We start from the raw sequence: 283,534 nt of genomic DNA on the forward strand, positions 1-283,534 counted from the left end.
GAGAAGAAAAAGAGAGAGGAGAGAGAGAGAGAAGCAGAAGGTATATTTGAGTAAATTATAGCTGAGAACTTCCCTAAACTGGGGAAGGAAACAGGCATTCAAGTCCAGGAGGCACAGAAAACCCACCTCAAGATCAATAAAAATAGGTCAATACCTTAACATATAATAGGTAAGTTGGCAAATTTCAGGCACAAAAAGAAAATCCTGAAAGCAGCTTGGGACAAGAGATCCTTAACCCATTGAGGTAGAAACATGAGGCAAGCAGCAGACCTATACATAGAGACCTGGCTTGCAAGAAAGACCTCACGTAATACATTCAAGGGGCTAAATGGGAAAAAATATGCAGCCAAGAATACTTTATCCAGCAAGACTCTCATGCAGAATAGAAGGAGAGATGAAGAGCTGCCTCATCAGGACAAACAAAAATGAAAATTTGTGATCACTAAACCAGCCCTGCAAGAAATATTAAAGGCTATCCTATAAGTAAAGAAAGAGCCCAAAAGTAACATAGACCTGAAAGGAAAGAGACAATATACAGAAACAATGACCTTACTGGTAACACATGGCACTAAATTAATATCTTTCAATAATTACTCTGAATGTAAATGAGCTAAATGCTCCAATTAAAAAATAAAGAGTATCAGATTCGATTTAAAAAAAAGAGAGAGAGAGACTCATTTTAGACCTAAAAGCACCTCCAGATTGAAAGTGGGGGGATGGAAAACAACTTATCATGCTAATGGATATCAAAAGAAAGCTGAGGTAGCAATCCTTCTATCAGACAAAATAGATTTGAAACCGAAGACTGTAATAAGAGATGAAGAAAGTCACTATATCACAATTAACGGGTCTATCCAACAAGAAGACCTAAGAATTGTAATTATTTATGCTACTAACAAAGAAGTGGCTAATTATATAAACCAATTAATAACAAAATTAAAGAAACATATTGATAATAATACAATAATAGTAGGTGTTAATATCCCACAATGGATATAGATCACCTAAGTAGAAGATCAACAAGGAAACAATGGCTTTGAATGACACACTGGATCAGATGGACTTCACAGATATATTCAGAACATTCCATCTTAAAGCAACAGAATATTCATTCTTAGTGAGTTACATAAATCATTCTCCAGAATAGATCACATACTAGCTCACAAATCAGATCTAAACCAGAACTAAAAGACTGGAATTATTTTCTACATATTTTCAGACCACAATGCTTTGAGACTTGAACTCAAACACAAGAGGAAATTTGGAAGGAAAACAAATACATGAAGGTTAAACACTACCTATTTAAAGAATGAATGAGTCAACCAGCAAATTAAAGAATTTTTAAAAATTCATGGAATGAATGAAAATGAAAACACAACTGTTCAAAACTTTTTGGATGCAGCATAAGTGGTCTTAAGAGGGAAATATAGAGGAATACAAGCCTTTCTCAAGAAACAAAAAAGTCTCAAATACACAACCTAACCTTCCACCTAAAGGAACTAGAGAAAAAACAGCAAATAAAGCCTAAACCCAGTAGGAATAGAGAATTCATAAAGATGAGAGCAGAAGTCAATGAAATAGAAACCAAAAGAACAGAAGAAAAGATAAACAAAACTAGAAGCTGGTTCTTTGAAAGAATTAATAAGATTGATAAACCCTGAGCCAGACTTAATCAAAAGAAAAGAGAAAGGACCCAAGTTAATAAAATCATGAAAGAGGAGAGATCATAACCAACACCGAAGAAATATAAACCATTATAAGAACATACTATGAACAACTGTACACCAACAAATTAGGCAATCTGGAAGAAATGGATAAATTCCTAGAAACATATAAATTACCAAAACTGAAACAGGAAGGAATAGAAAACCTGAACAGACCAATAACCAGCAAGGAAATTGAAGCAGTCATCAAAAATCTCCCAACAAATAAGAGTCCAGAACCAGATGGCTTCCCAGGGGAATCCTACCAAACATTTAAACAAGAATTAATATCCAAATTTCTGAAGCTATTTCAAAGAATAGAAATGTCCTTGATGGGATGAGCACTGGGTGTTACACTATATGTTGGCAAATCAAACTCTAATAAAAAAATATATACAAAAGAAAAAATAAAATAAATAAAATTAAAAATAGAGTACTAACATGGAAAGATTGCTAATATGTTGTATAACGATAAAGCCAATTGACAGTACAATATAAAAAAAAAGAATAGAAATGAAGGGAAAACTTTCAAACTCATTGTATGAGGCCAGCATTATCTTGATCCATAAACCAGACAAAGACTCCACCAAAAGGGAGAATTACAGACTAATATCCCCGATGAACATGGTTGCAAAAATTCTCGCCAAGATACTAGCCAATAGGATCCAACAGTACATTAAAAGGATTATTCACTACAACAAAGTGGGATTTATACTTGTGCTGGAAGGGTGGTTCAACATCCACAAATCAATTAATATGATACACTACATTAATAAAAGAAAGGACAAGAATCTCTCAGTAATGCAGATAAAGCATTTGACAAAGTACAGCATCCTTTCTTGATTAAAACTTTTCACAGTGTAGGAATAGAGGGAACTTACATTAGTATCATAAAAGCCATGTACAAAAAACCCACCGTGAATATTTTCAATGGGGAAAATAATGAGAGCCTTTCCCCTAAGGTCAGGGACATGACAAGGATGTCTAATCTCACTATTGTTGTTCAATATAGCACTAGAAGTCCTAGCCTCAGCAATCAGACAACAAAAAGAAATAAAAGTCATCTGAATAGGCAAAGAAGAAGTCAACTCTCACTTTTCACAGATAACATGATACTCTATGTGGAACACCCAAAAGACTCCACTCCAAAATTTCTAGAACTCATAGAGGAATTCAGCAATGTGGCAGGATATAAAATCAAGGCACAGAAATCAGTTGCATTTCTATACACTAACAATGAAACAGAAGAAAGAGAAATTAAGGAATTGATCCCATTTACAATTGCACCTAAAAACAAGATACCAAGGAATAAACTCAACCAAAGAGGTAAAGGATCTGTACTAGAAAACTACAAAAAACTCATGAAAGAAATTAAGGAAGACACAAAGAAATGGAAATATGTTCCATGTTCATGGATTAGAAGAACAAATGTTAAAATGTCTATGCTTCCCAGAGCAATACATACATTCAATGCAATTCCTATCAAAATCAACTCTATGGTCAGTTAATCTTTGACAAAGCAGGAAAGAATATCCAATGGAAAAAAGACAGTCTCTTCAACAAATGGTGTCGGGAAATTTGGACAGCCAGATGCAGAAGAATAAGACCATTATCTTATGCCATAAACAAAAATAAACTCAAAATGGAGGAAAGACGTAAATGTGAGATAGGAATCCATCACAGTCCTAGAAGAAAACAAAGGCAGCAATCTCTTTGGCCTTAGCCATAGCAACTTCTTGCTAGACTTGTCACCAAAGGCAAGGGAAACAAAGGGAAAAATGAGCTATTGGGACTTCATCAAGATATAAAGCTTCTGCACAGCAAAGGAAAACAGTCGACAAAACCAAAAGACAACTGACAGAATGGGAGGTGATATTTGCAAATGTTTTATCAGATAAAGGGTTAGTATCCAAGATCTATAAAGAACGTATCAAACTCCAAAACCAAAAACTCCAGTCATGAAATGGGCAGAAGTCATGAACAGATATTTCTCCACAGAAGACATACAAATGACCAACAGACACATGAAAAAAATGCTCAACATTTTTGGCATCATGGAAATACAAATCAAAACCACAATGATATATACCACCTTACACAAGTCAGAATGGCTAAAATTAACAAGTTAGGAAACAATAAATACTGTCAAGGATGTGGAGAAAGGGGAACTGTCTTACACTGCTGGTGGGAATGCAAGCTGGTACACCCACTCTGGAAAACAGTATGGAGGTTCCTCAAGAAGTTAAAAATATAGCTATCCTATGACCCAGCAATTGTACTACTACATATTTAACCCAAAGATACAAATGTAATGATCTGAAAGGGTACCTGCACCCCAATGTTTACAGTAACAATATTGACAATAGCCAAACTGTAGAAACAGCCAAAATGTTCATAAACAAATGAATGGATAAAGATGTGGTGTATATGTACAATTGAATATTACTCAGCCATCAATAAAATGAAATCTTGCCATTTACAACAGTGTGGATGGATGGATGGAACTAGAGGGCATTATGCGAAGGAAATAAATCAATCAGAGAAAAACAATTTTAATATTATTTCACTCATACGTGGAATTTAAGAAACAAAGCAGAGGAGCCTAGAGTGACAGAAAAATAAAATAAGATTATATCACAGAGGGAAACAAACCATAAGAGACTCTTAACCACAGAAAACATACTGACATTTACTGGAAGAGAGGGTGGTGAGGAGATGGGGGTAATGGGGTAATGGATATTAAGGAGGGTATGTGATATAATGAGCACTGATTGCAACTGATGAACCACTGAACTCTACCTCTGAAACTAATAATACACTATATGTTAAGTAATTGAATTTAAATTAAAATAAAAGAAATAAAAACAAAAATTCAAGGAGATCACTCTGAAATCATATACAATGAAACTGTGACACATGTTTGATCCAGACATAATAAAGAATATAAAAATTAGAAAAAGAAAAATCACATAAAAGAAAAATTTGGTGACCCAAAACACCTTAAATTTTCACTAAATAAAAATAAAAAAATATAGAAAAAAAGAAATAAAACAAAATAAACACAAAAGAAGTAGCAATGGAGAAAAATGAAATATAAAAAAAGCTGTAGGACATACACAAAATCAATAGTAAGACAACAGAAGTAAGTATTTCCTCACTAGTAATTATTTTTAAAAGATTTATTTATTATTTGAGAAACGAGGTGGGGATACTGAGGGAGATGATCTCTAGCAGACTCCCAGCTAAGCACAGATCTTATTGGGGGCTGGATATTATGACCCTGAGATCATGACCTGAGCCAAAATCAAGAGTTGGATGCTCAATCAGCTGAGCCACCCAGGCTCCCCTCATCAGTAACTGGGGAGCTGGTAAAGGTAAATGGATTAAACCCTCCAATAAAAAGGCACAGACAGGCAAAACTGACATATATAAGTAGAAACAATATCAGCCAAATTTTGAAACAATATCATCCAAATTTTAATTTATGTTTCCTACAAGAGACTCACTTTAGATACAAAGATACAAATAGATTGAAAGTAGAATGATAGAAATTCCATGCAAATATCAAAGAAAAAAGCTATAGATAGTACTGTATGTATAGTATATAGTAATCTATAATAGTATTATCAGACAAAATAGACTTTAAGTCAACATTTATGTCAAAAAATTGTTACAAGATACAGAAAAGGGTATATTTTTAAAAGTGACAATTCACCAAGAATATATAACAAATAGATATATAAATGCAGCAAACACCAGAACCTCACAACAAATGCTGCAAACACTGGCAGAATTGAAGAATAGGTAGTTCTACAACAATAGTTACATACTACAATCCTCCACATTCAGTAATAGATACAGCAACCAGCAAGATGAATAATAAGGAAAAAAAAGAACTTAGACTACACTATAAACTGATTAACAGACATATATAGAACATTTCATCCACAAAAACAGAATACACATTGTTCTTACGTGCACATGAAACACTCTCCATGATGGAACATAAGTTACAGACAAATATTAAAACATTTCAAAAGGTGAAATAATGCAAAGTGTATTTTTTATAACAGACTAAAATAGAAATCAATAACAAGAAAAACTGGCAATTAAAAACCTGAAATTAAGTAATACACTTAAATTATCAATGGGTTAAAGAAGAAATCACAAGGAAAATTAGAAAATACCTATGACAAATAACAGTGAAAATACACACACTGAAACTTGTTGAATATAGCTAAAGCAGTATGAAGGTAAACATTACAGCTGTAAATATATGTATTGAAAAATAAAAAATAAATATCTCAAATCAATAATCTAATTGTATACCTTAAGGGACTTGAAGAAGATCAAACTAAATCCAAACCTAACATGAAGAAGGAAATAACAAAGATGAGTGTAGATAAATAAAATAGTGAATAGAAAAAGAAAAGAGAAAAAAAAATCAATGAAACCAAAAGCTGGTTTTCTGAAAAGATCAAAAAACTTGACAAACATCTAGCTAGACTAAGAAAACAAGAGAAAAGACTTATATAAAGAGAGCATAGGGATGTGCCAGATCTTCAAGTCAAACATAATTTAGCAAAGGTAAGTAGATATTTAAGGTTATGGAAGAGTATTTCCTTTGGTTGCTCTTATTCCTGAATTAATCTAGGGCATTTATACTCACAGTATTCTGGTGAGACAGGCAGCTATGTTTTAGAGGGTGGATTCTCATGTACATTTGTTGCTTATAGATTGGAGGAAAGAAAAGTTCCAGGCTATGATGATGCAGGAGGGATCCTGCTCCTTATGGGCCAGTCTCAGGAAAAGATGGGTAGAGGGGAGTTAGATCTAACCAGGGTAAGAGAAACCCTCAGAGAGTGGGGAACCTCTGGCTCAGGCCTACTGAGATCCTTCCCAGAATAATAATAGTCCACTTGTCTGCAGTAAATGTGACCCTGGATGCAGCCACTGCCCATCCTTCACTCCTCCTGTCTGAAAACGGGAGACGAGTAAGCTGGCAAGAAGAACATCAAGATCTACCCAGCTCCACCCAGAGATTCCACTCCCTCCCCTGTGTGCTGGGGCAGTTGGACATTAGTTAGGGGAGGTTCGTACTGGAGGTTAAGGTTGAGGGCACACTTTCCTAGGACCTGGGAATTTGTATGGATAATGTAATAAGAAAGGGGAGGGTCACAGTGTCTCCACAGAATGGTCTCTGGGCCATCAGCCTCTATAAGGGGGAGTACTGGGCCCCCACCTCCCCAGAAACCTGTCTTACTATAAGAGAAAAACCCCTTAGTGTGGGGGTATTCCTGGATTATGATGCTGGAGATGTATTTTTCTATAATATGACAAATAGATCCCACATTTTTTCCTTCCCCCAGAACAAATTCAGTGGTATTTAGTATTTAGGATACCTAAAACCATTTTTCAGATTTTGGTTCCCTGACTCAGGCTCCCTAACCACCTGTCCAGGTGGAGAACAATGTAATTCATATGCCTGTCTTTCCATGAGTAATTACGACCTTGAGCCCCTATGATAATTACAACACTCCCAGCAGCCACAAATTTATTTTTTTCTTCCTTCTTTCTGGTTCTTTCTCAAGATGGTGTTCCGAGGCAGAGATTCATAATTGCCCCTCATATCAATTCTCCCTTCTTCCTTTGTTATAGACTCCTTTTCTTATCATTATACCCAATAACAGCCTAGTTGAAGATTAGATTTTCCTGCCTCCCCTGATGAATGTGATTAAATGATGACCAGTGCATTACAAACTGAATTATTCTGTATGATTTCTGAGATGTGTCTTTAAAGAAAAAAATGTGTGCTTTTCCTGTTTTCTTTACTTTTTCTGATGACTGGATGTGTCACAATGGATGGAACTCTAAGAACATCTTTGACTATGTAATACGACATGGATGGCAGAGAACACAGAATGAGCTTGGGTTTTTGACAGCTTCATGGAACTAAAGAACTATTGCTCAATTCCTGAATTCTTTTCAATGAAAAATAAACTTTTAAATCTCAAAGCCATTGTCACTTGTGATTGAGTCTAATCCTGAATGGTGCAGCCTCCTTTTAAGGATGGCAGCAGATGACATCCATAGTTGAATATGCACAATGTCCTGTGCTTGATTATTTAGTTACTGATACTCCTGCAGTGTGTCAATTTCATTGTCATTTTAAGTAGGTGTTACTAGACCTACAGAGCGCTGTACGTAGTAGGTTTGAGTAAATACTTGTTTAATAAACAATATGAGCATTAAAGATATCTGTGGGTTCATGTGCATTATACATATGATGTAGTAGCATAATCTACCAAATGTTCAGGTCAATTGTACTGTAGCTAACCAGTATAAATGGAAATTCTCCAAAGGCAGCTCTTATCTCAGGACATTCTCATCATGCAACGAGACCGCCCCTGAAACTCTCTAAGCAACTCTGGCCTAGTCAGGCAGATGCAAAATATAAAGACGAGTAGGAAAGAAGACTATGCATACAATCCCCCCCCCCCAAGAGTATTCATGTATTTATGTATTTGCTTATCTTAAAAAGGCAAAGTAAAATTACAGTGTGATCATGGAATGTATTAAAGAATATAAAAAGGACAATAAAGTGTCCAAAATACAATTATTGCTAGTCTAATGTACTTTATGGTTTTCAGATTGATTTATATTGTAACTTCACCACAAGTGTAGCCACCATCTGTTACCACATAACACTATTATAATACCATTGACTATATTCCCTATACTCTACCTTTTAGTCTGTAACTTATTCATTCCATAACTGGAAGTCTGTATCTCCCACTTCCCTTCACCTATTCTGCCCATCCTTCTACCCCTCCTCTCTGGCAACCATCATTTGGTTCTCTACATTTATAAGTCTGATTCTAATTTTTGTTTATCTTTTAGATTCTACGTGTAAGTGAAACAATATGGTATTTGCCTTTCTCTGACTTACTTTGCTTTTAGCATAATACCTTCTGGGTCCATCCATGTTGCTGTAAATGGCAAGAGCTCATTCCCTTTTTATGGCTACATAATATTCCAGTTTGTGTGTGTGTGTGTGTGTGCGTGTGCACGCACATGTGTGCACAACACACCTTCCTTATCTATTTATCTCTTTTTTTTTTTGCATACATGTATTTATTCCAATAACTTGAGTAGGTTACACATACTATGTTAACTTTATTAGAGATTAAAACTGAAAAACTGAGATGTATCTTCATTAATTTATACATCTGCAAATATTCATCCTGTACATGGTGGCTGTGAATTTTCATAGGTCATTTTCCAGTCACTTGAGAGGTATTGTTTGTTTCCTTTACGTTTATAAATTCTTTAATGAAATTCCAAAGTTTCCTTAAACACAAAAAATGAACACAATATATTAGACAAAAGTACCTTAAGCGTATAAGAAAATTTTAAAACAAATATTCTAGGATATATTTACACAAAAACAAAAAGCAAGACTTTGTAATCCTCTGCTTTCTTTTTTTTTTTTTTTTTTTTTTAGGTTATTAGTTTTCATTACTTTTTATTTTTTATTTTTATTTTTTTATTGGTGTTCAATTTACTAACATACAGAATAACACCCAGTGCCCGTCACCCATTCACTCCCACCCCCCGCCCTCCTCCCCTTCTACCACCCCTAGTTCGTTTCCCAGAGTTAGCAGTCTTTACGTTCTGTCTCCCTTTCTGATATTTCCCACACATTTCTTCTCCCTTCCCTTATTTTCCCTTTCACTATTATTTATATTCCCCAAATGAATGAGAACATATAATGTTTGTCCTTCTCCGACTGACTTACTTCACTCAGCATAATACCCTCCAGTTCCATCCACGTTGAAGCAAATGGTGGGTATTTGTCATTTCTAATAGCTGAGTAATATTCCATTGTATACATAAACCACATCTTCTTTATCCATTCATCTTTCGTTGGACACCGAGGCTCCTTCCACAGTTTGGCTATAGTGGCCATTGCTGCTAGAAACATCGGGGTGCAGGTGTCCCGGCGTTTCATTGCATTTGTATCTTTGGGGTAAATCCCCAACAGTGCAATTGCTGGGTCGTAGGGCAGGTATATTTTTAACTGTTTGAGGAACCTCCACCCAGTTTTCCAGAGTGGCTGCACCAGTTCACATTCCCACCAACAGTGTAGGAGGGTTCCCTTTTCTCCGCATCCTCTCCAACATTTGTTGTTTCCTGCCTTGTTAATTTTCCCCATTCTCACTGGTGTGAGGTGGTATCTCATTGTAGTTTTGATTTGTATTTCCCTGATGGCAAGTGATGCAGAGCATTTTCTCATATGCATGTTGGCCATGTCTATGTCTTCCTCTGTGAGATTTCTCTTCATGTCTTTTGCCCATTTCATGATTGGATTGTTTGTTTCTTTGCTGTTGAGTTTAATAAGTTCTTTATAGATCTTGGAAACTAGCCCTTTATCTGATATGTCATTTGCAAATATCTTCTCCCATTCTGTAGGTTGTCTTTGAGTTTTGTTGACTGTATCCTTTGCTGTGCAAAAGCTTCTTATCTTGATGAAGTCCCAATAGTTCATTTTTCCTTTTGTTTCTTTTGCCTTTGTGGATGTATCTTGCAAGAAGTTACTATGGCCGAGTTCAAAAAGGGTGTTGCCTGTGTTCTTCTCTAGGATTTTGATGGAATCTTGTCTCACATTTAGATCTTTCATCCATTTTGAGTTTATCTTTGTGTATGGTGAAAGAGAGTGGTCTAGTTTCATTCTTCTGCATGTGGATGTCCAATTTTCCCAGCACCATTTATTGAAGAGACTGTCTTTCTTCCAATGGATAGCCTTTCCTCCTTTATCGAATATTAGTTGCCCATAAAATTCAGGGTCCACTTCTGGATTCTCTATTCTGTTCCACTGATCTATGTGTCTGTTTTTGTGCCAGTACCACACTGTCTTGATGACCACAGCTTTGTAGTACAACCTGAAATCTGGCATTGTGATGCCCCCAGATATGGTTTTCTTTTTTAAAATTCCCCTGGCTATTCGGGGTCTTTTCTGATTCCACACAAATCTTAAAATAATTTGTTCTAACTCTCTGAAGAAAGTCCATGGTATTTTGATAGGGATTGCATTAAACGTGTATATTGCCCTGGGTAACATTGACATTTTCACAATATTAATTCTGCCAATCCATGAGCATGGAATATTTTTCCATCTCTTTGTGTCTTCCTCAATTTCTTTCAGAAGTGTTCTATAGTTTTGAGGGTATAGATCCTTTACATCTTTGGTGAGGTTTATTCCTAGGTATCTTATGCTTTTGGGTGCAATTGTAAATGGGATTGACTCCTTAATTTCTCTTTCTTCAGTCTCATTGTTAGTGTATAGAAATGCCACTGACTTCTGGGCATTGATTTTGTATCCTGCCACGCTACCGAATTGCTGTATGAGTTCTAGCAATCTTGGGGTGGAGACTTTTGGGTTTTCTATGTAGAGTATCATGTCATCGGCGAAGAGAGAGAGTTTGACTTCTTCTTTGCCAATTTGAATGCCTTTAATGTCTTTTTGTTGTCTGATTGCTGAGGCTAGGACTTCCAGTACTATGTTGAATAGCAGTGGTGAGAGTGGACATCCCTGTCTTGTTCCTGATCTTAGGGGAAAGGCTCCCAGTGCTTCCCCATTGAGAATGATATTTGCTGTGGGCTTTTCATAGATGGCTTTTAAGATGTCGAGGAATGTTCCCTCTATCCCTACACTCTGAAGAGTTTTAATCAGGAATGGATGCTGTATTTTGTCAAATGCTTTCTCTGCATCCAATGAGAGGATCATATGGTTCTTGGTTTTTCTCTTGCTGATATGATGAATCACATTGATTGTTTTACGGGTGTTGAACCAGCCTTGTGTCCCAGGGATAAATCCTACTTGGTCATGGTGAATAATTTTCTTAATGTATTGTTGGATCCTATTGGCCAGTATCTTGTTGAGAATTTTTGCATCCATGTTCATCAGGGATATTGGTCTGTAATTCTCCTTTTGGTGGGGTCTTTGTCTGGCTTTGGAATTAAGGTGATGCTGGCTTCATAGAACGAATTTGGAAGTACTCCATCTCTTTCTATCTTTCCAAACAGCTTTAGGAGAATAGGTATGATTTCTTCTTTAAACGTTTGATAAAATTCTCCTGGGAAGCCATCTGGCCCTGGACTCTTGTGTCTTGGGAGGTTTTTGATGACTGCTTCAATTTCCTCCCTGGTTATTGGCCTGTTCAGGTTTTCTATTTCTTCCTGTTCCAGTTTTGGTAGTTTGTGGCTTTCCAGGAATGCGTCCATTTCTTCTAGATTGCCTAATTTATTGGCGTATAGCTGTTCATAATATGTTTTTAAAATCGTTTGTATTTCCTTGGTGTTGGTAGTGATCTCTCCTTTCTCATTCATGATTTTATTAATTTGAGTCTTCTCTCTCTTCTTTTTAATAAGGCTGGCTAATGGTTTATCTATCTTATTAATTCTTTCAAAGAACCAACTCCTGGTTCTGTTGATCTGTTCCACAGTTCTTCTGGTCTCGATTTCGTTGAGTTCTGCTCGAATCTTTATTAACTCCCTTCTTCTCTTGGGTGTAGGATCTATTTGCTGTTTTTTCTCTAGCTCCTTTATGTGTAAGGTTAGCTTTTGTATTTGAGTTCTTTCCAGTTTTTGAATGGATGCTTGTATTGCGATGTATTTCCCCCTTAGGACTGCTTTTGCTGCATCCCAAAGATTTTGAACGGTTGTATCTTCATTCTCATTAGTTTCCATGAATCTTTTTAATTCATCCTTAATTTCCTGGTTGACCCTTTTATCTTTTAGCAGGATGGTCCTTAACCTCCATGTGTTTGAGGTCCTTCCAAACTTCTTGTTGTGATTTAGTTCTAATTTCAAGGCATTATGGTCCGAGAATATGCAGGGGACAATCCCAATCTTTTGGTATCGGTTCAGACCCGATTTGTGACCCAATATGTGGTCTATTCTGGAGAAAGTTCCATGTGCGCTTGAGAAGAATGTGTATTCAGTTGAGTTTGGATGTAAAGTTCTGTAGATATCTGTGAAATCCATCTGGTCCAGTGTATCATTTAAAGCTCTTGTTTCTTTGGAGATGTTTTGCTTAGAAGACCTATCGAGTATAGAAAGAGCTAGATTGAAGTCACCAAGTATAAGTGTATTATTATCTAAGTATTTCTTCACTTTGGTTAATAATTGATTTATATATTTGGCAGCTCCCACATTCGGAGCATATATATTGAGGATTGTTAAGTCCTCTTGTTGAATAGATCCTTTAAGTATGATATAGTGTCCCTCTTCATCTCTCACTACAGTCTTTGGGGTAAATTTTAGTTTATCTGATATAAGGATGGCTACCCCTGCTTTCTTTTGAGGACCATTCGAATGGTAAATGGTTCTCCAACCTTTTATTTTCAGGCTGTAGGTGTCCTTCTGTCTAAAATGAGTCTCTTGTAGACAGCAAATAGATGGGTCCTGCTTTTTTATCCAGTCTGAAACCCTGCGCCTTTTGATGGGGTCATTAAGCCCGTTCACATTCAGAGTTACTATTGAGAGATATGAGTTTAGTGTCATCATGATATCTATTCAGTCTTTGTTTTTGTGGACTGTTCCACTGAACTTCTTCTTAAAGGGGAATTTTAAGAGGCCCCCTTAAAATTTCTTGCAGAGCTGGTTTGGAGGTCACATATTCTTTTAGTTGCTGCCTGTCTTGGAAGCTCTTTATCTCTCCTTCCATTTTGAATGAGAGCCTTGCTGGACAAAGTATTCTTGGTTGCATGTTCTTCTCATTTAGGACCCTGAATATATCCTGCCAGCCCTTTCTGGCCTGCCAGGTCCCTGTGGAGAGGTCTGCTGTTATCCTAATACTCCTCCCCATAAAAGTCAGGGATTTCTTGTCTCTTGCTGCTTTAAGGATCTTCTCTTTATCTTTGGAATTTGCAAGCTTCACTATTAAATGTCGAGGTGTTGAACGGTTTTTATTGATTTTAGGGGGGGATCTCTCGATTTCCTGGATCTGAATGCCTGTTTCCCTTCCCAGATTAGGAAAGTTTTCAGCTAGGATTTGTTCAAATACATATTCTGGCCCTCTGGCCCTTTCAGCGCCCTTGGGAACCCCAATTAAACGTAGGTTTTTCTTCCTCAGGCTGTCGTTTATTTCCCTTAATCTATCTTCATGGTCTTTTAATTGTTTGTCTCTTTTTTCCTCAGTTTCCCTCTTTGCTATCAACTTGTCTTCTAGGTCACTCACTCGTTCTTCCACCTCGTTAACCCTCGTCGTTAGGACTTCTAGTTTGGATTGCATCTCATTCAATTGATTTTTAATTTCTGCCTGATTAGCTCTAAATTCTGCAGTCATGAAGTCTCTTGAGTCCTTTATACTTTTTTCTAGAGCCACCAGTAGCTGTATAATAGTGCTTCTGAATTGGCTTTCTGACATTGAATTGTAATCCAGATTTTGTAACTCTGTGGGAGAGAGGACTGTTTCTGATTCTTTCTTTTGAGGTGAGGTTTTCCTTCTAGTCATTTTGCTCAGTGCAGAGTGGCCAAAAGCAAGTTGTATTGGGAAAAAGAGAAAAAGAGAGGAGAGAAAGAAGGAAAGAAAAGAGAAAGAGAAAAAAAAAGGGAAGAAAAAGAAAAAAAAACGAAAAAAAAAAAAAAGAAGAAAAAGAGAAAGAAAAAGAAAGGAGAAAAAAAGGGGGTGGGGGAAGGAAACAAATCAAAAAGCAAAACAAAACAAAAACAAACAAAAAAAGAACCACCGGGGAGTATCTTCTGATTCTGTGTACTTTAAGTCCCTTGGCTTCTCCTGGAAGTTGTCAGTCTAGCTGGTGTTCTGGGGGAGGGGCCTGTTGTGCTGATTTTCAGGTGTTAGCAGTTGGGGGAGCTGCTGTGCCCCTGCCTGGTGCAGGGCTCGGTGGGGGTTGTTTACCCCGTGAGGCCGCAGGAGGAACAGCCCCAGTGGCGGGGCAGCTCTGGAAACCTGGATTCAGCTCCGGCAGGAACTCCGTCTGCAGGGCCTGGAGGCTCCGGGGCGGGGCCGCTGATCTGCTCAGCTGGGGCAGGAGCGTCCTGGCTGTCCTGGGCCCTCCCGGCCTCTGCCTGTCCCGGGGGAGGCCGGATCCTGGGCTGTGTCCCGGCGCCCTGTGCTCCGGGGCCTGCGCTGGTGGATTCGCGCTCCCGGGCCGCGCAGCCCCCTCCGCGGAGCTGCCGCCCGAGCCCCTCCGAGCTGCTCCTGGCACCGCGCAGCCCCCTCCGCGGAGCCTCTTCCTCTGCCCGAGCCCCTCCGAGCTGCTCCCGGGGCCGCGCAGCTCCCTCCGCGGAGCCGCCACCCGAGCCCCTTCAGCTGCTCCGGGTCCCGCCGGGTCCCGCCGTGCGCGCTGCAGCCCTTAGGGAGCTCGGCGCACTCTCCTGGGCGCGCAGTTGCTGTTACTGTCCCGGGGAGCCCGAGGGCATCTGCTCCCTCCTGGGTCCTGCTCCAACTCCCTGCGAGCCCCTTTCCCCCGGGAAGGTCGGTGCAGCTCCTGCTCCTCCGGGACGGGGCTCTCCTGTCCTGGGGACACTCGCCCCGGCCTCAGCCCGGCTCCTCGCGGGCCCCTCCCCCTTGGAGGCCTTTGTTTCTTTATTTCTTTTTCCCCGTCTTCCTACCTTGATAGAAGCGCGAACTCTTCTCACTGTAGCATTCCAGCTGGTGTCTCTTTAAATCTCAGGCCGAATTCATAGATTTTCAGGATAATTTGAAGGTTTTCTAGGTAGTTTGGTGGAGACAGGTGATTTGAAGACCCTACTCTTCCGCCATCTTGCTCCTCCCCCCCTATCTATTTATCTCTTGATGGAAATTTGGGTTGCTTTCATATCTTAGCTATGATAAATAATGCTGTAATAAACATAAGGGTACATATATCTTTTTGAATTAGTGTTTTCATTTCCCTGGGTAAATACCAAGTGGTAGAATTACTGAATCATATTGTAATTCTATTTTTATTTTTTTGAGAAACCTCAATACCATCTTCCACAGTGGGTATCATTTTACATCCCCACCAAGGTGACAAGGATGCTTTTTCTCCACATCCTCACCAAAACTTGTTATTTCTTATTTTTTTATTCCATCCATTCTAAGATGATCATATGATTTTTACCCTTCATTTTGTTGATATAATGTATAACATTGATTGATTCAAGTATTGACCTATCCTTGAAACCCTGGAATAAACTGTTTGTAGCAAATGATCTTTTAAATTTACTGCTGGATTCAGTTTGCAAATATTTTGTTGAGGATTTTTGCATCTATATGCATCAGGAACTATCGTTTACATCTATATGCATTGGACTATCGTTTACTTTCTTATGGTCTTATTTTGGTTTTGGTATCACAGTAAAGCTGCTTTCATAGAATATATCTGGAAGATTTCTTTCCTCTTCTATTTTTTGGAATAGTGTGAGGAGAATAGGTATCAATGCTTCGTTAAATGTGTGGTAGAATTCACCTTGCATACATCTGATGGTGGATTTTTGTTGGTAGTTTTTAAAATTTTTTTATAATAAATTTATTTTTTATTGGTGTTCAATATACCAACATACAGAGTAATACCCAGTGCTCTTCCCGTCAAATGCCCCCCTCAGTGCCCCTCACCCATTTACCCCCACCCCCCGCCCTCCTCCCTGTTGGTAGTTTTTTAGATTAAGGATTCAATTTCTTTACCAGTAGCTGGTCTGTTCAGATTTTCTATTTCTTCCTGAAGATTAAACTTTTTGAAAGATCGTATGTTTCTAGAAATTTGTCCATTTCTTATATGTTGTATAATTTCCTGACATATAGTTTTTTGTAGTAGTCTCTTATAATTGTTTTTCTATGGTATTGGTTATTGCTTCTATTTCATTTCTGATTCGTTTATTTGGGTCCTTTCTTTTTTATTCTTAATAAGTCTGGCTAAAGGTTTATCGATTTTGTTTATCTTTTCAAAGAACCAGCTCTTGATTTCATTGATCTGTTCTATACTTTCTTTCCTTTTTCTTTCTTTCTCTTTCTTTCTTTCTTTCTTTCTTTCTTTCTTTCTTTCTCTCTCTCTCTCTCATCTCCATATCATTTATTTTTGCTCTGATTGTATTATTTCCCTCCTTCTACTCACCTTGGGTTTTGTCTGTTCTTTTTCTAGTTCCTCTAGGTATTAGGTTGGATTGCTTATTTGAGCTTTTTCTTGTTCGCTGAAGTAGGTCTATAGTGCTATAAACTTCCCCTTAGAACTCCTTTGTTACATTCCAAAGATTTTAAACCATTGTATTTGCATTTTCACTTGTCTCCATGTATTTTTCCCTTAATTTCTTCTTTGACTTTGTCATTGACCTATTGGTTGTTTAGTAGCATGTTGTTTAGCCTCCATGTTTGTTTTTTCGAGTTTTTTTCTTGTGATTTATTTCATGTTTCATAATGTTGTAGTCAGAAATGTAATATTTGATTTAAACCTTCTTAAATTTATTGAGACTTTGTCACCTAACATGTGATACATCCTGGAAAATGTTCCATGTTCACCTACAAATAATGTATTCTATTGGTTTTGGATTTTTTCCATATAAGTTTTCTACACCTTTCTCTCTTTTCCTTCTGGGACTGCTATAATGTGAATGTTTGTTCACTTGGCATTGCCTAGGACATCCCTTAACCTATCCTTATTCTTTTTTAGTTATTTTTTTCTTTTGCTGTTCAGCTTGGGTGATTTACATTACCCTGTCTTCCAGATCCCTGACCTGTCCTATACCCTCTAATCTACAGTTGATTCCGTCTGGTGTGTTTTTTCAGTTCAGTTGTATTATTCAACTCTGATTGGTTCTTTTTCATATTTTCTATCTTTGTTGAAGTTCTGCATTCTGTTGTTCTTCTCTCCAGTCTGGTGAGCATGATCATTACTTTAAACTCTTTTGTCAGGCATATTGCTGATGTCCATCTCATTTAGTTCTCTTTCTGAGGTTTTGTCTTGTCCTTTTATTGGGGGATATTCCTCTGTCTCTCCATTTTGCTTAACTGTGTTTGTTTCTACAAATTAAATGGAATGGTTATTTCTCCTAAACTTGAGAGAATGGTCATGTGTATATTCATCTCCTGTGTGAACTATGTGTGCCTAGCAATTTTTGCTGACTGGCTGGGGTTATGGCTGGTATGGGCTGGAGGTCACTGGGCAGTCCATAATAGGGCTGCCTTGGTTGGATGGCTGAAGCTGAAGTGCACATGGTCTGGGGCAATCCTGAGGCTCTCTGCACAGAGGGTGCCCTGGAAGGACAGCTGAACTGAAGCATGTGCAAGCCAGGATGTCCTAGGGCTCTCTACACAGTGATTGATTGTCCTTGGAGGAGAACTGAAGCTGAAGTGGATGCAGGGTGGGGGGCCCAGGGCAGTACGCATTTAGGGCACTTTGGCAGGATAGATAGAATGAAGTGGATATAAGCTAGGATGTCCCAGGGCTCTCCTCACAGAGAGTGCCTTAGTGGAGCAGCTGGAACAGAGGAAAGTGTGGGCGAGGATGTCCTGAGGAATCTCCATTCAGGGGCACCTTGGTAGGACACCTAAGATGAAGTGGGTGCAAGCCAGTGCAGTCCTTTGGCTCTCTGTACACAGGATGCCCTGGAAGGACAGATAAAGTTATATTGGGTGCAAGCTAGAAGGTCCTAGGGCTCTATGCAGAGAAAGCACCTTGGCAGAAGAGCTGGAGTTCAAGTGGGTATAAACCAAGGTGTTCCAGGACTCTCCACAGAGATGATGCCCTAGTGGGATGGCTGGAGCCAAGGTGCAGCACAAAGGCTAGTGAGTTTTAGGGCATTCCACACAGGGCATGACAACTTTGGTGGAAGTGCATGCAAGCTGGAGTTCCTAGAGTGTTCAGTTCAGGAATGTGGTGGAATAGCTGGACAAGGCAAGGTGCAGACCAGGGGGTCCCAAGATGCTCCATGCAGGGGATAGCCAGAGCCAAAGCAGACATTAGCTGGGAAGTCCGAGAACACTCTACACTAGGAATAGCCTAGAGAGCTATCTGAAGCCAACGTGATGCAGCCCTGGAATATTCCAGGGTGATCTGCATCTATATCACCTTGATGTGATGGTTGGAGCTTTGGTGAACACTGACCAGAGGTGTTCCAGTGTGCACCATCTGGGGACACCTTGGTGGGATGGCTAGGGCTGGTAGGGGTGACAGGTCTGGGTTCACTGACATGGTAGGCTGGCTACCATGTCCAGATCCTGCTCCCATCTATAAGATCAAGGAGGAGGGGGAGCATAAACAGTGGTGCTCCAGTGGAGCCCTTCTGACCCAGGAAGATTCATCAGCTCCCTCATCATTTGGCAGGACTTTTTTTTAATTTTTATTTATTTATGATAGTCACACACAGAGAGAAAGGCAGACATAGGTAGAGGGAGAAGCAGGCTCCATGCACCGGGAGCCCGACGTGGGATTCGATCCTGGGTCTCTAGGATCGTGCCCTGGGCCAAAGGCAGGCGCCAAACCGCTGCGCCACCCAGGGATCCCTTGGCAGGATTTTTTAAAAGATTTTATTTACTTATTGATGAAAGACACAGAGGGAGGGAGGCAGAGACATAGGCAGAGGAAGAAGCAGGCTCCATGCAGGAAGCCTGATATGGGACTCGATCCCAGGACTCCAGGATCAGGCCCTGGGCCAGAGGCAGGCACTAAACCGCTGAACCACCTAGGCACCCCCATTTGGAGGATTCTAAGGCTGGTTCCTTTATATTAGAGTTGCTCTTTTAAACTGTGGCTTTTTTCTATGACCCAGGACATACAGTTCTGGTATGGGCTAGGGCCCTGGTGTTTACTGAAGTGGCATGTCATCTATAGACTATCATGAACAGTAGGCCCCCAAGATTGAAATGAAATGTGACTTTGTAAATAGAGTGTGAGCTCTGGAGTCAGAAACTCTGCAATTTTTTTGGCTGGAGGATTTCACATATCTCAGTGTAAAAGATGATGGAAACGCAATCTCTGGCCTCAAAATGTCTGGAAAGTTAGAACTTATTCCAGAGCTTAGATAGAGTAGATTCCCTTCCAAAATCATAAGATTAAAGTCCTCCAAAATATTCTGGATCTTCCCAGCCACTTGGTCCTCCTCTTCCTTTCTTCTTGCCCCTCTGAAGTTCTAGTTCTTTGTTATGACACAGATTCTGGAACCCTCATAGACCACACTCCTGTAGTCTGCTTTGGTCTGATCAACCTGAGCCATATAGTTCCTCTGCAACCCTCTGCATGCTTATCTACAAGGGCCTCCCCCACATCCAAGTTCATACTGCTCAGAAACAGTGAGCTTGGAGTGTTCCGTTTATCTTGATCTCCCTCTGACAAAGAAATCCAGATGACACAGAACCCACTGAAGACGATACCTGGAAAATGGCAGTCTTGGGTATGGACTGACTCCCTCTCTAAGGCTTTCTGGACACTACTGACTCAGATGTCTTATCCTCAGAGACTGAAACACTGCTTTACCTTACTTGCTGCTTTCTTTCAAATTCAATATCCTTTCTTTCACTCTCACTGATCCTTCTGGAAGTCTGGGGAAAACAATCCACAGTCAACTCAACTCAAGAGTGAGAACACTGATTTTCCCTTTGGTTTCAGGAATTTGAATTAGTAAAAGAAAATAACCATCCTCTGGAATAATAGGAAAATTCCTTAACTTGCTATCTCACTTCTGGTAATACTCCTCACTTTATAATCTGCTTCAATTCTTCCTCTTATTTTCCTTATAAATGGAGTGGATCATCTTCTGTCCAATAGCTACTGCATTTCAGACACTACTCAAAGGGAGTACCAGAGCTTGATCCAAGTACACAACCTGGTTATCCCTTTCCCCTAAGAATTATTTCACATCAATGATGAAATTCTGACTTGCATGAAAGAAGCCAAACCGACTATTTACTATTAATTTTAGTGATTCATTAGGAGAAAATCCCAGAAGGCTGACTTGTTGAGGAAATTTTCTCACATGATCTAACGCCTGAAAGATTTGATAGACATTTGCCCAATTTTCCCCAATTGGAGGTGTGTCATTACATCCTGAGGTGAATTCATCTATCACTTACTGACAGCAGTCTTAATCTTGGTGTAATTAATTTTCTTAGCCCTTCATAGTTCAATTGTCTTCACCATTTTTCACTGTCATGGGAAGATTTGTGATAGCTTTGTTCATTCATTCATTCATTCCTCCCTTCCTCCTCCTTCCTTCCTACTTCTCTTTCTCTTTCCCTCCCTTCTTCCCCACTTCCTTCCTCCTTTTCTCCCTCCTGCCTGCCTGTCTGCCTGTCTGCCTTTCTTCTTCTAAAGGCTCCTTAGTCTCAGTTCTTCATAACCTTTGCAAGGTATCTAATTAAGATTTGTCTCTCCAATTACACATACACAGATATCATTCAGGCAGTTCCAGCATGCTTTCTTCTATTAACCAAAATAACAGTCATCACAAATAACTCTTATCATGAATGGCTTTGTGCATGATGACTAAAAGGTCTTTCCCAATGGTAAGAAATTTCTGTCTTCTGCTATGGTTTTCATTATTATGACCAACTTCATTCAGTCAGGAGCCTCTAAAATTTTTGGTCACTCACTCATGTAACTATATTTGCACACACATTCCATATATACATATATATATAAACATATGTTTGTATATATATTATATATTGTATATATATTACATACTAGTATACTAATATATGTTTGATATTGTTAGAACTAATTTTTTTTCTCAGTGGCTTGTTTTGTGTATTACTGTTTTCCTCTAATCTTCTGCCTGCAGAGAGTAAAGGATCCAATTGAGGAGGAAATCTGCCACATTTTCCACTCTAAATCAAGGATATACAGCAGTTGAGATTCTTAGTATCTGACCAAAAAGAACAACATAAAAAAATGGGTAGGGGACAATAAGATGAGGGAAGAAAGGAGTTCAGGTAGCAGAAAAGGGGGTAGAGGAGAAATGTCTATTTGGTGAAAACAGTTAAGAGGCAACCAGAAGTTGTCTCTGATAATGACCAGGTCTAAATAAGCAGGCCTACAGGTGAAGTTTTGTTGCAGAAATAACTTTGGCTGTCATCCTGACTCTATTGGGACTTGCCATTCTGGCTATTTTATTAACAAGATGGACACGACGCAAGCAAAATGGTGAGTAACACGTCAAGATGGAAATTTTCTGTGAAAGCCACAATGGAAGGGATATAAGATCCAGTCACAGTTTGTTTCTACTTACTAGATATCTAGAGACTTTGTCAATATTATGGGAATCTATTTCAATACATGAATCAAAGAATCTTTGACTTACTAGTGATTCCTCTTGCACTTTTGAACTCCCAAATCTCATTACCAACAATGTCAACCCCCCAAAAAAGCAGATTGAATTTAGCAATAGTAATAAGAATATTCTAAAATCACTTGAGCTCCAAGGGAAATGATCTGAGCAATAAAAATGGAAAAGACAAGACACTGTGCTAGTAGACACTGTTAGCTAGTATTAAACCAAAAGAATTCAAGATTTTTAGTGACTTAATACTGCAGAGATGATAAGAAGAGACAAACACAGAGAAGTATTTGTCAATCAAACAGAGATGGGGCCCATGTAGACAATGGCATATTTCTATGCCACAAGATCTCTCTTTCCAGGATTTTCCTCAGTATCTTCCCCACTCCCTTCTAGTCAGCTGCATCCCCTCCCTATTTCTCATCTCAGTACCTATGAGCCCTCAGAGAATTAGTGTGGAGGTACCCGTAGAACAGGACTAGCTGGAGGTGCTGAAAAGAGGTAGGAATCTGTAACATATCATATCAAGAGGGCCACCTTGGGAGCAAAGAAGCAGAGTTTATAGTGAGAAGAGTTGGGTGAGGAGGAAGAACAACTCTCACAAGTAGCTAATAGCAATATTTTTGCTTCATTCTTCCACAGAAATTGATGTCTCAAGATACAGTTCAGAACAAAGTACGTATTAAGACTCATGAAAAAAGCAAAGATAGAAAGCATAATGGAATTTCCATAAGCCAGGATTGAAATCTGTCTTGTTTACCATTGTATCCCCAGCAATTTGCATAATGCATCATCCCATGAACTGAACTTCTAATTTACTGAGAGAAATCCACCAAAGGGTTCTATGCAATACTGAGTACCAAACCGAAATTGGGCAGAAAAAATCTAATAGGGGATAGGTCTGCATGATTCTGAGGCTCTCTTCAGATGCTGCCTGTGGTCCAAGAGCAGCAACAGAAATACCAAGTCACAAAAACAGCAGATACCACAAGCAATGGAATACAAGGTCTAAATCTGGTAGTGAAGAAGGCCTCAGCAAGGTGGCTAGGTAGAAGAATCAAAGATAGCCAGGAATAATAAGAGTGAAAACAACTAAAATGATTATGACTGAGAACACTGAGTTCAAGATGTTAAGAGATGCAGATTTTCTATGGCAATGTCTAGTGAGACATCAAAGTTGCTGAAAGATAGTCCAGGATTAGTAAGAAAAGAAAAACAGGAGCTAAATCCTGGAGTACCAAGAAGGAAATCAATTTGAGGCCTCTTCTGACCTACTATTAAGTCTAGTGAAACTGGTGACTGGCACAGTCACTTATCTGCTCCCACTGTGCACAGTCCCTCGTTCTTGCAAAGTAAAATAATTCCCATCATTATTCATTACTGAGAGTTCATCTCTATTATTAGCTCTCAGTCTTAAAGCCTCTCTCCTTTTCAAGAAGCAAAACCATGAAGCACACTCTCCTTTTTTCTCCAGGTGCTGGTCTTCTGGACTATGAGGATGGTAGAGGTAAGGGGATTAGGAGCTACCACAGAATTAATGGAGGAATGTGTTCCTTAGAGAACAAAGAAACTCATCTCCCTTTGAGCATGATTTGTTAAGTCAGCATATCTTTTGCTGTGATCATATCCAACTGTCAATCCATCTTTCTATGTGTGTATGTGTATATATGTGTGTGTATAGATAAATGGATAGATAGATGATAGATTTGTGTATTTTTCTCAGAAAAGGCAAATATGTCCCCATCCTAAGACATTAAAAAAAATTTTACAGCTCCTATTTCCAAGATCTTGGAAAGGCTAAGAAACTTCTCTGAAACAATTTCCTAGATATATAAAATAGGGATAAAGTATATAATTCATGGGTCGTCATCAAGACTGAATAGTATACATGAAAAGACACTGTAAGCTATAAAGCACAATAGGTGAGCATAACTTATATTATTATCTTCATTTTAGAAGATGAAATTGAGAGACACCTGAGTGGCTCAGTGATTAAGCATCTACCTTCAGCTCGGGATGTGATCCCAGAGTTCTGGGATCGAGTTCCGCATCAGGTTCCTGCATGGAGCCTGCTTCTCCTCCCTCTGCCTATGTCTCTGCTTCTTTCTGTATCTCTCATAAGTAAATAAATAAAATCTTTTAAAAAGATGAAATTGTATGCAAAAGTTTAAGAGACTTAACCAAATTCACCTAGCAAAAAAAGGAGTTAGATATATCCATATCCAGGTTGGTGGCCCGGAGTTCTATACTCATATTCTCACACTACACTATTACCATTTGGTTAAGACAAAAAAAGGCTCTTTTAAAATTGAATTTCAGTATTTATTATTAACATTACTAATACTAATCAAATTAATTAATATTAATCAAATCAGGACATGTAGTTTGACATGACTCAAAAATAATGATAATTTGAAATAAAAAGTCCAGAAATCTAATGTTTCTAAGTAGATTCCAAAGCACTCTCCTCTTTTGTAGGGACACACAGATACACACATACACACACACTTTACAAGCATAAAGATTTGTATTTCCAAAAGGAGAGAGGAAGCAGCTTGGTCACTTTGCTTGCTGTCATGCCCCACACTTGGCCTCTTCATGTATACCTCCTCTTCTTACTTCTGTAATTCATCTGTCATGACCAACAGAGTGAGGAGCAAAGAGCTGTGGCATCCTCTCTTTTCTGAAATGGAATCCAAAGAAAATGGGAACATCTGGGAAAATAGAAAAATCCTGCTAGTTGGCCTTAGACATACGATTAAACATTGCTTGATGAGCTGTTAATAAACTTTATCTGGTTTTTCCCCCCAAAAAAATTGTCCCTCTCAGAGATCTAAGAAGAGGTAAACAGATTTTCACCCAAAAAGTAAATATCGTAGGCATACTTGTCAAGATAGAATCTCATTATGTTTTAATCTTGTCTTTTAGGATTCCGGCGTTTGTATTCAACAGAAAGTGGTAAATAAATTAGATGTTGAATTTTTAAGAAATTAATACAGAAATCTATTTATGAGAAATTAAGAATCTTATGTTTTTCCTTCAATCCTCTAGATGCTTCCTATGATGATCAAGGTAAGTAAAATCCCTGAAAATTCATCACATGTACTGAAATTCGACCCATGTACTGAAATTCCAAGAGCACAAACAAGGGCTGCTTTCCTCTACTGTTGTCATTTACATCTTATGTTTCTTGGGAAAACAAAACTTCTCAGAATAATTCATCATTACAACATTACATTAAACAAGTGCAAGAAGCTATCGGAATGTGAGAAATGTAAGGATACACAGATAAGTAAAATGCAATTATACACAACAGGAAAGGGAGATAATTAAATGCACCCAATATCTCTTATGTACTAGCCACTCTTGGGGACATTTCATTTTATTTTAACATCTACAAATGACCCTGTGAACCACATAGAATGAATTACCCCCAAAAGCCCCTGTGGTTATTCAAGGCCTCTATAGGTTAGCCTACAGGTTGCTCTCGTGCAAATTAGAGAGTATTCCTCTCTCTAGGCAGATGCAGCCCTACTCAAAGATTGCTGGGATTTCAGTCCCCAAATCTCTCTGTGCAACAACCAACCTACACAAACATAATACAGTGGTCCTGAAGATAGAGGAGGGGTATCTCACTCTTAACACATCCGAAGCCCAAGTCCTAATCCTGCTGCATACCGGTAGTAGTATCTGAATTCCCCCAACTGCTCATGCCATCTATTCCTTTAACTTCTTTCTCTCACTCTCCTCATACAATCCACCATCAAATCCCATACCCACTACTTCCAAATTATATTCCAAATTAGATCACTTTTAACCATGATGACAATCTTAGTCCAAGCATTAACATCTCTTGCCTGAAGTACTTCACCTGACCCCTAACTGGTTTCTTTATACTTGCCTTCTTATAGTTTATTTTTGTTATCAGTAAGGATGATCCTTAACAAGCAGTTCTTAAATCAATTAACGTACTATATACATTATTATCCCTAATTTACAGAAGAGAAATGTAAGCATGAAAAATGAAAAAAAAAAAAAAAAGAAAAATGAAAAAAGCCCAAAGCCACAGGGCTTGCAAGTGACTCAACCTGATAGAAGTTTAGAATTATCTTACTCTAATTTCATATAATTTATTCTTACACGATTTAGTAATACCTTACTAATTTCCAGCTATGGAACTTTAGTGTAGAGTCTGCAATCTTAGTTTCTTTCTTTTTTTTTTTTAATAATAAATTTATTTTTTATTGGTGTTCAATTTGCCAACATACAGAATAACACCCAGTGCTCTTCCCGTCAAGTGCCCCCCTCAGTGCCCGCCACCCAGTCCCCCCCACACCCCCGCCCTCCTCCCCTTCCACCACCCCTAGTTCGTTTCCCGGAGTTAGGAGTCTTTATATTCTGTCTCCCTTTCTGATATTTCCTACCCATTTTTTCTCCCTTCCCTTCTATTCTCTTTCACTATTATTTATATTCCTCAAATAAATGAGAACATATAATGTTTGTCCTTCTCCGATTGACTTATTTCACTCAGCATAATAACCTCCAGTTCCATCTATTCTAGGCTACCCTTGCATTCTTAGGGAAAACTTGGATTAGTAGGCATTTTTTGTGATCTAAATAAGCCATAATCTAAAATTCATAAAGCCAAATGACAACTCATTTCTTTGATTTCCCACTCTAAGGTGGCCCTATGAATCTCAGTCATCTTGTTGCTAAGTTCCCAAACTCACCAGGCTGTCTTCTATCATTCAGGATATATAAATATAAATATAAATATAAATATAAATATAAATATAAATATAAATATAAATATAAATATAAATCAACTGGAGACTACAATCTTCTGACAGGAAAAATATTGAGCAAAGTCATGTCTGTTTAGGTGTATAAAATTTAGTACTTAAGTTTTAGTATTTAAATATATCACATGTTATAGATTAAAGTTGCCATGATAATTCACAAATTTTGAAATGCACTGAATTTATTTTTAATGTTATTAAGTTTTACAGCAAATACAATTGCAGCACATGAAAGTGTTCAGCGCCTTTCGGTATTTTCTGTTTTTAAAATACTGACAGAGCCTGGAGAAACAAGTAACATTAGCGTAAACCAGAAGATTTTGTGTCTTGGACTTAATCTTATCACAGTGATAAGATTTCTATACTCAGGTATAGAAGGAAAGAACTCATTTTCAGAAAGGGGATGAGAGAAAACAATATTGTCTTTACATTTCTGGGTAGATTTTTACTTATACTTTAGTAAAATATCAAATTAGACCATCATGCAACATAATTTGTCATTTCCAGAGTGTTGGTTTTTACACTTTCATGAAAATAAAAATGATAGCATGATGAGTTTTCATATAATTTCCTTTGTCTCTCTCCAGATCTTTTAGAAAATGTTTCCATGGCATCACTAAAAAATAAGTTTTAGGTTATAGGATGCATATCTATATCTATATATGTATGTATGTATATGTATATAGGTGTGTGTATTCATTATAATTTGCCATCTCTTCATTAAACTTGAATTCTCAATCAGCTGATTAAATATTTGCCTTTTTTTCCTCTTACTTAGCCTCAACTTATTATAACTAACATGTTCTTCCACTTCAGTGTTTCTTTCCAGGCATAGTTTATTATTTTTTCTCCCTAGATATTTCCCTTTGTTAACCTTTGCTTACTTTTTCATGTCATTTGACTCATAAAGTAGTCCATCAGAAGATTTTGCCTGCAGCTTCTTGCCTACTTGGATATTTGAGGGTGTTAATTGGGTAATCCTCTGTAATGATATCAAAACTACAGAAATAGAAAATCTAAACTGATTTTTCTTGATTTTATTTGTGTTTTAGAGGGATCAAAAGGAGATTACAGTAAGTATTCTCTTGTTTTTCAATGAAAATTTACTTCCCATTGGTAACATTTCCCTAGATTGTAAATGCTCTGAGGGAAGAGCATACCATCAGTTCATATGAAAACTAGGTAATAGAAAGTCTCCTAGCACTGGTTTAGGATAGTCTGCCATTAGCAAACTCAGTTTCCAAACTTGGTCTGCTGGTTTCCAAACTGACTGAGAGGAATGCAAAAAAAAAAAAGAAAAGAAAAGAAAAGAAAATGATAAGTGACAGAGAAAGGAAGTGATAGAAATAAAGGAGGAGAAAAGGAGAGGAAAAGAAAGGAAAGGAGGGGGAAGGGATGAGGACAAAGAAAAATGTAAGCCACGGAGTTTCATAGGAATAGCATCTGTCTACTAAAAAGCTGAAACCTTTTAGATAGATGGAAAGGATGGAGTTGGGAGTGGCCTCTGGTGCCCACCACCAGGTCAGTGGGTCGCCCTGGGCCTGGGCTGCAACTCCTGAGAGGAGGTCACAGTGACTGACTGATATGCAAGTCAAGGATCCAAATCCTGACAATTTACCTCATGTTTCTCTGTGTGTGTTTTAGCACCATCAACCAACTCCCTAGGTAAGTTCCTTATGGTTTTTCCCCTATCTGGTTTGCACACTCTGTGGTTTCTGTATTTTTCTTTTTCTTTCTCTCAAAGAAGTTTTTAAAGTACAAAAATAGACACTTGTAAATTCACATCTTATATTTGATAGATTTTTTGTCATATTTCTCAAGTGACAGATAATATAGAAATCCCTTTCGTCCTCATCCCCCCACACATTCCACTTTCCCCACTGCCCAAGCCCTTAAAAATGTACCATAAATCTTGTAAGTTTATTTTCATCTATTTGTATAATTGCTAAGCATCACTGAACAATATATAGTATTGTTTTGTATGTATTCATGTAAAAATTGTACTAAAATGACATTATTCTGCATCATTACAACTTGCTTTTTCCAAAAAAATATTGTAGTATTGAAAGTATACAGAAAACCAGGTTACATATTTTAATTGTTAAATTTCAGTTTGTGAACATATTTTTTCTATTCTTTCTCCTACTGACATGTTCTCAATGTTTCTAATTTCTGCTATCATAAATAATGCTACAAAATGTCCTTATGTAGTTTCTAAAATAGTTTATCCAAGGTACACAGACTGAAATGGGATTAATCTCAATGCGTATGAACATTTATGTAACTTAAACACATTTTTATTTTACTAGTTGTCATTTAATTGAATTCCATGGTATTCACATAGGAGGCACATCAAAATGTGTAAAAGTTTCCCATTTCCTTGCATTATTAACAACCCTGATTTTGTCATATTTTCACATTATTGCCACTTAGTGTAAAATTTTTAATTTGCACTTTCCCACTTACTACTGAAACTGAGTATCTTCTCATATGTTTACTACCTACTTAGGCTTCATTTAGTTTACCCATTTATCTATTAGGTTATTGAATTTTAGAAATTCTTTATAATTATGAAAGCTAGTCTTTTATATATTTGCAAATATCTTCTCTTGCATATATTGCAAATATTTGCAATTCTATCTCTTACTTTTACATTTTTATGGTGTCTCTTGACATTTAGAAGTCCCCATTCTTCCTCCTCCCCACCCACCCACAATTAGTTGTAGTATTTGCCAATCTTTTATTTTCATTTAGATTTTTATGGGGGTTTTGTTTTTTGGCCTTTCTTGTCTGGATATTACAAAAATGTTATCCTACACTTTCTCTTAATAGTTATAAAGTTTCTCCGTCCATATAGACAGGATGTTAATCCAAATGGAGGTTTTTGCGTTTGGGATTTTTTTTTTTTTTGCTTGTTTATAAATAATATAGAGAGGGGTTTAATTCTCTTTGGAAAACTAATTGTCCCATTGACTTATGCATTCTTTACCCATTGATTTGTAATACCTCTTTTATCTTATACTTAGTTTTCCCCTGGATTTTCTCTTCTGTTTTCAGGAAACTGTTGTCTTTTGCTCAACAGATATAAAATTGCTTCCATTACTAAAGCTTTATGACATTTATCATGAGGAATGGCACATTTTTTTTTTATCTTTGTTGTTCTTTTCAGAAATGCTTTGCCTATTCTTAGGCTTCTATTCTTACAAAATTTTACAATTCATTTGTTAAATCTGTATGAGTCACAGTAAGATTTCTTTAGAATTTCACCAAGTCTGTAGATTTATAAAATCAATTCTTCCTATGCATTAAAATGATAATGTATCTATTATTCAAATCTTCTTATATGCTCCTCAATAATGTTCTATAATTTTCTCTAAAGGGTCTAGAGCATCTTCTGTTAGATTAATTCCTATGCACATACTTGTTTTTATTTCTGTTGTGAATGGTGTTTTTTTCTGTTGGATTTTACAGACAATGATTGCTGCTGTATAAATTGTATGTTTTATTGTTGAGAGTAGATTTTGTATCTAGCCACCCTGTTGAGCTCTAAGACTTCCAATAATTTAGATTCTCTTGAATTTTGTATGCAGAAAGTCCTATCTGCCAAAACTAACAATTTTGAGTCTTCTTTCCAGCTCTCAAACTTTTTCTGTCCATAATACCCAGCACTAATACCAGCAATAATCACAGGAATCTTTCTTGGTATCTGTCATTAGCAGGAATACTTCTGGTTTCACCATTAAATGTGATGCTTGCTTCCATTTGGCACCTCCCTTTTACGGAGTTCAGAAAATTTCTATTTGTAGCTTGCTAACAAAAATCTTATTAAGAATAAGTATTGAATATATTTTAATTAATGCTTTTTGGTTTTTAATGGCATGAAATTATTTTATGATTCTAAAAATTGTTCACTCTATCTATGGATATGTCCTATTTTTATTCCTAGTATCACTGGGCTTGTGCCTTCTTTCTCTCTTTGATCATCATCATCGATGCCAAAGATAGTTGCTATTATTTATTACTCTATCTGAAAATCAATTTTGGTTTTGCAAAATATCTACTAATTATCTTTTCCTATTTTATTAGTTTCTGTTTTTATCTCTAGTATTTCCTTCATTCTATTTTTGTTCCTTTTTCTAATTTACTATGTGAAACCCTTCATTAATTTTCAGACCTTCTTATTTTCTAATAAAAATATTTAAGTTCATTCTAAATGCTATTAAAACCTCATTTCATAAAGCTTTGATATATAGTATTTTCTTTGACTTTCAGTTTAAACATTTCATAATTCCCATAATTTTAACAAATAAATTACAGAAAGTGTGTTTTAGTTTAATGTATGTTAGTTTTTCTACTTTTATTATTGATTTAAAATTGTATTATGATATAAAAGTGGGATGTGTGTGATTTAGGTTCTTTGAAATGTGTTGAGACTTTTGATGCTTTGTAAGTAAACTTACAAAAAATATTTTTTATTGGTTGGATTCAAGATTCTATTCACAGATGTACTATCAGCCCAAGCTTATTAACTTTATTATTCAAATGTTCTCTATTGTTATTCTTTTGCATTATATACTAGCTTCAGACAGCTAAGTTTAAGTCTCTAACTATAATTGTCTACTTTTGATGTCATTTTTCTTTTTAATACTTCCCATTTTTCCTTTCCATATTCTGGTTAGATATATACAAGTTCAACATATAATTGTTCTTTTTTTAAAAAATCGCTTTGTACAATAATACCATATCCATCCAAAGACTCATGAACACTTTTGGCTACATCTACATTATCTGATACTAGTATTACTACAAAACTTTTGTTCTAATGTGTATTTTCCTATTAACTATTTTTATATCCTATTATTTTCAACCTTACAGCTTGTTTTTTTCTTATTTGTGTCTTTTTAAAAATAGTATATTGCTTGACTCTGTTCACATTAACAGTTATAAAATTTTGTTTCAGACTTTAGTCCATTTTACATTTATTGTAAATTGCTGATATATTTTACTTCAGTTCTGCCAATTTTACTGTGTTTTCTATTTACCATGTTTTATTCTTTTATTTTTTAAATCTTTTTCCTACTTTTTATTGGATTGTTAAATTTTCTCCTTCCTTTTGTTTTGCTTTACCTGTTTTGGTAGCTTTTATATTATTTGTCCTTACATTTATTTATTTATTTTTTTCTCATTAAACTTTTGTTTTAATGGGTCTCAAAATTCTGTGACAGATTTTTGGTCAAGTTGTTTCCATTAAAAAGTACTGATTTTATTTTATTTTATTTTTTTTACATTTTTTTAAAGTACTGATTTTAAAAACTAATAACTTAAAACTGCCACGCACGCACAAAAAAAAAACAAAAACAAAAACAAAAAAACAAATGGTCCACAAAACATTCTCCTTTCCTTCTGAAGGTTTTACGATGCATTGTTATCATTAACCAGTCTTTTACTATTAAACTTAAATGGCCAATTGACACAAACAGTTCTGAGACCGTTCTTCCACCACTGATTAAGACTGGGGTGGCAGGTATTGGGGATAATATTCATTTAGCCTTCTGAGCTTTCTGGGCAGACTTGGTGACTTTGCCAGCTCCAGCTGCCTTCTTGTCCACTACTTTGATGACACCCACAGCAACCGTCTGTCTCATGTCACGAACAGCAAAACGGCCCAGAGGAGGATAGTCAGAGAAGCTCTCAACACACATAGGTTTGCCAGGAACCATATCAACAATGGCAGCATCCCCAGATTTCAAGAACTTGGGACCATCTTCCAGCTTCTTTCCAGAACGACGATCTATCTTTTCCTTCAGCTCAGCAAACTTGCAGGCAATGTGAGCTGTGTGACAATCCAGCACAGGTGCATATCCAGCACTGATTTGGCCTGGATGGTTCAGGATAATCACCTGAGCCGTGAAGCCAGCTGCTTCCATTGGTGGGTCATTTTTGCTGTCACCAGCCACGTTGCCACAACGAACATCTTTGACAGATACGTTCTTGACATTGAAGCCCACATTGTCCCCAGGAAGAGCCTCACTCAAAGCTTCATGGTGCATTTCAACAGACTTTACTTCAGTTGTAACATTGACTGGAGCAAAGGTGACCACCATACCAGGCTTAAGAACACCAGTCTCCACTCGACCCACTGGGACAGTACCAATACCACCAATTTTGTAGACGTCTTGGTGGCAGAATGCAATCCAGGGCTTCAAGCAGTGTGGTTCCGCTGGCATTCCCATCTTTACGGGTGACTTTCCATCCCTTGAACCAAGGCATGTTAGCACTTGGCTCCAGCATGTTGTCACCATTCCAACCAGAAATTGGCACAAATGCTACTGTGTCGGGGTTGTAGCCAATTTTCTTAATGTAGGTGCTGACTTCTTTAACGATTTCCTCGTATCTCTTCTGGCTGTAGGGTGGTTCAGTGGAATCCATTTTGTTAACACCAACAATTAGTTGTTTTACACCCAGTGTGTAAGCCAGAAGGGCATGCTCACGGGTCTGCCCATTCTTGGAGATACCTGCTTCAAATTCACCAACACCAGCAGCAACAATCAGGACAGCACAGTCAGCCTGAGATGTGCCTGTAATCATGTTTTTGATAAAGTCTCTGTGTCCTGGGGCATCAATGATGGTCACATAATACTTGCTGGTCTCGAATTTCCACAGGGAGATATCAATGGTGATACCACGTTCACGTTCAGCTTTCAGTTTATCCAAGACCCAGGCATACTTGAAGGAGCCTTTTCCCATCTCAGCAGCCTCCTTCTCAAATTTTTCGATAGTTCTCTTGTCGATCCCACCACATTTGTGGATCAGATGGCCAGTAGTGGTAGACTTGCCCGAATCTACGTGTCCAATGACGACGATGTTGATGTGAGTCTTCTCCTTTCCCATTTTGGTTTAGGTTTAGCGGTGGTTTTCACGACACCTGTGTTCTGGCGGCAAACCCGTTGCGAAAAAGCTGTCCTTACATTTATAACATTCATACCACTTGATTTTTCTAAAAAAAAAAAAAACAAAACCTAATCAGTATATTATTCTTCCTCTAAGACTAGACAATAACCTCTTTTGACTATCTTCCCTTTCAACATCTTCCATGTTGTTTCATAGTATGACTTTCAAGAACAAAAATAATTGTTTACTTATTTATAGTAATAGATTTATAAAAATGTATCAGCATTTTGTCTTCTTATGATTGTTTGCTATATCCTGTGTCCTTTTCTCTTTTCTTACCCAAGTATAGTCCTTTTGTTATTCTTTTTTGTTATTTTTTAATTTTACTTATTTTTTATTTATTTTTTATTGGTGTTCAATTTACCAACATACAGATTAACCCCCAGGGCCCGTCACCCATTCACTCCCACCCCCCGCCCTCCTCCCCTTCTACCACCCCTAGTTCATTTCCCAGAGTTAGGAGTCTTTACGTTCTGTCTCCCTTTCTCATATTTCCCACACACTTCTTCTCCCTTCCCTTATATTCCCTTTCACTATTATTTATATTCCCCAAATGAATGAGAACATATAATGTTTCTCCTTCTCCGATTGACTTACTTCACTCAGCATAATACCCTCCAGTTCCATCCACGTCGAAGCAAATGGTGGGTATCGTCGTTTCTAATGGCTGAGGAATATTCCATTGTATACATAAACCACATCATCTTTACCCATTCATCTTTCGATGGACACCGAGGCTCCTTCCACAGTTTGGCTATCGTGGACATTGCTGCTAGAAACATCGGGGTGCAGGTGTCCCGGCGTTTCATTGCATCTGTATCTTTGGGGTAAATCCCCAACAGTGCAATTGCTGGGTCGTAGGGCTGGTCTATTTTTAACTCTTTGAGGAACCTCCACACAGTTTTCCAGAGTGGCTGCACCAGTTCACATTCCCACCAACAGTGTAAGAGGGTTCCCTTTTCTCCGCAACCTCTCCAACATTTGTGGTTTCCTGCCTTGTTAATTTTCCCCATTCTCACTGGTGTGAGGTGGTATCTCATTGTGGTTTTGATTTGTATTTCCCTGATGGCAAGTGATGCAGAGCATTTTCTCATGTGCATGTTGGCCATGTCTATATCTTCCTCTGTGAGATTTCTGTTCATGTCTTTTGCCCATTTCATGATTGGATTGTTTGTTTCTTTGGTGTTGAGTTTAATAAGTTCTTTATAGATCTTGGAAACTAGCCCTTTATCTGATATGTCATTTGCAAATATCTTCTCCCATTCTGTAGGTTGTCTTTGAGTTTTGTTGACTGTATCCTTTGCTGTGCAAAAGCTTCTTATCTTGATGAAGTCCCAATAGTTCATTTTTGCTTTTGTTTCTTTTGACTTCATGAATGTATCTTGCAAGAAGTTACTGTGGTCAAGTTCAAAAAGGGTGTTGCCTGTGTTCTTGTCTAGGATTTTGATGGAATCTTGCCTCACATTTAGATCTTTCATCCATTTTGAGTTTATCTTTGTGTATGGTGAAAGAGACTGGTCTAGTTTCATTCTTCTGCATGTGGATGTCCAATTTGCCCAACACCATTTATTGAAGAGACTGTCTTTCTTCCAATGGATAGTCTTTCCCCCTTTATCGAATAATACTTGACCATAAAGTTCAGGGTCCACTTCTGGATTCTCTATTCTGTTCCATTGATCTATGTGTCTGTTTTTGTGCCAGTACCACACTGTCTTCATGACCACAGCTTTGTAGTACAACCTGAAATCTGGCATTGTGATGCCCCCAGCTACGGTATTCTTTTTTATTTTTTTTTTATTTTTTTTTATTTATGATAGTCACACAGAGAGAGAGAGAGAGAGAGGCAGAGACACAGGCAGAGGGAGAAGCAGACTCCATGCACCGGGAGCCCGACGTGGGATTCGATCCCGGGTCTCCAGGATTGCGCCCTGGGCCAAAGGCAGGCGCCAAACCGCTGCGCCTCCCAGGGATCCCTCGGTATTCTTTTTTAAAATTCCCCTGGCTATTCAGGGTCTTTTCTGATTCCACACAAATCTTAAAATAATTTGTTCTAACTCTCTGAAGAAAGTCCATGGTATTTTGATAGGGATTGCATTAAACGTGTAAATTGCCCTGGGTAACATTGACATTTTCACAATATTAATTCTTCCAATGCATGAGCATGGAATATTTTTCCATCTCTTTGTGTCTTCCTCAATTTCTTTCAGAAGTGTTCTATAGTTTTTAGGGTATAGATCCTTTACCTCTTTGGTTAGGTTTATTCTGCTTTTGGGTGCAATTGTAAATGGGATTGAGTCCTTAATTTCTCTTTCTTCAGTCTCATTGTTAGTGTATAGAAATGCCACTGATTTCTGGGCATTGATTTTGTATTCTGCCACGCTACCAAATTGCTGTATGAGTTCTAGCAATCTTGGGGTGGAGGCTTTTGGGTTTTCTATGTAGAGTATCATGTCATCGGCGAAGAGGGAGAGTTTGACTTCTTTGCCAATTTGAATGCCTTTAATGTCTTTTTGTTGTCTGATTGCTGAGGCTAGGACTTCCAGTACTATGTTGAATAGCAGTGGTGAGAGTGGACATCCGGTCTTGTTCCTGATCTTAGGGGAAAGGCTCCCAGCGCTTTCCCATTGAGAATGATATTTGCTGTGGGCTTTTCGTAGATGGCTTTTAAGATGTTGAGGAATGTTCCCTCTATCCCTACGCTCTGTAGAGTTTTGATCAGAAATGGATGCTGTATTTTGTCAAATGCATTCTCTGCATCTAATGAGAGGATCATATGGTTCTTGATTTTTCTCTTGCTGATATGATGAATCACACTGATTGTTTTACGAGTGTTGAACCAGCCTTGTGTCCCGGGGATAAATCCTACTTGGTCATGGTGAATAATTTTCTTAATGTATTGTTGGATCCTATTGGCTAGTATCTTGTTGAGAATTTTTGCATCCATGTTCATCAGGGATATTGGTCTGTAATTATCCTTTTTGGTGGGGTCTTTGTCTGGTTTTGGAATTAAGGTGGTGCTGGCCTCATAGAACTAATTTGGAAGTACTCCATCTCTTTCTATCTTTCCAAACAGCTTTAGGAGAATAGGTATGGTTTCTTCTTTAAACGTTTGATAGAATTCCCCTGGGAAGCCATCTGGCCCTGGACTCTTGTGTCTTGGGAGGTTTTTGATGACTGCTTCAATTTCCTCCCTGGTTATTGGCCTGTTCAGGTTTTCTATTTCTTCCTGTTCCAGTTTTGGTAGTTTGTGGCTTTCCAGGAATGTGTCCATTTCTTCTAGATTGCCTAATTTATTGGCGTATAGCAGTTCATAATATGTTTTTAAAACCGTTTGTATTTCCTTGGTGTTGGTAGTGATCTCACCTTTCTCATTCATGATTTTATTAATTTGAGTCTTCTCTCTCTTCTTTTTAATAAGGCTGGCTAATGGTTTATCTATCTTATTAATTCTTTCAAAGAACCAACTCCTGGTTCTGTTGATCTGTTCCACAGTTCTTCTGGTCTCGATTTCATTGAGTTCTGCTCGAATCTTTATTAACTCTCTTCTTCTGCTGGGTGTAGGATCTATTTGCTGTTTTTTTCTCTAGCTCCTTTATGTGTAAGGTTAGCTTTTGTATTTGAGTTCTTTCCAGTTTTTGAATGGATGTTTGTATTGCGATGTATTTCCCCCTTAGGACTGCTTTTGCTGCATCCCAAAGATTTTGAACGGTTGTATCTTCATTCTCATTAGTTTCCATGAATCTTTTTAATTCATCCTTAATTTCCTGGTTGACCCTTTCATCTTTTAGCAGGATGGTCCTTAACCTCCATGTGTTTTGTGTCCTTCCAAAGTTCTTGCTGTGATTTAGTTCTAATTTCAAGGCATTATGGTCTGAGAATATGCAGGGGACGATCCCAATCTTTTGGTATCGGTTAAGACCCGATTTGTGACCCAGTATGTGGTCTATTCTGGAGAAAGTTCCATGTGCATTTGAGAAGAATGTGTATTCAGTTGAGTTTGGATGTAAAGTTCTGTAGATATCTGTGAAATCCATCTGGTCCAGTGTATCATTTAAAGCTCTCGTTTCTTTGGAGATGTTGTGCTTAGAAGACCTATTGAGGGTAGAAAGAGCTAGATTGAAGTCACCAAGTATAAGTGTATTATTATCTAAGTATTTCTTCACTTTGGTTATTAATTGATTGATATATTTGGCAGCCCCCATATTCGGGGCATATATATTGAGGATTGTTATGTCCTCTTGTTGGATAGAACCTTTAAGTATGAGATAGTGTTCCTCTTCGTCTCTCACTACAGTCTTCGGGGTAAATTTTAGTTTATCTGATATAAGGATGGCTGCCCCTGCTTTCTTTTGAGGACCATTTGAATGGTAAATGGTTCTCCAACCTTTTATTTTCAGGCTGTAGGTGTCCTTCTGTCTAAAATGAGTCTCTTATAGACAGCAAATAGATGGGTCCTGCTTTTTTATCCAGTCTGAAACCCTGCGCCTTTTGATGGGGTCATTAAGCCCGTTTACGTTCAGAGGTACTATTGAGAGATATGAGTTTAGTGTCACCATGATATCTATTCAGTCCTTGTTTTTGTGGATTATTTCACTGAACTTCTTCTTAAAGGGGAATTTTAAGAGTCCCCCTTAAAATTTCTTGCAGAGCTGGTTTGGAGGTCTCATATTCTTTCAGTTCCTTCCTGTCTTGGAAGCTCTTTATCTCTCCTTCCATTTTGAATGAGAGCCTTGCTGGACAAAGTATTCTTGGTTGCATGTTCTTCTCATTTAGGACCCTGAATATATCCTGCCAGCCCTTTCTGGCCTGCCAGGTCCCTGTGGAGAGGTCTGCTGTTATCCTAATACTCCTCCCCATAAAAGTCAGGGATTTCTTGTCTCTTGCTGCTTTAAGGATCTTCTCTTTATCTTTGGAATTTGCAAGCTTCACTATTAAATGTCGAGGTGTTGAACGGTTTTTATTGATTTTAGGGGGGGATCTCTCTATTTCCTGGATCTGAATGCCTGTTTCCCTTCCCAGATTAGGAAAGTTTTCAGCTAGGATTTGTTCAAATTCATATTCTGGCCCTCTGGCCCTTTCAGCGCCCTTGGGAACCCCAATTAAACGTAGGTTTTTCTTCCTCAGGCTGTCGTTTATTTCCCTTAATCCATCTTCATGGTTTTTTAATTGTCTCTTTTTTCCTCAGTTTCCCTCTTTGCCATCAACTTGTCTTCTATGTCACTCACTTGTTCTTCCACCTCGTTAACCCTGGTTGTTAGGACTTCTAGTTTGGATTGCATCTCATTCAATTGATTTTTAATTTCTGCCTGATTAGCTCTAAATTCTGCAGTCATGAAGTCTCTTGAGTCCTTTATACTTTCTTCTAGAGCCACCAGTAGCTGTATAATAGTGCTTCTGAATTGGCTTTCTGACATTGAATTGTAATCCAGATTTTGTAACTCTGTGGGAGAGAGGACTGTTTCTGATTGTTTCTTTTGAGGTGAGGTTTTCCTTCTAGTCATTTTGCTCAGTGCAGATTGGCCAAAAGCAAGTTGTATTGGGAAAAGGAGAAAAAGAGAGGAGAGAATGAAGGAAAGAAGAGAGAAAAAGAAAAAAGGAATAAAAAAAGAAAAAAAAAGAAAAAGAAAGGGAAAAAAGGGTAAGGGAAGGAAACAAATCAAAAAGCAAACAAAACAACAACAACAAAACAAACACAGGGGAGTATCTTCTGATTCTGTATCTTTAAGTCCCTTGACTTCCCCTGGAACTTGTCCGTCTAGTTGGTCTTCTGGGGGAGGGGCCTGCTGTGCTGATTTTCAGGTGTTAGCCCTTGGGGGAGCTGCTCTGCCCCTGCCTGGTGCAGGGCTCAGTGGGGGTTGTTTACCCCGTGAGGCCCCAGGAGGAACAACCGCAGTGGCGGGGCCAGATCTGGAGCCCTGGAGTCAGCCCCCGCAGTAACTCCGGAGCTCTCGGTCTACAGGGCCTGGAGGCTCCGGGGCGGGGCCGCTGATCTGCTCAGCTCGGGGCAGGAGTGTCCTTGGGGTCCTGGGCCCTCCCGGCCTCTCCCTTTCCCGGGGGAGGCCGGATCCTGGGCTGTGTCCCGGCGCCTTGTGCTCCGGGCCTGTGCTATTGGATTCCCAATCCCGCCCTTCAGCCCCCTCCGCGGAGCCGCCCCGGAGCCCCCAGAGCTGCTCCCGCCCCGCAGCCCTCTCCGCGGAGCCGCCCCGGAGCCCCCCGAGCTGCTCCCGCCCCGCAGCCCCCTCCGCGGAGCCGCCCCGAGCCCACCCGAGCTGCTCCGGGTCCCCGCGTGCCCGCTGCAGCCCTTAGGGAGCTCGGCGCACTCTCCCGGGGCGCAGGTGCCTGTTAGTGTCCCCGAGAGCCCGAGGGCATCCCCGCCCTCCTGGGTCCTGCTCCACCTTCCCGCGGGCCCCTTTCCCCCGGGAAGGTCGGTGCAGCTCCTGCTCCTCCGGGAGGACACTCCTCCTGTCCTGGGGACACTCGCCCCGGCCTCAGCCCGGCTCCTTGCGGGGCCCCTCCCCCTTGGAGGCCTTTTGTTTCTTTATTTCTTTTTCCCCATCTTCCTACCTTGATAGAAGCGCGAACTCTTCTCACTGTAGCATTCCAGCTGGTCTCTCTTTAAATCTCAGGCCGAATTCGTAGATTTTCAGGATGATTTGAAGCTTATCTAGGTAATTTGGTGGGGACGAGTGACTTGGGGACCCTACTCTTCTGCCATCTTGCCCCTCCTCCCCTTTTGCTCTTCTTTTTTTTTTTTTTTTTTTTAATTTTTATTTATTTATGATAGTCACACAGAGAGAGCGAGAGAGGCAGAGACACAGGCAGAGGGAGAAACAGGCTCCATGCACCGGGAGCCCGATGTGGGATTCGATCCCGGGTCTCCAGGATCGTGCCCTGGGCCAAAGGCAGGCGCTAAACCGCTGCGCCACCCAGGGATCCCATCCCTTTTGCTCTTCTTATGGCTCCACGTGCATGTGAACCTTTTTCTAAGCCCTTGTCTGACTGAAAATAGCTTTACTTCACCCTCAGCCTTAAATGAGAGTTTAGCTGAGTAATAGTTAACATTTTTTTCTCTCAAGATTTTGAAGATTTATTTCATTTTTTTCTGGCACTTTTTATTGTTGATAATGATCTATGATTTTAATATTTTCCCTTTTTCTTGCATTCTTCATTGTAATTATGATGTAACTGGGTATGAGGTTAACTTCATTTATCTTGCTCAGGACTCAAGATTTTCCATTCTGTGGACTCCTGTCTTTGTTTACAGAAAATTCTTGACATTAACTGCTATGAATATATTCCATTTTTATACTTATGTCTATATCTATCCACCTAACAAGTCATAGTCTCTCCTTCTAAGATTACTATCAAATATATGTAAAGGTTCCCCTCTCATCTTCCAAGACTAATAATTTTTCCTTTGTCTATCTCATTTTTATTAATTACATCAGTCTGTGACCCTATAATCGATAAATCTTAAAATCTCTGTGGTTCTATTCACAAAATTATATTATTATGTGAAATCAGGGATGCCTGATTGGTAGTTGGCCTTCCTCTCAGCAATGACTTAAGCACGTAAGTTCATCTTGTCCTATGTCTCCACCAACTTCAACTAATGGCTTCTGACACAGGCAGAGTTCAGGAGAAGATCATGAGTGGAAGGCTTTTATGGGGAAGCCTGGGTGTTATTTCACATAACTCTTTCAAGATTAGATTTGCTAGAACTCGCTCATATAGTTTCCCTAACTGCAGAGGAAACAGTCAAACCATATTGCATTCGTTTTCTATTGCTACTGTAACCAAATACCAAAAACCTAATGGCTTAAAATGATACAAATATATTATTTTAATTTCATAGGTTAGAAATTTTTTTTTTAATTTTATTTACTCATGAGAGACAGAGAGAGGCAGAGGCATAGGCAGAGGGAGAACAAGACTTCCTGCAGAGAGCCTGATGCAGGTCTAGATCCCAGGACTCCAGAATCATGCCCTGAGGCGAAGTCAGATGCTCAATCACTGAAGCACCCAGGTGTCCCTATAGGTCAGAAATCTGACACATGTCTCTCTGGGCTAAAATCAAAGTGGCAGCAGGACTGTGTTTCTTTTGGAAATTCTGAAAACAAAGCAGTCTCCTTGCTTTTTCAGTTTCTGGATATTCCTTGGCACATGGTCCCCCATCCTCCATCTTCAAAACTAACAAAAATTAACTAAGCTTCCCATACACATCACTCTGGCCTTCTTCCATGGTCACATCTTTTTCTGTGACTCCTTTCAATCTCCAGCTTCCATTTTTTTTAAGTCTAAATAAATATATATTTTTAAAGATTTTATTTATTTATTCATGAGAGACAGAGAGAGAGAGAGAGGCAGAGACACAGGCAGAGGGAGAAGCAGGCTCCATACAGGGAACCTGATGTGGGACTCGATCCCGGGACTCCAGGATCACGCCCTGGGCCGAAGGCAGGCGCCAAACCACTGAGCAACCCAGGGATTCCCTCTCTAAATAAATATTTTAATTTAAATTCAATTTGCTAACATATAGTATAACACCTAGTGCTCACCCCAACAAGTGTCTCCTTAGTGTCCATCACCCTTTCACTATTTCTTATATTCCATGTATTGGGTGCAACCTTATGATGATTGTCCTTCTCTGGTTGACTTATTTCACTCAGCATAATACCCTCCAGTTCCAACCATGTCGAAGCAAATGGTGGGTATTCGTCTTTTCTTAAGGCTGAGTAATATTCATATATATATTCATCTGTTGAAGGGCATAGTGGCTCCTTCCACAGTTTGGCTATTGTGGACATTCCTGCTATGAACATTGGAGTGCAGATGTTCCCATGTGTCACTACATCAGTATCTTTGGGGTAAATACCCAGTAGTGCAATTGCTGGGTCATAGGGTAGCTCTATTTTTAACTTCTTGAGGAAACTCCACACTGTTTTCCAGAGTGGCTACACCAGTTTGCATTCCCACCCACAGTGCAAGAGAGTTCCCCTTTCTGCACATCTTCTCCCAACATTTGTTGTTTCCTGTCTTGTTCATTTTAACCATTCTCACTGGTGTGAGGTGGGATCTCATTGTGGTTTTGATTTGTATTTCCCTGATGACAAGTGATGCGGAGCATTTTCTCATGTGTTTGTTGGCCATGTGTATGCCTTCTTTGGTGAAATTTCTGTCCATGTCTTTTGCCCATTTCATGACTGGATTGTTTGTTTCTTGGGTATGGGTATTGATTGTTTGGGTATTGACTGTTTGTTTCTTGAGCCAGCTTCCATTTTTAAAGACCCTTATGATTCCACTGAGTCCACACAGATAATCCAGGATAAAATCTCTATTTAAGTTCAGCTAGTTAGCAACCTTAGTTCCATCTGCAACCTTAGATCCCTTTTGCCATGTAGCCTAACATATTCAGGTTCCAGGGATAGGGACTGGGATGTGGACATTTAGGGGAGAGATTCTTCTATCTACCACACATATGCCTTGGAGAAAAAAGAAGTTACTTTGGTAAACAACACGGTGAACTTTGTCATACTGTCTCTTTATTTCTTGATATTGAGTCCTGGATGATTTCCCTTAGATTTACCATTTGTGAATTATTTCTTCAGTTACACCTATTCTCTTTGTTTACCCACCTAATGATTTATAATATAATGACTCTATTTTCTACATCTGCTTTCATTTTGTTCTTTGTCAAATATAGTTGGTCCTGATTAATGCTGTTTTTGCTTTATGGATTCTAGTCCTTCTTTCATATCTTTGAATATGTGAAAAACACTTGTTTGAAATTCCCTTTGAATCCTTCTTTTTATATGTGTAGTCTCATTTGTTGTGGCATCTATCACTGCAGTAGATTTCCTTAAATGTGTTTCAACTTATATCTGTAAGTTCATTAGTTGTCATTTGTTTGAGTTCCTCATAAACTTCCTATTGTGCAACAATCCTATTAATTCAGTTTCTCCCCTATATGAGAGGTTCAAATGTGGGCCCTATACCTGAACTTGGCTTACAATGAGAGTTCTATTCATTGCTGGAGACTCAATTTCCAGCCATAGCCTGGTGCAAATAGATCACTTCCTGGCAAACCCTGACAAACAGATATGAATGGTTCCAATTTCACAGATAGTGCTTTTGTGAGATATACAGAACAATTAGTTCCAGGTTCTTCCATGGCATGAGACCTATGGCCTTAATTTTTGCTCCTGATCATGTGTTGAAAAGCCAACCTCCCATTAAGATATATGGGTGATGAACCTTCCTTTAAGATATATAGATGATGGGTTCCTTCTTGATAGATGGTCCTTGGAGACTTCCCTTCCTAGGTCTCAAGTTCAGTTTTATGTTTTAAAACTTTAAAAATTGAGGCACCTGGGTGGCACAGTGGTTGAGCATCTGCCTTCCGCTCAGGGTGTGATTCCAGGGTCACAGGATCCAGTCCTACAACAGGCTCCTCGTGGGGAGCCTGCTTCTCCCTCTGCCTGTGTCTCTACCTATCTCTCTCTGTCTCCCATGAATAAAAATCTTTTAAAAAATAAAAATAAAACTTTAAAAATTATTAAGCCCAACTTTTCCAAGTAACTAGAGGAGAGGGTGAATATCCATCTTGACAACAAGCCCCTTTTATCTGCCTTGACTCTATCTTTTAATATCTAGGAGCATCCTGATTTTGTTTTCTTGTTATTGAGTATCCTTATAGGACCCAATGACTTTTGAGAAGTAGAAACCCCCTGTTGAAGCTCTTATGTAGTAGATCTTTTGGGACAAAAGATCTTTCAAACAAAGGGGAAAAAAGAGAAACAAAATAGAGAAGAAGAGGAGGAAGGTAAGTAGAGAAAGAAAACAAAAAGAACAAAAGCAGCAGGATAAGGAAAGACAAAAGTCACAGGAGGAAGAAAAGTTTCCATGGACTAAGAAACTAGCAATTCTCATAAACATTGTTATTATCTTACTAAGAGATCTTAAAAAATAAATTGCATAGGTTTTGTAATCCTACCCTGCCCTATCAGAATTACTGTAGAATTATACAAAAACCTAAAATTTATACCCCAATCTGTAACTGGATATCCATCAGCCCTCCACATTGCATTGCACCTGATAATAGAAAATGGAATGTGACCCATTGCTGTCCTCTTTCCCACAACCTTTTCCTCATATAGTAGCTATGGAATCTTAGGTTCTCCCTGAAGCACAAAAATCTCATTTTTGTTTGTTTTCTTTTAGCACTGTCTCGATCAAGTATTGGTAAGTTCCTTTAGTTTCCCCCAATTCAATTCAAGGTGTTCCAGGGTTTGAATGGTAACAATGGAGGAGGTGTTTAATGCTCTACCTCCCTGAGCCTTGACTGACACTCAGGGGTTAGTGCTTCCAGGGATACCCTGTTCTGATACTCCAAAAATGAAAAAAAAAAAAAGCAACAAAAAAATGCCAGACAACCACATAACCTTTTTTGTGTTTCTTTTCAGGAGAACAAAGAGGTAAGTTTTTTTTCTCTTTCTCAAATCTGATTCCCTTTGTGCCTTAACTCTGCCTAGCCTTGTCCTTCATCTTTTCTTCCTTCTCATCATCGAACATTTTATCTGAAGTTAATGAAAAGTCCACTGATTACAAATGAAGATAAGATTCAAATGGTTTTAGCTGGCTATGATAGTTTCAGCAAAACCAAATATCTTCTTTGACTCAGAAGCAGGAGGAAGGAAGGAAGAAGTTTGTGAAAAGGGCAGGGAATAAGAGTAAAGGAGAACTGTAATTAAAGAAGCCATGTTTGTTGAGTCCATATTTACAGTTATTACAGGTAAGAAAAGTGACATTGAGGATATTGTCTAACTTACCCAAAGGCACATAGTTCATAGAATGAAAAACTGAGGTTTCTAAACACCGAGCTTTTGAGTATCCTGTGCTTGTCCAACTATCCCCAGGACACCATTAAAAATATTTAATTTTTCAATTTAAAGTATCTTCCTGAAAAAAAGTTTCAAGAAATTTAGGACATTATGCATATGCAAAAGATATTACTTCAATTTTTAATATGAAATTCAAAAATGCAAAAAAATGTGAATTAATATAAATCTCAAAATTATTTTGCCAGTCTGATACTGTGTCAAAACTGCATCTGATGAATAGGCTGTTTTATTACATAGATACATAATATGTATATGTAAGAAAAAATATATATATACATCTTGAAGATAACCTTGGAAAACTATCAGGCTCAATATTTTATTACTGTTATAATCAACAGAGTTTTTATTTTGTTTTGCTTTTTTTAATTCAATTAAGTTACAGAAGGATAATTTATGATAGGAACAGAGTAAAATATCTTCAGGTTGACATGTGCTAAATAATAAACTCAGATCTTTAATTTCTCCTGCAATATTTGCAGGCCCTGTGGTACATGAGTATGAGATAAAAAAAAATAGCCATTCCTCAGAGGGCTGCAAGAGACATAGTACTTTAAAGGACAATTGGGCTTACTAAAACAAAATAATGAAGAGAACATGTGGAGAACTTAAAGATATGGGAGAATTTGCTGATATGAATTCCAGACAGCATGGTGTGCTGGATATTAGAGGGTAAGAAAGAAAATCAGACTAGGAGCTATGCTAATCATTATGATAATATGCTCCTTAAGATGAGATTTATCCCCTAATGGTGAATAAGGTAAATGGATATGTGACACATACTGAAATTAATCTCAGAGGAAGGTGAGTAATTAGTTGTTATACATAATGTTTAGGTGAGAGATGTATGGGGCCATTCACTCCGAAGTTTAATATCCTGTGTGGTCCTAGAGGATGAATGAGGCTCTCTTGAGAGGCCATTCTCAGAAGCATCTCAGTGGACTATGGTAACTTGGGGAAGGGCTCTCACACCAGGAGAACGAAGGGCTTGATTCTATTATTTCTTTAAAAATCTTAAACCAACACAGTGTCTGAGGCAAAGGAGGTTATGGTCCATCTCCCCCATGCAGGTATACACAGGTATACATAGATAAGGATTGCAATTTGAAACAATGTTATAATAATATGTATGGAGTATGTTTCCAGGCTCTGTCCTAAGCACTTTACATCTTCACAGAAATCCTATGAAATAGATATTATTATAAATCTTGTATTTAAAATGAATAATCTCAGGCACAAAAAATTAAATGACTTGTGCAAGGTAACATAGCTATTAATCAGAGGAACTGGGATTCAAATATCTGGTCACCCACTGTACTTCAGAAGACTAATCAGGACCTCCTTTCTAGTTCCGTGAGAATTATATGCTTTTTAAACCAATTAATCCAGATTCCTGTGGATTTTTGCCATTATTCCTCAGTGTCAACTCCAGGAACAGTATTTAAGTCTCTTTTCTATTTCTCAATTCAGGAAAAAGAGAGTAAGCAGGAGGTAAAAAGAAAGAAGTACATAGGACAACTAACGAAAGTTTAACCAAGACTTATTGTCTTCAAAGTTCCCTTAAAGAGTTTCAACCTTTACAAAGAAAAAGTAAATGGCTTCCCTGCTCATCACCAGTCCTCCTCTGTCGCAGCACAAATGTACTGTATCCGTACACTATCTGTGACCAAAATCACAGAGGAGGGCAGTGTGAAAGCTTCTTCCTGAAGCTTTTCTTCAAAGGGGATTAACTCTGATGCATTTAAGCAATCGACCTCATGAATTTATCTGTGTGTTCAACTAACACAGTTTATAAGGGAATTGAGCATATTTCTAGTTGTTTCTCTGCCATGAATCCTTGATATCTGGGACCTTGTTTTCCCTGTCTGACCTTTCCTGGGCAGGCCCTAAATTTAGAATGTCAGCCTTTTTGCTTTTCTGTTATCCTAGATTCTATCAGCTAAGGATGAAAGGCAGAGGAATACAGGACTTCAGTTTGTGGATTTAGACTAAATGAATTATTAAAAGTTGAGCTGAACAGAGCATTGTTAAACCCTGTTCTTTTAGAGATTAGTTAAATAAGGTTCCAGAAGATGGTGAAAATGATCTAAGATCAGACTTCACACAGGAATTTAACCTCCAACATAAGGCAAATAAGACAAATGCTCAGCTTTCTTCCACTGAATATAGTGGGGTTCATTCTATAGTAGCTACATACTGATAATCCTGTCATGATTTAATAATACTAAAAGTTCCACAAACCTTTCCTATTACTTAAGACACTTTAAAGAGGAACATTCCAGAGATTAATAAAAAGAACCAGAGAGAGAGAGAGTCGATATATAGGAAAGAAATTTACTTCTAAAGGAGTATTCCAGAAAGAACGGAAGGAGAAAAACGTATGGGATACAGGAGAAAGTGCACTGAACTTTGAATCAGAAAAATTGAAGGTGAAAACTGCATATATTTTTTTAACATGCTCAGGCACAGACCTTCCCCTCTCTCAGCCTCAGTCTTTTATTATAAAATTAGAATCTTTCTAATATTGCCTTTCTCTGTTTCTTGAAGCTGTTACATTATGGAAAGGAGATTCTCCAAAATAAGAAGAGAAAAGAAAGAGGGGAGATTGGAAATAGGGGAAAAGAGAGGTGCTGAATGAAATCAGAATATTGAAAATACAGTAAACCTTGAGACTCTCCTGAGAATTTCACTCCTAGATAGTGCCCAAGGGGGAGGAAGATTTGAGACCTGCAAGTCTGGTAACCCATGTGCCTTCTGGGGAATGGAGGGTACAATTTCAGGAAAGACTCTTGGGAAATGGGTGGATTACTTAAACCATCAACTCTAAACTTATTTGAATATTTGTTATTGTTCTTTAGCATTACTGCAAGGATCCATAGGTAAGTTTTTCTTCTTTCAAAATCTGGTATTATAGGGCCCCTACACTAGGCAGAGGACGTCTCCCTGCCTTGTCTGGTCCCTGCTATGTCAAAGTAACAGCGCTTGAGGCTCATCGTTCTTCACCTTCTCCTTCATTAGTTATCTTACTGACAACATGCTCACCTGTCACAGTTTCTCCCTAAGACAATGAAACACCCCTTCTTGGTTTCAAGCAAATCCCTGCACTCATGTCATGTCATGGGACCTTATCTCCCTGCCCCACCTTCTCTTCAGCAGTCATAGCTTCTTCTCTTCTATAGCTTTGATTTTTCCTCTTCCATTAACTCCCTCTCCTTCGAGTACAGAGCAGGTTTGGTTTTCTTCCATCCCAACAGTTTCTCCTTGGACTCTGTGTCCCTCTCTAACTACATCACCCCCACACACACCCACAAAGAAAGAAATTATATGGTTTACTTTGGCTGTGTGCTTGGGAATAAATTACTGTTCACCTCATTATTGAAAATAAGCATTATGTCCCCATGAATTGAGAGTGGTATAATAAGAACTATTAAGAACCACTTTAAAAATAAGTTTACTTGTTAATTAATGTATTATAAATATACAAAGAGACTGTTGCAGATGCATGCTCTGGAGCTAGGCTGCCTGGAGTTGTATGCCAGCTCCCTATGTACTGCGTCTTTGAACATAAGCAAATTATTTAATTTCTCATTAAGCTTTTATAACTAATTTCAACTACCAGTTGTAAAACAGAACAGAACAGAAAAGTGAGGGGTTGTAGAAAGCATGAATAGAGAAAGAAGAAAAATTGAGGTGAAGAAGCTTAAATCTGTCTCCTGGAACTGATTTCCATTTATTGCGAAAGCAAAATGACCACATTTTCTAAACAAAGGGAAGACTGAAAGAGGAATGAGGGGCAGAAAAGTAAGGAATTACGGAAAGTGATACAAAAAAAAATTAAAAATTTAGGAAGAGGTAATTCTAGTTGACAGATTTTTTTCTTCTGAGCTATGTGTTTCTGATAAAATTTTTCACACTGAATATTATATTTTTGGTCATTCTTACAATGATTAAAATTACTTCTTGCTCAAAGATCATTATTTCATAATTTTCTCTAAAAGTATCTAAAAATTACTCCAGGTGCTTCACAACCTGAACTAGTTTGTAGAATTACAGGGTTTAATTAAATGTGACCCAGCCAATACCTATGATTAAATTAATGAAAAAAGGTATTCATTTGGTCTATCTCAAGCCAGGCCACAGTTGGTGGTGATGCAAATCTCACATTGTACTGCTGTTGAAGTATGTAGGGTGCTCACTTAAATCTCTTCCTTTTTCAGAGTAGAGCTCCCAAGTTGGCAGTTCATTAGCCCATTGCCATCCACACATGTGTTCCAGGAGACCAACATCACGTTATTTTAAATTTTGAATTTGAATGCTTCTAGAGAGGGTGTGCACTTTTCAAATGCTCAACTTCCCCAGTATCTCCTATAGCCAACAGGTTCACAATTCACGAGACCTGCTGAGGCAATAAAGACAACCAGTATTTCCATTTAGTAATGGAAAATTTGGTACTCTCTAAGAGAACTAATTCTGATATTTTCATTAGGCAGACTATCCACAGAAGCTATGTCCTTAATCTAAACATACATAATACTTAGTATTTTGGCAGGATGCTCGAGTCTTATAATTAAGTTTTTTATCTGTTTCTTTACTTTGAAAGTAAATGGAAATCTTTCACTGTCATGATTATTTGTCTTCAACTGGGCAAAGCCACAAAACTCTCTGTTCAAAAACTTCCAAAAACATACCATATGTTCCTCTTCTGCTCACCTTTGCCAGTGGCAAATACCAGTAATACAATCTAAAATTCTTCTCCTCTCCAGGGAGTTGCTACTAATTGATCAGAATTAGCACATTAACTAAACTATATTCATCATTCCTGGTAATATTGGTCAATATTCTTAAATCTTAAGTATATGAGAGCTGGGTTTTGTAAATTATCTTTATTTGGTAGTGGGAATGGCAGTATGTTACCTTAGTCTATAACACATAGAAGAGGAACTATCTCCTTTCAAGTGCTGAGATCTTGTCATTTCTGTGAAAAGCTGCTATTTCCCCAAAAACACAACAAACTAGCAAACACCAAGTCATAAATAGACAAGTATAAACTAAATTTAATTATTTTAAGAGAAACAATAGCAAATTTTTCAACTCACTAAACTCTCACTAAATATAATTTTTTTAAAAACAATACTTCAACACTTAAAGTGTTCAACAGAGAAATAAACTAAATAAGGAAAAAAATCTGAACAGGTAAAAGAAGAAAGAGTTAAAAAAAAAAAAAAAAAAGAGTTGAGGGGGAAAGCAAGAGGGGGAAAGAATTTCAGTAAAAATCTCCAGAACAGGAAAATGGAAGTCAAAAGTAGATTGTAGGGATCCCTGGGTGGCGCAGCGGTTTGGCGCCTGCCTTTGGCCCAGGGCGCGATCCTGGAGGCCTGGGATCGAATCCCACGTCAGGCTCCCTGCATGGAGCCTGCTTCTCCCTCTGCCTGTGTCTCTGCCTCTCTGTCTCTCTCTGTGTAACTATCATGAATAAATAAATAAAATCTTTAAAATAAAAAAAAAAAGTAGATTGTAAACTTCAAATCACAACTTCACACATACACAAAACTTTTGAAATTCCATGTGAAAATTAATTCATCTATACACTTGTTTCAGTAAAGAGGCTTTTCAGGTCTTAAAATAAGATTGATTACTCTCAAGAAAGGAGCAATGGTTCACCACCACTGCCAATCTCACTGCAAGGGCAATGCGTATAACTAAGGTACTGAGGTAACTAAGGAACACAAAAAGATTTTTTTTAAAAGAGTGAAATCACACAGATCAGCAAACCAAGACAATAGAATGAAATGCTCAAGAAAATGCCCTGTCACCAGCACTCAGAACTTTCCAAATGACAAAAAGATATGAGGGAAAAATAGAGAAGGTAGAAAAAAAGTAAACTGAAGCTGAATACTTTAGACACAGTAAAAACTTCCTACTTTACAGAAGAGTTTCATTCTTTTATAGTCACCAAATATTTCTTTTCATAACAATTTTGATAGAACTTAGTTAGCTTTCCTATTCATTATCATTCTTGATTTTTCACTGTAGCCATGCCTCCAAGAAAGGAGGTATCATGTCCATTTTATTTTTTTAAGATTTTATTTATTCATTCATGAGACAGAGAAAGAGAGAGAGAGAGAGAGAGAGGCAGAAACACAGGCAGAGGGAGAAGCAGGCTCCAAGCAGGGATGCGGGACTAGATCCCCGGAGTCGTGATCAGGCCCTGGACTGAAGGTGGCGCTAAACTACTGAGCCACCCGGGCTGCCCTCATGTCCATTTTAAAAATGAGAAAAGTAGTGTTCCAAAGGTTTAGTGACTTACATAGTCATAAAACTAGAGACTAGCAAAGTAGGACTCTCCGATCTTGGATATTTATTTATTTATTTATTTATTTATTTATTTATTTATTTACTTATTTATTTAAAGAGAGAGAGAGCAGGAAGGGGCACAGGGAGAGGGAGAAAGAGAATCTTAAGCAGGCTTCACACTCAGCCCAACATGGGGCTTGATCTCAAGATCAAGATTAAGAGTTGGACACTTAACCAACTGAGCCATCCAGGTGCCCCTAGTCTTGGGATCTTTAATCTCAAGACTATTTGTACCGCACACATGGGTGGACAGAATGAAATTGCCTACACTTCATGCTCTCTGAAAGTCTAGATCTAGATGAGATTATATTTGTCTTTTTTTTTTTTTTTTTTTTTTGCTTACACAATATTTGTCTCTCATAGTTCTTATCAATTTTCTTTTCATTATAGGTGATGCAAAAACCTTCAAAGCAACTCCAGAACCTTTATGTAAGTTTCTCCTATTTCTCAACTGTTTTGTTTTTGTTTTTGTTTTTGTTTTTTTTTGTTTGTTTGTTTGTTTTTTGTTTTTTTAGCTTCTACCAAGTGCTGGGGTAGGGTTTATAGGCACATAAAAGAGGAGGGAAGGAGACAACTCACTATTATACTGTTCTCCTTTTCCTTTATCAGTGTGAGGAACTGGAGGCTGATTTCAGGATCCCTCTAAGTAACTGATAATTTTTTTATTTAGCAAAGTATAAACTCTGCTAATAAAATTAACAGGTGAAAGGAAAAATCCTATGGTTGGATGAAGTTGTTTACCAAAAACAAACAGAAACTTTTAAAAGGATTTCACAGTATGAAGATAGTAAAAATTGAGAACAAGAAAAATAATTTCAGGAAATAAGATCTTATGAGTCTCTTAAGGAAAAAAGGGGAGGGGAGGGGGATGCAGACTTACCCTCTTACTGCTTTCCATGTAAATGTAATATGTAGTAAATGCTTGACCTGAAGCTCCCTGAAATGTACATCCTTCAGTCATGTTCTTGCCAGACTTACCTGTTTGTGTTTATATTTTAGCTGGCACTGCAGGACCCATAAGTAAGTTTCTTTTCTGTGCTTTAATTCCCACGTGCTTTGCTTTACAGCACTGTTAGAATATGTAAGACTCTCCTATTCACAAATTGTCAATTATTTTCTCCTCCTTTATTCTCTATTCTTATTTTAATAAGCTGGAGCCTTCCTGAGAAAGTACTATCACTTTTAAATCTCTCAAAGTCTTGAGATTCAATGGCCAAAAGAAAAGTATTAAGAATAAAAGTGTTAGAAGGGTAGAAAGATCCCTTGCTAGAAATCTCAGTCACACTTGCAAGGAAGAGCAGTGAGTCCTAGCTCACTGACTAAGGGTCCCCAGACTGCTGTTGATGGTTGTGTGGAATGTATAAGCCCTGCTAGTAACAAAGATTAAGTCTGGAAGAAGTGTTCATATAGAAAAATGATATTACAACAAACATCTCTGGCAGAAAAACTGGGAATGAGGGCTGAGTGAGAGTCACTTGATACAGAAAAGAAAAAAAAAGATAAATGGAAACAGTGACCTATAAATGCTTTGAGATTTTACCAGTCTCTTAATGGCCTGCTGCTTAACGTTAGTCCAAGGATCCACATTAGCATCACCTTGGAGTTTCTAAGAAGTGAAGAATCTTCACCTAACACCCACTAAATCAGAATCTGCATTTTTAAGAAGATCCCCGGGTGGTTTAGAACCATTACTCTACAGGGTTTCTATCCTCCATACCTAGAGAAGAAATAAGTTGAGTGCACTAGCTCTAAGATTTAAGCACCTCCTCCATCCCTTTCAGTTTCTCTACAGGAAGAGTAGCCTTAAATCCGATGACAAGAAAAGTGAAATTTACCAAGGTTTCATTCATTTCTTAACATATTTCTATCCATCACTGCTGAAGATATTCAGAGCTTGAGCTCCTGGGGCAGGGCCAATACTAAAGGAAGAAGAAGAATGATTTGAGGGTTAGGGCTCATGACAGATCACACCCTGTATCTACTCTTCCTGGAGCATTTGTACACATGAAACATGATTAAAATAATCAAAAGTCAACCAAGAGTAAACACTGGGGAAGTGTCACTAAAGCACATGTACCCCAAGAGGTACAGAGAAGTGTCTGTGTGTATGTGTGTTTGTAAAGGAGAAGGGCTATTATTGCTAAACATGTAGGTCTAGTGCCTCAATCCTTTTACCCACTAACTGCATCTATGAGAGTCTTGAGCCATCTGAGAGTTTCTATCCCTTTTATGCTAAGATATTGCAGGCCAAGTTACTATGATGACTAAGGGAGCCAAAGTCACCCACTGGAGACAGAAATTCCCACTGCCTCCTTCAGAAGACAAGACCATAGATTCTGATTAAACAAGTTCAAATTAGCCCTGTTGGAAAAAAGGCAATGGTCTGTGGAATCCGCAGTTACAAACAGTGACCCACCAGGGAAGGAACCCTGACTACTGCATCCCTGCAGCTCCAGCTGTCAGATCCCAGTAGTTACAAGGGTCTTCCAGGATGGAGAATGAAGAAAAGAATTTATTTCCTCCTCCGATGAAGTAGAAATTTTGTTCCTGTGTCTGTATTTATGATGTTTTCCCAAAAATACTTTCAATGCAAACTGTAAATTTTCTGTGCCAAAGAACCATTCTAATTAGTCTGCCTTGCTTTTCCCATATTTTAGCTGGAGCCATTGGACCCATAAGTGAGTTCCTTTTCTGTTTCCTAATTTTGCACTCTTTGGTCTTCTATGGGATATGGGACCTCTCCTTACCCAAGCTCTTTCCATTTCCAGGATGTCTCACCCACACTTCTTGATTGCATTTGAATTACTGACACCTCCTGATGCCCAAGGCATCAGAAAAAAAAAAGAAAGAAAACACTCTGAACTGTCACTGAGTTTAAGACAAGGGAAACCCAAATAATTCATATTTAAAATAATATGAATTATAAATAAATATTAACCCACGAAAAAATTCTCTTACTTATGATAAAAATAATTAAAACAACTGTTCGTAGACTTTTCCTAAACTGAAGGAAGAGCTACAGGAGAACTGGTGATTCAAAGCAAAGGCAAGAGAATAAGCGTGAAAAAAACAAAGGAGGTGTGCTGATGAAAAAAGCCAACTGGACTGACATCCCACCTACCCCTGGGAGTGTCAATCCCTTGAGACAGCTGAGTGAATGCCAAATGACGTAATCTAGAGGGAGGGTTATGGGGCTTCTTTGCTAAAATTATCTACTGATATGCAGTAGTAATTCTCCCTCTGGTCGAGTTGCTTCATAATTTCTTTAAAAAGAATATTGTGGCATGAGCATTCTGCTCATATCAAACCACACTGATTTTCCTTTTCTTTGTATTTCAGTGCAATTTACAGCACCAATTCGTAAGTATCAAATTTGTTTCTCCACTCTGGTTCCTTTAATTTCTCACCAGAAGATCTTAAGTACCACTCTGCCATGTTTTATGTTTCTCAATTTCTCTAGTATTCCTATTACAAGGTTTCCAAAGAATCTCCAAATGAAATAAAGAGACTGCAAAGCCCATGAACTAACATAAAAAAATAGAAAAGCAGTCATTATGCCCTGTCAGCAAAGGAAGGTTCACTTTTTTAGAAATATTTTATTTAAATTCAATTTGCCAACATATAGAATAGGTTCACTATTCAAATAACAATAAGTCCCTAATGAAATGAGAGGAAAAAAAGAGAAAATAATTTAAAGGAGACATTATGAATTAGTATGGAAGGAGTTATTCCAATCCTCTAAAGTTTGCAAATATCACTGAAAACAAGGGGATGCCTCCATTCCTGGAAGTCTCCTATATGGTCCAATAGGGAATCTGTCTGAGGATTGCCATGTAAGCAACCCTTGATGCACCTAGGGTTTCTACTTATGACACTCCCTCTAGAGTAAGTGTTGAAGAATGGTTATTTCCCTTATAGTGATGAAGCATAGTAATAATCTGTCTCTCCCTTCACCTCTCCCCCTCTTCCTCTCTCTTTCACTCTGTTTCTCAGCAGGAGCTACGGGACCTATCAGTAAGTTTACTGTCTGATTCTCTACTGTAGAGAATTTTAACTCCCTGCAGTATCTTAGGGACCCTTCCCTGGATTTCATGTTGGGATTTCAGGGGCTTGGGAGTCCATGGTTTTTTTTTGGCCTTTTTGTTTTCTTCTACCTACCATTTCAGTAAGTCATTATTAATAGTGTGAATATACATTCCATTGCCAAACACAAACTATAAAGTGAAAGATGAACTCTTGAATGTGTCCATTGGCTTATCAATATCACACAAAGGACTTTTAAAAACAGAATGAGATGGAAAGAAGTGAAATTATGGGGAAAAGGAAGAAATTTAAGTTTAAATGGAGAATGGTTTTTCCAATTTTCTACAGGGGTTTAAATGGGCCAAAAGGGTGATCTCTACCTAGTACCTTTGCTACTTGGCCTCTCAGTAGATCCAGCACATAAGGAAGGCCTTATATGTATCAGATTGTCCTAGCATCCATGAGAAAGAACATCGCTACTACCCCATTGTAGCTGAGCCAAGTTTAATGGTATAGATTCTTACCAGGAAAAGCATGTAAATGAGAACTATGGGCTCCAGAGTCTGAGAGCAGCTACTCATTTCTTTTCTCTTTTATTTATTTTTTTAGAGCTATCTCAAAAAACCATTGGTAAGTCACCTAACTCTCAATTACAATGTATTTTGGTCCTTTACAATGTTTAGAATGTCAGTTGATTTTTATTTCAAATAATTCACACCCATAGACTCCAGGGTCAAGTGTTTCCACTGCCTCGTTATCTCACTCAGAATTCCTGGAGGTTGGATTCACCCAGGTTCTGCAATAAAAAGATATTAACTATGAAGCTTAAATACAAATTGATAATTTAACCCCCTAGGAAATGGCATTTTCTAAGTTATATAATCTAGCTTTAGCATCAACATGTAATAAAGATTTAGTACACAGCATCTAAACTTCTTGCTTTCCCTGCAAATATTTTTTTGTTATTAGATTGTGTTCAAAATAATACAAATCCTGTTTCTTCTATTTAATTGCTCTGAAAAGTTCTCTCCAGGACAGTTAGGTTTTATTTTCACCAACTTTTAGCAATTTACCTTATTGCATTTTTCCATAGAAACATTATAAATAATGGTTAGGTTCCAAGACACAGTAGTCCATAATTACATATTTATAAACTAAGAGCAAATAGCTATAGCTTCACACACTGGATTATAGGATTTTTAACACAAATTAGGAATTTTTGAAATTAGAAACCAAAAGAAATATGTTTGAGGTTTCCCATATTTGCCTGACAGAATGAATACAAGTCCTGTATCTGTAACTAGTCATTCTTTGTGTAATTCCTTCATGAATTTGTGTGTCATCCTTGCACAGGGGCCATGTTAGTCTTCTCTGTATCATTCCAATTTTAGTATATGTGCTGCTGAAGTGAACACTCCTCATGTGATTCTTATAATGGATTTCTAACTCTCCTATGCATTATTTTGTTGGGCCTCACAGCATTTCAATGGTGGTGGATAACAGATATTATACCCATCTTGAAAGATGAAAAATTGAGGTTCAGAAGTTATTCCTAAAAAAATAAGGGAAGGAGGATAGTTAATAATGAAATCAGGACTGAAGTTGTGCTGACTCTTGAGCTCTTTCCACTACCATTTTGAGTGTTCTAATAGGTTATTAGTTAGGAATTAAATAAACTTATAGGGGATCCCTGGGTGGCTCAGCAGTTTAGCTCCTGCCTTCGGCCCAGGGTGCGATCCTGGAGTCCCGGAATCGAGTCCCACATCAGGCTTCCTGCATGGAACCTGCTTCTCCCTCTGCCTGTGTCTCTGCCTCTGTCTTTCTGTGTGTCTCTCATGAATAAATAAACAAAATGTTTTTTAGAAATGAACTTGTAATATTAAAATTTGGGGATAAAAAGACCTTATGAGGAGAGGAAGTGAGAGAAAATGTAATACAAAGAGTAATAGAGAATGAAGATACATGCTGAAAAGAGAAAAATCAAGAGTTTAAAAAGAACAAAAGTAGGAAGAAAATTGGAAGGAGAAAGATTGAGTTGGAGGCAGGAGAAGAAAAAGAGTAAATGAATATAAATAAAGCTGAGAAAGAGAAGAAAAGGAAGGCTATAGGAGTCACATATTAAAAGTGGAAAAAGAGTAAAAAAATATAGGAAAACAAAACAAAATCATATTTGAAATGATTATCTGTCTAAAGATTTAGTGGCTTATACCAAAGGGCAGATGTCCTAGGAGTTCTACTCCAGAATCAAGGGCAATTTTTTTATAGATACAATAAAAGCAAACATTAAATTACTTTTACAAAATACCTAAATTTCTAGCTTGTCTACACTCATGGCCCAAGATATCCACAACTGGTAAGCCACCTTCTAGCTTTTTCACACAGGAAAAAAAAATCAGAGCTTTTTGGGGCTTATGGGTTAGAACTGGGGTATTTCCCATGATGAGTGCCATGAAGTAAGGAGCTATGGAGAAGAGAGACACCGCAATGCCCACTGGAAGGAAGGCTGGTCTTTTTAGATTCAACTAACCAGGCAGACTCACAAGATGATCCCAGCCTTCACCATGCTACTCAATGGAACTTAAGACATGAAACACAGCTTGCCACCAGGGTAGCATCAACCATCTCTCTTCTGTGGCAGTAGTCCTAGAAGTGGTCTATGCAAGTATCTACAGAGCCACCTAGGAACTAGTCTTTGACCTTGCACAGGCTGCATAGAGGAGCTGCCTTAACATAGAAGCCTCAGGAGCCAAAATATCCTATAAGAGCTCTACATACATAACCTTCAGGGATCCTATAAGAAACATGCCCAAATACATGGTCACTACATTCAGGGAAGCCCAAAAATATGGCTTTCTACCAACCAAGGATCATTCTTCTTTTTATTTTTAAAATTTATTTATTTGTTTGTTTGTTTATTTATTTGAGAGAGAGAGAGAGAGAGAGTAGAGGAGGGGCAGAAGGAGAGAGAGAGAGAGAAAGTCTTAAGCAGACTCTATTTTGAACATGGAGCCCAACGTGGGGATCCATCTCACAACCCTGACATCATAACCAGAGCTGAAATCAAGAGTCGGATGCTGGGACACCTGGGTGGCTTAGCGGTTAAGCATTTGCTTTCAGCTCAGGGCGAGATCCTGGAGTCCCGGGATCAAGTACCACATCAGGCTCCCTGTTCTCCCTCTGCCTATGTCTCTGCCTCTCTCTGTGTGTCACTCATAAATAAATAAATAAAATCTTAAAAAAAAAAAAAAAAGATGCTTAACTGACTGAACCACCCAGACACCCCAAGGATCATTTTTGATAAAAAGAACGTTGCCAAGTAAGAAAGCAGGTTTAATCAGAACTGGAAAATCAACTGAAGGCCAAATTCTCATTAAAAATTGAAGGTTTTGTTGACCCTTTGCCCAGAGACAATCAAGCTGATCAAAGCAGTAGTCAGTAAGCTGGAAGCTGTGAGAAGACTGCATCCTTAGCTCCTACCTTCATGCCTATCCTAAAGCATATTAGTTGGTCAGAAATATTTTAGTACAAGGATGGTCCCTTTAAAAAGCAGTATCTGGGGTGCCTGGGTGGCTCAGTCAGTTAAACATCTGCCTTCAGCTCAGATCATGATCCTTTGGTCCTGGAATCGAGCCTCATGTCAGGCTCCCTGCTGGACAGGGAGTCTGCTTCTCCCTTTCCCTCTGCTACTCTCCCTGCTTGTGGTCTCTCTCTCTCTCTCTCTCCTGTCAAATCAATAAATAAAACTTTTTTAAAAAGCAGTATCTTCAACCTTTAATGTCTCTAACCTCTCCTAGGTTGACAAGGATTCTAGAGAGACCCTCATCTCAGGCTGAATTGCAATATATGCTAAATATCTCTTTTGGTGTATGGATCATACCTGGATTAGTTCTCCCTAATGTTCTTATTACTGTTATCACTTCTCCCCTACTCTACTTCCCAAAGCCCCACCCCCAGAATAAAATTAATGAAAAATTTATTTTTCATCCAAACACTCATACTAACATGCCAATTTTGATTTATTTTTAGTGCAAACTCCAGGACCTATTGGTAAGTTGTATATATATATATATATATATATATATATATATATATATAATATCAACGTATATATGTTACTCAAATTCGTAATAGGCAGCGTAACATTTTTCTAATAATAATTATAGTGGTCTATCAGTATACATTATACAAAGTGTTCCAAAGCAAAGATGAAATAGAATCTGGGAAAGGACATAAGAAACAAGAACGAAGACAAAGGAGGATGGCCAAGAGAGTAAAAAAAAGTGACAGAAGAGAAAAAAGATGAGGAAAACGGAGGTAAAGGAATATAACAACGATTTCACTTCAAACACCCGTAGTAGTGAAAGGCGAGCATCAAATGGTTTGTCTTCCAACTGAAACAGGATTACAAGTCTCCTGGAGGACAGTCTGATCTTATGGCAAGGATATAGTCCAATAAAATATTTAATTCTGAAGATTGGGATTTAGTAATTCTGGGAAGCTAACTGCTATCTAACTGCTCTCCTTTGGAAAACCTCAGTGGTTTGTGTGTTTATCATGTTCAACAACCAGAGTAATTTATGTTTGTTTCTATTTTTAGTGCAATATACTGGGACCAGTGGTAAGTCCCTTATCTATCTTTTTCCTCTGGTGTTCTTTGATCTTCTACAGTGTATAGAGGGCCTGTCCCCTGTCCCAAATGTATGTATTACTATAAAGACAACAGTTTTATACATGTTTTCATGCACCTCAGTTCCTATTTGCTGGGAGTTCTCCAGGATTGTGTTTTGTTTTTTTAGGAAAAAAGTAAGAAAATGTCCCCAGTAATGGTCATAATGCCTTCTGTAATAATGTAGAATTTTCTGAAGTAACAGAGAAAGAAAGAAAGGGTAGCTTTCGCTTCTGAGGTACTTTGTAGTTCATAAAGAGCCTACTCAAAGACAACAGAGATAATGAGTGTAAAGAAAATGAAAAAAAGGAAAGCAAATTTTAAAGATAAATGTAAAAGAAGGAAAAAAATCAAATTTAAATAGACTGAGGTCTTATCAGTTTTCTTCCCAGTTTCCTGGGTAAAGTATATCAGGGAATACTACTAAGGATCTAGTCACACTGAGTTCCCCAATTTTCTCTCCCAAAGTCTTCTCTTTCCTCATGTCTTATCCTGCCCACTTACCCCAAACACCCAACACACTCACACACACCCAGACACACAGAGCTTCAGGGAACAGGATATGATGGTAGGTGGGCTGCAATTACAGGAACTGGCAGGTGCATCAGGCAACTACAAACTATAAGTGAAAGAGTGAAGGGTAAGCTCATATTGTGATTAGCTAGGGCAAAACCAGTGTCAAATTCCAGAATATCAAACAAACCTCAGGCCATTGGAAATTCTGAGAGTGCAAATTAAGTGACAGCATTCCAAAGTTTAAGCCAAACAAGAGGATACTATCAGAAAGCAAATCAGATGTACTCAAACATTCCTTCAACTAGCTGAGCTCCTGTATCAGGAACTGAACTGAGGCTTGGGGATAAAGTCATGAAGAAAAGAGATAGATTTGGTTAATCTCTGGTGCCATGGAGTTTACAGTTCTACAATATCTTGGGGAAAGGAACTCAAAACCTGGAAAGGGCAGGCAGTCTCCCACACAATCATACTATGATCATTAAAACTGGATGGTGCCTGCCCTAAATGCTGGTTCTAAATACCTTCCTTTGTGAATAAACATGATCCATCATTTATCCCCTATCCACCTAAATTGGAGCCTCCTTTTTAGGTACTCTTAATTATCACCAAGACGTACAGCCTTGGAAGTTCTTATAATTCTTATAAGGGAGAAATCATAAGTCTGCTCATCTCAGAGGATCTCACTGGGCCTAACGGAAGGGTCTCATCTGGCTTAAAGTCCCCAATTAGCTACCATGTGCTTGAGAATCCATATGGGTACATGGATTCCATTTCCCTTTTCTCCCCTGCTTAATTCCCTCTCCCTATGTGTAAACACTTAAAACATACAGTAATGTATAACTGAAAATTGTAGTACATGTATTCCTTCCTAGCTTTCCCCTAAATTACAGATGATTTGAAGAAAATGCAAAATATACTAGTTATTTCTTTTTTTTTTTTTCTTATTTACTTATTCATAGAGAGAGAGAGGGGCAGAGACACAGGCAGAAGGAGAAGCAGGCTCCACGCAACAAGCCTGATGTGGGACTCGATCCCGGGTCTCCAGGATCACACCCCGGGCTGCAGGCGGCGCTAAACCGCTGTGCCACCGGGGCTGCCCTAGTTATTTCTTTTTAATTAACAAAAATGGGTGCTCCAAATAGGACTACTAAAAAAAATTTTTTTAAAGGTGGGAAGAAAACTTTCAAATTAGCTAAAAGGTTAGATAGGGAAAAGAAATAAATGAAAATGAGAATGACAAAAGTACATAGAAGTACATAGAAGTACAAGCTTAAGATATTATGAACCTCTAGAAATTTCAAGCATTTATTCCCCTGGAAGGACTGGAAAGGAAGGACAGCTACTCTCCTGCCCCAGACAAGTAGAAGCCGGTCTGAGAATGTGAAACACAAAGATGGGACCTAAATCAAGACATTGCACTGAGCTATGTGCAATGAGCTAGGGAAACAAGAGTTCCCTGCATCTTCTCTGTAGTTACTCTTCTCAAACCATCATGGGAGAATTGAGTTCTCTTCATTCTACACACCCTGATTTCTCCCTTTTCTTTCTTTACCATTTTTCCACCAGCTGAAACTTCAGAAACGACTAGTAAGTTCCATACTTGTTCTTAAACAGTAGTTGCCTTTGGCTTCCTCCAGGTCTGGAATCCTTTGCTTCTATCCTGTGGGTATAGATGTTCATGTTTCTCAGTCTCTTGCTTATTCCATTACCTGACTGCATCCATCCCAATGAATGAATGAATGAAGTGGAATACAAACCCTACTTGATAACCCTATTTAATATTAAGTATTAATATTAATACTTAATATTACATGAAAATACCAGAGGAAACTATCTGATGCTTATTGTGACTTGTCAACAAGGGTGGGGGGAGAACATTTGTATGAATGAATGAAGTTTGCACAGAATAGAATAGGGAGTAGAAAAGTAAAAGCAGCACAGTTTAAATTAGCAATCTCCTATAGGACTTTAAGCAGTTACCACTCACTGCAAAAAGGGAAGAGATAAATCATCTCTCTTTCCTGAAGGCTCTCAGAGGAAGCAGGAGACAGAATCCCCTAAGGCATGATGGCAACTGTTCTCCAGCACAGTGCACAACAATATCTATAAGGGTTTGATCCACCCTCCATGAACATTTTTGATATTCCCTACCAAGAAAACGAATTCCTCTTTCACCAGCCTTTCCATGCTGATTTTTTTCTTTGTTTTTCAGCTACAAGATCCTCTTGTAAGTTTGACTATCTCCCTTCATGATGGAACTCAATTATCTCCAGCAGTGTCCAATGGATCCACTTAAACAAAAATTTATCCATCCATATTGGGATAGCAATAGCTTAAAGCTCCTATTTCCCTGACCCTTATTTTTCCATTACTTAGAATTCCACTAGCTTATTAATAAGTTTTAAAGTGTTTACTGAGTCACCTAAAAATTAAAGAGCAGAGAAAAAAATTTCTCCATGGTTTAAAGATTGTCAGGGACTTTCCATATAGAAGTAGAAAAAATGAACAGGAAAAACAAAGATACAGATAATATATCTGTTTTCCAGGTGGGTTATCTACATGAGCAATTAGTAGGTTGTTTATTTGTCTCTGCTGTGCATTTAACAATGTCCAGCAATGTCTATTGGAATTTGACTTCCAGTACAACAACTTGCAATTCCTATTTTCTTAACTTTTGCTTCTCCATCAACCTGAACACACCAGATGATTGTAAGTTTTCTGGAAAGTTCAAATACTCCTGATCAGAAAAACTTTTCAAGCAGTTATGTGACTAGAAAAGTTACCGATAGAAAAAAAAATGAATAAGGGAGTAAATAAGCAGGGGGCAATAAGAAGTCTTTCTGCTTATTTTTCAGTAGGATCAACACCTCAGACAAACAGTAAGTCTGTATGTTCATTTCATTCTCTGTCATGGGGACTGATTGGTTTTTAGTGTGGTCCAAGAGTATCTATTTGGCCATGTTGGCATCCAAAGAGTTTGAGGTACCTCTTGGCCACTTGCTATTTCATTATCAAAGTCCCTCTGGGTTATTAATAATGTACTAGAAAGTTCTTTTTTTTTTTTTTTTTTGAAAGTTCTAACACTACTGATTTATATAAACAAGGGAGAAAAAAATTTTGCTTAGTTACAAAGACCACCAACAAGAGGCTGTCTACAGAAAAGGGGAAAACAATGGAAGAGAAAGAGGGGGATCAGAAGTTTCTAAAACAGTTTTTCACTTGGACTTCCTACTCAGTCTGTTTTTCTACATTTGAATTCCAAGATATCTGAGGAAAATTTCCCTAGCCATTTGGGATTTTAGAGGCTTGAAGTTCCTGTTTCTTAGACATCTCGTATTCACACCACCAATAATTCTCTTAGCTTTTTAACAATTATGGAAAAAATTCAAATTCCACGATTTGCATAAAAAAATAAAGATCAGAAGGGAGGGTTTCCCAGCAGTTAAAAATGACATGTTACAAGATATTTCACAAATTGAAAAACAAAATGAATGGAGAAGAAAGGAAAAGGAGATAATTTTCTCTGTTCTGTTTTTCAGCCGGATCAGTTCCACCTGCCCTCAGTAAGTCCTTCCATGTTTCCTCCACTGTGGGGTCCTATAACTTCTTTCCCCAGCTGTCCTGGGGTTTCTGGGCATGGGTATGTATTTCCTTAACCACCTGCCTTCCCATGGCCAAATTTCATGGTTACTAATGCTTTTTGAAAAGTTAAAATCCTTCAATTTATATTAAAACTAAATAAAGACCAAAGGGAACATTTTCCCTATTGTTATAATGACTTGATAAAAAAGAACTCTCCAAACTAAGAGGAAAAAAAGAGTGGGAGAGAAAAGGCTTGCAAAAATACTTCTCTTTCAGCTGGCCCACCACTTTCAATGCCCAGAGGTAAGTTCAGTTTGTTTGTTTTTTAAATTCTTTTTTGTTGTTAATGTTTTCTATAAGGCCTATGGACCTGTTCCTGCCCTACTCATTTCTAACTCCTGTGTAGTAGCCTAAGATTCATAGCTGTCACCTTCCTTTGCCTTCTGCTTATCCTGTGAAGTAAACATATTTATTTAATTTCAAACATTTGTTTACTTTGCATCTCCTCAGTGATAAGAACTATATAGGTGATTTAACTACATCATTTCCCATTTGATTCTTGGAGTAAATCCAAGACCTCTTGGACCTTGTACTTCTTTGCAAGTGCTAAGAAACCAGGGGCACATACTTGTCCAAGAACACAGTTCACTGAACCATAATTTGAACCAAGAGCTGTGTTACTACCAAGCCTCTTCCCCCACACAAATATGCTTCCCTAGAAGGATACTTGTTCCTTTCAAACAATTACTCACTGATACCTAATTTGTTTTTTTTAAGGTGTGCCCCTGCCTCCCATAAGTAAGTATTATATCTGTTTCTCCACTATGGTTTTCTGGTCTTGAAAGTCTAAGTGACTTCATTCTGTTAAAGTGATTTGAGTTTCTCATTGCTCTCTTGCTTCCTTACTATACAGCTTCCCCTACATTATAGATAATTTAAGAAAATACTGATTAAAAGAAAAGGAGTTGAGTAGCAACATGAACAACAAACCCTGAAAATATAAATAACAGAGGTAGGCAAAATTTTTGAGAGACAGACAGGAATTCCAAAATGATGTTTAAATGGAGATAGACCTTTCCTCAAAGCATGCTTTCTTCTTATGTCTACTCAAGTCCTTCCCTCAGAGACACCAGTGGAAAATATTAGATAATACTATATTTTTTCTATTTAAGAAAAATTACATGGATTTCTCTTTGCTTATTTTTTAGTGATTTCACAGAGAACCTCAAGTAAGTTCTTTACTTATCAATCTGTCAAATGTGAGACTTTTCCCAAGCACAGATATTCTATTTCTAAAGGGCACAAAAGATTGAGATTCATGTTTCTCATATTTTTTTGTTTTCACATTACCCAAAGTCATCCAGATTAGAACTGCCAGATAATCTTTTTAATTCATAACTGTAGGAGTTCCCATTACTTATTAACTCAATTTCCTAGGAAACAGACCAACAGTAACTCAGTATTTAAGCCAGATCAAGTACTGACAATAATGATCTTTAACATAGAATTCATGATACCACCTTTCACACTATGTCCTAATTTTCCATAATTTAAATCTGGTCCTCATACTTGTGTTACAAATGATTTTTATGTAATATCAATATCCCTTGAGGTTCCTCAGATTGAAAGTAAATTACATTACTATTAAAGCCCAAAGTTCTTGTCAAGACTACTAATTGAGTAGGTAAGGCACATCACCTAGGAACAGTGGAAAGATCATGTACAGTCTAAAAAGGGTAGCTGCTGCTCAGTTCTAGCCAATTTCTCCATGCAAGAATGCAGATCTAGACTTGCCAAAGCATCTGACTTAATCCAGATGTTAGATAAAATTTCCCAATTTTTAAAATATGATATACAACTGGATCACCCTAACAGACTGCTTACACACCCCTCTATTTCCAACTAAACACATTCTGATTATATTTTTATAATACTTCTGAATAACTGCAATAATGTTAGGACACAAAGATTGGTATCTGAGGAGGGAGAATTGAAACTGTTAACATAGACATTCTACATGTTCTTTCTGAATCCTGAACAAGGAGGCTGACTAACTAGTCTCACTGCCAGATGAAAATACTGAGTCAACAGGGCCAATGGTGTAGACCCAAGGATGATGCTGGATACATCAGATGTCCATGTTTGGGAACAAGCCCTGTAATTGGGAACACCTGAGTTCAGCAGAAGGCACTATCGGTTTTGCAGATGGAAACTATAATCCAGAACTAAAAGTGAAGAATTTAGTGTTCTTTTCAGTGGGGACACCAGAAAGGGTGGGATGAAAGAGATTTTAAAATCCAAGACTCAAGAGATTAGGAGGAGATAAACAGGTATCTAAAGGAAATAAGAATACACTAACTTCTTTCGGGCTGGCTTGGTTTTGGCTGCTATATTTTTTTTATTATTACTATTAAAACTACACAGCTAAACTTAAGCATAAATAAAGAGAGGCAGGAGGGTAGAATGATTTCAGAACCTAGCATGGTGAGAACTGGAATTGAGACTCCCTGAGCAAAGCTAGAAGCAAAACTTTCCTGTTTGTCCAAGGAAAAGAACCAAAATATCTTCGCCTACCTGTCATAACCATGAAAACGGAGTCACATGCAGACTCCATCATGCATCTGCATGTAGGACACCAGACCTACATCTGCTCAGGGCTCAAAGCCCTGCTGGAAGTGTGCCATCCATGTACTGCAGGAATCCCAAGCCAAAACAGCTGAAATTTGGTTTGGTGATGCTGTACCCTGATAGCTAAGGCAACAGCAACCACAAAACTCCCCACAAGAAGGGAACCAGCACAGAATATTCACAGGATAAAACATCCACAAAGATAATTCTCAAAGAATAAGAGACTACGAAAAAAAATTATGAAATGTATGAGGAAACTCAGCACCACATGAATGACATAAGCCACAACAAATTGGAGAATTTCAACTCATAGAAATATAGCTGCAGCAATCTGAAGAGGACTAAAATAATAAATTTTAAATATTTTTTAGAAGATTTATTTATTCATGAGAGACAGAGAGGCAGAGACATAGGCAGAGCGGGAAGCAGGCTCCTCATAGGGAACCCGATGCAGAACTCGATCCTGGACCCCAGGATCACGCCCTGAGCTGAAGGCAACTGAGCCACCCAGGCATTCAAAATTTTAAATCTTTAAAGACACTAATGCATTTAACAAAAATATATTGGGTGCCTATTCTAGGCCAGGTATTACACTGAGAATATAATAGTGGGGGGGGGAAAGCCACTGCATTCAAGAAGTTTATATTTTGAAATAAAAACAATCAAATAACAAATCAATATATATCTTTCAGATAAATGCCATAAAAAATATAAGCATAGTAAGAGAAGAGACTAGAGAAAGATGGCATATAGAGAGGAAAAAGAGTGTTCCAGGCAAAAGAACAAGGATGTAGGGTCTGCTGTAAGGATGCATACTCTAGCCTAGAGAGATAAAAAGAAAGAAGAGGGATGATAGGAGATGAGGTCAGAGAAACAGGGGCCACACATTTGAGGCTTGTAGCCCTTGGTTAAAATGGTAGATTTTACTCTACCTATAATGAAGGTCCACTAATGGGTTTAAACAGGGAGTTATGTCTGCTTCATAATTTCATAACAAAGGCTACTATGTGGAGGATTAACTGGGAAGACATGGGCAGGAGCTCAAGAGAAGAAGTGATCAGAGTGGAGGTGGGGAGAAGTCTTCACATTCCATGTATTATTAAGGTAGAACCAACAGATTCTGCTGTTAAGTCTGTGAGTTTAAATGGAAATGAACTAAGGGTTATTTTCAGGTTTGGGGCCAAAGCAACAAGAAAAATGGGGCTATCTACCAATCTAGATAGATGGGAAAAAGGACAGATTTAGAGGCAATCTTGACCTCAGTTTTGCACTTGTGCAAAACACTTGGACATTTATGACTAGTTTATTAAAAAGTTTGCACTCAGTAGGTTACAGGCAGTCTCTTCCCTGTATATACATTTGGGGTAGAACCCATAATTCTCTAGTCATTGTAAATAATTAAAAATCTGGGACGCCTGGGTGGCTCAGCGGTTGAGCGTCTGTCTGCCTTTGGCTTGAGGCATGATCCCGGGATCTGGGATAAAGCCTCGCAACCGGCTCCCTACGTGGACCCTGCTTCTCACTCTGCCTGTGTCTCTGCTTCTCTCTCTCTCTCATGAATAAATAAATAAAATCTTTTAAAAAAAATAAATAATAAATAATTAAAAATCCTCCAACCACTCCTCTTGAAATACTCCATTTTAGCAGTCAGTCTTAAGCCCGCTGACTCAGAATAGGGAAGAAGTGTAGTCTCCTTCTCCTTTCTGTCCGCCTTCCTTGATTACAGTTCCCACTGAGCTGAGGCTAGAAAGATGAATTTCACTTCATTAAGCATGCAAATTACCTTCTCTGTTAGTTGCAGTCCTTTTTTCTGAGGACATGAGACTGGTTGCCTTTCAATGTTATTTAGAGTAGGCAATCAAATGTCTTGTAGAATTTATGTTGAGTTCTTTGATGGAATCTGCAAGAACTTGCCCAGTTCTGAGGACTCTACTGCACAGTCCCTGATGTGAGAGTACTAACTCTAGTATAGCCTATTCTGGAGCCCCTCAGTTCACTCCTCACAGTATATATACCTCATAGTCTGTTACTACCGTCACCTATTTGGTGACGGTAGTAGCATGAAGTTGAGTAAGATACCAACTCAAAAGTTCAAGGTTGGATGTCCTCTTTTTTTTTTTATGTCTGTTTTGCTTTATTTTGTTTCAAGATTTTATTTAAATTCATATTAGTTAACACATAGTGTAGTATTAGTTTCAAGGGCAGAATTTAGTGATTCATCCCTTGCATATAACACCACCCAATGCTCATTACAAGTGCCCTCCTTAATGTCCACCACCCATTTACCTTACCCAGCAACCTCAGTTTTTTTTCGTATCATAATATATGTCACCTTTTAAAATTTGAATTTAAGTAATTAACATACAGTGCAATATTGATTTCTGGAGTAAAATTCAGTGATTCATCCCTTACAATGCCCAGTGCTTATCATAACAAATGCCCTCCTTACTACCCATTACCCATCTAGCCAATCCCCCATCCACCTCCCTCCATCAACCCTCAGTTTGTTCTCTATCATTAAGAATCTCTTATGCCTTGTTTCCCTCTCTCTTTTTTTTCTTTACCCCCTTTCCATATGTTCATCTATTTTCTTTCTTAAATTCCACATATTAGTGAGATCATATGGTATTTGTCTTTCTCTGACTGCCTTATTGCACTTAGCATAATACATTCTAGCTCAATATATGTTGTTGCAAATGGCAAGAATTCATTCTTTTTGCTGGCTGAGTAATATTCCATTGTGTATATATACCATATACTTTTTATCCATCCATCAGTCAAAAAACATTTGAGCTCTCTCCATAGTTTGGCTATTGTTGATAATGCTGCTATAAACAGCATGGTATACAGGGTGCATATATCCCTTCAAATCTGTATATTTCTACCTTTTGACTAAATACCTAGATAGTGTAATTGCTAGGTCACAGTGTAGTTCTCTTTTTAACATTTTGAGGAACCTCCATACTGTTGTCCAGATTGGCTGCACCAGTTTGCATTCCCACCAACAGTGCAAGAGGCTTCCCCTTTCTCTCCATCTTCACCAACAACTGTTGTTTTTGTGTGTTGTTAATTATAGCCATCCTGACAGGTGTGAGATGGTACCTCATTGTAATTTTGATTTGTATTTCCCTAATGATAGTGATGCTGAGCAACTTTTCATGTGTCTGTAGCCATATGGATGTCTTCTTTCGAAAAGTGTCTATTCATGTCTTCTGCTCATTTATTAACTGGATTGTGAGTTTTTAAAGTTCTTTGTAGATTTTGGATACTAACCCTTTATCAGATATATTGCAAATATCAGATATTTGCAAATATCTTCTCCCATTCTGTAGGCTGTCTTTTAATTTTGTTGATTGTATCCCTTGTTGTGCAGAAGTTTTTTTATCCTGATGAATTCCAATAGTTCATTTTTTTGTTTCCCCTGCCTGTGGTGATGTGTCTGGTAAGAAGTTGCTATGGCTAAGGTCAAAGAGGTTTCTCCCTCTGTTCTTCTCTATGATTTTGATGGTTTCTTGTCTCAAATTTAGGTCTTTCACCCATTTTTAAAAAGATTTTATTTACTTATTCATGAGAGACAGAGAGAGAGGCAGAGACATAGGAAGCAGAAGCAGGCTCTCTGAGGGTAGCCTGATATGGGACTTGATCCCAGGACCCTGGGATCAAGATCTGAGTTGAAGGCAGACACTCAACTACTTAGCCACCCAGGTGCCCTCCTTCATCCATTTTGAACTTATCTTAGTGTGTAGTGTCAGAAAGTGGCCCAGTTTCATTCTTCTGCAGGTAGCTGTCCAGCTTTCTCAATACCATTTGTGGAAGAGACTGTCTTTTTCTCCATTGGATATTCTTTATGGCTTCATCAAAGATTAGTGACCATATAGTTGAGGTCCATTACTGGGTTCTCTATTTGGTTCCATTGACCTATGTGTCTGCTGTTGTGCCAGTACCATATTGTCTTGATGACTACAGCTTTGTAATATAGTTTGAAGTCTGGAATTGTGATGCTTCCAGTTTTGTTTTTTTTTTTTTCTTTTTCAGAATTGTTTTTGGCTACTTGAGGTCTTCTGTAGTCCCATACAAATTTAAGGATTGCTTGTTCTAACTCTGTAAAAATTGCTGGTGGTATTTTGATAGAAGTTGCACTAAATGTATAGATTGCTTGGGTAATATAGACAGTTTAACAATGTTTGTTCGTCCAATCCATGAGCATGGAATGTTTTTTCATTTCTTTGTGTCCTCTTTCATAGATGTTCTATAGTTCTCAGAGTATAGATTTTTTACTTCTTTAGTTAGATTTATTACTAGATAAGTTATTGTTTTGGTGCAATTGCAAATAGGATCGATTCCTTGATTTCCTGCTGCTTTGTTTGGTTATAGAAATGCAACAGATTTCTGCACATTAATTTTATACTCTGTAACTTTGCTTAATTTATGTATAATTTTTAGAAATTCTTTGGTGGAGTCTTTCAGGTTTTCTATTTAGAGGGTCATGTTGTCTACAAATAGTTTGACTCCTTCTTTGCCAGTTTGGATGCCTTCTATATCTTATTGTTGTCCAGTTGCTGAGGCTAGGACTTTCAGTACTATGTTGAACAACAGTGGTGAGAGTGGACATCCCTGTTGTGTTCCTGATCTTCAGGAAAAAGTTCTGTTTTTCCCCATTGAGGATGATATTAGCTGTGGGTCTTTCACATGTGGCCTTTATGATGTTGAGGTATGTTCTTTTTATCCCTATTTTCTTGAGAGTTTTTATCAAGAAGGGAGACTTTACTTTGTCAAATGCTTTTTCTACATCTATTGAGAGGATGATATGGTGCTTGTCCTTTCTTTTATCAATGTGGTGTTATCATGTTGATCAATTTGCAAGGTGAAACCACCCTTGCAACCCAGGAATAAATCCCACATGTTTGTGGTGGATGATCCTTCTAATATACAGTTGGATTTAATTTGCTAGTATCTTGTTGAGAACTTTTGCATCCAGGTTCATCAGGGATATTGGTCTATATTCTCCTTTTTAGTGGAGTCTTTGTCTGGTTTTAGAATCAAGGTAATGCTGGCCTCATAGAATGAGTTAGGAAATTTTCCTTTCATTTCTATTTTTTGGAATAGTCTCAGAAGAATAGGTATTAACTCTTCTTTAATGTTTGGTAGAAGTCTGCTGAGAAGCCATCCAGCCTTGGACTCTTATTTTGGGAAATTTTTGATTACTGTTTCAATTTCTTTGCTGGTTATGAATTTGTTCAGACTTTCTATATCTTCCTGATACAGTCTTGGTCATTTATATGTTTTTAAGAACGTAACCATTTCTTCCATATTGCCTAATCTGTTGGCATATAATTACTCATAATATTCGCTCATAATTGTATTTCTGTAGTGTTGGATGTGATTTCTCCTCTTCCTTTATGACTTTATTGTTTGGGTCCCTTTTCTTTTCTTATTCATAAGTCTGGCTAAGGGGTTATCAATTTTGTCAGTTCTTTCAAAGAACCAACTCCTAGTTTCATTGATCTGTTCCATCTTTTAAAAAAATTTTTGTATCATTTATTTCTGCTCTAACCTTTATTATTTCCCTTCTGCTAGATTTAGGTTTTATTTCCTGCTCTTTTTCCAGCTCCTTCAGGTGTAATGTTAGGTTATGCATTTGAGAGCTTTCCTGCTTCTTGCGAAAGGCATGTATTGTTATATGCTTCCTTTTAGGACTGCCTTTGCTACATCCCAAACGTTTTGGACTGCTGTGTTTTCATTTTCATTTGCTTCCAAGTATTCCTTAAATTCTTCTTTAATTTCCTGGTTAACTAATGCATTCTTTATTAGGATGTTCTTTAACCTTCATATATTTGTGGTTTTTCCAATTTTTTTTCTTGTGGTTGACTTCAAGTTTCATAGCATTGTGGTCTGAAAATATGAGTGGTATGATTTCAGTATTTTTGTATTTGTCGAGGCCTGATTTGTGACCCCGTATATAATCTATTCTAGAGAATGTTCTATGTGCACTTGAAAAGAGTGTGTATTCTGCTGCTTTAGGATAAAATGCTCTGAATATATCTTTTAAGGCAGTCTGGTCAACTGTGTCATTCAAAGCCCTTATTTCCTTGTTGCTCTCCTGCTTAGATGATATGTCCATTGCTGTGAGTGGGGTGGTAAAGTCCCCTACTATTGTTGTGTTACTATCAATTAGTTTCTTTAAGTTTGTTATTGATTTATATATTTGGCTGCTCCCAAGTTAGGGGCATAAATATTTAAAATTGTTAGATCTTCTTGCTGGATAGACTCCTTTTTTAAAAAGCTACAGTGCAAAAAAAATAAAAAATAAAAAAATAAAAAGCTACAGTGCCCTTCTTAATCTCTTATTAGTCTTTGGTTTAAAATCTAGTTTGTCTTATATAAGTATGGCTTCAATGCCCATTCAATCCTTCTGAAGCTCAAGCCTCCTTGCTACAAGAAAAAAGAAAAGAAGACCTGTTGCTCTACTGCATCCTCATCATTGTGCACTGTTCCTTCTCTCCAATTTTCTTTTCCTAATGCTCAAATAGTCATAAACAAATCAGCAAATCTACTTTGAAGACATTTACCCAAGTGATAAGTTGCTATACATCCTGTCCCACAAACATCCCAATCTTTGCAAGCAAATCTCTTGAAGTCCTTCTCATTTGCTTTCAGAAAGGATATCAGTATGCCTTCCTCCCCCACAACGCTTTTCCTTAGTCAACTACTCACAACTCTGAAGATTGCCTTAAGTCTCCTTCCCCTTAGAGTTGTTTTCTTATTTAGATTGAAAGGAAAGACACATTTGGTACCAGAGAACTAATTTAGACACCATTTGTTAAGACCTGAGAGAACCAGATATGCATTTGCACAATTCTAGGAATCCCTCCCCATTGTGTCTGGGAACACAGACTTCACAGCTATGCCAGTCTCTTCATGAGGGATTGTCTCACTTCAGCTGGGTCAAGAAGGAGATGGGAGGTTATAAACTCTTTTTCTCAAATTTTTGATACTAATTGTCAATTTGGGGATAATAGGAAAGGGCCCCCCTCAACATCTTGTTCCCCATCCAAGCATATACTGTGTATCAAAAAGCAATTAAATATTTGAGTCTGAAGCTACTGGGAGAAGTCAGGTAAAGTATAAATTTGACAGTGATCAGCAAAATAGTTAGCATTTAAAACCACTAGACTAAATTAGATCACCAATTAAAGATAGATGGCTAAGAATTGAGCTCAAGAACATCAATTTTGAGGTTGGAAAGAAGAGAAATATCTGATAAAGTATATGCCAAAATATTGGCATAAAAATATCTGGCATATAAAGTAAGCAGAAAGAAAAAAAACAAGGTGAGAGTGTCATAGAATTCAGAGTATTTTAAGATAGAAAGGATGAATGAATGAATAATTACATTAAGAACTGCTGAGAAATAAAGTTTTGGACTGGGAATTGATCATTGGATTTTATAAGACAGAAGTCATCAGTAATCCTGATAGGGTAGATGGGAACAAAAGCCTAACTGGAGAAGTTAAGGAGAAAATTTTTATTCTCAAAGAAAATTTTCATTTTCTTGAAAGATAAGGCAGATAATACAGCATATAGCATATAGTGGAGCTAGTATAGCATCAAAGAGGAACTAAAGGCTAGAGTTTTGATAAGTCTTGGCTTCTCTAAAGGGAAATAAAGGAAAGACTATCCATAAAAAAGATAAAGAAAATATATTTTTTAAGGTATTTCGGAAAAAGAAAAGGTAGATAAAAACAACAAAGCTTAAATCTTAGAAATGAAAAACTGTTACTGAAATTGAAGCAATAGATAATTAAATGATATTTTAATATTTATGGTATGTAAATATATAGTTGTTTCAGTAATAGTTAAGTATTATACTAATCACATCTAAAAAGAGTAAACTGGAAGATAGAACTGAGGAAATCTCTCAAAAGAGTACACAAAGATGAAGAGATTAAAAATATTAAAGAAAAGAACAATGCTTGGGTGTAATGAGAAGGTCGTGTGTAATAGGAATTCAGAGAATTCAGAGAATTAATACCAAGTAATATTTTTAAGAAATAGTAATTAACAACATTCCAGTAGAAAAGAGATTTAAATCCTCAAATCAAAAGCATCCACTGAGGACTAGAAGTATATAACTTTAAAGCAATTCCTGTTCCAAAGAATAGGAAAGAAATGAAATCTACTTCAGCTTATTTTATGATGTTATGATTCCTTGATTTCAAGGCAAGGCAACAATTGTATAAGAAAAAAATGCTAAGGGGTGCCTGGGTGACTGAGTCACTTAAGCGTCTCCCTTGGACTCAGGTCATATTCCCAGAGTCCCAAGATTGAGCCGCATATTGGGCTCCCTGCTCAACGTGTAGTCTGCTTCTCCCTCTGCCCCTCCCTCTGCTCGTGCTCTCTCTCACTCTCTCTCTCAATAAATAAGTAAATAAAATCTTTTTTTAAAAAATGCATAGACATCTTTTACCTAGAAATACAGATACAAAATCTTAAACAAAAGGTACAATGATACACTCATCATAAACACAGTGATATTGAATTTTAATGCCTCATAACCAGGATATAAATTATAGAAAATCTATCAATAAATTTGCTAAATTCATAGATAAAAGAAGAAAAAAGTATGATCATTTATAAAGAAAAAATATTTTACAAGATTCAACACAGAATCCTAATCAAAACTCTTATTAGCAAGAAATAAAAAGTTCCTTAAAAGGGAATAGATAAGAACATACTTGGGCACTCCGGGTGGCTCAGCAGTTTAGTGCCGCCTTCAGCCCAGGGCCTGATCCTGGAGACCCCGGATGGAGTCCCGCGTTGGGCTCCCTGCCTGCTTCTCCCTCTGCCTCTCTCTCTCTCTCTGTATGTGTCATGAATAAAATCTTTTAAAAAAAAATCCTTAATCTAATAAAGGAGATTTATTCCTTTATCATTCTAAAAAACAAAATTGTAGAAGCGTTGCCATTCAAATCAAAATCAAGAACTAGATTACTACTCCCGGGGCACCTGGCTGAGTGTCCGCCTTTGTCTCAGGTCACGATCCCAGGGTCCTGGGATCGAGCCCTGCATCAGACTCCCCACAGGGAGTGTACTTCTCCCTCTGTCTCTGTCTCTGCTTCCCTGTCTCTCATGATTAAATAAATAAAATCTTTAAAAAAAGAAAAAAAGATTACTGCTACCAATTTATACCAGCCTGTGCAGCAAAACAAAAATAAGAGTTATAAAGACACAAAGAGAAGGGAGATGTTCGTTATTATTCTCAGACTATTGATTATTTGCATTAAAAAACTACAAAAAAATGAACTACTAATACTTAATATAAAGTCAGCAAAGTTGCTAAATGCAAAAACAACACTGAAAACATTTTTTATGCCAGCAACAACAATTTTGAAAATGTAATGTGAAAACAAAATTATACTATTCACGAAAGAAACAAAACTTACAAGAATAAACATAAGAATAAACCTCTAAAAAATGTATTTTCTTCTAGGGAAGACAATTTAACTGAGAAGTCAAATGGAACACCTTGTTTTTAACCTAGCCAGTTCAGCAATTTTGCCTGAGTCTTGATATTACCGGAGATGGAAAAAATCTCGTAACCTGAAATAAACTGAAAGAGAATATGGGGAAATGAGGCAGGTAGGGGAAAGGAAAGGAGAAGAAGTAAGGAGGAAGGAAGAAAGGGTGGGAAGGAAGGAGGGAGGAAAGACAGGCCAACCATCTAAATGGTCTTGTCTACTCTTACATTGATCAATATACTGGGTCCTAAAATAAAACCCAAAGCCCATTTGCTCTATATTGCCAGCTCCCTAATAGAAATAATTTAAGTGTCGACTTTTACAATGCTGATATAGACAGATATATAATGACTGTTGTCAATATATAATTATCATGCAGAATTCATTTATTCACTAATGATAATAATGAGCAAACTGACTATAACTTTGTAGATTGCAATAGACATTGCTATGTCTTTTATTCTGTGAGCCAGTTCTGAATCATGTCTCCCTGAAAGCATGACAACTTAAAGAGAGAAAGAGAAAATGTTTCTCAGTATTTACTATGCCTCCAGTTCTTGACAATACCTTTTAAAAACATAAGACCTGAATAAATAGATAAACCATTTTCAAAGATAGGAAAATTCAATAACAATATGCATGTTAATTCTCCTCTCAACCAATTTACAATTCAATAAAATTCAAATAAAAATCCCCAAAAGGATTGTTTTCAAATAAAAAAGATTCATATAAAAAAAGAAAAGAAAATATTCATATAATTCATATAAAAAGAAATTCATATAATTATATAAAATAATCCATTTAAAATTTTATATAAAAAAAGAAAAAGAAAAAAAAGAATCTAAGAAGAAATAACATATTTACAAACATAGTGTTCTCAAGAGGGAAGGCTCACCCTAGTTATTTCATTTGATTATCAAGTCGTTTTAAAAAGAATACTGATTGAACACATGTGGTCTTAGCACAGGAATAAACTAATCAGTGGAAGTACACTAATCAGTGGGGTTAATGAGGAGTGGCATTAGTAAAATTGCAGCAACAAAATTTCTAGCACTTGTCTGACCCAGGAACATCAATTTGAATAACTATCCATGTGCAATAATATCTTCACAAGAGCCAAGGATTCCAGATGAGAGGCTATAGAACCTGGGTAAAGCGCAGAAATAAGAAAAGACCCACTGAGGAAGGTAGGAGGGATAGATTCATATTACTCATATCACCCCTCTTCCATGCACAAATGGTCCAGCACAGAGAGATACAATTATGGGAGGAGAGTCCTCAGCTCACTCTGGCATGTACTGGTTGAATCCTATGGCATCAGGCTCCTGATGAACTCACATGAATCAGACTCCCCACTTATCCCCAAGGCTCCAGGATAACCTTATCACCAGGCCATTTCCCCCTCAGCCCCAGCTGCCACACCCACTCCCATGAAGACAGGCTCCAGCCCATCCTTGTATGAGACCAAACTCCACAGACTCAGATGCTGGGAACAGCCCAATGGTTACCAATGCCTGGTTGGCAGCTGTAGACACAGGATCTAGGTCTGTCTGAGCTGAGCCAGGTCACAATCCCTTCATCACAGACTCAAGGACCAGGCCCACCATAGTGAACACAGGCCCCAGGCTTGACCCAGCAGACCCAGGTACAAGGCTGGTTTCCATGTACCCAAAAATAGGCCTACCTACCTGCTAATCCAGGAACCAGACCTACTTTCCCAAAAACTCTAATAGCAAGCTTATACATGGCCCAAGAGGGCAGACCCAGAATCTCTTATGGCCTGAATGCCAGAGAGTTTTTCCTGTCAACTTCAGTCTGTAAAGACTAGAAGTGGTGCTTACTCCCTCAAATGCAGATGCCACCACAAGGCCACAAAAATCATAAATGATCAAGGAAATATGACTCCATCAAAGGAAACTAATAAAAAATCCAATGACTGACCCTAAAGAAATGACAATCTATGGACTATTGGACAAGATATTCACAATAACCCCCTTAAAGAAATTCCATGAACTATAAAACAGACAAATGAAATTATGGAAACAATGCATCATATTGCTGAAGGATTGACATATATATGAAAGTACCTTCAAAAATTATTGGATACACACTGAATGCATAATTGAGGGAAGAAAATGAACCTGGGGTGGTTCATTTCAAGTCAAAGGGTTTTCAGCATCCCTATATTATTTTCTTTCTTAGAAGAAAAATTGTGAACAAAAATGACAAATGTTACATTATAGATAGTATGATTATTGATTTCTGAGGTATTATTATTTTTTACAATATCTCAAAATAAAAAGAAAGCAAATGAGACAATAATACTGTAAAGTCCTAAGGACCTAGGTGATCATGGCAACATTAGCTATGGATCACCAATATGTCCACCTGTAAAAGATCCAGCCTCTCTTGCAATGTATCTTGGTCCTCCAAGCTCTGAGAATCTCTCAGAGAGTCATGACACAATCTTACACATTAGTCTACCAGAACAAACTTCTGGTTCCTCTTATTTTATTCACTGTCCATGAGGCTATTTGAAGGAGCCCCACTTACTTCCATGAGTGATGCCGTTCTTTATCAAGGCGCTGCCTTCTGAAAAAAACACTCATCTCAAAGTGCCTTGGGGTGTTGTGTTCAATGAAAAATTGAATTTTCATACTGATACTTATAACCTGAGCCCCAAAATAGCAGCCTCACAACACTACTTCAGTGAAATTGCTGCTTAGTCAATTGTGAACAAGAATACACATACACACATTTTTACCCACTGAAGGAATAGTTTTCACCATTATTGCAACCCAAATTCATACTTAGAAAACAATTTTCTTCTGTGTGGTATTTTCATTTTTACATGTATTTTGATTGCTTGGGGTAATAGTGTATCAGATAACTCCTTTTCAAATCTTACTTTGTCATATTATCCCTGCTTTGCTTTTTCACACCTAGCCCTTTCTAGTGATTCTCTAGAACAAAAGAACAAGCTGCCCCAAAAATTTATTATTTCACCTCTATGAAATAAAAACAAAAAACAAATAAAACCATTGAAATTATTTTTCCTAGCCTGATCAAATTTTCAAAATCTTACAACTAAAAATTTTCTAGAGTTTAGGCGCAGAATGTCATACAGTCACCACTCTCCCAGCAATCTCTTTTGCTCACCCTCATGAATCTTGTAGCAGAGATCACTGCATGCCTTCATATGCCCCATCCCTGTTTCACTTATAAGGCACAAAATCTTCCTCGTGGTTGCTTGAAGAGAACAGAGGGAAAGGAGGAGCACTCTGATGCTGGCTACAGTAGGGAGAATCTCTTTCATGATTCAGTAAACATTTGTTAAGTACCTGCTGTTGCAGAGACCATGCTAAGTGTGGAGTTCAATGAAGAGGAAATAAAACCTACTCTCACCAAAGTGACAGAGTGGGCAATTCAAGTAAGGAACCATGGTGAGGACTGCAGAGACAGAGATTGTGGGTGAAGACTAGAAAAGTAAAATGACAAAGGAGGACCAAGAAAGTAGCTCAACTAAAATAGAGTGGGATATGACACATTTCCTGACTTCACACAATCAGGGATCTAGAGGGAAAAAGGAAAAGTGAGCTCCATCACTAGCTCTGGATCCTTCCTTCTAGAACATTCCCAAGGCAAAGTGGTCCCTGCTTAATAATCCTTTTCACTATTGTTCAGTGTGTGATGTTCATCCTAGAATGACATCAGTGAAAATGTGTTTCTGTTTTATCAGACAACCACACTAATTTGTCTTTTTTATTAAAGCAAGACCAGAGAAATCTAAGAGTAAGTTCCATGTTTCTCTCAATTATATTGTTATAAATGTTTTTTATGGTATCTAGAGGCCCTTTTGTGCTCTGTTTTAATGTGAATGTATCAAGATTTAAGAGTTATATTTCTGACTTTGTGCTTCATCAATATTGTAAGCATTCCTCATCTTCTAATTTTTTGTTTCTCTATTCCTATTTCCGGTAGTTTGTTCCATTTTCAACTATCAATGTTCATTTGAAGGCTATAATTGAAACTAATTGGTACTTAATATGGTACCAAATAAAATTTATTTGGTAATTACAATGTGCCAGGCACTGTACTCAGGGCTTTATATACGCATATACATTATATCAGATAAGTATTGTTATTGCTATTACAAAGAGAATGAGATAGTGAGACTAGGTAACTTGCCTATGATCCCACAATTATGAGCAACAGAGGCTGGAATTCAAATCCAGACTCTAAAGGTCCAGCAGTGCCTCCATCCCAGTCAAATGGTGAGACATATGGTCATCCAGCCCTAAGACAAGTATGTTTATAGGGAAAAAAGAAAACTTTCCCAAATTGACATAATGAATGGTAATTAGCAAAGCAAGAGTCATATGAATGGTCATGATAAACCAATGCCATCATTTCAAAGAAGTCATGGGAAGAGAGGAATAACAATAAGAAAACAAAATATAAGTGACTTAAAAATCTTACCAGTCAATGAACAGTTTGAATTAGCAGAGAAACTAGAAGGAAGAAATAGCATCTCCCAATGATTCCACTCTTAACCTTTTTTTCCAAAAAGGCACTCAAATTAAGAGGGCATTAGCAGAACAATCTGAAGATATTCTCACATCATATTGAACTGATTCTAAATACAGAATTTGGTGGTCCCTCGAAGTCCTATTTCTAAAACTTCTAGCATAAAGTTTGAGAAATAACTCTGCTGTTCATCCAGAAATCTTTCACTCACTTATTTGATTTCTTTTTTGCAGTAAAACAAGAAGAGCCAGGTAAGTTCTATATCTTATTCATCAATTCTGGGGTTGGCTCCACTAGTTAAATCCTTTTCTGAATATGAAAGACCTTAACATTCAATCTACTTGGATTGGCTCTACTGATATCAACAAAAAACATTTTCAACTAAATATAAAGTAGAAATGACAGAGAAAAGTGGGAAAACACATAAGCAATAAGAGAAGGGAGTAGAATGAAAATGGAAGCAAAATTTGTAGGAAATGAGGCTTTTCCAGCTCTGTGGTATTTCAATTTCTGAAAGAAACTGCATGATAAAAGGAAAATGAAACTTCTTTGCCACTTTTTCAAAATGACTGTGTTACTATTGGAAAAGAGAGACAAAGTAACTCATGTCAAAGGTCCAGAGCTTGCTTTCCCTTTTCATTCTAGAAATTCCTATCTGCAAACAGTAGCAGTAAGACTATTGTCAATGTCAATTTTGTTATCAGTGTCAACCTATACTAACAATTTGTGTTTGGATTTTAGCCCATGTAGCAGTACCTATCAGTAAGTTTCTTTTCTTTTCATAAATCTGGTACAAATTGGGATCCCAAAGTAAGGAGATAATTTTCCTAACTGACCAATTCCATTCCATGCTTGTATTTATAAATATTTCCTCTCCCTCTTGGCAACTTGCTGGGTTGTTAATTACTCAACAAAGAATAAACATTTCACTAAGAGAATAAATATAAAAGAAGCATTTTGTTTTCTAAAAACAACTTCAAATAGCTTTTAATGATAAATAAAATTTGCCATACAGCTAACAGGAAAAGATATATAGGGTGGGATATCACAAATGTGGAGGTACCAATAAAAGAGGATAAATCAGGAAGATATCTTAGGTGTAAGGACAGGAAAGAAAATAACTGCAATCAGCATTTAAATTTGCTATTGTTTAAAAGTTCTCTGCAGGATTTAAATCCTCCATACTAGATGAGAAAGAAAAACAATTGGCATAAGCACTTAAGTTCTAGCCTACTCTGCCTTTGTACTAAATTGAAATATAAGGAACCCAGTTACATCAGACTGAAACTACTTTTGTACCACAAAAGAAATGCTAATCCCTCTTATTTCATCATGGATGTTTTTATTTGGGGAGGTTTGGGGTCTTCCAAAGATCTCTTTACTAATACATTGGAAAAAGTAAGAAGGAAACTATTTTTTATCCAAAAACTCTGTTAATATATTTTTATTTCATGTTGTTCTGCCAGTTACTCCAGTACCTATTGGTAAGTTATTTTTCATCTATTTCTTAATTCCAGTGTTCTTTAGAAAAATTTCCCTGAAATAAAGGATTCCACGTTGATATTTTCAACCCCCTTTACCTCCCCATTATCTAATACCTCTTTAAATGACAGATGAATTTAGAAACTATAATATGCCCAAGGCCTAGGTAAATAGATAAATAAATGATAGAAAATTAGGACCCTGAAGTAGTATTTTTCACCTAATAAAAAGAAAAATTTAAATATGATAAGTAATGTCGGCAATGCTTTGGTAAAAATTATACATTTATACATCATTGATCCCATTTAAATTTATGTAAATTTGGAAATTTCCTTTTGGAAAGCACACTTGAAATATGTTGCAAGATACAATGAAATACAGTATCTTAACTCATAATTCCATTTCAAGACATATGCTCTAAGGAATAACTCTAAATAATAAAACCAATTGCAAGTATTAATTTGTAAAAAATGCTAAGGTAATATATTGCAGTGGATAATAAAGGAATCAGATGGACCTCAGTTCAGATCCCAGCCAGAACACTTAACCAAACATGGCTTTGGGTAAAGTAATTTCTCTAAAACTTGAATTTGTGTTATCTCCACTATCTTCTCTAAATGTGATGTTTTTATTGTCCTTATTCCATATTACTGGAACAATTGATTTATTTATGTATAAATCAGTGGAAAGCCTAAACCTCTACTGTGAAAATAAAGGAAAACAAACACTGGTGACAGTTTAAATATTTTATCAACAAATCAAGCCACCAGAGAAATCTAAAAATGAAGAGTGAGAAAGAGCAGAGAAATCAAAACTCAGCCAAAAGAGAAGGGCATGAAAATTGGGAGAGCTAAGTTCAATTCAGGCAACATCTGATTCCTTCCTCCTACTAGGCTTCAAAGGATCTACTTTTGCATACTTTTCAAGTGGATGATTTCCAAGAGAAATACTTTTTCAAAAATTATCTATGAATATGGAATTTTTCCCAATTTCCTAAGAACTGTGTATATTTCCCCATCCTGATCAATACCACATAAAACAGAATTAATTTTTCATATCCTAGTTACTAAAGGATTATGACTTCACCAACTCAATTACTCAGAAAGACCATAGTAGTTACTCATTTAAAGTAATCTTTCCAGAGAAGATCTACTTGTCTGTTTTGTTTCTTTTTTTTTTAATTAAAGTACAGTTGACACACAATGGTGTGTACAGATATTTCCGGTATATAACAAAGTGGATGGGACAGCTCTGTACATTATGCTATGCTCACCACAAGTGTAGCTACCATCTGTCACCAGACAATACCTTTGGCTATATTCCCTATGCTGTCTATTTTTATGTTTTTGATACATGATTCTGAAGTACCTCTAGTAGTTCAATCCTTTCTTTGGCAGTCAGAACTTTGAAGTTGACATAAGCTAGTGCATTCACTTTAGGTGTTGTGAGAGAGATGGGTATTTTTTACCAGATTATATAACATTTGTTCATTCTTACAATAATTAAGAGCACTAGAATTAAGACAAATTCTGTTCAAGACCCCAGTGGAAGTATGACTTTGACTTGGATGAGATTTTCTATATAAACTCAGCAGCTGCCTTTCAGCAGTTTCCATATTCCCTGTGCCTCATATACAAAGGGCAGCCATTTTCTCCTAGTAACTGTATTTCAACTCTTTTCTAAATAACTGATGAGCAAAGAATAAATCCCTGTAATAACAGTCATAAGTCACTATTAGCTCAAAATTCATAAATAATACTTATCAATAATAATTGTGTGAAATAATATTTGATATACTAACTGGAAACTAATATCTAGACATTAATAACTCCTAATAACAACAATAATTCTTATTGCACACCATCCCCCACCACTCTGTTGCCTGCAGTTTATATAAAGTTGGGGGTATATTAATGCCTCCAGCCTTGCCCTTTGCCCAAGGTTACTGAACAAAATAATGGAGGAGTTGATTTATCATATTTCTTTGCAGCTTCCTTCTTAGAAAGTAATATAGTTTCAGGAATTCTTTCCCATTTCTGCTATAAAGAATATGATTAGTAACTGAATTTTTACAAGCTTAAATTTTGTGTTAGGTTATTAAAGTTTTGTTTTGTTTTGTTTTTCCCCCTAAACTTATCAATACTGTTTCTTGGCAATTCTAGTATCCTGTGGACTCCCATAGGGTTCAGGTTTCATGCTTTCATGGGCATGAAATCTCATGGGCTGTAATCACTTCTGTAAATGCAACTTAAGTGGCATATTTTCCCATCTCTTCACTCTCAGATTTTTCTGCATTTCCTAAAATTACTGATTTTAAATGAAAAATATATTGATGCAAAGGATAAAGAGGACAGGCATAATATGGACTTTTCATGAAAAAATAGAACAAATTTCTCAAAGTAATGAACTTAGCTCAGATATTAAAAAACAAAAAAAACCTGGAAAGTGAATAATAGAACAAAGACATAATGAGATAAGAGATTGAAGTGGGAAGAAAAGTAAAATGAGTGAAATCTGAATAATCATTGCTAGCTCCTGAAGAGTTTTAAGTTCTCATAAAAATTGATAAGAAAAGGAAGAGGGGCTAACCTCAATTCCACTTTGCTTACTCTAAATAAAGATAACTACCAAAGGATTATTAAAGAGGACCCGGAGATTGAAGCTTTTGGAATTTCTCATTTGCTATTATAACTGATCCTCACTCTACCCTATTCCCCATCCTTGAAAGACATGAAAGAACTATCATCTTACATGGGTTACATGTCTTACTTATGCTACTTCTTAGGCTAGATTTAGCATCCTGATTAAATCTCAGAGATTATCAAAAAGAAACACAGAAAAAATTATCATGACAACAGTTCTTAAATTGATAGTTACAAATAAACTTTCTGTACTGCAAAAAGAAATATGATGATAATTGACATGGTGATAGAGGTTTGAAAGGGAGATAGAATGCTGAAAGACAGAAAAGAAAATGAAGAAGGAACTTAAGTTAGTAACCTTTAACTGGTAACCAGTTTCCTGCAAGATTGTGACCCTTGGTATGGTTAAGAATGTTAAAATAATTATTTCATTAGGAAAAGTAAGCTTTACTCCTATAACCCATCCAACAGGCTTTCCAAAATCGCCTGGATATTTAGGTTATTAAAGTGTAGTTAATATTCAATTAATAAGGTATAGCATATTCATATAAGATTTGTTTCCCAAAAGTCCCTTTTCCAGTGTTCCAAGTAGATTTTCAATAGGAACTGAGTACAAAATTTTTAAAAATAATAATATATTCTATTTTCTTTTTTAGTAATTGGTCCAGTAGCAGCTGGTAAGTTCCACTTGTGTTTCTCAGTTTCCTCTGTAACAACCAGGGTTCTTTATTTGCACTGATACTTTCAATTATCTGGCCACTCTGAACACTGAGAGATTATTTTCCATCTCTTCTCCTCCACATTTTTCTAGTACTTCTTTCATTTACAAATAGTTTTGGGGCAAGGAGATTGTATATCAGAGGCCCATAGAAGAGTAAGGGCAAAGGAAAAAAAATTGTTCATTTGGTTACAGTATTAAGTTACAGAAGAGAAACAAAGGAAAACAATGTTGATAAAATATCATAGGATCAGATTACAGGAAACCTTGGAAATAACACACTATGAAATTTATATTTCAGTCTGAAGCTCTACAGTCACAAAACAAAATTCCAAAAGATAAAAGGTGGAAAGATATGAATAATGAAAAGATATGAATATTAGTGAGAGTATTACAAGGACAGATTCTGCACATGCAAACAAAGAAAACACTAACTAAAATAGAGTTGAATACAAAAAAGAAAGGCTGATCTTTGTCCTCTCCTTCATAAAATTTATCACATCTAAACCTGAACCACCACTGCTGTTCAGAGAAAAAGGGTTAGGAGGAACAGTACTTTGAAAGCCTTTTCTGACTTCTCCTAGAAAGACTCAATAGAGATGCCTTTCATACCATTCAAGTGAACTATGAAAATTTGCATTTCCATAAAAACAAACAACAAAAAACTGTTGTTCTAAATGCACCAATTTAAAAACAAAGACTAACAAAACTCTAATAAATAAAACCAAACAGGAACCAAATAAATATAAAGATATTCCATGTTCATGAATAGGAATACTCAATATTATCAAAATGTCAATTCTTCCCAAATTTATCTCTAGATTAAATGCAATGCCATCAAAATCCCAGTAAGATATTTTGTGGATATTGACAAATTAGTTCTAAAATTTATATAAAGAAGCCAAAGACCCAGAATAGCCAATACAATATTGAAGGAGAAAAAAGTTGGAGGACTGACACTACTCACCCTCAAGACTTGCCTATAAAGTTTCAGTAATCCAGATAGTGTAGTATTGGTAGGCAAAGAGACAAATCAGTAGAACAGAACAGACCGCTCAGTCCACATAAATATAGTCAACTAATCTCTGACAAAGGAGGAAAGGTAATACAATGGAGCAAAGATATTATTTTCAACAAATAATGTTAGAACAAGTGGACATCCATTAAAAACAAAAAATCTTCTCCCGTATCTTACATGATTCACAAAAATTAACTCAAAATGGATCGTGGACCTAAATATAAAACTCAAAACTATAACTCTACTAGAAGATAGCATCAGAGAAAAGCTAAATGACTTTCAGTATGGTAATGATGTTTTAGTATATGTGCTACAAAAGCAAGTACTTTTTAGAGATAACACTAAGAACACCAATAAAAAATAAATTAAAAAAAAAAACAGTAAAAAAACAAACAAACAAACAAAAACACTAAGGGCATGATTCATGAAAGAAATAATTGATAAATTGGACTTCATTAAAATTAAGAACTCCTGCAAACAAATAATCTGATTTTAAAATGGGCAGAAGATTTGACTAGATATTTTCCCAAAGAAGACATATACATGACCAACAGATACATGAAAAGATGCTCAATGCTACTAATTATCAAGGAAACAAATCAAAACCACAATGAGATATCACCTCATACTTTTCAGAATGGCTAAAATCAAAAACACAAGAAAAAATAAATGTTGAGGATGTGGAAAAAAAGGAACTCTGGTGCACTGTTGGTGAGAATGTAAATTGTTTTCCAGCAGAAAACAGAATAGAGGTTCTTCAAAAAATAAAAAGAAAAGAAATACCATATGATACAATAATTTACCCAAAGAAAACAAAAACATTAATTTGAAAAGATATATGCATTATGTTTATTGAAGCATTATTTACAACAGCCAAGATATAGAAGCAACTTAAGTATCCATTGATAAACAAATGAATAAGAAAAATTATAGGGATCCCTGGGTGGCGCAGCGGTTTAGCGCCTGCCTTTGGCCCAGGGCGTGATCCTGGAGACCCGGGATCGAATCCCACGTCGGGCTCCCGGTGCATGGAGCCTGCTTCTCCCTCTGCCTATGTCTCTGCCTCTCTCTCTCTCTCTGTGACTATCATAAATAAATAAAAACAAAAAAATTTTAAAAAAAAGAAAAGAAAAATTATATATACATATCCCACTCACCATATTTACATATATGACATACATATATAATAAATATGTAATCTTATACATCCACAAAAAAGATGTGATCATACTATTTGCAACACCATGAATGAGCCTAGAATACATGGAGTACATACACACACACAATACATGGAGTACATACACACACACAATGGAATATTACTGTCATAAAAATGAATGAAATCTTGCTATTTGCAAGGATGTAGATGGAGCTAGAGAGTGTTATGCTAAGCAAAATAAGTCAGTCAGAGAAACACAAATACCATATGATTTCACTTATATGTGGACTTTAAGAAACAAAACAAATGAGTAAAGGGGAAAAAAGAAAGACACAAACCAAGAAACAGATTCTTAAATATAGAGAACGAACTGATGATTACCAGAAGGGAAGTGGGTGGGAGAATGAGTTAAATCAGTGATGAGAGGGATTAAGGAGTGCATTTGTTGTGAAGAGTACTGGGTGATGTGTGGAAATGTAGGATCTCTAAATTTGTACACCTGAAACCAATATTATACTGTACATTAACTATCTGGATTTTAAATAAAACTTAAAAAAATCAATACAAAATTTAACAATGACCCAACTATACACTATCATTAAGGAACTTACTTCAAATTCAGCAATAAAAAGAAAATTATAGAAAATATATACTATAAAGCATTATTTAAAAAAAAAAAAAGTAGCTATATTAACATCACATAAAGTAGATCTTAGAGCAAAAATTTGCCAGAAGCAAGAAGGGACATTACATAATGATAAAAGGAATATACCAAGAATACCTCAAATCAACAACCCACAACACAAGAAATAAGAATGGTATTTTATGACATGTGAAAATGATATGCAATCTAAGTTTCATTGTCTACAAGTAATGTTTTATTGGGACACATCCTTTTTTGTTTTCTTTTGCATATTGTCTATGAATACTTTTGTGCCACAACAGCAAAGTTGAGTAGTTATGACAGTGATCTTATGGCTTATAAAGCTTAAAATATTTATTATCCAGTGCTCTATAGCAAGATTGGCCTGCTTTTGCCCTAAAAGAAACTAAAGCACAAGAAATAGATTGGAAACTTACTAGTAGCTGCTTGAGGTATTATGAAAATTGAAATAAGAAAGTATATTAGTGGTAGTGTTTTAGGATCAGAAACACAGTTCTTCTGTATCCTTATTTCCGTAATTCTTCTAAGGTACCATTCAAGACTCCTAGCAAGATACAGTGTTATAGTAGGACAGCAGATCCCTCAGTATTAAATAATAATCTGGTACTTCTCACTACCTTTAGGATTCTCACTGTTATCCAAGTTACTTTCATATCTCTAATTCCTCTGATTTCACCCTAGCCTTCCAGTCAATCCCAATACAGCAGCCACAGGGATCATTTTAAGATTCAGGTCATCTTTCTACCTATGATCTATAAGTCTCCATCTTTCTTGATTCAAAGTCATTACAGAACCTCTCAAAAGAAGGTCCTGAAAGATCTATGCCCCATAATTCTCTAATAGCTTTCCTTCATCTTATATTTTTTTATTATGTTCCAGCCACACTTGTTTTCTTGCTATCCCTCAAATAAATAAGAGTAGAGTCTTTCAAGGCAAATGAAAATAAGTTGTCATTAGCATAAAATGGATTGTTGTATTAATGAGATGTTTCATGTAAGCCTTATAGTAACAACAAAGCAAAAATCTAGAGTAGATTTGCAAAAAATAAAAATGGAGAGACTGAGCATATCATCATGGTAAGCCACCAATTTACAAAGTTGGACAGAAACATATGGGGAAAGATTGGAGATACCAAAAGAAGGCAAAGAAGAAGAAGGTGAAGCAGAAGCAGAAGCAGAAGCAAAGAGAAAAGAAAAATGAAGAAAGAAGAAGGAGGCAGCTTCCAATAAGACGGCAGTAGTAAGTCTTACATATAAATGTAAATGGATTAAATTCAGCAAAAAAAGCAGAGAGTAGCTGAATGTATACAAAAACTAAACCCAACCATATGCTGTCCACAAGGAGACTTATTTCAGCTCTAAAGACACACATAGGCTCAATGCGAAGAGATGGAAAAAGATATTCCAGGCAAATGGAAACCAAAAGAAAGTGGAGATAGCTATGCTTAGATCAGACAAAACAGATTTTAAGTCAAAGGCAGTCACAAAGATGAAAGTCATTATACAAATATGATAAAATGGTCAATACATCAAGAAAATATAACAGTCATAAATGTATACACTTCCAACACTAGAATGCCTAAATATATTAAGCAAATACTAACAGAGCTGAAGGGAGAAATAGATAGGAATACAATAAAAGTAGGGTAGTTCAATACCATCAGTAATGGATAGATTATTGAGATAGAGATCAACAAGGAAACATAGGATTTGAACCATACTTTACGCTAAATGGACATAGAAAGCACAGAACATTTCATCAACAGCAGCAAAATACAATCTTTGCAAGTGCTCATGGAACATTCTCAAGATAGATCATATGATAAGACACAAAATAAATCTTGGCAAGTTTCAGAAGACTAAAATCACATCAATAATGTCTTCTAACGTAAATGGTATAAAACTAGAAATAAAAAATAAAAGGAAATCTGGAAAATCTACAACTATGTGGTAATTAAACTCACTTCTGAACAACCAACAGGTCAGAGAAGAAATCAAGGGGAAATAAAAAATTATTAGGAAACAAATTGAAGTGAAAATGCAATATACCAGAATTTATGGTATGTGGAAAAAGCAATGATGAGAGAAAAATCTGTAGCAATAAATGCAGATTTTAACAAATTAGAAAGACCTCAAATAAACGACCTAACTTTATACCACAAGAAATTAGGAAAAGAGGAGGAGGGGCACGATGGCGGAAGAGTAGGGTCCCCAAGTCACCGGTCCCCACCAAATAACCTAGAAAACCTTCAAATCATCCTGAAAATCTACGAATTCAGCCTGAGATTTAAAGAGAGACCAGCTGGAACGCTACAGTGAGAAGAGTTCGCACTTCTATCAAGGTAGGAAGATGGGGAAAAAGAAATAAAGAAACAAAAGGCCTCCAAGGGGGAGGGGCCCCGCGAGGAGCCGGGCTGAGGCCGGGGCGAGTGTCCCCAGGACAGGAGAGCCCCGTCCCGGAGGAGCAGGAACTGCACCAATCTTCCCGGGAGAAAGGGGCTCCAGGGAGGTGGAGCAGGACCCAGGAGGGCGGGGATGCCCTCGGGCTCCTGGGGACACTAACAGGCACCTGCGCCCCCGGAGAGTGCGCCGAGCTCCCTAAGGGCTGCAGCGCGCACGGGGGGACCCGGAGCAGCTCGGGGGGCTCGGGGGCGGCTCCGCGGAGGGGGCTGCGGGGCGGGAGCAGCTCGGGGGGCTCGGGCGGTGGCTCCGCGGAGGGGGCTGCGGGGGGGAGCAGCTCGGGGGGCTCGGGGGCGGCTCCTCGGAGGGGGCTGCGGGGCGGGAGCAGCTCGGGGGGCTCGGGGGCGGCTCCGCGGAGGGGGCTGCGGGGTGGGAGCAGCTCGGAGGGGCTCGGGGGTGGCTCCGCGGAGGAGGCTGCGGGGCGGGAGCAGCTCGGGGGGCTCCGGGGCGGCTCCACAGAGGGGGCTGCGGGGCAGGAGCAGCTCGGGGGGGCTCGGGCGGTGGCTCCGCGGAGGGGGCTGCGGGGCGGGAGCCCGAATCCACCAGTGCAGGCCCCGAGCCAAGGGCGCCAGGACACAGCCCAGGATCCGGCCTCCCGCAGGACAGGCAGAGGCCGGGAGGGCCCAAGACAGCGAGGACGCTCCTGCCCCGAGCTGAGCAGATCAGCGGCCCTGACCGGGAGCCTCCAGGCCCTGCAGACAGGGAGCTCTGTGGTTACTACGGGAGCTGACTCTAGGGCTCCAGAGCTGGCCCAGCCACTGCGGTTGTTCCTCCTGGGGCCTCACGGGGTAAACAACCCCCACTGAGCCCTGCACCAGGCAGGGGCAGAGCAGCTCCCCCAAGGGCTAACACCTGAAAATCAGCACAGCAGGCCCCTCCCCCAGAAGACCAACTAGACGGACAAGTTCCAGGGGAAGTCAAGGGACTTAAAGATACAGAATCAGAAGATACTCCCCCGTGGTTTTTGTTTTTGTTTTTGTTTTCTTTTTGATTTCTGATTGCTTCCCCCACCCCTTTTTTTTTCACCTTTCTTTTTCTTTCTTTTTCTTCTTTTTTCCTTTTTTCTTTTTCTCTTTTCTTTCTTTCTCTCTCTCTCTTTTTCTCCTTTTCCCAATACAACTTGTTTTTGGTCACTCTGCACTGAGCAAAATGACTAGAAGGAAAACCTCACCTCAAAAGAAACAATCAGAAACAGTCCTCTCTCCCACAGAGTTACAAAATCTGGATTACAATTCAATGTCAGAAAGCCAATTCAGAAGCACTATTATACAGCTACTGGTGGCTCTAGAAAAAAGTATAAAGGACTCAAGAGACTTCATGACTGCAGAATTTAGAGCTAATCAGGCAGAAATTAAAAATCAATTGAATGAGATGCAATCCAAACTAGAAGTCCTAAGGACGAGGGTTAACGAGGTGGAAGAATGGGTGAGTGACATAGAAGACAAGTTGATGGCAAAGAGGGAAACTGAGGAAAAAGGAGGCAGACAATTAAAAGACCATGAAGACAGATTAAGGGAAATAAACGACAGCCTGAGGAAGAAAAACCTATGTTTAATTGGGGTTCCCAAGGGCGCTGAAAGGGGCAGAGGGCCAGAATATGTATTTAAACAAATCCTAGCTGAAAACTTTCCTAATCTGGGAAGGGAAACAGGCATTCAGATCCAGGAAATAGAGAGATCCACCCCTAAAATCAATAAAAACTGTTCAACACCTCGACATTTAATAGTGAAGCTTGCAAATTCCAAAGATAAAGAGAAGATCCTTAAAGCAGCAAGAGACAAGAAATCCTGACTTTTATGGGGAGGAATATCAGGGTAACAGCAGACCTCTCCACAGAGACCTGGAAGGCCAGAAAGGGCTGGCAGGATATATTCAGGGTCCTAAATGAGAAGAACATGCAACCAAGAATACTTTATCCAGCAAGGCTCTCATTCAAAATGGAAGGAGAGATAAACAACTTCCAAGACAGGAAGGAACTGAAAGAATATGTGACCTCCAAACCAGCTCTGCAAGAAATTTTAAGGGGGACTCTTAAAATTCCCCTTTAAGAAGAAGTTCAATGAAACAATCCACAAAAACAAGGACTGAATAGGTATCATGGTGACACTAAACTCATATCTCTCAATAGTACCTCTGAATGTGAACGGGCTTAATGACCCCATCAAAAGGCGCAGGGTTTCAGACTGGATAAAAAAGCAAGACCCATCTATTTGCTGTCTACAAGAGACTCATTTTAGACAGAAGGACACCTACAGCCTGAAAATAAAAGGTTGGAGAACCATTTACCATACTAATGGTCCTCAAAAGAAAGCAGGGGTAGCCATCCTTATATCAGATAAACTAAAATTTACCCCGAAGACTGTAGTGAGAGATGAAGAGGGACACTATCTCATACTTAAAGGATCTATCCAACAAGAGGACTTAACAATCCTCAATAATTATGCCCCGAATGTGGGAGCTGCCAAATATTTAAACCAATTAATAACCAAAGTGAAGAAATACTTAGATAATAATACACTTAACTTGGTGACTTCAATCTAGCTCTTTCTACCCTCAATAGGTCTTCTAAGCACAACATCTCCAAAGAAACGAGAGCTTTAAATGATACACTGGACCAGATGGATTTCACAGATATCTACAGAACTTTACATCCAAACTCAACTGAATACACATTCTTCTCAAGTGCACATGGAACTTTCTCCAGAATAGACCACATACTGGATCACAAATCGGGTCTTAACCGATACCAAAAGATTGGGATCATCCCCTGCATATTCTCAGACCATAATGCCTTGAAATTAAAACTAAATCCCAACAAGAAGTTTGGAAGGACCTCAAACACGTGGAGGTTACCCATCCTGCTAAAAGATGAAATGGTCAACCAGGACATTAAGGAAGAATTAAAAAGATTCATGGAAACTAATGAGAATGAAGATACAACCATTCAAAATCTTTGGGATGCAGCAAAAGCAGTCCTAAGGGGGAAATACATCGCAATACAAGCATCCATTCAAAAACTGGAAAGAACTCAAATACAAAAGCTAACCTTACACATAAAGGAGCTAGAGAAAAAACAGCAGATGGACCTTATGCCCAGCAGAAGACAGTTAATTAAAATTCGAGCAGAACTCAACAAAATTGAGACCAGAAGAACTGTGGAACAGATCAACAGAACCAGGAGTTGGTTCTTTGAAAGAATTAATAAGATAGATAAACCATTAGCCAACCTTATTAAAAAGAAGAGAGAGAAGACTCAAATTAATAAAATCATGAATGAGAAAGATCACTACCAACACCAAGGAAATACAAACGATTTTAAAAACATATTATGAGCAGCTATATGCCAATAAATTAGGCAATCTAGAAGAAATGGACGCATTCCTGGAAAGCCACAAACTACCAAAACTGGAACAGGAAGAAATAGAAAACATGAACAGGCCAATAACCAGGGAGGAAATTGAAGCAGTCATCAAAACCTCCCAAGACACAAGAGTCCAGGGCCAGATGGCTTCCCAGGGGAATTCTATCAAACGTTTAAAGAAGAAACTATACCTATTCTACTAAAGCTGTTTGGATATATAGAAAGAGATGGAGTACTTTCAAATTCGTTCTATGAAGCCAGCACCACCTTAATTCCAAAACCAAAGACCCCACCAAAAAGGAGAATTACAGACCAATATCACTGAAGAACATGGATGCAAAAATTCTCAACAAGATACTAGCCAATAGGATCCAACAACACATTAAGAAAATTATTCAACATGACCAAGTAGGATTTATCCCTGGGACACAAGGCTGGTTCAACACTCCTAAAACAATCAATGTGATTCATCATATCAGCAAGAGAAAAACCAAGAACCATATGATCCTCTCATTAGATGCAGAGAAAGCATTTGACAAAATACAGCATCCATTTCTGATCAAAACTCTTCAGAGTGTAGGGATAGAGGGAACATTCCTCGACATCTTAAAAGCCATCTATGAAAAGCCCACAGCAAATATCATTCTCAATGGGGAAGCACTGGAAGCCTTTCCCCTAAGATCAGGAACAAGACAGGGATGTCCACTCTCACCACTGCTATTCAACATGGTACTCCAAGTCCTATCCTCAGCAATCAGACAACAAAAAGACATTAAAGGCATTCAAATTGGTAAAGAAGAAGTCAAGCTCTCCCTCTTTGCTGATGACATGGTACTCTACATAGAAAACCCAAAAGCCTCCACCCCAAGATTGCTAGAATTCATACAGCAATTCGGTAGCGTGGCAGGATACAAAATCAATGCCCAGAAATCAATGGCATTTGTATACACTAACAATGAGACTGAAGAAAGAAATTAAGGAGTCAATCCCATTTACAATTGCACCCAAAAGCATAAGATACCTAGGAATAAACATAACCAAAGAGGTAAAGGATCTATACCCTCAAAACTATAGAACACTTCTGAAAGAAATTGAGGAAGACACAAAGAGATGGAAAAATATTCCATGCTCATGGATTGGCAGAATTAATATTGTGAAAATGTCAAGGTTACCCAGGGCAATTTACACGTTTAATGCAATCCCTATCAAAATACCATGGACTTTCTTCAGAGAGTTAGAGCAAATTATTTTAAGATTTGTGTGGAATCAGAAAAGACCCCGAATAGCCAGGGGAATTTTAAAAAAGAAAACCATAGCTGGGGGCATCACAATGCCAGATTTCAGGTTGTACTACAAAGCTGTGGTCATCAAGACAGTGTGGTACTGGCACAAAAACAGACACATAGATCAATGGAACAGAATAGAGAACCCAGAAGTGGACTCTGAACTTTATGTTCAAGTAATATTCGATAAAGGAGGAAAGACTATCTATTGGAAGAAAGACAGTCTCTTCAATAAATGGTGCTGGGAAAATTGGACATCCACATGCAGAAGAATGAAACTAGACCACTCTCTTTCACCATACACAAAGATAAACTCAAAATGGATGAAAGATCTAAATGTGAGACAAGATTCCGTCAAAATCCTAGAGGAGAACACAGGCAACACCCTTTTTGAACTTGACCACAGTAACTTCTTGCAAGATACATCCACGAAGGCAAAAGAAACAAAAGCAAAAATGAACTATTGGGACTTCATCAAGATAAGAAGCTTTTGCACAGCAAAGGATACAGTCAACAAAACTAAAAGACAACCTACAGAATGGGAGAAGATATTTGCAAATGAGGTATCAGATAAAGGGCTAGTTTCCAAGATCTATAAAGAACTTATTAAACTCAACAGCAAAGAAACAAAGAATCCAATCATGAAATGGGCAAAAGACATGAACAGAAATCTCACAGAGGAAGACATAGACATGGCCAACATGCACATGAGAAAATGCTCTGCATCACCTGCCATCAGGGAAATACAAATCAAAACCACAATGAGATACCACCTCACACCAGTGAGAATGGGGAAAATTAACAAGGCAGGAAACCACAAATGTTGGAGAGGATGCGGAGAAAAGGGAACCCTCTTACACTGTTGGTGGGAATGTGAACTGGTGCAGCCACTCTGGAAAACTGTGTGGAGGTTCCTCAGAGTTAAAAATAGACCTGCCCTACGATCCAGCAATTGCACTGTTGGGGATTTACCCTAAAGATTCAGATGCAATGAAATGCCAGGACACCTGCACCCCGATGTTTCTAGCAGCAATGTCCACAATAGCCAAACTGTGTAAAGAGCCTCGGTGTCCATCGAAAAATGAATGGATAAAGATGATGTGGTTTATGCGATAGCCAAACTGTGGACGGAGTCGATAGCCAAACTGTGGAAGGAGCCTCGGTGTCCAACTAAGATGAATGGATAAAGAAAATGTGGTTTATGTATACAATGGAATATTACTCTAATATTATTAGAAATGACAAATACCCACCATTTGCTTCAACGTGGATGGAACTGGAGGGTATTATGCTGAGTGAAGTAAGTCAGTCGGAGAAGGACAAACATTATATGTTCTCATTCATTTGGGGAATATAAATAATAGTGAAAGGGAATATAAGGGAAGGGAGAAGAAATGTGTGGGAAATATCAGAAAGGGAGACAGAACGTAAAGACTGCTAACTCTGGGAAACGAACTAGGGGTGGTAGAAGGGGAGGAGGGCGGGGGGTGGGAGTGAATGGGTGACGGGCACTGGGGGTTATTCTGTATGTTAGTAAATTGAACACCAATAAAAAATAAATTAAAAAAATAAATAAATAAAACCCATAACCAAGCAAAAAAAAAATTTTATTAAAACAAAGAAATTAGGAAAAGAACAAATTAAGTCCAAAGTCAGCAGAAGAAAGGAAATAATAGAGATCAAAGTGGAAATACATGAAATAGAGACCAGAAAAACAATACACAGAATCAACAAAACTAAGAAATGGTTTTTGAAATGATTAAAAAACTGACAAATCTTTAGCTGGAATAACTAAGCAAAAAAGAAAATTCAAATAAGTAAAACTAAAAATGAAAGAAGAGACATTAAAATGAACACTACAGAAATACATAGGATCATAAGAGACTACTATAAACAATTATTTGCCAACAAATTATGTAAAAGAAATGGAAGAAATCTCTAGAATCATACAACCTACAAAGACAGAATCAGGCAAAAAAAGAAAATGAAAGAAAGAAAAAGAAAATCTGCATAGACTAATGACAAGTTTAGAGACTGAATTAATAATCAAAAACCTACCAACACAGAAAACTCCAGGACCAGATGGTTTCACTTTAAATGTAGACACCAAATATTTAAAGAATTAACACCAATTCCTCACAAATTCTTCCCAAAACTTGAAGAGGAGGGAACATTTTGGACTCATTGTAGGCCTCATAACAAAGCCAAATAAGAACACTACAAGAAAATAAAACTCAGACCAATATCCCTGATTGATATACATGCAAAAATTCTAAACAGAACATTATCAAACTGAATTTAAGACCACACTAAAATGATTATATACCACAACCAAGTGAGATTTTACCTGGAATGTGTGTCTGGTTCAACATACACAAATCAACAAATTTAATACATCATTTTCATAGAATGAGAGATAAAAGAATATGATCTCAATAGGTGTGGGAAAAACACTTGACAAAACATAACATCCTTTCATGATCAAAACTTTGCATGAATTGGGTATACAAAGAATATACCTTAACATAATTGAGGCTACATATGACAAACCTACAGCTAAGATTACACTCAAAAGTGAAAAACTGGGTGCTTTTCCTCTTAAGATCAGAAATAAGACAAAGATGCCCACCTTCACTATTCTTATTTTGTCTCTTTCAGTGGACAGTTCTGGAAAAATAAGTAAGTTTGGATCATTTCTTGGCCTTACCTATTTCTGTGTCTAGGACCTTTGAATTTTTGTTACCCAATTTTTTTTTATTTCACATTCTTCTACTTTAGAGTAGTTAATATTTCTTAAAGAAATGATGTTATTATACTTCAATTTCTTCTCTATTTCTCTTTTGGAACAAAAGATAATGATCTTGTCTCATTACTCTGGTTATCGACTGCCAAAGATTATTGGTAGTATGTATACCCAGCTAGTTTACCACAAGGGAGGCTATTTTCCTTGTGCTATCATCTGGCAATGGTGAATTTTCACTAAAAAAAGAAAATCACCTAAAATTGACAGAAAAAATAAGTGTCAGGATGACACTAAGTGATGATTTTGAAAATTGGTCAACAATACACATTTTTTCAACGGATCTAAAGGACAGTGGGCAAAAAAACTGACTTGTGAGAGAACAATTACAGTAGAAAATGCAATAGTTTGAAATTTGGTAGAATAGATATTACCTAGGATTCAATCCCATATGGCAAATGGCATATGGATTGGCAAATGGCATCCTAAAGAAAACCAGCTCTGTGAAGTAGGATGTGGAGCTTTGGTCAGCAGCACTCCTGAGGATGAAACAGAGGGTTTTATAGGACCTGAAGGTGCTGCTTCTGCATTCCTCTAAAAGGGAGTGAGACTTTACTTGAGTTAAAAAATTCCCTCTGATCAACCTTTTGTGTTTTATTTTTAGCAATATCTCCTATGGGTAAGTTCTTTATCTATTCTCAACCATGATATTTTACATTGTTTATATTTTCTGGATTTGCTGTTTCTACTCCCAAATTAGAGATTTGTGTTTCTAAGATCATTTTAAATGTTCCTATTCTCCAGAATTTTCTAATATTTTAAATAACTATTTTTGGAGAGACAGCTGTAGAGGATTTGATGAAGTTCATACAAAAGGATGCTGTAATCTCTGGCCATCTTCTAGGCTCTGAAAAAAAAATCTCCTTTCTAACTCCCAGCAAAATATAATGAAAGAAAGATTGGTTTCTAAATTGTGTGAGTTCTTTGCTAGTAACTTAGAACTCTTTTTTCGTTATAAGTGAAGGCCCAGTGAATCCGATTAACAGAAAAAATAACTAGTTAAAAAAAAACTTTATCAAAAAAAAAAAAAAAAACTTTATCTTGCCTTCTAAGTAATTCTACTTTTGAGGAATAGTAGGTACTGAGCCCCTCCATATACTATGCACCATGCTAGGCATTTTCAAAAATATTATCTCTTATTCTTATCATAGCCTGCCTGCTAGCTATTGTTATTCTACACTTCACAGATCAGTAAAATTGCTCAGACACTTGCCCAAGGTTAAAGAATTGGTAAACAGCACTGCCAAGACTTCCTGTCTCTGAATTAGATACTCTTTCCGTGCCAACACATTGCCTTCTATACTGAACCACAAATGCCTTTTTTGGGATTAGTCCTGAAACCATATCTATAAATAAAATGTTTCTAAATACAAATAGACATCACTAGGGAAGATATATAATTAAATGTACACAAAAGAATCATTTTAAAAATAAAAGATATCAAAAAAATAAAATAAAAATAAAAGATATCCCATTTAGATCAATGTTTGGCTTTTAACGGTTTTCTAAATTCAGATTTCCCATCAGGATTATTTAATGCCTCAGCTCTTCAAGAAAATCCTATGAAACACAATAATAATTCTTAAAACTCTGTAAATGTACAACCATAGGAAGCAAGCAAAACTTAAATTTAGCATCTCAAACTTTCCAAACACTAACACAAAATATGTCTTTATATTTAATCATTCTTCTTTATCAGTTCACACTAGTAGAGTGGGTTTGTGAGTGGGAGGAGGAAAAGTTGAAAGGTATAATTGTTTTCTTTGCATTCACATTCACAACACAGCATGACTGCTCTGAAGAATAAGCATTCAGAGCAGTCATGATGTATCTGCAGCTCACAAATGACATGGGGAAGGTGATAAGAGTGTGTGTTTTCTTTACAAAGAGAAAAAAGGCTTTGAGAAGGGACCATAGGCCAAGGCCCTCCCTGGAGGTGAATTCGTTTTTAATGAATTTTTTTAAATTGCCAGAAAAAAATCAGTTCAATCTTTAAAATTTTTTTCTTGTAAAAGATATATTTTTGTTGACAAGAATATTTCAAACATATTCTTCCCAGTTGATATTTTTAGCGAAAAGAGATTAAAGTTTAATTTGTGGTTCAAAGAAAGATTGAAGACAGATCAGCTCATTAAACTTCATCACCCTCTCAAGTTGATTCTCTTAACTTCTCATCTCCACATTCAGCTAACTAAGTATATGATTTTTTTTTCTAAATGTTAATTCATGGACTGAGATCTACAATGAGTCATCCTCCTAATGCTTAACAGATCTTTATGCTCTAGATCTGAGTGTACTCTCTCTGGCAGCTACTGGATTAATAACCTAATAGGAATAATTTCCTAATAAAGCCATGGTTTAGTTGCTACATTATTTAAAGTTATTATATAATTAGAATTATTACTATGATAGCTAATTCATGATATCTTTTAGCTTTAACAAAAATTAATCCAGCTTAAAATCTTTAGGTACACTGAATACATTATAACAATTGCCAAGATCTTGGGGGAAATATTCCCTTATAATTAGAATTTTGCCATATAGCCTACCACCTGCAGTAAATGGACTTTCAGCTAGGGCTTACAAATCTTTATATCATGTAGATTATGAGATCTAAGGGGAAAAAAAGATGTATGCACTAACTAGAAATTTGAAAGAAGGGAGAGGGAAGAGCTTAGAATTTGATGGAATAATGATTTGCAGCTTACTTCTCCTATGCTATTAGGTTCAAAATAGAAAATATACAGCAAAGAATTAAAACAAAGATATGAAGATACTATTAGAAGTGACTATAAGTATTTTTTAGTTTAGTGGGAAAAAATAAAATTCTTTAAAATACTATAAAATTAGGAAAATTGTAGCTAGAATAAACATTGTTTCATAAAATCCTAGAATATTTTTATTAACAAAAATCTATATAATTTAGGATGTGAAGTTAGCTTAAAAATGGGTCTGCAGTACACAGTAGTAAATATGAAACTCCCAAGAGATGGTAGATATGCATATTAAGAAATATTAAGAAAATTAGCTTGTTAAGGAGTACATTCCACAGAATTTGTAAGGTTGGAAGCTTCAGTGGAAAAACATGCTCTTTTCCACACCACACCACATCCTCCCAAAAAATAAGTGTCTACTGGTAGTACTGTTAGATATCAAAATATTCTGAACTCTCTAAGTACTAAAATGCTTAGGATATTTTACTATTGATATTTATTAGTAAATTGGAAATGGCTTTGTCTAGAATAAAATGTCAGTACATTAGGGAGGAAAAAACACAGTAAAGCATTATTGCAACATTCTTAGTGTTATTTTCATTTTGTGTCAGAACCTAAAATATCAAAAAGGAAACACTACAACATCTCTTTTGATTTATACTTACCTTCTTATCTAATGCAGGTGTGTCACGTTTTACTATTTGTTTTTTGGTTATGTGTATGTCAATATTTCAGACATCAAACCCTAAACATATTAAAAGGTTTTCTATGAAAAGAAAAAGGTCAAATCTTAAGCAAGAAATCCTCCTGTAAAGCAATTAACCATTTCTCTAAAGTATTTGGTTGGAACTAAGAATGCCTTGTCTTAATAGATCAGAGAGAGTTTTTGCCTGTATGATCTAATTGGTAGTAATAATAGCCAATATTTGTTGGACAATTTTACTATGTTCCATGCACTATACTGAGTGCTTTACTTAGATTATTTAATCCTCATAACACTTCTGTGAAGTACCTACAACTATTGTACCCATTTTACAAATAAGAAAGTAAGGTTTGCCCAAACTCACCTGGCTGGTTAGGTATGAAGCCAGGATTTGAAACAGTCTGTTAGTAAAAGCCATGCTTCTTAAATATTTCCTTAGAATCCTTAACTCTAAAGTAGGCAGAGGAAACAAAATAAAAGGAAGATGAATCTTATATGGTCTCATTCATTTGGGGAATATAAAAAATAGTGAAAGGGAATAAAGGGGAAAGGAGAGAAAATGAGTGGGAAATATCAGAGAGGGAGACAGAACATGAGAGACTCCTAACTCTGGGAAAGGAACAAGTGGTGGTGGAAGGGGAGGTGGGGGGGGGGGTTGGGGTGATTGGGTGACAGGCACTGAGGGGGGCACTTGACAGGATGAGCACTGGGTGTTATGCTATATGTTGGCAAATTGAACTCCAATTTAAAAAATTAAAAAAAAAAAAAAGGAAGGTGAATCTTTGGGGATTAACTGATTTTCCCAAACAAACCCAGCTAGCAAGAATACTATACCCAGGTGTTCTGATTCAGCTTTTAAATTCAGTATTCTTTCTACCCCATTAAATATTTAAATAGGTTTTCTTTTTTTTTTTTTTTTTTTTTTTTTTTTTTTAAATAGGTTTTCTTATAGGAAGGTGTGCCACTCCTCCATAGCAAGAACCCACAGAATTTTTCCTGGTAGCATAAATTATTTTTTCTTAATCCAGGAAACCAAATCACTAAAATAAGAAAAAATAAAGTGGAAGCTAAAAAATTCAGTTTATTAGATCACACAGAAGTTGAGACATAGTAGAGCTGACTTACCTGTACATGGAAAAAGGGACCAGAAATTTTTGTAAAGTAAGTTTGCCGTTATCATAAGGAACAGACTGAACTCTGAAGTCTGACTCCAGTTTCAAATCCCAGCTCCACCACTGAATAACTCCATGGCCATATTCACATTCATTTACTCAATTTCTTCATCTGTAAAATGGGAATAATAGTAGTACCTGCCCTTTTAGTTGTGAGAATTAAGTGAATTAATATTTTATATAAAATGCTCAGAACAGGGAGTGCCTGATGTATGATAAGTACCCAATAATTACCAGCTAGTACTATTATTACTTTTGTTTGAGAGGACATTCTTATATTCAATACTCAAAGCATATTTTGAGTTTTTTCTATTTTAAGAAACAATTATTACTTCTTTCCACAATTTTTCTAAAAATAAATTCCATTTGTTTTCAGAACACATCCTCCTTTAGCTACTAAGCTTTAATTATCAGCCATAATATACTGAACAAAAGTGGCCAGTTCATTTATAGTTCATTTTACCTCTTCTTTCATTAATCTTCCAATTTATTAAAGAGAATCTGGAATATTATCAATACTTGTATAATTTAAGTGTAGAGTTCCATCATTTTATATTTTCAGGAAATCTCAAGCTATCTTCAGTTTTTCAGTTTTAAGACAAAAAAAATAAACCAATATCAGGGGGAAAAGTAGCAATAAAGAGAAAGTACTTGATATCTGAATTGTGCACTTTTGTTATGTGCTCAGTTATATTTCCAGGTTGCATGGATGCAGAACTTGCAAAAAAATCAGATTTCAAGGCCCAGATTCTAAAAAATGGAGCCACTACAAAGTCTGAGAGCAGCCAAGAAGAAAACAAGAAAACACTAAAGAAGGAAATTTTAGTCATAGATTCTGATGAATCCTTGACATCAAGGCACAAAACAGAGTCAAAATGGAAAACAAAAGGCATTGAGTTGGAGAATGGAAGGATAGGAATGGAGATCATAGAAAAGGAGAGTGAGACCAGGATACTAAGAGAGGAAGACCAAGTAAAAATGAGTGACATGGGAATACCAAAAGGAGAGGAAACCCAAGTAAAGAGGAGAGAGTCCAGAATACCACAAGGACAGGAGTCCCAAGTAGAGAATAATGAAGCTGGAATATCAGAAGGACAAGAGTCCCAAGTAGAGAGTAATGAAGCTGGAATACCAGAAGGACAGGACTACCAAGTAGAAAATAATGAAGATGGAATACCACAAGAGCAGGAGTACCAAGTAGAGAAAAGTGGGTCTGAAATACTGCAAGTTCAGGAATCTCAAGTAAAGGAAGAGAATTCTGAGGATCAAATAAAGCAAGACAAAGGAAAGGAAGATGCAAGGAAGAAGAAAGATACAGAAGAAAATGATGCTATGAAAAAAAGGGATGTAGAAAAGTACAAAGTTAAAAGAAGGAAAGAATCAGAAGTCAAGAGTAAAAAAAAAGAAGGTTCACTAAGGAGCAAAGATAAGTAAGGGAAGAAAGTACAACAAAAAGATGAAAAGAGTAAGGGTAAAATAAAAGAAGGCTCATAAAGTCAACTGATTTTTCTGATTCCCATCCTCCAGATACAAGTCACAACCCAGTTATTGCTAAATGGATCATAATTATAAAATCTCTTTAATTTATACATCTATAGAGTGCCTACTATAGATGTTTCACCATTTTTAGTCCTCTTAACCACAAATCTCACCTTTTAATTCTTGGTTTTCTAAGTTGATACTTTTATGGGCTTAGTCAAGAAAGACTGGATACTTTCTGAAATAAAACATTCTGATTAAAGAAATGTATAATTTCCTTTGGCAATGATGATATTAACTCAGTGACAGTGTAACCAATCAACCAATCAATGCTCCTCATGCTAAGCTCAATGTTCATGAGGCACCGTTCTAGCAATTAGGGTTACAGAAATATATGTCTGACTCTGCAATAAAATAGCTTTTAACACATATAGTGATATAATATGTGTACACAGGATAATCTTTTAAAAGTAAAATCTGTCAAATTGTAGTTTAGATGGATGGTATGAGTTAGCAGCCTCTTGGAACAAGAAGATAAAGGGGACAGCTTCGTGGGGAAGGGAATGGTGGTTGGTATATGTGTCTTGAAAGATGGATAAGATGTTGATACACTGAGTGAGGTAGGAAAAGTACAAGAAAGGCAAAAGAATTCAATGCTGCCACACCATGCTCTAGGAGAAGTAGGCAATTTTATCGTTACAGCAGGCTCAGAAGAAGCACTCTGGATACAATTCTGTAAAGGAGAGTTAGAAGAAGATTCTGAAGGAATATGAAAACGAACTAGGAATTTATACTTTATTCATCAGGCAACTGGGAAGCCTTCTAGGGTATTTGGGAAGGAGAGTTAGGTGAATAAGGTTGCATTACTAAAGTGTGCAACCTTGTGATTGTACAAAATAGACTGAGGAGGAGAAACATCATAGATAGTAAATCTAGTGAAGAGATGTTTGGGGTAATAAGTGATGGAAAGAGTCTAAATAGAAGGGATAGATATGAGGTATTTTTTCAAAGAAGAAATCACTACTTCATGATGACTACATATAAGTAGGGAAAAGAAAAAAATGATTATTTCATAACTTTTGAAACTGGGTGACAGAAAATCCATAACAAACTGGGAGCTAACTTGTAGGACAGGGAGGCAATAACAAATTGCTGAGTTAAACAAACTAACACTTGTCATTTGAGAGGAAGCTGAAGTCCGTCCGGTAGAGATAACTGAAGCCATAGAATAAATGAGTTCCCCAAAGAAGAAAGTACAGAGCTAGCAAAAGCACAGGTCCAAGAACTGAGCCTGTTAGATATAATAGGTCAAAGAAAAAAATTAAGGTATGAGAAGATGTAAGGAAAATCTGTACAATAAATGTTCTGATAACGAAAGATGAGAATTTAAAGAAAGGATGGTTAAAGAAGTATATTCCACAGAATTTGTCAACAAATAAGTCAAACATTTTCATTTCCGCTAGATCTTGAAGGCAAATAAGTAATATAATAATATAAGTTATATAGTAGGAAACTACAACTATGAAAATTGTTTGCCATTCTCTAAAGGCCACCAAAAGGCAGGCCAGTTAAAAACAATTGCTAATCTTCCCTTACAGATACAGGTATGGAAGTTTTAAAGGACCCTAGAAGAAGGAAGGAGAAAGGAGTGAGCTATCAAAATAACACCATGCTTAGCAAAATGATGCAAATACTAGGAAAATGAATAAGTACATGCAATTTCAAGATAATTTAGATATAAAGATAGAAAAGTAGGACTTAAAAAATTAAGTGGTAAATTTTGTTTCACAAATACGCTAATATACATGTCAAATCCCTGTTCACAAATGCCCTGCTTAGATCTTAAAAGTTCTTATCACGAGGAAAAAAGAAAATTTGTAACCATGTGAGGTGACCCATGTTAACTAAACTTATTATGGTAATCATTTCATAATATATACATATATCATTAGGTCAAACACTTTAAACTTAAACTATGTTGTATGTCAATTACAGCTCAACAAAACTCGGTGGAGGGGATCAAGTCTTCTACCTTAAATATGTACAATTTTTGTCAGTTTTATCTCAATAAACAGAAAAAAGAATGAGTAGACGTCTTACCTTTAGTCATTTTATGTGTAGGAAAAGAGCATAACATATGTAAGGAAAAGCAGGAAATTGAGTTTTAAGATAACAAAGCTGAATAGGAAATGCCAAGATATTGGGAAGTAAACAATTTATGTAAAATCAGATAATGCGGCTCTTACCCCAATTAAAGATTTCCTAGGTTAGAACTGCATTAAAAGTGCAATTTACCTTTGCTCACAAATATCTCCTGCCCCAGGTTATAACTAGCATATCTAAGAAATGAATACAGGGAACTGGTGAAAAAAGGAAAAGCAGGATTCCTGGATGGCTTAGGGGTTGAGCATCTGCCTTTGGCTCAGGGCATGATCCCAGAGTCCTGGGATCAAGTCCCACATTGGGCTCCCTGCATGCAGCCTCCTTCTGCCTGTGTCTGTGTGTGTGTATGTGTGTGTGATGAATAAATAAATAAAATCTTAAAAAAAAAAAAAAAAAGGAAAAGCATAGAATTTAAAACAGGATTCAAAGGGATAAAAGGTTAAACTGAAAAATTGATCAGAATATTCAGTTTTACATTGGATGAAATTTCATTACCCTCGTTTTAAAACAATTAAGGGGGATCCCTGGGTGGCGCAGCGGTTTAGCGCCTGCCTTTGGCCCAGGGCGCGATCCTGGAGACCCAGGATCGAATCCCACGTTGGGCTCCTTGTGCATGGTGCCTGCTTCTCCCTCTGCCTATGTCTCTGCCTCTCTCTCTCTCTCTGTGACTATCATAAGTAAATAAAAATTTTAAAAAAAATAAAATAAAACAATTAAGAATAGGAGAATCAGCCAATGTCGCTACTCTGTACCTGATGGGTCCCAATTAGGTTTTGAAGAAATAGAAGCCTGTTTTTCTAGTGTTTGAGAACTTATCCATCATCATCCAAAATCTTAACCATCTGACAAGGCTAGGAAGTAAAATCTAAGAGATACCACACTACAGATTATATACATTGTAACCCAGTTCTCAAAAATATTTTATTTAAATCTTTATTAAATTTCTCTGCAAAAATTAAAAACTTGTGATGTTATCAGTGTTAACTTCCTATGAATCTCTATCTTAATCCATGCTCATATAAACATATATGCAAATGGAGTCAACCTACACACATCATTCTGCAACTCGATTTTTTCACCTAACATTATGTCACATGCATCACTCCAAGTCAAAGGACATCACTCTAAAGCATTATTATTACAGTAGAGTGGATGAATTACTGTATATTCAACCAATTCTTTAACAATGGACTTTGAAAAAAAAAAAAAAAACAATGGACTTTGTTTGTTTTTCAGCTTTTTTGCCATGGGCCAAATGGTGCTATAATAAACATCTTGGTACATGTTAAGGATTTTATTTCTCTAGGATAGATTTCCAAAAGTGAAATTGGAAAGTCAAGAGAAAAAGAAAATATATATTTTTAGTGCTAATGAAAATATTTTTAATGTTAACGAAAATATGTAATCACTTTCCCCAAAATCCCTAACCATTCACATTCTGACCAAGGATGTCTGAGCTCTATTTTCCCCACACTCTCACTGGTGCTACAAACAGCAGCTACTGAGAAAAATAATAATGAGAAGTGTAGTAGCTAACTCTTTTTTGTCTCTGTCATGGGGAAAGTAATGTCTAACTCTTGCTTTGATTGCATTTCCCTAACACCTAGTGAGACTGAGCATTTCTTACAGGCTTCTTAGTCTTTTTGACTTGCTCTTCTGTGAATTATTCATTTACTATACTGGTGGTTTGTCCTTTTCTTATTCAATTTCAATTCAAGTAGAAGCTTTTTGTCTATTAATGTTTTTCACCTATCATATGTGTTCAAATTTTTTTTTCTCAATTTGCTTGTTGTTGCTCTATATCCAATCATTCATCCTGTCCCCTAAAATTATATCCTGAAGCTGACACTTCTCACCTCCTTATCAGGTAATCCAAGCCTTCACCACAGGTCACCTGTACTGCTGTGATAGCCTCTGAAGAGAGCTCTTGATCTCATTCCCCACTCTCAGCCTACTGTCCCTCACTAAGTCAGAATCATACTTTTGTTCTAATTATTTTTTTCTGATTTTATTTATTTATTCATGAGAGACACAGAGAGATAGAGAGGCAGAGACACAGGCAGAGGAAGAAGCAGGCTCCATGCAGGGAGCCCAATGTGGGACTCAATCCCAGGACTATAGGATCACACCCTGAGCTGAAGGCAGACGCTTAACCACTGAGCCACCCAGACGTCCCATGTTCTAATTATTTTCTAATTTTATTTTGAGATAGAGAGCACACAAACATGACAGGGCAGAGAGGGAGAGAGAGAATCTCGAACAGGTCCCATGCCCAATGTGGAGCCCAATATGGGCTGCATCTCACCATCCTGATTCTCACCATCCTGATTCTCACCATCATGATTTAAGCTGAAACCAAGAAGAGTCAGATGCTTAACCAAATGAACCACCCAGGCAACCCAGAATCCTACTTTTAAAATGTAAATTAGATCATATTACTTCTCTGCTCAAGGCTTTCCAAAGGTCTTCCAATCACTTTAGTGTAAAAGTACAAAGCTCTCAAGACTTCAAGGCCTCATAGTACACAGTTTCTGGCTTCTCCAGCCTCATTTCCCAGTGTCTCCCTCATTGCTGCAGCCACACTGTGGCTTCATTGTTCTCCATACCTGCCAAGCATGTTCCCACTGCAGGTCTTCCTGGAACATTTGCACAACTCACTTCCTCACTTCTTTAAGATGTCAGCGAAAATATGACTACTCTAACTAAAACAGTATTTCTACCCTCTCTATCCCTTTGTCCTGATTTCTTTTTCTTCATAGCATTTATTACTACTTCACATTATTTTTCACTTTCACTTCACATGTATTTTTTTGACTTTCTGCTCCCATAGAACATAAACTCTGAAGACAAGCACTATATTTTGTTCACTGCTGAATAGCTAGTGCTTAAAAAAGTATCTCCCACATGGTAGATGCAAAAAAAATTGTTAACTGAAATGAAATAAAATAAAGGCATATTTTACTATACAAAAATTTATTACATTTGGTCAAATGTAAGCCTTAAGCCTGAAAGCTTCTAGGCTTTCAAATGGGTTTCCTCTACTACTGTGGTACACATATTCATTTTTTTCCTAAAAATTTTCTTTCATATTTATTAAACCTATTTGTTTATGGTGTGAAATTGATGTCTAGTCTTATTCTCTTCCAGATGGAGATCAAATTTGTCAGCAGTATTTGTAAAATAAACCTTTTCCCACTTAATCATACTCTTTCAATGGCAGTAATGATGCCCTCCAGGAAGCAAAAATAGGTTCTTGAGGGTCAAAAAATTGTATTCTATTAATGTATAAATTACAGATATTCATAAAATACATAGGCAGATGTATAATATATTCATGAAATGTATAAGCAAATTCATAGTATATTTGTAATATGGAAATCTTACAAAGGAGATGATTAGAATAAAAACATCTTAAGAAATCTTAAGAGGTCATAGTAAAAAAAAAAAAACGATGTCAGTGTCATACTGCTTTGATTACACAAGCTGTAGGAAAGTCTGAATGTCTATTAGGCATATCCTGATCTACTCCTCTTATTGTTTCCTTGGCTCTTTTGGACATACATTATGCCATGTAAACTATATACATACATATATATATCTTTGAGTTCTCCCTCTAATTTTCTTTGTTTTTTTTTAAGTCCTCATTTAAATTCCAGTTAGCTTATGTACATTGTAATATGAGTTTTAGGTGTAAAATCTAGTGATTAAACAATTCTATGCAATGCTTGGTGCTCACACAAAGCAGTTCTTAATCCCCATCACCTATTTAGCCCATCCCCACACCTATTCCCTCTGGTAACCAGCAGTTTGTTCTCTATAGTTAAGAATCTGTTTCTTGGTGTGCCTTTTAGAATCTTTTAGAGATTTTTAAGTCACATGCATACACACATACACACACACACCAAACAAGAAAAGGAAAGGAAAAACCTGCAAGCATTTTGTTTAGAATTGCATTGAATCTATAGTTTATTTGGGGATAATTTACATCTTTATGAGTCTTCCAACCCATTAATAAGATCTTTCTTTCCATGTATCAGTCTTTAATTTTTCTGAGTATAGTTTTATAGTTTCCTATGTTGAGGTCTTGCATATCCTTCAATACCTTAAAATTTAATAAATTTTTACATTATTGTAAATTATAACTTTTTTAAAATTCCATTTAATTTTTGTTTTTATATAAAATACAACTGAATTTTTATATTAACTTTACATTCAGCAATTTTGATTCTAATCTATTATTCACGTAATCTATATTATTATGAATGTTCTATATTCACAACCTGGTCATCTGCAAATACCAAGTTTCGTTTCTTCTTTTGGAATGGCACTGTTTAGCATTTCTTTTTGTTGTCTTCTTCCAATGGCTAAGAACTCTATTTTGAATAGAAATTGCAATGGCAAGCTTCATTTTCCTGTTACTAACGTCAGAGGAAAAGCTGTCAACACTTTAGTCAGAATTATATTTACTGTAGGTATTCTAGTCTTGCTTGTCTTCTATTTATTTTCTAAGAGTTTTTATTATGAATAAATTTGATACTTCTACATCTACTAAGATGATCACATGATTATTCTTTATTCCACTATTATCATGCTGACAGCAATTGAGCCTTTTGAGTGTTAAACTAATCTTGCATTTCTGAAATAAACCAGACTTGGTCATGATAACATATATGTGAAGGGGAGGGTTTGATTTAGTTTACTAATAATGTGTTTACGATTTTTACATTTTCATGAAAAATATTCACCTGTATCTTTCCTTTTGAAAAATGTCCTTATTCGGTTTTGGTATCCTGGATACTCTGGCTTCATAAAATGGAGGGGGAATTAGGTTTTTTCTATTACATGGAAGAGCTCGATCTCAAACATTTGGTAGATTCACTAATGTCACCATCTGGGTGTGGGGTATTTCTTATGAGATTTTTAATTAAGAGGCAATTACTTTAAATCTTGTAGAATTATTCAAATTTTGGTTTTTTTAATAAATTTATTTTTTATTGGTGTTCAATTTACCAACATACAGAATAACACCCAGTGCTCATCCCGTCAAGTGCCCCCCTCAGTGCCCATCACCCACTCACCCCCACCCCCCACCCTCCTCCCCTTCCTCCACCCCTAGTTTGTTTCCCAGAGTTAGGAGTCTTTATGTTCTGTCTCCCTTTCTGATATTTCCCACACATTTCTTCTCCCTTCTCTTATATTCCCTTTCACTATTATTTATATTCCCCAAATGAATGAGAACATATAATGTTTGTCCTTCTCCAATTGACTTACTTCACTCAGCATAATTCCCTCCAGTTCCATCCACGTTGAAGCAAATGGTGGGTATTTGTCATTTCTAATGGCTGAGTAATATTCCATTGTATACATAGACCACATCTTCTTTATCCATTCATCTTTCGATGGACACCGAAGCTCCTTCCACAGTTTGGCTATTGTGGACATTGCTGCTAGAAACATCGGGGTGCATGTGTCCCGGCGTTTCATTGCATCTGTATCTTTGGGGTAAATCCCCAGCAGTGCAATTGCTGGGTCGTAGGGCAGGTCTATTTTTAACTCTTTGAGGAACCTCCATACAGTTTTCCAGAGTGGCTGCACCAGTTCACATCCCCACCAACAGTGTAAGAGGGTTCCCTTTTCTCTGCATCCCATTTACAATTGCACCCAAAAGCATAAGATACCTAGGAATAAACCTAACCAAAGAGGTAAAGGATCTATACCCTAAAAACTATAGAACACTTCTGAAAGAAATTGAGGAAGACACAAAGAGATGGAAAAATATTCCATGCTCATGGATTGGCAGAATTAATATTGCGAAAATGTCAATGTTACCCAGGGCAATTTACATGTTTAATGCAATCCCTATCAAAATACCATGGACTTTCTTCAGAGAGTTAGAACAAATTATTTTAAGATTTGCGTGGAATCAGAAAAGACCCTGAATAGCCAGGGGAATTTTAAAAAAGAATACCATAGCTGGGGGCATCACATTGCCAGACTTCAGGTTGTACTACAAAGCTGTGGTCATCAAGACAGTGTGGTACTGGCACAAAAACAGACACATAGATCAATGGAACAGAATAGAGAATCCAGAAGTGGACCTTCAACTTTATGGTCAACTGATATTCGATAAAGGAGGAAAGACTATCCATTGGAAGAAAGACAGTCTCTTCAATAAATGGTGCTGGGAAAATTGGACATCCACATGCAAAAGAATGAAACTAGACCACTCTCTTGCACCATACACAAAGATAAACTCAAAATGTATGAAAGATCTAAATGTAAGACAGGATTCCATCAAAATCCTAGAGGAGAACACAGGCAACACCCTTTTTGAACTCAGCCACAGTAACTTCTTGCGAGATTCATCCACGAAGTCAAAAGAAACAAAAGCAAAAATGAACTATTGGGACTTCATCAAGATAAGAAGCTTCTGCACAGCAAAGGATACAGCCATCGGAATCTTCATAGGGATTGCACTGAAACTACAGATGGCCTTTGGCAAAATGTACATTTTAATAGTATTTTTCCATTTTCTAAACACAAGATAACTTTCCACTTTATTTGCATCTTATTTAATTTTTTGCACTAATATCTTGTAGTTTTCAGTGTACACATCTTTCATATCCTCAGTTAAATTTATTCCTAAGTAATTGTTTTTAATGCTATTGTAAGTGAGATTGTTTCCTTTATTTCTTTTTTCAGACAATTTGTTATTAGTGTAAAGGAACACTACTGATTTTTGTAGATGAATTTTGTATCCTGCAACTTTACTAAATTTGTTGATTAGATCTAACAGTTTTTTGGTTGAGTCTTCAGGATTTTATATATGTATAAAATCATGTCACCAGCAAAATATAATTTTGCTTTTTCCTTTCCAACTCTGATGCCTTTTATTTCTTTTTCTTGCCTGACAATGGAAATCCTTGTCTTGTTCCTAATTTTAGAGGAAAAGCTTTCAACCTTTCACCATTAAGTATAACATTAGCTGTGCTGCAGGCTTATCATACATGGCCTTAACAAGATTGAGTTAAGCTCCCTCTATGCTAAATTTTGAGGTTTTATTGTGAATTGTGTTGAATTTTGTCAAATATTTTTTCTGCACCTATAGAAAGATTTTTCTTTCATTCTATATTCGATATAGATATGAATTTGACATATCACATTCATTGATTTGAATGTGTTGAACCATCCTTGCATCCCAGGAATAAATTCCACCCAACCTGGTGAATGCTGCTTTAATATGCTGCTGAATTCTTTTTGTTAGTATTTTATTGACAGTTTTTGCATCCATATTCATCAGAGACATGGACCTGTAGTTTCTTATCTCATAGTGTCATTTTCTGGCTTTGTAATCAGAATAACGCTGGCCTCATAAAATGATTTTGATAGTGTTCCTTCCTCCTTTATTTTTGGAAGAGTTTGAGAAGTATTGGCATTAATTTTTCTTTAAATTTTTGGTAAAATTCAACAATGAAGTCATCTGGTTCTGGGATTTTCTTTGTCGGGAGATTTTTTTTTTATTTGATTCAATCACCTTACTAGTAATAAGTCTGTTCAGATTTTCTATTTCTCCTTGTTTTAATCTTGGTAGGTTACATGTTTCTAAGTATTTTCCCATTTCTTCTAGGCTGTCCAGTTTGTTGGCATATAGTTGTTCATAATAGCTTCTATAATCCTTTATATTTCTGTAGTACTAGATATAATGTCTTCTCTTTCATTTATAATCTTGATTTATTTTTTTAATTTTTTATTTATTTATGATAGTCACACAGAGAGAGTGAGAGAGAGGCAGAGACATAGGCGGAGGGAGAAGCAGGCTCCATGCACCGGGAGCCCTATGTGGGACTCGATCCCGGGTTTCCAGGATCGCGCCCTGGGCCAAAGGCAGGCGCCAAACCGCTGCGCCACCCAGGGATCCCTATAATCTTGATTTAGGTCCTCCTTTTTTTTTTCCTAGGTTAGCCTAGCTTAAAGTTTGTCAATTTTATCTTTTCAAAGAACCAACTCTTAGTTTGTTAATACTTTCTATTGTTTTCCTGTTCTTCATTTCATTTATTTCTGATTTAATCCTTATTGTTTCCTTCCTTCTGCTAACTTTGAGCTCAGTTTGTCTTTTTATTCATAAGGGAATTGAGGTCATAGCTCACATCATTTTAGCACTGAATAATATTCCATTGTATGTGTGTACCACAGTTCATTTACCCATTCACCTACTGAAGGATACCTTACTTGCTTCCAAGTTTTTTCAATGATGGATAGAGCTGCTATACATATTCATGTGCAGATTTCTGTGTGGATATGTTTCCAACTCCTTGGGGAATACCAAGGTACAGGACTGCCTGATCACATAGTAAAATTTCCATGAAATCATCAAGCTATACCAAAGGAAATATACCATCTACATTCCCACCAACAATGAATTAGAGTTTCTGTTGTTCCACCTCCTTGCTACCATTTGATGATGTCAGAGGTTTTGCCCATTCTAACAGGTAGGCAGTGGTTTCTCGTTTTTTGTTTTTTTTTTATTTACATTTTCCTGATGAGGCAGGATGTGGAGCACCTATTCATATATTTGTCATCTGTGTATCTTCTTTGGTGAAGTATCTATTCAGATTTTTTGTACATTTTCAACCAAGGTGTTCCTTTTTCTTATTATGAAGGTTCAAGAGTCCTTTGTATATTTTGGCTTGTATCAGATAGGTCTTTTGCAAAGACTTTGTCCCAATCTGTGGCCTATCAATGTCTTTCACAAAACAAAAAAAAAATTAATTTTAATAAAATACAGATTATCAATTATTTCTTTCATAGATGTGAAGTGTTATATCCAAAAACTTATCACCAAACCCAAGATAAATTCAAATATCTTTTTTGTTAGGCTGATTTTTACTACCTTTAACAATTTTTATCTTAGTACTCTTCTTTGAGCTTTTATTAGTTCTACTTCCCTAGAAGACATGTTTTAGACATCCAACTTGGTTTTCCTCCCTCCAGCTTTTGAGTGACATATATTTCTTTACTTCTTCAGGAAAATTTGCTCTTAGCCATCAGATTAACTAACCAACTCTTAGGATTTCTCACCCATTGGCAATCACTATGCCATAGAAGTCATGGTAGGATGGGCTTTTATTATTGATTTTCTGTGTACAAAATGGTAAATTCTTGTTCTTATATTGAGATACAGAAAGGAAGTTTTCTTATTTCCATGTCCTCCCTTAGCTAGCTCTTCCTTAAAAATAAGAACTGGGAGAAATCTGGCTCAGCACTATGGGTAGGATCAAGAATACTCTCCCAGGAACACAAATGAGTGGAAAAGGACAGCTTTTCCCAGTGTGCTTCACAGTTTTTCATATGCTACACTCTGCTAATGAACCAGGAAATCTTGATATTTTCCCCAGGCCACAAGAAAAGCTCTTAAATTAGTACTAACACCTCATCTCTACTATAGCTTCAAGGAAAAGTTTTTCCTACTCTTGCTCCGTGAAGATCTCTATAGAACCAGGAGTTTCAAAATTCCCCCATTTTCTAACAGCTGGCCTTCCTATGGCTATCAAATTGTTTTAGAGAGTAATGTGGGAAGAATAGGGAGTCACAATGTACTCACATCATTACATGTCATCATTCTACATATTAAATAAGATAAATACTAAATATTGCTGAAGAGCAACAGAAAAGAGCCCACTGATTATAATTTGGCACATCAAGTCCTTTAGAATGAAATAGGTATCATGCTTAGGGAACAATGACCCATACTAAGATTATCAAGCAATTAAAGTGAACAACCTATACATTCTACATTTCTTTTTTCAGCTAAACAAATAATTGACTGTCTTGAATTCATTGAATTCAATTCCTTGAAATCTTGAATTTCCAGAGTTCCTGTTCTTAAGTCTTCCCCTCAGATAAACAGACCTAAGAAGTAAGAGGAAATACTTTCTTTTGGGTAAAATCATGCTTTAAGTAATAGTTACACCAGAGAAGATACTCTGTGACCATCTGAAGACCCACTCAAAATATCCATAAGCAGGGGACATAACATTATGATGTGGAAAGAACTGAATTTATTTATTTTTTTATGGGAGTTCAATTTTCCAACACATAGCATAACACCCAGTGCTCATCCCATCAAGTGCCCCCCTCAGTGCTGATCACCAAGTCATCCCAACCTCCCTCCCACTTTCCCCTTTCCACTACCCCTTGTTCATTTCCCAGAGTTAGGTGTCTCTCATGTTTTGTCGCCCTCACTGATATTTTCACTCATTTTCTCTCCTTTCCCCTTTATTCCCTTTCACTAACTTTTGTATTCTCCAAATGAATGAGACCATATAATGTTTGTCCTTCTCCGATTAACTTATTTCACTCAGCATAATACCCTCTAGTTTCATCCACGTAGAAGCAAATGGTGGGTATTTGTCCTTTCTAATGGCTGAGTAATATTCCATTGTATACATAGACCACACCTTCTTTTTTTTTATTTGTATTGTATACTGTATTCTTTTTCTTTTATAAATTTATTTTTTATTGGTGTTCAATTTGCCAACATACAGAATAACACCCAGTGCTCATCCCGTCAAGGTCCCACCTCTGTGCCCGTCACCCAGAAGATTTTGATCTTGATGAAGTTCCAATAATTCATTTTTTCTTTTGTTTCCCTTGCCTTTATGGATGTATCTTGCAAGAAGTTGCTGTGGCCAAGTTCAAAATGGATGTTGCCTGCGTTCTCTTCTAGGATTTTGGTGGATTCTTGTCTCACATTTAGAGCTTTCATCCATTTTGAGTTTATCTTTTTGTATGGTATAAGAGAATGGTCTAGTTTCATTCTTCTGCATGTGGCTGTCCAGTTTTCCCAGTACCATTTATTGAAGAGACTTTTTTCCAGTGGATAGTCTTTCCTGCTTTGTCAAATATTACCTGACCATAGAGTTGAGGGTCCACTTCTGGATTCTCTATTCTGTTCCATTGATCTATGTGTCTGTTTTTGTGCCAGTACCACACTGTCTTGATGACCACAGCTTTGTAGTACAACCTGAAATCTGGCATTGTGATGCCCCCAGCTATGGTTTTCTTTTTTAATATTCCCCTGGCTATTCAAATAGAGTTTTTTCTGATTCCACAAGAACTGAATTTAAAATCAGCAGACATTTCTCGTCTGACTCTGAGTCCTTTTTAGGTTAATTATTTGGGAATATCAGTTAACCTCTCTAGGTCTTAATTTCCTAGTCTGTAAAATCTAAAGTATGCTATATTAGAAAATAGATGATTGATACCTAAGCTCTGAAACTCTGTTTATATTTTTATTACCGTTCTCAGGAACTAAGATTAAAAAAAACAAAACTCTATTTGTAAATGGAAGATATCATTATCTGTGCATGGAACAAAGAGGGGAACGCTTTGATCCATTTTGTAAGCAAGAAAAGCATAAAACTGCTACCATACTGTGTCGGATTGTGGCAGTCTAGAGCCAATTTATTAGCCAGAGTGATAACAGAGGAAGAAGAAGGAAAAAGCCCATGCAAGTAAATGTGTCTACCCTTCCCCTTTCCATGATGATCTTCCACATTGTCAGGCACACCTGACTTGGGTGACTAAATAATAATAATAACAAAACAAAATACAATGGAAAATGAACAATTGGGGCAGCCCGTGTGGCTCAGCAGTTTAGCACCATCTTCAGTCCAGGGCCTGATCCTGGAGACCTGGCATCAAGTCCCACATCAGGCTCCCTGCATGGAGCCTGCTTCTCCCTCTGCCTGTGTCTCTGCCTCTCTCTCTCTCTCTCTCTCTCTCTCTTTCTCTCTTTCTCTCTCTCTGTGTGTGTGTTTCTCATGAATAAATAAATAAAATATTTTTTTTAAAAAGAGAATGAACAATTGAGCCATTGGCTTCACCAGAGGACAATTAACCTGGGTAATGAGATTATCCCTCAGTATTACTAAAGAGACTAAGCAAAATTTATAATGCAAACACTAGAATTTCTTGATCTGACTCTCCACTGGGCTATGATAGCCCTTTCTTCTACAACTTCATAGCGATGACTCAGTAATCAGACACCCAGAAAACTGATAGTCCCTTGATAAACTAGTACTTTTTAGTTTCTGCAAAAGTTATAGTGAATCTGGATTTCTTTGATAATTCTGATGGACTGAGAAGTTCTCTAGTTTTGTATTTTCTACAAGGAATGGGTTCTTTTTTGGAAATAAGGGTTATTTAAAGTATAATTTTCCAGTATAATTCAGCAAATATTAATTTATATCTATTATGCTAAGTTGTTAACATCAGTCTGTCTCTAAGGAACTCAGAAGTCATTTGAAGAAAACCATACATGTAACCATAAACTCCATGTAACCAACTAATAACTTCGTTATATCTCTTCATGAAAGTAAATAACCTGTGGAGAACAATTAGACTACACTTGATTATTAAGAAAGTTCTATTCCATCACATATATTTTTAAAAAATAGAAAGTCCCTTTTCCTTGCAAAGCACATAGATCATTCAACCATTGCCTTATTCAAAGAAATCAACTCTTTACAAATTAATAATACAAATTATATATCAGTACGATAATGATGTAAGAAATAATGCTAATAGCCCAATGGTAGCAATTTGAAATGTGTTCAAATCTGGAAAGGAGAACAGCAAATCAATGTTTTTCTAACCAAATTAAGATTCATAAATATTAACTATAGTTTCTGGTTCTCTCACTCTGCTTTACTCAATATTATTAGGATGAGTTGATGTCACTGGCAACCCCACATCAAATGCCAGACATGAAAGAATTGGAACTGCTCCATACCCAATAAAATCTATGTAAATTTTCCTGTTCAATATTACAACAAAAAGAATAAACAGCAAGAGAAGCTGCCATAAATCCTTTCTGGATGGAGAAGTACCAAACATATTTACACATACATATGCATCCTACATGCATACATGTATATGTGTATATAATTTTACATGTTTCTTAAGTTGTGGAAATAAAACCTCTTAGTATTACTAATACTGCCTTTTCAACAAATAGTTTAGCAGACTTAGGATGGGGTGGTGTGAATGGAGTGAGAGTATGAGAGAAGAAATAAGATAGAACACGGGAAGAGGTAAAACATGAGACATTCCTAACTCTGGGAAACGAACAAGGGATAGTGGAAAGGGAAGTGGACGGGGGGATGGGGTGACTGGGTGACGGGCACTGAGGGGGGCACTTGACGAGATGAGCACTGGGTGTTATACTACATGTTGGCAAATCGAACTCCAATAAAAATTATATATATATATATATATATATGGAAATTTAATATATGTAGTGTCTCCAAGGTTGCATTCAAATCCCAATTTCTTTTTGAAGAAAATTGTGGGGGCACCTGGGTGGCTCAGTCGGTTAAACCTCTGCCTTAAGTGTCTGCCTTTGGCTCAGGTCATAATCTCAGGGTCTTGGGATCAAGCTGCACATCAGGTTTCCCTGCTAAGCAGGGAGTTTGCTCTCCTTGCCCTCTGCCCTTCCTCCCTGTTCATGCTCTCTCTTGCTCTCTCCTCTCAAATAAATAAATCTTTTAAAAAAATAAAGAGAATTGTGGGCTTGAAAAGAATCATAGGCAAAATAAACCCCACATTACTTTATATCTAAGGCAAATCATGATCATTTATTTTTATAAGCATTTTAAGGAGGAAAAAATGTCTACTTTTCTTTGTCCATGATAGGTACAGAAGGCAGTATTAATAACTATGGATGTTACAAAAAGCTCCATGTTCCTATATTTCATTCCCTTTCCCTTTTTGTCCAATATGATGAAAATGTGAATAAAGCAAGATTCACAAATTCTAATGCCTTAAACTTATAATGAAGTTTCAACCAAAGGCACAGAAAAATAGCCACGAATGTTGTTGCCCTCAATCTACTAAACTCAGGAAATCTGAAAAGAACCAGATTGGCACTATTCTTAAATTACAACAAAAGATACACAAGATGATTGATTCCATTGAAACTGACTTTTCTATTCCAATACTATAGGTTCATTTTCTCATGTTCCTCACTAAAAAATAAAAATAGAATCCTTTTCCTTAATTAAAAATAAAGATTTGATCATTTGTAGCAAAACTTCCTGAACAAAAAATAGAAGTTACTTCCCCATTTCTCAGCAAATTTATAGAAATCTCGATAGCTCCTGAAATAAAAAAAGATGATAGGAGGACAAAATGGATGCACACATTTCCCAAACCTATGACATTTTTACTATAAAGACCAAGAAGAGCAGATAAAGATGATGGCTCTAAAATAGTCTAGCTTTAAAAAGAATCTCCTCAAAAGGATTATCAGAGGAAAATGACAGATTGGGCCTCTTCCATAAAGAAAACCACACTCACATATTTATATTTGTATTCTGTGGAAGACAGAACCCTCAGCAAATCCTTGAACTCCCAGGAACTCCCTTAACTTGCTGGGCTTTAGTTTATTACTTCTTTGAAAAGGTTTTGATCTCTTTACTTACTATTATTTTCAATACTATAAGTTATACACAAAAATAGTATTAAAGAAATCTGGACTTTCCTTCCCATAGGCAAATGATACTTATATATTTATTTTTGTTTATATTTCAGAAAAGACAACAGAGCCCTGCAGTAAGTTTCTTTTTTCTCTGTTTATTTTCTATTTGTGATTCAGTATTAATTGTCTGGAAGATCTCTGACTCCTGGTGATATTACCAGTTTCATTCTATCATATTTAAATATGAGCTTCAAAATGAGTTCAGGGTTGGGGGAGTGGGAATGTGTGTTAGTTTAACAAGGCATTTACCTCAACTCCCTGCCTAAAATTCCATTGGAATGAAATAAAGAAATGGAAAAAGCATATACACAAAGGACAAGGAACATGAGGAAAAGATATGAGAGCAATTTGTAAGTGTTGAAAATTTTTGAAAGCAGATTACTGACAGAGAAGATAGAAGAAACAAGTACAAACAGTAGAGAAAAGAATGTCAATTTGAAATTCAGGAAAGGCTCATAAATTGAAGGCAGAAATACAGGGTGGAATGTCCAGTTAAAAATCTTTATCTGACTAGTTCCCATTCAAGATAGCAATATAGGAAGATCATGAACTCACCTTCTCTGACAGACACACTAAATCTATGGCTCTGTGTGTGGGGGGGGTATGGAATGATTTCCTCTGAGGGGAAAAAAAGAACTGGTGAAGTAACCCCCTCACATGGGGTAAACCAGAGGGAAACCACATCAAAGTGAGTAGGAAAGGTTAAGACACAACACTGCCATATTTCCCACGCATTGAGGAGTAATCCATAATTGGGAAAGAACCCACAACCTGGAGCTTCTCCAGGAGGCAAAGGATTCATAACCCACATCAGCCCTACCAACCCAACTTTTAAGATCACCACTTGAGAGATGAGCCCCCAAAATACCTGGCTTTCAAGACCAATGGGGCTCATGCCCACAAAAACCAGATGTGGCCAACTGAGGAATGGCCTTAAAAGGGCACCCAGACTCATTGCTCCTACACCAGGAAAGACAGAAGCAGCCCTTTGAAATGTGCCCAGACATTATGTGAAAGAGACTCATTTTCTAGTTTTACAGTGTTGATCTGAGGTGCATGGGACTGCTGGATACTCTCTGGAGATGGAGACTAGTTACCACTATTTTCCTATTCTCCTTCCATCTTACTAGAGTCAATGGTTACCATCTTTTTCTCCCTCTTTTTTTCCTTTTCTTTTTTTTTTTCTTTTTTGACCCTCCTTTGGCCTTACTCCAACCAATGGGCACCACTAGTACCTCAGTTGTTTTTTCTGTATCTACTGACAGGTTTTGCTGCTGGCATCCAGAGGATGCCCCATGCTTGCCTGGCCCTGAAGACCATGGAGGCTTGCTTTCCTGGGTTCCATGAGCCCAAATTGGAGAATCAGCTCTAGGCAGACTACCTCTCTCAAGTCACTGCACAGATAGCAGAATGAAATAATACCTCCAGTCTTCCTCAGAAAGAGACCTATTTGCTTGTCCAGGAACTTTGGCCTGAGTTCTGGTTTGACACACTTTTAGGGGCCTACTGAAGTGCTCTCAGGGAATGGAGGCCAGTGAATATAATCTTTGTGCTTTCCCTCTGCCTTGCTCCAGTTCGCTGGTATTTTACAGAAAAGAGCCTATATCCTTCTCTGGCATCCAGATTTTTGTGGCTGCCAGGGAACACCTCTACATCACTTGGCTTGGGGGCCAGCAGGGCTTATGTGCACAGGTTCCACATTGAATGGAGAAAGAGCTCTTAAACAGCTAGTACTTCCAGCATAGCAACAGACAACACTCAGGAGCTCAATCATTCTGTGAAAGAAATCATTAGTTTATCATAATAGCCACAGCAAGAGTGGTAGACTTCTAGTTAAACAGACTGTAAACTTTTCCTGAAATTTCAGAGGACATACACTACCTTCAGAGTAACAGCATCTTTTGGTGGGGAGCTCTTATATAAGTCTAGTGTTCCTATTTTTATATCTGGTGTACTAGTTTTTGCAGCTGCTGACCAGGGGATACCTGTTGATCACCTGGCTTTGATGGGCAAAGGAGCTTGTTGTCCTGGGTCCCATGGGACTATAAGATTCAGAGACAGCTCCTGGTAGGCTATAATTTCCAGTGTACTGTACGGACCATATTGAAACACACCCCCAGCCTTTCTGTGAAAAAGGACTATTTCCAAGTCCTGGAACTTCAGACTTAAGAGAGGATATCAGCTTTGGCACACATCTAGAGGCTACAGAGGCACTCTCAGAAACATAGGCAAAGAATACCATCTCTATAATTTCCTTCTGCCTCACTACACCTCACCATTATCTCCACAAGGGAGCTTATACACTCCTCTAGATTACTGATTTTTACAACTGCTGCCCAGGAGATACCTCCAGACCACCTGGCCCTGAGGCCAGGAGAGCTTATACTTGTAGTCCTATATATATATATATATATATATATATATATATATATATATATATATATATATAAATTCAGAGTTGCTGCATGAGAATCTGGCTTCCAATCAGCCTGAATTTAGGTGGGCTGACTGCTGACATCCTCCTCTTTGGGACACTAACTGGTCTTGGCATGCTCTCAACTACTGGGAGCTATTAAAGTCAAATAGACTGCTTACTCAATCATAAAAGTTTGAGAGACAACCAAAAGCAAGGTTGAGTGATAAGGTTAATCTCCTACACAAAAGGACAAACCTTCAAGATTGTGAGAAGCGGTTAATGCATAGAAACCAACACAGAAAATTAAAGCAAAATGAAGAAAAAGAGGACTATGTTCCATATGAAAGAAAATGATAAAACCTCCGGAAAAAAAAAAACTTAATGAAACAGAGATAAGTAATTTATCCAATAAAGAGTTCAAAGCAATGGTCATACAGATACTCATCAAATTTGGGAGAATGAATGAATACATGAAAACTTCAGAGAAATAAAAATATATGGAAGTTACAAACAGCAGTGTCAAAACTGAAGAATGCCATAACTGAGTTAAAAAAAATATACTACAGAGGTTCAAAAGCAGATTAGGTGAAGCAGAAGAAAGGATCAGTCAACTCAAAGACAAGGCAGTTGAATTCATCTCATCAGAGCATTAAAAAGAAAAAAGAATGAAAAATATGTATATATTTGAATTTTATTTCTTAATCTAGTCTGAAATACTTTCACATAACAGAAATATTTAAACTATCTAGTGTAATAAATAGTCTAAATATTTAGGCATCTAGTGTAATTGCTCATGTATTCGTATTTTTAAAAATCATATTACTAATCAGTTTGCTAATGATGATGACCCCCATCTTTACATCTTTTTTCTTTTTTGCATTCTTTTGAAATAATTTTTTTCATAATTCTATTTTCCTCATCTCATAGCATGTTAACCACACATTATTTTACTAATTTTTTAGGGATTATCACAGAGATGACAATATTCATCCTTATCTTATAAAACTTTAATATAAATTAATATATTTTTAAAATATTTTATTTATTTATTTGAGAGAGAAAGAAAGAGTGAGCAGGAGGCAGACAGAGAGAGAATCTGAAGCAGACTCCATGTTAAGCACAGAGGCCAAGGCAGCACTGAATCCCATGACTGCAAGATTATGACTTGAGCAGAAACCAAGAGTCAGATGCTTTCCTGACTGAGCCACCCAGGTTCTCTGAAATTACTACATCTAACATTACAAATTAATAAGACAATTTAAGAAGTATAAGAACACTTGAACATGCTACTCCTTATTTATGCTTTCCTTGTCATGCTTATTAAAACTGCATTTACAGGGCCTCTGAGTAGCTTAGTTGTTAAGCATCTGTCTTCACCTTAGGTAATGATCCCAGAGTTCCAGGATTTAGTGCCACATCAGGCTCCCTGCTCAGTGAAGAGTCTATTTCTCCCTCTCCCTCTGCACCTCCCTCCCCCACTTGTCCTCTCTCTCTCTCTCATAAATAAGTTATATTTAAGTTTATTTTAAGCTTAATATATTTTTCATATATATTTGAAATATATATTTGAAATATACATTTCATATATATTTTTCAGTTTTTTAAAATAAACTTAAATATAACTTACACTTAGCTGTCATCATTTCTACCTCTTTAAATTCTTACTTTAGAGAAATAAAGAAAATGGCAATCTCATCTCTAATTTAGCCAAATATTTGTTTGTGTTTGTTTTTCTGAGAATAGCTCAGAACAAACCAGTAAGCCCCTTTTCTGTCCTCTATCTCTAGTATCCTTGGTTTCTTAGTAAAATATATTTTTTTCTCTAGGTATCATGAATAACAGTCTTATAAACCCCTTCATTAAAAAATATAATTGCGAAATTGAAGTTAAATATAAAAATTTTTTAAACTTAATTTTCCTTCAAGAATCTTGAAATCACACCACATTGAAAGAAAAACTATTTTTAAAAGGCAAAACCTAGGCACATCCAGGTGGCTCAGTTGGTTAAGCATCTGCCTTCAGCTCAGGTCATGATCCCAAGGGCCTGGGATTGAGCCCTGCCTCAGACTCCCTGCTCAGCAGAGTCTGCTTCTTCTTCTCCCTCTGCCCCTCCCCCCGCTCATTTTCTCTCTCTCTCTCTCTCAAATAAATAAAATCTTTTAAAAATAATTAAAAAGGTAAAACCTAAAAGTCTAAAAAAGGTGATAGAAACCATAAGTAGATGAAAATTTAAAACAAAAATGTTAAAGCTTAAAAAGTACAAACACAGTTAATCACACTAAAAGCTAAGTTAGTTATTACTTATATATACGATATACAAAAGCTTCTATATGATATACAAAACATCAACCATTAGTAAATTCAAGAGATCTATTCCTAAACTGCAGAAGCCAGATTGACCCAGGATTATGTGGTACCAGGTAACATTTCAATCAGAGATGTAAAGACGTGGCTGAGGAAAAGATAATTTCTAAAAACATTGTTTAAATAAGTCCATATACATCATCTCCTCCATTCCCCTCCATCAGGCTTCCCCACTGTACACACAACATACGAGAGTAGAAGAAAAGGACTTTATCCTCAGGACAGTTTGGAATCAGAGGAATCCTAGATACAAGGCCTCCATGTACAGAAAAAACAGAGAAGCTTCCTGATAATAGAGAGCAAAATAATAGTCCGCAACTTATATTCTTTCCCCAAAATACTCAAAGAATTTTAACAGTTTTATTACCCATACATGAGAGTACACGACCCTGCAAAGGAGAAAATGAACTATCCTAGAAGAAAGACCTACAGATTCTGATATTGAAGGTTACACAGAGAAAGCCAAGTGACCTGGGTGACAATCACTATCCATATACACATGATCAACTATTTAGTATTAAATTCTTCCAGTGTACTTCAGTGATCACTAGATATTGCAGAACAGATTTTACCTTGAAAATGAAGAACCTATTATGCAGAGAACAGGTAATTGCAGGAAATCAAGAAAACTCAGAAAAAAAGAAAATTTTTTTTATATGTTTAAGACATCTAAGAAGTTACTGATCTCTTGAAAAAAGGACAGGGTGATATAAAAAAGTGACATTCAGAGAACAAAAATGAGCTACCGAATATTAAAAATATGAGCAATTGGCATTAATATTCTATAAAATGGTTCGAAGATGATGTCAAAAGAAACTCCTAGAAGATAAAATGAAGCAAAAAATAAACAAAAAAGCAGAAAATGGTAATAGAAAGAAAATTAAAATAATAGTTCAAGATGATGTACTGTACAATAATAGGAGTGCCAGACAAAAGATTCTGTTTTTAATGGTGAGAGGAAAAAAGGATAGAGAAAAGCATGAGAGATCAAAATTGAAAAACCCCAGTGTTTTTTAAAAGAAAAAAAAAGAAAAAGAAAAAGCTCACTAAGTGCTCTGCACAATGAACAGTGAAAAAAAAAGCACATGTCAAATTACAGCATTTATTTTCAAAATATGCTGAGAATGAAGAAAAATTGACACTTACAAAAGATCAACAATCAGAATGTCATCATATTTCTCAAAAATGGAATCTAAGAAACGGAGCAAATGCATCCTAATTCTAAAATACTTCCAATGGATTACCTGCCAAGGAAATCTATCAAGCAAATATAAAAATTGTATGATTTAAGTTCTCAAAATTTTAATCTTCCATGCATTCTTTCTCCAGGAAAAAGTAAAGAATATACTCCATCAAAACAAAGAACATAAACCAAGGAAGAGGAAATGAAGAAATCCCAAAACATGCAATTTAGTACAGAAGGTCAAAATGTGGATTCCTAATTGTGATAGTATTTTGATATGCCACATAGGCTAGACATAGTACCAGATATTCAATTGAACACTAATCTAGGCGTTGCTGTAAAGGTACTTTGTGATTAAAGTCTGTAACAGGTTGGCATTAGGTAAGAGTTTATCCTAGAAAATCTGGTGATCCTGATTCAATCTGTTGTATGGCCTTTAAAAGCAGAGTTGACTGACAGCCAAAGCAGGAATCAGAAGAGTCTGACTCACAGAGAGACCTAAGACCTTGGCTAGTTAATAATGATGTCCCTAAAGATGAAACGGATGGGGCAGCCCCGGTGGCTCAGCGGGTTTAGCGTCGCCTTCAGCCCGGGGTGTGATCCTGGAGACCCAGGATCGAGTCCCACGTCAGGCTCCCTGCATGGAGCCTGCTTCTCCCTCTGCCTGTGTCTCTGCCTCTCTCTGTGTATCTCTCATGAATAAATAAATAAAATCTTTAAAAATATATATTAGTATGTCAGAAGTAGAAAACAATTCCACTAATAATGCAAAGCCTTTCACCTCAGCAAAATTTCATGGGGTGCAAATCTGTGGGGCATGTCAAGATATATCTTTCATGATGATGAATAAGTTACTGCCTCTAGTTCCTCCTACCAATGGAAAAAAAAAGCATAATGCCTAGGGGACCTCTTTGTATTTCAAGAGTCACTTACAGAATGACTTGAAAAACTGCTAGTTTTGAGTGGGAGTCAGAACAAGAAAAGGCTAGGCAATAGATCCAAGCTTCTATGCAAGTTGCTGAGCCACTTAGGCCTTATGATCCAGTAGATATGATGTGCTTGAAGTATTAGTAGCAGATAGAAATGCTGTGTGGAGCCTTTGGGAGGCTCTTAGGATTTTAAAATAAGTATCTGCCATCCTCTGCAAATAATTATTCTCATTTTGAGAAAAAGCTTTTGGATTGCTACTGAGTATTAGTAGAAGCTGAATGCTTAACCGAGGGCTACCAGGTTGCCATGAGATCTGAGCTGCCTATCATGAACCAGCTGTTGTCTGAACAACCAGCCCATAAAGTTGGACATGCACAATGGCTCTATTGCCCCTTTCTTAGACATCCTTGAAGGAATGTGAAGGGAAGTCCTTTCAGTGGGCAGAACTTCAAGCAGTACACCTGATTGCTCATTTTGTCTGAAAGGGGCAATAGTCAGATATTAAAGTCTATGTAAATTCATTGGCTGTAGCCAAAAGTTTGACTGGATGATCAGGGACTTGAAATGAACACAGGAATTGGTAACAAAGAGATCTGAGAAAGAGGATGTGGATAAATATCTCTGAATAGGAAAATAATATAAAGATATTTCTGTCCCATGTGAATGATCACCAGAGTAACCTCATCAGAAAAGGATTTAAATAAAATAGAGGGAACCACTCTGTGGATACCAGTTATCCTTCTTTGCCCAGTGAAACCATAAGCAAAGTGATCATGGTAGAAGATTATGCATGTGCTCGGCAACATGGGTGTTTACTCATCAAGGCCACCTAGCTACAGCCACTGCTAGCTGCTCAATTTGCCAGTAGGAGAGAACAGCATTGAGTCTATAATGCAGCACCATGCTCCAGGGTGATTAGCCAGCTAAGTGCTGGCTTGTTAAATGCACTGAACTATTTACACCATGGAAGGAGTAGCACTTTATTTTTACTGGGATAGTTAATTACTGTGGATATGATTTGTCTTCCCCATATAGAATAATACCATCAGTGGACTAATAAAATGTCTCATCCACCACCATGGTTAACACACAGCATAGCTTCTGATTAAGAAATTCACTTCACAGTAAACGAAGTCTAGCAATGGGCCCATTCTGATAGAATTCACTTGTACTGTCATATTCCCCATTATCTTAATGCAGCTAGCTTGGTAAAAGAATATAAGGTATTAAAGGACTCAGTTACAGTGCCAACTAGAAGACAATACCTGGTCCTGATGAGGCAATGTCCTGTAGAATGTTATATATACTCTAAATCACAGTCCAATATACAACCAGGAATTAAATGGAATTGGCTTCACTCACTATTACTCCTAGTGATCCACGAGTAAAATGTTTGCTTTCCATTACCATGAATTTAGGCTTTGCTAATCTAGAGGTCATGGATCCAAGAATAATGCTTCCATAAGGACACAACAATTCCACTGAACTAGAAGCAAAGAACATCAACTGTTGACTTTGGGTTCTTCATGCATTTCAATCAAAAAGCAAACAAAAAAATGTTATTCAAACATGAATACAAATGTTGCTGGAAAAGTATTTTGTAGATGTGATTCAAGTTCATAATTTAATTCTAAGTAAGAGAGATTATAGTAGATGATTTGAGTGGACCTGATTCAATCAGCTGAAAGGCCGTAAGAGTACATCTGAGGCTTCCCTAATGAAGAAGAAATTCCCCTATGGACAATAATCTCAGACTGAGCCTACATATTCCAGCCAGTCCCAACAGCTGGCCTACTTTTAAATTATCAGAATTGTCAAGCCAGCTCACACAATCACATAACCCAGTTGCTTAAAAGAAAGCTCTAGTGTACACACACACACATACACACACACAGAGGAATATTACTCAGCCATGAAAATAGTGAAATATTGCTATTTGCAACAAAATGGGTGGATCTTAAGGGTATAATGCTAAGTGAAATAAGTCAGTCAGAGAATGGCATATATCATGATTTCACTCATATGTTGAATTTAAAACAAAACAAGTAAACAAAAAACCACATAGAGACAAACAATTAAATATAGAGAAAAAACTGGTAGTTACCAGGAGGGAGATGGGTGGGTGGATGGGTTAAATAGATAAAGAAGATTAAAAGTACACTTCTTAGAACTGAGAAATATATAGAATTGTTGACTCATTATACTGCACACCTGAAACTAATATAACAATAAGTGGATAAAAATAAGGTACATACTTGTTGCTCATAGTTGGAAGACAATGTGTGTTATACAAATTTGGGAAATCATGAAATATCATATGGACATTTTACAACTAAATATTAGTTCTAGAACCCCGACTCCCAAAGAGTGTAAGTTAAAAGGAAATAGGAGGTTTCCCTTGGAAACACATTAAATTTAAAGAAAATATTTTTTTCAAAGGCAAAACTATAGTATCTAAAAAGTAGCAGAGAAATAAGCAGATGAAAATTTGAAACAAAACTATTAAAGCTGTAAAGCAGATGGATGAATAATCAATAATTCAGCTATTCACAAAACATGAATCCTAAGGAAATTTAGGAGGCTAATTGTAAAGACTAGAACCAGAAGGCTCAGGATTTTCAGGTACCAGATAACATTTCAGACAAGCATGTGAGGGTGGATATTAAGACAGGATGGTTAGCTGAAAGTTTGTTAAAACAGTTTTACATAAATCATCTCTTCCACTCCTCTTAGTCACCCATCTACTTTGGTCTCACATGGTAGAGTAGAAGAAAAATGGTTTATGCCCAGGAAAGGTTAGATCAAAGGAACCCTAGATATAGGGATTTCCTATACAGGCAAAATCAGGGTGACACCTGATAGCAGAGGGACAATTATAAGAAGGTAGATCCCACATTTTTCCCCCAATGTATTCAGAAAACTCAGAAAGTATAGATAACCCATGTTTAGAGAAAATGAACCACCTCAGAGAAAAGACAGACAGATTCTTAAAGGCCATTTAGATAAACCTGACTAGCCGGGGTGGTAATTTGTAGTTAGGCACATAAGATCAGTTACTTAGTTTCATTTTTCAATATAAATGGACTTCCAAGTATCATAAGACATTGTAAGACAGACTCAAAACCAAAAGACCAAAAACAAAACACTCAAAACCAAGATTGTAGACTTAAACCATCATACAGTAAAAAGGAAATTAGGGAAACCAAGAAAATTTGGAGAAAACTGTAAAATTTTTAAAATGTATTTTAGATACATAAAATAATTCACTCATAAATCAACAGATTATATAAAGTACATTAAAGGAAAAAGATATGATATTTAAAATATGTGAAAATGACATACTAATAATCTATAAGATGATACAGCTATTTAAAAAAAGAGCTTACTTCTTAAAAAAATAGTAGAACAGCATGATTTCAGGTTCCCTAGGGTCACTAAAAGATTAGGCGGGTGCCTAAGTGTGTCAGAGTTTCCAAACATCGGGACAGGGAAGCCAGCTGAAAAAAGCGAGTTAGGTGCTAGCTTTCTGCTTGATGTTGCCATAAACTATGAACTGCTGCATGGTCGAGTGACCGCTTTACAAGCAGGATCCAGCAAAAGGCAGAAGCGTGGCAAGACTCCCCTCTTTCCCCTAGGAGGAATAGCACAAGTGGGCACCACAACAGTCCATAACGTTTGGAGACTGGAAACTGGACTCCTATGCCTGAGTGAGATAAAAATGCTTGGTCACAGGCTGGGTAAACAAAGAGGACAGAAATCAGAGAGACAAGAATTGATTGACTGCTTTTCTATGAGGGCTCACTGACAAGTAAGGGGAGTGAAATTTCAGCTCCAAAGCTAGAGATCAGGGTGCTGCCATTTTCATCCCCCACCATCGGTGCTGAAAGCCCTCAGGGAGCAAAATAGTGCCACATAGAGCAATTTGGAGCCACATAAATGAGCTCAGCTCCCTGGCAAGGGGGGGCACATTCTACCGGGGCTAGTACACCTAAGAATCAGTGCAACAGGCCCCTTGCCCAGAAGCCCCGCACGAACAACCAGTGAATACCAAGTTTACAGATCATAGAGAACTAAAAAACCTTCAGCTCTTGGGGAAAACAGCATATACCATTTGTGGTCTTTTTTTAATTATTATTCCTTAGTCTTTCAGAGTTTTTTTTTTTTCAGTTCTTTTCTATTTTTAATATTTTATTTATTTATTTGAGAGAGAGGGACAGCGAAAGAGAGAGAGAGAGCAGAGAGGAAAGGGAAAAGCAGACCCAGGAATAAAACCTTCCCACTGAACAGGAAGCCCACCATGCGGTTCCATCCCAGGACCCTAGGATCATGACCTGAGCTGAAAGCAGACACTTAACCAATGGAGATACTCAGGCACCCCTCATCTATTGTCAATTCTGTCAATTTTTTTTTAGTTCTCTTAAAATTTTTATTTTTAATGTATACATTATATAATGCATATATACATTATTTTTTGTTTCATTTCATTGTATTTTATTTTTGTATATATATATAGGTTTCTCTTTCTTTCCTATTTTGCAATCTAGTTTCTTTTAACAAAGACCAAAATATATCCGGATCTAGTTTATTGTTTTCTTCTGTTTTACTTCTTGTCTGATTTTTTTTTCTTAATTTGTTTTTTTCTGTTTTCTTCTGCTTTGTTTTGTTTGTATTTTTCTGGTGGTGTTGTTGCTATTTTTGTCTTTTCTTTCTCTTTCATCTACTCTCTTCTGGATATAATGACAAAATGAAGAAACTCACCCCGAAAGAAAGAACAGGAGGTGGTACTCACTGACAGGGATTTAATCAATACGGATATAAGTAAGATGTCAGAACTAGAATTCAAAACAATAATAAAGATACTAGCTGGGCTTGAAAAAAAAGAATAGAAGACAGTAGAGAATCTCTTACTATAGAAATAAAAGAACTAAAATCTAATCAGGCTGAAATTAAAAATACTATTACTGAGTTGCAGTCAAAACTGGATGCTCTACTAGGATGAACGAGGCAAAAGGGAGAGTTCATGATATAAAAGATAAAATGATGGAAAAGAACGAAGATGAGAAAAAGAAAACTACTTATTCACAAAGGGAGAACTGGAGAAATCCGCAATATCATAAAGTAAAATATCTGAATAATAGGGGCCACAGGAGGGTAAAGGGTTTATTTGAACAAATTAGAGCTGAGAACTTCTCTAATCCAGGGAAGCACATGCATTCAAGTCCAGGAGGCATAGAGAACCCCCATCAAAATCAATAAAAATAGGTCAAGCCTGACATACAATAGTGAAGCTTGCAAATTTCAGAGATAAAGAGAAAATCCTGAAAGCAACTCAGAACAAGAGGTCCTTAACCTACAAGGGTAGAGAAACATGTTTCTGGCACCAGACCTGTCCACAGAGACCTGGCTGACCAGAAAGGACTGGCATGATATACTCAAGGTGCTAAATGGGAAAAATATACAGCCAGGAATACTTTATCCAGCAAGGCTGTTATGCAGAATAGAAGGAGAAATAAAGAGCTTCTGGGACAAACAGAAACTAAAAAAATTTGTGAACACTAATCCAGCCCTGCAAGAGGTATTAAAGGGAATCCTTTGAGCTAAGAGAAAGTTGAAAAGTAAAAAAGACTAGAAAGGAATCTGCAGAAACAGTGACTTTAGGGTCACCTGGGTGGCTCAGTGGTTGAGCATCTGCCTTTGACTCAGGTTGTGATCCTGGGGTCCAGGGATTGAGCCCCACATCAGGCCCCCTGAAGGAGACTGTTTCTCCCTCTGCCTATGTCTCTGCCTCTATCTCTGTGTCTCTCATGAATAAATACATAAAACCTTAAACAAAAAAAAGGAACAGTGATTTTATAGGTAATAAAATGGCACTAAATTCATATCTTTCAATAATTACTCTGAATGAACTAAATTCTCCAATCAAAAGACACAGGATATCAGATTGTATAAAAAACAAACAAACAAGAGTCCTCCATTTACTATCTATAGGAGTCTAATCTAGACCCAAAGACACTTCTATATTGAAAGTGAGGGGGCAGGGATCCCTGGGTAGCGCAGCGGTTTGGCGCCTGCCTTTGGCCCAGGGCGCGATCCTGGAGACCCGGGATCAAGTCCCACGTCGGGCTCCCGGTGTATGGAGCCTGCTTCTCCCTCTGTCTGTGTCTCTGCCTTTCTCTCTCTCTCACTGTGTGCTTATCATAAATAAAATAAAATTAAAAAAAAAAAAGTTTGAAAGTGAGGGGGTAGAGAGCCATTTATCATGCTAATGGACATCACAAGAAAGCTGGAGTGGCAACTCTTATATCAGACTAACTAGATTTTAAACCAAAGACTGTAACAGATGAAAAAAGACACTATATCATAATAAAAAGGTCTATCAAACAAGAAGATTAAACAATTATAAATATTTATGCCACTAACTTGGGAACAGCCAATTCTATAAACCAATTAATAACAAAATTAAAGAAATACAATGATAATAATACAATAATAGTAGAGAATGTTAACACCCCACTCACAGCAATAGACAGATCATCTAAGCAGAAGACCAACAAGGACCAGATTAACTTCACAGATATACTCAGAGCATTTCATCCTAAAGCAGCAGAACACTCACTATTTTTGAGTGCACATGGAACATTCTCCAGAATAGATCATATACTGTGTCACAAATCAGGTCTTTTTTCTTTTTTTCTTTTTTTTTTTTTTTTTTACAAATCAGGTCTTAACAAGTACCAAAAGATTGAGATTATACTATGTATATTTTCAGACCACAATGCTTTGAAACTTTGACTTAATCACAAGAGATAAGTTGGAAGGAACACAAACACATGAGGTTTAAAAAATATCCTACTAAAGAATGAATAGGTCAACCAGGAAATTAAAAAAAAAACTTTTAAAAAATACATGGAAACAAATGAAAAGGAAAACAACAATTCAGAACCTTTGGGATGCAACAAAGGTGGTCCTAAGAGGGAAGGATATAGTATAGCAATACAAGCCTTCCTCAATTAACAATAAAAGTCTCGGGGTGCCTGAGTGCTTAAATGTCTGTCTTTGGCTCAAGTCATGATCCCAGAATCCTGCTTCTCCCTCTGCCTCTGCTGCTCCCCCTGCTTGTGTTCCCTCTGCTTGGGCTCTCTCATTCATTGTCTTTCTCTCTCTTTCTCTCTCTCCCTCTCTCAAATAAATAAAATCTTTAAAAAAAGAAAAACAATTCTCAAACATACAACCTAATCTTACACCTAAAGGAGCTGGAAAAAGAAGAACAGAAAATAAAGCCTAAATCCAGAAAGAGAAGAGAAATAATAAAGATTAGAACAGAAATCAATGGGGGGAATCCCTGGGTGGCGCAGAGGTTTGGCGCCTGCCTTTGGCCCAAGGCATGATCCTGGAGACCCGGGATCAAATCCCACGTCGGGCTCCCTGCATGGAGCCTGCTTCTCCCTCTGCCTGTGTCTCTGCCTCTCTCTCTCTCTCTCTCTCTGTGACTATCATGAATAAATAAATAAAATCTTTAAAAAAAAAGAACAGAAATCAATGACAAAGAAATCAAAGAACAGTAGAAGAGATTGACAAAACTAAGAGCTGGTTCTTTGAAAGAATAAGATCAATAAACCGTTAGCCAGACTTACCAAAAAAAGAAGAGAAAAGACCCAATACAAAATTCGTAAATGAAAGAGGACAGATCACAACCAAGACCAAAGAAATGCAATTAGAAGAGAATATTATGAGAAATTATATGTCAACAAATTAGGCAGTCTGGAAGAAATGGATGCATTCCAAGAAACATAAACCACTAAACTGAAAAAAGAATAGAAAATATTAACAGACCCATAACTAGTGAGAAAATTGAAGTATTCATCAGAAATCTCTAAACAAAAGTCCAGAGTCAGATAGCTTCCCAGGAGAATTTAAAGAAGAATTGCTACACCTAACTCCTCTGAAACTATTTCAAAAAATAGATGGAAGGAAAACTTCCAAACTCATTCTTTGATGCCAGCATTACCTTGATCCCAAAACCAGACAAATTCTCCACTAAAAAGGAGAATTATAGACCAATATCCATTATGAACATGATGTAAAAATTCTCACCAAGATGTGAGCTAATATGATCCAACTATATGTTAAAGGGATTATTCAACATGACAAAGTGGGATTTATTCCTGGGCTGCAAGGGTAGATCAACATCCAAAAATCAATTAATGTAATATACTACATCAATAAAAGACAAGACAAGAACCATAAGATCCTCTCAATAGATGCAGAAAAAGCATTTGACAAAATACAATGTCCTTTCTTTATAAAAACTCTCTGCTGTGTAGAGATAGAGTGAACATACCTCAATATCATAAAAGCCATATACAAAAGGCTCACCATGAAGATCATCCTCAATCGGGAAAAACTGAAAGCTTTTCCCCTAAGATCAGGACCACAAGAGGATGTCCACTCTCACCACTGCTGTTCAATACAGTAGTGGAAGTCCTTGCCTCAGCAATTGGAAAACAAAAAGAAATAAAAGGCATCCAAGTTGGCAGAGAAGAAGTCAAACTTTCATTCTTCACAGATGACATGATGCTCTATGTTGAAAATCCAAAAGACTTTACCCAAAAATTGCTAGAATTCATACATGAATAAACAATGTAGCAGGATATAAAATCAATGAACAGAAATCTGTTGCATTTCTATAAGCTAACAATGAGGCAGAAGAAATAGAAATCAATAAATTGATCCCATTTACAATTGCACCAAAAACTGTTAGACACTTAGGAATAAACCTAAACAAAGAAGTAAAGGATCTGTACTCTGAAAACTATAGAACACTCATGAAAGAAATTGAGTAAGACACAAAGAAATGGTAAAACACTCCATGTTCATGGATTGGAAGAACAAATATTGTGAAAATGTCTATGCTACCCAAAGCAATCTATACATTCAATGCAATCCCTTTGAAAAGACCATCAATATTTTTCACAAAGCTGGAACAAACAATCCTAAAATTTGTCTGGAACCAGAAAAAAAAAAACCAGAATATCCAAAGGAATGTTAAAAAAAGAAAACATCAAAGCTGGTGGCAGCACAATTCCAGACTTCAAGCTGTACAAAGCTGTAATCATCAAGACAGTATGGTACTAGCACAAGAACAGACATACAGATTAATGGAACAAAACAGGGAACCCAGAAATTGACTCTCAATTCTATGGTCATCTAATCTTTAATGAAGCAGGAAAGAATGTCCAATGGAAAAAAAGATAATCTCTTCCACAAATACTGTTGGGAAAATCGGATAGTCATATGCAGAAGAGTGAAACTGGACCACTTTCTTACACCATACAAAAAATAAAATGAAGAATAATGAAAGACCTAAAAGTGAGATAGGAATCCACCAAAATCCTAGAGGAAAACATAGACAGTAACCTCTTTGACCTGGGCCACAGCCACTACTTGCTAGAAACATCTTCAAAGTAAACAGAAACAAAAGTAAAAATAACTACTGGGATTTGATCAATATAAAAAGCTTTTGCACAGCAAAAGAACAGAAATGGTCAACAAAACTAAAGGCAACCTACATAATGGAGAAGATATTTGCAAATATCTTATCAGATAAATGACTAATATCCAAAATCTATAAAGAACTTATCAAATTAAATACAAAAAAAAACCAAATAATTCAATCAAGAAATGGGCAGAAAACATGAACAGACATTTCTCCACAGATAACATAAAAATAGCCAGCAGACACATGGCAAAATGTTCATTGTTACTCATCATCAGGGAAATACAAATCAAAACCATAATGAGATACCACCTCACACCAGTGAGAATGGCTGAAATGAGCAACTCAGGAAACAATAGATGTTGGTACCATGTGGAGAAAAGGGAACCTTCTGACACTGTTGGTGGAAATGTAAACTAGTGCAGCCACTCTGGAAAACAGTATGGAGGTTCCTCAAAAGTTAAAAATAAAGCTACCCTATGACCCAGCAATTACACTACTAGAGATTTATCTAGATTTATCTAAAGGATACAGAGTCATTCAAAAGGGCACTTGCACCCCAATGTTTACAGTAGAAATGTCCACAATAGTCAAAATATGGAAAAAGCCCAGATGTCCATCGATGGATGAATGAAGAAGTTGTATGTGTGTATATATATATACATACTCAGCCACCAAAAAGAATGAAATCTTGCCATTTGCAATGATGTGGAAGGAACCAGAAGGTATTATGCTAAGTGAAATAAGTCGGTCAGAGAAAGACAAATATCTTATGATTTCACTCGTATATGGTATTTAAGGAACAAAACAGATGAACATAGGAGAAGGGAGGGAAAATAAAATAAGACAAAATCAGAGAGGGAGACAAACCATAAGAGATTTAACTTTAGGAAACAAATTGAGGGTTGCTGGAAGGGAGGTGGGTGGAGGATGGGGTAATTGGGTTTAAGGAGAGCACTTGATGGAATTAGCATTCGGTGTTCTATGTAACTGATAAATAAACTCTACCTCTGAAACTAATAACACATTATTTGTTAATTAATTAATTTTAACTAAAAAATTTTTTTAATTAAAAAATACATAAATAGCAAGCTTCCAGTGGGTTGGTGAACACAAGGAAGAAGCACTGGAAGAACAGTGTGTCTTTCTCACTTACTTTGCCCTACATATTTCTTCCATCTAGATGTTTGTCCCCATTCATTGGAGAAATGGACCAGCAGATATAATTGCATTAAAGAAAGTAGTATAAGATTGATAACTCCTTTAGGGAAAATGTTTTTCTTTAGTTCCAAGTGACTACTAAGGCAAAGAGCAGTGTGGATAAGGAGCAGATTTCTTAACATATATATCTGAAAAATCCTTGTAGCATTGTTGTCAAGAGAAAAAAACAATCCAAAACTGTTTGCCTCTGAAAATCTGTTACCTAATAAATAGTCTTTAATAACAAAACAAAATAAAACAAAACTTCCATTGAGGCAAATGAAATAAAACACAGAAGATGGGAATAAAACAAAGTAATGGTACCAAAAGATGTGCTCCTCTTTAACAGGAGTGCAGGACAATTATGAATTAACAGGGTGGTATGAAAAGCACATTAGGGGAAAAGAGAGCTGTAAGATACTAAAAATTTGAAGGAATTAAATAGTAATATTCTGTACAATGGTCGGAAAATGTTGTCAACAAAATTCCTAGAAAGTCAACTGAACCAAACAAAACAAAGAAAATAGGAATTAAGTGAAAAGAAAAAAACAATTCAGGAAGATTTACTCCACATTAACAAGACTACCAGTCATAAATCAAACAGTTTTTGATCAAAAGCAACAATTTGGGGGGGGGGGGCTGAAGAGAGAACAGTCACTCAGATTTTCATACCATAAAAGTTAAAATCGAGACTACACCAAGGCTCTTCACACTAAGTGGAAAAAGGCACATGCATCATGCATTTTCAGAACACAAGAAAAGAAAGAGAAGTTGACAAATACCAGGGTTCAGGGTTCAGAATACCATCAGATTTCTGAATAATAACAGCTGAAATTAGAAAACAATGTACCACTGCTTTCTAATTCTAATGGATATAATTCCAATGGAGAATTCTGTATCCCCCAAAATCCTATCAAACAACTATGATGATCAAATGATGCTATTTTCCTGAATGCAAGATCATAAAATTTTTATCTCCTAAGTCCTCTTTATCAAGAAGAAATATGTGAATGTACTCCATGCAAACAAAGACGTAAACCGAGGAAGAGAAATTCAAAGGATCCAAACGGGGTTGCAAAAACATGCAATTCAATACACAGGTCAAATTGCATCTTCCCAGCTTGTTATTGATAAAAATCCCAAAATTACTACCATTCTGCAAAAAAAATCAACTAGACCAGTTGAAATACTAAGGGATTTGTGGAAGATGTCTCTAAAAGAAAAGAAACTAGACAAATGCCCAGATATGTTTCAACAAACTAAAAGACTATATATTTCACTTATTAATTCTGGAGATATGTTAGTGATTAATGCAAAGAAAATCAAATGAAAAAATAAAAGCAATATAAATTCCGGGTAATACTAAAAATTTGTAAAGAAATGAAGTAAAACCACACTGACAAATTGGTTGCATTTTAATAGTATTATCTGGTCACAATAACGTAAACACAGAATAATGATTTTTAGCAGAAGTTGTGATATATACAAAGTGAGAAAAGTGAAGTGTATGTTGTGAATTTACTTGTTCAAAATTGAAAGTTACACATCATCATGTAGTAGCTATCGAGATGTCTTATTCTTCACTCTTAATATTGGGAAATGTGTGTTCTCTATCTTTTTATCATTCTTGTCAGTCATTTCTTTGTCAGACATTTTTCAAAGAATCAATTTTGGGCCAAAGGAAAATATTTAGAATGAAACATGGAGACAAAAGAATGCAGAATAAAAAAAAAGCGTATCAGAGTAATACCAGTTACAGAGAAAAAAGTCAAACATCTGCATGATTAGTATCCCAGAACAAGAAAAGAGAAAGAATAGGAAACAAAGAATATTGCAACAAGGGATTTCCCTTTCATACCAGAAAGATATAATACCACGGATTTAAAAATCACTGTTGGGGCTCCTGGGTGGCTCAGTCAGTTAAGCAGCCAACTCTTGATTTCAGCTCAGGTCATGACCTCAGGGCCCTGGGATAAAACCCTGAGTTGGGCTCAATTCCATAAAAAAACAAAATATTGTTAATATGAAGGTGAAATAAAAAGCAATTTCAGGCAAAAAAAAAAAAGGTAAATTAATTGAAAGATTCCTACTAAATATCCTAGATGAAAGTCTCAAAAATGCTGTAAGGAATATCAAACCTGAAAATATAAATACATAGATAATCTTAATAACTACTGACTGCAAAACAATAACATCCTGAAGGTTTTTAACTTAGATGCTGATGTTCATTTGTGTATATTTAAAATAAATGAGAGTAATAACATAAAGTAGAGACAGGGATAAATAAAGTTTACTTGTTTTATACGTGCAAGTAAAAATACTATTTTTATTAAACTTTGATAAAACAAGGTTACAATTTTTATTCTCTATAAAGAACTAGTAAAATGCTACAGTAATATAAAATACCAAGCTAAAGAAGCAGAACATGAAAAAATTAAAAGTCCACCATCATAAAAGAAGAGGAGAAGAAAGAAGTGAAGAATTAGCCAGGAAGGGAAGGAGGGAAATGAGCTGGGGAAGGACAGAGAAGTATTATAGGTACTATGGGGAAAGCACAGCAAGATGATATTAAACTCATTTATATCATAAATTCCTTGAATTACAAATGGATCAACTGCTTCCATTTAAAAGACTAGGATAATCTGACTAGATAAATAAAAATATAAAATAATACCCATATATACACTTACAAGTGACAAATCTAAAATATGAAGACAGCAAAAGATTGGAAAATTAAAAGATGAAAAAACACCACAGAAACTCTAACCTAAAGAGAATGGTTACCGATATATCTATTGCAGGAATCTAAGGCAAAAAGCATTATTAGCGATTAAGATCACATAATGCGAGTAGGTTCAATTGGCCAGATAAATACAGCAATTCTAAACTTGTGTAACAGGTGCCCTTAAACGATCACAGACCCTGCGCAGCAGAAACTCTGGCTATAACTTTTGATTCCCTAAAAACTTAGTAGCCTGTTGACCTGAAGCCTCATCGATATCATACAATTAAACACATATTCTGTATATTATACATATTATATACTATATTCTTACAATACAGTAGGCTAGAGAAAAGAAAACGTTATTAAGTAAACCATAAGGAAGAGAAAAACATTTACAACAGTCTACCGGAAAAATCCAGGAATAGAGCCCTGGCAGGCTGGGAGCAGAACCGCAACTTCGGGGGGGTCCCTGCTGGCCTGGCCGCCTACAGTAACCGACCTGCCAGGCCCAGGCAGAGCCAGTCCAGGGAGCAGAGGAAGCCATAGTGGGCAGAAGGCCGCAGAGGCGCACATGCTGGGGCCCCAGGAGGAGACTGTTCAGGGGGATCCTCCACCGCGGTCCCCAAGACCTTGGTAGCCACGCTGGGCTTCCACTGCCAGGGAGAGCACTGGGACAGGCTCCAGAAATGCAGAAGCTCACCTCGGAGGGGGCCACCAAGCTGTGGCTGGACACGTTGCATTACCAGGGCCCCGTAGAGCACACCATGGTGGAGCAGTCCTCTCAAATTGTGGCCTCACCACAACTGCACATCTTTGACTCAACTGCAGAATTTTCAAGAAGATACATACTTCATTGTTCCAGCTTCTGAAGGGAGCCCAGAGAGTAACTACATACATAGTCAACACAGAAAGCACAGCACACCTTCTGTGTAAGAGATGGGATGTTCAGAGCTTTTCCACTCACCACTCAGACCCTGGAGGCTTTTCAATACCTCACATGCTGAAATTGAGGGCATCACCTGGAGTGTGGTCATTGAGGAATTCAATGGTAGCAACTGGAAGAAGACCAGAAAGGGCCCGAAGACCATCAAGATCATATCTAAACACTGAACTCCTGCTTTCCCTTACTGAAAAGGAGGAATAATTGGTGCAGCAACTTTGATGTGCCCACTGCACCCTGCTGGTGCTCATCAGTGTGACTGACCCAGGCTGCTGGTCCCCCTGGCATGCAGCCATTTCAAGCTCTAGAGTTTGCTCCAGATATCAGTTTCCTTAGGTAGCTCTTTGTCCTTCCTCAGCCCAGATTTTAATGTAGGCTAGTTGACCTCCTTCTTTCTCTTCCCAGCTTTTGTGTGATCTTTTAGAAAATTAAATATTTTTAACAATAAAGCAAAGAGAAAAAAATCTATGTATAAGTGGACTCATGCAATTCAAACCTAGGTTGTTCAAGGCTCAATTATATACATAATAACATAGCCTCAAATATAGATAAAACAAACTATGAAAGCATGAAAAGAGAGCAATCTATAATCATTTAGATTTAAATTTTTCACCGTCACTAGTTAGTAAGTACACACAGGCACACACAGAATATAAAAGCTTTAAAATGATTAACAAATTTGATACCATAAAGGAGGGGCAGCCCGGGTGGCTCAGCAGTTTAGCGCTGCCTTCAGCCCAGGGCCTGATCATGGAGACCTGGGATCGAGTCCCACGTCGGGCTCCCTGTGTGGAGCCTGCTTCTCCCTCTGCCTGTGTTTCTGCCTCTCTCCCTCTCTCTCTGTCTGTCTCTCATGAATAAATAAATAAATAAAAATCGATACCATAAGGGAATATAGAATCCTACATTGTACAATAGCAGATGTATAATTTTCAAATGTAAACAGAATGTTTTTAAAAATTGACCACATTCTAAGTCATAGATCAAGCTTTAACAATTTTCAAAGAGCAAAAATTACAAAGTATATTTTCTGTCACATTGTCACAACCAGATTAGATTTATTTCAATATCCAAAATTGCTTTATATAAAATATCAGTCAATGTGATTCACCACCTATGTTAGATAGAATGATGCTCCCCCTTGCCCCAAACATTTCCATATCCTGATCCCTGGAATCCATATGGTAGTTTATATGGCAAAAAGGACTTTACAGATGTGATTCGGTTTGGGATCTTGAGAGGAAAAGATTAGCCTGAGTTATCCAGGTTGGCCTACCTAGTTATCCAGGTTGGCCTCTCAGAGTCAGAGGAGAGATATCTAGTGGTTGGAATGATGCACTTTGAACATAAAGGAAGGGGCAAAGAGGCAAAGAATGCCAGCAGCCTCTAGATGCTGAAGGAAACAAGAAAACAGATTCTCCCCTTGAGCCTCCAGAAGGAACACAGCCATGCCAACACTGCAACTGTGGTGCACTCAGTCTGATTTTGGAGTCAGACCTCCAGAACTATAAGATAATACATCTGTGTTGTTTAACCACTAAATTTGTGGCATTTAGTTACAGAAGTAATAGAAACGAATACAGCACAGATTTAAGAAAAAAAAAACTTTTTAACAAACTAGAAAGAGAGCTTCCTAAATCTGAAAAGTCTGTTTAAAAATATTTCAGGAAATCTCATATTTTAAGTTTTAAATATGTAAGTTCTTCTTAGAAATAAAAGAAAAATACAAGGATGGCCAGTATTATCTCTTCTAATAAAGTAGAACTGGAGGTCTGGGCCATTCAATAAGATTTTATTTTTAAATGAAATAAAAGGCATTGCCATTTGAAAGAAAAAAACTCATTTTTTTCAGATGATATGATTACGCATACAAGAAATCCAAAAGACTCCAAAGATAAATTGTTAGAATTATTAAGAGAATTTAACAATGTTACTAAATGCAGTTATTATGCACAACTATACACATAAAGAAAAATTAGAAAATGAAAATTTAAGAAACATTACCATGTATAGCAGCATCAAAGGGATAAATACCAAGAAATAAACCTAATAAAAGATGTGCAAGTTTTCTACATAGAAAACTACAACACTGGTTCTCCTTGGGTGGCTCAGTTGTGGAGCGGCAGACTCTTGGTTTCAGCTCAGATCATGATAGACTGAGGCCTGTTTTGGGCTCTGCACTCAGCAGGGAGTCCACTAGAGATTCTCTTTTCCTTTCTGTCTCCCTCTATTCCTCCCCTGGCTTACTCACTCTCTATCAAATAAATAAATAAATCTTTAAAAAGAGAGAGAAATTAAAGAAGACAAATAAATAGGTCATATTCATCAACTGGAAAACTCAGTATTGTTAAAATGATAATCCTTCAGAACTTAAGCTGTAGATTCAATGTAATCAAAAGCCAAAGTTTTGTTTTGATCACAAATGACAGATTCTAAAACATACTTATTAAAAAGGAGGGGGAGTGGGAAGCAAAGAATCATGGAGTACAAGACACTCTTACAGAAGAACAAGCAGGAAAACTTAGACTGTCTCATTATGAAGCCACTGTAATTAAAACAGACTACTATTGGAATGAAAACAGACAAATGGTTTAGAATAAGAAAGTAGGGGATTGAGAAACAATTCGTGAATATCTGGAAACTTATTTATGAATAAGGTGTTACTGCATAGTATCGAGGCAAGGAGTCTTTTTTTCAATAAATAGTATTGGATCGATTTAATAACGATATGGAAAATAAAACTTGACCCCTAATTAATATAATCTCATTTGCTCAGAACTTTTCTAGTTTTAGCACTGAAACTTCTACATCCTAGGAATTCCTCTGAGTGCCAGGCAAACTAAGATGATCACTCACTCTGTAAGTAAAATTGTACACAAAATCAATTCTAGCCAGTTTTAGCTCTAAATGTGAAAAGTGAAACAAAAATACTTACAGAAGGATTACATAGGAGAATATCTTGGTGACCTTAGTTAGGTAAAGATTTCTTGAGCAGGGGGGTACCTGGGTGGCTCAGTGGATGAGCATCTGCCTTTGGCTCAGGTTGTGATTCTAGGGTCCTGAGATCAAGTCCCACATCAAGTTCCCTGCAGGGAGCCTGCTTCTCCCTCTGCCTATGTCTCTGCCTCTCTCTGTGTGTCTATCTTGAATAAATGAATAAAACCTTAAAGAAAAGGTTCTCTTGAGTAGGAGACAAGAAGAAGTAACCCTAAAAAGTAATGTTGGTATACATTAAAATTAAGAACGTTGTTCATCAAAAAAACAAAACAAAACAACATTTCCACAGTGAAAGGGCAAGACACAGTTTTGGAGAAAAAATGTATCTCATACACCCAAAAAAGAGCCTTATCCACAATACACAGGATCCTATAAATCAGTATGAAAAAGATAAATAACTCAATAGAAAAACCACCAAGAGAGTTGTTGAAAATGTACTTTACAAAAAGGGACAATAGCGACACTGTGGAAGGAGCCGCGGTGTCCATCGAAAGATGAATGGATAAAGAAGATGTGGTCTATGTATACAATGGAATATTGCTCAGCCATTAGAAACTATAAATACCCACCATTTGCTTCCACGTGGATGGAACTGGAGGGTATTATGCTGAGTGAAATAAGTCAATTGGAGAAGGACAAACAGTGTATGTTCTCATTCATTTGGGGAATATAAATAATAAAGGGAATATAAGGGAAGGGAGAAGAAATGTGTGGGAAATATCAGAAAGGGAGACAGAACATGGAGACTCCTGACTCTGGGAAACGAACTGGGAGTGGTGGAAGGGGAGGAGGGCGGGGAGTGGGGGTGACTGGGTGACGGGCACTGAGGGGGGCACTTGACGGGATGAGCACTGGGTGTTATTCTGTATGTTGGTAAATTGAACACCAATAAAAAATTAATTTATTTTTAAAAAAGGGAGAGATCCCTGGGGGGCGCAGCGGTTTAGCGCCTGCCTTTGGCCCAGGGCGCGATCCTGGAGACCCGGGATCGAATCCCACGTCGGGCTCCCGGTGCATGGAGCCTGCTTCTCCCTCTGCCTGTGTCTCTGCCTCTCTCTCTCTCTCTCTCACTGTGTGCCTATCATAAATAAATTAAAAAAAAAATTTTAAAGGGGATATCCAATTGGGCTTTAAAAAAAATTAAAGAAAGAAAGAATAGAAAATGGAGAGGTGCTTAGCAGCTTAGCCATCAGGGGAATACAAATATTGATCATGATGAAATACCTTACTTTTAAGGATGGTTAAAATAAAAAATATTAACAATTCCAAATGTTGGTGAGAATGGGGAACAGTAGAAACTACTACTAATGGAAGTATAAATTGGTGTATTTTTTTTTTATAAATGTTTTCTTTTTTTTTAATTTTTTTTTATTTATTTATGATAGTTACACACACAGAGAGAGAGAGAGAGGCGCAGAGACACAGGCAGAGGGAGAAGCAGGCTCCATGCACCGGGAGCCGACGTGGGATTCGATCCCGGGTCTCCAGGATCGCGCCCTGGGCCAAAGGCAGGCGCTAAACTGCTGTGCCACCCAGGGATCCCGGTGTATTTATTTTGAAATAGAAAGTTTGATATTATATACTAAAGTTAAACCACTCTATGACCAGGAAATTTTACTCCTAGATTTACCCAAAGTTTGTAGGTAAACACATTGCACACCAAGATAAATGGGCAAAAATGATCAAAGCAGCATTATTCATAATAGTCAAGTACTAAAAATAACCCATATGTCCATCAACAGTAGAAGGGATAAAGGATTTACAGTATATTCATAGAGTGGAATGCTATACACGATGAAAATAAACTGTACTAAAAAGAAATAACAGGAGAATCTCATTAACCTAATGTCAAATGAAAGATGCTAGAACTAAGGGGAAAAGACGCTCCAAAATTGCATTCGTATAAAGTTCAAGACTTGGGGTTTTAGAAGTCAGACTAATTATTACTTTTAGGGGAAGGAGAGTGGAGTCATTGATTTGAAGGTGCCCGAGGAGAGTTGAGTTACTGTTAATGTTTTATTTCTAAATATGGGTGGAGGTTAAATGGGTATGTTCACATTGGAATACTTCATTGATGGACATACTTCTGATTGGGGTACTATTCTCCCTGTATTTATACTTTAATACAAAAATTTATTAAAGATAGAATTATATGAGATATATGCTGCAAAACACATTTTAAAAAAATTAAAGTGCTTCTCTTTGCCCACACAGAATTAAACTTACAGACGAATGGGGAAAAATTGGATTTTGTTGTTGTTGCTCTAGGTCTGTAAAGTTAATTGAATACAACCTTTTACATTTGTCACTATCACAGAAATAAAAGTTAAATAATTTTGAAATCAGGTGAATTTTATACTGTACTTCATAATTTTTACCATAAATTATCATTAGAGAAAACTACATTCTATGCTTGGGAAAATCACAATATTGTGTTTACTTGTTTATATTTTAGTTTAGAACCTACCCAAATATTCCTTATCTGTGATATTCTGTAGACTTGTACATTTGAATTTTGAACTCTGATTCTTATCAACTTCAGTCACAGAACTGAAAAGGCATTAAAGTGGTATTCAGGTTTAACTTAGCAGTCTAATCATATATATTTTCCTCTCATCTCCCCTGAAATACCACTAAAATTAAAGTAGAAGGATAACATGGGGCATAAGTTCACACAGATAAACTAAGTACAGTAAAAAAAGAGAGAGAGAGAGAGAAACAGAGAGAGGCAGAGATTAACTTCACCAAATTTTTAAAAATTACTAAAAAATAAAGACAACGTGATCAAAATATACTTTTGGCTGAAGAGTGAAGAGTATTCACATAGATAAAATAACAGTAACACTGACTATTGAGTTAACCAAAATTTGTGACTAGATGACACCAGAAGAAAAAGAGAGGAGAAGCAGAGTAAGGTTAAAGCCACATCATGCATAATAGTAAATCAATAAATAGTATGTAATTTGAAAAAATAACATTTTAAGAATTTTAAGTAAAAAAAAAAACAAAAATGACACCAAAAAAACAAAACATCTAAAAGATTTGGAAGTGTTTGTCTCTAAGAGGAGGGAATTGGGGGTTTAAAGGAGAAAGGAGTAAGCCAAGAGGCTAATTTCATAATAAGCCAATAAAACTTTTAATTTTTAGAAGATATACAAACACATGTATTATTAAAAAATCTATTTTAAATATTAATGTAAATTTTGCATTTTGCTGAAAACATACTATTAAACATACTATTAAGAGACTTGTATTCTCCTCTCCATAGAATGACATTTATTTGACATTTATTTACTCTTATTTGTATTTGTATTTCAGTTAAAACTAAAGAATTACTCATAAGTTCCTTTTCTGTTTCTCATATCTAAATTGGTCTCCTAGTTGTTTAAAAATTATTTTGCTCCAATTATTATTTCTGATTTTAAAAATTACCCTGGAAAGAATTCTTGAGAAGAATAGAATAATCTCCCTTCAAGCAAACTACACGTGGGCCTTTATTTATGTTTGCACAGTAGTTAAGACCCCATGATCCATTACTCAGTTCCTTTTTCAAGTTTCATCTCTGTTGTACTTTAGTCTCCTACTGATGTGAAAGGCTTCTTTTGCTTCACTCAGGCTTTTATTCTCTCTAATTGCAAAACCACCTGTGAGAAAATTATTAAAGAGCTTCAGGAGGAGGTAACAGTTCAATTACACTCATTTCATGCACTCCAGAGCACAGAAAGTAGTAACCAAGGCCCTAAAATGGCATAAATCTAAAGGACCAGCTAAGCAATCTGTTTAGGAAAAAAAAGGAAAAGATTAAGTACAGGAAATACAAAGAGTTGTACATTAAGCACAATATAACCACAGCACAGCATATGCCTTAGCTGTGGAGGCAAGTTGGGTTGTAACAACATATCCATCACTGAATGAATTAATTTCCATAAAAATTGGAACAAACTATACTGGGAGGATCAGAGGAAGGAATGCTTATGATGAGAGAAGGGGGAGACAGTGAGATGAAAAAGCTTGGTAAGAAAAGAATACAAAAACACTAATTCAAATTCAAAAAGATACATGCACCCCTATGCTTAGGGCAGCATTATTTACAATAGCCTAATTATGGAAGAAGTGTCTATCAATAGATAAATGGATAAAGAAGATATGGTATATAGATACAATGACTATTACTCCGCCATAAAAAAGAATGAACTCTTGCCATTGCAACAACACGGATGGATCTAGGGACAATAATGCTAAGTGAAGAAAGTCAGAGAAAGGCAAATACCATATGATTTCACTCATATGTGGAATTTAAGAAACAAATGAACGAAGGAAAAAAAGACAAATCAAGAAACAAACTCTTAACCATAGAGGACAAACTGATGGTTACCAGAAGGAAGATGAGTAAAGGGATGGGTGAAATAGAAGGGGATTAAAAGTACATTTATTGTGATAACCACTGAGTATTGTAGAGAATTGTTGAATCACTATATTCTACACCTGAAACTAATACAACACTCTATGTTAACTATGCCGCAGTTAATTTTTTTTTTTTTTAAATTTCAAGACTGGGGGACGCCTGGGTGGCTCAGCGGTTGAGTGTCTGCCTTTGGCTCAGGGCGTGATCTCGGAGTCCTGCGATCGAGTCCCACATCCGGCTTCCGGCATGGAGCCTGTTTCTCCCTCTGCCTGTGTCTCTGCCTCTCTCTGTGTGTGTCTCTCATGAATAAATAAATAAAACATTTTTAAAAATTTTTCAAGCCTGGTAAGAAGTAAAAAATTAAGATGGAAGTCAAGAAGAAGCTCTATAAACATGTTATTTAGAAAAGCAGATGTAGGGCAGCGGAGTGGCTCAGTTAAGTATCTGACTTGGCTCAGGTCATGATCTCAGGGTCCTAGGATTAAGCCACACATTGGGCTCTGCAATCAGCAGGGAGGCTACTTGTCCTTCTGCCTCTCCCTCTGTGTTTTCTCTCTCACTCTCTCTCAAATAAATAAATAGAATCTTAAAAAAAAAGAAAAGAAAAGAAAAGAAAAACAGATATAAAACCCAAAGAATGTTAAAAGTGATCCTGACAAGAAAGAAAAATGTGAATAAATGCGGTGGGTCATCAAGATAAAAAGCTTCTGCACAGCAAAGGAAAAAAATCAACAAAACTAAAAGGCAACCTACAGAATGGGGGAAGATATTTGCAAATATCTTATCAGAGAAAGGGCTAGTATCCAAAATCTACAAAGAACTTAACAAACTCAACATCCAAAAAATAAATAATTCAGTCAAGAAATGGGAAGAAGGGATCCCTGGGTGGCGCAGCGGTTTGGCGCCTGCCTTTGGCCCAGGGCGCGATCCTGGAGACGCGGGATCGAGTCCCACGTCGGGCTCCTGGTGCATGGAGCCTGCTTCTCCCTCTGCCTGTGTCTCTGCCTCTCTCTCTCTCTCTCTCTCTCTGTTAACTATCATAAATAAATTTTTTTAAAAATTAAAAAAAAAGCAATGGGAAGAAGACATGAAAGACATTTCTCCAAAGATGACATACAAATGGCCAACAGATACATGACAAAATGCTCAATGTCACTTAGTATCAGGGAAATACAAATCAAAACCACAATGAGATACCACCTCACACTGGTCAGAATGGCTAAAATTAACAACTCAGGAAATAACAGATGTTAGAAAGGATATGGAGAAAGGGGAACCCTCTTACACTTTTGATGAGGATGCAAACTGGTGCAGCCATTCTGGAAAACAGTATGAAGGTTCCTCAAAAAGTTAAAAATAGAGCTCTAATATGACCTAGCAATTGCACCACTAGATATCTATATCTATCTATCTATTTATCTATCTATCTATATTGCATTGAATGTGTAGATTGCTTTGATTAGTATAGATATTTTTGTAATATTTGTTCTTCCAATTCATGAGTGTGGAATGTTTTTTCATTTCTTTGTGTTTTCCTAAATTTTTTACATATAGTTTCCTTTTTTTTTTAATAGTTTTAAGGGTACAGATCTTTTACCTCTTTGGTTACATTTATTCCTAGGTATCTTATGGTTTTTGGTGCAATTATAAATGGGATCAATTCCTTTATTTCTCTTTTGGCTTCTTCATTGTTGATGTATAGAATTGCAACATACTTGTGTGCATTGATTTTAATTCTACCACTTTGCTGAGTGAGTTCTAGCATTTTTGGGGTGAAGTCTTTTATATTTTCTACATAGAGTTTCATGTCATCTGTGAAGAGTGAAAATTTGACTTCTTCTCTGCTGATTTGGATGCCTTTCATTTCTTTTTGTTTTCCAATGGCTGAGGCTAGGAATTCCAGTACTATGTTGAATAGCAGTGGTGAGAGCGGACATCCCTGTCACGTTCCTGATCTTATGGGAAAAGCTCCCGTTTTTCCCCATTGAGGATAATCTTCACTGTGGGTCTTTTCTATATGGCATTTATGATAATGAGGTATGTTCATTCTATCCTTACACTGCAGAAAGTTTTTATCAAGAAAGGATGCTGTATTTTGTCAAATGCTTTTTCTGCATCTATTGAGAAGCTCTTATGGTTCTTGTCTTGTCTTTTATTAACGTAGTATATCACATTGATTGATTTTTAGATTTTGAACCATGCTCGCAGCCCAGGAATAAATCCCACATGACAATGTTGAATAATCTGTTATATTGTATTAGCTCACTCTTGGTGAGAATTTTTACATCCATGTTCATAAAGGATATTGGTCTGTAATTCTTCTTTTTAGTGAACTGTGAATCAAGGTGATGCTGGCTTCATAGAATGAGCTTGGAAGTTTTCATTCCATTTCTATTTTTTGGAACAGTTTTCAAAAAGTAGATGTTAATTTTTCTTTAAATGTTTGGTAGATTTGCTTCAACGTGGATGGAACTGGAGGGTATTATGCTGAGTGAAGTAAGCCAGTCGGAGAAGGACAAACATTATATGTTCTCATTCATTTGGGGAATATAAATAATAGTGAAAGGGAATATAAGGGAAGGGGGAAGAAATGTGTGGGAAATATCAGAAAGGGAGACAGAACGTAAAGACTGCTAACTCTGGGAAACGAACTAGGGGTGTTGGAAGGGGAGGAGGGCGGGGGGTGGGAGTGAATGGGTGACGGGCACTGGGGGTTATTCTGTATGTTAGTAAATTGAACACCAATAAAAAAAATAAAAAAATAAAAAAATAAAAAACAAACAAAAACAAAACAAAAAAAAAAACAAAACAAAACAAAAAAAAAAATAAATGTTTGGTAGAATTCTGCTGGGATGGCATCCAGCCCTGGACTCCTATTTGTTGGGAGATTTTTTATTATTGCTTCAATTTCTTTGCTGTTTATGGGTTTGTTCAGATTTTCTATTTCTTTATGTTTCAGTTTAGTTTATAAGTTTCCAGGAATGCATCTATTTCTTCCAGATTGCCTAATTTGTTAGCATATAATTTCTCACAATATTTTTTTTCTTTTTTTTTCTTTTTTTATTGGAGTTCAATCTCACAATATTCTCTTATAATTTTTTGTATTTCTTTGGTATTGATTGCGATCTCTCCTCTTTCATTCATGATTTTATATATTTGTGTCCTGTTTTCTTTATCATACACCCGACTAGGGGTTTATTAATCTATTAATTCTTTCAAAGGACTAGCTCCTAGTTTTGTTGATCTATTTTACTGTTTGTTGTTGTTGTTTTTCATTTCTGTATCATTGACTCCTGCTCTAATATTTATTATTTACTTTCTCCTTGTGGGTTTAGGCTTTATTTGCTGTTCTCTTTCCAGTTCCTTTAGGTGTAAGCTATGGTTGTGTATTTGAGACTTTTCTTGTTTCTTGAAGAAGGCCTGCAATGCTATGTTCTTCTCTGTTAGGACTGCCTTTGCTGCATCCCAATAGTTCTGAACTGTCATGTTTTAATTTTCATTTGTTTCCATGTATTTTTTAAAATTCTTCTTTAATTTCCTGGTTGACCTCTTCATTCTTTGGTAAGTTATTCTTTGACCTCCATGTATTCTGTAACCTCCATGTCCTTCCAAATTTTCTCTTGTGATTGACTTCAAGCTTTAAAGCATTATAGTCTGAAAATGTGTATGGTATGATCTCAGTATTTTTGTACCAGTTGAGTACTAATTTGTGACATATGTGATCTATTCTGGAGAATGTTCCAAGTGCACTCAAAAGGAATATTCTGCTGCTTTAGGATAAAATTCTCTGAATATATCTTTTAAGGCAGTCTGGTCCAGTGTGTCATTCAAAGCCCTTGTTTCCTTCTTCTGCTTAGATGATATGTCTATTGCTGTGAGTGGGGTGTTAACATCCCTACGATTGTTGTGCTATCATCAATGAGTTTATTTAAGTTTGTTATTAATTGATTTATATAATTGGCTGCTGCCAAATTAGGGGCATAAGTATTTATAACTGTTAGATCTTCTTGTTGGATAGACCCCTTTATTATGATATAATGTCCTTCTTCATCTCTTATTACAGTTTTTGATCTAAAATCTAGTTTGTCTGATATAAAGATTGTTACTCCAGCTTTCTTATGATGTCCATTAGTATGGTAAATTCTTCTCCACTCCCTCACTTTCAATCTGGAATTATCCTGGGTCTAAAATGAGTCTTTTGTAAGCAGCATATCAATGGGTCTTGTTTTTTATTTTAATCCATTCTGATACCCTCTGTCTTTTGATTGGAGCATTTCATCCATTTACACTGAGAGTAATTAGTAAAAGATATGGATAAGTGCCACTGCATTACCTGTAAAGTCACAGTTTCTGTATATTGTCTCTGTCTGGTCTTTGTTACATTTCAACTCTCTCTTTGCTCAAAGTATCCCCTTTAATATTTCTTGTAGGGCTGGTTTAGTGTTCACTAATTCCTTTAGTTTTTGTTTGTCTTGGAAACACTTTCTCTCTCCCTCTCTTCTTAATGACATCTTTGTTGGATGAAGTATTCTTGAATCCATAATTTTTCCATTTAGCACACTGAATATATCCTACCAGTCCTTTCTAACCTTCCAGGTCTCTGTGGACATATCTTCCACATAAAAGGCCAGCCTTAAGTGTCTACCCTCCCAACCTGCTTTTGGAATTCCTTCTTTATCTTTGTAATTTTCATGTTTCTCTATGATACGTCCTGATGTTGGCCCATTTTTGTTGATTTTGAGGGAGTTCTCTGTGCCTCCTGGACTTAAATTCCTGTTTCTTTCCACAGATTAGGGAAGTTCTCAAATATAACTTGTTCAAATATACCTTCTGCCCTTTTTTCCTGCTCTTCATCTGGTACTCCTGTGATATCGATATTATTTTACTTATAGAATCACTGAATTTCCTGTTTACCTTCATGGCCTAATAGTTTTCTTTCCCTCTTTCTTTCAGATTCATTATTTTCCATAGTTTTTTTCTTCTCCTTCATTCATCCTCATTTTTATAGCCTCCACTTGGGACTGTATCTTGGTTATAGCGTTTTTAATTTCAGCTATTCTAGATGGGTTATTTTATCTCTCTATTAAGGGATTATCTAGTGTCTTCTTTTAAAAAAAAAACTATTTATTCATGAGAGACACAGAGAGAGAGGCAGAGACATAGGCAGAAGGAGAAGCAGGCTCCCTGTGGGCAGCCCGATGTGGGACTCGATCTCAGGACTCTGGGATCATGACCTGAGCCAAAGGCAGATGCTCATTGAGCCACCAGATGCTCTCTCTAGTGTCTTCTATACTTTTTTTCAAGCCTAGCTAGTGTCCTTATAATCATTGTTTTAAATTCACATTTTTCTGCTTTTTTAACTTTCCCCTTTCATCCACAGCCTGCAGTTCCATCCCTTTCACAAGGATGTGCAACTGCTCTGTAACCAACTTTTGTCCTTAACTATTCTTATAACCCTGAATAACCGGGATCCCTGGGTGGCTCAGCGGTTTAGCGCCTGCCTTTGGCCCAGGGCGCGATTCTGGAGACCCGGGATCGAATCCCACGTTGGGCTCCCGGTGCATGGAGCCTGCTTCTCCCTCTGCCTCTGTCTCTGCCTGTCTCTCTCACTGTGTGCCTATCATAAATAAATAAAAAAATTTAAAAAATAACCCTAAATAACCTGTAACATTGATTTGTGTGTGTTTAATTTCATCAACTACATCTTATTCTTCTCCCTTTTTGCATTTAATACCTCTAAAGATCTGTCCATATTGCTATATATACATCCCACATGTTGCTTCTAATTCTGTAAAGTATTGCAGAAAATGCCTCTCTTACAATTCCATTCCCCTGATGGTAGACACATCATAATATCCAATGCACTAATGTCACAAAGACACTGTAATTGGACATTGTGATAAGTGATCCCTTCTGGACTTAAGTTTGAATTCCTTGAGATCTATAACAAGGAAAGGGATTTCTAGCTCATAAAGCATATGCCAGATAATTTCCACAATCACTATACAATTTCTATTCCCACCTGCCATCCATGACTGTCAACCCACATTTCTACCAATATCTACCATACCACTTGCAAACTTTGCATTCAGATGAAGGAAGAGTATATCAATGTGGCTTTAATTTATACATTTCTAGTCCCAATGGGCATTAGCACTTCATCACATAATTGTTAATCATTCAGTTTTCCTTTTTTGTGAGCTTTAATTCATGTCACTTACCACTTTTCTATTGGATATTTTGTCTTTTTTCCATTGGTTTTCAGGTGCCACTTATACATCTCAATTGTTTTCCAGATTTTAAATATTGCAAATATCTTCTCCTAGTCTGTCATTATCTCTAAAATCCATTTATTATGTGTTCTATTGAACAAAAACTCTAAAACTTGATTCAATCAAATATATCAATTTTTTCACATTGTGGTTTGGTTTTTACCCAACCACAACTTCATGAAAATATTCTTCTACAATTTCTTTCATTACTTTTACCTTTCTTTTTTCCTTTAATGCATCTACCAATGCTCTTCCCATTGTACCATGCTGTATCCCCTCCCTGTCCTCTGTTAAAGAAACATCCTTCCATTATAACCAGGCTCTCTTCCATATGAGAATGGCTTAACAATTACCAAAATGTGGGGGGAAACAAAGAAATGAAAAACAATTCCCCAAATATATCAACTCTTTCAGACAAGTTGAGAAGAAGGAACTTCTCTGTGTTCCTAAAGCACTTATCCACAATTCTATTAAAGTACTTACTACATTGATGTAATAATTTATTAAGATGGCTAATTCCTTTTGTAGGAATCTCCTGTCAAAAAAAAAAAAAAAAAAAAGCAAGAGATCAAGAGATTGAATTACATGAAGACTCTAGAGTACAACAAACCTAGATTCCAGTTCCAGGTTACCACTAAAGAAAACAAGGGAAATTGGACTATAACATTAAGGGGTGGGCAGCCCCGGTGGCGCAGCAGTTTAGCGCCACCTGCAGCCTGGGGTTTGATCCTGGAGACCTGGGATCAAGTCCCGCATCCAGCTCCCTGCATGGAGCCTGCTTCTCCCTCTGCCTGTGTCTCTGTCTCTCTCTCTCTCTCTCTCTCTCTCAATAAATAAATTTAAAAAAAATAAAAAAAAACATTAAGGGGTGAGGGAAGAACATCTAAAGACTCAGACATAATGGTGTTAAATTGACCAAAAAACAGTTTTTCAAAGCAGGACTAGATCCTGGATTGTTGGAGACAGCTCCTGGTTGCACTAATTATTAGCTGTGTGATCGTGGGTAATTTCCATGCACATAATCTTCATCATAGGGCTGCTGAAGATTAAATAATTTCAATCACATAATGCTCTTATATAAGTACTGGGCATGTGGTAACTTAACATAAATGACATGATATTATTTAGTGCTTGAAGATAATTTAAGCCTAAACAAATTTCTTATCAAGCATGTTAGCAAACTACACCACACTCACTTGCTTATGTTTTATTCTAGGCAGATATTCAGCAACCAGAGGTAAGTTTTGCATCATTTTCAGAAGATCAAAAGCTAATTTAGAGTTATCAGTGATTAACTTTTAATAGAAGCCAATTGATTTATAGAAAGAATAAATGGAGAAATGTATTGTTATATCAAGAACTCTGATTTGTCTACTTAAAAAAAAAAGTAAATGTCCTTGGGGTGCCTGGGTGGCTCAGTAAGTTAAGCATCTGCCTTCAGCTCAAGTCATGATCTCGGAGTCCTGGGATCAAGCTCTGTGTTGGGTTTCCTGCTCAGTAGGGAGTCTGCTTCTCCCCTTCTCTCTGCCCTTCTCTCCTCCTCCCCACTTGTGCTCTCTGCTCTCTCTCTCTCAAATAAATAAATAAAATCTTTTAAAAAAAATAAGTAAATGTCCATACTAGGACAGAAAAAAATACCAACATTTTAAATGAAATGCAGTTGATCAAGGAGGAAATCAGTCATTGAATTAAAGGAATGGGGAATGAGTTTATACTAAAGAGATGTATAAACTTTATACACAGTACACTAAATGTCAATAAAAGGATAGACAATTGAGGAGGAGGTGAATGCAAGAATAATCCATAGACCTATGTTTCTGCTAGAACTTCCAAAATCAAAGGTCATCGTAGATGCCTTGAAAACTAGATTTTAATATAAGACAAATAAATATTTTGGGTAGGCCTATGATTGTGGGTCAAATAATTCTTTATTTTTGCTTTTCAGGAACTGTTCAGAACATTTCCAGTAAGTTACTTTTCTGTGAATACTATCTGGAAAAATATGTGTATAAAGATCTTTTGATAAACAAGTCCAGCCATAGCCATAATCAAATTTGCAAATCTCAATGTTATTATTTCACTTTCTGTGTTCCCCTCATATTAGTGAGCCTTTTTTTAGAGATTACTGACAATTTGGAGGAAAGCTTAAAAGCATTTATTATAGGACTATCACAAAATAAATAAAAATCCTTTTCAAAACAAAATGTAGAAGGAAACTGTAAAGAAGACAAGAGTTGAGTTTTGAAAGAAAAGTAGAGTGATAGATACTACTGTAATATCATACCACCTTCCTAAAAGATTTGAAAATCTCTTTGCCCTGGATAAGAAAGATATAGTACACAAAGAATAACCTGTCTCAATAGAGGTCCTTCAAGCCAAACATTAAAATATCCAGGATTAATCAGGTATTAAAATGATCTTTCATTAAACACAAATAGTTTCAACTGTACTGATATTCCCTTGACTTTTCTTTTTGGAGGCACCTTCTAAAAATTGCATAAGTGACAATTTTGTTCTAACTCAAAACCTAGAGAAGTTTCTTTACTGGATATATTTTTATATACTTCACATTACTCATGTCTTATTTTTCCTTCTGTTTTAAAGAACCTACATCATCCATTAGTAAGTTCCTTTTGAAATCCTAAAATCCATAGAATGTAAGCTAATTTTGCTCCCTATTGCTATCATAGTGTTAGTGGTCTAAAACCTCAATGCTAATATATCTCTACAATTTCTCTCTTTGTGATATAGATAAATAATTGATGAAAGATTAAGAATCAAAAATTAATACATTATACTCACTAACCAAAATACCATTATCAAACCAGTCTTTAATCTGAATCCAATGTGATATTCATAAGCATAAGCAAAGAGATGGGAAAAGTTAATAAAAGTGTAATAAGAAAGGAGATTAAGAGGTATAACTCCTTGATTGGTTCAAAAATGGTATAAACTGATTGCAAAAGGCAATAACATAAGAGTTTAATAAGCTCCAGAAAGATCATTTGCTTTGTTCTTCTATCAGAGTAAGGAGATCCTACCCCCAACCATCCAGGTCTTCCCTTAGAAAACAACAAGGACACCAACAACATCAACTATGTAGAAATGATACAGTAAATATTATTATTGCAAGTTTGACCTACCAAAAATGTTTGTGACATTTTTTATAGGTCAGCAGCTTTTCTATTGGCAAATGGTAGAAGAACATGTACAGTTAATTAATCCAAAAGTCAAACTTAACATTCAGAAAATGTTTAAGCCTCAAAAGTCATTAAATGAATTCCAGTTTTAACTACTATGATGTATTTCTTAATGTGTATTCCATGAGCATAAACAAATTGAAGATGCTATAGAAAAAAAAAGTTTTTTCATGTACGTTTCTAGATTTAGTTACTTCTAGATTTAAAGATAAGTAACAAAATTGAACACCAATAAAAAATAAATTTATTATAAAAATAAAATAAATAAATAAATAAATAAATAAAAGTAAAGATAAGTAACAAGTTTCCAAAAGTAATTGATTATGAATGTATTTTAGCCCAAAACTCCATTTTGGGAATTTCTAAGAATATAAAACAAAGGAAAAGAAAATAATTTCTGAAAATATATTTACCAACTATGTATCTATGGCCATAATCTCAAACATAGTCCAGATAGCCATAGAATAATTGTTTGTTAATCTGATAATAAATGACATTATAATTAAAACTGACAATAATTTTCTCAATCAGGATTTGCTGAACCAATTGGTAAGTGTTTTTCTCTTCTTGAATTATTATGTCTTTTAGCTTAAATAATAGTCTGGAATTTATAGCTCGAGTGTTTTTTTAACTTAGATATAATTAATATGCAACATGGCATTGGTTTTAAGTATACCATATAATGATTTGATATTTGTATACATTTTTGAAATGATCACCATAATATGTATCGTTAACATTGATCAGCATACAGAGTGGTAATTTTTTTTCCTTGTGATGAAAACTGCTAAGACCTACTTTCTTAGTTCTTTCAAATATACCATAGAGCATCATTTTTATTTATTTATTCTTTTTTTTTTTTTTTTGGAGAGAGAAAGTGAAGGGCGGGGGGAGAATCTTAAGCAGGCTCCACACCCAGCATGTAGCCCAACACAGGGCTCAATCTCACAACCCTGAGGTCATGACCCAAGCTGAGATCAAGAGTCCAACACCGAACCAACTGAGCCACCCAGGGACCCTACCACATAATATAATTAACTGTAGTCACCATTCTGTATATTATATCCTCATTACTTTTTTATTTTATACCTAGAGGTTTGTGCTTCTTAATCATTTTTACCCATTTTACCCTCTCCCCTCCCTAACTCTGCCAACCACAGTATGTTCTCTGTATCCAAGAGTTCAGTATTTTGTTTGTCCAGATTCCTCATATAAGTGAGAACACACATTGTCTTTCTCTGACTTATTTCATTGAGCATAATGCCCTGAAAGTCCATCCATGCTGTTGTGTATGCAAGATTTCCTTTTTTTATGGCCGAATAGTATTCCTCTATGTGTGTGTATATATATACCACATTTCTTTTTTTAGCTGGAGCTCCCCTTGAAAATGTATTTTTCTGATTGGGTGACGGGCACTGGGGGTTATTCTGTATGTTGGTATATTGAACACCAATAAAAAAAAAATTTATTTTTCAAAGTACTGGTGAAAGATAGGTTTTCTGGAACCTCCCAGGATGGGTGTTTATTTAAATTCCAGTTAGTTAACATTCAGTGTAATATTAGTTTCAGGTATACCATATACTGATTCAACACTTCCCTACAACAGCAGGTGCTCATCACAGCAAGGCACTCCTTAATCTCCATCAACCTATTTCACCCATCACCCCACCCACCTGCCCTCTGGTAACCAACATCCTTTATAGTTAAGAATCTGTTTCTTGGTTTGCCTCTCTCTCTCTCTTTTTTTTTTCCTTTGTTCATTTGTTTTGTTTCTTAAATGCTGCATGTGAGTGAAATCATATGATAAATTTCTTTCTCTGACTTATTTCTCTTTGCATAATACTCTCTTGCTCCATCCGTGTCCTTGAAAATGGCAAGGTTTCATTCTTTTCAATGACTTAATATTATATATATTTATATATATTTATATATATAATGTATCCCTTTGAATTAATATTTTTGTATTCTTTGGGTAAATATCTGGTAGTACTATTGCTGGACCATAGGGTAGTTTTATTTTAAAATTTCTGAGGAACTTCCATACTGTTTTCCAGAGGAGCTGCACCAGTTTATGTCCCCACCAACAGTACAAAAGTGTTCTCCTTTCCACATCCTTGCCAACACATGTTGTTGCGTGTATTGTTGATTTTAGCCATTCTGACAGGTGTGAGGTGATATCTCATCATAGTTTTGATTTGTAATTCCTTGATGATGAGTAATGTTGAGTACCTTTTTAACTGTTAACTGTCTGTTGGCTGTCTGTATATTTTCTTTGGGGAAATGTCTATTCATATATCCTACTCATTTTTTAAATTGGATTATTTTAAGTTAGATTATTATTTTACTCATTTTTAAATTGGATAGTTTGGGGATGTTGAGTTTTCTAAATTCTTTTTTTTTTAATTTTTATTTATTTATGATAGTCACAGAGAGAGAGAGAGAGGCGCAGAGACACAGGCAGAGGGAGAAGCAGGCTCCATGCACTGGGAGCCCGATGTGGGATTCGATCCCGGGTCTCCAGGATCGCGCCAAACCGCTGCGCCACCCAGGGATCCCGAGTTTTCTAAATTCTTTACAAATTTTGGATACTAGCACTTTTTAGATATGTCATTTGCAAAAATCTTCTCCCATTCTGGGAGTTGCCTTTTGGTTTTGTCATTTTTCATTTATTTAGGTGTTTGTTGTAAGAAAGTGGTTCAGTTTCCTTCTTTTGCATGTTGCTGTCCAGTTTTCCCAACACCATTTTTTTTCCAACACCATTTGTTAAAGAGACTTTTTCTCATTAAATATTCTTTCCTTTTTTTTGAAATTAATTGACTATATATTTGTGAGTTCATTCCTGGGTTTTTTCTTCTGTTCCATTGTTCTTTATTTTTGTGCCAATGCCATACTGTTTTCATCACTACCTCTGTAATATAACTTAAATGGGATTTATTTCTTAATTTCTCTTTCTACTGCTTTCTTATTGGTGTGGAGAAATGCAACAGATTTTTGTACATTGATTTTTTATCCTGGAACTTTATTGAATTCATTTATCAGTTCTAATAGTTTTTTTTAGGACTTTATTCATTTATTCATGACAGAGAGAGAGAGAGAGACAGAGACACAGAGAGACAGAGACACAGGCAGAGGGAGAAGCAGGCTCCATGGCGGGAGCCCGACGTGGGACTCGATCCCAGGTCTCCAGGATCAGGCCCTGGGCTGAAGGCGGCGCTAAACCACTGAGCCACCAGGGCTGCCCAGTTCTAGTAGTTTTTTGGTGGTCTTTCAGGTTTTCTATAGGGAGTATCATGTCATCTGCAAATAGCAACAGTTTGACTTCTTCCTTGCCAATTCAGATGCCTTTTGTTTCTTTTTGTTGTCTGATTGCTGAAGTAGGACTTCCAGTACTATGTGAAATAATAGTGGTGAAAGTAGACATCTCTGTCTTGCTCCTGTCAGAGGAAAGCTCTCAGTTTTTTTCCACTGAGAGTGATGTTCACTGTGGGTTTTCCATAGATGGCTTTTATTATATTGAGGTATATTCCCTCTAAACCTACTTTGTTGAGGGTTTTTATCATGAATGAATGTTGTACTTAGTCAAATGCTTTTTCTGCACCTATTGAAAGGATCATATGGTTCTTATCCTTTGTTTCACCAATGTGATGATCAGGTTGACTCACTTGCAAATATTGAACTGCCCTTGCAACCCAGGAATAAATCTCACTTGATCGTGGAGAATGAAATTTTTAATGTATTGTTGACTCTGTTTTCTAGTATTTTGTTGAGAACTTTTGCTTTCATATTCATCAGGGATATTGGCCTTTAGTGCTCTTTCTTAGCAAAGTCTTTATCTGGTCTTGGTCTCAGGGGAATGCTGGACTCATTGAATAAATTTGGAAGTTTTCTTTCCTTTTCTAATTTTTTGAAACAGTTTGAGAAGAATAGATATTAATGCTTCTTTAAATGTTTGGCAGAATTTGCCTATGAAACCATCTGGTCCTGGATTTTTGTTTATTGGGTGTTTTTTGATTAGGTATTCAACTTTTTTGCTTGTTGTTCAAGTTTTATATTTTTTCCTATTTCAGTTTTGGCAGTTTATATCTTTCTAGGAACTTATCTATTTCTTCTAGGTCATCCAAATTGCTGGCATATAGTTTTTCATAATATTCTCATAATTGTTTGTATTTCTGTGGTATTTGTTGTTATTTATACTGTCTTTTTTGTGATTTCATTTATTTGGGCCTTTTCTTTCTTCTTTTTCATAAGCATGGCTAGGAATTTATCAATTTTTTTTAACTTCTTCAAAGAACCAGCTCCTGGTTTCATTGATCTGTTCTATGGTGGTTTTGCTGTTGTCCATTCTGTATCATTTATTTCTGCTCTAATATTCATTATTTCCTTCCTTCTACTGGCTTTTGTTTTTGTTTATCTTTCTTTTTCAGCTCCTTTAGTAAAGGTGTAAAGTTAGGTTATGTATTTGATCTTTCAAGATTTTTTCTTGTGGTTGAATTCTAGTTTCATAGCATTGTGGTCAAAATACATATGTGGTACGATTTCAATATTTTTGTATTGTTGAGGCCTGTTTTGTGACCTAGTATGTGATCTATTCTGGAGAATTTTCTATGTGCACTTGAAAAGAATGTGTATTCTGCTGTTTCTGGATGGAGTATTTTCAAAATATATTAATATATTATATAATTATGTAGTTAAATATAATTATATTATATATAATATATTAATATATTCAATATATGTTCTATCCATCTGTTCCAGTGTGTCATTTAGTCATTACTTAACTGTTGCTTTTCTGTTTAGGAGATCTATCCATTGATGTGAGAGTGGTTTTAAAGTCCCCTACTATTATTCTGTAGTTATCAATGTGTTCCTTTATGTTTATTATTATTGTTTTATACATTTGGATGCTCCCAATTTGGGGGCATCAATATTTACGATTGTTAGATTTTCTTCTTGGTTTGTTCCATTTATTATTATGTAATGCCTTTTTTAAAATCTCTTTTTGGAGTGTGTTTTAAAGTCTAATTTGTCAGAAGTATTGCTACTCTAGCTTTCTCTTGACATCCATTTGTGGGATACATGTTTATCCACCTCCTTATATGAATCTGCTGATGTCATTAGGTCCAAAGTGAGTCTCTTATAGGCAGTACATCGGTGGATCTTGTTTGTTTTATCCATTCTGTCACCCTATGTGGGTGTGTGTAGTCCACTTACATTCGAAGTAATTATTGATAGTTATGTACTTAATGCCATTTTATTACTTGCTTTGCAGTTGTTCTGAAGATTTTCTGTGATCCTTTCTTGTCTTTGTCACTTTTGATCTCACTTTTGCACTCAAAGATCCCCCTTTAATATTTCTTGCAGGATTGATTTAATGGTCATGAACACCTATAGTGTTTATTCGTCTGGGAAAGTCTTTATCTTTTCTATCTGAATAATAGCCATGATGGATAGAGTATTCCAGGCCAAAGATTTTTCCCATTCAGCACTTTGAATATATCATGTTCCTCTCTTCTGACTCGCCAAGTTTCTGCTGAGAAATCTCTAGCTAGCCTCATGGGTTTCTCCTTGTAAGCTAAGAACTTATTTTGTCTTGCTGCTTTTAAGATTTTTTTCTTTATCACTATATTGTCAAATTTAATTAAAATATGTCCTGGAATTGGTCCTGCTTTGTTGATTTTGATAGGAGTTCTCTGTGCCTCCTGGATCTGGATGTCTATTTCCTTCCCCAAATTAGGGAAATTTTCTATTATTTTTTGAAATAAAACTTCTGCACTCTTTTCTTTTTCTTCTTCCAAGACTCCTAAGATACAAAAGTTATTACATTTGATGGAGTCATTGAACTCCCTAAATCTAACCTCATTTTGCATAATTCTTCTTCCTTTCCTTCATTCAGCTTCCTTGTTTCCCATTATTTTGTCTTCTAGGTCACTAATGCATTCTCCTTTTTCTACTATCCTTCTGTGAATTGCATCATGCCTGTTTCTAGTCTCATGTATTGCAGTATTCATCTCTGATTTTTTTTACTCTTTCATCTCTGTGTTACAAGTCTCCCTGATGTATTCTATTCTTTTCTCAAGCCCAGTAAGCATCTTTATGACTATTACTTTAAATTCTCCTTCAGACATGTTACTTATATCAGTTTTGCTTAGATCTCTGGCCATGGCCTTACCTTGTTCTTTTATTTAGGATAAATTCTTCTGTCTTGGCATTTTGTCTAAGTCTTTGTGTTACAAAAGCCACTTATGTATCTTGCTACTGAAAGCATTGGTCTTATTAAGAAGAAGTCATGTAGTGTCCAGGGCCTTGTTGCTTCAGCTAATGTCTCTGGTGTGTGCTGTGTGTGTCCTGCTTTTGTATGTTGGCTGCTCTATCTTTCAGGTCAGCCATCTACAGAGGCTCTCCTTACCTGCTGTGAACAGTGTTTGTTCCCTCACTTGAACGTGGTAAGTTTTAACTAGGTGCGTTCTGGTCTGCTTATGAAATAACGAAACCTGACACCAATTCCACCAGAACTGAGTCCCTTTTGAACTCTGGTAGGGACACATGGTGTGGGCAGGAGTTTGTACTGATCTTCTATGGGAGGGGTCTGCCACAATGGGTCTGAGGCAGACTTGACTAACTCAGAAGGGCAGTCCTGCCAGAGCTCAGGTGTGTGGAACTTGGTATGAGCAAGTTAGGCAGCCAGTGTTGATGCTTCCTCCCATAAGTGGCTCTGTGTTTATGCTGAGGATCAGGAGAAGGGAATGGCACCAGCCAGCTCCTTTGCCCTTGGAAAGTCCTCTTGAAATAGTCAATAATCTCCCCTCTGTATTCCCTCCAGGCATTTTTCAGATCACTGTTTCCATGCTGTCTGTCCCCAGGTTGTTTGCCTTCCTTCTTTCCAGGAAGAGCACAGTAGTACCCTCTGGCTCCATCCCAACCAAGCCCACTGATCTTTAAAACTCCAGATTTTAAGCCTTGTTGGTTGCAAGAACTCATGAAATTCAGCCCCTCTTGTTTTCCAACCCAAGGGATTTGGGGAGGTGCTCTCCTTATGTGCTCTCCTACATGCTCCTCTCTCATCCTTCTCCAGACCACAGCTTCTTCCTTTCCATAGCATCTAGGATCTATTTCTCCTCTAAAACATATCTCAGCATTTCCTATGTTCTTTGATGTGGCCTCTTCTCTCCCTTTAGTTGTGGGGTTTGTTCTATCAGTCTTCAGGTTGATTTCTCAGGATTAATTAGGATGATTTGATAGTTATCTAGTTGTATTTGTGGGACAAGATGAGCCTGGGGTCCTCCTAGTCTGTCACCACCTTCCTCTCCTGCCTACACTACATCTTTATTCACTCACCCATCTACGGCACGTAGGTTGCTTCCACATCTTGGCTATTATAAATAATGCTGCAATTAACATTCCTATAGTTCAAAAAAATAGTTTCTGTAGATTCTGATATTTTTTCCATTTCTCCCCAAGCTAATTAAAAAGACTTTCTCTGATGAGATTTTAAACCAGAAAAATAAACTAATGAACAAAAATCTTTTAAGTAGTACAAAAGTCTATAAGATTAGTCATACATTCTTAATCAAATAAATGAAGGGTAGCTGAGAAATAAGATGAGGGAGAGAGGTGGAAGTGAAAAAAATTGAGGAAGACTGAAAAGGAAAGAAGCAGAGTTTCTGAGTCTTGCAGGCTCTAGAGATACTTGAGAGGCTAAAGGAAAAGAATCAACTTCTTTGTAAAAAGGATGAACTCATTTATAATACTTATGTATTAAATTCTGGGCTATGCAAGGATTTTAATATATAAGGAATGCACAAAAGAATGAGTTACTTTTTAATGTAGAGTTCTAAGAAAAATTTTTCAGTTAGCATGGATTTTATAGACCCATAGCAGATGAGTGAGTAAACTATGATCCACTCAGTCTAAAAAACTATGAATTTAAAAAAAATAAAAATAAAAAATAAATAAAAAATAAAAAAATAAAAAACTATGAATTTAGGTTCTCTCCAGTCCTAAGACTGTATCTCACATGCCTCCTAAAGGACCAGCTTGCTAGGAATCATAGCATCAAACTAACTATGTAGAAGTGTATGTGTTTTTTTAGTGTTATTTTTTGGACACCCCAAGGGATATTTATAAGAGAAATATGTTGTATACTTAACAGCTAGGATGATGATGATGATAATAATAATAATAATTGTTTTTATTTTAGCAAAAGCTCCACCACCTCCTTGTAAGTACAGTATCTTGTTTATAAGTCAACTGCAATAGTATGTTGCTACATGCACAGGACTATAATTAAGTTCTATTATCATTGTTTTTCACTGGAGGAAAAGCCAAGAATTTTACTGTGTTACTGAATTATTTATCAATTCAATTCAATTATCTTGAAACTAAACCCAAAGGATTTATAGAAAGAATAAACATAGAAGTGCACTATCATTCGATCAAGTCAGCTGACTTGCCATTAACAAAGAAGAATGTCCTTAACTAGCAAAATAAATAAGTTGGAACTAAGGGGGGAAAAAAGAAAAGAAAAATACAAGGAAGAGGGACAATTTTTAACAAATGCCTCTATGAATCTTCTAAATCATACACACAGGATCCAAAAATTTAGTTAGAAGTCTGAACAATTAAAGAAATTAAAAGAATTGACTATGCTTATATTTCTTCTAAGGTATCAAAATTAAAAGAATATAATCAATTAGGAATAATATTACAAATAGAATGGGAAGAGAAATCCTAAAAAGTAAAAGATAAATAATGTGGGAAACCAAAACAACAAAGTGCAAAAAAATCAAATATCAAGATACTATACTGTATAGAAGAATTACTATTGACCCAATACTATTGACTATTACTAACTTAATAGAATTAGAATTACTATTGACCCAATTCATACTAACAAAAGAAGCTGTATCAATAAAAAAAAAAGTATTTTTAAAAGTAAGAGATTACATGAGATTAGATTTTATGATAATTGAGGATAAACAGCTAAAAATTGTCATATAGTCTAGACTAAATTTTTAAAAGGCCAACTTCAAAAGTTCCACTTATAAACTTAGAAGACTGTCATACTATGAGAAATTATGATTCCTTCAAGAAAAAAGGAAACATTTCAGAACACTGAGAAAGCTTAGGCCATTCGCCCAAAAGCATATCAGATTTATCAACAATGGGCATCGTGTACATGAAAAAATGGTTCAGGTACTTTTGGTTCCAAGTCTGTCAGAAACAAAGAAGCATTCCCAAAGTCATAGAAACAGAAGGTCTTCCAGTGTCTCCTTCTTCTGATCACCATGTTGGGAAGAATGAAAAATGTCTAATTTTAATCTTGTCCTAAGGTCTTGTTTCAAATGATGCTACTTAAACTAGACCATGACCAGGTTATTTGCACCCTTTACCTTATGATGAAAATTAATTTCAAGTTTTCACTTCTTCTGGTTTCTTCACTTTTCCATTTAATACCTTTAATTTTTTTAAGATTTTATTTATTTATTCATGAGAGACACAAAGAGAGAGAGGCAGAGACACAGGCAGAGGGAGAAGCAGGCTCCATGCACGGAGCCTGATGTGAGACTCAATCCCAGGTGTCTGGGATCTGGCCCTGGGCTGAAGGCAGCGCTAAATCGCTGAGCCACCAGGGCTGCCCTAATACCTTTAAAATTTTTTTGAGTATAGTTGACACATTATTTTCAGGTGTAAAACATAATGGTTCAGTATGTCTATATATTATGCTATGCTCACCACAGTGTAGCTACTGTAAGAAGACCAAAGGAAAGAGACTTCTATGCTTTTACTTGGAGAAATAGAAAATACAGAGGAAGTGGAAGAAACATTTTGCAATCATATAGTTCCTAACTTTTATTTAGTCCGCAGACAATGACACAGCAAAGCCCAGAAAAGGAGAGTAAGTCCCTAACATTCTCTGACTCAGAGATTAGATTACCTCATAATACCATGCCTTGATACTATAACAATACAAAAGAAAAGAACTCAACTAAAAAAATCAAAGGAGATATTGCCCAATATAACAGTTATCAGTAAAACCACTTTGGAAATCATTTTGACATTACCTAGTGAAGCTGTAGATATTCCTGTACTTGACATGGCAATTCCACTACCAAGTATTCATCCTATTTAATGATGCTGCTGCCAAATCCTGAAACTTTTTTGAGGATGGTGGGGAATCTGTAGTGAAAGTAGGTTGCTTCTTGACTTTCTCCATTTAGGATTCAGCCTTCCTTAATTTATCTGCTAAATAGCCACTCCTCCCAAGGTTTGTAATCTTCTCTAATTCTTTTTAAGCTTTGTAAGCTCAAACATTTTTTTAAAATTCCTTCATTGTTATTTTAGAACACTTACAGAAAGAGTTCAAGTAGGTACATGTGTTAACCCACCATTTTTATTTCGAAGTTCCATACATTTTTCATTATGTATCAAACTCCTATATGTTGTTCTCTCTTAATGGCTTGTCCTCCTTATTGCAAATCTGTAATTTCTTCTACTGCAGTCCAAATCATCTTAATTTTCATGATTAAAGATTGAAATATTTGTAACATGATAGTTAATAACTGAGAGGAAACTGGGATAGAGTAATTTTTGAAGTTTTTTTTTTCTTTCTTATGTCCTAATATGCTTGTCAGCCAAATTGTACCTTTGATCTTTCAGTGGCATGTGGGGGATAGAATTAATAAAACATGCATTTGATATTAAATATTCTGTTCATGCTTAGTATACTTACCAACTTTTGGATAACAAATCAGAATACAGAGGATGAAGTGTAAAACTGTTAAACTCTGTATATCTGAGATCAATTTTCAACTGGTTAGATTGGTGTAGATCTGTACTGAATTTACCCCAAAGATACAGATGCAATGAAACGCCGGGACACCTGCACCCAATGTTTATAGCAGCAATGGCCACAATAGCCAAACTGTGGAAGGAGCCTCGGTGTCCATCGAAAGATGAGTGGATAAAGAAGATGTGGTTTATGTATATAATGGAATATTCCTCAGCTATTAGAAATGACAAATACCTACCATTTGCTTCAACGTGGATGGAACTGGAGGGTATTATGCTGAGTGAAGTAAGTCAGTCGGAGAAGGACAAACATTATATGTTCTCATTCGTGTGGGGAATATAAATAATAGTGAAAGGGAATATAAGGGAAGGGAGAAGAAATGTGTGGGAAATATCAGAAAGGGAGACATAATGTAAAGACTGCTAACTCTGGGAAACGAACTAGGGGTGGTAGAAGGGGAGGAGGGTGGGGGGTGGGAGTGATTGGGTGACGGGCACTGGGGGTTATTCTGTATGTTGGTAAATTGAACACCAATAAATAAATAAATAAATAAATAAATAAATAAATAAATAAATAAATAAATAAAAACAGTAATTATATTTTATATTGAACCAGTCTGGACATAATTTCCAACATCTTTAGATGAATTAAAACTTCAGAAAACTATCAAACTGAGCTAATTAAAAGATAGTTCTTATATACCTAGATATTATCTAAAATAGAATAGTGAGGGATCCCTGGGTGGCGCAGCGGTTTGGCGCCTGCCTTTGGCCCAGGGCGCGATCCTGGAGACCCAGGATCGAATCCCATGTCAGGCTCCCGGTGCTTGGAGCCTGCTTCTCCCTCTGCCTATGTCTCTGCCTCTCATTCTCCCTGTGTGACTATCATAAATAAATAAATTTAAAAAAATTAAAAAAAAATAAAATAAAATAGAATAGTGAGACATTAATTACAAAGTATAACAAAGTTTATGTACTTTTGTTTGTTTTTATATGCTATACTGTTATATCTTCAGGTTATGTTAATAAATAAATTCATCTTAATGTGTAAAAGTGATGTCTGTGGCTAAATAAAATTGTATTATGTGTATCAAAAATAAAATAAAATAAATAAACTTAGAGGTGACTCACTAGGGGTAGCCCTGACAGTTGTGCATCATTCTTCATAGGCCCAAGTGGTTGATTACACTAACTAGACCTCCAAGGAATTTCAACACTGTGGATGCTAAAGGTGTGGGCAGAGTCAAGCAGTCTTTATTTTATTTATTTGTTTATTTATAAATTTATTTTTTATTGGTGTTCAATTGGCCAACACATAGAATAACACCCAGGGCTCATCCCATCAAGTGCCCCCCTCAGTGCCCATCACCCAGTCACCCCAACCCCCCCGCCCACCTCCCCTCCCACCACCCCTAGTTCGTTTCCCAGAGTTAGGAGTCTCTCATGTTCTGTCTCCCTTTCTGATATTTCCCACTCATTTTCTCTCCTTTCCCCTTTATTCCCTTTCACTATTTTTTATATTCCCCAAATGAATGAGACCATATAATGTTTGTCCTTCTCCGATTGACTTATTTCACTCAGCATAATACCCTCCAGTTCCTTCCACGTTGAAGCACATGGTGGGTATTTGTAGTTTCTAATAGCTGAGTAATATTCCATTGTATACATAAACCACATCTTCTTTATCCATTCATCTTTCGATGGACACCGAGGCTCCTTCCACAGTTTGGCTATTGTGGACATTGCTGCTATGAACATCGGGGTGCAGGGGCCCCGGCGTTTCACTGGATCTGTATCTTTGGGGTAAATCCCCAACAGTGCAATTGCTGGGTCGTAGGGCAGGTATATTTTTAACTGTTTGAGGAACCTCCACACAGTTTTCCAGAGTGGCTGCACCAGTTCACATTCCCACCAACAGTGTAAGAGGGTTCCCTTTTCTCCGCATCCTCTCCAACATTTGTTGTTTCCTGCCTTGTTAATTTTCCCCATTCTCACTGGTGTGAGGTGGTATCTCATTGTGGTTTTGATTTGTATTTCCCTGATGGCAAGTGATGCAGAGCATTTTCTCATATGCATGTTGGCCATGTCTATGTCTTCCTCTGTGAGATTTCTGTTCATGTCTTTTGCCCATTTCATGATTGGATTGTTTGTTTCTTTGGTGTTGAGTTTAATGAGTTCTTTTTTTTTTAATTTTTTATTTATTTATGATAGTCACACACAGAGAGAGAGAGAGGCAGAGACACAGGCAGAGGGAGAAGCAGGCTCCATGCACCAGGAGCCCGACGTGGGATTCGATCCCAGGTCTCCAGGATCGTGCCCTGGGCCAGAGGCAGGCGCTAAACCGCTGCGCCACCCAGGGATCCCGAGTTTAATAAGTTCTTTATAGATCTTGGAAACTAGCCCTTTATCTGATATGTCATTTGCAAATATTTCTCCCATTCTGTAGGTTGTCTTTGAGTTTTGTTGACTGTATCCTTTGCTGTGCAAAAGCTTCTTATCTTGATGAAGTCCCAATAGTTCATTTTTGCTTTTGTTTCTTTTGCCTTCGTGGATGTATCTTGCAAGAAGTTACTGTGGCCGAGTTCAAAAAGGGTGTTGCCTGTGTTCTTCTCTAGGATTTTGATGGAATCTTGTCTCACATTTAGATCTTTCATCCATTTTGAGTTTATCTTTGTGTATGGTGAAAGAGAGTGGTCTAGTTTCATTCTTCTGCATGTGGATGTCCAATTTTCCCAGGACCATTTATTGAAGAGACTGTCTTTCTTCCAATGGATAGTCTTTCCTCCTTTATCGAATATTAGTTGCCCATAGAGTTCAGGGTCCACTTCTGGATTCTCTATTCTGTTCCACTGATCTATGTGTCTGTTTTTGTGCCAGTACCACACTGTCTTGATGACCACAGCTTTGTAGTACAACCTGAAATCTGGCATTCTGATGCCCCCAGCTATGGTTTTCTTTTTTAAAATTCCCCTGGCTATTCGGGGTCTTTTCTGATTCCACACAAATCTTAAAATAATTTGTTCTAACTCTCTGAAGAAAGTCCATGGTATTTTGATAGGGATTGCATTAAATGTGTATATTGCCCTGGGTAACCTTGACATTTTCACAATATTAATTCTGCCAATCCATGAGCATGGAATATTTTTCCAACTCTTTGTGTCTTCCTCAATTTCTTTCAGAAGTGTTCTATAGTTTTGAGGGTATAGATCCTTTACATTTTTGGTTAGGTTTATTCCTAGGTATCTTACGCTTTTGGGTGCAATTGTAAATGGGATTGACTCCTTAATTTCTCTTTCTTCAGTCTCATTGTTAGTGTATAGAAATGCCACTGACTTCTGGGCATTGATTTTGTATTCTGCCACGCTACCAAATTGCTGTATGAGTTCTAGCAATCTTGGGGTGGAGACTTTTGGGTTTTCTATGTAGAGTATCATGTCATCGGCGAAGAGGGAGAGTTTGACTTCTTCTTTGCCAATCTGAATGCCTTTAATGTCTTTTTGTTGTCTGATTGCTGAGGCTAGGACTTCCAGTACTATGTTGAACAGCAGTGGTGAGAGTGGACATCCCTGTCTTGTTCCTGATCTTAGGGGAAAGGCTCCCAGTGCTTCCCCATTGAGAATGATATTTGCTGTGGGCTTTTCATAGATGGCTTTTAAGATGTCGAGGAATGTTCCCTCTATCCCTACACTCTGAAGAGTTTTGATCAGAAATGGATGCTGTATTTTGTCAAATGCTTTCTCTGCATCTAATGAGAGGATCATATGGTTCTTGGTTTTTCTCTTGCTGATATGATGAATCACATTGATTGTTTTACAGGTGTTGAACCAGCCTTGTGTCCCAGGGATAAATCCTACTTGGTCATGGTGAATAATTTTCTTAATGTACTGTTGGATCCTATTGGCCAGTATCTTGTTGAGAATTTTGGCATCCATGTTCATCAGGGATATTGGTCTGTAATTCTCCTTTTTGGTGGGGTCTTTGTCTGGTTTTGGAATTAAGGTGATGCTGGCCTCATAGAACGAATTTGGAAGTACTCCATCTCTTTCTATCTTTCCAAACAGCTTTAGGAGAATAGGTATGGTTTCTTCTTTAAACGTTTGATAAGGGATCCCTGGGTGGTGCAGCGGTTTGGCGCCTGCCTTTGGCCCAGGGGGCGATCCTGGAGACCCGGGATAAAATCCCACATCGGGCTCGCGGTGCCTGGAGCCTGCTTCTCCCTCTGCCTATGTCTCTGCCTCTCTCTCTCTCTGTCTGTGTGTGACTATCATAAATAAATAAAAAATTTAAAAAAAAATAAAAAAATAAAAAAATAAGAAATAAAAAAAATAAATAAACGTTTGATAAAATTCCCCTGGGAAGCCATCTGGCCCTGTACTCTTGTGTCTTGGGAGGTTTTTGATGACTGCTTCAATTTCCTCCCTGGTTATTGGCCTGTTCAGGTTTTCTATTTCTTCCTGTTCCAGTTTTGGTAGTTTGTGGCTTTCCAGGAATGCGTCCATTTCTCCTAGATTGCCTAACTTATTGGCGTATAGCTGTTCATAATATGTTTTTAAAATCGTTTGTATTTCCTTGGTGTTGGTAGTGATCTCTCCTTTCTCATTCATGATTTTATTAATTTGAGTCTTCTCTCTCTTCTTTTTAATAAGGCTGGCTAATGGTTTATTTATCTTATTAATTCTTTCAAAGAACCAACTCCTGGTTCTGTTGATCTGTTCCACAGTTCTTCTGGTCTCGATTTCGTTGAGTTCTGCTCGAATCTTTATTAACTCCCTTCTTCTCTTGGGTGTAGGATCTATTTGCTGTTTTTTCTCTAGCTCCTTTACGTGTAAGGTTAGCTTTTGTATTTGAGTTCTTTCCAGTTTTTGAATGGATGCTTGTATTGCGATGTATTTCCCCCTTAGGACTGCTTTTGCAGCATCCCATAGATTTTGGATGGTTGTATCTTCATTCTCATTAGTTTCCATGAATCTTTGTAATTCTTCCTTAATTTCCTGGTTGACCCTTTCATCTTTTAGCAGGATGGTCCTTAACCTCCACGTGTTTGACGTCCTTCCAAACTTCTTGTTGGGATTTAGTTCTAATTTCAAGGCATTATGGTCTGAGAAATTGCAGGGGACGATCCCAATCTTTTCGTATCGGTTCAGACCCGATTTGTGACCCAATATGTGGTCTATTCTGGAGAAAGTTCCATGTGCACTTGAGAAGAATGTGTATTCAGTTGAGTTTGGATGTAAAGTTCTGTAGATATCTGTGAAATCCATCTGGTCCAGTGTATCATTTAAAGCTCTCGTTTCTTTGGAGATGTTGTGCTTAGAAGACCTATCGAGTATAGAAAGAGCTAGACTGAAGTCACCAAGTATAAGTGTATTAATATCTAAGTATTTCTTCACTTTGGTTAATAATTGATTTATATATTTGGCAGCTCCCACATTCGGGGCATATATATTGAGGATTGTTAAGTCCTCTTGTTGAATAGATCCTTTAAGTATGATATAGTGTCCCTCTTCATCTCTCACTACAGTCTTTGGGGTAAATTTTAGTTTATCTGATATAAGGATGGCTACCCCTGCTTTCTTTTGAGGACCATTCGAATGGTAAATGGTTCTCCAACCTTTTATTTTCAGGCTGTAGGTGTCCTTCTGTCTAAAATGAGTCTCTAGTAGACAGCAAATAGATGGGTCCTGCTTTTTTATCCAGTCTGAAACCCTGCGCCTTTTGATGGGGTCATTAAGCCCGTTCACATTCAGAGTTACTATTGAGAGATATGAATTTAGTGTCATCATGATAACTATTCAGTCCTTGTTTTTGTGGAATGTTCCACTGAACTTCTTCTTAAAGGGGAACTTTAAGAGTTCCCCTTAAAATTTCTTGCAGAGCTGGTTTGGAGGTCACATATTCTTTCAGTTCCTGCCTGTCTTGAAAGCTCTATCTCTGCTTCCATTTTGAATGAGAGCCTTGCTGGATAAAGTATTCTTGGTTGCATGTTCTTCTCATTTAGGACCCTGAATATATCCTGCCAGCCCTTTCTGGCCTGCCAGGTCCCTGTGGAGAGGTCTGCTGTTACCCTAATACTCCTCCCCATAAAAGTCAGGGATTTCTTGTCTCTTGCTGCTTTAAGGATCTTCTCTTTAATCTTTGGAATTTGCAAGCTTCACTATTAAATGTCGAGGTGTTGAACGGTTTTTATTGATTTTAGGGGGGGGATCTCTCTATTTCCTGGATCTGAATGCCTGTTTCCCTTCCCAGATTAGGAAAGTTTTCAGCTAGAATTTGTTCAAATACATATTCTGGCCCTCTGTCCCTTTCGGCACCCTCGGGAACACCAATTAAACGTAGGTTTTTCTTCCTCAGGCTGTCGTTTATTTCCCTTAATCTATCTTCATGGTCTTTTAATTGTTTGTCTCTTTTTTCCTCAGTTTCCCTCTTTGCTATCAACTTGTCTTCTATATCACTCACTCGTTCTTCCACCTCGTTAACCCTCGTCGTTAGGACTTCTAGTTTGGATTGTATCTCATTCAATTGATTTTTAATTTCTGCCTGATTAGCTCTAAATTCTGCAGTCATGAAGTCTCTTTTGAGTTCTTTATGCTTTTCTCTAGAGCCACCAGTAGCTGTATAATAGTGCTTCTGAATTGGCTTTCTGACATTGAATTGTAATCCAGATTTTGTAACTCTGTGGGAGAGAGGCCTGTTTCTGATTCTTTCTTTTGAGGTGAGGTTTTCCTTCTAGTCATTTTGCTCAGTGCAGAGTGGCCAAAAGCAAGTTGTATTGGGAAAAGGAGAAAAAGAGAGGAGAGAAAGAAGGAAAGAAAAGAGAAAGAGAAAAAAAGGAAGAAAAAAAACGAAAAAAAAAAGAAGAAGAAAAAGAGAAAGAAAAAGAAAGAAAGGAGAAAAAAGGGGGGTGGGGGAAGGAAACAAATCAAAAAGCAAAACAAACAAAAAAAAAAAACCACGGGGGAGTATCTTCTGATTCTGTGTACTTTAAGTCCCTTGGCTTCCCCTGGAAGTTGTCCGTCTAGCTGGTCTTCTGGGGGAGGCGCCTGCTGTGCTGATTTTCAGGTGTTAGCAGTTGGGGGAGCTGCTGTGCCCCTGCCTGGTGCAGGGCTCAGTGGGGGTTGTTTATCCCGTTAGGCCCCAGGAGCAACAGCCCTAGTGGCGGGGCCAGCTCTGGAAACCTGGATTCAGCCCCCGCAGGAACTCCGGAGCTCTCCGTCTGCAGGCCCTGAGGCTCCGGGGCGGGGCCGCTGATTGCTCAGCTCGGGGCAGGAGCGTCCTCGCTGTCCTGGGCCCTCCCGGCCTCTGCCTGTCCCGGGGGGAGGCCGGATCCTGGGCTGTGTCCCGGCGCCCTGTGCTCCGGAGCCTGCGGTGTTGGATTCGCGCTCCCGGGCCGCGCAACCCCCTCCGCGGAGCCGCCCCCGAGCCCCCCCGAGCTACTCCCGCCCCGCAGCCCCCTCCGTGGAGCCGCCCCCGAGCTCCCCCGAGCTGCCCCCGCCCCACAGCCCCCTCCGCGGAGCCGCCCCCGAGCCCCCCGAGCTGCTCCCGCCCCGCAGCCCCCTCCGCGGAGCCGCCGCCCGAGCCCCCCGAGCTGCTCCGGGTCCCGCCGTGCGCTGCAGCCCTTAGGGAGCTCGGCGCACTCTCCTGGGCGCGCAGTTGCTCTGTTTCTGTCCCGGGGAGCCCGAGGGCATCCTCGCCCTTCTGGGTCCTGCTCCACCTCCCTGCGAGCCCCTTCCCCCCCGGAAAGGTTGGTGCAGCTCCTGCGTCTCCGGGACGGGGCTCTCCTGTCCTGGGGACACTTGCCCCGGCCTCAGCCGGTCTCCTCGCGGGGCCCCTCCCCCTTGGAGGCTTTTGTTCCTTTATTTCTTTTTCCCCCGTCTTCCTACCTTGATAGAAGCGCGAACTCTTCTCACTGTTGCATTCCCGCTGGTCTCTCTTTAAATCTCAGGCCGAATTCATAGATTTTCAGGATGATTTGAAGGTTTTCTAGGTAATTTGGTGGAGACAGGTGATTTGGAGACCCTACTCTTCCGCCATCGTGCCCCTCCTCCCTATTTCCTTTTTTTGATGAATTTCCATTTTCTGGTAAGGTGTTTGGTTCTCTTTTTTATTTATTTATTTTTTTATGGGAGTTCAATTTGCCAACATATAGTATAACACCCAGTGCTCATCCCGTCAAGTGCCCCCCTCAGTGCCCGTCACCCAGTCACCCCAACCCCTCGCCCACCTCCCCTTCCACTACCCCTAGTTTGTTTCCCAGAGTTAGGAGTCTCTCTTGTTTTGTCACGCTTTCTGATTTTTCACATTCATTTTCTCTCCTTTCCCTTGTAATCCCTTTTCACTATTTTTTATTTTCTCCATATGAGTGAAACCATATAATGATTGTCCTTCTCTGATTGACTTACTTCACTTGGCATAATATCCTCCAGTTCCATCCACGTCGAAGCAAATGGGTATTTATAGTTTCTAATGGCTGAGGAATATTTCATTGTATACATAGACCACATCTTCTTCATCCATTCATCTTTCGATGGACACCGAGGCTCCTTCCACAGTTTGGCTATTGTGGACATTGCTGCTAGAAACATTGGGGTGCAGGTGTCCTGCCATTTCACTACATCTGTATCTTTGGGGTAAATCCCTAGCAGTGCAATTGCTGGGTCATATGGTAGCTCTATTTTCAACTCTTTGAGGAACTTCTACACAGTTTTCCAGAGTGGCTGCACCAGTTCACATTTCCACCAACAGTGCAAGAGGGTTCTCCTTTCTCCACATCCTCTCCAACACTGGTTGTTTCCTGTCTTGCTAATTTTCCCCATTCTCACTGGTGTGAGGTGGTATTGTGGTTTTGATTTGTATTTCCCGGATGGCAAGGGATGCGGAGCATTTTCTCATGTGCTTGTTGGCCACGTCTATGTCTTCCTCTGTGAAATTTCTGTTCATGTCTTTTGCCCATTTCATGATTGGATTGTTTGTGTCTTTGCTGTTGAGTTTAATAAGCTTCTGCACAGCAAAAGAAACAGTCAACAAAACTAAAAGACAACCCACAGAATGGGAGAAGATATTTGCAAATGACACATCAGATAAAGTGCTAGTATCCAAGATCTATAAAGTTATTTGGTTCTCAATTTTGGTGTTCTCTAATCTGTCTGGGAAACTCCTAAACTTGCAATTTTCACCAAGATGCTCATGTTCTGCTCAATATTTTATTTCCAATGAATTCAGTCTCCTCAAAAGTTACCGATTTTTTTTTTCAAAAATAAAAAGCCCATAGGCAAAAAAGGAAAAGCAGAATAAATCCTGGGATTGATTAGAGTGGCTCTCTGGTAAACAAGAAGATTGAGGGAACTTTGTTTTTAATTTCAGTCCAGGCAGCAAAGTTTAAATATTTGAACACTGAGAAGCAGAGAATGGTATGTATCAAAAGAGAATGGAGAAAATGGAAAGGAAAGCAACTTAAATCAAACATTTTTAAAGTGTCAGGCACGTTAGATAAATGTATCTCTTAAAACCATAAGAATTCTATGAGACACATACTAACTGACAGAATTTACAGATGAGGAAACAGATTTACTGAAATCAAAGAACATATTTAAAATCCTACAGCTGTGAAGCAAAACCAGAATTAAGCACAACATTGGGTGATTATATTTAAATATTTATCATTTCAAATTATTTAGGGTATTTCAAAGGTATTTGTCTTTAATTTATATAAGTTGTTCATACGTTTCTTTATATGTTAGCCATATTAGCCAATATTAGCCATTAACGTATAGCATGATGAGCATGAGCTCATCATTCTTTCTCTAACTGGTTTCTTATCTGTTTCATGTTCCTTTATAACCAACCATCCATTCTGTCTTAGCTCAGGCTGCTATAATGGACTACCATACTGAGTGGCTTAAGCAACAAACATTTCTCATGGTTTTGCAGACTAGAAGTCTGAGATAATGATGCCAGCATGGTCAGATTCTTGATGAGGGCCCTCTTTTCTTGGTGTGTAGATAGCCACTTCTTATTGTCTCCTTCCATTCTCTGAGGTATCTTCTTAAAGAATCCTAATTTCATCATGAGAACTTTACCCTCACAATTTTATCTAAACCTAATTACCTCCCCACTTCCTAATAGCATCACATTGTAGGTTTAAGCTCCTACGTATGAATTGGGGGTGGGAGGGCACAGACATTCAGCTCATAACACCTTCTATATTCTAATATTAATTCTTTGTGACTTTTGGACTTAAAACTATTTTCTCTAATCTATTAAGTATGATGTTCTCGTTGAAAAGAAATATTTAATTTGCATGTGCTCACATATGGCAGTTTTTCACATTATGGTTTGTACTTTGGGGGTTCAAAGAAATCCTTGCCCTCATGCAAGATCTTGAAGATGATCTCTCATTTTCTTCCACATTTTAACTTTCACATTTAAATCTTTCATTCATCTGCCCATTCTCTTTCCCACTATACCAGCTGACTCCATAAAGACAGATCTTCCTATTACAGCAGACTATCTTCTAAAAAGAGAGAGCACATACTTCCTAAAAGGTCCTAACTCCTTAGAAAAACTGAGGAAAAAAAAAGGTAATGTGGCATTTGTTTTCAATATCCTGTAGTGCCTTTAGTGAGTTCTTTCAACATGAGTGCAATTACTGCAATAACATGCCCAGTTCCTCCCACAGACATAGTCTTTGGGAGGGCAGGGGGGAAAGCACCTAGTATGATGCCTCAAATATTATAGACACTTATTGAACACTAGTTTTATAATCAGAAAAAAAAAATCTTCTCTCGCTTCTACAAGGCATATAAGGTGAAGTTAAACAAGCATGGATTGGAATACCAGATCACTACTTATTTGATCAGTGACTGCAAATAAGTTAATAATCTTCTCTGCCTCAGAAAATATTTAAGACAGTTAATAAAAAATAAAATAAAAAATAAAAAAAGGATCATGGAGGATCATGTATTAGAAACTCAAAGAATTAACATTTAAACAGATTTTGCTGTCTCCAATTATAGTGCCAAAGCAGCCAACTTTAAAGCTGACACTTTAAAGAATCAAGACAATACATAAAGAAAAGACCATAAAAGTTTAGGCTCTGAGGTTTTGGTGCTTAGATATAAATTCAGGCCCCACCATTTAAGTGATGTCTTATTTTAGGTAGATGCCTAAGAGATGTCTATCTCTCCCCAGTTTTTTCACTGGATAATGAAGAGAACAATAATAGCCACCTCATGGGACTTCTGTGGATATTAAAATAGTTAAACACTTGAAACAATGCCTGGGCACATGTTAATCAATCAGTATAATGTATGTATTTGGTATTCAAGGAAAAAGTTACATTGAAGAATTTTTGTATTTATTCATTGCTTTTATTACAGATAGAGTTGGGAGAGCCAGTGGTAAGTTCCTTTTCCATGTCTTTACTCCAAGGTCATTTCACTTTTTGGCTGTGGTGTACTTTGGCTGAATCCACTTGCATCTATGTCCAATGCTGCTAAAATTAATTTTATTAAATATCCTTTGCCTTTTCTCTCATACTCAAAAACTTACTAATTAAGAAAGAAATTTTAATTTTATAACTCTAAACAAACTGCAAATCAATGTGTGATTCCTAAATAGGCCTTAATAAATGCTATGGAAGCTTTGGTACTCTAAGGAAATTGGATATTAAAATAATTCAAAGAAGTGTATTAGTGTAATCTGCAAATTAAACTATAGTCTCATATCTGATTATGGTTTAGGAACTGGTAATAGATCTGTCCTTAAGGTAATAAATCTGTCTTTCTATTTCTCAATACAAGTGGTTTCTGGAGAAATAAATGCATGAAGATTTTTAAAATTTCCATGGCAATTTTATTTCTCTGGCAAATTTGAAATCTCTTGTTAGTATTTCTTATTATGTCTTCATTTCCATTAGTGAGAATTTTTAGAGATTGCCCACAGTTTGCTGAAAAACTTAAATGTACTAAGTAACTAAGAGGATATATTCCTCAAAACAATCAAGAACTACTTTCAAAAAAAATATATAGAATGGAACCTATGTAGAAAAGAGTCAACATTTGAGAATAAAGAGAAAGATCACTTGAGAGGCCAGGAAGAAAAAATGAATAAGTTGGTCAAAGTTAAAAATAGGAAATAGGGTAAAGTAATGGGTTCCCTTTCAATAAAGAGTCCTAGTCATAAGCTTCTCACACAGCAGGGATGTCACAAAGGGGCCACCACAGCAAGTGGGTGATGAAATGAGAATCTCACCACAGTTTTCTCCGATCTTAACACCAAGTATGGCACATACCCCATAAAGAACCATTTGGCCAGGATTTAAAGATGTAAAATAATGATTGCAAAAGTGTTTGTGCTGCTTGGGTATCATTTCATAAGATTACTGTTGAAAGATTAAGAGGAAAATGTGTTGTCCAATAGTAAGTTAACAAATAATTGTTTATGCTTATATTTCAACAAAAGCAGCACCACCTATTGGTAAGTACATTATTTTATTTGTAACTTCACTACTCAATGACTATTATAGTCCTATGGGCCTTCTACTAACTTTAAAGGTTGTCATTGTCATTGGGGCACAAGATAAGAATTTTACTAAATTATTAATAATTACCTTGAAGCCAAACTTCACTGATTTGTAGAAAAGTTAAGCTGAAAACATTTACCATTGTATCAAGTTATGTTCTTGAGAAGAGGAATAAGAAAATATTCAAAGAATTTAAATAAAATGAGTTAAAACTGGGTAAAGAAAACAGAAACAGAAGAAATGAGGAAGAAAAATCATAAGGAAATTTATAAACCTTATACCTAGTTCCCCAAAGTATATCAGAAGCCTAGATAATAAAGGAAGTGAATAGAAGAACTGGCCATCTCCATATTTCTCCTGGATATCAAAATCGATAGGGTATAATTGGAAAGGATACCATTTTTCTAATGGAATGGAAAAATAGTAGAAAATAAAAGTAAGTGGGGTAAGAAAATAGAAACAACAAAGTTAAACAAATTCAAATGGACTTTAATCATCTTACCATGGGTAGAAAAAGCAAATAGGAGTACTACTCCCAACCTAACTTATGCAAAGATAAATAGGTTGCAAATAGGTTGTACTAGTAAGAGAAAATAATTAAAATTTTGGCAAAAGATCACATCAACCTAGATGTTGTGGTAAATAAGGAAGACACATCTAAAAGTTACCATAAATATGAACTTTGGGAAGGCAGACTTCAAAATTGTACAGCACTAGCATTGTTAACAATATTAACAGCTCTGAAGTAATACAATAACTTAAAAGACTACAAAATGAGCAAACAACTGTTGACCAGAAACCTGTCAGATTTGGTAGATAGTGAGCAGTATATATATATATATATATATATATATATATATATATATATATCCTCGAAGTCAGTCAATACCTAGCTCCTATCTTAACTAAGATAGAAAAAAATATTCAAAAGGCTTTTATAATAAAAAGATCTCTAAAATCCATAGAATTTAATCTGATCTCCACTGTGGGGCTGGAGTGAATAGGACAGGGAAGTGTGTGGGGCCTAATTAAGAACATAATAGGTTATGGTATAAGTCTTAATCTTATAAAAATTATATAAAAAGCGATCCTGGAGACCCGGGATCGAGTCCCACGTCAGGCTCCCGGTGCATGGAGCCTGCTTCTCCCTCTGCCTGTGTCTCTGCCTCTCTCTCTTTCTCTGTCTGTGACTATCATAAATAAATAAAAATTTAAAAAAAATTATAAAAAAAATAAAAAGCATAATTAGAGTTTTATTTAAAAAATTCCCCCAACTTTGAGAAATAATTGACAAATATAATTGTAAAAATTTAAAGTGCAAAATATGATGATTTGATATACATATACATTTTGACTAATGACCAAGACTGTGAATGATTACCAAGATCAAGATAATTAACATGTCAATCACCTCACAGTTAACTCTTTGTATGTGTGTGATAAGAATGTTTTAGAATTGAATTGTAGGGCACCCTGTGATAGGAAAGCCAGAGGGTGATAGGAAACTGAGTCCCTGCTTAAGGAGACAGTACAACAAATAGCCCTGCTGAGATACAGCAGAGAAGCAGCAGTCTGAAAAACACCTGGAGTATATGGGGGAAAGAAGGCAGATCTGTTCAGTAATCTTACAGTATATGCTGATGGGGCACGGATCTTTGGGAAACTTTTCTAAGAATAAAAGGGCTGGCAGGCTCCAATGCCCTCCCCTACACCCCCAGCCTATATATATATATACCTGTGGGAACCAGCACAGTCTGAACACTCCTCACCTAGTTTACTAACAGTGCACCCACCCCTGCACTTTTCAGCAGATATTACCCCTCTAGCCCCATCTCAGCTTCAGCAGTTTTCTGAGGAAGCTGCAGCCTCCCACAATAAATCTGCACGGACCTTGCTAGCACTGCATGCCCCACCCCTGTATTCTCCTGTGGACCCATTCTATCCAACATGCCTTTAGCCAGACTCCATCCTAAGTGGTGTCACAAGTATGGCAGTGTGCAAAGAGCCCCAGCAGAAGCCAACACCACCTCAGACTGACTCCTGCCTAAGAGAGAAGGAAAGAAAACCACACTCACACCAGTTCTACTGCAAAGCCAGCAATGGGCTGAGGTGGACATCTGATCTGACTGTAGGGCCCACCCACCAATGAAAGCTTCTTGGGGGACAATACAGAGAGCACTCCCTGGAATTTGGTGTAGCCATAGCTCTGGATAATACCTGGTCTAATTCAATTCAAGCCTGGGGCAGTTCCAGACTGGCCCACTAACACAGATAACAAACTCTGCCCACAATAGGCTAAGAGACCCATTGCAGATGATTGGACTGAAGGCAAACATGGCTTACCCACAACAGTAGGGTACACACACTACACATAGGAGACAACCCAGATACATCAGATTCTGAACAGGAGACAGTGCATTGCAGGATACAACAGGACCTCTTCTTCTTCATAAGGCCGCTACTTTCGAAGGCAGGAGATGTAGCTAACTTTCCTAACACATAGAAACAGACACAGGAATTAAACAAAATGAGGATACAGAAGAATATGTCCTAAGTGAAAGAACAGGGCTAAATTACAAGAGAGCTAAACAAAACAGAGATAAATAATGCCTGATAGAAAAAAAATGTTTTTATTTATTCGTGAGAGACACAGAGAGAGGCAGAGACACAGGTAGAGGGAGAAGCAGGCTCCATGCAGGGAGCCTGACGTGGGACTCGACCCCGGGACTCCAGGACCACGCCCTGGGCTGAAGGCAGGTGCTACCCAGGGATCCCCAATGCCTAATAGAAAATTTAAAGTAATGGCCATAAAGATAATCACTGGACTTGAGAAAAGAGGGGAGGACCTCAGTGAAACCCTCAACAAAGAGATAGAAAACAGAAAAAGAACCAATCAGAGATGAAAAACTCATTAACTGAACTTAAAAATATACTAGAAGGGAAAAAGTAGACCAGAGAAAGCAAAATGACAGATCAGCAACCTGGAGGACAGAGTATTAGAAAATAATCCAGCTGAACAGAGGAGGGAAAAAAGAATATGAAATGAAAATAGATTAAGAGAAATCAGCCACCCTGATGTTTATAGCAGCAATGTCCACAATAGCCAAACTGTGGAAGGAGCCTCAGTGTCCATCGAAAGATGAATGGATAAAGATGATGTGGTCTGTGTATACAATGGAATATTACTCAGCCATTAGAAACGACAAATACCCACCATTTGCTTCGACGTGGATGGAACTGGAGGGTATTATGCTGAGTGAAATAAGTCAATCGGAGAAGGACAAACATTTTATGATCTCACTCATTTGAGGAATATAAAAAAAAGTGAAAGGGAATAAAGGGGAAAGGAGAAAAAATGAGTGGGAAATATCAGAAAGGGAGACAGAACATGAGGGACTCCTAACTCTGGGAAACGAACTAGGGGTGGTGGAAGGGGAGGTGGGCGGGGGGTGGGGGTGACTGGGTGATGGGCACTGAGGTGGGCACTTGACGGGATGAGCACTGGGTGTTATTCTATATGTTGGCAAATTGAACACCAATAAAAAATAAATTTATAAAATAAAAAAAGAAAAAGAAAAAAAAGAAATCAGCAACACCATCAAGCATAGTAACATTCACATTATAGGCATCTCAGAAGGAGAAGAGAGTACAAAGGGGGCAGGAAATTTACTTAAAGAAATAATAGCTTAAAACTTTCCAAATCTGAGAAAGGAAATAGAAATCCAGATTGAGAAGGCACAGAGAGCCCCCCAATAATTCAACCCATGGAAGTCCACACCAAGATAATAGTAATTAAAATGGGGGGAATCCCTGGGTGGCTCAGCGGTTTAGCACCTGCCTTCAGCCCAGGGAGTGGTCCTGGAGTCCTGGGATCGAGTCCCACATCGGGCTCCCTGCGTGGAGCCTGCTTCTCCCTCTGCCTGTGTCTCTGCCTCTCTCTGTGTGTGTCTCCCATGAATAAATAAATAAAATATTTAAAGAAAAAAGATAATAGTAATTAAAATGGCAAAAAGTAATGGAAAGGAGAGAGTTTTAAAAAGAAGCAAGAGAAAAGAAAATAGCTACACACAAGGGAAACATCATAAGGCTATTAGCTGATTTTTTAGCAGAAACTTTGCGGGTCAGGAGAGAGTGACATGGTATATTCAAAGTGCTAAATAAGTGCTAATACAGCCAAGAATACTCTATCCAGCACTGCTATTATTCAGATACAAGAGATAGTTTTCCAGAGAAACAAGAGTTAGAGGAATTCATGACAACTAAACTAGCCTTACAAGAAATGTTAAAGTGGACACTTTGGGTGGAAAAGAAAAACCATAAACAGGAATAAGAAAAGTAAGAAGCACAAAAGTAGTAAAATTAGATATATCTATAAAAATTAGGGACAGCCCCAGTGGCCCAGTGGTTTAGGGCCACCTTCACCCCCGGGTGTGATCCTGGAGACCCAGGATCAAGGCCCAAGTCCCACATCATGCTCCCTGTGTGGAGCCTGCTTCTCCCTCTGCCTGTGTCTCTGCCTCTCTCTCTTTCTGTGTCTGTCATGAATAAATAAATAAAATCTTAAAAATTAGTCAAAGAATCCGCAAAATAAAAGGATGTAGTGTATGACACCATATACCCAAAACATGAGCAGAGAGAGAAGACTAAAAAAATATGGGTTTAAACTTAAGCAATTCTCAACTTAACATAGACTGTTATATGCAGATATTATATGCCAGTCTTTGATAGTCACAAATCAAAAACTAGTAATAGATATGAAAAAAATAAAGAGAAACAAGTGCAAGTATATAACTAAAGAAAACCAACAAACTGTAAGATAGCAAGAGAAGGATCAGAGAAGAACTACAAAAACAACTATAAAATAAGTAACAAAATGGCAATAAGCACATATCTATCAATAATTACTTTGAATGTAAATCAACTAAACACTCCAATCAAAACACATAAGGCAAAAGAAAGAATAAAAAACCAAGATCAATCTATATGTTTCCTACAAGAGAATACTTTCAGATAAAGACACTAGGAGATTGAAAGTGAAGGGATGCAAAAACCTTCATCAAGCAATGGAAGTGAAAAGAAAGCTGAAATAGCAATACTTATATCAGACAAAAATACTCTTTAAAACAAAGACTTTAATGAAACAAAAAAAAGGGGGGCACTAAATAACCATAAACAGTATAATCCAACAAGAAGATATACCAATTGTAAATATTTACAGACCCAACATGGGAGTACTCAGATACATAAAGTATTTAATAACAAACATAAAGGAAATAATCTATAGTAACAGATAACAGTAACAGTAGAGGACCTTAACACCTCACTTAAATCAATGGATAGATAATATAAACAGAATAGCAACCAAGAAATAAAATAATGACTTTGAATGACACATTGGAATAGATGAATCTAACAGATATAATCAAAATATTTTATCCTAAAATAGCAGAAAATACATTCTTTTCAAATACATATGGAACATTCTCCAAAATGGATCACATTTTAGGCCACAAAAAAAAATCTTAACAAATTCAAAATGTAAAAGTCATACCATACATCTTTTCTGACCACAATACTATGAAACTAGAAGTCAACCATAAGAAAAAATCTGAAAAGAACACTATACTTGGAGACTAAATAACAAAATGGCAATGTATCAACCAAAAAATCAAAGGGAAAATTAAACAGAATGCATGAAGACAAATGAAAATGAAAACAGTATTTTCAAATCTTTAGGATGCAGCAAAAGTGGTTCTAAGAGGGAGGTTTACAGCAATATAGGCCTACCTCACAAAGCAAGAAAAATCTCCAACAACCTAAACTACACCTAAGGAGTTAGAAATGAGGAACAAACAAAACCCAAAAGTAGTAGAAAAAAAGGAAATAAAGATTAAAGCATAAATAAATGAAACAGAAACAAACAAACAAACAAACAAACAAAAAACAGAAAAGGTCAATGAAACCAGGAGCTGGTTCTTTGAAAAGAGCAACACAATTGATAAACATTTAGCTAGATTCATCAAAAAAGAGTAAAGAGAAAGAAGGCTCTATAAACAAAATGGAAAATGAAACAAGAGAAGTAACAACTGGCTCCATAGAAATACAGAGGATTTTAAGAGAATATTATGAAAAATTATATGCCTACAAATTGGACAACCTAACAGAAATGGGTAGATTCCTAGAAGCATATAAATTCCCAAAACTGAATCAAGAGGAAGTAGAAAACTTGAACAGACTATCAGTAATGTAATTGAATCAGAAATCAAAAAACTTCCAACAAACCAAAGTTCACATGGCTTCATGGGTGAATTCTATCAAACTTTTTTAAAAGACTTAGTATCTGTTTTTCTCTAATTATTCCAAAATATAGAAGAGGAAGGAAAGCTTCCAAATTCATTCTATGATGCCAGCATTACCATGGTACGAAAACCAGATAAAGACACTACAAGAAAGAGAACTACAGACCAATATCTCTGATGAGCTTGGATGCAAAAGTCCTCAACAAAATATTAGCAAGCTGCAGACAACATATTTTTAAAAAGCATTCTCCACAGTCAGGTGAGGAGATTTATTCCTGGGATGCAAGTGGTTCAATATACACAAATCAATCGATATGATACATCATGTCAACAAGGGAAAGGATAAAAACTAAATGATTTTTTAATAGATGCAGAAAAAGCATTTGACAGAGTACAGCATCCATTCATAATAAAAACCCTCAACAAAGTTGGTTTAGAAGAAATATACTTCAACATAATAAAAACTATATAAGAAAAACCCACAGATACCTCATCCTTAATGGGTAAAAACTGAAAGGCTTTCCCATTTAAAGTCAGGAATAAGACAAAGATGTCCACTCCCACCACTTTCATTCAACATAATTCTGGAAGTCCTAGCCACACCACTTAGACAAGATAAAGGAATAAAGGGCATCTAAGTTGGTAAAGAAGAAGTAAAATATTTACTATTTTCAGACGACATGATACTATATATAAAAAAACCCTAAAGACTCCACCATAAAATTACTAGAACTGATAAATAAATTCAGCAGGGTCATTGGATGCTAAATCAATATACAGAAATCTGTTGCATTTCTATACTACTAATGTAGTTGTAAAAAGAGAAATTAATAAAACAAGTCCATTTACAATTACACCAAAAATAATAAAATGCTTAGGAATAAACTTAACCAGGGAAGTGAAAGACATGTAGCATCTGAGCATCTGAAAACTATAAAATACTGATGAAAGAGATTGAAGATGAAACAAAGAAATGGAAAAATGTCCCATCTTCATGGATTTGCAAAACAAATATTGTTAAAATTTCTATACTACCCAAAGCAATCTATCCATTTAATGCAATCCCTATCAAAATATGAGCAACCTTTTTCACAGAGCTAGAACAAATAACCCCAAAATTTGTATGGAACTACAAAAACCTTCAAAGCTAAAATAATCTTGAAAAAAAAAAAAAACTGGAACAATTGGGTTGCTCAGCGGTTGAGTGTCTGCCTTCGGCTCAGAGCATGATCCTAGAGTTCCGGAATCAAGTCCCACACTAGGTTCCCACCATGGAGCCCGCTTCTCCCTCTGCCTGTGTCTCTGCCTGTCCCCTCTTTCTGTGTCTCTCATGAATAAATAAATAAAATCTTTAAAAAAAAGAACAAAACTGACAAATTCACAGTCTCAAATTTGAAGATATACTACAAAGCTAAAGTAACCAAAACAGTATGATACTGGCACAAAAATAGACACATACATTCGTGGAACAAAATAGATAGGTCAGAAATAAAGTCAATTAAAGATGAACAAAGAATAAAGAATATTCAATGGGAGAGAGTCTCTTCAACAAATGGTAATGGGAAAACCAGACAATTACGTGTGAAGAATGAAATGGGTTATGTTTTATACCATAAACAAAAATAAAATCAAAATGGACTAAGTACCTAAATATAAGACCCAAAACCAAGAAAATCCTAGATGAGACCACAGGCAGTAACTTCTCTGACATGGGCCATAGCTCTCTGACATTTTTCTAGATATATCTCCTGAGGCAAAGGAAACAAAGCAAAAATAAACTGTTGGGATCACATCAAAATAAAAAATTTCTGCACAGCAAAGGAAACAATCAACAAAACTAAAAGACATCCTACTGGGATCCCTGGGTGGCGCAGCGGTTTGGCGCCTGCCTTTGGCCTAGGGCGCGATCCTGGAGACCCGGGATCGAATCCCACATCAGGCTCCCTGTGCATGGAGCCTGCTTCTCCCTCTGCTTGTGTCTCTGCCTCTCTCTCTCTCTGTGACTATCATAAATAAATTTAAAAAAAAAATTTTTTTTTTTTAAAAATAAAAGACATCCTACTGAATGGGAGAAAATATTTGCAAATGACATATCTGATAAAAGGTTAGTGTCCAAAAGTCATTTTACAACTCAATGCCAAAAAACAAATAAACCACTTTAAAAATGGGCAAAAAATATGAACAGACCTTTCTCCAAAGAAGACATCCAGATGGCCAACAGATACATGAAAAAATGCTCACCACAACTTATCAGGGAAATGAAAATCAAAACCACACTGAGATATCAGCTCACACCTATCAGAAGGGCTAAAACAAAAAAACTAAAAATAGAAATATACAAGAAAACCTTATGCACTGTTTGGGAATGGAAACTGGTGCAGCCACTCTGGAAAACAGTATGGAAGTTCCTCAAAAAAATTAAAAATGGAATTACCATATGCTCCAGTAATTCCACTACTGAGCATTTATCCAAAGAGTATGAAAACATTAATTCAAAAGATATATGTAACCCTATATTTATTGCAGCATTATTTACAGTAGTCAAATTATGGAAGCAGATATATATATGTGAGATAGATAGATACATACATAATGCATACAATGAAATATCACTCAGCCATAAAACAAATGCAACCTTGCTATTTGCAACAACATGGATGGAGCTAGAGGGTATAATGCCAAGTAAAATAAGTCAATCAAAGAAAGACAAATACACACATGATTTCATTCAAATGTGGAATTTAAGAAGAAAAACAACTAATAAACAAAGAAAAAAAAAGAGAGAAACAGAAAAACAGACTCTTAACTATAGAGAACAAACTGATGTTTACCAGAAGGGAGGTGGTTAGGAGAATGGGTGAAATAGGTGAAGGGACATTCTTTTGATGAGTAATGTACCGAATTGTTGAATTGCTATCTTGTATACCTGGAACGAATATAACACTGTATGTTAACTATCTTGGAATTAAAATCTGAGGCGAAAAAAAAAGAGGTAAAAGAAAAAAAGTAATTAAAGAAAGTTCCTTAGTTGGAGGAACAGCATAACATATAGACTTATCAAATCACTATTTTGTACACCTGAAACTAATGTAACATTGTATGTCAACTGTGCTTCAATATAAACAAGCAAACAAAATGTTCTTCACTTATTACAGTAAGGATATCACAGCAACTAGGTTACTGCTTTCTTTCTGACACAAGGACTGAGCATCTGACACACTTTCTAAGTGACCGTTTTGTCAAGACAGTATCAAAATAATTGATGCAGAAGTTATTGTGCTTATTGTTGTTGATTATAAGATTCCCCAGTGGAAAATTAATTTGGGGAAAATATGCTGTACCCATAATTGCCTAACAAAACTTATATTTCTTGTATTTCAGCAACAGCTACACAACTTCTCAGTAACATTGTGATATTTGTAATTATGTTATATATTGGATTATTACAGTGTACATGAGACTATCATTGACTTTACTGGTTGTCATTTTCAGTAGGGGATAAAATAATAATTTTACTGAATTTTTGGAAACTAAGCCATTTAATTATAGAAAGAATAACCTAAAAAGGATGTTACCAATCCAAATCAAATGAGTTAGTAGTAACACATAATAATATCTTACTAGAGGAAAAATACATACTAAAGTTTTAAGTTAAATAAATTAAAGCATAACAAGGAAAATAGAAAAATAAAAGGGTATAAAATGAGGGAAGAAATTTTTAAATAACAAGCAAAGTTGATACTCAGTACCTGGAGGTTCTACTAGAGAATGTCACCAACTATCATGCATCATAGATGCCAGCCTCAAGTGTTTACTCAAAGCTGGTCATAACTTTCCATCATCAGCTTGCACTCCCATTCTCCACAGAAACCATTGAAATTTGCTCATGATGGAAATGAAAGTAAAATTTCTTCTTTTTTTTTTTTTTTTGAAAGTAAAATTTCTTCACATCTCTCTTTCTCCACAGAAGCTATGCATCATGTTGGAAAGACAAAAAAAAAAAAAAAATTCACACATAATTGTCAGGTTTCTGCCACCAAATAAAATAACAAGCATACCTCAGAGAAACTGTAGGTTCAATTCGAAACCACCTCAATAAAGCGATTGTTGCAACAAAACAAGCCAAATGAATTTTTTGGCGTCCCAGTGCATATAAAGGTTATGTTTACACTACAGTCTATTAGGTATGCAATGGCATTTTGTCTAAATATATATATATATATATATATATATATATATATATATACCTTAATTTTTAAAAATACTTCATTGCTAAAAAAAATGCAAACCATCATCTGTACTTTCAACAAGACACAATCTTTCTGTTGATGGAGGATCTTGCCTCAATGTTGATGGCTGCTGACTGATTATAGTGTTGTGGTTGGTGAAGATTGGGGTGGTTGTGGAAATTCCTTGAAATAAGACAAAAATGAAGTCTGTAGGAGCAGTTGAATCTTCCTCTCATGAATGATTTCTCTGTAGCATGGGATGCTGTTCAATAGCATTTTACCCACAGCAGAACTTCTTTCAGAATTGAAGTCAGTCTTCTCAAACCCTGCTGCTGCTTTAAAATTAACTAACTTTATGTAATATTATAAATTATATAATTTATTTATAATTTATATTATATTATATATTATAAAGATCAACTCCTCCCCCCAGGATCTGGATTTCCCCACTTCTTATCAATTTGGGGGGCTACCTCCAACAATCATCTCACCCTGCTGAATCTTTAATCTGTCCCTCTTTATTATCCTACTCATCAGTATCATATGCTCATATTACTTTTCTACATTTAAAAATCCTCCTGGTGACCCCACCATGACATCCAATCAATAATGAGTTGGACTGTGTATTTAAATCCACAACTATCAGGGGTGCCTGGGCAGCTCAGTCAGTTTAGTGTCAGGCTCTTGGTCATGATCTTGTGGTCATAGGATTGAGCCCTGCATTGGGCTCCCTGCTAAGTACAGAGTCTGCTTGTTTCTCTCCCTCAGCTCTTCTTCCTGCTTGTTCAAATAAGTAAGTAAGTAAATAAATAAATAAATAATTCTTTAAAAAATAAATCTGGGATCCCTGGGTGGCGCAGCGTTTTGGCGCCTGCCTTTGGCCCAGGGCGCGATCCTGGAGACCCGGGATCGAATCCCACATCGGGCTCCCGGTGCATGGAGCCTGCTTCTCCCTCTGCCTGTGTCTCTGTGCCTCTCTCTCTCTCTCTCTCTGTGACTATCATAAAAAAAATAAATAAATAAAAATTAAAAATAAATCTACTACTATCACTTTAGAAAATGTGGTATTGTTTGGGGATCATAAGTCTTTTCACTTATTTTTTTTAAAAAAGGATACTGATGAAGCAATAGTCCAATTCCCTACTTTTCTCACTTACCACTTTATTTTTGTGACCTATTTATATCACTTTATAATCACCTGGTTAGTTGCTTTGAACTATATTTTCAAAATGTATCCTTGGACTCACTAGTTGCTTCTAAGTCCTGCATACTATTTATTGCCCAGTAACTTCAACTATAGCATATTTATTCACTCCCCTTGTAACACATGGCATTGTCACTACAACTTTCAGCTCACATTAATGATCGAGAGTACATTCTCTTTTAGATCTTGTGAGTTATTTCTCTAGAAGGTATAACTGGGAGCAGTACTACTGATGAGATGTACAGATACTTAATTTCATTCCTAGACTGCTTTCCAATACTAATGTAACCATCTACATTCTGGCTCTTGTTGGGGGACTGTTCCCTTCACCTCATATCCTGTAGAGCATTTTGTTTTATCTATGATCCTAATTTTGGCCATTCTGGTTGGTACAAGAAAACGTTCTTATTATGTTAATTTGTTTTTCAGTGTCTACTGGTGAGTTCATGTATCTAGCCAGTCAGGCTTTCCCTTTCTAAGTTGTCTATTCATATTCTCTGTCCATTGTTTCCATTCAGGCTCCCATCCCTTATTACTTGGCAGGCATTTCTTATATTTTATGGATATTAATCTTTCATGACTTTTATAATTTGAAAATATCTTTTCTCAATTTGTTATATGTCTGTGAACTTTGTCTATGATGTACTGGCTTAAAAGAAACACAATTTCATTGTAATCAAATACACTTGTTTCTCACATTCTGTGTTGTGGGGATTCTAAAGAGGCCTATGCTCTACACAAGACCATTGGAAGTATTTTCCAGCATTTTATTTTATATAGAATTTTACCTTCAAATTTAGGATTTTAATATACTTGTTAATGCTCTTCTGCACAGTACTGGTCACTAAAGACAAATTTCCCAGCACACCAAAATATCTTCCATTAAAGAAGATCTTAATAGTTTCTAAAGAGTTTTGATACCTTATAGACTGAATGTTCCTTTATTCTGAATGTCCACCACATTGATGAAACTAGTTATTAATGTGCCTGAATCCTTTCTATACTCAACTGTTAAGTCTGCAAGTACAGGCACAGTATTCCTCTGTTCATTTCTCCACTCCCAGTATATATTATAATACCACATAAAACATAGTAGACTCTTAAGCATTTGTTTTATTAAAGGAAGAAAATTATGTCCTTTTCCTTTGTTTATAAATCTCAGAAAGAGGTAGAATGATGTGGTCAAACCTGGATTCCCAGATCAGATCTTCTACTTTCTTGGTCTGTGACTAAAGATAGGTTAACAACCCTCTCTAGGGCAGCCCAGGTGGCTCGGAGGTTTAACGCTGCCTTCGGCCCAGGGTATGATCCTGGAGACCCGGGTTCGAGTCCCATGTCGGGCTCCCTGCATGAAGCCTGCTTCTCCCTCTGCCTGTGTGTCTCTCTCTCTCTTTCTCATGAATAAATAAAATCTTTAATTAAAAAAAAAAAAAACCCTCTCTAGTTTGAAACAATACCAGACAGCGGAAAATAACAGGAAGAAGGAGAGAGAAATTGAAAAGCATGTACATGACTTCAGGGTCATGAAATTGAACCCCACATTGTGTTCTGTCCTGGGCATGGAGCCTGCTTCAGATTCTCGCTCTCCCTCTGCCCCTCTCCCACACTCACTAGCTTTCTCTCTCTCTCTAAAAAAAAAAAAGAGAAAAGAAATCATGTACAGAAAAAGTGTCAAAGAAGTAAAACTTAAAGAAAAGATTTAGGATTAAAGTGTCAAAAAAAATCAACACAGAGCTGGGGAGAAGGGTGAGGATAAAACAATGTTAGAGGCATGGGTTGCTAGAGTTCAAATCCAATTAGAGTTGGAGGACTTTAGGCAATTTATCAGTGAAATGCACATAATATTGATTGCCATATAAGCTTACTTTGAAAGCAGAAGTCAAAATATCAGATCTTAAGTATAGAGAACTTTGCTATGACAATGAGAAGCCCTGTGTCCTGGGGGTAATAAAGTAACTTAGAATGATACAGGAGGGCATTCGGCAGCGACCGCAGCGCAGACCGGATCCCTCTCCTCTCTCCAGCTCGCTAGTGCGCCTCGCTCCGCTTCCTCTGCAACCATGTCTGACAAACCCGATATGGCTGAGATTGAGAAATTCGGTAAATTGAAATTGAAGAAGACAGAAACGCAAGAGAAAAATCCACTGCCTTCGAAAGAAACGATTGAACAGGAGAAGCAAGCAGGCAAATCATAAAGAGGCGTGCGCCGCCAATATGCACTGTACATTCCACAAGCATTGCCTTCTTATTTTACTTCTTTTAGCTGTTTAACTTTGTAAGATGCAAAGCGGTTGGATCAAGTTTAAATGACTGTGCCGCCCCTTTTCACATCAAAGAATGGAGAACTACTGAAAACGAAGGCGCCTGCCTTTCCCATCTGCCTGTGTCTTTGCCTCTCTCTCTCTCTCTCTCTCTCTCTCGAATAAATAAATAAAATCTTTAAAAAAGAAAAAAAAGAAAAACATTAAGGAAAAAAAGGCTGACAATAAACAACCTCACTTTACACTTCAAGATGCTAGGAGGTAAAAAAAAAACTAAGCCAAAGTTGGCAGAAGGAAGGAAATAACAAAGATCAGAGGATAAATAAATGAAATAGAAACCAGAAAAAAAAAATAGAAAAATCAACAAAGCTAAAGGTGGTTTTTCAAAAAGATATACAAAATTAACCAATCTGCAGCTCAATTAAAAACAAAAGAAGATGCAAAATCAGAAATGACAGAAGGGACATTACAAGTGATCCTGCAGAAATACAAAAGATTCTAAGAGACTTTTATGAACAATTATATGCAACAGTTTGGATAAACTACAATAAATAAATACATTCTTATAGACATACAACTGACTAGCTGAAGCAGTAAAGGGGAAAAAACTCTTAATAGAGAAAATCCCGGCACTAGATGATTTCAATGGTGAATTCTATGAAATATTTAAAGAATAATTAATGTCAACACTTCTCAAACTCCTCCTAAAAATTGAATAGAGGAAAACACTTCCAAACTCATTTTACAAGGCTGACATTACTCTGATACCAAAGCCAGCTAAGGGCACTAGAAGAAAACTATAGACCAATATTCCTAATGAGTATAGATATAAACATTATAAACAAAATATTGGCAAATCCAGTTCAACAGTACATTTTTTAATAAAATAATTTTTATTGGTGTTCAATTTACCAACATACAGAATAACACCCAGTGCTCATCCCGTCAAGTGTCCCCCTCAGTGCCCGTCACCCACTCACCCCCACCCCCACCCTCCTCCCCTTCCACCACCCCCAGTTCGTTTCCCAGAGTTAGGAGTCTTTATGTTCTGTCTCCCTTTCTGGTATTTCCCACACATTTCTTCTCCCTTCCCCTATATTCCCTTTCTCAACAGTACATTTAAAATGAACTCCAGTGAGCTGCAGGATTAGTATATGCCAAATGTTTTTGAAAATAAGTTTTCAACTAGGGCAGTCATTTCTTTATGAAGTTATTGAAAATATCATAGAAGGACAATCATATTATGGTCTCATTCATTTGGGGAATATAAAAAATAGTGAAAGGGAATAAAGGGGAAAGGAGAGAAAACGAGTGAGAAATATCAGTGAGGGTGAGAGAACATGAGAGACACCTAACTCTGGGAAATGAACAAGGGGTAGTGGAAGGGGAGGTGAGCAGGGCGATGCGGTGACTGGGTGATGGGCATTGAGGGGGGCACTTGACGGGATGAGCACTGGGTGTTCTACTATATGTTGGCAAATCGAACTCCAATAAAAAAAATACCGAAAAAATGAAGTTATTGAAAATAATTCACAATTATAATGAAATTTGCTATCATTAAGATTTGCCGTTATAGCCCTAAATAAATAAAAGCTACCAAATGCCTCTAAATCAGGGCAGATGCCTGGGACAGGGATTGCCTCACTTAAATGCCTTCTTCGGATAACTCCGTTTAATACCAATTTAATACCAAATACTCAATTTAATACCAATATCAGTTTTATATTTTTCCTTAGATTATATATATAACTTGGCCTTGCAAAGACACTGCAAATATTTCTAGATAAATAACAGTTACTAAATCTTCCACATTCATTACAATGTGCTGTTCCGTGCAAGCATATACTCTTTCCCTCTCACAAATAATATAAATCTGAAATACTATGGTGTATTTACAATGTAAAAAAAATCATAGCACATTTAAAACTGTTTACATACAATTTGCAATAATATGGAAAAAGGCTTTTAATAGAATGAAACGTAGCATTAAATTGTTTAGAATGCAATTATACTTAGGCCACAACTATGGAAAGAAGAAAGAAAAGAAGAAAGAAGAAAGAAGAAAGAAAGAAAGAAAGAAAGAAAGAAAGAAAGAAAGAAAGAGAAAGAAAGAAGAAAGAAAGAAAGAAAGAAAGAAAGAAAGAAAGAAAGAAAGAAAGAAAGAAAAAGAAGAAAGAAAGAAAGAAAGAAAGAAAGAAAGAAAGAAAGAAAGAAAGAAAGAAAAGAAAAAAGATTGATTTTTTTAAAAGATTTTATTTATTTATTCATGAGAGACACAGAAGCAGAGACATAAGGAACAGAGAAGCAGGCTCCGTGCAGAGAGCCCCATGCGGGACTCAATCCCAGGACTCCCGGATCATGTCCTGAGGTGAAGGCAAACGCTCAGCTCAACCTCTGAGCCACCCAGGCCATCCCAATTGATTGATTTAAAATACAATCTAAGCATCTAGATCTAGAATAAAATAAATCAAGGGTGGTAATCCTTGAGTTGTGGGACTGTGAGTGATATTTTTTGTCCTTGAACCTCTTTGTTTTTCAAAACTTCTCATAATTAATATTTTTCAACCATGAAATATCCTTTTAAATTTTAAACAAATATTTACTGAAGATATATTATGTGCCAGAAAATAACAATTTATGGCTAGGTAGGTAATTTCTTTAATATATTTAATAGATCAGTGGCTCATTTCCTATGTTGCTTAACTGTTAAATGATAAACCAATTTATTTAAACCAGTTCTTTTGACTTCAGATTTTATTCTCTTTTTTTGACACTAGCCTGATTTCTATAAAAACGCACAAGTCTAAATTTGGAAGTTTGAAAAGTTTTCAATATTAATGTCTACATTATAAAGCTGTCTCATATCAAGACTTGACTTTTTTATTGAAGCATAACTGACATATAATGTGATATTATTTTCAGGTGTACAACATAGTGATTCTCCACAACTCAATGCTCACCGTGGTAAGTGTAGTCACCATATCTGTCACCAAACAAACATTCTTACAATATTATTTATATTCCCTATGCTTTACTTTTCATCGCACTCACCCACTCCCTCATTCACCTCCCCTTTGACAAATCACCAGTTTGTTCTCTGTTTTTAGAAATGTGGGTTTTTATGTTTATTTATTTTCTGGATTTCACATATAAATGAAACCATATGGTATTTGTCTCTCTCTGTCTGACTTATGTGACTGAGCATAATCCCCTTTGGATCCATCTGTGTTGCAAATGGCAAGATTTCATGGCGAGTAATATTTCATTGCATATATATGTATATACCATACTGTCTTTATCCATTCACCTATTGATTGCACTTGGGCTGCTTCCACATTTTGACTATTATAAATAATGTTTCAGTAAATATGGGGGGTGTATATCTTTTCAAATTAGTTTCTTCATTTTCTATGAGTAAATACCCAGTAGTAGAATTACTGGATCATATTATATTTCTATTTTTAATTAAAAAATGATTAGTAGGTAACTCATGTGTGTTATGAAATATTTTTTACTTTGTAAACTAAAATCTTATAGTACTCTCAACAAACAAAATTATTTTCTAAGAATGATGTAAAATACAGAAACTATAATTTAAGTCTGATTAATTAGACTACATTTTTTTAACTTCTATGTAAAAATGACCACTATGAACAAGTCTGAAAAGTAAATAGAAATTAAGAAAACAAAATTTATACAGCATAAAAACTTTATAACCTCAATATACAATGATCTCTGGGGGAAAAAATAAAGCAAAAGATACAGGTAATATTATCAATAAATGCTAAAAATCCAAAAATACTAGTTAATCAAAGGAAAATGAAGAAGAGCTTTTTTTAAAGCTATATGTTTATGAAAAATTGTAAAAATATGCAGAGTATGTTTTTTGAGTGTTGGCCATATTTCTATTTCTATGCCCTATTAGTACTAAGGTAACTAGGTTTAACTTTTCTAGAGTGCATTTGACAATATGTTTCAGAATACAAGATGTGCACATCCTTTACTAAGAAATTATACTTTTAGAAATGTTTCCTAAGGAAAAAAAGGGAACTTTTTAAGGCATATGTATTAAGTGGTTTATCACATCATTATTCACAATAATTAAAATTTGCACATAGAATTCACCAATAGGAGATTGGCTTAAAAATTACAAGATTAAAAAAAAATAATAATAATATTTTTTTAAATTACAAGATTACATAAATAGAATATTTTGCAAACTTTTTATTCCAATCAATCGTATGTGCACAGAACCATGAATTGCTTTTAAATTAAAAGACCACTGTACTAATTATGTTTGATATTAAAATTTCCTCTTGTGTTGTAAGTTGTTAACCTCAAATGTATTTGTGTCTATTATTTCAGCAATTTTTATTTTATTTTATTTTTTTTATTTATTTTTTATTGGTGTTCAATTTACTAACATACAGAATAACCCCCAGTGCCCGTCACCCATTCACTCCCACCGCCCGCCCTCCTCCCCTTCCAACACCCCTAGTTTGTTTCCCAGAGTTAGCAGTCTTTACGTTCTGTCTCCCTTTCTGATATTTCCCACACATTTCTTCCCCCTTCCCTTATATTCCCTTTCACTATTATTTATATTCCCCAAATGAATGAGAACATATAATGTTTGTCCTTCTCCGACTGGCTTACTTCACTCAGCATAATACCCTCCAGTTCCATCCACGTTGAAGCAAATGGTGGGTATTTGTCATTTCTAATAGCTGAGTAATATTCCATTGTATACATAAACCACATCTTCTTTATCCATTCATCTTTCGATGGACACCGAGGCTCCTTCCACAGTTTGGCTATCGTGGCCATTGCTGCTATAAACATCGGGGTGCAGGTGTCCCGGCGTTTCATTGCATTTGTATCTTTGGGGTAAATCCCCAACAGTGCAATTGCTGGGTCGTAGGGCAGGTATATTTTTAACTGATTGAGGAACCTCCACACAGTTTTCCAGAGTGACTGCACCAGTTCACATTCCCACCAACAGTGTATGAGGGTTCCCTTTTCTCCACATCCTCTCCAACATTTGTTGTTTCCTGCCTTGTTAATTTTCCCCATTCTCACTGGTGTGAGGTGGTATCTCATTGCGGTTTTGATTTGTATTTCCCTGATGGCAAGTGATGCAGAGCATTTTCTCATGTGCATGTTGGCCATGTCTATGTCTTCCTCTGTGAGATTTCTGTTCATGTCTTTTGCCCATTTCATGATTGGATTGTTTGTTTCTTTGGTGTTGAGTTTAATAAGTTCTTTATAGATCTTGGAAACTAGCCCTTTATCTGATATGTCATTTGCAAATATCTTCTCCCATTATGTAGGTTGTCTTTGAGTTTTGTTGACTGTATCCTTTGCTGTGCAAAAGCTTCTTATCTTGATGAAGTCCCAATAGTTCATTTTTGCTTTTGTTTCTTTTGCCTTCGTGGATGTATCTTGCAAGAAGTTACTGTGGCCGAGTTCAAAAAGGGTGTTGCCTGTGTTCTTCTCTAGGATTTGATGGAATCTTGTCTCACATTTAGATCTTTCATCCATTTTGAGTTTATCTTTGTGTATGGTGAAAGAGAGTGGTCTAGTTTCATTCTTCTGCATGTGGATGTCCAATTTTCCCAACACCATTTATTGAAGAGACTGTCTTTCTTCCAATGGATAGTCTTTCCTACTTTATCGAATATTAGTTGACCATAAAGTTCAGGGTCCACTTCTGGATTCTCTATTCTGTTCCACTGATCTATGTGTCTGTTTTTGTGCCAGTACCACACTGTCTTGATGACCACAGCTTTATAGTACAACCTGAAATCTGGCATTGTGATGCCCCCAGATATGGTTTTCTTTTTTAAAATTCCCCTGGCTATTCGGGGTCTTTTCTGATTCCACACAAATCTTAAAATAATTTGTTCTAACTCTCTGAAGAAAGTCCATGGTATTTTGATAGGGATTGCATTAAACGTGTATATTGCCCTGGGTAACATTGACATTTTCACAATATTAATGCTGCCAATCCATGAGCATGGAATATTTTTCCATCTCTTTGTGTCTTCCTCAATTTCTTTCAGAAGTGTTCTATAGTTTTGAGGGTATAGATCCTTTACATCTTTGGTGAGGTTTATTCCTAGGTATCTTATGCTTTTGGGTGCAATTGTAAATGGGATTGAGTCCTTAATTTCTCTTTCTTCAGTCTCATTGTTAGTGTATAGAAATGCCACTGACTTCTGGGCATTGATTTTGTATCCTGCCACGCTACCGAATTGCTGTATGAGTTCTAGCAATCTTGGGGTGGAGACTTTTGGGTTTTCTATGTAGAGTATCATGTCATCGGCCAAGAGGGAGAGTTTGACTTCTTCTTTGCCAATTTGAATGCCTTTAATGTCTTTTTGTTGTCTGATTGCTGAGGCTAGGACTTCCAGTACTATGTTGAACAGCAGTGGTGAGAGTGGACATCCCTGTCTTGTTCCTGATCTTAGGGGAAAGGCTCCCAGTGCTTCCCCATTGAGAATGATATTTGCTGTGGGCTTTTCATAGATGGCTTTTAAGATGTCGAGGAATGTTCCCTCTATCCCTACACTCTGAAGAGTTTTGATCAGGAATGGATGCTGTATTTTGTCAAATGCTTTCTCTGCATCCAATGAGACGATCATATGGTTCTTGGTTTTTCTCTTGCTGATATGATGAATCACATTGATTGTTTTACGGGTGTTGAACCAGCCTTGTGTCCCAGGGATAAATCCTACTTGGTCATGGTGAATAATTTTTTTAATGTATTGTTGGATCCTATTGGCCAGTATCTTGTTGAGAATTTTTGCATCCATGTTCATCAGGGATATTGGTCTGTAATTATCCTTTTTGGTGGGGTCTTTGTCTGGTTTTGGAATTAAGGTGATGCTGGCCTCATAGAACGAATTTGGAAGTACTCCATCTCTTTCTATATTTCCAAACAGCTTTAGGAGAAGAGGTATGGTTTCTTCTTTAAACGTTTGATAAAATTCCCCTGGGAAGCCATCTGGCCCTGGCCTCTTGTGTCTTGGGAGGTTTTTGATGACTGCTTCAATTTCCTCCCTGGTTATTGGCCTGTTCAGGTTTTCTATTTCTTCCTGTTCCAGTTTTGGTAGTTTGTGGCTTTCCAGGAATGCATCCATTTCTTCTAGATTGCCTAATTTATTGGCGTATAGCTGTTCATAATATGTTTTTAAAATCGTTTGTATTTCCTTGGTGTTGGTAGTGATCTCTCCTTTCTCATTCATGATTTTATTAATTTGAGTCTTCTCTCTCTTCTTTTTAATAAGGCTGGCTAATGGTTTATCTATCTTGTTAATTCTTTCAAAGAACCAACTCCTGGTTTTGTTGATCTGTTCCACGGTTCTTCTGGTCTCGATTTCGTTGAGTTCTGCTCGAATCTTTATTAACTCCCTTCTTCTCTTGGGTGTAGGATCTATTTGCTGTTTTTTCTCTAGCTCCTTTATGTGTAAGGTTAGCTTTTGTATTTGAGTTCTTTCCAGTTTTTGAATGGATGCTTGTATTGCAATGTATTTCCCCCTTAGGACTGCTTTTGCTGCATCCCAAAGATTTTGGATGGTTGTATCTTCATTCTCATTAGTTTCCATGAATCTTTTTAATTCTTCCTTAATTTCCTGGTTGACCCTTTTATCTTTTAGCAGGATGATCCTTAACCTCCACGTGTTTGAGGTCCTTCCAAACTTCTTGTTGTGATTTAGTTCTAATTTCAAGGCATTATGGTCTGAGAATATGCAGGGGACAATCCCAATCTTTTGGTATCGGTTCAGACCCGATTTGTGACCCAATATGTGGTCTATTCTGGAGAAAGTTCCATGTGCGCTTGAGAAGAATGTGTATTCAGTTGAGTTTGGATGTAAAGTTCTGTAGATATCTGTGAAATCCATCTGGTCCAGTGTATCATTTAAAGCTCTCGTTTCTTTGGAGATGTTGTGCTTAGAAGACCTATCGAGTATAGAAAGAGCTAGATTGAAGTCACCAAGTATAAGTGTATTATTATCTAAGTATTTCTTCACTTTGGTTAGTAATTGATTTATATATTTGGCAGCTCCCACATTCGGGGCATATATATTGAGGATTGTTAAGTCCTCTTGTTGAATAGATCCTTTAAGTATGATATAGTGTCCCTCTTCATCTCTCACTACAGTCTTTGGGGTAAATTTTAGTTTATCTGATATAAGGATGGCTACCCCTGCTTTCTTTTGAGGACCATTCGAATGGTAAATGGTTCTCCAACCTTTTATTTTCAGGCTGTAGGTGTCCTTCTGTCTAAAATGAGTCTCTTGGAGACAGCAAATAGATGGGTCCTGCTTTTTTATCCAGTCTGAAACCCTGCGCCTTTTGATGGGGTCATTAAGCCCGTTCACATTCAGAGGTACTATTGAGAGATATGAGTTTAGTGTCATCATGATATCTATTCAGTCCTTGTTTTTGTGGACTGTTCCACTGAACTTCTTCTTAAAGGGGAATTTTAAGAGTCCCCCTTAAAATTTCTTGCAGAGCTGGTTTGGAGGTCACATATTCTTTTAGTTGCTGCCTGTCTTGGAAGCTCTTTATCTCTCCTTCCATTTTGAATGAGAGCGTTGCTGGATAAAGTATTCTTGGTTGCATGTTCTTCTCATTTAGGACCCTGAATATATCCTGCCAGCCCTTTCTGGCCTGCCAGATCTCTGTGGAGAGGTCCGCTGTTACCCTAATACTCGTCCCCATAAAAGTCAGGAATTTCTTGTCTCTTGCTGCTTTAAGGATCTTCTCTTTATCTTTGGAATTTGCAAGCTTCACTATTAAATGTCGAGGTGTTGAACGGTTTTTATTGATTTTAGGGGGGGATCTCTCTATTTCCTGGATCTGAATGCCTGTTTCCCTTCCCAGGTTAGGAAAGTTTTCAGCTAGAATTTGTTCAAATACATATTCTGGCCCTCTGTCCCTTTCGGCGCCCTCGGGAACCCCAATTAAACGTAGGTTTTTCTTTCTCAGGCTGTCGTTTATTTCCCTTAATCTATCCTCATGGTCTTTTAATTGTTTGTCTCTTTTTTCCTCAGTTTCCCTCTTTGCTATCAACTTGTCTTCTAGGTCACTCACTCGTTCTTCCACCTCGTTAACCCTCGTCGTTAGGACTTCTAGTTTGGATTGCATCTCATTCAATTGATTTTTAATTTCTGCCTGATTAGCTCTAAATTCTGCAGTCATGAAGTCTCTTGAGTCCTTTATACTTTTTTCTAGAGCCACCAGTAGCTGTATAATAGTGCTTCTGAATTGGCTTTCTTTTTTTTTTTTTTTTTTTTAATTTTTTTTACTTATTTATGATAGTCACAGAGAGAGAGAGAGAGAGGCAGAGACATAGGCAGAGGGAGAAGCAGGCTCCATGCACCGGGAGCCTGATGTGGGATTCGATCCTGGGTCTCCAGGATCGCGTCCTGGGCCAAAGGCAGGCGCCAAACCGCTGCGCCACCCAGGGATCCCTGAATTGGCTTTCTGACATTGAATTGTAATCCAGATTTTGTAACTCTGTGGGAGAGAGGACTGTTTCTGATTCTTTCTTTTGAGGTGAGGTTTTCCTTCTAGTCATTTTGCTCAGTGCAAAGTGGCCAAAAGCAAGTTGCATTGGGAATAAGAGAAAAAGAGAGGAAAGAAAGAAGGAAAGAAAAGAGAAAGGAAAAAAAGGGAAGAAAAAAACGAAAAAAAAAAGAGAGAAGAAAAAGAGAAAGAAACAGAAAGGAGAAAAAAAAGGGGGTGGGGGAAGGAAACAAATCAAAAATCAAAACAAAAAAAAAAAAGAACCACCGAGGAGTATCTTCTGATTCTGTGTACTTTAAGTCCCTTGGCTTCTCCTGGAAGTTGTCAGTCTAGCTGGTGTTTTGGGGGAGGGGCCTATTGTGCTGATTTTCAGGTGTTAGCAGTTGGGGGAGCTGCTGTGCCCCCGCCTGGTGCAGGGCTCAGTGGGGGTTGTTTACCCCGTGAGGCCGCAAGAGGAACAGCCCCAGTGGCGGGGCAGCTCTGGAAACCTGGATTCAGCTCCGGCAGGAACTCCGTCTGCAGGGCCTGGAGGCTCCGGGGCGGGGCCGCTGCTCTGCTCAGCTTGGGGCAGGAGCGTCCTTGCTGTCCTGGGCCCTCCCGGCCTCTGCCTGTCCCGGGGGAGGCCGGATCCTGGGCTGTGTCCCGGCGCCCTGTGCTCCAGAGCCTGCGCTGGTGGATTCGCGCTCCCGGGCCGCGCAACCCCCTCCGCGGAGCTGCCGCCCGAGCCTCTCCGAGCTGCTCCTGGAACCGCGCAGCCCCCTCCGCACGGAGCCTCTTCCTCTGCCCGAGCCCCTCCGAGCTGCTCCCGGGGCCGCACAGCCCCCTCCGCGGAGCCGCCGCCCGAACCCCTCCGAGCTGCTCCGGGTCCCGCCGTGCGCGCTGCAGCCCTTAGGGAGCTCGGCGCACTCTCCTGGGCGCGCAGTTGCTCTGTTACTGTCCCGGGGAGCCCGAGGGCATCCCCGCCCTCCTGGGTCCTGCTCCAACTCCCCGCGAGCCCCTTTCCGCCCGGGAAGGTCGGTGCAGCTCCTGCTCCTCCGGGACGGGGCTCTCCTGTCCTGGGGACACTCGCCCCGGCCTCAGCCCGGCTCCTCGCGGGCCCCTCCCCCTTGGAGGCCTTTGTTTCTTTATTTCTTTTTCCGCGTCTTCCTACCTTGATAGAAGCGCGAACTCTTCTCACTGTTGCATTCCAGGTGTTCTCTTTAATTCTCAGGCCGAATTCATAGATTTTCAGGATAATTTGAAGGTTTTCTAGGTAATTTGGTGGAGACAAGTGATTTGGGGACCCTACTCTTCCGCCATCTTGCTCCTCCCCCCTATTTCAGCAATTTTTAAAGTGTCTGATATACTTTTTCTCATTTTGTCCCCACATATCTCTATGAGGTAAACAAGGCCACTATTATTAACTTCATTGTACATATGAAAAAGTTAAGATACAAAAAGATTAAGAGTCTTTGGCAAAGGCCACATAGTGACAGAACTCAAATATTTTTAAATTCCTCATCCAATGATCTCTCCACTATCCTGAATTCAGTCTAACAAGCTTTCTCAAAATAAGAACAGACCTATTCCACAATGCCTACATTCCAGGTTGGAAGCTCTATTGAAAATGGTCTTTATGATATCCTCCCCCATCTCTCTACCCTCAACATCATCTGTCCAGTTTCATAATTATGAATTACTTCATGCTTGCTCTCATAACTTTCAAGTTGCTGTATGTTCCAGCATTAATTTTCCTTCACTAATAAAATACAGAGAAGAAGAAATGTGGATGGGGGTTGTTGTCCAATACAGCTCATGCCACATTCACCTTGACTCCAGCCAAAGAGAAGAGCCAATTAGAGAGCACGTGTACTGGTATACGTACCAACTGAATAAATCTGAGTGTCCAGTGCCAAATATCTGGGAGTCTTATAAAGGGAGGCCACTATGATGCACAACAATGAGCTCTCATAAACTTTTGACCCACTCCCAATTTGGGGAGACTCCTAACTCATTACTTGCTTAAAATATGTTTCTTCTCATATTTTGGTAACTACTTGTTTTATTGGCGCTAGATTAAGTAAGGAAAGGGTTATTGACACTTAGCAAGCACTCAAGATCAATTAAAAGAGAAATTAATCATGAAAAGATTAACTAAAGGAAACTGAATTTCAATAAAACAAATAATCATGCTCTATTTTTCCTATTTATGAAAACATTAATTTTAGTTTTCCATGTATCACACAACAATAAATATTCCTATTATTAGCAAAGTTACTTAAAAAAAAATAAGCTATTTTACTACCTTAAGTATTGCTACCATCTCCGTATCACTTTTAAAACACACTTCTTGAAAACCTATAAGATAGTTAAGGAAAATTCCAGCCTCATTGTCTCTCAAACTGCTGGCTTAGCAATTCTCTTTATTACTCAAAAGGAGATGAAATTTCCTTAAGGAATCATAAATATCATATAATAATGTAATTTTCTCAGAGAAGGTTATCCTTTTCATACTACATCTTTATTTTAATCATACACTCTAGCCATATTCTACTGAGGAATTACTAATTCCTTTGTGTTGTATTTTTCCCTTTTCTTAGTTCAATTCCTGGAGAGTCTGTATTTCAAGAACTTCTTATCTAATCCTTCATATGTGTACAGTTTCACAAATTTTGTATTATTGAGAAAACAAATCGATTGTTTCAAATTTAGAGCAAAGTATAAGTGTTATATAACAAAACTTGACAATAAAAAAAGCCCTAAGATATGAATTATGTATGCACTTTTATTATATCATCTGTTATATTTTCAGGTAATTTGAAAGAAAATGCAAAAACAGAAGTAAAAAGAAACACTAAAGAAGCAAGGAAAACCCCAAAACATGATATTCGTTTGAGAATTCAGATAGTTCCATCCCAAACTATCCAAAGTGGTCCTAAATACCAGCATAAGGGAGAAATAAGTGGCCCTGAGACCTATGAAAAGAGACAAAAACAGAAAACTGGAGTGAAAATTGAAAAGCTTCCTGAGAAAACTCAGAGTAAAGAGGAGAGAAGAGAAATAGAAGACAAAAGAAAAGATACCGAGGACATGGGTAAAGGAAAGGAAATAGATAAGGGCCAATCAAAGAAAGGAAGTGACGTAAAAGATAAAGGTGAAGAAGAAGAAAGGGTGAACATGAAAAAGAAGGGAGATGAGGACATGGAGGACAAAGACACAAAAGCAGATAAAGACAAGAAGGAAGGCAAAGGCTTAAAGAAGAATAAATACAAGGAGGAGGAAATGAACAAAAAGAAGGATAAGGTCAAGAAAGGACATGAGGATAAGATAAAAGGCATGGACACAAAGGGAGATAAGGACAGGACAGAGGACATGGACAAGAAGGGAGATAAATATATAAAGGAGGATGAAAACAAGGACATAAAGGGATATGAGGACAGGACAGAGGACATGGACAAGAAGGGAGATGAGTATATAAAAGAGGAGGAGGACAAGGACTATAAGGGAGATGCGGACAGGACAGAGGACATGGACAAGGAGGGAGATGAGTATATAAAGGAGGAGGAGGACAAGGACTATAAGGGAGATGAGGACAGGACAGAGGACATGGACAAGGAAGGAGATGAGTATATAAAGGAGGAGGAGGACAAGAACTATATGGGATATGAGGACAGAACAGAAGACATAGACACAAAGGGAGATGAGTATATAAAGGAGGATGAAGACAAGGACAATAAGGAAGATGAGGACAGGACAGAGGACATGGACAAGGAAGGAGATGAGTATATAAAGGAGGAGGAGGACAAGAACTATACGGGATATGAGGACAGAACAGAAGACATAGACACAAAGGGAGATGAGTATATAAAGAAGGAGGAGGACAAGGACTATAAGGGATATGAGGATGGGACAGAGGACATGGACAAGAAGGGACATGAGTATATAAAGGAGGAGGAGGAGGAGGACAGGACAGAGGACATGGACAAGAATGGAGAGGACTATATAAAGAAGGATGAGGACAAGGACTATAAGGGAGAGGAGAATGGGACAAAGGACATGGGCAAGAATGAAGGTGAAGGCAAGAGAAAGGACAAGAATATGAAAGGAAATTCTATGAAAAAAAAGTATAAAAACAAGGTGGCTAAAGAGAACAAGAATATAGACCCAAAAGAAGGCGAAGGAAAGAAAATGAGCAGTAAAAGAAAGATCTCATGGAAGAAAAAATAACACTAGATTTCATAAACTAACAAAACAGAATTGAATAATTTTGCTCTAGCACATAGACTTCAAAACTAGCTCTCCATCTTCTGTGATTGAGATTAAGATAATATACTCCATTCTTTTTAGTCACAAATTTTCTGCTTCTTTGCTTATAATCTGGCAAAAGCTCCTTCATAAAATGCTTCTTTGTAGATCCCTCAGTCTCAAACTTCAGCTTCTAAATATGAGTTTTTCAGAATACACACTCACGATGTATCAGTCAGGAAAACACAAATAAAAATTAAACTCTGATTAAAGAAATGTAGAACTATATTTTCTCAAAAAAGTGTGGTGTTTTCCTATCTAACCAAATAGCTATATACTTAGTCTCTACTAGGTGCAACATCTGTAAAGGTATGCAAAATATCTTTATCAATAATATAAACAGAAATGAAAACAGTAAAACCATGTTAAAAATATAAATATCAAAAAATTCAGAGCAAAAATACAACAGGAAAAAATAAGAAAAGGAAAATCTCTTTGTTTAGGGATAATACATGAAAGACTTTCATAGGCAGTAGAACTTGAACTGGGCATCAAAAGACGATGGGAAGGATTTGTATATTGTTTGGGGCCCCTGGATTAGTAATCCCTCTATACCAGAGGATAAACCCCTTGAAGGAAGATCTGTGTCTTACCATGATCTCCATCCTCAGTGCCTACCACAAGGTTTATTAAATTTAATTGACTGGGAAAGGAAGTGAGAAGAAAAAAAGTTTAGAACATGGAAAGACTATTGTAAAGGCAGAGAGGAGAGCAGAGAATTTGAGTACATCAAAGCTCCTCAAGGATAAGGACACAAAAGGGAATGAGGACCCCACTGATGTAGAAGATGATTTCAGGTGGTCCCCAAATAAACATTGTTACAGTAATATTTAATGTTTACTTTTATGTAAATTTTTTAAAGTATATCAAGCCCATGATTTTTGAAATTATAGAGTAAGATGAGATTAAGTATGGCGAGTCAATTTAAAAAGTAAAAAATAGTGTAATTCTATTTAGATATACTAAAAATCATGACAAATGGTGAAACCTAAATGATTGAAATTTGGCAAATGCTGAGGGTATTAGAAGAAAATAAGGTTGGAATAAGAAACCAGAGTTCTGAGGGACTTAAACTTTTATTTTATTTATTAGCTTAAACTTTTATTTTAAGTGGATTTTTATTCCGCTTATTTCATAGGCAATAGATATAACCTGAGTTGTCTTTCAGAAAGTGTAAACTGGTGGGTTAGACAACAGAAAGAAGACTTAAGAGATCAACTAGAAGATGACTGTAATGATACAGCCAGAAAATAAGGCAACAGCCTAACTAATTTGGAGGCAATGAGAATAAAATGAAAGAAACACATGTGAGAATCATTTCAAAAGAGAAATGAACTGACTTGAACAACAAACTGAATGTATGTGACATGGAGAAATTCAAGATGACTCCAATTTGATGCATGGTAACTGATAACATAAAAACACCAATCATAGAAGGGAAATCCACAAGGAGAAAAATAAAAAATTGTTTAGATTCAGGAGAGATGTAATTATGGATACGAACAGGGTACAGGTTAAAGGGTCATTTCTTGTAGGAGATATTCAAATAATGAGAATTAGATCAGATCTCCAAAAGACAGACTATAAGCCTACATAGTTGTGCTTTGTTGAAACTTAGTTTAAAAAAAAAAAAAAAGGAAGGAGAACAAGCAAAGAAACTGAGAAATAGCATGAGAGAACAAAAACTTGACAGAGGAATAAAACAGTTGCAGTTAAGTCCATGGAGGAGACATTTTAGGAGCATGATGGATAGTGAATAGGAGCAAATTGACAGCAAAGGAGATGGCAGTGACTAAGAAATAGTTCATTCTTAATACAGGCAAACCTTATATTATTGCACTTCACTTTATCACATTTCACAGATGCTGCCTTTTCCTTTTTCTTTTTCTTTCTCTTCCCTCCCCCTTTTTTTAACAAACTGATGGTTTGTGGAAACCCTAAATCAAGCAAGTCTATTGGTGCCATTTTTCCAATATTTGCTCACTTCCTGTCTCCATGTCACATTTTGGTAATTCTCAAAAAACTTCAAACTTTTCATTATTGTTATATTTGTTACGGGGGTCTGTACCAGTGATCTTTGATGTTACTGTTGTAATTGTTTGGGGGCACCATGAACCCCAGCCATATAAGATGATGAACTTAACTGACAAGTGCTGTGCAGTGTTCTGATGTGCTCCACTGACTGTCTCCCTATTCTCTGAGACACAACAGTATTGAAATTAAGCCAGTAAATAACCCTGTGACAGTTCTCAGTGCTCAAGTGAAAGGAAGAGTCACATGTCTCTTTAAATCAGAACTAGAAATGATTAAGCTTAGTGGGGAAGACATGTTGAAAGCTAAGAATGTGAACTGGTGCAGCCACTCTGGAAAACTGTGTGGAGGTTCCTCAAAGAGTTAAAAATAGACCTGCCCTACGACCCAGCAATTGCACTGCTGGGGATTTACCCCAAAGATACAGATGCAATGAAACGCCGGGACACCTGCACCCCAATGTTTATAGCAGCAATGGCCACAAAGCCAAACTGTGGAAGGAGCCCCGGTGTCCATCAAAAGATGAATGGATAAAGAAGATGTGGTCTATGTATACAATGGAATATTACTCAGCCATTAGAAATGACAAATACCCACCATTTGCTTCAACGTGGATGGAACTAGAGGGTATTATGCTGAGTGAAAGAAGTCCATTGGAGAAGGACAAACATTATATGGTCTCATTCATTTGGGGAATATAAAAAATAGTGAAAGGGAATAAAGGGGAAAGGAGAGAAAATGAGTGGGAAATATCATGGGGACAGAACATGAGAGACTCCTAACACTGGGAAACGAATAAGGGGTGGTAGAAAGGGAGGTGGGCAAGTGGGTGGGGGTGACTGGGTGACAAGCACTGAGGGGGGCACTTGATGAGATGAGCACTGGGTGTTATGCTATATATTGGCAAATTGAACTCCAATAAAAAAATAATAATAATAATATTAATAATATTAATAATAGTAAAAGAAAGCTAAGTAAGGCTGAAAGCTAGTCCTCTGGCACCAAATATTTAGCCATGATGTGAATGCAAAGGAAAAGTTCTTGAAGGAAATTAAAAGTGCCTTTCCAGCAAACATATAAATAATAAGAAAGCAAAGCAGCCTTATTGCTGACATGGAGAAAGTTTTAGTAGTCTGGATAGAATATCAAACTAGCCACAGCCTTCCCTTAAGCCAGAGCCTAACCCAGAATTAGGCCCTAACTCTCTTCAGTTCTACTACAATGGATGAGAGAGGTAAAGAAACTACAGAAGAAATTTTGAAGCTGCCAGAGTTTGGTTCATGAGGTTTAAGCAAAGAAGCCATCTCTACAAACATAAAAGTGCAAGGTGAAGCAGCAAGTGTTGATGTAGAAGCTGTAGCAACTTATCCAGAAGATCTAGCTAAGTAATGAAAATGGCTACACTAAATAAGTTTTCATTGTAGAAAAAATGCCTTATATTGGGGAGAAAATGCCATCTACGACTTTCATAATAAGAAAGGAGAAGTCAGTACCTGAATCCAAAGCTTCAAAAGACAAGCTGAGTCTTTTGTTAGGGGAGAAAGCAGCTAGACTAAGTCAAAGCTAATGTTCCTTTACCATTTCAAAAGCCATTTCAGAGCACCCTCCAGAATTACACTAAATCTATTTTTCCTGTTTTGTATAAATGGATCAGCAAAGCCTAAATAGCAGCACATCTGTTTACAACATGGTTTGCTGAATATCTTAAGCCCATTGTTGAGACCTACTGCTCAGAAAAGAGATTACTTTCAAAATATAACTGCTCATTGACAATGTACCTTGTCATTCAAGAGGTCTTATGTAGATGTACAATGAGATTAATGTGGTTTTCATGACTGTCAATACAATATCCATTCTGCAGCCCATGGATAAAGGAGTAGTATCAACTTTCAAGTCTCATTATTTATTAAGTACATTTCAGGGTGCCTGTGTGGTTTACTTGGTCAAGCCTCTCACTCTTGATTTCAGCTCAGGTCCTGATCTCAGTATCCTGAGCTGGGATCCATGCTATTTATGGAAAACAAACAAACAAACATGTTGAGGATGACAGGATGAGTGAAATAGGTGAAGAGAATTAAGAGTACACTTATCTTGATGAGCACTGAGTAATATATGGAACTGTTGAATCACTATATTGTACACCTGAAACTAATATAATGCTGTATGTTAACTACACTCAAATTATTTTTTCTAATTAATCAACTTAATTAATTAAAGCTATAGCTGCCACAGATAGTAATCCTTTGGATAGATCTGGGCGAGTAAATTGAAAACCTTCTGGAAAGGATTCACCTTTATAGATGCCATTAAAAACATTTATGATTCATGAGAAGAGGTCAAAATACCAACATTAACAAGAGTTTGGAACAAATTGATGCCAACTCTCATGGATGACTTTGAAGAGTTCAAGAGTTCTTTGGCTGAAGTAGCTGCAGATGTGGTGGAAATAGCAAGAGAACAAGAATCAGAAGGGGAGCCTGAAGATGTGACTAAATGGCTGCAATCTCATGATCAAACTTTAATGGATGAGGGGTTGCTTCTGATGGAAAAGCAAAGAAAGTGATTTCTTGAGATGGAATCTACTCCTGGTGAAGATACTATAAAGGTTGTTGAAATGACAAGGGATTCAGAATATTACATAAACTTAGTTGATAAAGCAGCAACAGGGTTTGAGATAATTGACTCCAGTTCTGAAAGAAATTCTACTATGAGTAAAATGCTATTGAACACAGCATCACATGCTACAGAGAAATCATTCAAGAAAGGAAGAGTAAATTGATACAGCCAACTTTATCATTGTCTTATTTTAAGAAATTGTCACAGTCATTCCAACCTTCAGCAACCACCACCCTGATCAGTCGGCTGCCATCAATACTGAGGCAAGATCCTCCACCAGCAAACAGACTGTGACTCATTGAAAGCTTAGATGATGCTTAGCATTTTTCAGCAATAGAGTATTTTTAAATTAAGATGCTCATCATTTACTATACTTAGAAAACCCAAAAGACTCCACCCCAAGATTACTAGAACTCATACAGCAATTAGACAGTGTGGCAGCCATAGTAACTTCTTGCAAGATACATCCACAAAGGCAAAAGAAACAAAAGCAAAAATGAACTATTGGGACTTCATCAAGATAAGAAGCTTTTGCACAGCAAAGGATACAGTCAACAAAACTCAAAGACAACCTACAGAATGGGAGAGGATATTTGCAAATGACATATCAGATAAAGGGCTAGTTTCCAAGATCTATAAAGAACTTCTTAAACTCAACACCAAAGAAACAAACAATCCAATCATGAAATGGGCAAAAGACATGAACAGAAATCTCACTGAGGAAGACATAGACATGGCCAACATGCACATGAGAAAATGCTCTGCATCACTTGCCATCAGGGAAATACAAATCAAAACCACAATGAGATACCACCTCACACCAGTGAGAATGGGGAAAATTAACAAGGCAGGAAACAACAAATGTTGGAGAGGATGTGGAGAAAAGGGAACCCTCATACACTGTTGGTGGGAATGTGAACTGGTGCAGCCACTCTGGAAAACTGTGTGGAGGTTCCTCAATCAGTTAAAAATATACCTGCCCTACGACCCAGCAATTGCACTGCTGGGGATTTACCCCAAAGATACAGATGCAGTGAAATGCCGGGACACCTGCACCCCGATGTTTATAGCAGCAATGGCCACGATAGCCAAACTGTGGAAGGAACCTCGGTGTCCAACGAAAGATAAATGGATAAAGAAGATGTGGTTTATGTATACAATGGAATATTACTCAGCTATTAGAAATGACAAATACCCACCATTTGCTTCAACGTGGATGGAACTGGAGGGTATTATGCTGAGTGAAGTAAGCCAGTCGGAGAAGGACAAACATTATATGTTCTCATTCATTTGGGGAATATAAATAATAGTGAAAGGGAATATAAGGGAAGGGGGAAGAAATGTGTGGGAAATATCAGAAAGGGAGACAGAACGTAAAGACTGCTAACTCTGGGAAACGAACTAGGGGTGTTGGAAGGGGAGGAGGGCGGGGGGTGGGAGTGAATGGGTGACGGGCACTGGGGGTTATTCTGTATGTTAGTAAATTGAACACCAATAAAATAAAAAAAAAGACAGTGTGGCAGGATACAAAATCAATGCCCAGAAATCAATGGTTTTTCGACACACTAACAATGAAACTGAAGAAAGAGAAATTAAGGAGTCAATCCCATTTATCATTGCACCCAAAAGCATAAGATACCTAGGAATAAACCTAACCAAAGAGGGAAAGGATTTTTTTTATCAGAGTTCAATTTGCCAACATGAGGGAAAGGATCTATACTCTAAAAACTACAGAACACTTCTGAAAGAAATTGAGGAAGACACAAAGAGATGGAAAAATATTCCATGCTCATGCATTGGAAGAATTAATACAGTGAAAATGTCAATGCTACCCAGGGCAATTTACAAATTTAATGCAATCCCTATCAAAATACCATGGACTTTCTTCAGAGAGTTGGAACTAATCATCTTAAGGTTTGTGTGGAATCAGAAAAGACCCCAAACAGCCAGGGGAATATTGAAAAAGAAAACCATAGCTGGGGGCATCACAATGCTGGATTTCAAGCTGTACTACAAAGCTGTGATCATCAAGATGGTGTGGTGCTGGCACAAAAACAGACACATAGATCAATGGAACAGAATAGAGAATCCAGAAATGGGCCCTCAACTCTATGGTCAACTATTATTCGACAAAGCAGGAAAGACTATCCACTAGAAAAAGGACAGTCTCTTCAATAAATGGTGCTGGGAAAATTGGACAGCCATGTGCAGAAGAATGAAACTGGACCATTCTCTTACACCATACACAAACTCAAAATGGATGAAAGATCTAAATGTGAGACAAGATTCCATCAATATCCTAGAGGAGAACTTGGCCACAGAAACTTCTTGCAAGATACAATCTATGAAGGCAAGGGAAACAAAAGCAAAAATGAATTATTGGGACTGAATCAGGATAAAAAGCTTCTGCACAGCAAAAGAAACAGTCAAAAAAACTAAAAGACAACTTACAGAATGGGGAAGATATTTGCAAATGACATCAGATAAAAGGCTAGTATCCAAGATCTATAAAAAACTTATTAAACTTAACAGCAAAGAAACAATCCAATCATGAAATGGGCAAAGACATGAACAGAAATCTCACCAAAGAAGACATACACATGGCCAACAAGCACATGAGAAAATGCTCTGCATCACTTGCCATCAGGGAAATACAAATCAAAATCACAATGAGATACCACCTCACACCAGTGAGAATGGGGAAAATTAACAAGACAGGAAACAACAAATGTTGGAGAGGATGTGGAGAAAGGGAAACCCTCTTGCACTGTTGGTGGGAATGTGAACTGGTGCAGCCACTCTGGAAAACGGTGTGGAGGTTCCTCAAAGAGTTAAAAATAGAACTGCCTTATGACCCAGCAATTGCACTGCTGGGGATTTACCCCAAAGATACAGATCCAGTGAAACAGCAGGACACCTGCACCCCAATGTTTATAGCAGCAATGTCCACAATAGCCAAACTGTGGAAGGAGCCTCGGTGTCCGTCTAAAGATGAATGGATAAAGAAGCTGTGGTCTATGTATACAATGGAATATTGCTCAGCCATTAGAAACGACACATACTCACCATTTACTTCAACATGGATGGAACTGGAGGGTATTATGCTGAATGAAATAAGTCAATCGGAGAAGGACAAACATTATATGTTCTCATTCATTTGGGGAATATAAAAATTAGTGAAAGGGAATAAAGGGAAAAGGAGAGAAAATGAGTGAAAATATCAGTGAGGGTGACAAAACATGAGAGACACCTAACTCTGGGAAACGAACAAGGGGTAGTTGGAAGGGAGGTGGGCAGGGGGTTGAGGTGACTGGGTGATGGGCACTGAGGGGGGCACTTGGCAGGATGAGCACTGGGTGTTATGCTACATGTTGGCAAATTGGACTCCAATGAAAAATTTTTTTAAAAACCTCAAAATGTTTTTGTCTAGCTGCATTCAATTTTATTGTGATGAATAAAAAAGTATACAATGAACAAAAATATTTTATGGAATAAAATATAAATTACTCCAAAATTGTAAGAAATCATTATTACACCCAGTCTTATCAAGCAAAGAGGTATTTGGGAAATAACCCAAAAAGGGAAGTGATTTCATGACAGGAGGTAAGGTGACCTCTGGGGTAAAAGTGGTCAAACGTTCTCAGAAAACACATTGCTATTCTGGAGCACTGACAGCTCACACCACCATACTTCAACACATGGTCTGCCCAGTCCTCTAACCATTACTTTGTGATCAGCTCCTCTAAGAACTAAAGAGAACAGACTCTCACTGCATTGATTACTTGAGGGATCACACTTCTAAACTTAATGCCCCCATTTATTTATATAGCTTCCTTTTTAAAATATTTATTTATTTGAGAGAAAGAGAGTGTGGGGAGAGGGGTCAGAAGAGGGAGAGAGAAAATCCTGAAGCAGACTCCTTGCTGGGTGAGGAGCCAAACATGGGGCTCAATCCCAGGACCCTGAGATCATAACCTGAGCCAAAATCAAGAGTTAGCCGCTTAACCAACTGAGCCATCCAGGTACCCCTATTTATACAGTTTCTTAAACAAAATCTCACAGCAGCTGACTTTTGGTTTCCAGATTCTGACTGAGAACAAATTGCACTGAAAGCTAAACAGCTGGGAATGCAGCAGATAGATAAGCACTGGAATAAACCCAAGGTTTATGAATGACTCCAAGGACCACCATCACCCCATGTTCCCTAGCACTGGATGGGAAGTAGTGGCCCAGATGAGGAAAGCCCATGGAGCAGGTTCTGCCTATGTCTTTGCCTCTCTCTGTGTCTCTCATGAATAATAAAAATTAAAAAATAAAAATAAAATCCTTTGTGAAAACTAGATAGGCTTTTTGCCAGCATTATGATCCAGAAATATGTCTTAAGGACCTGAAAGGCCTCTCTTTAAACCATTAACACCAAGGAAGACAGCACTCCTCTCTCCCACTTCCTGTGCCAGGGTAGGTGCCTAACACCACTAGTCACCAGGATCCAAATTATAAAACCACTTCTTGTCATAAACATAGGATAATTGGGGGGGGTTCCAGATAAAGCCAACTAGCTATCATAGATGATCACCCCAGCTACCAAGTAAATTTAGAGTGTATTGTCTGTGTCAAATGGTGCTATCATGTCCACTTACTCAAAAATTAGTCATTGTTTATCCTCAGGACATGTATATAATGAGTTCTATCTGCATAGCTGCATAAAAGGATAAGATCTGTTCTGTCTTTGTATCTCTTTGCATCTCTGTGATGCTCATCACATTCTAATTAATGATAATTCAATGTTAAAAATATTTTTAAACATTTTCTTTTTTAATATTTTCTTTCCCTATTATCTTTGTGAAGATTTCAGCATTGTGAGATTTTGTTTTTTAAAGATGTATTTACGAAGATGTGGTCTATGTATACAATGGAATATTACTCAACCATTAGAAACGACAAATACCCACCATTTGCTTCGACATGGATGGAACTGGAGGGTATTATGCTGAGTGAAATAAGTTAATCAGGGAAGGACAAACATTATATGGTCTCATTCATTTGGGGAATATAAAAATTAGTGAAAAGGAATAAAGGGGAAAGGAGAGAAAATGAGTGAAAATATCAGTGAGGGTGACAAAACATGAGAGACACCTAACTCTGGGAAATGAACAAGGGGTAGTGGAAAGGGATGTGGGCAGGGGTTGGGGTGACTGGGTGGCAGGCACTGAGGGGGCACTTGGCGGGATGAGCACTGGGTGTTATGTTATATGTTGGCAAATTGAACTCCTATAAAATAATAAATATATATATTTATATATTTATTATAAATAAATAAATAAATAAATATTTATTTATTTATTTATTTATTTATTTATTCCTCTGGAAGAGAAAGAGAGCAAAGGAGGGGCAGATGGAGGAAATCCTCAAGCAGATTCCACCTGAGTGCAGAGCCCTATGTGGGTCTAGATCCCAGGACACTGAGATCTTGACCTGAGCCAAAATCAAGAGTCAGATGCTTAAATAACTGAGCCAACCAGGCGCCCCATAGGAGATTTCTTTTTAATTATGTTTCCCCTACATCACCAAATATGTATACGTAAGCCCAGTTAAGATTAGCTAAATACAGTACAGATGAGCTGAACTCCCTTAATGCCCAAATTAAATGAATGGTTGTTGCTATATGCCAGTAAGATTTCTAGGTCTATGTTACAACAACACTATTGCAGCAAATGGCAACTGTATTAGTATTTCTATTATTAAACAACAATCGAAAGAAAGAAAGAAAGAAAGAAAGAAAGAAAGAAAGAAAGAAAGAAAGAAAGAAAGAAAGAAAAAGGAAGGAAGGAAGGAAGGAAGGAAGGAAGGAAGGAAGGAAGGAAGGAAGGAAGGAAGGAAGGAAAGAAAGAAAGAAAAGGAAGAAAAACAAAAAACACCTTGGGAAACTTTGCAATCCCTTCTTTGCCCACTCCCAAACTCTGTCTCTAAAATTACTCACTCAGTTGGGTCTACTTTTTAAACCTCCCTAATGCCAGATCCCACCTTTCTCACCCTACTGCCCCTATATGAATACAGGCAGCCCTCCTCTCCATGCCATAACTATATCCAGGCCTCCAGTCTTACTCATCTTCCATATACACATACTTAGAGCTCTCAAAGCAAACTTTCCAATAGACACACCCTTCCCTCTACTGTTCTGTTTAAAATTCTCTCATCTCTGCATCCAAACTCTATACCACAGCACACAAAGCCTTTTATAATCTGGCATCACTGCCACCCACAAAATCCCTGTCCACTTCCTTCCCAACTTCCCTCACCTTCCCCCCTAAAGACACACATATTCCAGCCCAGGACTATTTGGTTAACTGGTCATAACCACAGTCATCATACTCCTCATGATCCAGTCCATGAACCAGAGGGGATCTTTAGAGCACTGTCTGGTTCACTCAAGTACCTGCTCAAGTACATACTCCTCATGAACTTTTCCAAATCAACCCTGTTTCTGTGCCCATGGGCCAGCAACACCTCTTAATTCCAGGATTCTCACCTCTCACTACCCTCCCATCCACTTGTCTCACCAACCATGTGGCCTCCTTGTGTGCCCAGACACACTGGACACACTCCCATCTCAGTTGTTTCACATTGGTGTTCCTCTGCTTGGAACTCTCATCCATCCTCAGATATCGACTTGGTTAAGTCTCTACCCACTACCATCTAACATCTTCTATAATCATCTGTACATCTATTATTTCCTCTAGAATATAAACTGCAGGAAAGGGGTCTTTGTTTGGTTCACTGATGTAGCTAGGTGCCTTGAAGGGGATCTGGCACTTATTAGGAATTCTATATATTCATGTTGAATAAATGGATAAATGAGAATGACACTTCTTTCCCTCATATTTAAAAGGAGGGGCTGGTTTACTGAGCCCCTGAGGTTGCTCCCAACTCCAATACTATAGGACTCTAGATAGAGGTCAACCACTCACCTGCCACCATCAGTTCAAAACTGGCAGATTCATAGATGCTTCCCTTTCTGAAGAAGCAGGTATATAGACCATTGTTGAAAGCCTGGACCTTGTGGATGCTCACAGCAGCCTCCCCCCAGGGGAGGAAGTCCTTTACCAGCGACGTCCGCCCTGTGTATTGCGCCAACTGTCCCTCTTGCTGCTCTCGCTGGTTTTGATATATGAACACCACTTCTGAAAACCTAGAATGAAACCACCGTAGCTCCATGTTCTCCATGGGTAGGGACACATGACACAGCAATGTGATGTTCCCACCCAGCACTGCCACAATGGGTTTTGAGGGGCCAATCACCATGAACTCCTCTGTGGACACAGACACAGGAGTGAAAAAGCTAGAGAGATGCAGGGAACTCACACTGGCAGGTAGCAGACTCAAGCAGGTGAGCAAGTGTCAAGTGGGGGGCGCTGACCTGAGGGACTCAGCTGTGACTACTCTGAATGGGGTCAATTTCCTCTTACCACAACTTTGAGACCCAGTAATGATATCAAAAAGACTGTCAGTAGGACAGCCTGTGCTCCTGGCTCCAAGCCCTTCCATGAAGGACTCTCTAACTCAGTAGTTGTAACATTCACAGGCACCACAACCATCTGGGAGGCTTAAGAATCACAGACTGCTAAGCTCCACCTCCAGAGATTCTGGCTCAGTATGTCTGGGGTGGGTCCAACTATGTGCATGTCTAAGGAGGTAGATGGGATCCTGATACTAATATTCCAAGGGCCACACTCAGAGAACCACAGCTCTACCCTGGTTCCCCTGGGACAGGAGTGAAAACTGACCAAAGAACACACCTGTGGCATAGGTGGAAACTCTCCGCTCATTCAGCCATACTCAGGAACTTCCCCACACCCATTCCTCAGTTTATTATTTCTGCACATGTCTTTGTCTTTTGCTGAATTCAATGTACACAAATTAGAGCCACGGCTACTTCTGTTAAAACCTACTCCACTACATCATGCTCAGGGCTTAAATCACTACTTGTTAAAAAAGAAAGTTCATCCCAAATCCACTACCCCTTCATAGCCCCTGGCCTTCTGAGCCCTGGTGGATATGCTATGACATGACTGTTCTGTAGGACAAGCCCCAGTGAATCTCCAAAGAGCAACTTCTCACCTCTAATGGTAGTCAATGATAGCCTGAGTCACTATCTATCTCACCTGGGGATGAAAATGAATAGTCTCCCTATGACATCTTTTCTACAACTCCATAGTTATGACCCTTTCAACCTATAAGTAAAACCATGTCCTTCCTCTGCTCAAAGACCCACAATGCCTCTCTGGTTCCCCAAGTGACCTGAAAGCCTCATAGGGATGACCGCCAAGTGTTCTCTGATCCCCAACTCTTGCTTCTCTCTCTCACTCACTCAGTTCCAGCCAACACTTGCCTCCTCTGACCCTTGAACACCTAGGCACACTGCCAGCTTTGCTCTGGCTGCTCCTCACTGTGGAGATGTTCTTTCCATGGGGATCCTCACAGACTGGTACCCCACCTCCTGCACATCTTTGTTCCCATCTCACTGCCTACACTGGCCACCTTATGGAGTACTGCTGCCTGCCCAGAGCAACTCCTGTACCCCTGACTACACTGCCTTGCTCTACTTTCTTGACCTATGATCTCAAATTTTCTAAAAGATAAAGATTATATGGGGTTGTGGAATTTAGTATTCCCTGTCTCTTGCTGGAATATAAGCTCTGTGAAGCTAGGCACTCTGTCTGTTTTGAACATAGAGTAGCACCTAACACAAACTTGATACCCTATAAATATCTCCAGTGTAAAGAATTAATAACTGAATAACTGCTTAAAGACCAATAAAGTCAGGAAACAAACAATGAAGGGAAATTTATTTTCACATTCTTCATAATGAAATTCACATTTTTTACTTTATAAGACATAAACTCCTCATTAGACAACTGCTATGGTCTCTTGTCCTGTTTTATGGTTTAAAGACTCTTCTTAAAAGTTTAACTGCAACTAGGGTTTGCAGTTTGCAAACTAGGTTTGCAGCATCTTCCTAGAGCCAGGGCTTCCACCAATAGCCATCAGGGCTCCCAGAGACTCTCATGCACCTGACGGAGACATAGGCACCCCATCCTCTCTATCTTTGAGGAGTTTCTGCCTCAGGATAAAGGATCCCAACAGAGCCAGAGAAACAAAAGACAAAATGAGCCCTGGTTAGAAAAAAAAAAAAGGCTTCAAATCACTTTAATTTGTCAGGTAGCCAATGGTCCTGGGAAGAACAGATTCTGAGGCTGACTGTTGATATCTTCATTCAGCCCCTTCAGTGTGACAATTGTTCATAGTCTCTTAGGATTCTATGTATTTCCATCCTATCAGTTGTAATAGCTCACTTTTATTTCTAATTTTATTTTTTGAGTCTCTTTTTTTCTTATTTAGACTAGCTAACATTTGCCAATTTTTGTTCATCATCTTCAAGAATCAGCTTTTTATTTCATTGATACTTTCTGTTGTTCTCCTGGTCTCTATTTCATTTACTTCTGCTCTGGTTTGCATTACTTCCTTCCTCTTGTTAACTTTGGGCTTAATTTGTTCCTGTTTTTCTAGTCCCTTGAAGTGTAAAGGTAGATAATTATTTTTGAGGTCTTCCTAATTTTTATTATTATAAACGTCCCCTCAGAACTGCATTTGCTGCAACCCATGACATTTGATCTATTTTCATATTCTCACTTGTTTGAGATCATTATTTGTTTCCTTTTGAATTTGTCTTTCATCTATTGGTTGCATTACCAAACTCAGACTTGTCAAGCACCCAATGCACAGTAAGCCAATGTCTGAGACACCGGTTTTGAAGCAAACGAAGCTTCATTATCACAAGGACAGTCCAACGAGAAGGCTGGGGATCATTCCCAAAGCTGCCTTGTTCTGTGGAGTCAAAGGACAGCTTCTATATGTTTGAGGAAGGAGGTGAGTAATATGAGAGGAGGGTGAGGTGATTTTGGAAACCTTGAGAGGGTGGGCCTTGAAACATCTGGAGCTCTGCATTCTTCTTGAAAATGAGTCACCATTCAAAACCTTGTATGATCAGATATGTCAGATAGTATCAAGATAAGTGTTTCCATCTGGTCCCCATTAAGTGTCTATAATCAGTGGGTAAACAAGGAATAGGGGTAAAAAAGGAAAGTTAATGATTGATTGTGCATGAGGTTGAGGCATATAAGATAATTAAGTAGGTAATAAAATACAACATGGAGCTAATTAATAATATAACTAATACAGCTGTCATTCTGCATATGTTTTCAAAACAGACCCGGGAACTACAGGTTATTTAGAATTATGTTGTTTATTTTCCACATATGCTTAGATCTACTCACTTTCCTCTTGTTCATTTCCACTTTCATACCATCATGGTCAGAGAAGTTGGTTGTTGATTTCAATCTTTCTAAATTTGCTAAGATTTCTGTGCTTCATTCATAATTTACCCTGGAGAATGGTCCATATGCACATAAGAAGAATATGTATTCCTCTGCTGTTGGACAGAATGTTCTATAAATGTCTGTCATTTGTTCTAAGGTGTGGTTTCACTCTAATGTCTCCCTGCTGGTTTTGTGTCTGGAGCATCCCTCCATTGCTGACAATGGGGTATTGAGGTCCCCTACTATTACTGGATTGTTTTCTATTTCTCCCTTAAGATATGTATTTGTTTAGGGAAGAGAGGCAAGATGGTAGAAGAGTAGGGTCCTCATTTCATCTGGTCCCCCAACTTTAGCTAGATAACTTTCAAACCATCCTGAACACCTATGAGTTCAACCTGAGATGTAAAGAAAGAACAGCTGGAATGCTACAGAGAAAAGTGACCACTTTCTATTGGGGTGCAGAGAAGAGAAATGGAATATATCTGAAGATAAATGGCAGGAGGAGGGAGCCTTTGTAAGCTCACTGAAGGAAAGTGATACAGCCCTGGAACTCAAAATCAGGACCTTTAGAAATTGGCTTCTGAGAGAGTCTTCCCTGCCTGAAAAATGCTCAGTGGTGAAACAGCAGAATCGTAGAAGGGACAGTGAATTCTCAATATTCCTGGAGGCACAAAAAGAACAGGAGCACCTAAGCCAGGGAAGTTCCTAAGCTTTGGAGGCAAGAAATGGGTTGTCAGTGAGCTCAAGAGTAGGCTCAATTTGTGCCATAAACTGCAGCCCTGGAAGGATTGGGGAACCGGAGTTGTGCTGGGTCCCTGCAAAGGACTAAAATGCAACAACCCTCCACTTGCATCTGGGAGAGGCAGAGCAGGTGTGCACTGGAGAGGATGAATGCTCTCTGCCCCAGGGCCCTGCAACAGACAGAAGCAAGCAACCCTCGGCTTCTTCGGGGACAGGTGGAGCTGGTGAACACTCAAGACAGTGAAAGCTCTCCCACTGCCAGGCACCCTGCAAATTGTACAAATCAGTGCCCTATTCCTCCACCTGTCCCCAGGAGGATCTAGGCAAGTGGGCACTATAGGAGTCTGTAGTTGGCACACATTGGGAGCTCTTGGCTCCAGGGCTGGAGATCTCCCTCTCTGATATTTCCCACTCATTTTTCTCCTTTCCCCTTTATTCCCTTTCACTATTTTTTACATTCCCCAAATGAATGAGACCATATAATGTTTGTCCTTCTCCGATTGACTTATTTCACTCAGCATAATACCCTCCAGTTCCATCCACGTCGAAGCAAATGGTGGGTATTTGTCGTTTCTAATGGCTGAGTAATATTCCATTGTATACATAGACCACAGCTTCTTTATCCATTCATCTTTCGACGGACACCGAGGCTCCTTCCACAGTTTGGCTATTGTGGACACTGCTGCTATAAAAATCGGGGTGCAAATGTCCCAACATTTTACTGCATCTGTATCTTTGGGGTAAATCCCCAGCAGTGCAATTGGTGGGTCGTAGGGCAGTTCTATTTTTAACTCTTTGAGGAACCTCCACACAGTTTTCCAGAGTGGTTGCACCAGTTCACATTCCCACCAACAGTGCAAGAGGGTTCCCCTTTCTCCACATCCTATCTAAAATTGGTTGTTTCCTGCCTCGTTAATTTTCCCCATTCTCACTGGTGTGAGGTGGTATCTCATTGTGGTTTTGATTTGTATTTCCCTAAAGGGCAAGGGATGCGGAGCATTTTCTCATGTCCTTCTTGGCCATGTGTATGCCTTCCTCTGTGAAATTTCTGTTCATGTCTTTTGACCATTTCATGATTGCATTGTTTGTTTCTTTGCTGTTGAGTTTAACAAGTTCTTTATAGATCTTGGATACTAGCCCTTTATCTGATACGTCACTTGCAAATATCCTCTCCCATTCTGTAGGTTGTCTTTTAGTTTTGCTGACTTTTTTTTTTTTCTGTGCAGAAACTTTTTACCTTGATGAAGTCCAAATAGTTCATTTTTGCTTTTGTTTCCTTTGCCTTCATGGATGTATCTTGCAAGAAGTTGCTGTGGCCAAGTTCAAAAAGGGTGTTGCCTGTGTTCTCCTCTAGATTTTGATGGAATCTTGTCTCACATTAAGATCTTTCATCCATTTTTAGTTTTGTCTTTGTGTATGGTGTAAGAGAATGATCTAGTTTCATTCTTCTGCATGTGGATGCCCAATTTTCCCAGCACCATTTATTGAAGAGACTTTTTTCCAGTGGATACTCGTTCCTCCTTTGTCGAATATTAGTTGACCATAAAGTTGAAGGTCCACTTCTGGATTTTCTATTCTGTTCCATTGATCTATGTGTCTGTGTTTGTGCCAGCACCACACCACACCACACCACACAAAGATGATCACAGCTTTGTAGTACAACATGAAGTCTGGCATTGTGATGCCCCCAGCTCTGATTTTCTTTTTAATATTCCCCTGAATATTCAGGGTCTTTTCTGATTCCACACAAATCTTAAGATAATTTGTTCCAACTCTCTGAAGAAAGTCCATGGTATTTTGATAGGGATTGCATTAAACATGTAAATTTCCCTGGGCAAGATTGACATTTTCACTATATTAATTCTTCCAATGCATGAGCATGGAATATTTTTCCATCTCTTTGTGTCTTCCTCAATTTCTTTCAGAAATCTTCTGTAGTTTTTAGGTTATAGATCCTTTACTTCTTTGGTTAGGTTTATTCCTAGGTATCTTATGCTTTTGGGTGCAATTGTAAATGGGATTGACTCCTTAATTTCTTTCTTTATTTCTATAGAAATGCCACTGACTTCTGGGCACTGATTTTGTATCCTGCCACACTGGTAAATTGCTGTATGAGTTCTAGCAATCTTGGGGTGAAGTCTTTTGGGTTTTCTAGGTAGAGTATCATGTCATCTGCGAAGAGGGAGAGTTTGACTTCTTTGCCAATTTAAATGCCTTTTATTTCTTTTTGTTGTCTAATTGCTGAGGCAAGGACTTCTAGTACTACGTTGAATAGCAGTGGTGAGAGTGGACATCCCTGTCTTGTTCCTGATCTTAGGGGAAAGGCTCCCAGTGCTCCAATTATATTTGCTGTGGGCTTTTCGTAGATGGCTTTTAAGATGCTGAGGAATGTTCCCTCTATCCCTACACTCTGAAGAGTTTTGATCAGGAACGGATGCTGTATTTTGTCAAATGCTTTCTCTGCATCTATTGAGAGGATCCTATGGTTCTTGTTTTTTCTCTTGCTGATATGATCAATCACATTGATTGATGTGATCAATCACTCTACGAGTGTTGAACCAGCCTTGCATCCCGGGGATAAATCCCACTTGGTCATGATGAATAATCTTCTTAATGTATTGTTGGATCCTATCGGCTGGTATCTTGTTGAGAATTTTTGCATCTGTGTTCATCATGGATATTGGTCTATAATACTCCTTTTTGGTCAGGTCTTTGTCTGGTTTTGGAATTAAGGTGATGCTGGCCTCATAGAACGAGTTTGGAAGTATTACGTCCCTTTCTATCTTTCAGAAGAGCTTTAGTAGAATTGGTATTGTTTCTTCTTTAAATGTTTGATAGAATTCCCCAGGGAAGCCATCTGGCCCTGGGCTTTTGTGTCTTGGGAGTTTTTTGATGACTGCTTCAATTTCCTCCCTGGTTATTGGCATGTTCAGGTTTTCTATTTCTTCCCATTCCAGTTTTGGTAGTTTGTGGTTTCCAGAAATAGGTCCATTTCTTCTAGATTGCCTAATTTATTGGAGTATAGCTGCTCATAATATGTTTTTAAAATCGTTTGTATTTCCTCGGTGTTGGTAGTGAGCTCTCCTTTCTCATTCATGATTTTATTAATTTTAGTCTTCTCTCTCTTCTTTTTAATAAGGTAAGCTAATGGTTTATCTATCTTATTAATTCTTTCAAAGAACCAATTCCTGGTTTTGTTGATCTGTTCCACAGTTCTTCTGGTCTCTATTTCATTGAGTTCTGCTCGAATCTTTATTAACTCTCTTCTGCTGGGTGTAGGATATATGCTGATTTTTCTCCAGCTCCTTTAAGTGCAAGGTTAGCTTTTGTATTTGAGTTCTTTCCAGTTTTTGGATGGATGGTTGTATTGTGATGTATTTCCCCCTTGGGACTGCTTTTGCTGTATCCCAAAGATTTTGAATGGTTGTATCTTCATTCTCATTAGTTTCCATGAAACTTTTTAATTCTTCTCTAATTTCCTGGTTGACCCTTTCATCTTTTAGCAGGATGGTCCTTAACCTCCACTTGTTTGAGATCTTTCCAAACTTCTTGTGATTTAGTTCTAATTTCAAAGCATTATGGTCTGAAAATACGCAGGAGACGATCCCAATCTTTTGGTATCGGTTAAGACCTGATTTGTGACCTAGTATGTGGTCTATTCTGGAGAAAGTTCCATGTGCACTTGAGAAGAATGTGTATTCAGTTGCATTTGGATGTAAAGGTCTGTAAATATCTGTGAAATCCATCGGGTCCAATGTATCATTTAAAGTTCTTTTTTCTTTGGAGATGCTGTGGTTAGAAAATTGTGGATTGTAGAAAACGCTACATTGAAGTCACCAAGTATAAGTGTATTATTATCTAAGTATGTCTTTACTTTGGTTATTAATTGATCGACATACTTGGCAGCTCCCACATTCGGGGCATATATATTGAGGATTGTTAAGTCATCTTGTTGGATAGATCCTTTAAGTATGATATAGTGTCCCTCTTCATCTCTTACTACAGTCTTCAGGATAAACTTTAGTTTATCTGATATAAGGATGGCTACCCGTGCTTTCTTTTGAGGACCATTTGAATGGTACATGGCTCATTGAATGGTCCAGCCTTTTATTTTCAGGCTGTAGGTGTCCTTAGGTCTAAAATGAGTCTCTTTGGAACATGAGAGACTCCTAACTCTGGGAAGTGAACTAGGGGTGGTGGAGGGGGAGGTGGGCGGGAGTGGGAGTAACTGGGTGATGGGTACTGAGGGGGGCACTTGATGGGATGAGCGCTGGGTGTTATTGTATATGTTGGCAAATTGAACACCAATAAAAAATAAATTTATATAAAAAAAACAGAAAACAAAAAAAATGAGTCTCTTGTAGACAGCAAATAGATGGGTCTTGCTTTTTTATCCAGTCTGAAACTCTGTGCCTTTTGATGGGGTCATTAAGCCCATTCTGTATGTTAGTAAATTGAACACCAATAAAAAAATAAATTAAAAAAAAAAAAAAAACAAATCTCAAGTTCAGAGTTACTATTGAAAGATATGAGTTTAGTGTCATGATACCTATTCAGTCCCTGTTTTTGTGGATTGTTCCCTTGGACTTTCTCTATTACAGAATCCCCCTTAATATTTCTTGCAGAGCTGACTTTGTGATCACATATTCTTTCAGTTTCTGCCTATTTGGAAGCCCTTTATCTCTCCTATTCTGAATGAGAGCCTTGCTGGATAAAGTATTCTTGGCTGCATGTTCTTCTCTTTTAGGACCCTGAATATATTCTGCCAGCCCTTTCTGGCCTGCCGGGTCTCTGTGGAGAAGTCTGCTGTTAATCTAATACTTCTCCCCATAAAAGTTAGAGATTTCTTGTCTCTTGCTGCTTTAAGGATCTTCTCTTTATCTTTGGAATTTGCAAGCTTCACTATTAAATGTCAAGGTGTTGAGCAGTTTTTATTGATTTGGGGGGAGGGTTCTCTCTATTTCCTGGATCTGAATGCCTGTTTCCCTTCCCAGATTAGGAAAGTTTTCAGCTAGGATTTGATCAAATACATATTCTGGACCTCTGTCCCTTTCAGCGCCCTCGGGAACCTCAATTAAATGAAAAAAAAGTTTTTCCTGAAGCTGTCATTTATTTCCCTTAATCTATCCTCATGATCTTTTAATTGTTTTTCTCTTTTTTCATCAGTTTCCCTCTTTGCCATCAACTTGTCTTCTAGGTCACTCACTCGTTCTTCTACCTCGTTAACCCTCGTCGTGAGGACCTCTAGTTTGGATTGCATCTCATTTAATTGATTTTTAATTTCTGCCTGATTAGATCTAAATTCTGCAGTCATGAAGTCTCTTGAACCTTTTATGCTTTTTTTCTAGAGCCTCCAGTAGCTTTATAATTGTGCTTCCTAATTGGCTTTCTGACATTGAATTGGCTTTCTGACATTGAATTGTAATCTAAATTTTGTAACTGGGATCCCTGGGTGGCGCAGCGGTTTGGCGCCTGCCTTTGGCCCAGGGCGCAATCCTGGAGACCCGGGATGGAATCCCACGTTGGGCTCCCGGTGCATGGAGCCTGCTTCTCCCTCTGCCTGTGTCTCTGCCTCATTCTCTCTCTCTCTCTCTCTCTCTCTCTGACTATCAGAAATAAATAAAAATTTTTAAATAAATAAATAAATAAAATAAATTTTGTAACTCTGTGGGGGAGAGGACTGTTTTTGATTCTTTCTTTTGAAGTGAGTTTTTCCTTCTAGTCATTTTGCTCAGTGCAGAGTGGCCAAAAAGAAGTTGTATTGGGAAAAGGAGAAAAAGAAGGAAGAGAAAGAAGAAAAGAAAAATAAAAAAAGAAGAAAAAAAAAAGAAAAGGAAAAAAGGAAACGGGGGGTAAGCAAGCAGAAAACAAAAAACAAAGGGGAGTATCCTCTGATTCTATATACTGTAAATCCCTCAACTTCCCCTGGAACTTTCCAGGGGAAATAACTTGGTTATTTCTTGCTTGGTCAATAACTCGTTTTTCCTTGGTCTGTCTAGCTGGTCTTCTTGGGGAGGGGCCTGCTGTGCTGATTTTCAGGTGTTAGCACTTGGGGGAGCTTCTCAGCCCCCTCCCTGGTGCAGGGCTCAGTGGGGGTTGTTTACCCCGTGAGGCCCCAGGAGCAACAACCGCAGTGGCGGGGCCAGCTCTGGAGCCCTGGATTCAGCCCCCGCAGTAACTCCAGAGCTCTCCGTCTGCAGGATCTGGAGGCTCTGGGGCGGGGCCGCTGATCTGCTCAGCTCGGGGCAGGAGCGTCCTCGCTGTCCTGGGCCCTCCCCGCCTCTGCCTGTCCCAGGGAAGCCAGATCCTGGGCTGTGTCCCGGCGTCCAGTGCTCCGGGGCCTGCGCTGGTGGATTCCCGCTCCCGCCCCGCAGCCCCCTCCGCAGAGCCGCCGCCCGAGCCCCCCGAGCTGCTCCCGCCCCGCAGCCCCCTCCGCGGAGCCGCCCCCGAGCCCCCCGAGCTGCTCCCGCCCCGCAGCCCCCTCCGTGGAGCCGCCCCCGAGCCCCCCGAGCTGCTCCGGGTCCCGCCACCCGCGCTGCAGCCCTTAGGGAGCTCGGTGCACTCTCCCGGGGCGCAGGTGCCTGTTAGTGTCCCCGGGAGCCCGAGGGCATCCCCGCCCTCCTGGGTCCTGCTCCACCTCCCTGGAGCCCCTTTCCCCTGGGAAGGTCGGTGCAGCTCCTGCTCCTCCGGGACGGGGCTCTCCTGTCCTGGGGACACTCGCCCCGGCCTCAGCCCGGCTCCTCGCGGGGCCCCTCCCCCTCGGAGGCCTTTTGTTTCTTTATTTCTTTTTCCCCGTCTTCCTACCTTGATAGAAGCGCGAACTCTTCTCACTGTAGCATTCCAGCTGGTCGCTCTTTAAATCTCAGGCCGAATTCGTAGATTTTCAGGATGATTTGAAGGTTATCTAGGTAATTTGGTGGGGACAGGTGACTTGGGGACCCTCCTCTTCCGCCATCGTGCCCCCTCCCTCCCAAATTGAATTTAAATTAAAAAAAGAAATAATGGCTGAAAAGTTTCCGAATTTGGCAAAAGATACAAACCTCTGGATTCAAGAAGCTGAGTCAATTCTGAGCTAAATCAAAAGAAATAAGCATTCTTATTTCTGTCTCTTAATGTGTTGTCTTTTTAAAAAGAAAAAAAAAGGAAGTAAAGGAAATTTGTACTTAGAAGAGTAATTCACACAAATGATAATTGTTTGGGCATTACAATAGGTAAAATATGTCTCAGCAGTGATGGATAGATGTGCCTCATTTTTACCCACTAATGCATTTTGTTTATAAAATACTTTATCTGTGTCTTGCCATTTCTTTGTTACACTAACTTTTCCTAAGAATAGAGTTAACATTTTTAATTGATCCTTAAGTTACAATTGATATTGGTAGGCAACTAACTTCCCCTGTTCAAGCATGTCTTTCTCACCAGTAAAATTTCTTGTTTTCATTGTTTGCATCTCTAACAAAATTACACTTAATATCTGCATGGGGAGCTCTGATAATGGGCCATAAAAACTGTCCCTTCTCTCTTCTCTCCCAAGGATATATGCTTATCTAATAAAAATTTGAGATTGATGAACTTCCTTCAAGTACATGAGGAAGAGAAATGAACAATGCAATGTGTTCGAGCCGCTGGAATGCAAAGAGGTGAAGCCCAGAACATAGCCCATTTCTAATGCAGTTTATCTCATTAAGGAATTGTCACTGCTGACATTAGCATGTATACCAGTAAAGTCTGGGACTTACAGGTATGTCTCTAAATGGAAGTTCATATCCAGATCTTCCAGGTCCTGCATCACTTGTTTCGATGTGGTTGTGTAATCAGTCATATACTCACAATCCATAGACATGAGCCAATGTAGCATCAGGCTTGGATGACACAGTTTCATAGTACTACAGTTCCTCTAATCCCTCACATTTACTTTATACCAATGATCCACCAAATGCCATATTTCTAGTTTTTCTTTCATTGCCAGTTGCATTCACTTGATCTAAGGAAGGAGAGGCATCTTGACTCCCAAATAATAAATTCTTACTGTATTCTAAATAGTAGGTCCTATCATATCATCATGTTATTTTCAAGAACTTTAGCAGTCAATGATTTAAAGTTCCTCTCTCCCATCCAGTTGACTTCTTGGGTTAAGTTCTTAAGTTAGAGTGATTTTAGAGTCATAATTTTAGTAGCAATAAGCTGTAGAACTAAGATGGGATGTTGCAGACTAGATGTCTGGCTGTGGTCTTGGCCAAGCTGCAAACCCATGCAAACATTCAGTTTCTGTATATATAATATGGATAATAATAAAATAGAAGAGCTTCCTTACCTGAGCAGAACTAATATAGGAAAAAAGCCCAAGTTAATATGTTTTAAATATCATAAGTTTTATAGCAAATTGTAAAAAATGTGCAAATTTCATCTTTAAAATTTAAACTAAACCATGACTATGAATTCATTTTAGTTCCTAGTTAAAATTAAATAGATATGCTATTTTTTAGTATAAAGAATAAAATAAGTATATAATTTTGAGGGGTTAAAATCATATGATGGCATGATAAACAGTTTACTTCGGACCTGGCTCTTAAAGCAGGATCATAATGTTTTAATGTCAAAATCATTATTTTAAAAAAATGTCAGGTGTCAGCTACTCTAAATTCTGCATAATCCTCATTTATCAATGTCCTTGCCTGTAATTGGAGCAGTGTTCCAACATATTCTTTATCAGCTTCATGAAATCTTCACTTTTTCCAAAATATACAGTTAGCTTTGCTGTTGTCTTTCACTGTTACTGGACATTTGATACAAGAAACAAGAAACTGAGGGGAAAACTGTGACTCTCATACTATATAGCACTTGCATAAATGAAAATGACGTTTATTTGAATGGGAATTCATTCCACATGTTGTCAATTTATTAGTGAATACTTTGTGTTACAGCACTTCTACTTTCGCTTAAGCACTGGGAATCAGTAAGTAAATACTGAAATTAGGGCTCCCTGCCTTGTTTAGTTATATTTTAACAATATAACTAAAACTAAATATAGGTATGTATCTAAGACATTTAGCACAGTGCCTGGTAATCAAACCATACATATTAGTGATTGTTACCATTATAATCATTTCTAACAGAGATATTAAACCATAAACAGTAAGTTCTGAGGTATCCACTTAACAGAATGAATTTAGCCATCTAGTAACTCATAAACTTTTAGGTTCACAGACCATTATAATGATCCAGCCCATTCATTTCATTTCTTTGACTCATCAACAAACCAACTGACAAAAATATGTGCTTTTTTAGAGACAGTAGCCCAATCCATTCATTTGTTTAAATTCTTTTTATTGGAGTTCAATTTACCTAACATATGGCATAACACCCAGTGCTCATCCCGCCAAGTGCCCCCCTCAGTGCCCATCACCCAGTCACCCCAACCCCTCTCCCACCTCCCTTTCCACTCACTACCCCTTGTTCATTTTCCAGAGTTAGGTGTCTCTCATGCATTCATGCTGGATTTTCTCTTCAAAGGGAGGACATACAAAGTCTAGATAGAGAGTTTAAGATTCTCAGTCAGAGGTTGAAATGGAGAATGGCCTTTGGCCAAATCAGTGACAGAATGAGAAATAATACGGATTCAGCTGCGATGTCTTTTAGAGACCCTACCTGCTTCGTTTCTTCCATTCCCTTCTTCCTTCAGTTTGTCTGCAATCCTCCTTGAGCTAAGATAGAAATCCAAAGTAAAAGTAGATCCAATCATTATGATTTTACTTTGAGACTGTGGGAAACAGGGCAAGAACTGAAGATAGACGAAAAGGTAACAGCCCTGGCTGAGGGCATGCAGTGCCCAGTTCCTAGGATATGTGGGTAAAATGACCTTGCTCACAAGTACACCAAACCTTATACAAGAGGGCTGACATTTGTTCAGTTGGACCTCCACCCTCCTTGCATTCTAGCCTTTGCTTCCACTCCTCACTTGATTTTTCAAATGTGGGCTATCCAGTCAGTAGACCTTTTGCCTGTCTGGTCCAGTGCTTTTCAAAATTAAAGTGCATAGAATCCTTGGTGATTTGGCTAAAATTCAAGTTCTGAGTCAGAGGGTCTGGGGAAGGGCCCAAGCCTGATTTTCCAACAGCTCTCAGGTGATATTGATGCTGCTGGTTCAGAGCCAAGGCCTACACTGAGGAGCATATTCCCAGGAATGTTAGGTGGGATGAAAAAGAAAGGACTTACTGATGATTAAAGATATGAAATGTGCATTTATCACTCTATCAGCATTGCTTTGCCTTATGTCAGGAAATTAAATTGTTTTTTCTAGCACTGTTTGGGCTTGCAAAGACATGCTGGTTACTCTAGATCTGACCCTTCAAGGACATTTCAAATTAATGATGTTCTACTTTCTTCTTGGGTGTCAATATTAAGCTGCCTCATCTAATTTTGCCTTGACAAAATCATGAAAGTAGATCATCTCTGCTTGCCCAAATTACTTCATAATCACTTGCTGCCCCCCTCCAATGAAGCCTCTAAATCTATTTTAATTAGAGTATAAATAACAAATAATGATGATGTAAGACAAATGGGAAAGCAGTGTTCAGTTCCTACCATGTGCCATAAGCTGTTGTGGTGCTGGAGACACAATGGTGAACAAGACACATCTGGGATCTCATGGCATCCTCACTTTAGCCCAGTGAGATGGGTATGATTTTAATTGTGCAGATAAGAATTCATAGTGAGTTAAACACCTGCAGCAGTAACAGCTGATAAGTGGCAGAACTGAGATGTACATCAAATTCTATTTGATCCAAAGCCCTTGCTAAAGCTACTGAACACTTATGAACAGGATGCTGTCTCCTAGTATCCAAAAAAAGCCACTCTATTTCTCATTCTTATCTTTTCAGAGAATAAAGCTGCTAACTCTATAGTGACAGCTGCCAATAACCTTTGGAAATAAGAATCCCATCTTCAAGCCCAAGTAATCCAAACATGCACATATTTTGAGAGTGCTTTACAGTGAAATAGTTTGTTTCATTTTTGTGCATTCCTTATCTTTCTATCTCTTGCCCTGGATAATTGACTAGAATTGATATTCTTTCAAAAGGACAAAGGAAACTCCTACCATACACAGATAGCAATTGGAAGTGATATTGAGATCTAAATGTGAAAGATGAAACAATAAAATTTACAGAGATAACCCCAGAGAATATCTTCATAAACTTGAGGTAGGAAAAGTCTCTTCATGTAGAACGCATAAAACATGAACCAGAAAGGAAAACATTAATACGTACTATATTAAAACTTCTGTTAGAAAAAATAAAATACTAAGAAAGAAAAAGGCAATCCACAAAATAGAAGATATTTTCAATACATCCAACAGAGGACTCAGAGTCAGAATACACACACCAATCAGTAAGAAAAAGATAGAAAACATATTGGGAAACGTTGCAAAAGACGTACAAGAGCACTTCACAAAAAAGCATATTCAAATTGCCAATTACACAGGAAAATGTTCTCAACCTCACTTGTCATCAAGGCAATACATTAAATCTGCAATAAGATATCACTCCACAACCTCTAGAAAGTCTAATTTTAAGAAGTTTGTCAATATCATACTAAAGCAATACTTGGAGCAACTGGAACTCTTACACACTGTTAATGGGAATATAAATCAATGCAGAAACTTTAGAAACCCTTGTAGCAGGAAATACTGAAAAAACTGAAACTGACCAAATGCACAGCCAATGGCAGCAATTCCACTCCAGGTATATATGTAACAGATCTATGGAAAACAGAAAGTCGGGTACACAACTGTGGATATTCTTAGGCATTCATAATGGTGAAAACTGGGAATGATCAAATCTATAAACACAGACTTGATCAATTGTGTTTCATTCATTCAGTGGCATACTATTCAGCAATGACCATGAACCAGCATCTGCTGCATGAGGCAATATGCGTGAGATCTCATAAACAAAATGTTCAGTGAAAGAAGCCAAACACCAGGAAGTATAATGAATGATTCTGTTTGTATGAAGGTCAAAAACAGGCAAAACTGATTTATACTGCTTGAAGCAATGATAGATATTTTGAGAAAAGGAAAAGCAACTGTCAGGGGCACAAGGAAGACTCCTAGAGTTCCAGAAATGTACTATTTCTTGATCTGGGTGGTGGTTACCTATACTTGTTTACTTTATGAAAATCACTTACATATACTTATGTATATATAGGCTAGTGCATGTGCTTTTTTACATGTATTTTATAAAAAATAAAAATATATGAAGAGTAAAATTAGTCTCTGAATTTTTTTAAAGATTTTATTTATTTATTCATGAGAGACACAGAGAGAGAGAGAGGCAGAGACACAGGCAAAGGGAGCAGCAGGCGCCATGCAGGGAGCCCGATGTGGGACTCAATCTTGGGACTCGATCTTGGGACTCCAGGATCACGCCCTGGGCCAAAGGCAGGCGCCAAACCGCTGAGCCACCCAGGGATCCCCAGTCTCTGAATTTTTAATGTCATCTGCTAATAGTTTTTCTCCCTCTATAGCAAAGAAGCAAAAATTGTCTTGATTTCATTCCTTTGCTTTGCATAACTGAAATCTGTTTTTGTTTTGTTTTGTTTTGTTTTTAAGTAGGCTCTATGCCAAAGTAGGGCTAGAACTCATGACCGAGATCAAGAGTTGCTTGCTCCACCAACTGAGCCAAACAAGAGTTACTGAAATCTGTTTCTTAAACAAATTTTTAGAAAGCCTGTAAAATACATTTCTATCATTCAAATTTTTTAAAATATTTTATTTATTTGACAGAGAGAGCACAAGCAGGGGGAGCAGGAGGCAGAGGGAGAGGGAGAAGCAGGATCCCCACTGAGCAAGGACCCCGATGCAGGGCTTGATCCCAGGCCATACAATAAGATACCAATAAGATCAATCTGCGATAAGATACCACTGGGCTTGATCCCAGGATCCGGGATCATGATCTGAGCTGAAGGCAAACATTTAACTGACTGAGCCATGCAGGTGTCCCCTATCATTCAAATTTTTATCTCCAGGTTTTGCCTTTTCTACATCAAATCTGATTTGTGTGTGTGTGTGTGTGTGTGTGTAACTATATCTATATAGATAGATACTTGGAAGTCTGACACAATCCTACCTTTCGTCACCTTTCCACTTGCCTTTTCGATTTCAGTGGAGTTCTAGTAATAATTCCCATTTGACCTTAAGACAAATGTATCATCAAGCGTTAAGCAAAAAACAGTCCCTTGTGAACATGATGTGTGACCTCATTCCATCTACTATTTAAGGAAACAACAGTTCTCAAAGAAAGAAAGAACCCTTGCTTCCTGAGGATGTGAGGCTTATGACTAAATAGATGCTCTTTGAAAAAGAGCACAGGATGGGCAGCCCCTGTGGCCCAGCGGTTTGGCTGCCACCTTCAGCCCAGGGTGTGATCCTGGAGACCCAGGATCGAGTCCCACGTCGGGCTCCCTGCATGGAGCCTGCTTCTCCCTCTGCCTGTGTCTCTGCCTCTCTCTCTTGCTCTCTCTTTCTCTCTCATGAATAAATAAATAAAATCTTTAAAAAAAAAAAAAAGAGCACAGAAGATGGGAGTAAAGGGAGTTTATCCTCTCAGCATCACCACAGTGTGCTGTGCAGTAGCTTCACACACTGCACACTGCCACCCCCACTGTAGCCCATGGCAACACGTTGTGGGTGTGCTTGGGTTCCGAGCTTATCAGATATGGGTTCAAACATCAGATTTTACCAACTTGATCAGACGCTCTGAATTTCAGCTGAGTTCTGTATAAAAATGGAGGTAGAAAACATCTACATCACAAAACTTTTACAAGGAATTCAGTTTATACAGATATATAAATGTCTCTGACAGAATACTTAACATATGTAAATGATGGAAATTTTTTCTTTTTTCTATCCTTTTTAGGCAAAAAAAAAAAATGATGTCGCAATAGTTTGCAATTATGTTTGAAATTTTGATTCACAGAAATCCAGCTTTGGAGGTGAAAGACCCTGGAGTTTTTATGTAATAAATGCATTAGGTCCATATAACTTTTCATAGTCTCTTTTCCTTTTTCTTCTACATTTTTTCCTTTTGAATTTTCCAGACAAAATCTGTATCCTAAATGGACAAAAAAATAATAACAATATTTATAAAATTGCTTTAATAGGAAATAAAATATTTGAATATTTGTTCTAGTATCTTAAAAACATAGAGGAGAAAGTGCAGATGAGAATTTATTTTGAATTTTTAATTCTTATTTTAAAGTTTCACAAGTTTGAAACTGAGTGGGGAAAAATTAGAGACGAAGACAAACCATGAGAGACTCCTAACTCTGGGAAACAAAGAAAGGGTTGCGGAAGGGGAGCAGGGGAGCGGGGGATGGGGTGACTGGGGGATGGGCACTAAGGAGGGCACATGATGGGATGAGCACTGGGTATTATACTATATGTTGGCAAATTGAATTTAAATTTAAAAAATAATAATAAAAATAAAGTTTCACAAATTTGCACAAACCTCTGTTGAAGACCTGGATATAACTATAGTGTTTTGAAGGAAATACACATTTGGCTGCTTTTGATTATAACCAGTTGAATCTGGCCTTTAAAAAATCTGTTACCAAAAAATAAAAGTTGTAAATGAAGTAGCTTAGCTGGAGAAAACTTCATTTTTTATTGAAGTATAATTCACATATAGTGTTATATTAGTTTCTGGTGTACAACATATTGATTTGACAATTATCATCATTACTCAGTGCCTACCACTGAGAACTCACCATCTGTCACCATATAACATTATTACAATATTATTGACCATATTCCCTATGCTGTAAATTTCATCTCTGTGACTTATTTATAAGTAGAAGTTTGTATGTCTTAATCCTCTTTATCTATTTCATTCATTTCCCCCACCTACCTACCCTTGGCAACCACCAGTTTGTTCTCTGCATTTAAGTCAATTTTTGTTTGTTTCTGTGCCCATTTGTTTTATTTTTTTAATTCCACATATAAGTGAAATGACATGGTATTTTTCCTTTCTCTCTCTCACTTATTTCACTTGTCATAATACCCTGTAAGTCCACCCATGTTGTTGAAAGCAGCAACATCTCATTCTTTGTTATGGCTGAGTATTGTTCCATTGTGTGTATCACATATATCACATATCTATTTACCTGTAACCTAAAGCTATACATTCATCTTTCAATATACACTTGTGTTGCTTCCATATCTTGAATATTGTAAAAATACTACAGTAAACATAGAGGTATATATATTTTTTTCAATTAGTATGTTTGTATTCTTTGAGAAAATACCCAGTAGTGGAACTATTGGGTCATATGATAATTCTATTTTTAATTTTTTTGAGGAACCATTACACTGTTTTCCGCAGTAGATGCACTAATTCACAATCCCACCAGGAGTGGATAAGAGAGGGTTCTTTATTCTGTACATCCTTGCCAACACTTATTGTTTTTATCTTTTAATTTCAGCCATTTTGACAAGTGTAAGATGATATTTCACTGTGGTTTTTATTTTCATTTCTTGACAATGAGTGATGCTGAGCATCTTACCAGGTGTCTGTTTGCCATCTCTATTTCTTCTTTGGAAAAATGTCTCTTCAAGTTCTCTGACCATTTTTAATCAGATTATCTGGGTTTTGGTGTTGAGTTATATGAGTTCTTTGTGTATTTTGAATAGGTTGGGCATTTGGGGTCCTTTGTACGTCCATATAAATTTTAGTTTTATTTGTTCTAAGTGATGTGAAAAAAATGCTGTTGTTTTTTAGTAGAGATTGCATTGAATGTCTAGATTGATTTGGGTGGTATGGATATTTTAACAGTATTAATTCTTCTAATCCCTGAGCATGAAATATCATTCCATTTGTTTGTGTCATTTTTAATTTCTTTTATCAGTGTCTTATAGCTTTAAGAGTATATGTATCTCACTTCCTTAAGTTTATTCCTAGGTATTTTAGTCTTTTTGGTGCAATTGCAAATGGGATTGTTTTCCTAATTTCTCCTTCTGTAACTTCATTATTAGCTTATAGATATGCAACTGTTTGCTGTATATTAATTTTCTATCAGTGACTTAGTTTATTTCATTTATTAGCTATAAGTGTTTTTGGTGGAGTCTTTAGAGTTTTCTATGTATAGTATTATGACATCTGCAAATGGTAAGCTTTACTTCTTTCCTTCTACCAATTGTGATGTCTTTTATTTATTTTTGTTGTCTGATTAATGTGGCTAAGGACTTCCAGTATTATGTTGAATAAACGTGGTGAGAGTGGACTTCCTTTTCTTGTTCTTGATCTTAGAGAAAAAGCCCTCAGTCTTTCACCAATGAGAAGGAAGTTAGCTGTAGTTTGCCGTATATGGTTTTTATTATCTTGAGCTATGTTCCCCCTAAAACCTACTTTGTTGAGAATTTTTGGACAATGTACTTTGTCAAATGCTTTTTCTTTTTTTTTAATTTATTTTTTATTGGTGTTCAATTTACTAACATACAGAATAACCCCCAGTGCCCGTCACCCATTCACTCTCACCCCCTGCCCTCCTCCCCTTCTACCACCCCTAGTTCGTTTCCCAGAGTTAGCAGTCTTTACGTTCTGTCTCCCTTTCTGATATTTCCCACACATTTCTTCTCCCTTCTCTTATATTCCCTTTCACTATTATTTATATTCCCCAAATGAATGAGAACATATAATGTTTGTCCTTCTCCGACTGACTTACTTCACTCAGCATAATACCCTCCAGTTCCATCCACGTTGAAGCAAATGGTGGGCATTTGTCATTTCTAATAGCTGAGTAATATTCCATTGTATACATAAACCACATCTTCTTTATCCATTCATCTTTCGTTGGACACCGAGGCTCCTTCCACAGTTTGGCTATCGTGGCCATTGCTGCTATAAACATCGGGGTGCAGGTGTCCCGGCGTTTCATTGTATTTGTATCTTTGGGGTAAATCCCCAACAGTGCAATTGCTGGGTCGTAGGGCAGGTATATTTTTAACTGTTTGAGGAACCTCCACACAGTTTTCCAGATGCTTTTTCTTCATCTGTCAAGATGATCATGTTTTTTATCCTTTCTTTTGTTATTGTGATATATCACTTTGATTTTGCAAATATTGAACTACTGGAGGGAACTTTAGTATTGAGCAATCTCCTCTTTTTATATCTGAAAAATTTAGGGAGGCAAGACAATTTGTCAAGTTGGCATTGAAAGTTAGGAATAATGAATCACCCTTCTCTTCTCTGAGTTCTAAGTGGTAGGAAGTAGACTCAAATACTGAAAAAAGATCAGAGTCAGTGTATTTATGACTGGTGAAGCTGGATTAGAAAACCCTACAGGACTTGAGGTTCAAATGGCAATGTTCTGTAACTGCATCACTATATTGAGACCCTGGAGCCCTTCTAGAGATGGCATTGGTTCTCCAAAGCTGACTTCATGTTCACTTGCCTTGCCAGCTCCATGAAGATGACAATGTCTGCATGGCACACTCTGACATGCTAAGTGCACTTTAAGAGAGAAAAATAAGTCCTGGTCACTTCTGTGTGATGACACTTCTCAGGCACATTCCTTGGCCACTCTCGAAGCAGCACCACCCCTGTAGATCAGCAGGTGCCTTTAAAATGCATGAAAATATTTATTTTAAATATTATGTTCTCTGTAATCATGCATAGAATATCAATTGGTTCAGCCTACTTCTTTGAACTATTTATATCATATCAGGGGAAAAGTTGTCAGGGAAGAAGAATTCTCTCTGCTCCTCAAGGTCTTTCTAGCTGGACTGTGAATGAAACTGACATGAGACAGATTAATAGGCAAAAATCAAACATAATGGCATACATTCAAGGAATCCACATAGATATGGAAAATCCAAAGACAGTCAGGCAACAGGGTGTTTTTACAAGATAAGGAGAAAGGCAAAGTCTTGAGGATACAAAGAGGAGAAAGACCATTAGCAAGGAGGTGTTTGGGAAGAGGAATTTAAATTGCAGAGGAGAAGGGGGACCTTAAGCTTGCCTCATCCTTCAAACACAGCTAGATAAATATCAAATCATTCTGAACACACAAAAAATCAATCTGAGGACTAAGAGAGCAAGACTGCACAACTGGAGGTATAAACAACAGCCATATTGTGGAAGATAGATGCTGCAGAGAGTTGATTTGAGGGAGAAAAATGTGGGTGCTGCAGAGGAGATGGACCCCTGATCACAAGAGAGAAGAGAGGGAGAAAGAATGGAAGTACATGCAAGGGATTGCATAAGAAAGAGTCTTTTCCAAAATCTTTTCCAGGGAAAAGGAGAAAGTCTGGCTACAGCAAGTTTTTAAAAGCAACAGAACACAAATTCTGAAGTTTTGGAGGTATACACCATTGCCAGGGTTGTACCCAGCAGGCTAAGTAGTCCACCTGTGGGGAAGGAAGGCAGAGACCTGGGAGCAGGCAGCATGAACTTAGGATCCCCAGAGACTCATGAGGAGAAACAGTTCCCCTGCTTGGAATACATTTGGGAGTGTCTGCATGGCCTCTCCAGCGACAAAAGTACTAGCAGCGCCAATGTGCTGCCCTATTCCCTAGCATAGGAACAAAGACACATGCTGAGGGCAGCAAACCTTGGTGCCAGCTTTTGGGTGCACTTTACCATAACCTCCAAACGACTGTGCAGTCATGCAAGTGATTTCTGGGACAAACTGACATTCAACTACAGTATAGCAAGCTCTCTCCCAGAGGATCAGTGTGTATCCACACCACCCACATCTCTAAGATTTGGAATTTTGAAACCCATCCTGAGATAAAACATGGAGTACTGTGCTGCCTGGCAGGCAGACAGCTGGGATGCAGACAGAGTGAAGGCAAGAATCTAGTGAATGCTGGAGACACAAGAGAGGTGATTATTTGCTCTTCTGTGAGGGCTTCCTGAAGAGTGGTGGGACAGAACTCACTGTTCCTGGAGGAGAGAGCAGGGTAACATCATCCTCCATCCCCCAATCAACACTGACTAACTTCAGTGAGCAAAAGAAAATAATGAAAATAGCTGAAAATAATGGAAAACAATGAATCTGAAAAGAAGAGGGAAAGAAAAGCATTGGATCAGAATGTAGACTTAAGGAATTCAGTGACTCCTTAACGCATGATAACATTCATATCACAGGAGTCCAAGAAGGAGAGAAAAAAAAATGGAGCAGGTTTATTTGAGCCAATTATAGCTGAAAACTTCCCTAATATGGGGAAAAAACAGATATTAAAACCCAAGAAGCACGGAAACTTCCATTAAATTCAAAAAAAGCCAGCCATCACTGACACATATCATAGTCAAATTCACAAAATACTCAGACAAGAGAAAAGTCCTGAAAACAGCAAGAGAAAAAAAGTCCTTAACCTACAATGGAAGACAGGTCAGATTTGCAGAAGGTCTATCCACAGAAACTTGACAGGCCAGAAGACAGTGGCATAATATCTTCAACATGCTGAATAAGACAAATATGCAGCCAAGAATATTTTATCCAGCAAGGCTGTTCAGATTAGAAGGAGAGATAAAGAGCTTACCAACAAAAACTAAAGGAGTTCATGACCACTAAACTAGCCCTGCAAGAAATATTAAAGTGGACTCTTTGAGTGAGGACAAAAAGACCAAGAGCAGCAAAGATTAAAAAGAACAAGAGACAATTTACAGAAACAGTGACTTTACTTAAATAGACTAAATGCTCCAATTGAAAGACATAGGATGGTAGAATAGATTTTTTTTAAAAGTGCTCATGTGCTTGTTGGTCTATGTCTTCCTCTGTGAAATTTCTGTTCATGTCTTTTGCCCATTTCATGGTTGGATTGTTTGTTTCTTTGCTATTGAGTTTAATAAGTTCTTTATAGATCTTGGTTACTAGCCCTTCATCTGATACGTCATTTGCAAATATCTTCTCCCATTCTGTAGGTTGTCTTTTAGTTTTGTTGACTGTTTCTTTTGCTGTGAAGAAGCTTTTTATCTTGATTAAGTCCCAATAATTCATTTTTGCTTTTATTTCCCTTGCCTTCATAGATGCATCTTGCAAGAAGTTGCTGTGGCCAAGTTCATAAAGGGTGTTGCCTGTGTTCTCCTCTAGGATTTTGATGGAATCTTGCCTCACATTTAGATCTTTCACCCATTATGAGTTTATCTTTGTGTATGGTGAAAGAGAATGGTCTAGTTTCATTCTTCTGCATGTGGATGTCCAATTTTCCCAGCACCATTTATTGAAGAGACTGTCTTTCTTCCAATGGATAGTCTTTCCTCCTTTATCAAATATTAGTTGACCATAAAGTTCAGGGTCCACTTCTGGGTTCTCTATTCTGTTGCATTGATCTATGTGTCCGTTTTTGTGCCAGTACCACACTGTCTTGATGACCACAGCTTTGTAGTACAACCAAAATCTGGCATTGTGATGCCCCCAGATATGGTTTTCTTTTTCAATATTCCCCTGGCTATTCGGGGTCTTTTCTGATTCCACACAAATCTAAAGATGATTTGTCCCAACTCTCTGAAGAAAGTCCATGGTATTTTGATAGGGATTGCATTAAATTTGTAAATTGCCCTGGGTAACATTGACATTTTCACCATATTAATTCTTCCAATGCACAAGCATGGAATATTTTTCCATCTCTTTGTGTCTTTCTCAATTTCTTTCAGAAGTGTTCTGTAGTTTTTAGGGTATAGATCCTTTTCCTCTTTGGTTAGGTTTATTCCTAGGTATCTCATGCTTTTGGGTGCAATTGTAAATGGGATTGACTCCTTAATATCTCTTTCTTCAGTCTCATTGTTAGTGTATAGAAATGCCACTGATTTCTGGGCATTGATTTTGTATCCTGCCACGCTACCAAATTGCTGTATGAGTTCTAGCAATCTTGGGGTGGAGGCTTTTGGGTTTTCTATGTACAATATCATGTCATCTGTGAAGAGGGAGATTTGCCTTCTTCTTTGCCAATTTGAATGTCTTTTATTTCTGTTTGTTGCCTGATTGCTGAAGCTAGGACTTCTAGTACTATGTTGAATAGCAGGGTACAGCCACTCTGGAAAACAGTGTGGAGGTTCCTCAAAGAGTTAAAAATAGAACTGCCCTACAACCCAGCAATTGCACTGCTGTGGATTTACCCCAAAGATACAGATGCAGTGGAACGCTGGGAAACCTGCACCCCAATGTTTATAGTAACAATGTCCACAATAGCCAAAGTGTGGAAGGAATCTTGGTGCCCATTGAAAGATGAATGGATAAAGAAACTGTGATCTATGTATGCAATGGAATATTACTCAGCCATTAGAAACGAAAAATACCCACCATTTGCTTCAACGTGGATGGAACTGGAGGGTATTATGCTGAGTGAAATAAGTCAATCAGAGGACAAACATTATATGGTCTCATTCATTTGGGGAATATAAAAAATAGTGAAAGGGAATAAAAGGGAAATGAGAGAAAATGAGTCGGAAATATCAGTGAGGGTGACAAAACATGAGAGACACCTAACTCTGGGAAACGAACAAGGGGTAGTAGAAAGGGAGGTGGGCGGGGGGTTTGGGTGACTGGGTGATGAGCACTGAGGGGGGCACTTGATGGGATGAGCACTGGGTGATATGCTATATGTTGGCAAATTGAACTCCAGTAAAAAAAAAAAAAATGTTAAATAAATAAGTACTCATCTGTATACTTCCTATAAGACACTCATTTTAGACCCCAAAACATCTGCAGATTGAAAGTGAGGTAACGAATAGCCATCTATCATTCTAATGAATGCCAAAAGAAAGACAGAGTAACCATGCTATATCAAACAAACTAGATTTTTAAACCAAAAATTGTAACAAGACATGAAGAAGGGTTTTTTTTTTAAGAAGGGCTTTATATCATAATTAAGAGTTCTATCAATCAAGAGGATGTAACAATTTTTAATATTTATACCCTCAAATTGGGAGCACCTAAATATATAAATCAATTAATAACAAACATAAAGAAACATTGATAATTATATGATCATATCAGGGGACTTAACACCCGACTTACAGCAATGGACAGGTCATCTAAACAGAAAATCAACAAGGCAACAATGGCTTTGAAAGACACACTGAACTAAACACATATAATCAGAACATTTCATCCCAAAGCAGCAAAATATACATTCTTTTCAAGCGCATATGTACATTCTCCAGAATAGATCACATATTGGGTCACAATCACCCCTCAACAAGTAGAAAAAGACTGAAATCCTAACATGCATATTTTCTGAACATAACACTGTGAGACTGGAAGTCAACCACAAGAAGAAATTTGGAGAAAACACAAATACAGGGAGATTAAAGAACATCCCACTAAAGAATGAATTGGTTGGGCAGCCCCCGTGGCTCAGCGGTTTAGCGCCGCCTTCTGTCCAGGGCATGATCCTGGAGACCCCGGATCGAGGCCCACGTCGGGCTCCCTGCGTGGAGCCTGCTCCTCCCTCTGCCTGTGTCTCTGCCTCTCTCTCTCTGCATCTCTGATAAAAAAATAAATAAAATCTAAAAAAAAAAAAAAAGAATGAATTGGTTAACCAAGAAATTAAAGAAAAAAATAAATAAATGGAAGCAAGTGCAAATGAAAACATGAGACTCCAAAACCTTTGGGATGCAGCAAGGGAGTCATAAAAGGGAAGTATATGGCAATACAGGCCTTCCTCAAGAAGCAAGAAAAGTCTCAAATACACAACCTAAAACTACATCTAAAGGAGATACAAAAGAACAGAACCCAGCCGAAGAAGGGAAATTATAAGGAGTAGAGAAGAATTAAACAATATAGAAACAAACAAACAAAAGCCAATCTAGAATAGATCAATGAATATAAGAGCTGGTTCTCTGGGAGAATTAACAAAATTGATAAACCTCTAACCAGACTCATCAAAAAGGAAACAGAAAGGACTCAAAGAAATAAATCATGAATGAAAGAGAAGAGATTGCAACCAACACCAAAAAAATACAAACAACAATAAGAGAATATTATTAAAAATTATATGCCTACAAATTAATAAAATGGAAACAGGAAGAAATAGAAAGTTTGAACATACGCATAACCAGCAAAGAAATTGAATCACTTATCAAAAATTTCCCATTAAAGTCCAGGGCCAGATTGCTTCCCAGGAGAATTCTATCAGACATTTAAAGAATAGTAATACCTATTATTCTCAAACTGTTCCAAGTAATGGAAGGAAAATACTTCGGAAAATTCCAGACTCCTTCTTCAAGGCCAGCATTACCTTGATTCCAAAGCCAACAAAGTCCCCACTAAAAAGGAGAATTAAAGGCTAATATCCCTGATGAACATGGATGCAAAGATTGTCAACAAGATATTTGGAAATTGAATCCAACAGGACATTAAGAAAATTATTCACCACAATCAAGTGTAATTTATTCCTGGGCTGCAGGAGTGGTTCAATATTCACAAATCAATCAACATGATACACCATATTAATAAAAGAAATGATAAGAACCATATGATCCTTTTCCTAGATGCAGAAAAAGCATTTGACAAAGTACAGGATCCATTCTTGATAAATACCCACAACAAAGTAGATAAATAGGATATACTTCAACATCAGAAAAGCCATATATGAAAGACTCACAGCTAATATCATCCTCAATGGGGAAAAACTGAGAGCTTTTCCTCTACACTCAGGAACAACACAAGGATGTCCACTCTCACCATTGTTTTTAAACATAGTACTGGAAGTTCTAGCTACAGCAATCAGACAACAAAAAGAAATAAATGTATCCAAACTGGCAAAGAAGAAGTCAAATTTTCACTATTCACAGATGACAGGATACTCTAGATAGAAAACCTGAAAGACTCTACCAAAAAACTAGAACTAATGCAGGAATTTAGCAAAGTTGCAGGATATAAAATCAAGTACAGAAACCTGTTATGTTTCTATACACCAAAAATGAAGCAGCAGAGAAAGGAATCAAGGGTGTGATCCCATTTGCAATTGCACCAAACCATAAAATACCTAGGAATAACCCTAACCATAAAGGTAAAAGATCTGTACTCTGAAAACTATAGAACACTTAAGAAAGAAATTAAAGAGAACACAAAGAAAAGGGGAAAAAAATCTATGCTCATACATTGGAAGAACAAACATTGTTAAAATGTCTATACTACCCAAAGGAATCTACACATTTAAGTCAATTCCTATCAAAATACCACCAGCATTTTTCATAGATCTAGAGCAAATAATCCTAAAATTTCTATGGAACTGCATAAGACCCCAAATTGCCAAAGCAACCCTGAAAATGAAAAGAAAAGCAATTCAAAGCATCAAGCTATATTACAAAGCTGTAGTGACAGCTTTGTCAAAACAGTATGGTACTGACACAAAAACAGACACATAGATCAATGGAACAGAATAGAAAACCCAGAAATGGACCCACAACTATATGGTCAACTAACCTTTAACAAAGCAGGAAAGAACATCCAATGGAAAAGACAGTCTCTTCAACAAATGGTGTTGGGAAACCTGGACAGCAACATGCAAAAGAATGAACCCAGATCACTTTCTTATACCATACATAAAAATGTATTCAAAATGGATGAAAGAGGGCAGCCCAGGTGGCTCAGCAGTTTAATGCCGCCTTCGGCCCAGGGCATGATCCTGGAGGCCCAGGATCGAGTCCCATGTTGGGCTCCCTGCATGGAGCCTGCTTCTCCCTCTGCCTGTGTCTATGCCTCTCTCCCTCTGTGTCTTTCATGAATAAATAAATAAAATCTTTTTTTAAAAATGGATGAAAGACATAAATGAGACAGGAACTATCAAAATCCTAGAGGAGAAAATAGGCAGCCAACCACTTTGATTTTAGTTGTGACAACTTCTTACTAGACACATCTCTGGGGGCAAAAGAAACAAAAGCAAAAATGAACAGTTGGGACTTCATCAAGATAAAAAGCTCTGCACAGTGAAGGAAACAATCACAAAACAAAAAGCAGCCTTGAGAATGGAAGAAGATATTTGCCAATGACATATCTGATAAAGGGTTAGTATCCAAAATCTATAAAGAACTTATTAAACTGCACCCAAAAAACAAATAATCTAGTTAATTAATGGGCAGAAGGCATGAATAGACATTTTTCCAAAGAAGACATATAAATGTTTAACAGACACATGAAAAGATGCTCAACATCATTCATCATCAGGGAAATACAAATCAAAACCACAAGGAGATACCACCTCACACCAGTGAGAATGGCTAAAATTAATAATGCAGGAAACAACAGATGTTGCTGAGAATGTGGAGATAGGGGAACCCTCTTGTACTGTTGGTGTGAATGCCAATGGGTGCAGCCACTCTGGAAAAGAGTATAGAGGTTCCTCAAAATAGAACTATTAAAAGAAAACTACTCTATTGCACTAGTAGGTATTTATCCAAAGGATACAAAAATAGTGATTTGAAGGGGCAAAAGTATCCCAGTGTTTATAGCAGCATTGTCAACAATAGCCAGACAATGAAGAGTCCATGTGTCCATCAACTGATGAATGGATAAATAAGTGTAGTATATACACACAATGGAATATTACTCAGCCATCAAAAAGAATTTAGTCTTTCCATTCGCAATGAGGTGGATAGAACTAGAGTGCATTATGCTAAGTGAACTAAGTCGAAGAAAAACAAATACCTTATAATTTCACTAATATATGGAGTTTAGGAAATAACACAGATGAACATATGGGAAGGGAGGAAAAAAGAGAGAGGGAAGCAAACCACAAGAAACTCTTAATGATACAAAATAAACTGAGGTTTGATGGAGGGAGGTGTGTGGGGGATGGGCTAAATAGGTGATGGATATTAAGGAAGACACAAGTTATGATGAGCACTGGACGTTATATGTAAGTGATGAATCACTGAATGCTATGCCTAAAACCAATACTACACCATATGTCAACCAAAATTTAAATAAAAATTTAGAAGAAAAGAAGAAAGCAATAAGGTATTTGGAAAACAAAGGTTACCCTATTGTGTAGATAAGTTTCTTAGGTAAAGAGGAATCTGTGTTAATAGCTCTCTTCTTGATACAAGCAGGCAGTTGAGGAGGAGATAAAGAGATTTTCCTGAATCTGCTTGGTTTTAATTGCTTTTACCCCAAAATAACCTCATGCCAAAGTAGCCCATCTTGGGGTGGCCTTCCCTCTGCCCCTACACTAACCATGAGTTTGACAGTCTCCCAATACTTACAGATTTTCTGATGAGATCAGTAGTGATATTAATATATGTGATTCTTTAAATGTATATATTAAATATTGAAATGTGTCACACTCATCACTGGGGAAATAAAAATCAAAACTACAATAAGATATTACCTCACCAGTTAGCTAACTAAAATGAACAACATAGGAAATAGCAAGTGTTGGTGAGGATGCAGAGAAAGGAGACCCATCTTACACTCTTGGTCAGAATGCAAGCTGGGGCAGCTACTCTGAAAAACAGTATGGAGGTTCCTCAGAAAGTTAAAAATAGAACTACCCTATGATCTGGTAATTGCACTACTAGGTATTTACTAAAGGGATACAAAAATACTGATTCAAAGGGATATATGCAACTTGTGTTTATAGCAGCATTATCTACAATAGCAGAATTATGGAAGGAGTCCAAATATCCATCAACTGATGAGTGAATAAAGAAATGGTATATGTATACAATGAAATACTATTTGGCCATCAAAAAGAAGGAAATCTTGCCATTTGCAAGGGCATGGATGGAGCTAGAGGGTATTGTGCTAAGTGCAATAAGTCAGAGAAAGACAAATACCATATGATTTCACTCATATATGGTATTTAAGAAACAAAATTAATGAACATAGTGGGGAAAGAGAGAGGCAAGCCAAGAAACAGACTCTTAACTATAGAGAATGAATAACTGGTTACTGGAAGGGAGGTGAGTGGGGAGGATGGGTTAAATAACTGATAGGTTGTTGTTGTTGTTGTTTTTATGTAATCTCTATCCCCAGTGTAGGGCTCAAACTTAGGACCTGGAAATCAAGAAAAACATGCTGACTGAGCCAGCCAGGCTTCCCAGTGATGAGTATTAAGGAGAGCACTTGCTGTGATGAGCAATGGGTGTTCTATGTAAATGATGAATCACTAAATTCTACACCTAAAACTAATATTATGCTGTATGTTAACTAACTGGAATTTAAATTTAAAATGGACAAAAAATAAATATTGCAATGTGTCAGCATTTAGAAGACATGGATAACTCAGTGAATCAATATTTTTCAAATGAACAATATATGAAGATACAAAATCATACCTGAATAAAAGACCCATTCAAATTTCAGGATAAACAATGGATTCTAATGTAACAGAGTACAAAGTTTACATTGCGACTAACCTTTAAGAAACCTCCACTTGTTGAGTTTTGGTGTATTAACAAAGAATAATATCCATAACTATTTTTAAAGACTATTAATCTATTCTTTCCTTTTCCAGCTACTTATTTGTATGAGGCTGGATTTTCTTCATATCTTTAATCAAAACAGCTTAGAAAACAGAATTAGATATGAGAATCCAGTGGTCTTCTTTTAAGTCATGCTTTAAAGAGTTGTGTAAAAAAAAATCATTCTCACTAGCTTTTAAAAATTATAATTTTTATTGTAAAAGTATATTAATATAAGATGGGCTTACTAACAGTACTTTGAATAAGTCTTTAAAACTTTGAATTTTCTTATATTGTAAGTATTAATATGTGTAACCCACATAAACAAAAGCTCTTTGGTATCTTCAATAATTTTTCAAGTGTAAAAGTGTCTTCAGACCAAAAAGTGTGGGAATTGGTATCCCAAGAACTCCACGGGCTGTCCTGCACCTGGTAGGCCACAAGGGGCATGTGCTCTGGTAATCACCAACAGGAGTCTCCCCGCCTCCCTGTCCACTTCCTTTTTTCCTTTATCTGTGCTCTCCCACACTGCACAACCCCTTTATTCCATGAAGGAATCTTCTAAGCATGGGTCCCATCAAAGCCAAGGCAGTTACAAATTACTCTGCAAATGTTTATCAGATATCTCACATGCAAAACTTATCAACCAGAGATGAATAAGTAGGAGAATCCCTAATATCTAGTGAGGGAGCCAGATTCAAAGGTTAGGAATTAGAAGGCAGCACAGTGATGTGTGTGAAAGTGCTTTATTTTCTTCAAAGGACTGGCTACTTCAAAAAGATTCCTGACAAAACCACAAATGTTGGAGAGGATGCGGAGAAAAGGGAACCCTCTTACACTGTTGGTGGGGATGTGAACTGGTGTAGCCACTCTGGAAAACTGTATGGAGGTTCCTCAAAGAGTTAAAAATAGACCAGCCCTACGACCCAGCAATTGCACTGCTGGGGATTTACCCCAAAGATACAGATGCAATGAAACGCTGGGACACCTGCACCCCGATGTTTCTAGCAGCAATGTCCACAATAGCCAAACTGTGGAAGGAGCCTCGGTGTCCATCGAAAGATGAATGGATAAAGATGATGTGGTCTGTGTATACAATGGAATATTCCTCAGCCATTAGAAACGACAATACCCACCATTTGCTTCAACGTGGATGGAACTGGAGGGTATTATGCTGAGTGAAATAAGTCAATCGGAGAAGGACAAACATTATATGGTCTCATTCATTTGGGGAACATAAATAATAGTGAAAGGGAATATAGGGGAAGGGAGAAGAAATGGGTAGGAAATATCAGAAAGGGAGACAGAACATGGAAGGCTCCTAACTCTGGGAAATGAACTAGGGGTGGTGGAAGGGGAGGAGGGCGGGGGGGGGGTGGAGTTGACTGGGTGGCGGGCACTGAGGGGGGCACTTGACGGGATGAGCACTGGGTGTTATTCTGTATGTTGGCAAATTGAACACCAATAAAAAATAAATTTATTATAAAAAAAAAAGATTCCTGACAGCAGAGGAAAGCCAACAAAGAGATACTGAGATACTCACCAGGAATTTCTGGAAGTACCTGGAACCCTAAGGACCTAAGAACAAACACCAGGTTCTACTAGAGATAGGAGAGGAATTGGAAAAATTGAAGCTAGGAAACAGAAAAGGTAACACTGGATTTTTCTATTTCGAAGGTGAAATTTCCCAGAAGACAGTTTGAGCAAAGTTAGGCAGGTGGAATAGGGGTTGGGGGACCTTCTTGACTTGGGAGCATTGCAAGTGGGGAGCTAATGTGCAGGCTTCCTGGAGGGGCCTCACTATGGAGGTGGGGGCAGAGGCCAGGCTGCAGGAGCAGGCAGTCTCAGAGAACACAGGACCACCCTCCTTGAATGCAGACTATGACAAGCTAGGGGCAGTCAAGCTTGTAGTGGACTAGCCCAAAGGTGCAGAAGAGTGGTCTGACATTACCCATGGTCATCCTAATGCACCAGAGACCCAGAATGAGCAGTGAGGGGACGAGGGTGTCAGGAGGCCTGTGGTCAGGCGTCCAGATCCAGAAATCTCTGTGAAAGAGCATCTGGGAGTCTCAGGCTGAGAGGGAGGCGGGGAGGACAGGAGAAAGGGAGATGTGGAGGAAAAGGCAGCAGGTTATGTGGCCAGGAAGGGGCTGGGCCCAGACACCATCTACCCTGTGGGGAGGAGGAACCTGACTTCCTTTCTTTAAGGGAAACACTGCTCAATGAGGAGGAAGAGTAGACAGAGCCCTGGAGCCCTGAGGCAAGAGGTATTGGTGGAACACCTTCTACACTCCCTCAAGTTCCAGCAAAGCCAGGGTCGGCAGTAGAAATTACTAAAAGTCAATCAATCCAGCCTCCTCACTTAGTAGATAAGGAGATATTTTACTCTTAGTAAAATAGAGTCCCAGACATGGGAATGAATGATGTGCAAAGCCCACCCAGCAAGTTGGCAGAGCTAGGACCGGAACCCAGATGATGGCTCCCCAATCTGCCATGAGCTTTCACGCAAGGTCCCACAGGCAAACGGAAGCAGGGCCTGGTATCAAGTCCACACCACCATCCCTCATAAACATCAACAACTAGGGAGGGCTGAACGTCTGGGGCCAACAGCAGGACAGCTTGCAGACAGGTAGAGGCAACCTCAGTTGTGGTCCTGGGTGTGGGGGAAGGGGTCCAGGGACAGGACTAGACTGTCTGCTCACTGTTTCCCCATTTGTGTTAACACAGCTAAGGAAACTACACCCCTTCCTCCCAGTGGCATCCTCCAGAGCCACTGTCCAGAACCAGGGAAATCATCCCAATTCAATGTAGAGGCCAAGGGCAGACTGCCCCAAAATGTGTCACTTTAGCATACTGATGATTTTAAATGAAAGTGACTAAAGAGACAGCCAGTGAGAAGGAACCTCAGGCCCTCCTTTGCCCCCCCTCACAAAGCAGGAAAGAAATCTCCATGAGAAAGGTACCCTCCCTGAAACAGGCGGTAAAGAGACAGCCTTATCCCACAGGTGGGCAATTTAGAACCCAGAAGGCCTTATAAACAACCCGTGTTACTCTTTACTAATTTACTCCCCACACTCAAACTCTTTAGAATTCCTTATTAATTGAATCTCCCAAAGTTCAGTTTTCTTCATCTTGTCAACGCCTCACAGATTTATTGTCTCTTTGTCTAAAAAGTATGAAAACTGCCTGCCTTGGTCACTTCTTGGAATCTCAACTGCACTATTGGGCCTCCATGTGCATGTCATGAAACTTTGGGGTTTTTTCCCCTATTAATCTTCCTCATGTAATTTTAATACCTATTCCAGCTAAGACCTTGAGAATAGAGAATAACTTTCCCTGCCTTTGTCGCACCCTAGTGGGGGGCTCTGAGTCTCCCCAAGAAGAAGACCTCACTTCCCACCACCTACATCTCAACCTCTGGCCTCGGGGGCATTGAGGAGGTTGGATAGGGTTGGGGTTCCAATTGAGGGAGCCCAGAATAGGCTGCCTAGACCAGGACCTCACCTTACAGCCCTGGCCTTCCTGGAGTCTGGGTGAGCCTGTGATCACTGGGCCTTTTGACCTGAGGGAACCCACTGGCAACATGGGACCCCCAGTATGACTCCCATCTGTTTTGAAGTCTACAGCCTCTCAGTCCTGCCAACTGCCAATCCTGTCCTCTCCGCCTCCCATTTCATTTCCAGCCTGAATAGACACTACTGAGGCACAGTCAATGGCTCTATGGAAGGCCACAGGGCAGCAGACTAGCACTCGTTTCTTCATTTATGCATGCACTCCTGCATTTATTCATTTAACAAATGCTCGTTTCATGCAACAGGACCAAGCTGGTCCCTTGCTTCAGCCTGGGACTGCAGAGGTGAGCCAGGGGGCCTTCCTGCAACAGTAGAGCAGTGGACACAGACCTGAAGGGCAAGCCCTGCAGGGCCCAGCAGAGGTTACACTCCGCCTGCCTGCAGTCACGCCTTGCTCAGCACACACCAGGCTTCACTGTCCGTGCTTTTATTTTTCTTTAAACTTAGTTGACACATTTTATAAGCAGGAGTCTTCACTTAAGAATTCAGATTTCCTGGACCTTTGGGAGTTCTAGCAATACCCGATCTGTTTTCCCACTGGCTGCCCTTCCCAGAGGTTGAGGCCAGCTGTCCCCTGCAGTTAGGAACAACGTCCATCGCCATGGTCTCCACCACTCCCTATGGTCCCTGACCCCCAAGCCCCACATCAGTTGCCACAAATCGCCCTACTGGTGTTGCTGTTGGTGTTCTCAAGCCAGACATTCACCAGTTCACTCCAGGTGCCTGGAGTCTGATTTATCTGCAGTGCTCCCTGCAGGACTGGCGCGCGCGGGACGCAGGCAGCAGAGGGCGCTGTGGGAGCACACGGGTTGAGGGGGGGCAGGCACCAAGCATCCTGCCCAGGTGGCCTAGAACCACAGAAATTCCCTAACAGCCAGAGGATGGAGGGGCACCCGGGACCAGCTGCCTGCTGTGGTCTGCACATCCGTCATTAATCAGCTCAAACAGTGGAAGCAGGCCCAGGGCCTGCAACCCAAGTTTCCATTTCTGTGTCTCTGGGCTGTACTTGCCCTGTTCACTCAGTCATAAGTGATTTCACTCTTTCATTCAATTGTATTCATCAAGCATTTATTAAATACGTGTGTGTTTGGCACTGTGCCAGACTGTCCTTAGCCCCCAAGAGTTTAAAAAATGGTTAGGAATTCAAGATATGAGATTATGTGTCCCCCATGTATTGGGACTCACTCCCAAGTTCCCCCAACACCTAGCACTAGTATCTGGCACTTAGTTGGTTCTCAACTGATGCTTGCTGTATGAATGAGTAAAAAAGATAATTAATGATAATACCTCTTATTCACTGAGCTCTTTCAACTTCACTGTCTCAATTTTCAAGATAGGTCCCGTTATTTTATCCTGTTTTACTGAGAAAGTGAAGCACAGAGAGGTTAAGTAAATTGCCTCATGTCACACAGCCAGTCTGAACTCTTAACCATGATTCCACATGCCATTACAGCAACGCAAGATAGGACATGCTCAGGGCCAAGTGTAGCACACACAGGGGCTGCCTCAAGCTCTCAGAGGGCAGAGTGGTCCAGAGGGGCTGGAGCAAAAAGGGAAGGCTTCATGAAGACTGGACGGAAGGGCTAGTAGAGGTGGAAGAGAACACCATCTTCCCGAATAGAAGGGGGGAGGTTGGAGGAAGGGAGGGGTAAAGGGAAGGTGCCTGTGTTTGGTCCTCCATACACACTTCCTGCGTCGAGGGACCAGGGTACCAGTAAGGACACATCCTTCAGCGCATGTGAGGTTTACCATATGCCAAGCCCTGGGCTGTGTGCTTCGGAGGACCAAAACATGAATAATATCTGCCTTTGAGGATACACAGGCAACTGTCGGACAAGGCAAAAGATGTAAACAACTGTATGACAGGAGAGGATGTGCTGAGGGTCAGAGTAGTGTGGGAGCAATTTTTGGGGAGGAAGAAATTGTTTCCCAATTGGGAAAAACAGAGCAGACTCCTGGATGAAGTGGCATTTGAGCTGAGCCATGAGAGGTGGTAGGACAGCACCCTGTAGTGGGGAAGGGTACCAAGGGATGAAAGCAGCAAAGACCAAGGCCCACAGGTGCATGTGGCCAGTGGGCCCCGTGGGCCCCCAGGCGAGGGGCTGGAGAGCACTGATCAGGCTGGCCCCCCTGGGCCCACTCCCAGAGGGCTGTGTGTGCTGTGCTAAGCAGCTCAGCTTTCTCCCCTGGGTGATGGGGAGCCAGGGAAGTTTTGTAGCCGAGGAGAGGCAGGTGTTGCCTACCAAGAGGCTACATAAAAATAGTTGTCTTCTAGGCTGTAAATTCCTTAAGGCCATGACTTCTACATTGGGAGCGGGGTTAGGAAGAGTAATGCTGAGAACCTGTAGAAACCCATTCGCCCTGAAGATTTCTCCTCAGACTGTGGAAGGTATAATGGGAATTGCCCTTAACCAGACACCAGGATGTCTAAGCCCAATTCCTGCTTCCTAGCCTTGCTCAGGCCCCTCAGTGGGCGTCAGTATCTCCATCTGCAGTACAAGGGCCTGACTACCTCCAAGGGCCCTTTTAACTTCAATTCACCCCCTTTCAGCTAAGATCCTCACACCAACCCTTCACCCACATAAGAACACTTAGCGCAGAGCCAGACAGGCTTGGAAGGCACAGCCATCCTTGCTGAACTGTCCACATAGGGGAGGCAGAGTGTGCCAGGCATCCCTGGGGGTCCACAGCCCCCTCCAGCCACTGGCTGACCCAAGTGGGAAGGCCCAAACTCAAAGGGGGTTGGGGGGAGACTGAGGGGTGCCAGAGGAGAGGCAGATCTCTGGCTTACTCAGGGAGGGAAGAGGTAGAGGGGAAGTGAGCTACCACCTTCCTCCCAAACCAGCTCCAGGCCCAGGACTGGGCATTTCATGAAAAGGCAAAGAAGCTCTGTGAACATTTCCTGCCCTACTCCAGCCTTCTCCTGGCAATGACAGTCCAGTTCAGGGTTAGCACGCTGCTGGCTCATCCAGTCTTTGCATGAAAGTTGAGTATCTAGGCCAGGAGCTGCCTATAAATGCTGGCTCAGCACCACACTGTCAGAGCCCTCAATGTGGCTCCTCAGCCGGGTATGTGAGCTGCCAGCTTCCCCAGGCAGAAGCCACCATCAGCTCTTTCTTTTCTTCATGCATTTCCCAAATCCTTTAAAACCTTCATTCTGGAAGCTCTCCCTGATTGACCCATCCACATTAAAACTTCCTTCACATTTTCTTGGGTCACGTTCTGCTAGAGGTTTCTGCCTTCAAATGCTCTGCTTCCTGGCATTCTCCAGATATTTAAAAAAGCATTTATGCCATGTGCAGGACAGAGTCTTCTTCCAGTTCCCTTGCAGCCATGCTTTCTTTTTATTCTGGGTTTCCCCCTTCATTCCTGAGAGCAGCCAGAAGGAGATGTCAAGGAAGCTTGATGCATTTTCTTCTAAGCTCCCAAAACTTGCTTCTCCACCACTCAGGGAGAGTTCCTGCTCCTGCAGCCAGGGCTTCCAGGTGTTATTGGATGACACCCCGACGAGCCATCAGAACCCTCCCTGGCAGGGCAGGCAGGGCAGGCAGGGCAGTCGAGTAAACTTGAACCTTGGCTTCAGGGCGACTTCTGCCTATGGGGTAAATTAATGCTTGCAATTAGACAGCTGCATTGTCCCCCAAGAGCTCAGTTCTGGGACCCTTGACCTGTTCCAGATGCCTGGTTACACTGCAATTCTTGGCTTGCATGGGAGCAATATGCACCCATTTGGCCAACCAGAGGCATACAGGGCCCTCCATGCCTGTGGAGCTGGAGCCAGGACACAACTACTTGCACATTCCCCATGAGGTGGTAGATGCAAATTGGTAACAGCTAGTCTCTGTTTGGACTTGCTGTCTGATGGGCTCCCCGGCTTCTCTGGCAACCAGGGCACCAGATGTCTCTTATTAGAGGCTACAACAGCCAATCCACTAGCCCCACCCTGGCAAGGCGGGCCAGTGTCCTCTCAGCCTTCAGGAGAAATATGTACCTTTATATAAGGTAGGATTTGGGATTATACAGATACCATGTTCCCCCAAGATCTTGCTCCCATGTCCCAGAGTCTCCTGACTTCTGCCCTGTTGCAGGTCCCTGGCTACCATGACTGACATGGCCTCAGCATGCACAGCTCACACTCCATCACCAGACCTTGGGTAGCCAAGACCTTGCAGGCCAAAAGAGATGAAAGCCCAGCTCTAATCACCTACATAGTCTCCAGCATGGAGAGGGCCCAGGCACCTAAAATCACCCTGAGGCATCAGTGACAAACTGAGGACAATCAGTCCCTTTGGGACCTACTGCCTGAAGGGCCCCATGTTTCTCCAGCATAGGGTTCCCAGGTAATTCTTATTAGATTGTACCCAACCAGCTTTCAGGGCCTGCATAGGCAAGGCAGTTAAGAAACCTTGGGCACTACCTTGTCCCCCAAGATCCTTCTCTTATGACCTGGCCTATCCCCACACTTGCTGTGTTCCAGATCCCTGGCTATTCTGCACTACTCAGTTGGAGCATGCACAGCACTCTCCCTTTAGCTGTCCTGAGGTCTCGAGGTACTACAGGCCTGTGGAGCTGGGGCTGGTCCCCAGATACATCCATAGTATCCAGAGTAGAAGTGCCCACACACTAAAATCACCCCAAGTTCTAGGGGGTACTAGACATATGCCAACTTCCAAGCACTAATCTACATTTCTCATATTTCCCCCTAAAGTGAACCTCAAGTATCGGGTCTGCCTTGCGAGGAAGGGCCAGACCACTGACAAAAGTAGCCCCACCCTGATATGAGATATCTGGGAGTACTTAGTGCTGGAGGAGCCTTGGACCCTAGTGCTGAAGAAGCACCTAGTCCATAATGGGAAGGACTGACACCATTCAAAAGCTGCCTCAGAAAAATTTGTGGGTTGACTTCCTCCACCTTGGAAGCTATACAGATAGTTGGGAACCAGCAGAGCTACACAAGGCCTGCTCAATCCTGGCTGATGGGGTGCTTATTGAGCATATGCATACTGTTCAGGAACAGAGCAAGAAATGAGATAGGCTGGTCACTGGAGCAGGCTTTTTAGGTAACAAGGCCATTTGCCTAATTGCAAACCCTAATTACACAAATTGGATTGCTCCTGAAGGCAGAGATGGAGAAACCTGTCTTGCCAGGGCACAGTCGGACAGACTAGCCAGGATAGCTTCCAGTAAGACACACCTGGGAGACTTGATTGCTGGACAAGCCTGAGATTCCATCCAGAGTCAGTCCAAATGGATTATTGCCAGTTCAGAACTGCAGTTGCAATGGAGATCTCACATTCCTTGATTTCAAACTCTACTACAAAGCTGACGTAATCAAAACAGTGTGGCACCCAGACACATAGATCAATAGAATGGAATCGAGAGCCCAAGAGAAAGTCATGCATATAGGAGTCAATAAATTTATGACAAAGGCAAGAATATGCAACAGGGAAAAGATAGTGTCTTCAATATATGGTGTTGGAAAAGCTGGACAGCAACATGCAAAAGAATGAAACTGGACCACTATATTATGCCATACACAAAAATAAATTCAAAATGGATTACAGACTGTAGGACCTGAAACCATAAAACTCCTTTAAAAAATGGCAGATAACTCTTTGACATTGGTCTTGGCAATATTTTTTGGATCACTCCCCTCAGGCAAGGGCAACAGAAGCTAAAATAAATAAATGGGTTAGCATCAAACTGAAAAGCTTTTGCCCAACAAACATCAACAAAATGAAAAGGCAACCTAGTGAATGGAGAAAATATTTGCAAATTGTACATCCAATGAGTGGTTAATATCTAAGATTTATAAAGAACTTACACAACTTAATGTCAGAAACACAAATAACCCAATTTTTTAAAATGGGCAAAAGATTTTAATAGACTCTTTTCCAAAGAAAGCACAGATGATCAACAGGCATGAAAATATGCTCAACATCACTGATCAGCAGGGAAATGCAAATCAAAACCATAGTGAGATATAACTTCCTACCTGTCAGATTGGCTATTATCAAAAAGACAAAAAATAACAAGTGTTGGAGACGGTGTGGAGAAAATGGAACCCTTGTGCACTGTTGGTGGTAATGTTAATTGGTGCAGCCACTATACAAAACAGTATGGTAGTTCCTCAAAAGATTAAAAATAGAACTATCATATGATCCAATAATTCCACTACTGGGTATTTACCTGAAAAAAAACAAAACACTCAACCAAAAAGATATATACATCCTTGTGTTTCCTGCAGCATTATTTACAATAGACAAAATATGGATGAAACCCTGTGTCCATCGATAAATGAACAAAGATGTAGTATATGTACACAATGTAATATTACTCATCCATAGAAGTGAATGAAATCTTAATATTTGAAACATGGTTGGACCTAATGATACTATGCTAAGTGAAACAGGTCAGAGAAAGATAAATATAGCATGATTTCACTTATATGTGGAATCTAAAAAACAAAATAAACAAAACAAAGCAGAAACAGACTCATAAATACAGGAATCAGGATTATGGTTACCAGAGAGGGAAGGGATCAGGGGTGGGTAAAACAGGTGAAGGAAATTAAAAGGTACAGACTTCCAGTTATAAAATAAATAGGCCATGGGGTTGTAATATACACGTAGGGAATACAGTTAATATAATTGTAATAACTTTGTATGGGGATCCCCATCCTAAGGATCCTTGTGTAACATAGAAAAATATTGAATCATTATACTATATGTATACCTCAAACTAATAAGATCTTATATTCAATTATAATTCAATAAAAATTTTAATTGATTTTTAAAAATAAAAAAAATAAAACTGCTATCTCAAAAAGATTCTGGAGATGGGTTCCCTCCACCATGAATACTATGCAGTTCCATGGGGCCAGGACCCAGCTGCCCAAGACCTGCTGAAGGAGTGTGCATTGCTCATGCAGGGCTGCTCAACTCAGGGTTGCCAGGGATCTAGAACAGGACAAGGGTTTGCAGATGCTGGTTTCGGGACATGGATCTCAGGGCACAAGGGATTTGTATAATTACATGCCTTATATGCACAAATGAGCATAGGCTTACCTTAGGCCCAGCTGGAGGATATCGGACTGGCCAGAGCAGGGAAGGGCAACTGGCTGACAATTATTCCAATAAAAGACAGCTGGGCTATCTGGCAAGGGAGCCGCCTGGTATCCAATCAGGCAACAGGTCCAGATGTACTGTGCATGTACTATGCTTGTGGTGCTGTGCACTTCAGGGTTGTCAGGGATCTGGAACAGGGCAAGGGGTTAGAAGGGCTAGGGCATAGGACCAGTCTCCAGGAGGATAAGGAGTATGAGTATGCCTAATCTCAAGGTACAACCTGCATAAATGGCATATTTTTCCTGAAAGCACAGCTGGACCATATTTCCAGGGTGGTGCAAGCCGGCTGGACAGTGATTCATCCAATAAAAGACATCTGGGTTCCTTCGTTCAGCAGAACCCTTGACCTGATCAGGCAACAAGTCCAAATGAGGATGAAACACATCAATTAGCAGCCGCTGCCCCAGGATTATTTTTGGGGAGTGAACGAGGGACTGTGATGAGGCCCTCCTCATCTGTTCTATGATGTCTTGCAAGTAGGTGAGCGCCGGGTGAAGCCAGATGATTGAAGTCATGCATTTCTCATTCATGGTCAGTTTCATCCATTTCTTTATTAAGTTTTTTATTTATTTATTTATTTATTTATTTATTTATTTATTTATTTATTTAATAGAAAGAGCACAGGCAGGAGGAGTGGCAGACAGAGGGAGAGAGAGAAGCAAGCTCCCTGCTCAGGAGGGAGCCTAACCTGGGGTTCAATCTCAGTATCCTGGGATCATGAACCAAGCTGAAGGCAGACACTTACCTGGCTGAGCCACCCAGGCTCCCCGGCTTTATCCATTTTTTTTTTCAGCACAAGTGCACCCAAGTTGAAGCGCATGGGCCCTGTGGCAGGAAGGAACTAACTGGCTGTGCCTCCATCCCATCACCCTTGGGCCTCTAGTGTAGGCTCCATGGTGCAAGAACCTGAGGTTTGCTCACCATGCAGCCAGAGTAGGACGTGTCACGTGTAGGCACCGATAAATGCTCCATGAAGGATTCATTTTGTTATGAGGTCTGAGGTGGTGGGAGACCAAGAGCTTTAATGCAGACACTTATGTTTCCAGTCCTAGAGGAACCCTGGAATGGGGGCATGATAAGTTTCTCAACTCACAGCTGTTCTTAAGAATATTCATTCTAGCATCTGTTTAGAATCAAGTAAAAGTTCTACCAGTGGAGCATGCAACTCTTGATCTTGCGGTTATAAGTTCAAGCACCACATTGGGTATAAACATTACTTAAAAATAAAATCTTTTTTAAAATGTTCTAATAGATGTATAGAGGGCCCCAGCTTCAAACATATGGGTTCGCCACCCCACCCAGGGCAGTGTGGTGGCCTCAGTCTGAGTGCTAGTGGCAGGGAGAGGGAAAGCTAAACAGGAGAAAGAAGGTGAGGGCAGGCAACCTTGAGTATGAGAGGGAGAAAGGGAGACAGAGGGAGAGGAAAGGAGAGAGAGGGAGGAAGAGAGGACAAGGAAGAGAGAGGATGAGGGGAGAGAAAAGGAAGGAAGGAGTGGAGGGAGAAAAGGGGGAGAGGGAAGGAGGGAAAGGGGAGAGAGAAGGAGAGAAGGAGAGAAGAGGGAAGGAGGGGAGAGAGAAGGAAGGAAGTTGGGAGAGAGAGAAGGAGAGAAGGAAGGGAGAAAGAGGGAGAGAGTGGTTCAACTCTAGCCTCCACTAACCTCAAATGCTAAGACTGAACCCCAGCACTACAGGTTGTGGGGGGCATGCAGGGGTCGTGGTGGGACGGATATGGTGTTGGAACCTTGGCCGCCTGGGTTTGGATTCAAATCATAACAGAGAAAGGACTCCATGTGTATGAGTGAGCAGTTCTACTTCCTGGACTTGGTATCTCCCCCTTTCTCTCCATGGAGCAGGAGGACAAGGTGGTGCAGGGACAGCATCCCCAGAGGACTCACGGTCAGCACCCTCTCCTGCCCCCTGCCCTCTCACTTGGAGCCTCCCAGGGCCAGGAGCCCTCCCTGCAGGGACCGCCAGGGACCTCTGTGGTCCTTCCCCTTGGAGCTGGGCTTGCAAAGAACAAGGAGTTCTGCTGCTCTCTATTCCCTGGGACCAGCCTGTGTGTGCTGATCCAAAACCCCTGGGCTGAGTGACCCAAAGTAGGCAACCTCCTGTCACTGCTCATCTCTGACCCGAAAACCCAGGGGCAGCTGTGGCAGGTTTAGGCTTCTACATCAGGTACGAATATCTTTCAAAACTGAAGGTGAACAAAGATAGCATGGAAAGGAATAAATAAAACTGTATTTGTGGATGGCATGCTCCTATATATAGAAAAACCTCCAAAATCCACACACAAAAATACTAGAGTCAATCAACTAATTCTGAGATGTTGCAGGACACAAGAGAGACAAAAATACATTGTAAATCTATACACCAGCAATGACCAATCTGAAAAGGAAATTGAGGAAAACAATTGCACTCACCACAGTACCCACAACAATAAAATATCTAGGAATCGGCTGATTCAAGGAGGCCAAAGAGGTGCACCCTAAGAACTCTAGGACGTTGCTGCAAGAGGTTCAAGAAGACTGAAACAATAAAAAGACATCCTGTGCTCATGGAGTGAAGGTAGCTGTACCACCAGAAGGGATCTGTGGGATTAATGAGTCCTGTCACATGTTTTTCTTCTGCATTTCCTAAACATGGTCAGTCCCTTGCAATGCATTTCCTTTCAGACATTGTTTTCATCTCTTAAAATGAGATTGGGTTTTTTTTATATTTTCCATTTATCTACTTAACATTTGAACTGATGGAATACAGTTATAATAGATGTTTTGATGTCCTTTTCTGGTGGTTCTAACATCTGTGTCAGCTCTGGGTCATTTTCAGATGACTGATCTGTCTCCTCATTAGCAGCCATTCCCTGTCTTTCTGCACACCACAGAATCCTGGGTGGAAGGCCAGGCACTGTGAATTTTAACTGCCTGGATATTTTTGTGTTTCTATAAATTTTGAGATTTGTTGAGGGATGCATTTCCTCAGAAACAGTTTGAGCACTTCAGATCTTGCTTTTAGGATTTATTAAGTAGTCTAGAGTAACACTTCAATGGAGGGCTAATTTGTTCCTGCTACTGTGGCAAGAGCTCCCCATGAATTATGTGGGTTCTTCTCTTCCAAGTCTATCTGTTGCAAGCAGACTCTGTTCTGAGCACTATGTGTCAGGCACTGTTCCCTCTAATCTTTTCAAATGACTTCCCTGACTTTGTGACATTACCTCACATGGAGGTGCTGGTCAGGGTTCTGCTGCTCCCTGGAGGGGCACCTGCACAGTTCTCCCTAGTTGACTTTGGACTGTTCTCCCTCCCTGGCACACTGTCAGGCGGCCTCTGGCTACCTTGGCCTCCCTAGACTCTCAACAGGTCCACTGGGCTCCTTTTCAGCTTCCCCTCCCCTACCTTGCATGAAAACCATCTCAGGCAGTAAACCGGAGCCAATTGTAGGGCTCACCTGTCAGCTTCCCCTCTCTCAGGGATCACTGTCATTTTTTTCCTGATGCTCAGGATCTTGAAAATCTTCAATTTGTGTATCTTGCCTGATTTTGTAGTTGTTTTCTTTTGTCATTTCAGGCAGGAGAGTCAGTCCAGTTCCTATGAGTCTGTATTGGTGTGCACCCCTATGTGAAGATCAGATTAGGAAATTTCAATGTAGATTCTGAATGGAGACCTTTACAGAGACAGAAAACAGCCACAGTCTGGCTGAACTTCTATTTCCAAATCTTCTATTTACAAAGCAGCACACCAGTTATAAGGACAGTTTTTACTTGACCTGTGTGGGAGACTGCAGAAGCCCCGTGGCCCCTTGCCCAAGAGTTGAGTGGATGTTCCTGGGGGGTCTGTGGTGAAAACTGGTCCTGTGCGAGCAGACATGTCTCTTGAAAAGTATGTCAACTCCTTCCTTTCTAGTCTCTGGAAGGTCCTCCAAGGAAGGCTGAGCATGAGTACCAAGTGGTTTCATGGGAATGCTGGTCTCTCTCTGAGCTTCTGTGAGGTGTCTGGTGGTTACACTGGACCCAGACTGACTTCTGGTCCCTGGGAAGCAATTAAAAACTCTTTGCACTAGAAAAAAATACCAGCATCCCTCTTTTAAATTTTTATTTAAATTCCAGTTACTTAACATACAGTGTAATATTAGTGTCAGGTGTACTATATAGTGATTTCATACGATGCTTGGTGTTCATCACAAGTACACTCCTCAATCCCTGTCATGTACTTCACTCATCCCTCCACCCATCTCCCCTCTGGTCACCATCAGTTTGTTCTCTATAGTTTAAGCATCTGTTTAGCCCTCTCTTACTTTTTTCCCCTTTACTCATTTGCTTTGTTTTGTAAATTACACATATGAGTGAAATCATATGGTATTTGTCTTTCTCTGTCTCACTTCACTTTGCATAATACTTTCTAGCTCCATCGATGTCCTTGAAAATGTCAAGATTTCATTCTTTTTTATGGCTGAGTAATATCCCTTTGCATACACATATACCACATCTTCTCTGTTCACATAATTTGGCTATTTTAAATAATGCTGCTATAAACATCTGAGCACATGTGTCCCTCTAAGTTAATATTTCTGTACCCTTTGGGGGTACCTTGCCACCATCTCTTTCTGACCATTTGATGCTCAGGAAATAGAGAAAACCTAGTACCACAGATAATGCAAATATGTAGGGCTTCACATATCCAGAGCATAACAGATAAACTTTGCTGTAAGAAAACCAACCTTACATGATGGCACCTCCCTTGCCAGATAAATAAAAGGTCCTTGTTTTCGCCCCAGCACAGCCTCATAGTCCTCACACTGCCAACACATGGTCACTTTGCTCCCCCACAGCCCCTTGTACTCACTCCTTTCTCAAGCCTCACAAACCCACCACACAACTCTTCCTACTAAAATTCAAGCAACAGCTCTGGACCACGCCCACAGTCTCGGAAATTCTGTGGTGGGGAATTACACCCCCATGCTGTCTGATTTATGTGGACACAGGCCATTCCTGAGGCCTAGGGCTGTCTCTTACCTCTAACTCACACCCCGCCCCTGCTTTCATCTCCCTCCCACCCTGCACATTTGGCCAATGGGCCACTCAGCTGCTGTAGCCTAAATGACTTCACCATCCCTCCCATCTATGGCATCTGTGGATACAAGGCACTGGAGACATGCATGTTTCCAACATTACTTGGCTTCCTACCCTTTGTTCTGGGTTACTTTCAGGGTGAAAGAATTCTGGAATCCTGTCTTACTTACTTCTTTGAGTAAAGAAAGAGTTGTAAAACAATATATAGAAATTATACCATTTATATTTACCAAAAAAGGGCATGTATGATGTGTATAGATAGCTGGGTTCTATCTCAAAGTACTACTCAGTACATTTCTACATTATTACTTCATTTTCATAATATCCCAGGAACGATTTTTTTTCCTTTCCTCACCATCCAGAATACAAATAAGAATTCAGATAAAGAAGCAGCTGGCTAAAATAGGGATAGAAAGATAAGGTATTTGCTTGAAGAGTGAGGCTTTTTGTTCACTTTCATTTACAGACTGGGGAGTGGGGGAGGCTGGAGCAGAAACCCTACTTGTGTCTTATGACCAGAGAGCATGGAGTGGAATCACTTGATCCTTGAGGGAGCCTTTGGGCTCAGAGGGGAACATGATGTTTCAGGAGAATCATGGATGTGGCTGGCAATGTACTCAGCACCAAGTTGACTTCCAAGGTGAGCCTTCCTTCCTTCCTTCCTTCCTTCCCTCATCTCTCAATCTCCCTTCTCTCTCTCTCTCTCTCTCTCCCCCTCCCCCACCTGCTGCTTCTCCCTCTCTCCCAACCCTCCCCTGCAACTATTAGACTCTGGCCAAATTAGCCAAAATATATTTTATTTCAGGAATATTCATAGCTCAGAGGATCCTCAGGAAACAAGAGAACCAGAGTATACAAAGAATGAGGAATAGGAAAGTCAATCAAATAGAGCTTCATGGGGCGGGGCAAGATGGCGGAGGAGTAGAGTCCCCAAGTCACCTGTCCCCACCAACTTACCTAGATAACTTTCAAATCAGGCTGAAAACCTACGAATTTGACCTGAAATTTAAAGAGAGAACAGCTGGAACGCTACAGAAAGAAATTTGCACTTCTAGCAAGTATAACTCGTTTTTAGCCACTCTGCACTGAGAAAAATGACTAGAAAGAAGAACTCACCACAAAAGAAAGAATCAGAAACAGTACTCTCTGCCACAGAGTTACAGAATTTGGATTACAATCTGATGTCAGAAAGCCAATTCAGAAGCACAATTATAAAGCTACTGGCGGCTCTGGAAAAAAACATAAAGGATTCAAGAGACTTCATGACTGCAAAATTTAGATCTAATCAGGCTGAAATTAAAAATCAATTAAATGAGATGCAATCCAAACTGGAGGTCCTAACGACGAGGGTTAATGAGGTAGAAGAAAGAGTGAGTGACAGAGAAGACAAGGTGATGGCAAGGAAGGAAGCTGAGGAAAAAAGAGAAAAACAATTAAAGACTATGAGGAAACGTTAAGGGAAATAAATGACAGCCTCAAAAGGAAAAAATCTATGTTTAATTGGGGTTCCAGAAGGCACTGAAAGGGACAGAGGACCAGAAAGCATATTTGAATAAATCATAGTTTATTCTTGTTATTATCTCAAAATCTCAAGTTTTGAGAACTCCCCTAACTTGGGGAGGGAAACAGGTATTCAGATTCAGCAGATAGAGAAATTCCCCCCTTACCCCGCTGAAATCAATAAAAACCGTTCAACACCTGGACATTTTAATAGTGAAACTTGCAAATTCGAAAGATAAAGATAAAGCAGTGAGAGACAAGAGATTCTTAACTTATATGGGAAGAAATATCAGATTAACAGCAGACCTCTCCACAGAGCCCTGGCAGGCCAGAAAGGGCTGGCAGGATATAGTCAGGATACTAAATGAGAAGAACGTGCAGTCAAGAATACTTTATCCAGCAAGGCCCTCATTCAGAATAGGAGAGATAAAGAGCTTCCATAATAGGCAGAAAGTGAATGAATATGTGACCACCAAACCAGCTCTGCAAGAAATATAAAGGGGGACTCTGTAAAAGAAAGAGGAAGCCCAAATAAATAATCCAGAAAAACAGGGACTGAATAGGTATTATGATGACACTAAATTCTTATCTTTCCATAGTCACTCTGAACATGAATGGGCTAAATGATCCCATCAAAAGACCCAGGGTTTTAGACTGGATAAAAAAGAAGACCCATCTACTTGCTGTTTACAAGAGACTCATTTTAGACGTAAGGACACCTACAGCCTGAAAAATGAAAGGATGGAGGACCATTCACCATTCAAATGGTCCTCAAAAGAAAACTGGGGTAGCAATCCTCATATCAGATAAATTAGTTTATCCCGAAGACTGTAGTAAGAGATGAAGAGGGACACTATATCATACTTAAAGGATCTATACAACAAGAAGATCTAACAATCATGAATATTTATGCCCCTAATGTGGGAGCTGCCAAATATATCAATCAATTAATAACCAAAGTTAAGACATACTTAGATAATAATACACTTATACTGGGAGACTTTAACACAGTGCTTTCTGTAAATGACGGATCTTCTAAGCACAACATCTCCGAAGAAACAAGAGCTTTAAATGATACACAGGACTAGATGGGTTTCACAGATATTTACAGAACTTTCATCCAAACACAACTGAATACACATTCTTCTCAAGTACACATGGAACTTTCTCCAGAATAGACCACATACTGGGTCACAAATCAGGTCTTAACTGATACCAAAAGGTTGGTTTTGTTCCCTGCATATTTTCAGACCATAATGCTTTGAAACTAGAACTAAATCACAAGAAGAAATTTGGAGAAAATTCAAACACGTGGAGGTTAAAGAGCATTCTGCAAAAGATGAAAGGGTCAACCAGGAAATTAGAGAAGAATTAAAAAGATTCATGGAAACTAATGAGAATGAAGATGCAACCATTCAAAACCTTTGGGATACAGCAAAAGCAGTCCTGAGAGGGAAATACATCACAATACTAGCATCCCTCAAAAAATCGGAAACAACTCAAAAACACAAGCTAACCTTGCATCAAAAGGAACAGGAGAAAGAGCAGCAAATAAAACCTACACCCAGCAGAAGAAGAGAGTTAGTAAAGATTTGAGCAGAACTCAATGAAAGACCAGAAGAACTGTGGAACAGATAACAAATCCAGGAGTTGGTTATTAATTCTGTGAAAGAATTAATAACATAGATGAACCATTAGCCAGCCTTATTAAAAAGAAAAAAGACTCAAAGTAATAAAATCATGAACGAAAAAGGAGAGATCACAACCAATACCAAGGAAATACAAACAATTTTAAAAAACATATTATGAGCAGCTATATGCCAATAAATTAGGCAATCTAGAAGAAATGGATGCATTTCTGGAAAACCACAAACTACCAAAACTGGAACAGGAAGAAATAGAAAACCTGAACAGGCCAATAACCAGGGAGGAAATTGAAGCAGTCATCAAAAACCTCCCAAGACACAAAAGTCCAGGGCCAGATGGCTTCCCAGGGGAATTCTATCAAACGTTTAAAGAAGAAAAAGTACCTATTATGCTAAAGCTGTTCCGAAAGATATAAAGGGACAGAATACTTCCAAACTCATTCTATGAGGCCAGCATCACTTTAATTCCAAAACCAGACAAAGACCCCACCAAAAAGAAGTATTATTGACCAATATCCATGATGAACACAGATGCAAAAATTCTCAACGAGATACTAGCCAATAGGATCCAACAATACATTAAGAAGATTCTTCACCATGACCAAGTGGGATTTATCCCCAGGATGCAAGGCTGGTTCAACACTCATAAAGCAATCAATGTGTGAGATCATATCAACAAGAGAAAAAACAAAAACAATATGATCCTCTCAATAGATGCAGAAACGTTTAACAAAATACAGCATCCATTCCTGATCAAAACTCTTCAGAGTGTAGGGATAGAGGGAACATTCCTCAGCATCTTAAAAGCCATCTATGAAAAACCCACAGCAAATATCATTCTCAATGGGGAAACACTGGGAGCCTTTCCCCTAAGATCAGAAACAAGACAAGGTGTCCACTCTCACCACTCTCTTCAACATAGTACTAGAAGTCCTAGCCTCAGTAATCAGACAACAAAAAGACATTAAAGGCATTCAAATTGGCAAAGAAGAAGGCAAACTCTCTCTCTTTGCAGATGACATGATACTGTACCTAGAAAACCCAAAAGACTCCACCCCAAGCTTGCTAGAACTCAAAGAGCAAGTTGGCAGTGTGGCAGGATACAAAATCAATGCCCAGGAATCAGTGGCATTTCTATACACTAACAATAAGACAGAAGAAAGAGAAATTAAGGAGTCAATCCCATTTACAATTGCACCCAAAAGCATAAGATACCTATATGTTACACTTATTCCTGGTTATTCCTTATAAGGAATAAACCTAACCAAAAAGGGAAAGGATCTATACCCTAAAAACTATAGAACACTTCTGAAAGAAATTGAGGAAGACACAAAGAGATGGACAAATATTCCATGCTCATGCATTGGAAGAATTAATATGGTGAAAATGTCAATGTTACCCTGGGAAATTTACACATTTAATGCAATCCCTATCAAAATACCAGGGACTTTCTTCAGAGAGTTGGAACAAACCATCTTAAGATTTGGAATCAGAAAAGACCCCGAATAGCCCGGGGAATATTGAAAAAGAAATTTAGAGCTGGGGGCATCAAATGCCAGATTTCAGGTTGTACTACAAAGCTGTGGTCATCAAGACAGTGTGGTACTGGCACAGAAACAGACATAGATTAATGGAACAGAATAGAGAATCCAGAAGGGGACCCTCAACTCTATGGTCAACTCATCTTTGACAAAGCAGGAAAGACTATCCATTGGAAAAAAGCCAGTCTCTTCAATAAATGGTGCTGAGAAAATTGGACAGCCACATGCAGAAGAATGAAACTGGACCATTCTCTTGCATCATACACAAAGATAAACTCAAAATGGATGAAAGATCTAAATGTAATACAAGATTCCATTAAAATCTAGAGGAGAACACAGGCAACACCCTTTTTGAACTTGGCCACAGCAACTTCTTGCAAGATACATCTATGAAGGCAAAGGAAACAAAAGCAAAAATGAATTATTGGGACTTCAAGATAAAAAGCTTCTGCACAGCCAAAGAAACAGTCCACAAAACTAAAAGACAACCTACAGAATGGGAGAAGATATTTGCAAATGATGTATCAGATGAAGGGCTGGTATACAAGATCTATAAAGAACTTATTAAACTCAACACCAAAGAAACAAACAATCCAATCATGAAATGCGCAAAGACATGAACAGAAATTTCACCAAAAAAGACATAGACATGGCCAACAAGCATATGAGAAAATGTTCCGCATCACTTGTCATCAGGAAATACAAATCAAAACCACAATGAGATCCCACCTCACACCAGTGAGAATGGTGAAAATTAACAAGGCAGGAAACCACAAATGTTGGAGAGGATGTGGAGAAAGGGGAACCCTCTTGCACTGTTGGTGGGAATGTGAACTGGTGCAGCCACTCTGGAAAACTGTGTGGAGGTTCCTCAAAGAGTTAAACATAGACCTGCCCTACGACCCAGCAATTGCACTGCTGGGGATTTACTCCAAAGATACAGATGCAGTGAAACGCCAGGACACCTGTACCCCAATATTTATAGCAGCAATGTCCACAATAGCCAAACTGTGGAAGGAGCCTCGGTGTCCATCGAAAGATGAATGGATAAAGAAGCTGTGGTCTATGTATACAATGGAATATTCCTCAGCCATTAGAAATGACAAATACCCACCATTTGCTTCGATGTGGATGGAACTGGAGGGTATTATGCTGAGTGAAGTAAGTCAATCGGAGAAGGACAAACATCATATGGTCTCATTCATTTGGGGAATATAAAAAATAGTGAAAGGGAATAAAGGGGAAAGGAGAGAAAATGAGTGGGAAATATCAGTGAGGGTGACAGAACATGAGAGACTCCTAACTCTGGGATACGAACAACAGGTAGTGGAAGGGAGGTGGGCGGGGGGTGGGGGTGACTGGGTGATGGGCACTGAGAGGGGCACTTGATGGGATGAGCACTGGGTGTTATGCTATATGATGCCAAATTGAACCCCAATAAAAAAAATATACAGGAACCCTGGGTGGCGCAACGGTTTAGCGCCTGCCTTTGGTCCAGGGCGCGATCCTGGAGACCCGGGATCGAATCCCACGTCAGGCTCCCGGTGTATGGAGCCTGCTTCTCCCTCTGCCTATGTCTCTGCCTCTCTCTCTCACTCTCTCTGTGTGACTATCAGAAATAAATAAAAATTAAAAAAATAAAAATAAATAAAAATATATACATACAAAAAAAATAGAGCTTCACATAGAGCCACCCTCCAGCATCATTTGGGAAGATTACTCTTGCTCCCTGCTGAGTGATAAACCCTGTAGCCTTGCACAGCTGACCTACTGCCCTAGATACCAAACACTGCCAATGGCTCCTGACTTTTGCTGCCCAGGATGCTGCTACCCTGAGGATCTGAACTTGGGGAGATTATTATGCTGCAGAGCAAGAAGTAATATCTCTAGTGCCTGCTCCTTGAATCTCTCAACTTATGTTAAAAAGTGGAATAGTTGTTTCTGATTGGGATTGCCTAGGTCAGGGTAGTATACCCACATCTTAGCTCTTAGGGAAACTGAGAAAGCAATATGTGATCCTTCAAGTTTCAGAATGTAAGAAATTCCTCATACATGGAAAGGGGGTTCAGATACTAGATGGCCCAATGTTACAAAAGATCTCCATATGTCCAATGCCCTGCAGTCAGCCTTGTGGAGAACATTATAAATCCAGCACTGATAGCTCCCTCAATCTTTTTTTTTTTTAATTTTTATTTATTTATTTATGATAGTCACACACAGAGAAAGAGAGGCAGACACATAGGCAGAGGGAGAAGCAGGCTCCACGCACCGGGAGCCCGACGTGGGACTCGATCCCGGGGTCTCCAGGATCGCGCCCCGGGCCAAAGGCAGGCGCCAAACCGCTGCGCCACCCAGGGATCCCCCTCAATCTTGTTCCAAACACACACCCCTGCACAACCCAAACTCCGACACTGATAATGCCCTGAGTAGAGGGTGAGGGCTTGGACTAGTTGTAAGGGGATTTTTGATTCAACATTATTTATTATTTAAATTACTTACAATGGGACTTGAAAATTTTGAAGTTCAGATTTCTGGAAATAGAGGAATTGTTCTAATGCCATGATAACAAATAGCTAGCTACTAGAGCACATTTTAAATCATTTGTATCCATCAATGCCATCAAAAAGGCATTTCCTTTTGCCACTATAACAGATTGTCACAAACTTATTGGCTTAGAACCACACAAATTTATTTATTATCTATGGTTCTGGAGACCAGAAGTCCAAAATAAGCAGATTGCACAACACAGACTCATTTTAACATTCCTGATTCCTTAGGCCTTCTGACTCCTACCGGCCTTCTGACTCCTACCTGCCTTCCTCAACAGTTTATCAAGGAAATCTCAGTATCTCTACTTTATTGACCCAATATAGGGTCCAGAATACCAATACCACTTTCAGGTGGTCAGGGAAGTCCTTTTTTTAAGATTTTATTTATTCATGAGAGACAGAGAGAGAGAGGCAGAGACACAGGCAGAGGGAGAAGCAGGCTCCATGCAGGGAGCCCAATGTGGGACTCGATCCCAGGTCCCCAGGATCACACCCTGGGCTGAAGGCGACGCTAAACTGCTGAGCCACCCGGGCTGCCCCAAGGAAGTCCTTTAAATCCCAAATCTTAACCGAGTATATATAGGTCAATGAATTCAGTCTACTCAAGACCTTTATTGTGTCCCTTTGGGCTACCACCCTCACAACTTATTTCTACCCACGCTGCTCAAGTTTTTGCCAACACAGATTCGCAAAAGAGCAAGGTCTTATAAGCTGTCAGTGTACGGTATCTCCTCCAGTGAAGGCCTTGGAACTTTCTAATCTGGCTATTTTAAAGTCTGTCTTTAGGTCTGCCTCTATTATGAGCTCCTATTAATACATAACAACAAAGTCAAGCAAATCTTTCATTCTGTAGAAAAACCTTCTGTAGGGACAAATAGAAGTTACACATCAAGCTAACAATAGACTGCAAAACAAACAGGAAAAATCATTTTGGGGTGATGGATACATGTACATTACCTTAATCACAGTGATTGTTTTAGTGGTATGTACTAATATCCAGAGTCATAAATTGTACACTTAGATGTATGGAGGTTTTGTTACATAATCATACTTCAAAAAGCTATAAAAATAATTTAATGGCTAACATATCTAGGAATCTAAGCACTCTGTATTTATTGATATGAAAAGCTAAATAAACAACTCATCTTTAAAAAATTCTACGAAGTCAGGGCATCTGGGTGGCTCGGTCAGTTGGGAGTCTGCTTTCAGCTCAGATCATGATTCGGGAGTCCTGGGGTGGAGCCTTGCCTTGGGGTCCCTGCTTAGTCGGGAGCCTGCTTCTTCTTCTCCCACTCCCCCTGCTTGTGCACTCTCTCTCTCTCTCTGTCGAATGGAGAAATAAAATCTTTTTTAAAAATTCTACCAAGTCATAATGAGGAATTCTGGTGGGTCAGAATAATTCAGTGGCATAGAATGAATTAACTAAGGTACTTGCAATATAGGAAGCTAGAAATTAATATATTGAAGTCACATTTACTCTCTTATTTCCCCTCTTGATATTCTCTTTTTTTGTTAGTTTATGTCTTTTACCAATTTTGCCTACTTCCTACCCCTCACCTTGGCAATCATCTATATGTTTTCTGAATCTATGAGTTTAGGCTATTTTATAATGTTTTGGTGATTATTTTGTATTTTGTTTTCTGGTTTTTTTAGATTCCACATATATGTGAGATCATGTGGTATTTGTCTTTCTCATTCTGATTTAGTTTACTTAGCATAATCCCCTCCTGGCTACCATAATGTTTCGATGTGTACAGGCATGCAGGTTTCTTTATAAGTTAGCAATTTCATTTTCCTTTCTTAATACCCAGGAGGGGAATTGCTGGATGACATGGTTGTTCTGTTTTTATTTTTTTGAAATTTTTATGTTGTTTTCCATAGTGGCTGCACCAATTTACAATCCCACCAACAGAGCAAAACGGTTCCCTTTCCTCCACATTTTTGCCAATTCTTGTTATTTCTTGTCTTTTTGATGATAGCCATTTTACCAGCTGTGAGGTGATATCTCTTTAGGTTTTGATTTGCATTTCCTTGATATGTGATGTTGAACATCTCCTCATGTATTTGTCGGCTATTTGTATGTCTTTCTTTGGAAAAATGTCTATTCAGAACCTGCCTGTTTTGTCGTTTGCTGTTTCTTTTGTGTTATTGGGTTGTAGAAGTTCTTTATGTATTTTGGATATTAACCCCTTATCATATGTGTAGTTTGCAAATACTTTCTATCATTCAGTATGTTACCTTGTCGTTCTATTGATGATTTCCTTGGTTGTGCAGAAAATTTTTAGTTCCATATAGTCCCACTTGTTTATTTTTGCTTTGTAGCTTTTGCTTCTGTTATCAAATCCAGAAAATCAGTGTCAGACTGATATCAAGAAACATTCTGACCAACTTTTCATCTAGGAGTTTTATGATTTTAGCTCTTATGTGTACATCTTTAATATATTTTGACTTAATTTTCGCATATGGTGTTAGGTGGGTGTCCAGTTGCATTCCTTTGCATCTGGCTGCCCAATACCATCTATTGAGGAGTCTGCCTTTCCGTGTTATATTCTTGGCTCTTTGGTTGTAAATTAATTGACTAAATACGTGTGGGTTTTTTTCTGGGCTTTCTATTCTGTTCCACTGATCTGTGTGTCCTTTTGCATGCCAATATCATACTGTTTTGATTACTATAGCTTTGTGATGTAGTTTGAAATCAAAAAGCATGATGTGTCCAGCTTTGTTCTTCCTTCTCAAGATGGCTTTGGTTACTCGGGGCCTTTTGTAGTTCTATCCACATTTAAGGATTTCTTTGTTCTATTTCTGGAAAGGCCATTAAGTTTTTACAGGGATTGCACTGAATATGTAGATTGCTTTAAGTAGTGTGGACATTTTGACAATGTTAATCTTGGGATCCACTAGCATGAGATGTCTTTCCACTTATTTCTGTTTCCTCAAATTCTTTCACCAATGATTTATGGTTTTAAATATAGAGGTCTTTCACCTTCTTAGTTAAATTTATCCCCAAGTATTTTATTCTTTTTGACTGAATATAAATAGTAAATTATTTTCTTAATTTCTATGATAATTTGTTATTTGCATGTAAGAAATGCAACACATTTTTATATATTGAATTTTTGTCCTTAAATTTTACTGAATTTGTTTATTAGTTCTAAGCGTGTTTGTGGAGTCGTTAAAGTTTTTATATACCATACCATGCACTCCTAAGAAAAAGTAATTGGGAATGGAGGATGAAGCCATCTCATTTGATGGAAGTAAGCAGATATATGGAGTGATAGTTTCCAATTTTTCTAAAATATTTTGTTGTTACTGTAATCAAAGGAGTCCATAAATATGGCTTGTTTGGATATACTGTTTTCTTTATTTTTTTTTTACTTTTTTTTTTTACTGTTTTCTTTAAACCAGACATATAGAGCTGTCATACAGACTGGCTGTCCCCAACACTTTCTCACCCCACACCCTGTGTGTCTTGGGGGGTAGTCACCTTGTCTCTATTTTCTGCCCTAGAACCCACTGCCTGGCTCATCTGCTCCATAAATACTTCTTGAAATACTGTACTTGGGAAGAAGACTATTTTTGTTACAGATTTTCTAGAAGTTACCCCTAAAACACTGAATTTTACAGAATTTTTTTTATGTACCTGGAATCCTGTGAGGATATCTAAGTCTGAATGTGGCTTTTTGCTGACAGATCAGGGAGCCCTGCAGCACACCTGCAATGCCTCTGTGGCCACCAGAGGGCAGTGTGGCTGCTCATGACGAAGACGTTGCTCCACTTTAACAGAAATAGAAATCAATCTCCTTCAAAACAAGGCTTATAATTTTAGCAAATTGCTTTAAGGATTTTTTATTTGCTTTTTCTCTTCAATTTCTTCCGGGTCTATTGAAAATTCCCTACAAGTAACAATTCCATGTAATACATTGACAAAAAGATGCCTCTTCTTTCACATGCATTCACATAAAATTATGAATGACTGAATGAAGGTAGACTCTCACCTAAATAATATAGAAATTGAACCCAATATGAATCAAAGACCTAAATTTAAGAGTTAAAACTATAAAACTCAAAAAGAAAGCATATGAACATATCTTCCTGTCCTTAGACTTGGCATCTGTTTCTTAAGGATGATACCAAAATCAACAAGAACAAAAACAGATACATAGATGAATGGTGACCAATGTGATGGCCTTTCCACTTGACTCCTCATGTGCTCCAGGAATCAAGCAAGAGTTGTACAAGTCATTTCTCATGGAAGTCTTCCTACAACCCACTTAGCAATACCAGTTCTTTCTCTATTTCAGAGAGGGTCTCTGAGGCTCAGAGCCCTGCCTGGGGTCACCCTGATACAGAGGCTAAGCAGGGCTGCAACCACTGCCTCTGCCTTTGGACTCTGTGCTCCATCACACTACTCCTTCCTGGAACCCAGAGGTCTGCAAATCTGCCACATCCAATCCCCCAGGCCTAGAGACCTCACTGGACTCAGAAGGCACTGCTGCCCCCTTATGCCTGGGGCTTGGCCTCTTGGCCAAGAATGGCAGCCATCCTTTATCTGAGCAGGTGGAGGTTTCTCCCTGGGCACCAGGAAAAAAAGTTCATGTAATTTCAGAGCTGAGAAGTCCCTTCTGCAGCCTCTGGATGCAGCCTGTTGTCAGGTGGGCCCCACAGGGGGGACAAACACTGGATTCAAATCTTGCCTCTGCCTCTCTGTGGGGCATAGAAAGGATCAGATTCTTAAAAGATTTTATTTATTTATTTATTTATTTGAGAGAGAGAGTGGGCAGGGGGGAGAGGGAGAGGGCACGTACAGAAGGAGAGAGAGAAACAGGCTCTCTGCTGATCAGAAAGCCCAACACAGAACTCCATCCCAGGACCTGAGATCATGACCAGCTCAGAAGGCAGACAACCAACTGAACCACCCAGGCACCTAAGAAAGGAGCTTTTTTTTTTAAGATTTATTTATTTATTCATGAGAGACACAGAGTGAGAGAGGCAGAGACACAGGCAGAGGAGAAGCAGGCTCCTCGCAGGGAGCCTGATGCTGGACTCGATCCCAGATTCCAGGACCACGACCTGAGTTGAATGCAGGCGCCCAACCAAACCACTGAGCCACCCAGACCTCCCGAAAGGGGCTTCTTAAATCCTCAGTTTCCTCATTAGTCAAACAGGGACAGCATTTCTACCTTCCTAGTGTAATCCTCATGGGGATTCAGTGACATGATTCATGCCCCCAAAACACTCAGTAATCCTTAGCTGTACCTGCTCATGACATTCCACTGTGAGTCCACTGTGACCATGGACTCTGGGCCTTTGCATACTCTGCACCCTCTGTCTGGCAAGCCCTGCACCTCCTGACTCAATTGTCCCTCTATAAAGCCTTTAATCACCTCTAGTGTGGGTAGGGTATCCCTCAGTTGGGCTCGCACAGCACTGGTGCTCACGCATCAGGCCTAGGTCAGCCCTGGGACTGGACATCACCCAGAGTTTGTGGCTGTGGACATGGACTGTCTTGAGTATTGAGACCTGTACTCTGGATCTCCCTGAAATGTCAGCTGCTCCCTGGGCCAAATGTAGGGGTGCCCAGTGAAGGGGCTCTTTCTCTCCAAAGCAGCCAAAGTGAGCTGCCCTCAGCTCAATGGCATGCCCTCCCCTCCTGCTCTGTGCAATCATCATTGCATAGCATCTCAGGCCTCCTTGGCTGCCAGGATCCCAGTGCCATTTGATGGTTGGTATTGAAAGTATCTTCTGGAGGTGAATTTGGCTTTTGATGCGAACACTGGTAGGATGAAGCATGGCTGCTTCCTAAAAACCAACACAGAGCCAGGCCCCTGACCAACATGGCAGTGCCCCAACACATGGCAGCCCTTCCTCTTTGTCTTCATGGCCTTCCTTTCTCACCTGATCCTCACTGAATGCTGTTTTTCTCTCTTCCTCCCTCTGAAAATCTATCTTCTCTGCCTGGGGTGCTCCATCTCATGGCATTGTTGACCATGGCCTCTCGTTGAGCTTCAGATCAAGAAACTCCCCCTGAGCTGATGTGGGAGAAGAGGAGTCCCCCTTTTCCCTCACGTGGTATCTTGAGCAGGAAGCACAGCCCCCTGTCTCACAAAAACTGAACTTGATGGATACCAAGGTTGGGGATTGGGGAGGCAAGGAGGTCACTGCTGGAGGAGCCTGAGGGGTGTGGAGGGACTATACCCAGTTCCAAAGCACCTGGGCTGAGGCACTACCTATCCTGCAGCTTCCATGAGCATTAAGGCGCTTTGTAAAGGTCTCTCTTGCCCACAGAAATTCAAGTGGTTCTTGCTTTTTCCACTAAAACTACATC

General features: G+C 38.0%; 2 protein-coding genes and 1 non-coding gene across 3 annotated transcripts; 2 read left to right on the top strand and 1 right to left on the bottom strand.

Moving 5' to 3' along the window:
- The first annotated feature begins 23,423 nt into the window (after positions 1-23,423).
- Positions 23,424-211,264, top strand: TSBP1 (testis expressed basic protein 1). Its single transcript, XM_072831640.1, has 37 exons — positions 23,424-23,484; positions 24,906-24,935; positions 25,029-25,049; positions 45,190-45,201; positions 48,483-48,503; positions 52,369-52,407; positions 52,978-52,998; positions 54,636-54,656; positions 55,318-55,338; positions 55,975-55,992; positions 56,611-56,631; positions 60,028-60,048; positions 60,599-60,619; positions 62,750-62,770; positions 63,396-63,410; positions 64,039-64,062; positions 64,723-64,746; positions 65,042-65,068; positions 65,543-65,563; positions 65,974-65,994; positions 80,683-80,703; positions 81,672-81,689; positions 82,180-82,200; positions 82,905-82,922; positions 86,219-86,239; positions 98,883-98,903; positions 99,629-99,643; positions 121,848-121,868; positions 157,939-157,959; positions 158,668-158,688; positions 159,327-159,344; positions 160,454-160,471; positions 168,120-168,140; positions 182,086-182,106; positions 183,170-183,184; positions 200,146-200,187; positions 209,546-211,264. Exons 1-37 carry the CDS (start codon positions 23,424-23,426, stop codon positions 210,958-210,960), a joined length of 2,229 nt encoding a protein of 742 aa, XP_072687741.1. The 3' UTR covers positions 210,961-211,264.
- LOC140637407 (U6 spliceosomal RNA) lies at positions 57,309-57,416 on the bottom strand. Its single transcript, XR_012034527.1, has one exon. It is a non-coding gene; the product is annotated as a U6 spliceosomal RNA (small nuclear RNA).
- LOC140636360 (thymosin beta-4-like) lies at positions 196,932-197,349 on the top strand. Its single transcript, XM_072831604.1, has one exon. It carries the CDS (start codon positions 197,023-197,025, stop codon positions 197,155-197,157), a length of 135 nt encoding a protein of 44 aa, XP_072687705.1. The 5' UTR covers positions 196,932-197,022; the 3' UTR covers positions 197,158-197,349.
- Positions 211,265-283,534: the final 72,270 nt, after the last annotated feature.

The sequence above is a fragment of the Canis lupus genome, chromosome 7, assembly GCF_048164855.1.
Source record: "Canis lupus baileyi chromosome 7, mCanLup2.hap1, whole genome shotgun sequence".
Classification (NCBI taxonomy): Eukaryota; Metazoa; Chordata; class Mammalia; order Carnivora; family Canidae; genus Canis; species Canis lupus.

What these genes read in the sequence shown, in the direction of transcription:
- TSBP1 (XM_072831640.1), top strand. Translation starts at nt 23,424, where the DNA reads ATGAAGCACACTCTCCTTTTTTCTCCAGGTGCTGGTCTTCTGGACTAT. An exon ending in GATTTCACAGAGAACCTCAA is followed by an intron (nt 65,995 to 80,682) that starts GTAAGTTCTTTA and finishes TTTTTATTAAAG; the next exon opens with CAAGACCAGAGAAATCTAAG. An exon ending in CAGATATTCAGCAACCAGAG is followed by an intron (nt 157,960 to 158,667) that starts GTAAGTTTTGCA and finishes TTTGCTTTTCAG; the next exon opens with GAACTGTTCAGAACATTTCC.
- LOC140636360 (XM_072831604.1), top strand. Translation starts at nt 197,023, where the DNA reads ATGTCTGACAAACCCGATATGGCTGAGATTGAGAAATTCGGTAAATTG.